General features: G+C 34.1%; 1 protein-coding gene and 1 pseudogene across 1 annotated transcript; one reads left to right on the top strand and one right to left on the bottom strand.

Moving 5' to 3' along the window:
* Window positions 1–55119: 55119 nt before the first annotated feature.
* Window positions 55120–170823, bottom strand: LOC141498962 (translation initiation factor eIF2B subunit alpha pseudogene; annotated as a pseudogene).
* Window positions 170824–256338: 85515 nt separating this feature from the next.
* LOC141498961 (uncharacterized) lies at window positions 256339–276920 on the top strand. Its single transcript, XM_074201971.1, has 2 exons — window positions 256339–257067; window positions 276812–276920. Exons 1-2 carry the CDS (start codon window positions 256339–256341, stop codon window positions 276827–276829), a joined length of 747 nt encoding a protein of 248 aa, XP_074058072.1. The 3' UTR covers window positions 276830–276920.
* The last annotated feature ends 11438 nt before the right edge of the window (window positions 276921–288358 follow it).

Raw genomic sequence — 288358 nt, 5'->3', positions numbered from 1 at the left:
CTTTTCTTGCTGACCTTCTAAATTATCTTTGATGGAAATTTGTGTCCCCTTTTCCTTTAGTGGATTATGCTGCTCTATAATTTATTTATTCAAAGTTGTTTGGATGAAAATTTGGAAGAGTCCAGATGATACTTTTCTCTAATATTTTGGTTCCACCCCTCCCTTATTTTCTATACTATTCATTTGAATGGATAAATTTTAAAAAGTGTCCATCATTGTGTACACCTGGGGAAGGCAATACAATTAGCAAAGCTTTGGACCTGGGACTGAATAGATAATTAAGAAAAAGACTGAATTTCTTTGGGACATTACAAAGCTCCTTTAATTTATACTTAACTTCAGATAAAATAAAATCATTTTAATAACCAACAATCAACCAATGTTGCTACATGACAATGAAATGCATGCTAATATGATGCCTGAAAAATTAAAAATGAATTTGATATAGAGGAGAATGGAGTTGAATAATGTGGATATGAATATACTACAGTGTATTGACAATAAAGAAATATGAAAAAAGGTAAAATTGTCTTTTCTATCACATGACTTTTCCATTACTTCCACCCTGTGACTCACTCCTCACCTTCTACTCCTGGGACCCCTCCCTCACTCTGATGAGAAGATGAAGATCTCTTCCCAGTACCTAGGACCTGCCTTTAAAAAAAGATATTCAACATTTCTACATTTCTCACCTGACTGTACTATATTTTTTTCATCATGATCCTGAGATCCTGCCCACATCCACCCCATCACCATTTTAGCTTCCTTTTGTGTATTTGCCTTCCCTCATTATATTATCTACTCCTCTTTGAATTTGCAAAAGTTAGTTCCATCATTATCTTGGATAAAGTAGTCACTTAACAAATATATATAGAGAGTGACTAAAATTCTATGAGCTAATCACCTAGTAAGTATAAAGGAAAATGTGTAGACAGAATATCTTCATAATGTGATGTGAAAGCAAAGGAAAACTTCAATGTGCTGAAAGGAATTCTTCTTTGGATAATTTATTGAAAAAATATGGAAAAAATTCACACAATATAGACACCAATAGTTTATATTTTGTGTTTTCAGAAGTAATATTATAACCAATAGTATCACATGTATTTGAGCAAGGACAAAATGGAGGAATTAATAAACAAGGTATACATTATTCTAGTCAGCCCATTTTTTTAGAAACAGTTGTGAAAAAATAAAGAGGGGGCAGCTAGGTGGCATAGTGGATAAAGCACCGGCCCTGGAGTCAGGAGTACCTGGGTTCAAATCCGGTCTCGGACACTTAATAATTACCTAGCTGTGTGGCCTTGGGCAAGCCACTTAACTCCATTTGCCTTGAAAAAACCTAAAAAAAAATAAAAAACATAAAATCAGTCCAGGTGAGGAATAATGAGAGGATTCAAAGTCACATGAAGATCAGTTAAAGGAACTAGCTATAAAAAGCTTGAAAAAAGAAATGTAAAGTGACTGCAATATCTTTCTTAAAATACATTAATAGCTAAAATACAAATAAAAATATATTTATATATTTGGGTATACTCATGTTTAACTTATTCTGATAGGGCCTAGACAGTAGAAGTAAGAAGTAAACTACAGTGATTTAGAATTGGTAGAAAGCAAACTTCATAACAATTTAATTTCTAAAAAACCCCATTAACTTCCTTGGGAAGTAGTAAAATCTTCAAACCTGGAAGTCTTCAAATAGGCCCTTGATTTTTTGATAGGATTGTTGTACAGATGATATCAATTAAAAAGATGGCTTCAGTTATTTAACTTCTGAATTTTATTAAGTTGAAATTCTGTGAATGTATATAAATTTTGCAAAGGGTTCTAGAAATTTAACATTAGAACATTTCTTTTGGTCAGAATCTTAACAAGATATTGTTTTACCTAGCAATTCTGTCCCTGCTTTGGCATTTAAAAATCAAAACTGAGTCACAAGAGTTATGAAGGGATCCAACCATTCTGGAGAGCAATATGGAACTATACCTAAAGAGCAATAAAACTGTTCATATCTTTTGGCCCAGGAATTCTAATGCTAGGTCTATATCTAGAAGAAATTATAGGAAAATGGAAAAGTCCTACATGTTCCAGCTCTTTTTATAGTGGCAAAGAATTAAAAATTGAGGGGATGCACAGCAATTGGGGAATGGTTGCACAAATTATGGTACATGAATACTGTGGAATACTATTGCTCTTTAAGAAATCAAGAATGGTCAGACTCTAGAGAAGCATGGAATGTCTTAGAGGATGTGATGCTGAGCGAAGGGAGTAGAACCAAGACAGCAATGTACTCATCAAAAACATTGTGAGGGGAAAGACCTTGATGGAAGCAGCTCCTCTCAGAAGTCAAGAGAGCTAGGACAACTGTGTTAGACTGACTATCCCCATTCAGAGAAATAAAAATAAAACAAAACAAAACACACACACACACACACACACACACACACACACACACACACACACACCTTCAGAATGTGATGAACACTTTATAAAAATTAACTCATATGTATCTCGTTCTTTTAATCCTAATTCCTAATACCAAAAATTTCTAATTGGTAAAAAGGTTTATCAAAATCTGTATGTACAATGCTAACCTGACTGTTTACCACTGAGGGGAGGAGGGTGGGAAGGGAAGGTGCAAGGAAATTTTGTAACTTAAAAATATGCATGTGCATATGGATGAAAATAAATCAATAAATTTAATGAAAACAACTGAGCCACAAAGTTATAATTAAGGTAGTAAAGACCAGTTAAGTAGTTGTGATAATGTTAATGACTGATGGAAGAGGATTTTTTAAGGATCTTTCTACATAAACATGACCTTATTTACTTCCCAACATATTTAAACTCCTAGTCAATGCATTGATTTTTTAAATGAATATAAACAATTTATATGAGAGAAGTCTGCTCTTGGGGCTCCCTCCTTCCCTCTGATTAAAGAGTGGAGAATTCTACCTATTTTGACAATTCATTTATTTGTTTCTCAAAGGGATAGTTGTAAGCCATTCTTCCTTTTTTCTACATTTTCCTTCTTCCAATTTGTTTCATTTAGATTAACGATATCAAAATTTAAAAAAATCAGCTCCTACTGATGTTCTATACATCTGTTGAACTAGAGCAAGATCAACATTCAAATTAAAGTTTGTTGGCTTAAAAAGTGAAATTTTTAGCATTTTCTACTATCTTCCCTGCCTATTTTCCACTATAATTCTGTCCTTGCAGAAACTGAGGAAGACTATATAGGAAAAAGGGTCACTATTTTTTCAGTTTTATAAGATGTTATGATCAAAAAATAATTCATAACAATGTGACTAGTTTACTTGTTATGTGCATTTCTGTGATTGCCTAAGTTGGATCACAGAAAAAAAATATCCTATTCCTGGAATATATATATATATATATATATATATATATATATATATATATATATATATATTTAAAGACTTTTCAACACAATAGAATCTGCCAGTTATATTTTGTTGTTATACTCTTCAAAAATCCACAATGACCTCATCTTCACACAGAGTTTCGAAATGAACTCTATAATACCTGCTTTATGAATTTTTTTAAATGTAAGCCCAGGAAATTTCTTTTAAATTTTCCCTCCTTGTTTCTTATAGGAGAAACTTTAAACTGTATTTTAATTGTTGAATGAATTTTTTTAATCATTTAACTAATGCCAAATAAGGTAAAATCAGAGAAATAAATTTAGCTACATTCCTAGTGTGGCATCAGTCATTGATGTACATCATTCATAATTCAGCTAGTTGCATTTATACTTTACAAGAAATTTTAAAAAGTAAAGATTCATTATATGATAGTTGTTATACAGAGGGAATAATATGCTTGCTAAGGAGTATGCATATCATTAACTACAAGAGACAGAGAAGGGATCTCTTCTTGTTAATATATAGCTAGTTCCAATAAAATCAAAGGAAACTACCTAACATATTAGATAAAAAAGAAGGGAAATTCCAAATTCCACTGAAGTCCTCGTTTTTAAGTATTCTTGTATCACTTTTGGGAGGAAAGGAAATCTTGAAGTGAAACAGCTATTGTAATTTCTTCTGCAATTTATTCTGGGGTCATCTACAGATACATAGAAAAAAATGGACCAGTTGAGTTCTCCCCAAAATCTACTTCCAGCATAAGGGGGATTTCTTTCTTAAAAAGCATTTTGTTTTCTTTAAAAATCATGATGACTGGGCAGCTAGGTGGCACAGTGAATAGACCCCTGGCCCTGGAGTCAGGAGTACCTGAGTTCAAATCCAGCCTCAGACACTTAATAATTACGTAGCTGTGTGGCCTTGGGTGAGTCACTTAACCCCATTTTCCTTGCAAAAACCTAAAAAAAACCTAAGAAAAGAAAAACCATGGTGACCTGTTCTTTTATATATGGCTACATTTTCTAATGAGGAAGGAATAGAGAAGGTTGAACCTGATGAATTGCTTATGCTTGAATTCTGAGTTGCAGAATGATTAAAAACAACAGTAGACTACCAGGCTGCCTAAGGAGGGGTGAATCAGCTCAGATCAGAAACCGATCTTTAGAAGAAATTAAGAGACTTCTAGCCTATGGGACTAGAGCACTTTCAGCCAGTCTCTAAAATAAAATAAATAAATGATAAAATTGTGGACATAATTACCAGTTGCTTTTAGCATCTTCAAAAGCAGTTTTTTCACAAATTTACTAAGGTAAGATTAGTATCATCATTAGTATCATTAGTATCATCATATCATCATTAGTATCATTCAAATTTATAAGCTTATTATTTATTTTCCCCAAAATACTGTTTTGCTTTATATGTCCTTTATCTTTTTTCAGAGAATAGATATCATCATTAGTTATATGTTCCCTTTATATTCAAAATCATAATGATATATATATGTATGTATATACTAAAATTTTGAAATAAATTATATTCTAGTCTAGATAGGCATTTCTTAGATTTTCCCAGTAATAAAAGTTTCAGGATTGGAATGAAAAATATACCAACTATAAATGCTTTAAGCACAACATTATTTATATTAAAAGTGAAATTCCTAGATAATAATAAAAACTATTCTCTCTCTCCATGTTCACCATATAGGGAAAGAGCATAAAAAATGAGCATTCAAACCCATATTTTAAGACTTTAACCCCCTTCTTTTGTTGTTGTCCAGTGGGAAGCAAGTACTGAGAAAATTCATCATTGTAAAGTCCAATATATTGAACTCCCATTTTTCTGTCTTAAAAGGGAAATATTTCAATCTCTATGCATGATCTCTAACTGATCCAGTTGACTTTATAAGAGTAAAATCTCTGTAAAATCCCCAAACTGATGGAAATCTATCATGGTTGTTCTCCTCAGACACTAATGTCTATCCCTACCAGATCATCTTTTGTTTACTCTAGGCATATCTTTATATATTAATCCTTTAGAAAGGAACTATTTTTAATCTTTTTTCATATCTCTAGTTCTTACCACCATACCATGTGCATAGTAAACAATAAATTCCTATTAACTTCCTGATTGATTTTCTGACAGGGCTTAGATCAATCCAGAGATTCAGGGCCAATTTGGACTAATCACAAGATACAAATCGAATTATTTAAAATAAAAATTTAAAGAATCAAATTACTAGTTCAAAATACCACTTTTTTTCTTTGTTCATATTCACCACAACTAAGGCATTATGAGGTCAGAAATGCATCCAGATAGTTCAGTGGGAAGACCACAAAACCTCTGGACCACCCACTCAGCATGGACTAGGCCTTTTATGACTTAGGCAGCAAGCAAGCAGAAATTCAGACACTATATCATGGAACCAACCAAAAAGCTGAAGGAGGCCTCCCTCCTCCCTTAAAAGAAAACAAGCCCAACCTATATAAAAAGACATGCTATCTCTGCGAATGACCAGTTCAGTGAAAAAAAAAAAAGTCAGTCACACTGAAAGTTTGGTTCTTTTACTTAAAACAATTGGTCTACAAAATTTTCCATTTATTTTTGACCACTTCTGATAACGTATAGAGAGTTTTTGTTGTCAGCCAGTGGTACCTAGTCCATACATCTGGTCAAATAGACCTATGGATAGGAAATAAAATTTTGGTGACATAGGCACAACTATGACCACGTCTTTCTCTACCTCAGCTCTTTTCCTTTTATAGCAAATCTTCATTAGACAAGTGCTCATTGTGATACCCACCTTGAATTTCTTGGGCCAGCTAGGTTGCACAGTAGATAGGGTCAGTAAGCCTAAAGTGACCCTGGAGAAATCATTTAATCATACTGAAATTTAATCCTTTCATCTATACAATGGAGATAATAAAAGTACCAGTGTAATTAGATTGTTTTGTTGGAAAAAAATTAAATAATGCATGTATATATATATATATATATATATATATATATGACTTCACATAGAAAAATGTTTATATCTTCCCTTTATAGTTCTCTTCTCTCTCCAAACCCAAATATTTCTTCATGTATTTTATCTTCTAAAATTTAAAAATATTGGTGTTTTTGTCAGTTCTTTACATCATCTTTCAATTTTTAAATTTCAGAATTCAGTGATAGTTCATCACTTCTAAATAATATTTGGGGAATTAGTTCAAGTTGTCTTTTACTGCTGAATGAACAAAGAATGAAAGAATGCATATAAAGAACTTCACAATCTGTAATGTCTTATACAAGGTACATTGGTTGTCATTTACTATCAAACAAGGACAAAATGACGTCACTATGTTTGAGACAAATTACAGTGTGTCCCACTTTGGTTGAGCAGATCGATAAGAGTTCAGAATGCTCTACCACATGTTGGGCACAAACAGTCCATGTGAACACCTGGGGTGGGTACTTCACATTTCCCGTGAACTGCGTCAATTCTGCCTTCCTCATAGAGAGCAGCACTCTTACTGATGAGGGCATGCCACACTGGACAGCTCTTTGCCAGTGTCTCCCATGCTGTACAATCAATTCTAAAGTTCTTCAATGAGACCTTCAGGGTGTCTCGATATCTCTTCTTCTGATCCCCTTGTGAGCACTTGGCTTATTTGAGTTCTCCATAAAATATTTTTTTTTGGCAAGTGTATGTCTGGCATTCTAACATGTCCAGCCCATCCACATTGTACTTTCTGTATTAATGTTGGAATACTAGGCAGTTTAGCTCAAAAAAGGACCTTTGGTCTGCCACATCTCCTGCCAGGTGATCCTCAGAATCTTCCTAAGACAATTTAAATGGAAGCAATTCAGTTTCCTGACATGGTGCTGGTAGATTGCCCAGGTTTCACAGGCAAAGAGCATTTGGTTTGTATTCAGCTTATGAATAATAATTGATATTAAATTATTTAGCATGACTTTATTTCTATTTGGAATATCAGAATATGGTTACTTATATGAAATTTGTGAAGAATTAAAATTTTTTCTTTAAAATGTCTTTCATACTGTAGAAATAGATATTGTTGAGAATTTCCTCAACCTAGATATCCTAAGATCTTCTCCAAGGTTCTACTTTGGTCCCTTAGACTGGAAATAAATAAATCAAGGGGAAAGGTCAAAAGATAAAGAGTATATTTGGTAACAGCTTATGGTTACTTGCCATGTGGATAGCAATATCCTGAACAAAAAGAAATGCAAGAAAAATCATGTTTTACCCAAACTTATGTTGACATGACGAAAGACAAAAGGAGTATTTGCACTATAACTTCTCAGTCACCTTTCTTATTTGGGATATTAAGTAAAAGAGTCAGAATATCTGATGATTTGAGGAAGAATATGTTCACCTTGACATTTCAGGATTCTCAAAGATCAGACTTATTCCAGTGAGACAACACATTTCACTTAGAATATCATTGAGGTCATATGAGTTCTCCATCAAGATAGAAATGAGAAAGGTGCATACTTTCTTGATAGTCTGAGGGACTCTATTTACACAAACAATGTTCTGGATCTTTGACTTAAAAGTTATTTTTTCTAGGGAGTTGTTTCCCCCAAACTCACAGTAAACATGTTTTACCCATTTCTTACACAATATATCAATCTTGTTTTTGCTCTTTCTTTGTTTTCAAAGAAGACAAATGACATCATGAGAATAATGCTTTGACTTGATAGAGAATTGGATTTCAGTGAAAATGCACTATAAAGTCATCAATGTTTCTCTCTCCCCCTAGACTCATTGGAGTACCGTCAGAACAGAAGTCAAGATGACTGGCAATGGTCTAGGATGCAGTGAATGACCTTGGTCTTTCTTACATAAGATCTCAGTTTGTCTTTGGTCATACCCAATTAATGACTAAGAGCTAGGTAATAACTGAAACTAAAGATGACCCAATTTACCTTCACAAAGCTATTCTGAGAGGAGAACACCCTCAGAGTTTCTGATCAGAATAGAAAACAATTGTTATTCATACTCATTCTAAGTCATTAAAATATATAAAATGAGCCACAGAGGCTTGGTCTGCCTAAGATTAGCCATTTGATGAAATTCAAAATGATTTGGGTTAAAAAAAAGTCAAGTAGCTCCATTTAAAACACAAAAGTTTTTTATTATTTTGTTTTTGGAGATGTGTATTTCAAGAAATCAAAGATGAAGCCTAAAAAGGGAAAAATAAACAAAAAAAGGGAAAAAAATAGAGAGGAAGAGGAACAGGAGGAGGAAGAGAAGGAATAGCAATACCCCCAACTTCTTTTTGAATTGGCAAGTTTGGTTCTCAGAGGGCAGTTGCTACTACTCTCAGATAACATTATGAAGACAATTAATACTAAACCTTCTCCCAGGAACCTGACTCACTGCTTTCCACAAATACACCCAGCATTCTATAGGAGAAGAGAGCCTAAACTTAGACCACTATAGTAGGTAGGGCAAATATGCAAGAAATATGTGTGACAAGATTTAAGTCACATCATTTGTTCTGGAAGTTAAAAAAGTAACTGAGGCATTTATATGAGAAGGCTATGTATCCAGAAAAAATAAGCAACATGTAGAGGGGTATCTCACTTCTTACTTACCATTACAAAATATTACATTGCTCCCACTAGGTCTCATTCCTACTGAAACTCTGTGTGATATGTTGTCTCTTTTGGGTAGTGCTACAATGATCTTGTGGTTGCTGTGAATTATCACTCTCTAACACACTATTATCTATCAATTAATCTATCTACCTACTTATCAATCTATAATCTTAATGTCTGTCTGTTGGTCTATACTTTATTTGGGGTTTTTGAACTATGGTAATAGGTAAGTAACAATTTTAACCTGTTACTTTCTTATTCTATTTTATTCATTTAAAAACACTTTATCACTTTTGAATTTTCACTTTATAGAAAGTGTCTATGATCATCTAGTTATTACATCTAGGGAGGAAAGAAAACTGTTGGACACATACTAGCTAGGTGACCCTGGGCATATTACTTAATCTTTTTTTCCTCAGCTTCCTCATTTGTAAAATGAGCTGGAGAAGAAAATGGAAAATCATTTTATTAACTTCATCAATAAAACACCAATTGAAGCCAAAAAGAGTCTGACATTACTGAAAAAGACTGAGCAACAATGATAGTGTAACAATCACCAGGGTGTAAAATGCCTGTGATTAAAAAAAAAAAAGATTAAAAGGTAATCTTCTTGGGCCAGAGAAAAGATGGTAGAGTAAAGACAGGTACTCACCCTCTGAGATCTCCCAAATTCTCTTGTAAACAAGCTTGAAAATGCCTTACATGGAATTCTGGAATAACAAAAGCAACAAAAGATTAAAATGAAAAAATTTTCCAGTCCAGGACAACTTGGTGAGCAGATGGAAATAAGTCTTACAGAGTCTTGGTCTGAACTGGATCTCAGTTAACAATGCTTTTCACAGTCCATGCAACACAGATCACATCAGGATGCCAGCAGCACATTGAAGGCAGAGGTGACAGCAACAGCTTTGAAAGTTCTCAAATGACAAAAGGTAAGGAGTTCTGACAATGAGTAAGAAGAAGATTAAGGGGAATCCTTTTCTGGCATTCAGTGCAAGACCCTGCAACATTGCCTAGAAATAGTTCCAAGTTGTAATTCCAGGAAAAGAGGAACAGTAGCTCACTAGGTTTTGCTACATTGTGGATATAAGGGTGATGGCCACAGTTCTGGGGAGGAGAAAAATACTTGTGGTTTCTCATAAGGCAAAGAAATTATCACACCTTAATCATACCACTTTAGACCATTGCACCTAAAGAGAAATGACAACCCACCTTCGATCACATCACATTGGCAGAGCTGAAAACTAAATAGACTCTCTAGAATTAGATCTGAAAGCAATAGCACAAAAAATCCCAAGGTTTGGAATAATGTACTTTCAACCTCCAGAGCAGAGTACACCCTTAACATGAAGCTATAAATTCAAGAAATCACTTATAAAAATGAGCAAAACACAACAATAAAACTAATCAGAGAAGATTATTATAGTGACAGGGAAAATTAAAATGCAAACTTAGAAGACAATGATGTCAAAAAAGCTTCATGAAAAACTTCAGAGAAAAAATGTGAATTGATCATAGGTCCAAAAAAGATTTTCTGGTGGCATTCAAGGAGACTTTAAAAAATAAAAAGGTACAGGAAAACCTGAGAAAATAAATGTCAGTGATACAAGAAAAATGTAAAAATGAGTCAAGAACAAGAGGCACCAAAGTGCTAAAGAAGATAATACTTAAAAAATTGACCAATTGGTAAAAGAGGTACAAAAATCAACTGAAGAAAACTCCTTAAAGAAAAGAAGTCAAAGGGGCTGCTAGGTGGCTCAGTGGACAGAGCACCAGCCCTGGAGTCAAGAGTACCTGAGTTCAAATCTGGGCTCAGACACTTAACAATTTCAGACATTTGATACTTACTGTGTGACCTTGGATACATTTTCCCACAAATAAAAACAAACAAACAAGCAAAACCAAAGAAAGAAAACAACTCCTTCAAAAGCCAAATGGAAAAGGAAAAACAAAAGCTCATAAAAGAAAATATTCCCTTAAAGACAGAATTAGACAAAGGGAAGTGAATAACTCAGGAAAACATCAAGAAACAATAAAATATAGTCCAAAATATAAAGTGTGAAATTTTTCATTTAAAAAACTGACCTGGAAAATAGATTCAGGATTGATAATTTTAGAATTATTATGCTTACCTGAAAGTCATAATCAAAGAAAAGAGCTTAGATATCATTTTAATTTTTTTAATTTTATTTAAGGCAATGGGGTAAAATAACTTGCCCAAGGTCATATAGCTACATAATTTTTAAGTGTCTGAGGCCATATTTGAACTCAAGTCATCTTGACTCCAGGACCGGTGCTCTATTCCCTGTACCTGCCCCTAGACATCATTTTTAAAGAAATTATCAAAGAAAATTGTACTCATATTTCAGAACCAGAGGATAAAATTGAAATGGAAAGAATACATTGATAATCTGAAAGAGATTACAAAATGAAAACTTCTAGAAATAGAGCTAAATTTTAGAGTTCCCAGGTCAAAGAGAAAATTTTACAAGCACTCAGAAAGACTCAATCTAATATTGTGGAACCACGGTGCGGATAATGCAAGATTTAACAGCTTCTACATTAAAGAATTAGAGGAATTAGAATACATTATTCCAAAGTGCAAAGGAGCTAGGAGTACAACCAAGAATCAACTACCTAGTAAAACTGATTATAATACTTAAATATCCAATTAAATGGAGGATTTTCAATTATTCCTGATGAAAAGACCTAATGAGTATAGAAATGAGTATCGAAAATTTGACAAATACACAAGAGAAGTTTAAAAAATTAAACATGAAATACAAATTAAAAGGTAATCATTAAGGTTAAGCTATTTATAATTCCAATATGGGAAGATGATCCTTGTAGCTCTTAAAAACTTGTATCATTGCTAGAGCAGTTAAAAGTAACATACTGTGATGGAGTAAAGGCAGGCACTAGCCCGAGTTCTCCTTCAAATCCCTCAAAATACTTTTAATTAAGGATTGTAAACAAATTCTAGAGTAATAAATCCCATTAATTTTTGGATTAGAGTGAAACAATTTTTGATTCAAGACAATTTAGAAGGTCAGCATGAAAGGTCTGTTAAACCAGGATGAGAAAATATTCCTTAAGAAGCAAAGCCACAAAGGACCTCAGAAAACAAGGAACAGGTCCTAGGACAACTGAATCAGAGGCAGCAATGGCAATTTCCTCTCAGCCCAAAGATAACAAATTCAGTTTCAAAGGTCAGCAGAAACATTCTGTTTCACCTAGGTGAGAGTGGAGCACAGAGCAATAGAAATCACACTACCATAGCTCTGGAAAATTTAAGGGGGGGGAAAGGAGATAAGAAAAAGCTTTAAATGAAGAAGGAAAGATTGAAGAAGTGAAGAGAGGCAGGAAGTGTGAATGAACCTTATTCTCATCAGAACTAGATCAAAGAGGGAATAACATACACACTCAATTGAGTATAGAAATCTATCTTACCCAAAAGGAAACTAGGAGGGGAAAGGGATAAGAGAAAGGAGTGAGATTGATAGAAAATAGTGGGTTGTCAGAAACAAAACACCTTTGATGAGGGACAAGGTAAAAGGAGAACTAATGTAATAGACAGAGGGGAATGAAAAGAGGAAAATGCAGTTATGAATAGTAAGTATGAAAAAAATTTGAAACAATTTTCTCTTATAAAGGTCTCATTTCTCAAACATATAGAGAACTAAGTCAAATTCAGAAAAATAAATTTTTGATTCATAAATGACCAAAAGATATGAATAGTTTTCATATGAAGTAGCCAAAGCTATTCAAAGTTATATGAAAAAAAAAAGATCTGGTTCACTATTGACTAGAAAAATATAAATCAAAACAATTCTGAGGTACTTCCTCATGCCTATTAGATTACCTATTAGGACAGAAAAAGAAAATAACAAATATTGGAGGTGTTTGGAAAAAATGAAACATTATTGCATTGTTATTGGAGTTGTGACCTAATTCAGCTATTTTATAGACCAATTTGGAACTATACTCAACTACCTCTAAACCTAGAAATGACCTAGAAATTCCACTATTGGGTCTTTTTTCCAATAGATGAAAAGAAAAGAAAAAAGAAAAGAAAACAATCTTTAAGTACAAATATATTTGTATGGCTCTTTTCTAATGGTAAAGAATTGGAAATTGAAGTGATACCCATCAATTGGGGAATGGCTGAAAAAACTGTTGTATGTAGGGCAGCTAGGTGGTGCAGTGGATAAAGCAACGGCCCTGGAGTCAGGAGTACCTGGGTTCAAATCCAGTCTCAGGCACTTAATAATTACTAGCTGTGTGGCCTTGGGCGAGCCACTTAACCCCATTTGCCTTGCAAAAAAAACTAAAAAAAAACTGTCGTATATGATTATGATGGAAGAATATTCTGCTCTGAGAAAGGAATAGCAGGATGCTCTCAGAAGAACCTGGAAAGACTTATATGAGTTGATGAAAAGCAAAATATACTGTATACAAAATAACAGGAATATTAAGATGGTTGATTGTGAATAACAGCTTTTCTCCACAAAGAATGATCCAAGACAACTCTGAATAACTTTCTATGAAAAATGCTATACATCCACAGGAAAAAAACTCATAGTATGTGAATTCAAATTGAAAGATAATTTTTATGCTCTTTATTTTTCTTCAGTTTTTTTTCTATATTTTCTTTCACAACATGACTATTGTAGAAATGTTTTGCATTACTGCACATGCATAACCTGTATTGAAATCCTTGCCTTTTCAATGAGGAATTAAATAAGGAAACAGTCAAAGAGATAATTTGAAACTCAAAGTACTAAAAATGAATGTTAATTTTTAAAACTGAAACTGGGAAAATAAATATTAAATATATAGACAGAGGTATAAATGCAATATGATGGGATGATTTCCAAAAAAAAAAAAAAGGTTGAGAATGAAGAATACACTGAGAATGGAAGGGAAAGAGAATTAGAATGGAGCGCATTATCTCAGATTAAAAAGAAGCACAAAAAGAAGAGCTCTTACAATGGAGGGGAAGATGCAATCTAGCAGCTAGTGTGCAAATGTTATTCTTATTAGAATTGGTTCCAAAAGGCATTAACATATGCTCAGTTAGGCATAGAAATCTATCTTCACTTAACAGGGAAATAAAAGGTAAGGGGAAAGAACAAGGGATTGGAACTAGAAGAGAGGGTGGAATAGCTAAAACAGGATTCAGAAACAAAACAACATTTTGAAAATAAAAATGAGTGAGGGAGGGAGAGGGGAGAGACACTCAGAGAGAGAGAAAGAGAAAAGAGAATAGAGGGAAATAGAGTTAGGAATTATAACTTTGAATGAGAATAGGAAAGAGAAGGAATATCAAAATATTCATGCAAAAAAAAAGAAACAGATGAATTCACCACCAGTGAAGAGGAAATTAAAGCAATTATTGGGAGCTTTTGCCTAATTATATGCCAATGCATCTAACAATATAAGTGAAATAGATGAATATTTATAAAATTATAAATTGCCCAAATTATGAAAAAAAGAAAAAGTACACAATTAACCCTATCTTAGAATAAAACAAGCAAACAAATGACCAAGCTATCATTGAGATACGTAAGAAAAATCATTTAAGAATCATAAGTTACATTATTATATGAGCTATTTGGAAAAATAGACAAGGAAGGTGGCCTACAAAATTCCTTTTATGATACAAATACGATGCTAATACCTAAAACAGAAAGAGGAAAAATGGAGAAAAGTGATGAACTGGTTTCCTAATGAATATAGATGCAAAAAATTAAATCCTAGAAAGGAAATTACTGCTGTGTTTGATCACAAAGATCATACACTATAACAAGTGAGATTTGTTCCAAGAAGGCAGGGCTGGCTCAGCATCAGGAAAACTATCAGAATAATTGATCATATGAGTAAAAATGATAATAATCATATGATTTTCTCAAAAGATGCAAAAAAGCTTCTGTCAAAATACAACACTGATTAAAAATATAGAAAGGATTTTCCAGCACTTTGTTGTTTTTTCAGTCATTTCAGTTGTGTTTGACTCTTTGTGACTCCATTTTGGGGAATTTCTTGTCAAAGATACTGATGTGGTTTACCATTTCCTTCTACAACTCATTTTACTGATAAGTAATGGACAAAAAGGGTTCAATGACAGTTCTCTAGCTAGTAAATAGTGAAGCTAGATTGTAACACAGGAAAATATCTATTCCTCACTTCTGGCTTGCTACTTTATCCATTGTGCCACTTAGCTGCCTAGCATGGGGTGTTAGCATATGTTCAGGGAAGACTTGTACTTCTAGCATGAGGACTGACATGCCCTTTTCAGGGTTGTTTTCTACCTTTGGTGTATACCTGATCCACCAATTTTCACCTAGCGCACCAATAAGCTGTAACATGTGCAGGAGTAATAATTTTAACAAATGACATAAGCCTAGATGAGGGTAACCAATGGGGTCTTAAAACTTTGGGGGAATTAGAGAGGTGTATACCCCAAACATGTAAAGACATCCCAGAGGAAGAGTTAGATAAGAACACTACAAGAGCCATGAAGGTGATTGAAACTTAAAGCTTGGTCAGAAAACAAAGATGCCAAAGGTCATCCATTGCATGCAAAGTCATCATGTCACCTTGACTTTTTTCTTCCCAATACACTTATTAATGTCTATTGGTAAGAAAAGTCATTAGACTTTGGATGAGACTGTGAGACCTACAACTTCATGCAACTGCCTCATTTAAATCCAATTTCTGCATAAATCAAAAAGACATAATATACCATTTTACCATTTTTTACTTATGTCAAAGTCCTATGGAGACAGCCAAGTGATGAAGCAGCAGGTGCAGACACACTGGAACATGTATTCACAGTCTTTTGTAAAGATTTCCCAAGGCAGAGAGTAAGCTGCTCACTAGAAGTGGCAGTGGTGTTCAGCAATCCCATGGATGTCTGAGTTATCTTTTAAAGACTTCAATGATCATTTCCATGATACTTGAATTGTTTCTTTTTGGCTGCTTGCAGCATATTTTCGTTGACCTGATAATTCTGAGAATTTGGCTGAAATATTTTTTGGAGTTTTAATTTTGGGGTCTCTTTTGGAAGGTGTTAAGTGGATTTTTTTGCCCTATGAATATAGAATAGCAGGAGAGCTTTTGTTCTAACTTCTTGAAAAATATTGATCATCAAGGCTTTCAGGTAGTCAAAAATTCTTAAATTATATCTCCTGAATTTATTTCCCAGGTCACTTGTTTTCCAGTGAGGTATTTTTCATTCTCTTCTCTTTCTTCACTCTTGATTTTGTTTGACTAATTCTTGATTTCCCATGGAATCATTAACTTTCATTTGCCCAATTCTAATTTTCAAGGAATTATTTTCTTCAGTTTGATTTTGTCCCTCCTTTTGACCAGTTTTAAAGGAGTTATTTTCTTCAGTGGATTTTTTTCATTCATACATTTCTTCTAAGGAGTTGGGGGTTTTTAAATCAATTTTCATGCTTTCTTTTCTAATTTTTTGACTTCTTTTCATAATTATCTTGCATAATTCCCATTTATTTTCCTACTTCTTCTTCAACATCTCTTACTTATTTTTTAAAATCATTTTCCAGCTCTTCTAAGAGGACTTTTTTGTGCTTGAGAACAGTTCATAGGCCCCTTTAAGGCTTCACATTTAGGCATTTTGACATAGTATTCCTCTTCAGGGTTTGTGCTTTGGTCTTCCCAGTCGCCATATTAGTTTTTTTTGGTCAGGGTTCTTTTAGTTGTTTCAGATTTTTTCCCTAGTTTTTTAAAGTTGAGTTTTGTTCCTAGGACATGGGAAGTATGGGTGGGGGGAATGTCCTACAATGTCTTGTATTGCACTGGGGCCTCATATCCTTGTGGTTTGCCCACTGTACTAGAGTTGCCAACCCTAACTGAGTCTATTGTTGCAGGATACTGAGGTTGGTGGCTTGCCTCTGTACTGGGGCTTGAGGCCTTTAGTTGATCTGCTGCCACTAGCCTGATAAACCAGAACCAAGGAACCTTGATTGCTGGTCTGTTCTGTGGCTCCGAGCCTGCCATTGACTTCCCTAGCCACAGTCTGAGCTGGGCCATGATCCCCTTTTACCCAAGTGAGAAAAACCTTTATTGAATAAAGTTCTTTGAGGTTATCTTTTTAGAGGCTTAATTTAACATTTTTTCTGAAGGAAACGGGAGGTGTGGGGGAGAGATCAGGCTTTCCTGATATTCCCGGCTTCTGTTCACCATCTTAGTTATATTCCCCAACTCAAAATCTATACAAACAAATGTTAATTTTTTACATTCAATTGGGAACAAATAAAATATCAAAATTATATAATATTATATAATATATGATGTATATAATAATAATATATCATATACAGTAGATGCTAATAAATAGTAATTTAATTCAATTGAATTGAATCCACTTATTACTTTTGAAAACTATAGAGAATGTATTTCAAAAGTAATGACACACATCCCATCACACAAGTGCACTACTGAAGAGCATTTTACCCAGTCATATGTGATTGGTGAGAAAATAGTCAGAATTCTGGTTATCTTTACTCCACTGAGCATAGTAACTAATTTATCATTCCATGGTTTATGATTCAATAAATAATATAATATTTTTAGACACCCAACAATGTTATTTTATTAGGTCTCATATATGGACAAAGAAACCAAAAGGAAAAGGATTTTTATTCTTTGACAAGTAATGTTTCTGTTCATGTGTTTTGCCTTTCAAAAACAGAAAACGTTAGAACACTCCAAACCATTTCTAATAAATGTTGCCCTAACATTTCTTTCCAAACAACAGTCAATTACTGCTGAACTTTTATAAGTGCTTCATAGATGTAAAACTTAAAATACTTCTGAAAATCTCAGGTCTGTCAGTTAATCTGTCCACAGGCTGTTCTAACATATCATAGTGGCAGCCAAATAGTAGGCAACATCAGGATCTAGTGACCTTTTGAGAAATACAAGGGGATATATTGGTCTAGTGAAACTTAATGGTTTCAATGGTAAAAGAGTGATATTAATGTAATTTTACTCTATTACTTCTTTCAGAACCACATATACTTGATTTGCTCAAATACATGTCTAAAAATAACAATTTCCATTGTTATTTGAGGGTTTTCCCCCCCTTCTCCTAAGTGTCTGGAAAAAGTGATAGAAAATAAAAGCATAATTCATTTTAGTGAATTCATAGTAAAATATTCTCTTTCACCAACTCCAGGACTGTGGAATTACTGCTAGAAGCCAGCATTCATGAGTTCCTAATCCAATGAATTATAGCTTTTGTGCACTGAAATCCATTTACAATGTTTGAGATCATTTCTTATTTCTTTGTATCTCCAAGAGAACCAAGTGCAGTTTCCTGAATGCATTAGACTTAAAAAATAATAGATATTTTATATTTTAGTGGGAAAGAAAATGAAAAACAATTGAATGAATGGGCTAGGTATTATGTGTAAGTGAAAAGGGTCTTTATATGGAAGAAGATACTATGACCAAAGAACTTAAAGTGGTAGTCTATGATACATTTTAGATGACAGAATAATGGTATTTCTTTTGAATGATCAGCTACTCAAGTGAATCTTCCCTTTACTTTGAAGGATATCCTTACTGACTGCAAAGTGCTGTGAAAGCTTTACAGGCTTAGCATTGCTAAATAAAAGCTAGGCTTGTTTTGTATCATGTCAATAATCACTCGATTTAAAGAGAATTTACACCTTTTGGCGATTTGCAGATGAAAATCTGACATACATCCAAATATAAATTCAGAGTATCTTAATGTCAATAATTGTGATTTACCTCAGACAATTTTATCATGCATGATTTTAATAGTTTCCTGCAGAATATTAATGTTCTGACAGTAAATGAATGCTCACAGATTCATCTAATGGCAATTAGAATCTCAAGGATTATATGTAAGCACTGTCATCTCTTGTGTGTGGATACATCCACAAACACAACACATTTATACATATGAGTGTATGAACATGTACATGCATGTGTATATAAATACTGTAAGTGTATGTGTCTAAATGTTTGTCTATGTACATATGCCTATATGTGTGTATATATATATATATGTGTGTGTGTGTGTATGTATGCATATTTGCACACATGTGTATATCATAACTTTTTCATGAGGTTTTCTGTTTGAAAGATGATTCCTTCTTTAATGTTAATACAATCATTTTGTCTGACATTCAATTTTCAAAAATATTTCCAAATTGAGATTTTTATTTTTAAAATCTGAAGATTTAGCTTTTTTAAATTGTCAATTAACAAAAAAGAACCAATGGAAAAAATTCAAAATTTCAAATTTAGAAATATTTTGATTGGTATACTTAGCAAAACTATCCTTAGAAAAATGAATGAATAGAGAAAACTTTCCATGAAGAAACAAAGATCATTATCATTCTCAGAATACAATCTTTTCAAATTAAAACAAAAGTCCATTTGCTGGATTTGATTGTCCAACAATACTAAATACCCATGAAGTCTAAAGAAGGTATAAACTAACAATAATAGCCAAGAAGGGTAATATAAAGGAATTTATGTTTCCACCTGAATGTGACTGTAATTCACAACATATGGAGGCATAATTTACATCATTTTGTCCATAGGGTAGATCTGCTTCACAGAATTGATTCTCATTTTTTTAATCTTTCTAAACTTTTATATACAAATGAATTCTGAAGTTCAAAAGAGTGATGTATTTTTCTAAATACTTTTGTTTAATAGTTTAGTACTGTTAGTATCTAGGCATTGAGTGTTAAAAGTACCTGAGATGGTAGCTCTGATAGAACCTCATTCATTCACAGTATAATACAGCTAATACTATTAGGACCATATCTATGTCTGAAATGGTGAAATAGATAAATCCTATCTCTATTTCTCCAGACATCATCATCTATGTAGATTTCAAGTCATGTAAATATAGGGATCCATTGCTGAGATAGACACAATGAATATATATCATCTGGACACCAGGCAGACTTGATTATCATATATAAGCATGGCTTAATACTGTATTTACATAAATAAAATGAAATAATAAGTTTCAGTAATTACCTGGTTCCTTTCAGCTGTCTAGATAAACAAAATGCAGTCAGTTTGGGTTCATTTTTTGTCTCTCCAAAGAAGGGTTCTTGTCATATATTACATAAAGCTTTGTTTCAATTCTTCACTTTACTTATAATGGCATAGTCATACATTTACCCACTTCACTACCCTCTGCCAACCAAATCTCCTTTGGAATAAAAACATGGTGATGCTATACCAATTGGATTTCATCTAAATTTTAAAAATGCTAATTGGACTAATGTATGATAATAAATATAGCTCCTATTTATAAAATTGCAATTTCCCTTCAAAAGCAGCATTAAGTCTTAATTCATTTACTTTGAAGATCTTTAAGTCTCAGAGAGAAACCAAATTATGAATACAGACTATCTACTGAAACAACAGAAGTTCTCAGAGATTGTTATATTGTAGCATTTTTGGAGAATTTTTAAAAGGGGTTGGTCCAAAATATTATTTGGAACTATAACTCTCTAGTTTCTGTTGCATATCTCTTCTAGTGCATGTCACTTCAAGAAAGAGAGGGCAATTATTTTAGGGGATCTCTTTTTTAATCTTTTATTTGTTTTTCCAACTATATGCAACAGTAGTCATCACCAATCATTTTCTTTTGCTAGGTTTTGAGCTTTTCTACTTCACTCCTTTCGCTTCCCTCTCTCCTTGACAGAAAGCAACCGATAAAATATTGTATAAATGTAAACATAGCTCTGTATTAATCATGTTGTGAGAGAAGAATCAAATTCAAATGGAAGAAAACATTAGAGAGGAAAAAATGACAATACATAAGACAAATTTCAAAAATTGAAGATAACAGGCTTTGGTCTTCATATAAGCTCTAGAGTTCCTCCTCTGGATTTGGATGTTATTTTCCATGACCAGTCCTTTAATACTGCCTTTGATTATTGAGTTGCTGAAATGAACAAGTCCATTATAGTTGATCATCATCCCATGTTGTTGTTAGTGTGTATAATGTTCTTCTGGGTCTGTTTATTTCATTTAGCATCAATTCATGCAAGCCTTTCCAGGTTTTTCTGAAATCTCATCCTTCATGATTTTTTATAGAACAATAGTTTTCTATAACATACATATACCACAATTTGTTCAGTCATTCCCCAATTGATGGGTATCCCCTCAATTTCCAATTCTATGCCACTACAAAAAGACCTAATATAAATATGTTAATATATATAGGATTTTTACTCTTTTTCATGATCTCTTCAGCTTACAAACCCAGGAGTGGAATTGCTGGATCACAGAGTCTGCCATTTGGGCATAATTCCAAATTGCTCTCTAGAAAAGTTGAATTAGTTCACAACTCCATCAGCAATGCAATAATGTCCTATCACTTCCATTGTTGATCATTTTCTGTTCTAGTAATATTGGCCAACTGGATGTTGGCTTATGAATAGTTGTTGCCATACTATCTCCCTGTATTCCCAGTAGTTTTTTTTTTTTATCAAAAATGTATTTTATCCCAGAAATCAGAATCTTTGGGTTTATTAAACAGCACATTACTGTAGACATTTATTGCTGATTTTTTTCCACCTAATCTATTCCACTGCTCCATCACTCTATTTCTTAGTCAGTACCAAACAGTTTTGATGACTGTTGTTTTATCATATAGTTTTAGATCTAGTATGGCTAAGCTTCCTTCCTTTGCATTCTTTTCCATTACTTCCCTTGATATTCTTGACATTTTGTTTCTCCATATGAATTTATTTACTAGTTTTCTAACTCAAAAAATCAAGTTTTTGGAAGTTAGATTGATATGGCACTAAATAAGTAATTTAATTTAGAACTAATTGTCATTTTATTTATATTAGCTTGGCCTACCTATGAGCAACTGACATTTGTCTGATTATTTAGATCTGATTTTATTTGTTTGAAAAATGTTTTATGGTTATTTTCATATAGGTTCTGAGTCTGCATTGGCAGAAAGATTCTCAAATATTTTATGCTGTCTGCAGTTATTTTAAATGAAATTTTCTTTCTATCTCTTGCTGCTATTTTTGTTAATAATATATAAAAATACTGAGGATTTATGTGGATTTATTTTATATTTTGCAATTTTACTAGTAATTGCTTCCAATACTTTTTAAGATTATTTTCTATATTTCTTGAGATATATCATTGTATCATCTGCAAAGAGTGAGAATTTCGATACTCATTTTTTTCAATTTCTTTTACTTCTATTTTTAAAGTTAACATTTTGAATACAGTATTGAATAATAGTGATGATAACGGTCATCCTTATTTCACCCCTGATTTTATTGTGAATACTTCTAGCTTATCCTTATTACATAAAATGCTTGTTGATGATTTTAGATAGATACTGCTTATTGTTTTAAGGAATATTATATCTATTTCTGTTCTCTCTAGTGCTTTTTAGTGTTTTTTGGTAAGGCAATGGTGTGAAGTGGCTTGCCCAAGGTCACACAGCTAAGTAATTATTAAGTGTCTGAGGCCAGATTTGAACTTGGGTACTCCTGACTCCAGGGCCAGTGCTCTATTCACTCCATCACCTAGCTGCCCCCTCTCTACTGTTTTTAAGAGAAATGGTACTGTATTTTATCAAAAGCTTTTTCAGCATCTATTGAAATAATCATAAGATTTCTGTTAGATTTGTTATTGATATGTTATTTTGATAGTTTTCCTAACATTGAACCAACTCTACATTCCTCGTATAAATCTTGTTTGATCATAGGGTATCATCCTAGTAACTTACTATAATCATTTTTTAATATTTTATTCAAATATTTTGTATCAGAGAAATTGGTCTATTATTATCATTCATTGTTTTGACTCTACCTGATTTAGGTGTCAGTACATATTTTTGTCATAGAAAGAATTTGACAGAACTCCTTTTTCACCTATTTTTTCAAATTATTTATATAGAATTAGAAATTGTTTCTTGAAGGTTTGTAGAATTCATCTGTGAATTAATCTAGCCCTGGAGATTTTTTCTTAGGGAGTTCATTGACTGTTCAAAGTCTTTTTCTGAGATAGGGTTATTTAAGTATTTAATATTTTCTTTTTTTAACATGGGCAATTTATATTTTTGTAAATATTTATCCATGTCAATATATTGTCAAATTCATTGACATGCAGTTGGGCAAAATATTTATGAATTATTATTTTAATTTCTTCCTCATTGGAAGTCAATTTAGCTTTTTTCATTTTTGATAGCTGGTAATTTGATTTCCTTTTCTTCTTTTTTTTAATCAAATTAACCAAAGGTTTATCTATTTTATTGTCTTGGTTTTATTTATTAGTTAAATAATTTTCTTGCTTTATATTTGATTAATTACACCTTTAATTTTCAGAATTTCTAATTTGAAGCTTCTGGCCAAGATGGTGGAGAGAAGCCAGGCACTGTGCTAAAGTCTCCTGGCTTTCCCTCAGAACTAATATGAAATTAGTCTCTTAACAGAATTCAAATCCACAAAATCCAGAAAGAGCAAAGGAGAAGACCATCTACCAACAAGGTCTGTCTCAGGGGAATGTGGGTGAGCCAGGGACAAAGAGCAGAGAGCCAGAAGTAGGATGAGATCTGGGACTAACTTCAGAACAGTCATGGAAGCTTTTGGCTTTGTAATCAGGCAGGAGAGCTCCAGTGAGGTTGGAAGGAGAGTTCCAGTACAGCAGGAGAGCTCCAGCAGCTAGACATCAATCTGGTCAGCTCAGCAGGCATGGAAGACCAGGGCTACCCTTGTCCCCCAACCTTATGAGAGAAAGGGACTCTTCCCAGAACAAGCACAGTAACAACCTCCTCCCCTCCCCCAGGTTCAGGTGTGGACAACAGAGCTCTCTTAATACTGAGTGAATAATAAAATTAACTATACAGCCTGAGATCCCAACCCACATTGTTCAAGGACAATTCAGACTCTGTTGCTCCTCCCATCCCCCCAGGCCCAGGGAGTGTACAACAAATCAGGGTCACAGATACACCAGAGAAATCCTCAAGCAACTCCTACTGGCCAACCAACTTGGAGTACCTAAACCCAGTCAACAAAGGCTCTAGAGTTTCAAAACCAAAGATCTGTGAACCAGCAACTCCCCCCCAAAACGAGATTCTAGCCAAATGAAGAAAGGCCAGAGAAAGGGGGTCCATTGAAAACTACATCAAAGACAAAGACCCTAACCTAGAGAGAACTAGAACTTCTTAGGAGAATATGAATTGGTTCCAGCCCAGAAAGACTTCTTAGAAGAATCAATTGATTTTCAAAAATCTTTTTTGAGCTCTGTCATAGCCTGAGCTCAACTTCTATATTTCTTGGAGTCTTTAGATGCAGAAGCTTAGACTTTCTCATCTTCAAATTTAGTAATTGTCTATGGTCAGGTTCCTGTTTCCTGTTTACTCATTTCCCCAGTCTGTGCCTGATTTCAGGGTGCTTCCTGAGATTTTGAATATTATTGGGACACCCCTCCACAAGGACCTCATTATATGAGGTTCCGACTGCTCTTCTGGTCTGTGAATGACCACAAGCTCACCCCAGTTACCATAAGGCTGTGAGGAAGGTCCCTGCTCCATGGGGGGCCTAGACAGCAACCAGCGTCTGAATATGTTCAAAGTCTCCAATTCCTGTTCCAGGGACAGAGGACAGCTCCCTATAGTCTCCCTCTACTCCCTTACCTTCAGTGGGCTGAGCACTCAGGGTGCAGCTGCCTGGAGGCTCCTGCTAGGTGATTCCATGGGTCTGCTTCCATTTCCTGGGATCTGAGCTGTTGTGGCTGTACTGAGGACCTAGGTTTCACCCTCGCTCTGGCAGAGGTCACCCTGCTGATCTTCCAAGTTATGCTTGGTGCTCCCTGCACCACTCCCTGGGGTGCAGATCAGTAAACTGCTCCTGCTGCCAGAAGCCAGTAGTCCCAGGTATTCTGGGGCTGTTCCCAAGAGGTTGAAGTTCCTTTGCTCTGGAGTGATGCCACCCCTCCAACCCCATAGAACACAGTTTTCTCGCTATTTTCCAGTTTACCTTGGGTGGGAGAATTACCTCACTGGAACTTTCTGTGGGTTCTCTCTCTCTTGAAAACTTAATTAGTAATAATTTTAAGGATTTTTGAAATATTTTAGAGAGAGCACCTAAGAGAGGCTATACTTCTGCTGCCAGCTTGGCTTCACCCCCTCCATCTAGATTTAGAACATTTTTAATCAACTATCTTCATCTGAAAAATTCCTTTTCATAGTCTTTGACCATTTATCAACTCGCAAATGACTTGTATTCGTAGAAATGTAACTTAGTTTTCTATATATTTTAGGAATCAGTTCTTTTTCAGAAACACTACCTGTGAAAATTTTTCCCAGCTTTCTGCAATCCTTCTAATCTTTGCTGCATTGGCTTTACCTGTGCAAAAAACTTCAATTTAATGCAATAAAAATTATCCATTTTGTATTTTGTGATGTTTTCTCCATCCTATTTGGTCATAAACACCACAAATGACAGATAAACTTTTCCTTGTTCACTTTTTGTCTAAATCCTATACTCATTTCAACCTTATCCTGATATTAAGTGTGACATATTGATCTATACATCATTTCTGCTGTACAATTTTCCAATTTTTCCAACAGTTTTTGTTAAATAGTTAGGTTTCATCCCAGAGGTTTTGGGGCTCATCAAGCAATAGATTCTATAATTTTTAATACTGTTTCTTTTGTACCTTATCTATTCCACTGATCTACCACTCTTATTTCTTGGTCAATAGTAGGCAGTTTTGATGACTGCTCTTTTATAATATAGTTTTAGATCTGGTCTGTTTAAACCATTTTTCTTTGAATTTTTTTCATTAATTCTACTAGGATAAACTCTTTTTTGGCAACCATTGGGGTTAAGTGCCTTGCCCAAGGTCAAACAGGTAATTATTAAGTATCTGAGACCGAATTTGAATTCAGGTCCCTCTGACTCCAAGACTGGTGTTCTATTCACTACGCCACCTAGCTGCCCTAGGATAAAAATCTTAAGGAAATCTCTGAAATTTCCTACACACAGTGGATATTTAGAACCTGTGTCTCTGTTTCTTTAAGAGTGGTGCTATCAGTTTGAGTAAGAGATTGGCACCAGTCATGAAATGACATAGTGTGACTCAGCTTAAGTTGTACTTGAGTTTCTATGATGGAGAATTCTTGATGACAGTTATTAAAAGAAAGATTTTGTACCATCATGATGCAATAAATAGAGAATTAAAATCCAAGAAAACCTAGGTTCAGATTCTGTTTCTGAAACAGAATGATTATGTGAGCTTGGGCAAGTGACTAACCGCTCAGAGGGTTAAAAGAACCCTCTAAGCTTATAAATTAAAGGAAACAGTAAAATACTCCTTGTTTTCTCACCTGTAACTCCCCATACTAATGAAATCACAGATCTAGTCCCTGTACCTACCCTCACTAGAAGAGAAGGGGAAAGATGTGGGGAAAAATTGAGTTTGGATATTTAGCTCTGCCATAAGCAACTGTGGTTAATTCCTGTTATGGATATTCACTACTGTTATCTTATACTATTGATTTCCTTGAAATAAATTCAAGTTAGTTTAAATGCAGAGTAAATTCTTTAGAGTTATCCTGAAAATAAAAAGCAAGATTGAGTGAAAATTTGAAGATATTCAATGTAAGGATTTACAGGAAATTTATCTAGATACTTTTATTTAAATTCAAATTAGGGTGCTGGACTTGGAGATGTATATATGTGAGCATATGTAATTGTAGTATTATGGTATATTACAAGTTTCAAGAACTTATGTAATGGTGTTCAGATATATATAAAACCATTTAATAGCTATTTCAAGACATGCCAGTATTGTGAAAACACATCTGTATATTTGAAGTCAATGGTTATAATAAAAACAAGTGCTTGGCTGCTTTTTCAAAGTATTTCCAATATGTTTTATTATGCATAGAAATAGTTACTAGGTCTATGATACCATTAATATAAGCAACATCTAGGTAAGGAAGCTCTCTACAAGTGAAAGTAGGCATTTTCTCAGCTGATAATCTTAGATAATTTCCTAAAGCACTCAGAGGCAAATCATCTCACACAGAGTCATACTGAGGCAGGACTTGAAACCAGCCAGTTCTCCCTGGCTTAAAGGAAGACCAACATGCTCTTATGCAATCTGCCTTCATCAGATCATTAAAAAAACCTAGTTAAGTATTACAAGAATAATAAAGTCACTTTATAGATTAATAAACTTTAACACAGAAAGGTTAAGAGTTCTTCAAATAAGAGGTAACTAAAGATGTTTGTGGAATTCAATTACATTACCAAGGCTGCACAGAAAAAAAGATGCTGAACAAGGACATGTGTCTTTGGACTTCTTTTTAGGTCTCAGTTTTCATACTTATAAAACATGGCTTGGTTAGCATGATCTTTAAAAATTCTTACATATCTCCAAAATATATTAGCTACATCTATGATCTGACTTTAAAATGAAAATTCTATTTTTACCACAAAGATGTATTATATTTCCTGATGATTAAAAAGGATATACTTTTTAGGGTTTTGTTTCTATTTTGTACCATATCTGTATTGTTTTAGCAAACTGTAGGCCCAACATGGAAGTCATCATTCTTTCCTATGACAAAGTTCTCATCTATTTCTGAAGCATATCAACATAAAGTTTCTATCATTGTTGAAAAAAATTTGACCGTCAAATATTTTTTCTCACCAGAAAAGAGAAATGAAATGACATTTTTCAATTATAAGGATGCATCTCAAAGATTCTATGATGATGATGATGATGATGATGATGATGATGATGATGATAATAATAATAATAATAAACAATAGCAATAATAAACATTTCTATAGCAGTGTTAAACACTTTACAATTTTCAGCTCACTTAATCCTCAAAACAACTTGGGAGATATGTGCTAATATCTACATTTTATGTAGATATTAAGCAAATAGAAATTAAGTGACTAGTCCAACATCACATAGTAAATGATTTAAGCTAGATTTGAATTCAGTTCTTCCTCAGTCTAGGTCCATGTCATCTATTGAAACTGTAAGAACAGAGAAGATCATGGTAGGAAAGTCATATACAAAGGAAAATCTCTCTCAATTTATCTCTCTTAGCAATTGTGGAAACTTTCTAAATTCCTCATTGGTAATCCATGTGCATACTTGGAGAAATAAATGGTCTGTCACTTCTAAGATATAGTCTATATTCTTCCTATCAATTTTTTGTTACTTCTTCATTTAGTATTTTATTTATCATCAGGCTCATGGAAAAGCAATTTGGGGCATTCATTTTTAAAATAGTGTGTTCTAAATTCTATCTTTTCCTTCTGTCCCACCCCACCATAATTGAGAAAGTAAGTAATCTGATATAGGTTATAAATGAATAGCCATGCAAATTATTTCCATAATAGCCATGGTGTGAAAGAAAATGTTACACAATCCACTGAAAAAATATACCTAAAGAAAAATAAAGAAGATTCTATATCCATATAACATCAGTTCTTTCTCTGGTGATGAACAGCATTCTTTATCATAAATTCTTCAAAGTTGTCTTGGATCATTTATTACTGAGAAAAGCTAAATAATTCACAGAAGACCATCCTATACTACTGCCATTATTTTGTAAGTAAATTTCACTTTGCATCAGTTCATGTAATCTTTCCAGGATTTTCTGAGTGCATCCTGCTTATTTCTTATTGCAGAATACCATTCCTTCATAATGACACAAAACAATTTGTTCAGCCATTCCCCACCTAATAGAAATCAACTCAACTTCCAACTGCTGTCATAAAAAAAGAATTGCTACAAATATCCTTGTACATATAGGACCTTTTTCTTTCTTTTTTTTTTTGGTTCATCTCTTTTGGGATACAGATTTCATAGTGGCATTGCTAGATCAAAGGGTATGAATGGTTTAATAGGCCTTTAGGCATAGTTCCAAATTTTCCTGCAGAATATTTGAATCAGTTCACAACTCCACCAATAGTGCATTAATGTCTCAGGTTCCCCACAACCCCTCCAACATTTATGATTTTCCTTTTTATCCATTCTAATTGGTATAATGTAGTGCCTTAGAGTTGTTTTAATTTTCATTTCTCCAATCAATAGTGAGTTAGAAAACATTTCATTGATATGACTATAGATAGCATTGATAAACATCTGAAAACTATTCATAACTTTAAATTATTTAAAAATTGGGGAATGGCTAACATTTTTATAAATTTGACTCAATTCTCTAGATGTTTGAGAAATTAGCCTTTATCAGAGAAACTTGCTTCAAATTTTTTTCACTTTTACTGATGCAAACTATACTCTCCATCCTAATCCACCTACCCTACTTTATTCTATTTGTTCTCTTCTCAAAATACTTTTTCTTTTGACTATATCTCTCCCCAATCTGCCCTTCCTTTCCTCATTCCACTTTCCTTTTATCCCCTTCTACTCCTACTTTCCTATAGGGTAAGATAGATTTCAATACCCAGTTGAATGTGTATATTATTCACACTTTAAACCAATTTGGATGAGAGTAAGATTCACTCCTCTCTTGCCTCCCCTCTCCTCCCCTTCAGAAAATAGCTTTTTCTTGCTTATTTTAGGTGAAGTAATTTATACCATTCTATCTCCCTCTTTGTGTTTATCTCAACAAATTCCTTTGTTACCTCTAAATTTCCTTTTTTTTAGATATCATCCCATCATATGCAGCTCACACTTATGCCTCTGTCTAAATATACTCCTTCTAACTACCCTAATAATAAGAAAGTTCTTATAAATTCCCATGTAGGAATAGAAATAGTTCAACATCATTAAATGTTTTCCTTTTCCTATATACATTTTTATGCTTCTCTTGAGTCTTGTATTTGAAGATTAAATTTTCTGTTCAGCTCTGGTTTTTTCATCAGGAAAGTTTGAAAATTTGCTATTTCATTGAACGAGTGTTCACTTTTTTGGGGGGTAGTTGATTCTTGATTGTAATCCAAGCTCTTTTGCCTTCTGAAGTATCATATTCTAAACCCTATAATTCATTAATGTAGAAGCTGCTAAATTTTGTGTTATCCTTATGGTGTCTCTATGATACTTAAATTGTTTCCTTTTGCAAAAGATTTTCCTTGATCACTTTACCATAACATTCCTGGGACTTTTCATTTTGTAATATCTTTTAGGAGATGATCATTGGATTCTTTTGGTTTTATTCTACCCCTTCTATTTAAAATATCAGGGCAGTTTTCCTTGATAATTGTTTTCAAAGATGATGCTTAGGCTCCTTTTTTGACCATGTCTTTCAGACAATCCAATAATTTTAAAATTATCTCTTTTGGATTTATTTTTCATGTGAGTTATATTTCCAATAGGATATTTTACATAATTGATTTTTCAGAGTTTATTGGTTTTGTTTTATTGTCTTTTATCTTGGTATTTGTTTATTTTATTGATTTCTCAAAAATACATTAACTTACATATGGTCAATTTTAATTTTTTTAAGAAATCTTTTCCAGTGAGCTTTTGTACCTCCTTTCCATTTGAGTAATTCTATTTTTAATGAGTTTTTAAATTTTTATGGCACTTTTTTCCATATGACATTCTTATTTTTAAGGCACTCTTCTACTCATTGAGTTTTTGTAGTTCTTTTATCATTTGGCCTAGTCTGGTTTTAAAGATGCTATTTTATTCACCTGTTGACTAGGTTTTCATGATTTTCTTGCATCAATCCCATTTCTCTTCTCAGTATTTCCTCTACCTCTCTTAGTTGATTTTAAACATTCTTTTTGAGCTTTTTCATGGACAGAGAACAATTCATATTTTCCTTGGAGGTTTTGAATATAGAAACCTAGGCTCTATTATCTTCTGAGTGTGCATTTTTTCTTCCTTGTCATGATAGTAACCTTCCATGATCAGAAATTTTTTGGTTGTTTGTTCATTTTTCTAGTTTATGATTTGATCTTAACTCTTTGTTATTGTAGTGCTTTGTTTCCAGGGTGGCAGGTACACTGTCCCAAGTTTCTGGGATTTTGTATAACTGTTTTCAGAGAGGATTTGCAAGTTTTCAGTTCATCCACGGTGGTATGATCTAAGGAAAAATGTTTACTACTCTCCTGGCCTGTGCTGTGGTCTGTGAGTGACAGAAAGCAGTTTTTCTGCCCTGGAACTATGAGGACAGTCCATGGACCCTGGGGCAACAAATTCTAGTATGCTGTTGCTCCCTCTCTTCCTGGGAGGGCCACCAAGGGCCGTGACCTAGTTCCAAGTATGGACAAAGAAACAGTCCTCTGTCAATGCTAGCAGAAAGACCTCTGTAATCTCCCCCTGACCAGAAATTCAATTCAATTTTCTTACTATCTGTATGCTGAGAATTCTGGAAACTGCTGTTACTGTGCTTGATGTAGTGGTTCCTATGGCCTAATTCTGATTTGCTGAGATTTGACTGCACTTCCACAGTCTGCACTGGGAATTTGCTCTACTTTAACCAAGCTGCGACAGACCTTTCCTGCTGACCTTCCAAGTTGTCTTTTGCATCTGTGGACTGAGATGTCTGAAAAGTGCCACTGCTGCCAATGGTTCAATGGCTTGTTGCCTGATCTGTATTTCTGGGGTTGGTCTGCACTAGCATGGCTTGTATGGGACTGTGCTTCTCTCTCACGCTGTTGCAACAGACCTTTCCTATCAACTTTCCAAGTTGTCTTGAGCTGGAAAATTATTTAATTCCATCTTTTGGAGTGTTTTACTGATCTAGAAATTTAGTCATGATTCAAAGATATTCAAGGCATTTGCAAAAGAGTTGGGCAAGTCCCTGCCTTTACTCTGCCACCTTGGCTCTTCCTCCTTCCTATATGATTTAAGAAAAAAATCAGTCATTGAACATAAGCTTTAGAAACTTGCTGGTATGTATGTAGCACATCTTATTAAATTATCATTTGAACACATCATACACAAGATTTACATTTCTTATCCAATGCCTTTTGAGAGCAGGAAAAAAATCTGTTTTTTAAAATAGTTTAGTGTTCTCTTCTTACCCAAACATCTAACAATAGCATGTAGTATTATCATAGCCATGTATGAAGAACCTTGGAAAACATTCACTGTTTCCTGATGTCATATGTGGAATAAATTATAGTTCAGAGAAATATTGCATGGAGCCAACATCTCCCAATAACTCAAGAAGAAGGTGTCATGCAAGAAATGATATATCCATCTGCTCTCACTTTTTTTCTTACTATCATGGGGCAAGAAAGGAGAATTTTTTTTCATTAAAACAAAGCTCATAAATATTCAGAAATGATCTCCTGAAGGAAATCCAATCTACTACATCTTCGTATAGCTATAACCCATTTTTCTGTGTATATCATAAATAACTTTCTTTGAAGTCAAGAAGAACGGAATTTCACTCCTCTCTGAAACAATAGTTTTGTGACCCTGACCAAGTCATTTTAATGTCACTGTGCATCAGTTTTCCTATAAGTTTTAGAGAAGGTATCATCCTGTATTAGTAGAAGGAGGTTACACATTTGTGATTCATCTATATCAATGAAATAACAGATTTAGCCTATCCTAGGCAAAAAGGAGTTGAGATAACTAAGGTGATCCTGAAGAGATGAACAATGGCAAGAAAGTCATGTCACTGTATTGTGATGTGATGGAATATAAGGAGTAGGAGAAGACCAAAAATATAGAAGATTGTCAGGTTATAAAGGACTTTCAAGACCAAACAAAGATTTTAATATTTTATTCTGGAAGTAATAGAGAAATACTTGAGGTTATTAAGCGTGTGTGGGTGTTGGAAAGGTGGGAGTATATGTGGCAAAGAATAGCATAATAAAACCTGAATTTAGGAAGATAACTCTTACATCTCTATGAAAAATGACCTAGAATGGGAAACAACTTGAGACAGGAAGGACAAACTGAAGGCTATTGCAATATTTCAGGTGTAAAGTTTTACAGTCTTCAAGATGACTGGATACACCAGAAAATAGAATGGGACTTATAAAAGAAATATTAAGAAGGTAGGAACAATAGAACTGGCAACAGATTCGATCTATGGGTGAGCAAAAGTAGAGTCAACTATAATATAGGTCATAAGCATAGGTCACTAGGAAGATCATGGTTCTCAAAAGTAATAGGGAAATTTAAAAGGGGAAAATTTGGAAAGAAGAAAATTAGATAATTTTGGATACATTACTAAAATATCTTCAATTCAATTTTCTTACTGTCTGTATGCTGAGAATTCTGGAAACTGCTGAGGCATCCAATAATTAGTTGGAAATGTGATACTGTCGATGAGGAAAGAAGTTAAGACTGGATAAATAGCTGTGAGAATCATCTCCTCACTGAATTCTAAGAAGATGATAAGATCGTCAACTGAGATAGTAGGGAAAAAAGAGAAGAAAGATCAGAGAAAACCTTGGGAGACTTTCAGAGAAAATAGAGATAATCTGGAAAATGTTCCATCAATATTGTCAGAAAGGAACAAGACCAAGTTAAAACAGTGTCACAAAAACCTTGAGAAGAATCACCAAAAGAGGGTGATCAACAGTGTCAGAGTCTTCAAAGAGGACAATAAAAATGAAAAACTGAGAAAATAATATTAGATTTGACAAGTAAGAAATCATTGGTAACTTTGGAAAAAGTAGGTTTAGTTTAATCATGAGATCAGAAGTCAGATTAACGAGAATTTAAAAGAGAGTGGTGGAAGTATGAAGGAATAGATGGAAGAAAGCATAAGCTAAATGTTCCTGTTTAAAATATGTTGGTTGTCTGTATATACAGAAAATAGATTTGTTTTCTACTTCTAAATTCTGTCTTTATGGTAGTAGAGATCACTTTTTTCACTTCACATAAAAGACATTAATTCTTCATTCCTGTTCAGTATTGTGGAGAATAACTACAGAATCCAATGAAAGTAGTTCAGTGGCCCGGTTAATGATCAAGTTAATGTTTTATCCCTAGTGAAAATAGTCATTTACCAAACATTTATCATTTCTTCCTTTAACATTCACAGTTTAAAATATTGTGATTTCTATTTAGTAAATTCTTACAGATTTCATAATAGCATACTACTAAAAAGAATCATATTGCTTTAATATAATACAATTTTAATCCCTCCTTGAAACAGACTGATATTTAAGAATATCATTAATAATATGTTTTTTTTGTCCTTCATTCTCAAAGTAGACCATGACATCAGGGAGGTGATACCATAACAAGCATGTGAATTGAATTTGAATGAGGGGGCTGCTGTACTAAGTCACCAGCCTCATTTTCACCTCCAGAGCCATCTAGGTCCAGGGGATAGATTTGAATAGGGATGACTGCAGATGGCCTAGATCTGAGGCAATAAGGTGTATGTGATTTGTTCAGGAAAGTCAGTGTCAAGTGTCTGAGGCCAGATTCAAACTCCTATCCTGACGCAAAGGTCAATGTTCTACCCACTGTGCCACATAGCTGTACCAAGAATACCATTGGGTTAAAAAGCAAACAACCAAAAATTTTCAGGTATAGGGAAGGAAGGAAAAGGTTCAATAGCCTGTAATTCTAAGGCTAACCAAAAAAAAGACACAAAGTCCTTGCTTAGTCATACCTTACCTGGTAGCAAATATAAACTCAGTGGGAAAATAATTCAGCTTTTCTAAAAGTACAAATCTCTGAAATTTTGTTAGATATCAAATTGAACTTTTCTTAAGGTATCAGTAAATAAGACATTTTTATCACTGTTGATTTATTATGTGAAAGAAAAATCTGTATACTCTTGTTTAACTTTTCCCTAAAGCAATAGTCTCTAAACTTTTTTCATCATGCAACCCTAGCAATTAAATATTTTGATCATTAACCTTCAATATATGTATATTTATAAAATATATATGTGTGTATGTATATATATTTATATGTTTATGTATATGTGCTACTAAAAATATTATTTTCATTTGACAATAGAATATAGAATAATGATAGAGGGCGGCTAGGTGGCGTAGTGGATATAGCACTGGCCTTGGAGTCAGGAGTACCTGGGTTCAAATCAGGTCTCAGACACTTAATAATTACCTAGCTGTGTGGCCTTGGGCAAGCCACTTAACCCCATTTGCCTTGCAAAAAACTAAAAAAAACGAATATAGAATAATGAAATAGAATAGAAATAATAGAATAATAGAAATTAAGAAACTGAGTTAAAGTCAATGCTTCCAAGGTCTCTTTATTTTCCTGTACTCCTCCAACACTTCCATCAGTCTTTTTTATTTTAGGTTTTTATTTTTCCACAAGGCAAATGGGGTTAAGTGGTTTGCCCAAGGTCACACAGCTAGGTAATTATTAAGTGTCTGAGACCGGATTTGAACCCAGGTACTCCTGACTCCAGGGCCGGTGCTTTATCCACTGTGCCACCTAGTTGCCCCATTTCCATCAGTCTTGATACAAACACTCAATACCTTATACCTGGATTATCACAATATTCTGCTGGTGGCTTTAAATCTTTCCCCTCTTCAATTCAACCTCCATTGAACAATTAAAGTTATTTTCCTGAAGTACAGGCATCATCATGTCACCCCCTATTTAGAAAACTCAAGTGACTCACTAATGGTTCTAGGATAAAAAAAAGTCCCCTGTTTAGCATCCCTAATTCTTCATAACTTAGCTATCTCCTATCACCCCAAAGTCTTCTTACAGTCTACTACCCACCATATAGGCTTTGATCCATTGTCACTAGTTCCTTTTTGTTGAATGAAGAAGACATTCTCTCTTTTAGTTCCAGGTATTCTCTTTGCTATCCCACATGCCTAGAATGTTTTGATGGCTTCTTTTAAGTCCCAATTAAAATTCTATCTTCTTCACTTCTACAGCCTTTTCTCTCAATTATTTCCTATTTATCCCTTCTAGAACTTGTTCATACATATTTGACTGTTTATTGTCTTTTCCCATTAGACTGTAATCTTCTTGAAGGCAGGTACTATATTTTTCCTTGATTTTTTTTTTTTTTATGTCCAGTGCTTAGGGGCAGCTAGATGGTGCAGTGAATAGAGCACCAGCCTTGGTGTCAGGAGGACTTGAGTCCAAATTCAGCCTCAGACACTCAATAATTGCCTACCTGTGTGACCCTTGGCAAGTCACTTAACCCCATCGACTTAAATAAAATAAAAAAATATATTGCCAGTGCTTAGCATAGTGACTGATACATGGTTAGGTGCTTAATAAATGCTTTTTGGTTGATAGATTGATATTTTTTATATGTCAAAAAAACTTTTGTTTTGAGTTTTTTTTGGTCAAATACCTTTAAGTAGGGACCTTACTCATACTTTAATGAAAAATTAGAGGCCCTCATCTCCCCTTTCCTACATCTCAAAACTATTTTAACACTATCCCCCACTATCTTATCTCTTACTTCATTCACTAATTATATAACAATCTTCCTCTTTGCGAAGTTTTTCTGCTGTTCATTTGTCTTTGATCTCAAACTTATTTTATCTTCGCCATCAGGTCGTCATTTTAATCAACTCTCCATCTAATCTTCAATTGCTCCTTATAGAATAATTCTCCTTTTGCCTTAAAACCCCCCCCACATTCTCAAAAACTTTCATTTAACCCACAACTCTCTATCCCTAATCATTATCTCAGTCAAATTCTTGAAACACTGTCAACCACTGTCTCCATTTCTCTCACTCACTTCCTTTTTTTGTTTTTAATTGAATGTCTTTTCCAATTACATGTAAAGAGAGTTTTCAATATTCAGTGTTTTAAGATTGAGGTTCAAATTTTTCTCCTTCCTTCCTTTTCTTTCCCCCTTCTGCAAGACAGCAAGCAATCTAAAAATAGATCATACATATATAATCATGCTAAAAATATTTCCATATTAGTAATGTGGTAGAAAAAAGAATCAAAATAAACAAACAAAAAACATGAGAAAGGAAAAAACAAAAAAAGTGAAAATAGTATGCTTCAATCTACATTCAGACTTCATAGTTTTCCTTCTGGATGTGGTCAGCATTTTCCAATATGAGTCACTTAGATTTGTGCAGGATCATAACATTGCTGACAAAAGCAAGGTCTATGATAGTAGATCATTAGGCAACATTGCTGTTACTATGTATAATGTGCTTCTGGTTCTGCTCACTTCACTTAACATTAGTTTATTTAAGTTTTTTCAGATTTTTCTGAAATCTGCTGGCTCATCATTTCTTATAGAACAATAATATTTCAAATTACTCATATACCACAACTTGTTCAGTCATTCAACAATTGATATAAGTCCCCACAATTTCCAATTCCTTGACACCATAAAAAAGTTACTAGAAATATTTTTCCCATTTTTAAAAAAATCTCTTTGGGTCACAGATTTAGTATGGGTATTGTTGGATCAAAGGGCAGACAGAGTTTGATTGTTCTTTGGGCATAAGTCCAAATTGCTCTACAGAATGGTTGAATCAATTTAAAACTCAATTAACAATGCATTCATGCTTCAATTTTTTCATATCCCTAATATTTATCATTTTCCTTTTCTGTCTTATTAGCCAATCTGATAGGAGTGAGGTGATAACTTTAATTTGTTTTAATTTGCATTTCTTAAATCTATAGTGATTTGGAGCATTTTTTCATATGGGTATATAGCTCTAATTTCTTCATCTATGTAATTATATAATTTGGAAATGAGTTCTCTATCTGACACACTGATGGTTAAAATTGTTTCCCAGCTTTCTATTTTACTTCTAATCTTGGTGGTATTGCTTTTATTTGTTTAAAAACTTTCAAAATTTAATGTAACCAAAACTGTACACTTTGTATTTCATAATGTTTTCTCATCTGATCATAAACTTTTCCTTTCTCCATAGAATTAACAAGAAAATGTGTTCTTTGTTTTCCTGTTTTGCATGTGGCATCATCTTTTATGTCTAAATCATATATATTCATTTTGACTTTATCTTGGTATAGTTGTAAGATGTTAATCTAAGCTTAGTTTCTGTCATACCATTTACCAGTTTTCCAAACAGTTTTTTTTTTAAATAGTGACTTCCTATCCCAGGAGATGAAGTCTTTGGATTAATCAAGAAGTAAATTACTATAGTCATTTATTATTGCCTTTTGTGTATCTAACCATATCACATAGAATCATACCCTCTATTTCTTAGTACCAAACACTTTTGATGATTGTCAGTTTACATTTCAGTTTTAGATCTAATATAGCTAAGCCACCTCCCTTTGCATTTTTTCTTTCATTTATTCCTTTGATGTTCTTGATCTTTTGTTCTTCCAGATGAATTTTGTTATTATGTTTTCTAGTTCTATTTAATATTTTTAATAGTTAGGTATGGCACTGGATTTGTAAGTTAATTTAGGTATAAGTTAATTTTTATTACATTAGCTTTGTCTACACATGAGCAATTGATATTTTTCTGATTGCTTAGATTTGACATTATTTGTGCAAAAAAGTTTTTACTATTATGTTCATAGAGTTCCTCGGTTTTACTTGGCAGGTAGACTCCTATTTGATTCTTAGTTGTTTAAAATGGAATTTCTATTTTTACCTTTTGTTATGCTTTATTGGTGATATATAGAAACACTGATGATTTATGTGGGTTTATTTAATATCTCGAAACTTCACTAAAGTTGTTATTGCTTCATGTAGTTTTTTCTCTAAGTATGCCATATGCATATCTTGTCATATGCAAAGAGTGATAGTTTTGTTTCCTCATTGCGTATTCTAATTCCTTTAATTTATTTTTCTTCTCTTATTGCTAAAGTTAATATTTTTTAGTAAAGTATTGAATAAAAATGGTGATAATTGGAATATATCTTTCACCCCTGATTTTATTGGAAATGTTTCTAACCTAATTCTTTTATATATAATGTCTGCTGTTAGTTTTAGAAAAACATGGCTTATCCTTTTAAAGTAAATTCCATTTATTCCTATGCTCTCTAATGTTTTTAATGTATTTTGTAAAAAGTTTTTTTTCTGGGGGCGGCTAGGTGGTGCAGTGGATAAGAGCACTGGCCCTGGAGTCAGGAATACCTAAGTTCAAATCTGGCCTCAGACATTTAATAATTACCTAGCTGTATGGCCTTGGGCAAGCCACTTAACCTCATTGCCTTGCAAAAAAAAAACCTAAAAAAAATTTTTTTCTGGGTCTATTGAGATAACCATATGAATTCTGCTACTTTTGTTATTGACATGGTTAATTATGCTGATAGTTTTCTAATATTGAAACAACCCTGAAATTCTCATAGAAATCCCACCTGGTCATCACATATTATTAATGTTGAAGAATTACTGTAATCAGTTTGTTAATATTTTATTTAAAATTTTTACATCAATATTCATGAGAGAAATAGGTAAATAATTTTCTTCCTCTGTTTTGGCTCCACTTGATTAAGGATCAGCTCTATGTTACTGTCACAAAAGGAATTTGGTAGAACTCTTTCTTTACTTATTTTTCTAAATAGTTTGCATAGTAATAGAATTGCTTTTTAAAAGTTTGGTAAATCAGTTCTGGCCAAGATGACAGAGAGAAGACAAACACTGTGTTAAGTGTTCCTGTTTCCCCCCGTCAAAAAATAACATGAAACAAACCTCTTAACATAAATTTGATCGACAAAACCCAGAAAGAGAATCTAGAAGAACACCTACCAACAAGGTCTGTCTTAGGGGACAGTGGGTGAACAGGGAGACAAGAACAGAGGGTCAGCACAGGGAAAGCAGGTGGGGGAAGCCAGAGGACCAGTATCAGAATCAGAATTTGGTGAGTGACAGATGAAAGAACCAACTTTAACTGTGGAATTTTTGATTGGGGGAAGAGGAGCTACAGGAAGGTGAGTTCCAGCACAGAGAGTTTCAGAGCACTCTTGGAGAATGACCAGCTGGGCAGGGGACCTGAGCTCCATACTTTCAGCAAAGCCCTTTTCCCAGAACAAATGGTAAACAACCCCACCACCACCACCTCAGGCTCAGGTGTGGACAACAGAGTTCATTCAAATGAAAGGGAGATTAACTCCCTCCCCAGGGCTCAGCCCATTGCTCATGATCCACTTTGACCCTGATGCTAAGAGCCTCAAACACTCCAGAGAAAGCAACCAGTGCTCCCTACTGGCCAGCCTTATAATTACTAAGCCAAGCGAACAAAGTCTCTAGGATCTACAAAAGTAAACCTCTGAGAGCCAGCCCCCCCCAAAAAAAAGATTCTAGAAAGATGAAGGAATACCAGAAAAAAGGGGGCCCATGGAAAAATACTTAGAAGAAATAGATTCTAACCCTGAGAGATTTAGTACTTCTGAGGAGAATATGAATTGATCTCCAGTCCAGAAAGATTTCCTTGAAGAAATCAGGAGTTTAAAAATGAATTGGAAAAATTGGGAAAAGAAATTCAAGAGAGAATTAACATATTGCAAGAGAAAATTAACATCTCACAGCAAGAAAACAAATCTTTGGAAAATACAATTGGACAAATACAAAATGATAATTCTCTCGCCTCAATTGGTCAAATGCAAAAAAAAAAAATGATCCTCTCAAAACTACACCTGGGTAAATGGAAAACTTCAAAAACAGAGTTGACCAACTGGAAAGGGAGTTGGAAAAGGAAAAATGAATAAAATTTATCTCTAAAAAAAGAATGGGATTGGTGGAAACTAATGACTTCATAAAACAACAAGATTCTGTAAAACAAAACTAAAAGATCGAAAAAATAAAAAAAAGTAAAATACCTCATCAGCAAAACGACTGACCTCAAAAATAGACCAAGAAGGAACAACCAGGGAATTATGGGCCTTCCTGAAACTATTGAAGGAGAAAAAAAGCCTGGACTTTATATTCCAGGATTTAGTGATGGAAAATTGCCCTAATATCATGGAAGCAGAGGGCAAAATAGTCATTGAAAGAATACAATGCCACCCTCCTGAAAGATAGCCTACAATGAAAACCCCAAAGAATGTTGTGGCCAAATTCCAGAACTATCAGATAAAAGAGAAAATCCTCCAAGCAGCCAGAAAGAAACAATTTAAATACCAAGGCACCACAGTAAGGATTACATGGGACCTGGCTGCATGAACATGAAGAGATCAAAGGGCCTAGAATGAGATATTCTAAAGAGCAATGGAGCTTGGAAGGCAGTCAAGAATCCACTATCTGGTAAAGCTGAGCCTTCTCTTCCAGGGGAAAAGATGGACATTTAATGAAATGGGAGACTTCCAACATATTCTGATAAAAAGACCAGAGCTAACTTGAAAATTTGGACATCAAACAGGAGGCTCAAGAAACACATGAAAAGGTTAAAAAAAAAGGTAAAGATAAAACCACTATGCAATAAGATGAAACTGGCTATATCCTGACCTGGGAGAAAGACTCAAATAACTCTGGAGAATTGTAACTCTATTAGAAAGAATATACTTAGCCAGAAGTGATGGAAACTCATAACTTTTCTGTGACTCAGATAGAATGATTTAAAAATAATACCTGATTAAAAGGGGGGACAATAAGAAGATCAGAGGATGGAAAAGAATGAATGGGGTAAATCTCATTACATTAAGAGGTGCAAAAGACCTATTGTAATAGGGGGGAAAAGGGAGGCCATAAGAAACACCTGAATCTTCATCTCATCAGACTTAGCTTAAAGTTAACTTACACACACTCAGTTAAGTTAAGAAACCTATTTTACCATTCAAGTGTTAAAATGGGAAAAGGGGAGGGAGGACAGGGAGGGGGAAAAAGGGGGGAACTAACAGAAGGAAGGGAAGAAGGGGAAAACAGAAAGGGAAAAAAGGGGGAAGAGTGTTGATATAGGAGGGCAAACTCACTGAAGGTGGAAGTATTCATAAACAAAACACTGGGGAATGTGGATAAAGGGGAAAAAGGTGGAAAATACAAGCAGAGGGAAGATAACATGGGGGGGCAATAAGGAGTTAGTAATTATAACTCTGAATGTAAATGAGTTAAACTCTCCCTTAAAATGTAAGCAAGTAGCAGAGTGAATTAAAAACTAGAATCCTACAGTATGCTGCTTACAAGAAACTCATTTGAAGGAGAGACGTACATATATAGTAAAGATAAAAGGTTGGAGCAAAATATATTTTGCTTTAGCTGAACAGAAAAAAAACAGGAGTAGCGATCTTTATCTCAGACAAAGCAGCTGCAAAAATAGATAGTGTTAAAAGAGATAAGGAAGGAAACTATATCCTCCTAAAAGGTACTAGAAAATAAAGTAAATTCAATACTAAATATGCATGCACCCAAGGGTATAACATCTGAATTCTTGTAGAAGATGAAAGAGCTACAGGAAGATAGAGACAACAAAACTCTACCAGTAAGAGACCTCAAACTCCTGCTCTCAGATTTAGATAAATCTAATCATATAAAAAAAGGAAGTTAAGGAGGTAAATACATTGCTATGAAAGCTAGATATAATAGACATATAAAGGTAATTGAATGAGGATAAAAAGGAATATACTTTTTTCAACAAGAAATTATAGAAAGAATTATTTAATCTTAGATAAAGACAATGATGAAACAACATTCCAAAACTCATGGGATACCCTCAAGGTGACTGCCAAGGGATATATTATGTCTTTAAATACTTATATGAATAAATCAGAGGAAAAAAGGAATCAAGGAACTAAATATGCAACTAAAAAAATTAGAGAAACAACAAATAAAGCCCCCCAATTAAATACCAAATTAGAAATTCTAAAAATTAAAGGAGGAAATTAATAAAATCAAAATCAAGAAAACTATTGAACTAATAAGTAAAGCCAAGAGCTGGTTTTATGAAAAAAAATAAAAAAATTGATAAACCTCTGGTCAATTTGATTAAAAAAAAAGAAAGAAGAAAACCAAATTTCTAGTATCATAAATGAAAAAGGTGAACTCACCACCAATGAGGAGGAAATTAAAGTAATAATTTGGAATTATTTTTCCCAACTCTATGCCAATAATTTTGACAATCTAAGTGAAATAGACAAATATTTACAAAAATATAAGTTGTCCAGATTAAAGAGAAAATTTATAACCTAAATAACCCTATCTCTGTAAAAGAAATTCAATAAGCCATTATTGAACTCACTAAGAAAAAATCTCCAGGGCCAGATGGATTCACACTTGAATTCTATCAAACATTTCAGGAACAACTGGTTCCAATTCTATATAAACACTTTGGAAAAATAGGTGAAGATGGAACTCTGCTTAACTCTTTCTATGACACTTATATGGTGCTACTACCTAAACCAGGAAGAGTTAAAAGAGAGAAAGAAAATTGTAGACCTATCACACTGATGAAAGTAGATGCAAAAATCTTAAAGAAAATCTTAGCAAAACAATTACAATAAGTTATCACTAGGATAATACATTATGAACAAGTAGGATTTATCCCAAGAATGTAGGGTTGGTTCAATATTATGAAAACTGTTAGTATAATTAACTATATCAGTAACATACCTATCAGAAATCATATGATCATATCAATAGATGCTGAAAAAGGTTTTGACAAAATACAGCACCCATTCCTCCTAAAAAAACACTAGAGAGTATAGGAATAAATGGATTGTTCCTCACAATAATAAGCAGTATCTATCTGAAGCCATCAACAAGCATTATGTGCAATGCAGATAGGCTAGAGGCATTCCCAATAAGATCAGGGGTGAAACAAGGATGTCCATTATCACCATTACCATTAAATATTGTATTAGAAATGTTAGCTTCAGCAATTAGAGAAGAAAAAGAAATTGAAGGAACTAGAATTGGGAAGGAAGAGACAAAACTGTCACTCTTTGCAGATGACATGATGGTATACCTAGAAAATTCCAAAAAAAAGCATCTCAAAAACTATTAGAAATAATTAACAACTTTAAACCCTCATAAATACTCAACATTTCTATATATGACTATTATGATATAGCAGAAAGAGCTAGAAAGAGAAATCCCTCTGACACAATATAAAATTCATGGGGTCTACCTGCCAAGGCAGACTCAAAAACTTTTTGAAAACATTTACAAAACACTTCTCACACAAATAAATTCAGATTTAAATAACTGGAAAAATATCAACTTCTCCTGGATAGGCTGAGATAATCTAATAAAAATGACAATTCTACCTAAATTAAACTACTTATTTAGTGCCTTACCAATGAAAATTCCAAAAAGCTACTTTAATGAACTAGAAAAAAGTATAAGTGAATTCATATGAAGAAATAAATAGTCAAAAATCACCAGGGATTTAATGAAAAAAATTATAAAAGAAGGTGACTTAGCCCTACTAGATCTAAAATTATATTCAAAAGCATCAGTCATCAAAATTGTCTGGTATTGGCTAAGAAATGGAGTGGTGGATCAGTGGAATAGACTAGGTGTAATAGCAGGAAATGATTATAGTAATCTGCTATTTCATAAACCCAAAGCGTCCAGATTTTGGGTTAAAAGCTCTCTCTTCAATGAAAAATGTTGGGAAAATTGGAAGTTAGAATAGCAAGAAGCTGGATTAGACCAACACTTCACATCCTATACCAAGATAAACTCAAAATGGATATAGGATTTAGACATAAAAGACAATATTATAAGCAAAGTAGAAGATCTAGGAATGGTTTACCTGTCATATCTATAGAAAGGGAAGCAGTTTATGACCAAGGAAGAGATAGAGAATATCATTAATAAACAAACTAGATAGTTTTGATTACATTAAATTAAAAAGCTTTTGTAAAGAAAAATACACTGTAACCAAGATCAAAAGAAATGTAGTAAATTGGGAAACAATTTTTACAACTAATATTTCTGACAAGGATTCATTTTTAAATATATAGAGAACTGAGTCAAATTTTCAAATTAAAGAAACCATTCCCCAATTGGCAAATGTTCAAAGGATATGCAAAGACAATTTACAATTGAGGAAATCAAAGTGATCCATAGTCATATGAAAAATTGCTCTAAATCATTGTTTATTAGATAAATGCAAATTAAATTATCTCTGAGATACCACCTCACACCTCTCAGACTGGCCAATATGACCAGAAAAGACAATGATCAATGTTGGAAGGGATGTGGAAAATCTGGAGCACTATTACATTGTTGGTGGAGCTGTAAATTCATCCAAGCTTTATAGAGAGCTATTTGGAATTATGCCCAAATGGCAAGAAAAATATGCATACTCTTTGATCCAACAATACCACTACTGCATCTATACCCTGAAGAGATTATGAAAAAAGGGTTAAAAACATCATTTGTACAAAAATATTCATAGCAGCCCTGTTTGTGGTGCCAAAGAATTGGAAATTAAGTGAATGTCCTTCAATTGGGCAATGGCTTAACAAACTGTGATATATGTATATCATGGAACACTATTGTTCTATTAGAAACCAGGAGGGATGGGAACTCAGGGAAGCAAGAACTGATGTTGAGCGAGATGAGCAGAGCCAGAAAAATATTGTACACCCTAACAGGTGATGATCAACCTTGATGGACTTGCTTATTCCATCAATGAAACAATCAGGGACAATTTGGGGGGGTAGCTGTGATGGAGAATATCATCTGTATCCAGAAAAAGAATTATGGAGTTTGAACAAAGACCTAAGTCTATTATTTTCACTTTAGAAAAAATCCATCATCTTATTATGTAATTTTTCTATCACTTATACTTTATTTTTCTTCCTTAAGGATATGATTTCTCTCTCATCACATTCAACTGAGATCAGTGTACACCATGAAAACAGTGTAAAGACTAACAGAATACCTTCTGTGGGGTATGTGAGAAAGGAAGCAAGAATGGGGGGGGGATTGTAAAACTCAAAATAAATAAAATCTTTCTTTAAAAAAAATCATCTGAGAGGAGGCTAGGTGGCCTGGAGTAAGGAGGACTTGAATTCAAATCCAGACTCAAACACTTAATAATTACCTTGGTGCATCACCTTGGGCAAGCCACTTAACCCCATTTGCCTTGCAAAAACCTAAAAAATATTATTCTGAAAAAATGTTTGGTAAATTCATTAGGCACTGTATATTGACTTCCCTTCTATCATCTTCCCATCTACCCTTTCTTTCCCCTTTCCTATTTCTCTGCAGTATAAACTAATTGTGTGTTTTATTCTCTCTTTAGGTCAAATCTAATGAGAGTAAGTTCAATTAATGCTCACCATCTCCTTTCTTTTTCTCTATTATACTAGATCTTTGGTGTGATATAATTTATTATGTAATCCCCCCTTTCTTCTTCTCCCAATATAATCTTTTTCACCACTTTATATCATCACTTGAAAGTCATCTTAACTCACACCTTCCCTGTATACTCCTTCTAACTGCATCTATACAGTTTGGGCATATATACTGTTACATACATAAGTGTATACATTCACATATGTGTCTATATGTTTATGTGTATATAGTTACTACAAAGATAAAGTTCTCAAGAATTACAAGTATAATCTTCCTGTCTATGGATGCAAAAAGTTTAATCTTAATTTTTAATCCATTTTATTTTTCTTGTTTCCCATTTTTATGCTTCTCTTGAATCTTGTATTTGCAGAATGAATTTTTCTGTTTAATACGGTCTTTTCAACAGGAGAGTATGAAAGCTTCCTATTCTTTGAATAACTATCTTTTCTTTTTTGCTGAGCAGTTGATTCTTGGTTTTAATACAAGCTCCTTTGCCTTACATAATATCAATATCATATTCCAAGGTCTTTGATCCTTTAATTGATTTTAAATTTTAAATCTTAAATTACTTCTTTTTTCTATATGTATTTAAAAAGTATTTCCAGATTGTAGAGACAGTATAGATTTAGTTCTGAAGTTCTTCATTTACATACTCTAAAGAGGATTAAAATTTATAATGATAATCTTGGTTTACACAAGATCATATTCCTTCAATAACATAATTATCATAATACAGCTATTCACTCCACATTGCAGGTGTTTAAAGAGTAACACTCCACCAATCTTGATTTTTTTTTGCCTGTCAAAGAATTGGAAACTGAAGGAATGCTATCAGCTGGGAAATTGCTGAGAAATACATGGTGTATGAATTTGATGGAGCACCATGTTCTGCAAGAAAGGAGGAGTGGACCCCAGAAAAGTCTGAAAATACATGCATGGACCAATGGCAAGTGAAGTAAGTAGAGCCAGGAGAACATTGCAAACATCAATGTCAATAACATGATATGATTAACCATGATGAAATGAGCCTCCTCAGGAGTTTGGCAAATGAAGATTCCATACACATTCAGAAAAATAACAGACAAAAAATTGACTGAATTCAGAATAAAGTTCACTATGATCAACCTTTAAAACTTCCTCTATGTTAATTCTCTCTTTCTCACAATTTCTTTTTTATCCTTTAGTTCTAATTCCTAATTTACAACATGATTAATATAGAAATAAGTCAAACATGCACAGCCCACATCAGATTAGTCACCACCATTAGGGAAGAAAGGGAGGAAGCAGAAAAATCCAGAATTAAAGACATCTGGAGTGGGGGCAAGATGGTGGCTCTAAACTAGCATGCTCCTGGAGCTTTTCCCAAAACAACTTTTAATGAAACCTCTACACAGACATTAAAGTTACAGATCCCACCAAAAAAAGAATGAAACAAGATATTATGAAAGATTTTCAATAAAGGTCTGTCTTCCAGAGTAAAATGGAAATATAACTTAGTGTAGGTGGGAGGGCAATACAACCAATGGGAGACTCTTAGCCATAGTGCAACACAAGTCCTGGTTCAGGAAGTGAGAATAATGGCAGCCCCAAAGGGAGGGTACCAAACCAAGACGAATTCTGAACCATGGGATCACTATGACAATGGATTGGACTGGGTTGGGAGCAAGTCACTGCATAGGCAAAGCCCAAGTACAAAGTAGGAAACAAACCACTGTATGGCAAAGCCTGGGCACAAAGAAGGGAAAAGCCTCTTCATAGGCAACCCCTGGGGTCATGGAAAAGTCCTGGGCAAACAATAAGTCAGGGGGTAGTTTCTATCTCTGGCACAAAGCAACAATTAGGAATTTACTCCCTATATACCAGGAGCAGAGCTTTACTATCAAAATGAGTAAAAAAACATAAAGAGTGATAAAAAGCTACTATTCAGATAGGGATGATAAAAAATGCAATCTCTCAGAAGAAGAAAAAAAGTAACAAATTGCCAATATGTGGAGATTCAAATGAGTTTATGAATTGACCTGAAATACAAAATCTCATTGAAGAGCTCAAAAAGATTTTAAAAACTGAAGAAGAGAGAAAGATGAAAATTGGAAAAAAAAGAAATAATAGCATGCAGGAGAATTACTTTAAAAATGACTGAAGAAATGAACTCCTTTAAAAGTAGCAATTATCCACTAGAAAAAGAATGTACACATCACAAAGTAAATTAACCAACTTAAAAAAAGGTAATACGACTCATTTGAAACTAAAATTAAATAACTGGAAAAGAAAACACAAAAACTAATGGAAGAAAATAAAACCCTAAAAGTTAGAATAGGACAAATGGAAACTAATGCAATAATGAGACACATAGGTTCCAACAAACAAAACCAAAAAACTTTAAAAAATAGAAGAAAATGTAAAGTATTTATTAGGAAAAACTAATGACCTGAAAAAATAAATCCAGGACAGCTTATTTTCAAGTTATTGATCTATTCAAAAGTCTCAATCAAAAAATAGAGCATGGAAATATTTTTTTTGGGAAAATTATCATGGAAAACTACCATAATATCCTAGAACAAGAAGACAAAATCAGTCTTGGAAAAAAACCCACAGATCACATTCAGAAAGAGACCCCAGAATTAAAAACTCCATGTAATATTATAACTAAATTTAAGAATTCTGATCTATGGGAGAAAATACTTCAAGCAGTCAAAAAAAAGCAATTTAAATACCAAGGAACTAGAATCAGAATTACACAGGAATTATCAACTTCACAATTAAAGGATGAGAGAGTATGGAATATGACACTCCAGAGGGCAAGAGACATTGGAATATGGGGGGGGGGGGGGAAGATGAATTTTCAATGAAATAGAGGATTTCCAAAATTTCCTGATAAAACAGAATAGACTGAACACAAACTTAGATCTTCAAATACAAGACTCAAGAGTGGTGTAAAAAGGTAAACCAAAAAGGGAAAAATGTTAATCAAGAACAATAAACTTTATAAATGCCTACAAGACAAGAAAATTCTTGTAAATCTTGAAAACAATATTTCTCTTACAGTTAAAAGAAGCATAGAAAGAAGGAATGGGTATAGGATGATGATGAGTTTTGAGCCATTAGTCAATAGTTTAATGATGGTTGAATATCATTAGAAGGATTATAATTAGAGGATATGGGTATAAATGAGTTTTGAAGCAATATTGATTCTGAAGGCTATATTTCTATCAGGTCAGAGGGTGGGAGAGTACTTTGAGGATCTGTACCTAATTAAATCATGAAGTGTTTTTACTTTACTAAATACTTTAGTTAACAAGGATTGTAATGTAATAATGACAGGAGAGTGTGTACTTAGAAAGGCTGAACATAAATAGATCATAAAGTGTTCTTGCCTTATTCCATACTTTAGTTAAAAGGATTGTAGTACTAAAGTTGTAGTACTATAGGGAAAGAGAAAGAGAGTATACTTAGAGGGATTGGACATGAATAGTCAGATCATGAAATGATTTTGTATTACTTGATATTTTAACTATAATCAGAGTGAATTTACTTAGAGGGGAAGAGTATAAATGATTCATGAAATTATTTTGCTTTACATGATTCTTTAGCTTATGTGGATTCTATGTCAATAGATGTACTTGAAGAAGAAAGTGTAGTATAAATTGATTATAGTTTGATGTTATTTATGACTCTTGAAATGTATATTTCTAATGGGACAGAAAAGAGGAATGTACTTAGACAATGACTATGAGACAGTGTTGCTTATCAATCAATCAGTCAATCAACCCTTGAGAAAAATTACTTCTATCAGAACAGATAAAAGGAGTATATTTTGACAGGGGGTTGTAGCTACAAGACAGTAAAGACATAAAAATAAGGATTAAACTAGGAGAAGGCTAAGCATTTTGAGGATAAATAACACCACACTTGAAGTGGAATAAAGACATATAGTAGAGGAAAGAAGGAAAAGTATGAATACTGAGTATCATACTACTCTTAGCAGATTTGGCCCAAAGAGGAAATAACATACATTCCCAAACAAATTTTAAAATCTAACCTATCCTACATGAAAGTAGAGGAGAGAGGGGATGAAAGTAGAAAAGAGACTGATAAAAGGGAAGGTAAAGTAAAATCAAAGCTGAAATTTAAAAAGAAGAGTTACAGGGGAAAGGGAACAAAACATTAATGAGTAGGAATAAGGGGAGAGGAAACAGAAAAGTATAAATGGGGGGAAATAGCATGGAGAAATGTAGTTTGGAATCTTAATTGTAAATGGGAATGGGATGAACCCTCAGCAAAATATATTTTGTTTCAGTGGAAATAAATCCTATCAGGGGTAGCAATCCTAATCTCAGACAAAACAAAAGCAAAAATAGATCTTATTAAAAGAGGTAAGGAAAGATGCTATATCTTTTTAAAATGCAACATAGACAATGAAATAATATCATTATTAAACATATATGCACCAAATGGAATAGTATCCAAATTCTTAGAAGAGAAGTTAAATGAATTATAGGAATATGTAGACATTAAAACTATAATAGTGGGGAATCCCATTCTCCCTTTCTCAGAATTAAATAAATCTAACAACAAAATAAACAAAAAGGAAGTTAAAAAGGTGAATAGAATTTTAGAACACTTAGTTATGATAGACCACTGGAGAAAACTGAATGGGAAAAGAAAGTAATATATCATTTTCTTCTATATATTTTCATTTTCTTCTTATATCATTTTCTTCTATACCAAAAATTGACCATTTATTATAATATTATACTTATACTTATGACACATAATCAAATGTAGAAAAGCAAAAATATTTAATGCATCCTTTTCAGATCATGATGCAAATAAATGGAAAAATAAACCAAAAATTAATTGGAAATCAAATAACTAGTTTTTTTAAATGTATCAAACAGGAAAATCATAGAAATTATCAAGATTTTCATCCAAGCCAATGACAAAAATGAGACATCATACCAAAATATATGGGATGCAGTCAAAACAGTTTTTAGGGAAATTTTTGTATCTTTAACTGCTTAGATGAACAAAACAAAAAAAAATTAAATCAATGAATTGGGTATACAACTAATAAAGGTAAAATAAGAACAAATAAAAAAATCTTCAATTAAATAGCACATTAGAAATTCTGAAAATCAAAAGAGAAATTAATAAGGTAGTAAAAAAACAAAATCATTTATCTAATAAATTAAATGAAAAGGTAATAATTTTATAAAAAAGATAAATCTTTAGTTGATCTGATCAAAAAAGAAAGAAAAAAAATTACCAGTATCAAAAATGAAAAGGGTGAACACACCACCAATGAATAGGAAATTAAAAGTGATAACAGAGGTATTTTGCCCAAAGTATGCCAATAAATTTCACAATCTAAGAGAAACAGATGAATATTTACAAAATATAATTTCACAGAATAATGGAAGAGGAAATAAAACACTTAAATAACTTCACTTCAGAAAATAAAATTGAAAAAGCCATCAAGAAACTTCCTAAGCAAAAAGGCTCCAGGTACAGAAAGATTTACAAGTAAATTCAACCAAACATTTAAAGAGCCATTAACTCCAAATCTATATGAACTATTTTTAAAAAAAATAGGAGAAGAGGTCTGTTAAATTTCTTTTATGATACCAAAACAATGTTGATACCAAAACCAGGAAGAGTCAAAACAGACAAAGAAAATTATAGACCAATCTCCCTAATGAACAGTAATGCAAAATTTTTAAATAAAATATTAGCAAAGAGATCACAAAAAAAGTAATTACTAGGATAATACATCATGATTAAGTGGGATTTATATGGGATAGACAGAGATGATTCAATATGAAGAAACAATCAACATAAATGACCATACCAATAACAAAACTATCAGAAATCATGTGATTATCTTCATAGATGCTGAAAAAGACTTCATCAAAATACAACAGCTATTCCTATTAAAAACTCTAAAGAGTTTAAGGTTTCTACCTTAAAACCATCAACCAACAAGCATTATATGTAATGGAGATAAACTAGGAGCATTTCCAATAATATCAGGAGAGAAACAAGGATGTCCATTATCACCACTACTACTCAATATAGTATTAGAAATATTAGCTTTTTGAAAAAGGAGAAAAAAAGAAACTGAAGGAATTAGAATAAACAATGAAGCAAAAATTTCACTCTTTGCAGATGATAAGATAGTATACTTAGAGAACCCTGGAAAATCAGCTAAAAACTACTTAAAATTAACAACTTCAGCAAAGTAACAGGATGCAAAATAAATCCTAATCAATCATCAACATTTATATAAATGAACACTAAAATTCATACATGAACACTATAATGTTCTATATATATGAACACCAAAATTTCTTTCAAAAGACTGAAAGAGAAATTCCATTTAAAATAGTTCTAGACAATATAAAATACTTGAGAACCTACAAACCCAGAAACTATATGAACACAATTAGAAAATATTTTTCACACAAATAATGTCAAATCTAAACAACTGGAAAAACAGCAATTGCTTGTGATTAGGCCAAGCTTATTAATAAAAATGGTTATTCTACCTAAATTTAAATTGCTAATTTTGAGCCATATCACTCAAACTACCAAAAAACTATTTTACTGAGCTAGAAAAAATAGTGACAATTCATCTGGTAGTAACAATTCATCTGGAGCAACAAAAGGTCAAGAATGTCAAGGGAACTAATATAGAAAAAATTCAAAGGAAGTGACCCAACTGTACAGATCTAAAACTATATTATAAAATGGCAGTCATCAAAACTTCCTGGAGCTGGTTAAGAAATAGAGTTATAGACCAATGGATTAGAATAGGTACAAAAGAAATAATAAGAAATGACTTTAGTAATCTACTGTTTGACAAACCCAAAGACCCTAACTTCTGGGATTAGAATTCACTATTTTATAAAATCTGCTGAGAAAACTGGAAAATAGCATGAAAATAACTAGGAATAAATCCACATCTCACACACTATACCAAATAAGATCAGAATTGGTACAGGATTTAGACATAAAAGATGATATCATAGACCAATTAATAGAACAACAAATACTCTAGCTGTCAGATCTATGTAAAAGGGAGAAATTTATGAACAAACAAGAAACAGAGAACATTATAAATTGCAAAATGGATGTTTTGACTATATTAAATTAAAGATTTTAACACTAATAAAACAAATACCACCAATATTAGAAGGAAAACAGAAAGTTGAGGAACAATTTTCATAGTATTTCTGTAAAAGCATTCATTTTTTTAAAATATAAAGAAAACTGAATCAAATTTATATAATTACAAATCATTTCCCCTAATGATAAATGGTCAAAGAATGTGGACAGGCAGATTTTCAATGAAGAAATTAAAGCTCTATTTATTCATGTGAAAAAATGCTCTGAATCATTACTGATTAAAGAAATGCAAATTAAAGCAACTCTGAGGTACCACTTCACACATATCAGATTAGCTAAAATGACCATAAAAGAAAATGATCTATGTTGGAGATGGTGTAGGAAAATCAGGACAATAGTGTATTGTTGATGGAGTTATGAACTGATCCAGTCATTCTGGGGAGCGATCTGTAACTTTGCCCAAAAAGCAATAAAATTGACCATACCTTTAACCCAGAAATACCAAGACTATGTCTATGTTCCAAAGAAATCATAAACAACAGGAAAAGTCTCATATGTTCAAAATATTTATAGAAGTGATTTTTGTAATGGCAAAGAATTAAAAATTGAGGGAATGCCAATCAATTGGGGAATGAGTGAACAAGTTTTGTTTGGAGTACTATTGTTCTCCATGGATGCACGCCTCTCGGTAGTTCAAGAATCAAAGACAACTCTGAAAGACCTGCCATGGACAATGACATTCACATCCAGAGGGGGAACCTATGGAATCTAAATACATACCATGTTAGCTTTTTAAAAATTCTCTGTTTTTTCCTTCCTATTCATGGTCTTTTTTTTTCTTTAGTTGTAATTGTTCTTACACAAAATTATCAATATAAATATGTTAAACTCATACATACACACACACATACACACACACACACACACACACACACACACACACACACACACACACACATATATATATATATATATATATATATATATATATATATATGACTTTTCCAAATCTATTTGCCACCATTGGAGGGGGAGAAAGGGAAGGAGAGTGGTAGACAATAGATAAATGTTGGAAAACTGCCATTGTTTATAATTGGAAAAAATAAAAATTGAATTTAAAAAAGAAAAGATTAAAAATTTCTGGAAGAGAGTTTGGGAGATTTACAAAATAATTCAGTGCTTTTAGTAGTTGTATTTCTTTCACCCTCAAGCAATTCATTGCCTTGGAAAGGAGACATGGGTCCCTAAATCAGTTCTTAGTGAACAGTTTGTCAAAAATCTGTTGAGATAATTGTAAGAATATAGCATTGTAACTGACACATTATAGCTATAGAAGTGTTATATATTATTACCTGGAATTAAACCAAAGAGATTGAGTTTCTTGGGGAAATAAAAGAAAGAAAAATGTGAAATTCAAAAGCTTATTAAAAAAATGAATGATTAAAACTATTCCTTCATTAAACTGGAAAAAAAGCAAGTAAAAAACAAAAAATATTTTTTGGCCCTCTCTTCATACCATAGAAGAAGCATAATTGTTTTTCTTTCATGGGATGTTTTACAATAGGGTGTTTACACTGCATGTTTACAAATTGTTAGATTGGGTTAAGTATTTTTCTGTGTTGTCTGCTAGCCTTTGCATATTGTTTATGACTTCCACAAAACTCCCCCAAAATTCCCATTTAATTTCTTATGCAAATCCACTATATAGCAAAATCTTGATAGGCAAAATTGTGATGAGGAAAGGATAACTGTAAATTCTATTTTATGCAGGAAGACATATAGTACATATGATTCTTGTTGTATTGAAATACTCTGCAATGCTTTAAAGTTTTAATCTACTTTGTCTTGGGCCAAGACCCTGTGATTTTGTTAAATTTGATGATCAAAGAGTATTGGGAGCTAAAGCTTGATGAGTTCATCACTGAAAACTGAGGGTTTCAGCATCCCAAGGTCTGTGAAGAATAATGTGATTAAGGAAAGTGGGATATAGGCAGGTATTCTTCTTTGAGGTATTCTTTGAGATCTTTTCCAGTTCCAACAGGCATTAATGTAGCTACTTTGTACTTAAAGTTATCCAAACCATCTTCCTCATTCAGAGGAAATACAAACTTGAAACTTTATAACTTGGCACACATGACTGCCTGGTTGGTACCAATATTGTTAATAATGCTACCATTTTTCAACAACACCTCCTGCAGCAACTATCATGAGACCTACTTTCTCCATGATATAGCCTATATCAGCATCTAGAATCACAGTTATGAGCATTTTCAAACTGCTAAGAGTTTTTGCCTTTTTTCTTCCCAGATGAATCAGGTTGGTACTCTGTGATATGTAAGCTGAAGCATTTCTTGGCTTCAGCTGCTTTCTCCAGGACTCTGAGCAATACTCATGAGTAGATATGAGTTAATGATGTACTAACTCCATCTTTGATGAAAGTATAGCTCAAATCTCCAATTTTACTTTGGGAAAGTGAGATCCTTCTGAGAAAGAGCTCCTCTCCTTGCTTAGTCATGATCTGAATACTCCAGGGATGTGAGACTGTTGAATCAGAGGAAGAGTTATCTATCCAAGGAGACTTCCCCCAAAGAATCTACACTGTATAGGATTTTAATGTCATTTTGGCCTTCAAAAAGAATTTAAAAACCAAAGAAAAGAAAAAGAAAAAGGGGAAAAAATAAAGGAGAATCATTCAGGAAAATTCTGAAAATTTGACCAAAGAAATCAACTCCCTTAAAAGTAATTAAGAAACAACCAGAAAAAGAATATAACTCTTCAAAAAAATAGAATTGACTAAAAAGGAATTCTACACATTAAAAAGTCAAATCAACCTACTGGAAAGGGAATGCAACTCAGCAAGTTAAATTAACCATCTGGAAAATAGAACTAAAAAACCAGGTGAAGAAAATTAAACCCTAAAAATTAGAATTGGACAAATAGAACCTAATGAATCTATGAGAGACAAAGATTCCATCACACAAAATAAAAAGACTGGAAAAATCAAGGAGCTGTTCTTTTAGGAAAAGCAAACAACAACCTGGAAAATTGATCCAAGAGAGATAATTCGCTTTACTATAAAGCCTAGATTTTAAACAAAGAACATGGATGATATCTTTGAAGAAATTCTCAGAGAAAACTGTCCAAATATACTAGATCAAGAAGACAAAATAGTCCTTGAAACAATAGGCAGAACACCTTCAGAAAGAGATGACAGGATAGAAAATTCCAGGGACTATCAAAGCCAAATTGCAGAATTCTCAAATAAAGAAGAAAATACTGGAAGCAACCAAAAAGAAGTAATTTAAAAGGAAATCCAATCAGAATTACACAGGACATATCAGTTTCAACATTTAAGGGTTAGAAGTCCTGGAATATGATATTATGGTGATCAAAGGACCTTGGATTACAAGAATTTAGTACCCCACCAAATTCAGCATAGTTTGTCAGGGAATAAAAGGGATGCTCAATGAAAGAGAGGACTTTCTGAGAAGAAAGGAGCTTTTTGTTCAGGGACTGGGACCTGATGCCTGGCTTCTCACTGGTTAAGATGTTGCCTATGCACCTATGCAGAGATTGCTTTCCTCCTTTATGTCTAGGCTCTGCTTATGCAGTCCTTTGTTCCCAACCCACTCCTTTCTTATCAGGACTTCCTGATAAAAAGACCAGAACTGAACAGAGAATTCTATCATTATATACAAAACTTAAGAGGTGTATGAAAAAAATAAATAGAAAGGGAAAACAAATAAATGTTAGTCAAGAGCAAGAAAATGTATACAACCCTACAAGGGAAGATAAATCTTGAGAACTGTACTTCTCTTAGGATACTTAAAGGGTTGAATATAGTTGAAAAGATTGTGCCCACAGAATATGGTTATGGTTGGTTCTTGTCCTTCACTAGCGATGAAGACTAAAATGCTATTGCCATGTTTAAGACAAATTTCAGTGCACATGACTGTAGCTGATCAGACCAACATAAGTTCAAAATGTTCTATCAAAGGTAAGGTGCAAATAGTCCAGGAGAAACCTGGAGTGTTTACCCCAAACTTATGTTTCCCACATTTCCTTTGAGGTCCTTTAATTTTACCTTGCTCATAGAGCTCAGCACTTTCTTTGATGAAGATACCCTATGCTGGGCAGACTTGTTCCAGGGTTTCCCATACCTTATGATCAGTTCTAAATTTCTTAAGAGAGACTGTCAAGGTCAGAGTACTTAAAAGCTCTATACATAATTAAATCAGGAATTATTTTACTTTACTAGACAGAATATATATAGATATTTAAGAGTATAGTACCAGAGGGGAAAAGGGTGGGAGCATACTTTGATTGGATGTAAAGAGATTAGGAAGAAATCTTGTCCTAATCCATACTTTTATTAATAAGGGTTTTAGTACCATAGTTGAGATATTAAGAAACAATAGGAAAGAGTATACCCAATACTCTTGGGTTGTAGGACTATGGATGGAATACTATAAAGATGGAGGGAGAGAGTATACTTAGAAGGATTGTTTATGAAAGCAACAAGAAATAATTTTGTTTTGCATGACGCTTTGGTGTCTCTGTTTGGAGAGAGAATGTATCAGGGTGAGATATAAATGCTTCATGAAATGATTTGGTTTATCATGATACTTTGGTTCATGAAGATTATGTATCCATGGGGGTTACTTGAAAGCAGGGTAAGTTATAAAGTGAGTATAATTTGATGTAATTCAAGACGCTTGGGAGGTGTATTTCAAATGAGACAAAAGAGGGGAGAGTACAAGAGAGTGATTATAAGGCAATACTCCTCAGTCAATCAATCAGTCAATCTTTGAGGAAAAGAACTTTAATCAAGTCAGAGTATATTTTGACAAAGGAGATGTAAGTACAAGACAGGTTTAAAACATTAAAAACATAAAAAGAATAACTATACTAGGAAAAGGCTAGGCATTAGTGGATAAATAATACCAAATGAAGATGCCCTAAGAGCTATTAGAGTAGGGGAAATTAAGGGAAAGTATGAACATTTAATTCCACTCAATAGATTTGGCCCAGAGCAGGAATATCATACATTCCCAATAGAGTTTTAAGATGCATCCAAACTACACAGATTAATAGAAGATGAAATAAAATACTTAAATAGCCCATTTCAGAAAAAGATATTGAAGAAATCATCAATAAATCTCCTAAGAAAAAGACTCAAGTTCAAGATTGATTTACAAGTGAATTTTATCAAACATTTAAGGAACAATTAATTCCAATTTTACATGAATTATTTTTAAAAACAGAAGGAATTCTGCCAAATTCCTCTTGTGACACCAATAGAGTGTTGATAGTTAACCAGGAAGAGAAAACCATAAACCAATCTCCCTATGGAGACTGATACAAAAATCATAAATAAAATTTTAACAAAGAGATTACACAAGAAATTACTAGGATCATACTCCATGATCTCATAGTATTTATATGAGGTAGGCAGGGATATTAGGAAATATTAGGAAAACACTCAACCTAACTGAACATTTCAATAACAAAATCAACAGAAAGCATATGATTATCTCAATAGACTGAAAAAGCCTTTTAAAAAATTTTTAAAATGCCACATTCATTTCTATAAAAACACCAGAGAGTATAGGGATACAAAGAGTTGACCTTAAACTAATAAGTATCTATCTAAAACGATCAACAAATTTTATATAAAATGTGGATAAATTAGGAGCATCTCCAATAAGATCAGGAGTGAAATAAGGATGCCCATTATCACTACTACTAATCAATATAGTATTATTGTTAGCATTATCAATAAGAGAAGAAAAAGAAGTTGAAAGAATAAGAATTGGTAATACAGGAGCAAAATTTTCACTCTTTGTAGAAGATATGATGATATAGTTTGAGAACCCAAGAAAATCATCTTTAAAAATGCTTAAAACAATTAATAAACTCAACAATGTAACAGGATATAAAATAAACCCACATAAATCATCAGCATTTCTCTGTATGAACCACAAGACCTAAGGGCAAGAGATTGAAAGAGAAATTCCATTGAAAGTAACTGCAGACAACATAAAATACTTGGGAGTCTACCTCCCAAGACAAACCCAGAAATTGTATGAATATAGTTAAAAAATACTTCTCACACAAAGTCAGATCCAAAAGATTGGAAAAATACCAATTGCTCAAGGTTAGTTGAAGCTAATATATTAACATGACAATTCTACCCAAATTAAATTGCTAATTTGTTCCGGATAAATCAAACTACCAAATAACTAGTATACCAAGCTAGAAAAAATAATAACAAAGTTCATCTGGATCAATAAAAAGTCCAGAATGGCAAGGAAAATGATTTAAAAAAATGTAAAGGAAGATGACCTAACTCTACCAGATCTAAAATAATTTAAAGTAGTGGTCATCAAAACTGCCTGGTTCTGTTAAAAAATAGAGCAATGAACTAGTAACTTAGAGTAGTTACAAATGAAACAGTTGTAAATGAATATATTTGAAAAACCCAAAGATGTTAGATTTGGGATAAGAATTCACAATTCGAAAAAAATTATTGGGAAAACTGAAAAACAGTATGGCAAAAAAACTAGGCATAGACCCATATCTCACACACTTTACCAAATTAAGATCGAAATGGGAACAAGATTGAGAAATAAAGGGCAATACCACAGAACAATGAGCAAATCAAGAAATACTTTGTCAGGTCTATGGAAATGGGAGAAATTCATTATCAAACAAGAAATAGAGTACATTATAAAATGCAAAATAGATGATTTTAAATTTAAAAGTTTTCCACTAATAAAACCAATGCTCCCAAGATTAGAAGGAACACAGAAAGCTGGGAATGGCTGAGCAAATTAAGGTATATAAATATAATAAAGTACTATTGTTCTCATAAATACCTGGACTTCATGAAAACCTGGAAAGATGTGATGAACTGTTGCTGATTGAAATGTGCAAAACACAGCAAATATTTAATACACTGACAGCAACATTGTGTAATGATCACCCAAAACAGACAGCTCTTCTCAGCAGAAGCATGATCATAGACAATTTTAAAGGACTTAGGATATAAAATACCATTCACATTCAGAGAAAGAACTATGAAGTTCAAATACAGACCAAATCATACTGTTTTCAATTTTTTAAATTTTATGCTATATGTTTTTCCCCTTATAGTTTTTTCTTTTGTTCTGATTCTCAACATAACTGAAATGGAAATATATGTACTATAGTTATACACATATAATCTATATCAAGATTATTCACTGCCAAGGAAAGGGAACAGAGAAGGGAGGGAGGAAGAAAAACATGGAACTCAAAATGTTACAAAAAATGATTTAAAAATATCTTTGCTCATAGTTGGAAAAGACATAAATAAATTTATTGGGAAAAGTTATCAATAATATCTGTATGTAAAAAATTCATTTAACAAGCATTTACATTTTCTCCCTCCTATTTACCCCAATTCAACATCAATAAAAGAAAACACTCATTAAAATAGTATAAGAAGCAATTTTTGTTAGGTACCATTTCTATCAGTCAGAAAATTAAATATTTATTATACTTGTCCAGTTGATGGAGTTTAATTTCAGAGTAAGCAGAATGAAGAATTCAGACTCGACAAAGAGTTAAGGTGGACAGGGAATTTACACATGAGAAAAGTGTATTTATAATTGAGTAAAAATATAGCTTATTCAAGTCAGCTGAATTCTAAGAAACTAGCAAAGGAAAACACAGGGAAAAAGTTTTAGTAGGAAAGGTAAGAAATTGGAGTGGCTAGGTGGTGGAGTGGATAGAGCACTGGCCCTGGAGTTAGGAGCACCTGAGTTCAAATCTGGCCTCAGACACTTAATAATTACCTAGCTGTGTGGCCTTGGACAAGCCACTGAACCCCATTTGCCTTGCAAAAACAAAAGGAAAGGTAAGAAATGGAGAATGAGCTTAGAAATATTGGGAAGGGCCTGGGGGGATGCTTTCTGCATGTGTGGTTTACAGAATCACTTCAGAAATAGTCAAGGATAATTTGTCAGTTATTTGAATATTGTTTGTGTGCTTCAGTGGACCCTGTTCCACATCTGGGGAATGAGGTTTTGGGTTATTTACTTGACATAGAGTACATGGTATGAGAAACATTTCTGTTCAGATACAGAGTATATGAGGTAATCTCTATCAGCTAAAAGAGAGGCACAAAACAAAAAGTTTTTCCAGAGGTTTTTAAAGAACATAATACTATACAAGATGGGTTTTATAAGGAGAAAGTTAGACAAGTAAACTATTTGTGGTCTGCCCAGTATTGCCACTTCATCATTTACCCCCAAAACAGTATGAGCTTAGGCTCATTTGGTGCTTGAAACAGAGGTCTAATTTTCCAAAGCTGCTTTCTACTGAAAGGGGAACATATCACTGTCCTAGCAGGTCCCATTTGAGTTAGGAGTTGAGGTGTATCTGGAAATTGACTGAGCTAGCAACCAGAGAGTGCAGACTTTCAGGATAGTGTAGAGTGTAATATGCAGGTCCAAACTCCTAGATAGAGATGTATTACTTGTAGTCTGAAGGAGATAAATTTTGTAAGAGGGTTAAACAAACAGGGATCAAAACGGGATTGCAAGAAATATGATTAGAACACAAGGGTTAGAAAGGAGAAAAGCCAGGAGATTACTGGAAAAATGAGCTCCTGTACTTCCTCCATCCTGTAAGAAGTAATTAATACACATGCAACAATACAAAAAAAGTATAGATAGTAAAATTGTATTCCATGACTCTGGAAAAAATTAGAGTCAGTGTGAAATTGAGTCATATCTTGTGGAAGTCCCCTGTCCATGTAGCATCATATTTAAGTATGTAGAACACTGTGGTATCAGGGAATCCATGCTGTCTTTTTTATGCATCCATGTCTTTTATTAACTACTTACTCTGATAGTTACAGTCCCAAAGGTTTTTACTCAAATAGAAAATTTCACCAATCACAGTTTAAGACTAGATACACTTATTTTTCCTCTCATGGAGTTGAAATAGACAGTACAAGTATACCAGGTACTACATACATAAGAGATTTCACTTAAAATTCTTCACTTGTGCTTTTCTTTTCATGTTTAAATTTATTTTGATATAAAGATCAAATCATTAGAAATAATTTATTATTCTAAATAAACTTGCAGGTCTATAGAACACCAAGTTTATTGTTTAGGAATTTCATAACCCAAACTTGGTTCAGATTCCAGGGTAGGGTTGTACAATATGAGGCCCACAGGCCACATGGATCTGACCCACCTGTAGACTTACTAAATGCTTTAGTAAACAAAGCCAAACCACTTCATAACTCTCCCCAAAATGGAAAATCAAAATATATTTCTATTGTTTCAATAAAAATTTTAAAAGTAAATTTGGACAGCTCTTTCCCAGGGTATTGTCCTTGCTCATAGAGATGGTTTTCAAAAATCTGTCAAGTTTACCAAATAAGAGGAATTGTCAGGGACCCCAAACAAAGGTATGGGTTTGTTTCCCCTACCTATCTATCCAGCTACATTGTGAGCTATGTTCTTTGATACTCTTCCCTTTTTGTCCCCACATAGTAAGCAATTACCAATTTTAAGTTTCAGTATTACAATAACTTCAAAGTACTTACACTTTGTATGTGCTAACCAAATAGTTGTAGATATAATTTCTTCTTAACTTTAGACAAAGGTGGAAAAATCTAAGTTTCTAAATGACAATGTTAGAAAACAATTATTAGTAGAGCTAAAAAAAATAATAGCTGATTTTAGAAGAGTTTTCCACAGATTTCAAATTTATTTCAGCTTACACACTTACGTTTACCAATTTTTGTAATATTACAATATTGTTATGTGTTTGAAAGTTGAAGCAAACTCATTAACGATAAAGTGACCCTAATCCAATTAACTAATTTCAAATTCATACATTAACTCAATTTTTCTTAATACTATAACAAATTCTAATTTATAATTTTAATACTGTACAACATTTTATTCAATTAATATTTATTTCAAATATTTCATATCATGGATTTCATTTTTTTCAGACAATTCACTTCCAGAGAATGCAAAAGAAGCATTCTGATCTTAGATTTTAATTTTTCCCCAATTATTTCCCACATGAGTACACCTTAATTCAGTTCAAAGTAAATTGATTTTCAAATCAAATTACAAAACTTTCATTCTCTTTCTACTTACACAAAAACTTGCTTAGATCCTCTCAACATGCTTTAACTTTCTTTTTATATACTTTTCTTATGTCCAAAAACTGACCTTTCTAATAACTTTCATTTCCCTGCAATTCTTTATTATTCATTTTATTTATTTTTTATTATTTTATCTTTATTATTAATTCACAACTTTCACTTGAATATTTCTTTTGATGATATTCATTCATATTAGTGTTAGATAAATTCAAAGATTTTTTAAAACCTTACTTTTCCAGTTAAACAGCAATTCCCACACATGACCTTTTTGCTAATTCACAAATTTACTTATTACATAATTCTTTCTCTTGATTTGTTGCAATTCAGATATTCTTTAAGAGATAGTCACACCAAAAATATTTTAAAGATATTTTTGACCCTTAGAAAAATATTTGACAACTTACAAAACTTTATCCATTCAAGTTATAGTCAAGTTCTGGTATAATATTCACAAAAATAGTAGCAAAGCATATTCAAGTTATTTAGGAGTCTTATGTAATTTACAGCAAATTTTTCAATTATGCAACCCAGTTCCAGAAGTTATATTCTCATTGATCAATGCTTAATTTCATCTAGTATGACCTTTAAATAGAGTTCCCAATAAAATCCAGTTACCTCCTAACTCTTCTAATTTCTCAGGAGCCAGAAAAGGGGTAAGTGCCAATACAATTTTGAAGCTACTCCCAGAATGGGATGAATGGAATCACATCACACAGACTCTCTGCACTTTCCAAGGCTTAGTTCTAAACCCTGGGACCTGTAGAAAAATAATTAACAAAGAGAAGCACTAAATCTAAGGAAAATTAGATGTGGTGATGGAAGCAGAGTAAAACATTAAGTCTAGGACATAAGTTATGAACGTGGGTGATTGGAAGAATGATGGTGCCCCTGATAGCAAGAAAAGTTTTTTTTTTGCAAGGCAAATGGGGTTAAGTGGATTGCCCAAGGCCACACAGCTAGGTAATTATTAAGTGTCTGAGACCAGATTTGAACCCAGGCACTCCTGACTCCAAGGCTGGTGCTTTATCCACTACGCCACCTAGCCGCCCCAAGAAAAGTTTTATATCTCATTTTGCATTATGAGTGTTTTGCTTCTTAGGATGTGAGATAAATACCTCATCTTCATTTCTCTGGAATCAGGTTAGTCATTTCACTGACAGGTCTTCGGAAGACTCTCTTCCTTTAAATGTTATCATTGTATAAATTGTTTTGTTCTGCTCACTATATTCTAATCAGTTCATACCAATGCACGGATTCCACTGAATCTATTTTAGCATTTCTTATGATGCAATAATATTCCACTATATTCAGATATCTTAATTTCCTTAGTCATTGCCCAGTAAATGAGCAGCCACTTAATTTCCACTTTTTTTGGAGCTATGAAAAATGCTGCTATAAAACTGTTCAACTTAAATGTTCATAACCTTAAATTCCAGTATTAGATTCTAATCTGTTGCTATTCCACTTTTCTCTCTTCCTTGAAAACCTAAATATTGTTTTTCATCTTTACTTGAGCTATGTCTAGTATGAATATTTTTGTGGGGGGTTATCTATATACACAATTTGATTTTAAACATATTACAAAATCCACAGACCCATGTAAGGAATATTTATTGTTATGAAGATTTAGAATAATGCAGATAGAAGAGGTATATGTATATTTATGTATATATATGTATGTATGTATGTATGTATGTTGTCCAAGTGATGCACATGAGGGTGAGATGAGGGGGGTAAAGGTTTGGAAAAAAAAGTTATTAAAGTGTTTTTTTTAACTACTGAGTGGTCCTTGAGTCCTTTGTGAGTACACATGACTTTGTCTTGCAGGAGTCCTTGGTAGCAAGAGTAACTGCAAAAAGTGACTTCTATTTGGTCTCATGTCAACTTTAATGGGTGGGCAAGATTGCTGACTGCTGTATCATGATGTAAGAATTTAGTGTCAGTGAATGGTTGGGTCTTAGAGGGCTCAAACAAGGATCAGAGGTCTGTGACAATAGGTAGGCACTTTTCATGGAAATTGCATGCTTCCCCCAAACATTTGCCTCCCTGTCCATCTCATTTGTTGGTGGGTCAGGTGCAGTTAGAAAGCTATTTCTTCAACCCCAGTGGTAGTTTTCCTGGGACCCTGGAATGGTGAAGAAAACCACCAGTGAGGAACCTAGAGGCAGGTTGTCAGAATTTCTAGGGTCTTTATCTTTCAGTTCCTCAATAGGAACTAGATTCTAGGTTAAGTTTAAGAACATAGTCAATTCTAAAATCAAGGGAGGTGCTGTCTTTATCTTAGCTTTGGAGGTCTTTAACTTAGATTAGAATTATTTTTCCAGATCAGCCCTTCATCATCTTATTCTCTAGTGAACTGAATCACTTCTCTCACTTATTCTTTTATGCTTTTGTTGATCTTGCCTTGGCAAGTTTCATTGTTGAAAATTCTAATATTTCTAGTCTTTGATTCTACTTACAAGCTCCTGAATGAAGCTAAAGAAATGTTTAAAACTGGACTGATTGGATTGATCACAAATTTGTGCTACATTATCTCAACTGGGCCAACACTATATTAAGACAATCCTTTTACATGTCCCCAATCTATTCAATATCTCAAGCACCACAGTAGTTTTCCCAAATGTTTTTATTCCTCTCAAATCTTGCATGGATTTCCTTCTTTCTGTCCAACCAACTGAGAATTTTGTCATTTGATGATATTATCTGCAAATTTCTCCTTCTTCCTCCTCCTTCTTTATTTTATATCACCCAGATGCCTTTGGCCACCCTGTTCCCCAGCCCCCACCACCTTCATATGAAGTGACAACTCTTCTTAGCAAGGTACATCTTCTACATGGGCAACTGAACAATTCTATCCTGTCTTCTCCAAAAGATTGCTTTCTTCATCTTCCTAACTAGTCAAATTCTCTCAAGTAATTAGCTTCTAGCCAACTGCCTACAAATATACTTATGTCTTTTACATCCTCAAAAAAATCTGACTGGATCCAAGGATCTTTACTAAATATAATTTTCTACATTTCTTCCCTTTTGTGACTAATCATTCTTGAGAAGCTTGTCTGTAACTGATCCCTTACAGATCTATTGTTTCTATTGCTTTTTTTTATTCTTTTCAGTCTATCTTTTGACTTCATCATTCAACTACAACTGATCTCTCCAAAGTTCCCAGTAGTTTCTTAGGTACAGTATCTAATTGTTTATTCTAAAAATTCTTTTAAAAATAGTCATTTAGTATTTCATTTTCCCTGGTTTTAATGTAAAACCAATTTTTTAACACTCAGTTTTAAAACTTTGAGTTACAAATTCTCTCTTTTTCTCCCAATCACTCTATTTTAGAAAGCAGGTAATTTGATATGGGCTGTAAAATATCAATAAGTTATTTAAATATAAATGTATAATAATCTAACCCTCATCCTTCTTGATGTCTTGTTGACTTTCATTGCTATCAGTGACTCCCTTCTTGATATATACTTCTCTCTAGTTTTCCTGGAGACAACTTCAACCTAATTTTCTTCCTACCTATCTGATCACAATTTCTCAAACTCCTCTGTTAGATATTCATTCAAGTCATGTCTGCTTTAGATGGGCTTCAGGCCTCTATCCTTCTTTGCCCATTCCTCTTCTACACAGGTAGATGGTAATTAACTAGGTAATATAAACTAGGTAACATTAATAATTTAAAAGGTAATAAAAAACTAGGTAATAGAACCATGGTTTCAGTCATCTTGTCCCTGTTATTTATTCTTAAAGCTGTTTTTCTACTTCTAAACTCACTCTTATTTTCCAGCTCCATAATCTCAACTGTGTATTTGACATCTCAAATTGGATATAACATAACCATCTTATACTCAAAATCTTCAACTCCTCATTCTCAATCACCTTTCAGATCCAAACTTTTGGCAAGTTCTGCCAATTTTATCCATAAACTTCTCTTGCATATGCCCCTTTCTCTCCTCTGATACAGTCAATTCCTTGATTCAATCTCTCATCATTTCATGCCTGGATTCTTACAATAATTTGTTGGTTATTTTCCCTGCCACAAGTCTCTTCCTATTAGGGTCCATGCTTTGTTGAATTACTATTTCTAAAATCCGGATCTCACCATGTCATGTCTCCTTCAAACAGAGGATGCATAATCATTTGCCAGATATGTTAGTGTGGAGGTTTTTTAAAGATATAGATTGGACTAGATTGACAACCTATTCCTGACAGTTCTCAGTTCTATGATTATGATTGTTTCATTATCTCTGTTACAGAAAATATTGCTCTAGAAGTAGATGAGTATCCTGGAAAGTTTGATATTTTCTTCTAGCACATAGGATGCCAATGTTGCTACCACCTCCACCATAAAGATATTTGATTAATATCGATTTTCTAATGAGGTTTGACATATAATCACTTGTTTAGGAATTTTCACTTTAAGATTGAATAATCTCTGAAAAATTCCTGTAGAGATCAAAAGGATCTAACTCTAAGAAACATCTAACCACAATTTTATACACTCAATTAAATCTGTTTCAATGAAATATTCTATTCATTATTAACTACCTCAAAATGGGATATTTTTCTTTAAATGTATTAGAGAAACAATATTTACTCTATTTCCTGCTCCACCTGAGACTACATATAGCTCTTAGAGAATTTTCATCCCATTTAAATAATCATCTAAAATTAAATCATATATGGCAGTAAAACAGATATTTAATGGAAATATCATTATAATAAATTCTTCTACTGAGATCTCCATTTGCATAACCAAGTACTAGCAAACATCCATCAATCATTTATTGGAAGAGGGAAGTTTTGCTGTTTTCATCAACTTTTCCTTAAATATTTGAGAAAAACAAATTCTATTATTTATGTACATTAATAATGCACTTATAACTTTGATTTTCAATAACAAACTTTCAAATGAAATGATTTTTCTTAAACATTAGTAAGCAAAATGAAGGCTCTTGAGGTCATGATATGATATAGTAGAAATAGAGGGAGAAAATAATATCTAGGCTTCCTTAACCACATGAATAACTGCTTCATTTAGAACAATAGCAAAGACAATAGAATTATGCTCTACTTTCCTAGAGCAAATAATTCTTGATTCTCCCTCTTTTTAATAGTCATGGAAGAATAAGTTATAGATGAATAACTAGCAAAGCCCACTCCTCCTATCACAGACATCAAGACTGAGAATTGGAAAGGACTGAGTTCAATCCAAAAATGAAGGAATTTTTACTATAGGAAAAACAAAAAATGGCCATGCTGCTTCTACATAAAAACCTCCAAGGAGAAGAAAATCACAACCTCTTAGAAAGATCTGTTCTGTTTTTGGCAATTACAACTGATATCAAACATAAATTTGCTTCTTTGAAACTTCAATTGTATTAGGTTCCATTACCATTTGAAATCTGAAGGGAAAATGTATACCTCTTCTCCATGATCATTCTCCAAATACTTAAAAATAGATCTCATGTGTCCCTTAAATCTCTTCTCCAGGACATACATTCCCATTTCTTTCAAATGATCTCCACAAGTCTTTTACCAACCTCATCATACTTCAGTGGATTAATTTCATTTTAGCAAACTCCTTCTTAGATTATGGAATCCAGAAATAAACAATGTGACAACTAAAATATATTTATCCTGCTTTCTGAAACTCAAATGAGCATAGACAAAAAGTAAAAAAAAACAAGAAAATTAACACTAAAAATGATGTTCATGTGGCAGGGGAAGCTTGAAGAATTCTGGCTCTCAGTCAGTGATATACTGCCAAGAGAAAACTATTTGCCTTCCCAGCTCCCACTTCACATCAATTCAAAAAGAAAGAAAAAAGAACAAATAATCACATATTGTAAGTGAGATGTATCTCTGTTTGAACCCTAAATTGAACTCCAATACTCTGGTTTGTGAGTGACAAGAACTCTTTTCTGCCCTAAAATTTTGATGAGGATCTCTGATCTCTTATGGCCACAAACTCTAGTGTTTTAGTCTTCCTCTTCACCCTAGGACTGCCATCCAGAACTATGATCAGGATCTGAGTATGACTAAAGCCACAGAGTCCTGCCTCAGTGCCAGCTAAGAGACTCCCTTAGTCTCTTTCTGACCATTTGTTCAATCCCCTTACCATCTGTGGTTTAAGAGCTCCAGAAGCAGATGCTGTCACTGCTGGTGCTGATTCGATTGCTCCCAAGCCCTTTTCCTTGGTTTGTTGAGGCCAGCTTTGTGCTGGCACATGTGGTGCTGAACTATGTTCCCCTCTAATCCTGGGGCAACTGACCTTTCTTGCCACCCCTCTAAGTTGCTTTGGGTTGAAAAATTGTTTCAGCCAACTTATTGTGAGTTCTGCAGCTCTAGAATTTGTTTAGAATCATAATTTAAAGGTATTTGAAGGGAAGAGGTAAGACAAATCTTTTCCTTTGCCATTTTGACTCTGCCCCAGTTTAGTCATATTTTAGTATTCTTTATTTTAAATCAATGTATACAGTGACCTCTCATTTTTGTGCATTAATTGGTACAAATCTCAAACTCTCTGAATTCTTCATATTTATTAGCACTTACAGTGCAATAGTGTTCTATTTCATTCATATACCATACTTTGCTTAGGGATTCTATAATAAATTATCACTGATTTCATTTCCAATGGTTTTCTTTGTCTGCTTGCTTATTGGATTGTTCTGTTACCACCAAGAGTATTACTACAAATATTTTACTACATATGATATTTTGTGTTTTGACACCTAAGAAATGCTTATTGAGTAACTGACACCCTTGGGAATCTTTCCAGGAGTGAATTTTTTGAGTCAAAGTGTTTGAACATTTTTGTGACTTTTCTATCATAGTATCAAAATATTTTCCAAAATGGTTGAACTAATCAACAGCTCTATCATCAGAATATTAATATGACTGGCTTTTCCCCATGACTCTTTCAATATTTAGTATTGTACCTTTGTATCATATTTTCTGATTTCTTTAATATAAGGTGAAACCTAAGATCTAAGAACTCTGTGCTTTCTCTTTTTTAGACCCTTATCCCCTCATCTTCCAACTTTCTGGGTTAGAAGTAAACCAAAATCTCACCTATCCCAAATATACTAGTCACAGTGTAGGAATCACAAAGTTTTTCCAGATTCTTCCTCTGATACAATCATTTAGGAATTATTTCACGTTTAAGGATGACCCTATCCAAATCTATCCATCTCATTCTTATTGGCTTTTTCAGGCCCCTAGAATCTTTCCTCTCTTTCCTTAATGGATTCATTGCCAAACTGAAAGACAAGTTAGGAATGGATCTAGTAGGTAGACATCTTAATTTTGGGAGTTAAAAGCAAAAAGTTGGTCTGGTGGCATGTTGGATGAATGAACCTTCATAGTAGCCATGAGGGACTTGGAATATGGTCTGTGTAAAAGAACATCTTCACCTATTGAGAAACTCAGATGCTGGAATGGGCATGAGCCTAACTTGGGTTGAGGCATGCAGATAAAAAAATCAGGATATCTAGACCAAAATAGGTTAGAAAGGTACAGAAAAAAAAGATGTCAAGTTGAGAACATTAGGAGGTGGGTAAGGGAAAATGGAAAAAGTCCTATTTCCAACATAATATGGCTCTATTCAGGGATAAGAGCTAGAAAACAAGATCTCAGAATATGTGGGATCTGGGATATGGAATTAGGTTGATTTTAATGCAGGTGAGGGAATGAGAATAAAGGTCTAGAACAGGTTGTATCCTGTGGCATATTGAACAGAATGAGTAAATATTTCATAACCTTGTTTCCTATTTTATTGTAGCTGTTATTCTTTATTGTCTCATTTTGCTGTTGTTGTTGATTAAAGTGGTAAGTGTTTAAGCTCTTAAAAGAAAACAGTTGCTCAGCCATCTTGATTCGTTTTTCTGTTTTTCCTTAGCTTCTGGTTACACATAGAACAATTTAAGCTAAATGATTCTATCCCATACTCAATCCCACCCAGTTAGCTCCATGAGGCACAGTTATTAATACAGGTAGGAGGGGATGCATAAGAACTTTTCCATTCTTCCTAGCAAGATCAACATTTAGTTATTTAGGGTTGTTTCTTTTATGACCCATCATTTTGACAATATTTGACCACAATATCTAACTCAGTCAAATTTCCTTAGAATATAAGACCTGAAAGAATAATCAAAGATGATGGAATAGAAAGGGTAAAATGAAACCCTATGACCTATAGCAGCTACTTTTCTAGGATTACACTATCAAAAAAATAAAAGGGACATGAATGGATCTTTGGTCTCCAGTCTTTCAATTTAGTACTCCTGATTTACAAAGCTACCTGGAATAATCATAATGTTGGCAAAGTATTGGAAAGTTGCATGTGTAACAGAAGTGATTTTCAATTATTCTCAGCATTTCAGCTCTCTAGAGAGGAGATTTTATCACCAGAGTGTTAGCCTGGAGAAAAGGAAGATGATAAAATAATTGGTTGTGACAAGAAAATGGGAAAGAGAGAAAAATTAAATCTCTCTCTCTTTCTCTGTCTCTGTCTCTGTCTCTGTCTCTGTCTCTGTCTGTCTCTGTCTCTGTCTCTCTCTCTCTCTCTCTCTCTCTCTCTCTCTCTCTCTGAAGGCCATAAGGAATTATAAGTTTCATTGACTGACATGCTAAATATTAATGTTAATATAATATTCATAATTTTAAGCACTAAGGAAAAAGAAACCATTAAACATGTACTTTTGTCACTTACAAAATGTTACATTTGGATTGTGTGATGAGTGACTTATATCCATACCCTTTTACCCAGTGATCCCATTGCTACACATATACTCCCAAGAAGGATGAAGAAAAAAAGTCACGAGTATGAAACAAATGTGGATTACAAGATTTTCTGATATCAAATAACCAGGAACAACATAGATATCCATTTATATGGGAAGAGTCCTTAACCAATGGTCCATGATAAATATATCTGAATATAATTGATTTAATTTTGCAATCCTATGTGATTTTAATTTTATGTATTTAAAAGCATTAATTATAGGAAGGGATAAAAAGATTATTTTTAACAAATTCACCAAAGGAATTCATGACACACCAAAGATGTTAAAAATTTCTGTATCATATAATGCCCAGGCAGCTAGATGGTACTGTGGATAGAATGTTGGATCTAGAATCACAAAAAGTCATGTCCAGGGCGGCTAGGTGGCGTAGTGGACAAAGAACCGGCCTTGGAGTCAGGAGTACCTGGATTCAAATCCAGTCTCAGACACTTAATAATTACCTAGCTGTGTGACCTTGGGCAAGCCACTTAACCCCATTTGCCTTGCAAAAACCTAAAAAAAAAGTCATGTCCAAATACAACCTCAGATACCTATCAGACAATTCACTTAACCTCTGTTTGTCTGAGTATCCCCATATTTAAAATGAGAATAATAATAGCACTTTATTTCCCAGGGTTATTATGAAGATTGAAAGAGAAAATAACATAAAAGTACTTAGCCTAGTGCCTAATTCATAGAAATTGATATAAATGCTAGTTATTATAATTACACAAATGTAATGGAATATCATAGTATTAAGCAACTATGAAAAATTGTAAAAAAATTGGAGACATGAACTGATACAAAGTGAAATAAAATCTAGTAAATGATGTGCACAATGACAACAAATAAATGAAAAGAGTAACAACAACAACAAAAGAAACTGAAATTGTAATGGCCAAGACTATCATCAAAGAAAGAACAAGAAAATGCAGTTCCCTCCATTCTCTGCAGAAGAGATAAGATATGTTTTGCAATAGAAAGACTGTGCATAGAAAATATTGCCTATAACTATTCCCTTTAATTTAGAAAAAAATAGATATCTTATTGTCTGATCTTGTTATCTCTTATACTTTTTGTCTCTTCCTTGAGGATATGATTTCTCTCTCATCACACTAAATTTGGATCAGTGTACAACACGGAAACAAAGTAAATACTGCCAAATTGCTTTCTGTGGGGGTGGGGTGGGGGAGGGAAGTAAGATTGGGGAAAAATTGTAAAACTCGAAATAAATAAAATCTTTAATAAAAAATATTGCCTATAAAAATAGCTTGATTTGAAACATTGGTTAGTTTTGCTGAACTGATCCTTTTCTTTCATTTCTTTCTTTTTACTAGGTTCACTAGGTAGAAGGAAGATGATATGTAGATATAGTGAGGCAGTGATAGTCATCACTCTGACTTTTTCCTTCAGTCATAGTAGCCCAGATAACAAAAGCAAGGCAAAATAAATCACAAAGGTCTAGGATGGAATGAGTGGCCTTGGTCTCTTTAAGTTAGAGTCTTTTCAAATTCTCAATTTGTATGAGGGAATACACATTCAATGACTGAGCTGGACTGATGATATTTGTCCTTCATTCATGAAGAATACTATGATATAAGGGAGGTGATGTCATGATATGCACATTAAATGGTTTCAGTGTAGGGAAGCTATACTAAGTCACCCCCCCCCCCCATTTTGTCCTCCAGAGTCCTCTGGATCCAGTGTCCAGAAAAGAATCAGGACAGTTAATGTAAGGCAATTAAGTGATTTGTTAAGTGATTTGTCCAAGTTAAACAGTTTGTCCAAGATCACACAACCGATAAGTGTCTGAGGCTACATTTGAACTCAGATCCTCCTGAATTCAGGGCTGGCACTCTACCCATTACACCATGTACTTTGCCCTTGGTCTAGATTAGAATTGAGACAAAAGACGGCCCACTTTGTTATCTCCTATTTAGTCTGGGAGGGAATGACTCTCAGAGTTTCTGGTCAGAACAGAAAACAGTTGCTTTTTATACACAATCTGAGCCAACAAGCACAAGCAATGAGCAAGAACTGGGACCTATTACTGGTCATTCAATGAAAGCCAGGGTGATTTGGGTTAAAAGTGTAGTCAAGAAACTCCATTTGCTTCACAATGGGCTTTTTAAAAGACTCTTTTTTCAGAGTTCGATTTCTAGAATTCATAAATGCAAAGACAAAGAGTTAATTATCCCAATTTTTTTGAAAAAAGATGATAAAATAAATAACTAGGAAGATAAAAATTTCCATCCTCCAAGCACCAAGATATCTTATGAAGTATAAATAATGTAAGTGCATGACTTTTCATGTGAACAGAGGGACCACATATGATGAAGGAGGAAGAACAAGAACAAAAAGAACAAGAAGAAAGAGATAAAGGTATTGATTTTCAAGATAACTAAGGAATTGTAAAAAAAAGTTAAAGTGATATAGTGAGCATCAAAAATTACCAATCCACATGTCAATTATTTCAATTTGAATAAATTTTATGATAATACATTGCACAAATACCAGGGATATCTACTATTAGAGCAGAAAGAGGAAGCAAATTTTTAAAAGCAATATTCTACAGAAAACTATCATTTTTAAAATTGCACAAAGGATTAAAAGATATAGAGCATCAAATTCCACTGTGCATATTTATTTGTGTTTTTAAATAAGCATTTATTTCTACCTTAAAAGAGTTTCTTCAGGTTTTTTTAACATTTTATGAGGTTACAGTATTAGAAATAATTTTCTTCAATGAACATTAGATTATTGTTATTATAGGCTCAAAGAAGGGAGGTATTTACTCATAAAATCTTTTCATTGATATTTTGGGTAAAAAAACCTAGCATTGATTGCAAATGAAGATACACTCATTATAGATGGTCAGATCTGCAAAAGTCACAGGGTTAGTATTCCTCTTAAAGAAAATAACCTTGTCTACAATGTTCAAAATTACTGCAGTAGTGAGCAAAAAAGCAAAAAAAAAATCATTTAAGAAGCTCCTGAATTAACCCAATTGAATAGAGATGAGGAAGAGCCTAAACTGTTTGAGTAGAAGGAAGGGTTAGATGAAAGAAATGTACATGTAGAAATGATAATTTTAGTTATTAATTATATATAGTTTATATATATATATATAATATATATATATAGTTTAAGAAAACAATGTCAGCATCATAAACCTGAGACATAAGAAGGATGATACATCCTTCAACAAAAAACAGGGATGGATTTGAAGAGGAATAGGCTTAGCAAGAGACATCCATTCAGTTTTAGACATGTTAAGTTTAAAATTTCCTGAGAAAACTTAGATTGAAATGTCCAATAGACAATTGATGATATGGGAATAAAGGTCAAGGAACAGGCTAGGAAATATATATAGTGATGTTGATCTAGGAGTTATCTGTATAAGGAGGTTATTTAAATAACTAAATGAGGAGAGAGGGGAGAGGGAGACAGAGGGGAAGAGGAGAATACCATGTGAAAGGCTTCAGGAAGTAAATGGAAGATATAGAATAGATCTCAGTTAGGAGAAAGGAACAATAAAGGAGGATTGAAAAAGACTGTCTTACTATGAGGGTCTAGCTGAAGATGGACTTTGAAATGTACTGAGCCTGATTGTGATCTGTTTCTTCTATCTTCATACAGCAGCTAGTGAGTAGTAATACGAGGAGGTAGGTGATGTGGGAGCAATTCAAGGCTGCAATTTGATAAGAAACAAGGAATCCCAAAGCAAAGATGCTGGGACTTAAAATTCCAACTGTCCATTAAAGATCACCTGAAAGGTAATCTTCTATGTGACACTATTCCTGGTTCCTACAGTTTCTAATGCCCTCTCTCAAAATTGCCTTGTATTTATTTTATATATACTTTTTTGGTTTATATTTGGATATGTGCAGATTGTTCTCCTACAAAATAAGTTCCTTAAAAATTGAGAATTTGTAATGTCTTTGTATCTCAGCTCATAAAAATGTACTTGATATGAAGGGACTCAACAAATTGCAATTGATCATTAACTAGTTTAATGAATAAATTCCTTCAAATTAGCCTTATATGGACTGAAGGCTCTTCATTAATCTGTTAACTGTTTAATTATCATTCTATCATTATCCTTCTTAAACTAGTACCCAGTAGAGAATAGAATACTCAAGATTTGATCTGACCAGGATACAAATTATAGAGGGGATATAATTTTTTTTTCCTGAAAGTTCTATCCAAAATAACATTAATTTTTTTTGGCTGTCATATAACTCTATTAGCTCATTTTTAAAAATTCACAATCCACAAAAATTCTAGATTTGTTTTTGAAAATCTAGTGCCTATTTACTTTAAATGTCTCCCCATAGAATTCTTTATTATTAGATTCAGCCCAATGTTATGGAGTCTAGACTATCAATTTCAAGGTGCACCGAATGTTTATAATTATCACTTCCTCTTCAGGAAAGTTTCATCAATCCTATCTTTAACAATCTATTCTAAAAATCATCTGAAAAGTTGAATTTGAACTCCCTGGTCTATATTTTGCAATCTCTGTTATTCTTCAAATTAATTTTGTTTAAACTCAAATTTCAATAAACTAATATGAAGAGTTATTATCTTCCAAATCTGGTAGGGAATGAAACAAATTCATAATTAAACAAATTCAACAAATTCATAATTAAATTTATAAAGATAAAAATCCTCATGAAGCTGTGAAGTTGCTATTGATCTAAAATTTTTAAATCAACATGCTAGTTTTTCTTTATTATCATGTAAGAGGGTGGCTAGGTGGCACAGTGGACAGAGTACAGGTCCTGGAGTCAGGAATACCTGAGTTCAAATCATACCTCAGACACTTAATAATTACCCAGCTGGGTGGCCTTGGGCAAGCCAATTAACCCTATTGCCTTGCAAAAACCTAAAAAAAACCCCAAACAAACCTATTATCATGAAAAAGATAATAGATATTCATAAATCATTAAAATACAGAATACTTCTGATTTCAGTTAAATTCAGTCTTCAAGGTATGACATATCTTCTAATTACCAAAAATAGTATTCTATCCTTTCTTATTTCCAAATATTTTTCTTATGTTGTATATCAAAATTCAATTAGAAATCTACATGGCAGTGTTATTAAAATGTAAATCCTAAAAAAAATCATTTGCCAAAGGAGGAAGGCACCATTTTACAGGATAGATGCTTTAACTATACAATAACTATAGTTGAATGTCTGAAGATTTAAAGATCAAAACTTATCTTTCATGTGAATTATATATTAAGTATTTCATACATGACTTCAAAATTTTTCTAAGTAGCATTTCCTCTCAGAGAAAGATATAGAAAATATTGTTTAGTGAAATGAATACTTGTGCAGCTGTTAGCTAGAAGGATGGAGTTAATGATAAAAACTTGTATTTTCTAGTAATAAATCAATGTGGACACATTTTGTCTTCTGAAACAATAAACAATGAAACAGTAAAATGTTCTTTGTCTGTGAAGCTCAGCCTGAATTCAGAATTTATTGCAAATATTCAATTATCTTAATTTCCAGTCCTGTTATAACCTTACTAGAATGATGATATTAATTTTAAATTTCTAATAGTATAACTGGAGAGCACTGCTACAAGATATTCAGTTGCCTTCCCTTACCTCAAGAGAGTGTTGTACTCAAAACAGAATGTTAGAAAAGAGAAGAGGAGCTAAACATAATATTGCTTTTCAGTAGTGTCCAACTCTTCACAAACCCATTTGCAGTTTTCTTGGCAAAGATTGTGATATGATATCCCATTTTCCTTTTCCAAATCATTTTTTAAGATGAGGAATTAAAGCAAATAGGATTGTGATTTGCCCAGCACCATTCAGCTAGTAAGTGTTTGATGCCAGATTTGAAACACATACACACATACACACAATACACACACAAACACATTTTAGCCTTGGGCTTATGAACTGTTAGAAACTAATTTTGTGGTTAGGTATGCAAATAAGAACTCAGGTGGTTGAAGCAATGAATTCGTTAAAACTTCGTGAGAGAAGGGAGAGCTAATAAAGTGGAGTGTCATACTTTCTCTAGAAAAAAGGAAGGTTCAACTGGTTGGACAAATAACTGGTCCAAGAGAATTAATTTTAATTAATTTCAATTAGAGGGGGAGAAACTTCAAAATGAAATTTTCTGGCTATTTTTTTAGGCAAGACAAATGGGGTTAAGTGGCTTGCCCAAGGCCACACAGCTAGGTGATTAAGTGTCTGAGGTTGGATTTGAACTCAGGTACTCCTGACTCCAGGGCCGGTGCTCTATCCACTGTACCACCTAGTCTACCCTGGCTATTTCTTTTGCTGGGAGAAGTTAATGAACAGAAATCAAAAAGAACAATGATGTAATATTAATTATTGTTCTTTGATTTATTATTAATTTTTATTATTTGGAAAATTTCAGGTTTGTTTCCCCAATTTAGGAGGTTATTGAGGATGTTAAAGGAGGAGTAGACCCTTTGACATGAGAATTTCTTGAGTCCTTTTGAAGGCTACACATCCACTAGTGGTGTCCAATTTGCCCTCAACTATAGCCACCTCGGCACACTCTCAGCAAATGAGATAAACCAGGTTGAGAATAATCAATGGACATCAGAGCTGCTGGTGAATTAGGAGGTAGTCTATCCCAAGCATATGAAGACTTCTCCCTGGTAGAATGGGCAGTTAAGAACAACTTGTGATAAAAATCATGATTAGCCACTGCATCCTGGGCCATTACTGGTCATCTTGATATTATCTTGCCACTGAAAACCAAGAAGACTTCCAGGATGGAGCCAAGATGGCAGGATCAAGTTAACATGCTCCCATACCTTTTCCCTACCAAAGATAAATGAGGCTTCTACTCTGACATTCAAACTATAGATCCCACCAAGAAAAAGAGAAGATCCAAAGAAGTTTTCAACTGTAGACATCATGGAGGATCTTCAGTGAAGGTCTGTCTCTTTGGAGCAAAAGGAGAAGTAAAGTCCAGGAGGCAGGAGAGTGGGAAAGTCAGCATGAGGCTATTAGCTACAGTGCAATTTAGGTCCCAACAGTTTAAAAAAGCAGAGGTCCCCACAGATAGATAGCAAGCTAGCAGGGAGTTCTCTAACCCCAAACAAAGTCTGAACCCTGAGAACACCAGGGAAAAAGACAAGAATAGGTTGTGAACAAACTACTGTTAAGTGAGAACCCGGACATAAAAGAGGAAAGAAAACAGTGCAAAGGCAAGGTCTGGACTGCATAGGCAATATCTTGTCCATCCCAAGTTCAGTTAAAAAAACAGCTTGGATCTATACACCTGATACACCAGAAGCAGAGCTAAAACAACAAAGATGAACAAAAAAAGCTAAAAGAGCACTCACTATAGGAAACTACTTTACAGGCAAAGATGATAAGAATGTCATATCTGAAGAAGAAAGCAATGAAAAATCACTCACAGAGGAAGTATTAAAACAGTCTATAAATTGGGATCAAATACAAAAGCTCATAGAAGAGCTTAAAAAAGAATTTAAAACCCAAAGAAGAGAGGAAGAAGAAAAATGGAAAACAAGAAATAAAAGTCATATACGAAAATTATGAAAATTGAAAATTAACTAAAGAAATAAACTCTGTTAAAAGTAAAAATAACCAACCGGAAAAGGAAGCACAAAAATTAATTGAAAAAATAAAAATTAGAATGGTACAAACAGAAACCAATGAATCTACAAGATTCTATCAAACAAAATAAAAAGGCTGAAAAAATTGAAGAAAATGTAAACTACCTTTTAATGAAAATGACTGAACTGGAAAATAGATCAAGGAGAGATGATCTATGAATCATTTGACTACTAGAAAACCTGGATCAAGAAAAGAACCTGAAAAACATGATGCAGAAAATATCCCAATCTAATAGAACAAGATAATAATGCAACCATTGAAAGAATCCACAGAACCCTTCCAGAAAGAGACCTGAAGAGCAATAATAGTCAAATTTCGGATCCTCAAATAAAGGAGACAATATTGCAAGCAGCAGAAAAAAAAATCAAATACAAAGGAAACACAATCAGACTCACACAGGACCTCTCAGCCTCAACAATGAAGAATTGGAAGACCTGGAATAATATATTTTAGGTAGCAAAGGAACTGAGATTACAACCCAGATTGTACCACCTTGCAAAATTAAGCATATGCTGTCAGGGAAAAAAATGAATGTTCAGCCAAATACAGGACTTACAGAATTTCATGACATAAAGACCAGAACTGAACGGAGAATTCAATTGCCAAATACACAATTCAAGAGTTGGATAAAAAGGTAAAGGCAAAAGGAAAGGAAAAAACAAAACAAAACAAAACAAATGTTGGTCAAAACCATCAAATTGTATATAACTCTAAAAGGAACTTTTTACTTTTCAAACATTACTTCTTTTAGGCTACTTAAAGGGATAAAAGGATATGGGGGTGTTAACTTTAAACTTACATGTATTATTATCCTTTGATCATTTTAATTCCACTGTGGTTAGCACTTTGTCTAATGAGGGCATCATAAAGTGCAAGGGCCTGAGTCAGTGTCTCTGTAATTTATAATCATTTGTAATAGTTCCAGGTGAGACTCCCAGAGCCTCCCAGTACTTAGAGATCCTTAAGATTCTTGCAGTTAATTAGATCAGGGTTGACTTAACCAGTATTTTACTTAACAAGGTATTAAGTATCCTGGGGTGGGGGTGGGGGGCAAAGTGGGAGAGAGAATGGTCCTTGCTTTACTAACAAGGGGCTAAATACCCTTGGGGTGGGGAACAGGGAGGTAAAGTGTGAGGAAAAATAGGCCTGGGGGGAGGGACATAAATAGTTAAAGAAATGATATGACTTTGGATGATACTTTACCTCATGAGCATTGTGTATATTTGAAAGGTACTTCAAAAGAGGGTAAAGTAAAAAATGATTATAATTATAATTTGATGAAATTTTAGTCAATGCTGCTTATCAAGCCATCAAGCAAAGAATCTGTGATAACTTGATAAAAATATGCATTTATCAAGCAATCAAATAATCACACTGTGATTGATCATACCAGATAATTAGTATTAAAGCAATAAATAATGCAAAGGGAAGAGGCACAAAGATTTATAATTTTGGAGGGAAAGAAAGGAGCATGTGAATGCTGAGTAAATTTCTATATAATAGATTTAGCCCACAGAGGAAACAAGATACATTCCCACTTGGGTTTAAAAACTAACTTAATCCACAGGAAAAGGGGGAATTGGGAAAGGGAATATGAGGGAACAAGGGACTGATAAAATGGAAGGGAATGTATAAGAGAAAATAAGCTGAAAGTTAAATTTTTTAAAGAATAGTCAAAGGACAAAGGTAGAAAATTTTGGTGAGGAGGAATAAAAGAGAAAATATAAATGTAGAAAGATAGAATGAATGGAAATACAGAATTAGTAATCTTAAGTGTAAATGTGAATGTAATGAACTGTCCCATAAAATGAAAGCTGATAGCAGAATGGATTAAAAACCAGAAACCTACAATAGGTAGTTTACAAGAAATATATTTGAAGCAGAGAGATACACACAGGGTAAAGGTAAAAGGTTGGAGCAAAATATATAATGCCTCAGCTGAAGGAAAAAAAAATCCTGGGTAGCTCTCCTAATCTCAGATAAAGTAAAAAGCAAAAATCAATCTCATTAAAAGGATAAGGAAAGAAATTACATCTTAAAAGATGCATATTGGTAATGAAGTTATAGCATTACTAAACTTGTATGCATCTGCATCTAGTGGTATAGCATTCTAATTTCTAGAGGAAAAGCAGAGTGAATCGCAAGGAGACATAGACAATGAAACTTTATTAATAGAAGATCTCAATCTCCCCTCTCTCTCCAAACTAGATAAATCTAACAACAAAATAAAAAAAAAAGAAGGAAGTTAAGAAGGTGAATGAAATCTTAGAAAACTTAAATAAGGTAGACCTCTGCAGAAAACTTAATGGGAATAGAAAAGAATGTACCTTTTTCTCTGGTTTAATACACCAAAACTTATCATAGGGCACAAAATTCTTCTAATAAAATGCATAAAAGCAAAAATAATAAATGCACACTTCTCAGATCATGATGCATTAAAAATTACATGTAATAAAGGGTCATTGAAAGAAAAACCAAGAATTAATTGGCAATTAAATAATTTTATCTTAAATGATGGGTGAATCAAACAACAAATAATAGAAATAATCGATAATTATATCCGAGAAAATGATTCTAATGAGACATCATACCAAAATTTTTGGGAAACAGTCAAGGCTGTTTTGAAGGGAAACTTTACATCTGTAAATGTCTATATGAATAAAATAGAGAAAGAGGAGATCAATGAAATGGGTATGGGAATAAAAAGAGCTAAAAAAAGAACAAATTAAAGATCCCCAATTAAATGCCTAATTTAAAATGCTGAAAATCAGTATTTAATTGGAGGTTTTAATTTGCTCTTTCTCTAATTTTTAGTTGAATATTTAGTTTATTGATTTCCTCTTTCTCTAATTTATTCATGTAAGCATTTAAAGATATAGTTCCACTGATAGCCACGTTGAGTGAATCCCATAGGTTTTGGTATGTTGTTTTATTTTTGTCATTATCTAGAATGAAATAATTAATTTTTTCTATTATTTCCTGTTTGATCCACTCATTCTTTAAAATGAGCTTATTTAGTTTCCAATTAGTTTTGTGTCTATAGCTCCCTGGCTCAATATTGCATATGATTTTTCTTACATTATGATCTGAGAAAATGTATTCACAATTTCTGCCTTTCTGCAATTGATCATTAGGTTTTTATGCCCTAGTTCATCATCAATTTTTGTGTAAGTGCCATGTACTGCAGGAAAAAAAATGTATTCCTTTCTATCCCCATTCAGTTTCCTCCATAGGTCTATCATATCTAAGTTTTGTAACAATCCACTTCCCTCCTTAACTTCCTTCTTGTTTATTTTATGATTAGATTTATCTAAATTGGAGAGAGGGAGGTTGAGGTCTTCCTCTAATAGAGTTTTGCTGTCTATGTCTTTCTGTAGCTCTTTCAACTTCTCTAAGAATTTGAATGCTTCACCATTGGGTTCATACATATTTAGTATTGAAATTACTTTATTGTCTATGATACCTTTTAGGAAGATATAGTTTCCTTTCTTATATCTTTTAACGCTATATTTTTTGCAGTTGCTTTGTCTGAGAAAAGGATTGCAACCCCTGCTTTTGTCACCTCAGCTGAAGCAAAATATATATTTGCTGTAACTGTTTACCTTTACTCTAGATGTATCTCTCTGCTTCAGATGGGTTTCTTGTAAGCAGCATATTGTAGGATTCTGGTTTTTAATCCACTCTGCTTTTTTGCTTATGTTTTAAGGGAGAGTTCATCCCATTAACATTAAAAGTTATAATTGCCCTAAATTCTATCTTCCCTCCATTTTTTTCCTTATTTTTCCCCTTTATCCATATTCCCCAGTATTTTGTTTCTAAATACCATTACCTTCCCTGTGGTTTGCCCTCCTATATCTATCCCCCCTCCCCTTTTTCCCCTTTCCCTTTACCCCTTCATCCTTCCCTTCCTTCTGTTGGTCATGGAACACTATTGTTCTATTAGAAACCAGAAGGGATGGGAATTCAGGGAAGCCTGGAAGGATTTGTGTGGACTAATGCTGAGTGAGATGAACAGAACCAGAAAAACACTGCATACCCTAACAGCAACATGGGGGTGATGATCAAACTTAATGAACTTGCTCATTCCATCAGTGCAACAATCAGGCACAATTATAGGATATCTGCAATAGAGAATACTGTCTGTATCCAGAGAAAGAATTGTGAAGTTTGAACAAAGACCAAACATATAACCTTTAAATTTTAAAAAAAAGGAACATTACCTTAATATGCAATTTTGATATCTCTTATACTTTATTTTTTGTCCTTAAGGATATGATTTCTCTCTCATCACATTCAACAATGTAAAGGCTAACAGACTGGCTTCTGTGGTGATGGTGGGGGGGAGGGAAACAAGATTAGGGGAAAAATTGTAAAACTCAAAATAAAAAAATCTTTCTTAAAAAATGCTGAAAATCAAGTGAGAGATTAATAAAATTGAAAGCAAGAAAACCATTGATCTCATAAATAAAACTAAGAGTTGGTTTTATGAACAAGTCTATAAAACAGACAAACTTTTGGTTAATCTGGTTTAATAAAAAAAGAAGATAACCAAATTACCAGTACCAAAAATGAAAAGGGTGAACTAATAGCCAACGAGGGGGAAAGAGATAATTTGGAGCTACTTTTTCAAACTTTAAGTCAATAAATTGTATAAATTGAGTGAAATGGATGAATATTTACAAATATACAGACTGCCCAGAATAATAGAGGAAATAAATTACTTAAATAATACCATTTCAGAAAAAGAAATTGAAGAAACCATCAATAAACTCCCTAAGAAAAACTCCAGATCCAGATGGATTTACAAGTGAATTCTACCAAACATTTAAGGAACAATTAATTCCTATTCTAAAGAAAATATTTTTAAAAATAGGAGAGGAAAGAATTATACCGAACTCCTTACATGACACCAACATAGTGCTGATACCTAAACCAGGAAGAACCAGAAGAGACAAAAGAAAAATTATCTCCCTAATGAATATTGATGCAAAAATCTTAAATAAAATTTTAGCAATGATGCTATAAAACGTTAATACTAGGATAATACAATATGATCAGGTAGGATTTAAACCAGGTATAATTCAACAGGGATTCAGCAGGGATGGTTCAACATTAGCAAAGCATTCAATGTTATTAAACATATCAATAGCAAAATCAACATTAATTATATGATTATCTCAATAGATGCTGAAAAAGCCTTTGATAAAATACAATATCCATCACCATTAAAAACACTAGAAAGTTTAGGAATAAAGAGTTTTGCTTAAAATAATCAATACTATCTATCGAAAACCATCAACAAATGTTTTATGTAATGGGAATTAACTTGGAGCATTTTCCAGTAAAATTATGGGTTAAACAAGGATGTCCATTATTACAATTAGTATTCAATATATTCTTAGAAAAGCTAGCTATAGCAATAAGAAAAGAAAAAGAAATTGTAAGAATCAGCACTGGCAATTGAGGAAGCAAAATTTTTACTCTTTGCAAATGATATGATGGTACTTCGAAAACTTGAGAAAATCTTCTAAAAAACTCCTTGAAACAATTAACAAATTCAGCAAAGTAGGAGGATGTTAAATAAACCCACATAAATCATCAGTATTTCTATATATTAACAAAAAGAGAGCAAGCGATAGAAAGAGAAATTCCATTTAAAATAACGATAAAACTATAGACAACATTAAAAACTTGGAAATCTACCTCCCAAGAGAAACCCAGAAACTGTATGAACACAGTTATAAAGCACTTCTCACCAAATAAAGTCAGATCAAAATAAGTAGAAAAATGTCAAATGCTCGTGGTTAGATCAAGTTAATCTAATAAAAATGACAATTCTACCCAAATTGCATTACTTATTCAATGCCATACCAATCAAAGTACCAAATAACTACTTTACTGAGCTAGAAAAAAATTGTAAGCAAAGTCATCTGGAGCAACAAAAGGTCAAGAAAAGCAAGGGAACTGATGGGAAAAAAATGTAAAGGAATGGGGTCTAGATCTACCAGATCTAAAACTATACTGTAAAGTAGCAGTCATCAAATCTGCCTGTTACTGATTAAGAAATAAAATAATGGGGGTAGCTAGGTGATGTAGTGTATAGAGAACTGGCCAGTAGGATCTGAATTCAAATTTGACCTCATACACTTAATAATCACCTAGCTGTGTGACCTTGGGCAAGTCATTTAACCTCATTGCCTTGCAAAAACTAAAAAAAAAAAGAAGAAAAAGAAAGAGAGTAATGGATCAGTGGATTAGGATAGGTTCAAAAGAAACTACAGTAAATGACTACAGCAATCTACTATTTGACAAACTCAAAGACATCAGCTTCTGGGATAGGAACTCACTATTTGAAAAAAAATTTTGAGGAACCCGGGAAAATAGTATGGCAAAATCTAGGCATAGATCCACATATCACACCCTTACCCAAATAAGGACAAAATGGGTGAGGATTTAGACATAAAGAGTCAAACCATAGATAAATTAATTGACCAAGAAACACTCTATCAGATCTATGGAAAGGGGATAAATTTATGACCGAACAAGAATTAGAGTACATTATAAAGTTGCAAAATGAATGATTCTGACTATATTAAATTAAAAAGGGTTTGTCCTAATAAAATCAATGCTGCCAAAATTAGAAGGAAACAGAAAGCTAGAAACCAATCTTCACAACTTGGTGTTCTGATAAAGGTCTCATTTCTAAATTATGTAAAGAGTTGCATCAAATTTATAAGGTCATAAGTCATTCCCTAATTGATAAATGGTCAAAGGATATCAATAAACAGTTTTCAAATGAAAAAAGTAAAGTCATATGTAATCATATGAAAAAATTTTCCAAATCATTATTGATTAGAGAAATGCCAACTAGAACAACAAAGAGGTATCATCTCACACCTATCAGACTGGCCAAGATGAGAAAAAGAGAAAATGATCAATGTTGGAAAGATTGTGGGAGGATAGGGACATTGATGTAGTGCTGGTGGAATTGTGAATGAATCCAACTTTCTGGAGTGCAATATAGAACCATGCCCAAACAATATTAAAACTGTTCTTATCCTTTCACTCAGGAATTCCAATTCTAGATATATCTAGAAGAAATTATTTTTAATAAAGGGGTAATGTCCTACGTGTTCCAAAATATTCATAGCAGCTCTTTTTGCAGTGGCAAAGAATTGGAAATTGAGGGGATTCCCATCAATTGAGAAATGGCTAAACATGTTATGATACATGAATAACATGGAATTCTATAGCAACATAAGAAACTACAAATGGTTGGACTGTAGAGAAGCATGGAATGACCTATGGGATATGATGCTGAGAGATAGAAGTAGAACCAAGAGAACAATGTACACATTGACAACAACATTATGAGATGGGCAGCTTTGATGGAAGTAGCTTGTCTCAGCAGTTCAGAGAGCTAGGACAACTGTATTAAAACAGCTATGGTCTATGTTATACCCAGCTAAAGGAAGAAAAACAAAACGAAACACAAACACAAACACACAATAAAAAAATAAAACAACCCCCCCAGAATCTGAAGAATTCTTTATAAAAATTATCTCTTATTTATCTCTTTCCCTTAATCCTAATTCCTCATGATGAAAATAATTAATATTGATCTGTAAATATGATTATTAGATTATTAGATATGTATGTACAATGTTAACCTGATTATTTGCTGCTGAGGGAAGGGGGGTGGGAAGGGAAGGTGGAAGGAAATTTTGTAACTTGAAAATATGCATATACAAATGGATGAAAATAAATTTTTAAAAAAGTAAAATTCACATTACACTTCAAAAAAAATTTGATTGAAGTAGGAGTCAAGAAAACATCTTGTGATTGTCATTGATCCTGTTTAAAGACTAGGGACAAACACCAACAACCTGTCTGACACAAAGTGAAAGAGCCTCTAACATATCTCAGAGATAGAAGAGGGAGATGGTGGAGAGGGAGTGCAAGAGAGGGAGAAAATGAACAGGAGATGAAGAAGAAATAGGACTAGTCATCATTGTTGCCAATGCTTCCTGAAGGAATTTTATTCAAGGAAGATAATCTACTATAAATATGTCAATTTTCCTTCCAAATCAGCACTTAATTAACTTTTTAATTGTAGTTTAATCTTTAAGCGGATTTAGTTCTATTTAGGTTTGTTTTTTTAGGGGATGTCTGAAATTATGACTTTGTTTAACTAAATTTGTTCAACTTTTTTTGACATTGAAAGAAGCATGCATTTATGGATGTCTTTTTTTAACTTTAATGTTTTAAAAGGATGAACAGGTTTGAAATATGTAAAGTTATTTATTTCTGTGCCTCTCTGTGATACTTTTCTCTATAAAATCTTTTCAGAAATTCGAATCAGAACTATTTTTTCTGAAGTCTGACTCTGTGCTGAACCAAAATAAAACCTAGGTTTTTTGAAATCTTTAATTTCTGTGTTGTAGTAGATTTATTTCAGAATAATATCTACCATACAAACTCAAAGAGAAGATATTTCTCCCAAAACGTAAAATAAAAGAAAGAAAAAAGGGATCATTTGTAATGAAACAAACAAAAGGAAGACCAAAATCATAGAACTATAAGTAGGATATCTTTGGAAGTTACAGGATGAAGCTAAATGCTTATAAAGAAAGTAAACTGCAATAATTGATATCTATAGATAGAAAGAGATGAAGAAATAGTTTATTATATATAATACTATATTCCAGGCACTGTGCAAAGCACTGGGGATACACACACACACACATACACACACACACACACACACACACACACACAAACATATATAAAGATACAGAAATAGATACACATACATATATTATATATAAACATATAAAAATAAAAAAAATTGAGATAAATCCTATTTTTAAAGCATTTTATTGTCTTTATATTTTCAATTATATGTAATAGTAGTTTTAAATTTGTTTTACATTTCTCTCCCTCCTTCCATTCCCCTCTCCCCATGACAGAAAGCAATATAATATAGGTTCTGTACTTATAACCATGCCAAACATAGATTCATATTAATCATGCTGTGAAAGAAGAATAATATACAAATAAAAAAATAAAAAGAAAAATGACATAATTCGTAAGACTTTTTTTAGTTGAAGATATTAAATTTTGGTCTGCATTTAAAATACAGTTACTTCTCTGGAAATGGATACTATTCTCCAACACAAATCTTAGTATTGTCTTTGATTATTGTACTGCAGAAATGATCAATTCTATCATAGCTGTTCATCACACCATGTTGCTGTTAGTGTATATAATGTTCTTCTGGTTTTGCCAATTTCACTCAATATCAGTTCATGTAAGTCTTATCATGTTCTGAAATCATAATTTCTTATAGAACAACAATGTTCCATCATATTCATATACCACAATTTGTTCAGTCATTCCACAGTTGATGGGTATTACCTCAATTTCCAGTTCTTTGCTACTACAAAAAGTTGTTATAAATATTTTTGTACATGTGCATCTGTTACTCTTTTACATGATCTTTTTGGAATAGACCCAGTTGTAGTACTGATGGATCAAAGGTTATGCATGATTTCATTGACCTTTGGGCATAATTCCAAATTCCTCTCCAGAAAGGTTGGATCAGGGGCAGATAGGTGATGCATTGGATAGAGTATTGCTCCTGGAGGAGCTTGGTTCAAATTCGACCTCAGACCCTTAATACTTACTTGGCTGTGTGATTTTAGGGAAGTCACTTAACCCCACTGATTGCAAAATTCAAAACAAATAAAGAAACAGAAAGGTTGGATTAAGTTCCTAACTCCATCAACACTGAACTAATGTCCTAATTTTGCCACATCCCCTCCAACATTGGCCATTTTTTTAAAATTTGGTCAGTCTGATAGGTATGAGGTGGTACCTCAGAATTGTTTAAATTTGCCTTTCTTGGGGCGGCTAGGTGGCGCAGTGCATAGAGCACCGGCCCTGGAGTCAGTAGTAACTGAGTTCAAATCTGGCTTCAGACACTTAATAATTACCTAGCCGTGTGGCCTTGGGCAAGCCACTTAGCCCTATTGCCTTGAAAAATCTAAAAAATAATAATAATAAATAAATAAATTTGCCTTTCCCTAATCAAAAATTAAGAATTTTTTCATATTACATAGATAGCTTTAATTTCCTCATCTAAGAATTGCCTTTTCATATTCTTTGACCGTTTATCAATTGCAGAATGACTTGTATTCTTATAAATTTGACTCAATTTTCCATATATTTTAGAATGGTCAGAAACACTAGTAAAAATTATTTCCAAGTTTATTGCATTCCTTTTGATCCTGCCTGAATTGATTTTATTTATGGAGAATTATTTTTAATTTAAGGTAATAGAAATAATTTTGTCTTTTATAATGTTCTCTAACTCTTCTTTGGTCATATATGACTTCCCTTTCCATAGATCTGACAGATAAACTATCCCTTGTTTCCCTAACTGGTTTATGTTACCACCTTTTATGTCTAAATCCTTTACCCATTTTGAACTTATCTGGGTTCAGTGTGTGAGATATTGATCTATGCCTAGTTTCTGACATACTAAATTCTAACTTACCAGAAGTTTTTGTCAAACAGAGAGTCTTTATTCCAGAGTTTATCAAACAGTGGATTATTATAATCATTTACTGCAGTCTCTTTTGCACCTAATGTATACCACTGATCCACTACTTCATCTCATAGCCAGTACCAAATAGTTCTGATGATTGCTACTTCATAATACAATTTTAGATCTGGTATGGCTAGGTCACTTTCCTTTGCATTTTTTAATGGCCTTGTTATTCTTGACCTTTTGATCATCTATATAAATTTAGATACTGTTTTCCCCCTTGATAAAGTAATTTTTTAGAAGTTAAATTGATATGCCAATGAATAATTTAGGTAGAATTGCTATTTTTAATATATTGTCTTGGGTTACCCATGAGCAATTGATATTTGCCCAATTATGTAGATCGGATTTTATTTGTCTCAAGTGTTTCAAAGTTGTTTTCATATAGTTTCTGAGCGTACCTTGGCAGGTAGATTTCCAAGTATTTTGTATTGTCTAAAGTTATTTTAAATGGAATTTCTCTTTCTATCTCTTCCCCTAATAACTGCTTTGACTATATTCCATTAGCTTTGATATATTGTCTCTTTATTATCATTGTCTTTGAAGAACTTACTAATTATTTCTATGATTTGTTGTTTGGTGCACTCATTCTTTAAATTTAGGTTATTTAGGGACAGCTAGGTGGTGCAGTGTATAAAACACTGGCCCTGGAGTCAGGAGGACCTGAGTTCAAATCCAGCCTCAGACACTTAATAATTACCTAGCTGTGTGACCTTGGGAAAGTCACTTAACCACACTGCCTTGCAAAAAAAACAAGCAAAAAAAAAAGAAAACAAAAATATTAGATTAGTTTCCAATTATGTTATGTCTATCTATGTCTCTTTATCATCTATGATTTTTTATTGCATCATGATCTGAAAAGAATGCATATCTGCCTTTCTATATTTGATTATGAGGCTTTTATGCCCTAATACATGGTCAATTTTTATATGGGCGCCATGCACTGCAGAAAATAATGTAAATTCTTTTCTATCCTCATTTAATTTTCTCCAGAGGGCTATTATGTCTAACTTTTCTGACACATTATTCAGCTCTTGAAGTGTATTACTAGTCTAAAAGATAAAATTTAGTAAGTTTAAATATTACAAACTGCCCATTTAAGACATTCCACATGCATAAATGTTGTCTATGTAGCTTAGATTCTGATCCCTTGTTTCAGAATTATCATGAAAAAATTTCTCCCTAATTAGATTTCCCTTTTTCTAATGCAATACATATGGTATTGTATGTGTGCTAATTTTGAATATACAACAACAGGGAAATTGTTAATTGAATTCCAAGAATCCAAGACTTGTGTGTCTTATCAGAATGTGGTAGCTATTGGAAATTGTAAGGAGTAAGAAGTGCTGAGTGAATTCATTAGAGATTTGAATTCTCTGTTGTAAATTCCTAGAAATGCTGACTTGTTAGACTTCTTGTTTTGCACTGTGAAAGAAAATTGCAATTACTGATCTTTGGCACATAATTACTGTTTTGGCGGATTTTTAAGAGTTAGTAAATTCTCAAGAAAATGTTTAGTCCTTCATTTTGCTGTTCCTATGGCGCAGGAATCAGTTTACAATCCCTTAGCAAAACCACTCATATCTTTTACTTCTTGTGCATTACACTTTCCTCCAAATTACAACTTCTTCTCAGTTGTCAGATTTCCTTCTTATCCCAGTTATTTTGATTTTATTTATCAAAAAGTTTTCAATTACATTTAAATAATTATTTCCTATGTTTTCAAATAATTATGAACAATAAATATATTTCATAATCTTAATTTCTTTCCTCTTTATATTTATGTTATTGCTGTTAATTCTGTTACAAACTAAAAAGAAAAAGAGGAAGATTTCCATTGAAATCCAAGTGCAGAGGGACCTAATCCTATTTTTGTTTCTCTTGTCATAGAAGGTCTGATTTTATTTTTATAGCAAATGTAGTTTGGAAATAGCTTAGATCATAATATAAATAACTAATGCAATAGAGTCATTGACTTACAAAAATTCAAATTTTTCTGTCTTGTTTTGTATACATGGTCAAGAATTAAGATAATAAATGTATTTGTAGTCTGCAAGTTGTTAAAAATAAAGGAAGGGCATAGAAGAGGGGGAATAGAAGAGAAATGAAAGGACCAAATATACTAGATACAATTGGAGCCCAAACCATAGAAAATTAATTATTTGACTATGTCTTCCAAAGAAAATATGAAAATTCTATGATAAACTTATTACTCTCTGCTTCCTTTGAAAATGAAGATTTAGTTAAGGATCATTCAGGGTTAATAGGGAGAAAATTAAATCTAGCATTTAGCATTACTTAAAAATTGTACTTCTTTGTCCTTCCAGAGTTGCATGTATTTTGCTCTAAGCGCATATAAATTTCAGTCTTGGGTCATATTCAAATCTATTCAATTAATCATTTTGTTTTCACAATTGATGTTAAAAAATAGCATGAGAGTGTGTGATTTTCATCACTGGTTTAAACTTTAAGATGTTAAGAACATAACAAAAAAGAAAAATAGTGTAGTCTTCCCTTGTGACCTATTAATTATTTAAACTATCATCAGATATTTAAAAACAATTCAAACTATACCGACTTTTAGAGAATTGAGTTCCAAAAATCTCAATTTCCTTTACTTGATATGATTATTTTCATTTTATTGCTTTGTATTTTTTCTAGTGCATCTATGTCATCCATATAAGTTAATAACAAATATTCATAGGGCTCTATGTCTAAATATGTCTAAATATCTAACTCTGGGGGGATGGCTAAGTGGTGCAGTGGATAGACCATGTCCCTGGAGTCAGGAATACCTGTGAGTTCAAATCCAGTTTCAGACACTTAATAATTACCTAGCTGTGAGGCACTAGGCAAGTCACTTAACCCCACTGCCTTGCAAATTAAAAAAAAAAAAACAAATAAAACTAAGCAAATATATCTAACTCTGGCTCACAGGAAGGCTTTGATAAATATCTCTGGAATTTTGGCTACCTTTGTCCAAGGGAGACTTGGGTTCTTCCCTGGAACAGTGAAGGAAGAGATACAATGCTACTGTTTGCCCCTTAGAGATTAGTTATTGAATTAGATTATACCTATTAGTACCCCAAAATATTATTGGTATATAGGCTTAATTTATTATCCTTGTTGATCTCTTAATGAGAAATAAATATTTCTTGTATCTGCTTGTATATGCTGATTTAACCCCTTTTTACCAAATTATATTTCCACAAAACACTATCCCAAATCATGGATAACAAACAAAGCCATTTATCCAAGAAGAGGAAAAAAATCAAAAAAGTTATATCGATTAGATATGTCAGAAAAACAAAACCAATAACAAAAACAAACAAACAAATAGGAAAAAACAGAATGAGTGAGCCCTCTTACTAGGAGTGTAGTATATTACCTTAACTAATAGAGTCCCCTTTCTAATACAAATGACTTCCCAAAATGTCTCTAGGGAAGATAGTCAGAAATAAGGTTGTTTTAAGGTACTTATTTTTCCTTTACATACATCTTTCTAAAGTTTATTACATTTATCTCTAGGTTTCTCCCAAAACAAAGATAAAAATCATATGTGTCCTCTCTTGAAGCAGCAAGAAAGATTCAGATTTAGCACCAATTCTACTCACACAGACACACATCTTCAAGTCACCATTGCCTCCAAATATGATGTTCCAGGCTTGAACTCAAGATTTTAATTCGGAAAGCATTTGTACTTTAAATCCTTAGTCTGTCTTTACTTTGTTTAATTATGGTTATAACCATGGTTCTTTCAGTTTTACATGTTGAATATATTAAATATCAGCTTTTTCTCTATCTCTGTTTCTGTCTTTTTCTCTCTCTGTCTCCATATGGGTCTCTCTGTCTCTGACTCTATTTCTGTATTTCTCTCAATCTCTTTCTCTGTCTCTGTCTTTCTATCTTTCTCTCTTGCTCTCTATTCCACCATTGATTCATTTTATTGATTTTTCTGGAAGAAACCTTTTGAAATAATCAAAAATTGAGAAAATGGTGGCATTTCAATAATTTTAAAAATTTGTTTCAAATACATCATAACTATGTCAGTTCAAAAATAACTGTAGTGTCTAAGCAACCTAAACCATGATAGAGACTCAGCCTTCAAATAATATACAATTTGAATATAGATACAATAAAGATACAAATTGAAAAATTATTCATTTTCCTAGTGTTCCTTCCACCACCATGGGCACTTGTGTGGGTTCTTTTCCTTATCTTGCCTAAAGTAAAAAGATTTAGTGCCAGTAGGAAACTGGAAATAGACATGACTTTTTCCAATTCAGAGATACTTTGAAAGAAGTATGGATGCTACTGTCTTCTGAAAGATAACCAGATGTAAAGAGAGAGATTAAAAAAAAAAGACTTGCTTGATTCATGTATCATTGTGACAATTTATTCAATATTGCACCATTCAGACATCTTTACAACCTACCTACAAGACTGACATTGTAACTATAATAAGTCATGGTTGAAAGGAACAAAAAAATAAATCTCTAAAATAAGCGTTAAAGAAAAACTAATTTCAAGTGTATTTTTCATAGTAACTTAGTCAATATTGTACATGCTCTTATTCTAATTCTTCAGGGGTTATTCAATTAATTAGCATGACTTCTTCTATCATAGCTTTTAGTTTGGAGGACCAAATGTTTTTTTTTAACACATCATGCCTAAACCATATCAAATTGATCTTTCACCAGCTGACATTCATTTCACAAAACATTAAAATGAGCACAGTATCTATATTTATAGAGGCAGAAATAAATAAAATATGTTTATAACAGTTTTCTCTTAAGCTAATTATGTGCCAGAGAGATATTCTACTTAATTCAAATGGATAATGCAGTTAAATAATTTAATGACATGTTTAACTCTACAGTGAACTTTAAACTGTGAGCTCTAAAATTTTAAATTATATTGCAGATATGCTCTATATATGAGAGAAACTTGTTTCTATTTCTTGCTCTTTCTATTTTGACCATCTAGCCATATTCTTGACAGTAGAAAGAATATTCTTGACAGTGGAAAAAAACTATGAAGATAATAGATTTATTTCTGATAGAAGTTTGAATACATAATTAACTTAGAGATATTTTGGTTTTGCTTTTAAATAAAGTTGATTCTCAAAGCATGATAGATTTTAAAATGGAGGGAAAAAGAATTATACTGTCATGTTCTAGAAAGAGTTAAAACAAAACTTTTGACATGGCAGAACTAGAGAATGAATGCCAAATATGATAAATCTATAATTATCATTTTTCTATTGTCTTCCATTCCCAGAGATGTATAAAGTTTTAGCTTTTATTGAAATATTTAATATATGAAAAAATTTATTGACGATAACCTTTTGTGTAAAATTTAAGACTTCTGCAATGCCATTAATAATTTTCTTTATATATATATATATATATATATATATATATATATATTTATATATAAGACAAAGAAGTAATTTCTAAATAAAGAATTGGCTCTGGCAAAAAAATCTAAGAGCAATATAATTCATGTGTTTGTTTTTTGTTTTTTCAAGTTCTAAAGGAAATTACAGCAGTAAATCTTTAACTGAAATCATTACATTTGTTTGTACATGAGATTTAAGGGATGCAAGTGTTAAGACACAAGAGTTCATAAATGTGGGAATTTTCATTCCACCAATGTCACCACCAACACCACTACTCCTCCCTGCACTACTATAGATACACAAATTTTCTATAACTTAAAATATTAAAACAATCCCTAGGACACTTAAAATTTAAGTGACTAGTAAAAATGTTTCAGAGACACTTAGTAAAAACATGTCAAAGTAAAACCTTGGTCCCAGGTTTTCCTGACTTCAGGATCCTAAGTTTCCTAAGTCTTGTTAGGCAGTGTTTGTTTATGTGTGTTTGTATGTATATCCATAAGTATAAATTGTAAATTATGAGTAAAGGAGAAATGGTAAATTATGTGATTTTGGAAGACATATTAGACTTATGAAATATCAAATATGGCAGGCAATTTTTCAAATATTCTCATTGGTTTCAATTGAATACCTAAGCAAGCATCATTGGGAATATATAGCCTTCTGGGCTAAAAATTAGATGACCATTGTGTTTGATGTGATATTAAATTTCCAAATACTCTAGCAATTCGATAAGTAACATTTTGAGGAGATGAAACTAAGCAATTATTTTCAATACAAGATTCATGGGTATTGCAGAATAATGATCATATATTTAACAAGATAAAAATAGAAATTTCTTAAAATAATGAAATATGAATCTCATCTTTCTTCTGGCAACAAGTTATTTAATATATTATTTCATTAAAAATTTCATTAAGTTGAACACATTGTGTTTTATATGAGTCCAGTCATTTCTAATAAGCAGAATATCAACATGAATTTAGAAAAATGAACATTAAATTAGTTATGTTGTGGAAGGTATATTGTGGAAGGTATCATAAGTGAAGACACTAAAAAGCCTGTGTGAAGAAAAAAAACTTTTGTTTTTTTCTCTAATTTACAAAAGGCTACTATTTATCTCTTCTATGTTAAAAAAAATATTGCTTTGCCTTTGTTATATCAACAACAATACTGAAAATGTTTACACAGTGATTTTTGAAAAGTAAATTCTGAGAACAAAAATAAGTAACAGAACAAAAAATAGAACAAAAAAGAACAAAAACAAGAAATAGTAATAAAAATTCAGTCTTGTTCAAATTCATTCATTAAATACCTCAACAGAGGTGTTGTTATAAAATACAAGAGGGGGATTAGAGAAGGGATAGTTTGAGAGTAATTTGGAAGATGTAATAAATTCTATTTTGGAAAAATTGGGTTGGATAATCCATTAGGAAATCTAGGAGCTAAAAAGCTAATAATAATGGAGTGAAGTTCAGACAAAAAAGTAGGAGTGGATATGCATAATGATTAAATACATGTGGTCATTGAAAATCAAATTAAAAGAAAGGGGGAAAGAGGAGAGTATTTCTAGTTCTGTTTAATCTTTCCAGATATAAAATCATAACATATTTAGTTTCTGGGTTAAATGTTTGTGTTTTGTGTTTTGCTTTTTCAATACATTAAAGAACCCATAATCTCACTCATTTGGGCATTTTCTGCACAGTTATAAATTATAACTGTATCTTCTCATTCTGTATATTTTTTTCATATTCTTTCATCAGTTTTCCATTAAAGATTACTTAATATCCTGGAGAATCTTCTTAAGTTCTTCTGATATTTCATGGATACCAGTACAAAAACTTTTATAGTTCCTTGCCTTACTAGTTATTGTACCATAGGAAAGTCACTTAATTCAAGCCTTATTTTCTTTCATTTGAAAATATAGAATAATAATTCAAATAATATCTACTTTGCAGAGTTTTGAAAATCATGTTAAAAGTTTATAAGTCTGTTCTAGTCATCATTTTTAATAAGCAGAAAGTCAATAGCCATACTTACAGGAGTTCAGGAAAGCAAATATTTAATTAGTTATATTGTGTAAAGTAACACAATTGAATTAATTATTTAAATACAAGCTTTTTACCTGATTTAATCACTCTGCAAAATAGCTACTATTCATATCATTATTGCTAATGTTCAAATGAACAAAATTAGGATAAAATTAAGTGACTTTATCATAGTTCAATAATTAGCAAATCAATGAACTGTTTACTTTTATTGAATATTTATGAATGTTAATTTTTTTTTTGTTTTCCTTCACCATTATTATGATTTCCTCTTTTTTGAATCCTATGTGTCCTGAATGAGATTTCAACATTTCTTTGCTTTTTTTTTTGTTTAGTAATAGTTTAATCAAGACATAACAATCCCCTCTTTGTAATCTCTCCCACTATTAAGCTGTCCCTTTTAAAAAGAAAAATAAATAAATAAAACAGCAGCAATATTAGTCAATATGGATGTTTTACATTCAGGAAACATTATTATACTATATGAATCTAATTAAAGATTATTTTCACCTAGAATATTGCCCTGAGTTCAGTACCTTTCCAAGAATACTAGAGATAACAAGGAATTTTGGGTTCCCCAGATCCTGGATCCATTCAAAATATTCTTCTTTTGAATCCCCACATTCAGATGTTATTTTAAGTCCACCCAAGCTTCTGCTTAGAGTTCCTTTGTGTTTTGACTTCACAAAAATTGTATTGAATATATTTGCTATAAATGACTATTAGCCATTTCAATATATTTGTTTTCTCAATTTATTCACACAATAAAATTGCTTAACTATGAATAAATGGTTCATGAGTGGATGCCCTTGTCTAAATCTTTCAAAGACTGGAGAGAGAGTTACACCTCCTTTCTAGTTCATTTTCCTCTACTAAATGATTTAATCATTACTTTATTACACAGATTTTGGGATTTATTCACAAAAAATACAAAGTGACTGACAGTGTTTGAAGTCCAACTCCTTCATTTTACATAGGAAGAAACTGAGGAATAGAGAGGTTAGATCACTTGCCCAGCTTATACAATGACAAAGGTAATATTTAAATTCAAGTTTCATAATTCCAAGTTCAACAAGTTTTCCACTGAATCATGATGTGCATATAAATCATTGTTCATATTACCTTGTAGCTTATTTATACCCAGTAACTATCTTCTATTGACTTAAAAGTTATTCCAAAATTTAATTCTTCTTACATTACTTTACTTAATGATTTGTTATATATTACTAGGAGAATGTTGATTTTTTAAAATGACCAAATCCCTATATACATCTGTTGGCTCTACTACTACTACTATATCACATCCCATTCAAACCTTAACTTTTTATATTTATGATTCTAGCACTCAGTTGAAACTGCTCCTAAGAGGGTCTCTGATTATGCCTACCTTGCTTTATCAAAAGAATTTTTCTCATTCTTAAATTTCTTGAACTCTCTGCATCATTTGATATATTTATCTATCCCTCTTTTTTTTCCTGGACACATCTTTTCGAGCTTTCAGGGCACGACTTTGTCTTCCTTATCTTATATAATCTTGTTCATTCTTCCTTAATGGATCATCATTCCTTTTCTCCTCCCTATAGAAAGGCATACTTCCAGAATTTTCTTCTCTTTGCACTTTTAATATCAGCTGCCAAGGGATCAACTATCATATCTATGCAAATGACACCGAAATCTACAAGTCCACCCCTTATGTCTCCCTTGCACTTTGCTTTTATAACTGTTAAATTAATATTTCCAAATCTAACACTCAATATGTAATGGAATTTGGGCACACATTCCAAAAACCTGAAACAGCATCTTTTCATGTGGAGAGATGAGTATGCTTTAAGTGTAATTATGGTAACAAATAAGGAAAGCATCTTGGGGAGACTGTGGAGGATGTGTACACATTACAAAACTGGTTCTAACTGGTTCAAAACTTATTTTAGCCTTTTATAACTAGACTCAGTAAATGGACCAACAAAATGGCAGTCTAGATATTTTCTCTTTATGACCTATCAAACCTCTCCAAAATAGAAATTATACACTAACTATAAAGCAACATAAACTATCTTCCTAATCCAAGATAACATAACTCATTCACACTTAGCACCCCTTTCTCTGCTGTCTACCATGCTATTTGAAGCAAAGTTAAACTACTCCATGACCTTACAACAAAATGTGATCCCATAAGCCAATGTCCCTTCATTATATTGAGGACTATGTAGTTTCAAGATCCAAACTAAAGAAATAATGTGAGATCTTGATATTCAAGGCTACAGGGGAATTCTGTAGATATCTGCAGGAGAAGAGAGGAAGAATTAAAGGAGCAAAATATAAGTGTAGATTTGAACTAAAGCTCATCCTTTCATTCTGATTTCTTATCACTTCTAGAGTCTCAGAGTCGAATTCCTAATGACAGAAATCATTCTATTTTGCAATAGGATCAGCATGATCACACTAGGTATTGCAAGGGCAGAGAACAGAAAAACAATTAAAAGGACAAGACACTGTGGGTGGGGGGAGGGCAGCAAGAAGGGGTCATGGTGGCATGGGGAGTTTTGTAGATTTTTACAGTCAACCACTAAGCTTGAGAGTAAGAGTTTAGCATCCAGCTGTGACCAAGAAAGAAGAGATAGTATAGAAAAAGAAATTATAAGATCTGGAAACTAATTAGATAGGTGAAGGGTAGAGAAAGGTGGTGGGGGAGATAACAAAAAGGATGTAAGAGAGAAAAAGAGAAAGAAGAGAGAGAGAGAGAGAGAGAGAGAGAGAGAGAGAGAGAGAGAGAGAGAGAGAGAGAGATGTCCTTCCCAAATGTACACTGAGGCCATGAGGAAAATGGAATAAATGAAGTACAAAAGTGCTAAGACACACAGAGAATCCATGTGACAATGAGGCAAGGCAATTCGTTTTTATTTGAAGCCCATTTATCTCTTCATAAAGGTTGAGAACAAAATCCACATCAGAAAGATGGCTCAGCCTTGATGAGGACCAGTTGCCTGGAGGATGAACGCCTCCATGCCTAATGGGATCAAGCACATGTACTGGACTCTTTCTGGACACTGAATGTATGGACCATGGAAGGGTGTATTTCTTTGCCTGGGATTTAGTGTGTGTGCATGTGTGAACAAGGGAGCGAGGATGTGTGTCTCTGTGTGAGCTTGGAATTTATTTTTAAAATTGAAATGGCAAAAAGTCAGACAGAAAGTTATAATGACCAGCAGACATCCAATGAAAGAGAGAGTTTGGTATGTATAATATTTTATAAGCAACTTTCTTGGCTGTACCATCCATGAAGAAGAGCAGAGCAACCCCTGCTGACCAACCAACATGATGGATGGAACTAGACCCAACCCAACAGGATAGGATCTGACTTACTATTACATTTCTATTTATAAAGGGTGTTGTTGATGGTTTTGTAAATTAAAAAGAAGACACTTGTTAAAGTCCCATAATCAGTATTTATCTCTACAGGAAGCATGACAATCCTTGAATCTACAATTGTTCTTGGGTAACTTTTTCTATGTCTATCAAAGTTTTTTTTTTTCCCATATGATGCATTACAATCACTCTAGTGATCACTACTTCTGCCATCATTCAACTCTGGTAACCCATGGGACTCTGATGAGATTTCAAAAGGTACCACTAGATCTTCTAACTCCCAGTACTGTTTCACCTAATATTGGACTCCCTATAAGTAATCTTTCCTCCTCAAAATCTCAAAGGAAAAGAAAAGCAACATGAGAACAGGATGTCCCTTTTGATGGCATTCTCATTTTCAGCTCAACAATTAGTAATTAGTAAGACTCTTCTATCATCTCACAATATTTATCCTTCAGTCTCATATCTTCAGAAATAGGTTCCAAGTTTCCATGGATTCATTTTAGTTGACACTAGAGAATATCTGTACATACATCAATATAGAGGGACTGATCTTCAGTCCTGTAATACAAGATAATAACTCCTGTTTGATTTTTAATGATTAGGCAGGCTTCCAGAATAATTGACTGGTTGGAACTTAGAAGGACAAACTCTTATCACAGAAGAAACTCCTCTTAAAATTCTCTGGAAAGAGTATACAAATAAGTTCAGGTACTTCCTTCCAGAAACTGAATAAGACTGCCCTCATATAAAGGCACATATAAGTATCATGTACATTCAGAAAACCTAAGAAAAAGAGTTGCTGAAAGTTTACAAAGTCTAAAAAATATCAACACTGATAAACTTCCTACAAAACCATATGTCCCCAACAACATTGTTAGATGATCAACCCTAATGCAAGCAGCTCCTCTCAGTAGTTCAGAGAGCTAGGACAACTGGACTAAACCAACTATGGACAATATTATCCCCATTCAGAAGAATAAAATACAAAGAAAAAAAAGAGAAAAGAAAGAAAAAAAGAAAAACCAGCCCTTCCGAATCTGATGAACACATTAGAAAAATAATTTCTTATGTATCTCTTTCCCTTGATCCTAATTCCTCATACCTAAAAGGACTAATATGCAAACATGTTTATCAAAAATATGTATGTGTAATGCTAACCTGACTGTTTGCTACTGAGGGGAGGCAGCAGGGTGGGAGGAAATTTTGTAGCTTAAATATATATATATATATATATATATATATATATATATATATATATAATATATATATATATGCATATGGATGAAAATAATAAATTAATTTTAAAAACCATATGTCCCATATAGTCTAAGGTGATTCAAAAGGGAAAAATATTCTACATTTCCAAATGCAAAAGAGATTCTGAATTCTCTAAGCAAAAAGATCCTACAATCTGGCTTTCTACACATACAAAGGAAATTTTCTGAGAGGCAACATATTTACAGACCAACCCAAAGTTCAAGAATTACCAAGCTCAGAAGTTTTGGAGTAGAATCTTTCAGAAAGAAATGAATTCCTGGTGTTGTACACCATTGATAAGGAAGATTATCCAAAAGATTCCCATGCTATTTCCTCTTCAGAGGACAAAATCAGAAAGTTATATAACACTGAAGGTCTGAAGGGAAGGGGAATGTTTTTCAATCAGCCCTGAGGAGTGTTTACTTTCTGATAGGAATCCAAAATACATATGACACAAGGAGTTTGAGAAGAACTGTTGAAAACCCTATGGGAGAAATGGGAAGCCAGTTGAATATCAAAATTTTGCCTTTTGAGCAATTTAAACTTTTTTATTAAGAGGAACTCATGAGCTATTTGACTATATTATGTTTCTATATTTGCTTATGTTCTTTTAATGAATCATTTGCATATAGGGGCATTTTCTGTGAAATGATATAAGGATGTCTAATTCATATACATTATTTCCTTGAGTGATTGGGAACTATGATTCAAATCTGGGACCCATAGAGACAAGCCAAAAGAAAAGTTACATTTAGAGATTTTTTCCCAGAAATAAAAATAAAAAGAGGCAGTGAACCAAAAAAGATAAAATGATCTTCTTGGGTTCACAGTTCAGATTAGAACCTAAATGTCCTTGACCACAGAAACTTGGGGGTTCCCATCCCACATGTTACATGTGTAAAACATTTTAAAATTTTTTTTAGGTTTTTGCAAGGCAATAGAGTTAAGTGATTTGCCTAAGGTCACACAGCTAATTACATTTTGAAAATTTCAAAGTGTGATATAGATCTTGGTTGTGAAGATGATTAATGTTACATGCCACTTAGACATATTAGGCTACAGACATACATATACTCTGCAGGATCAGTATGGCATTTGAAGTAATTATTGCTAATATATTAGTCAATCATGTTCATTGACAGATGACAAATTTATAAGAAAAATATGTATACAATTAGTTTTTAATTTCCTAAATTATATCAAAGTAGTGGATGCATCATCTTGGATAAATCACTTTAAATCTTTAGGTCTGGGGTGGCTAGGTGGTGCAGTGAATAGAGCACTAGCCCTGGAGTCAGGAGTACTAAAGTTCAAATCTGGCCTCAGACACTTAATAATTGCCTAGCTGTATGGCCTTGGGCAAGCCACTTAACCCCATTACCTTGCACAAACTAAAAAAAAATCTTTAGGTCAGCTAGTTTACTTATAAAATTAATGACTCCCTCTTAGCTCCATAATTCTATGAACATGGCTACAAAGGGTCACAAATCAGAGTGAGCTAACTTTAGGCAAACCTCAAAATTCATTTTAATTCAATCATAGCCCTATTCCAATTTTTCCTTGCAAATTGCCATTCAATTTTTATTCTATAGTCCTGTTAAAAAATATGTCATATTTTCTGTTGCTGTACAGATTCATATATGTGTTAGGACACAGAACTTTGAAAGTTTGGAAAACATCTCACATTATAATATTCATTAATAAAACTATGCAACAGTCATTCTTCCCTAGAATAACCGCACATATACAACATGCACACACATGTACATACACTAATGCAATTAAATTAAATCATACTAATGACATTCTTTTATGTACTGGGGACAAAAGCCAATGCATGATTTCTTGACTGATGTAACCCTCACAACCCAAACACCTTTTACAAGTGCCAGAAAATCAAGATTTATATTTCACTAATGTTACCTTTCAGACATGCAATAAGGAAACTACAGTAGGCCAGTGTTTTGAAATCTTTTCCCTCACTTTTTTTCTCCTGTTTTCATTCTGACCTCGTTCAATAATTGAATTAGTGCAGTCTAATGTTTTCACTTCAGAGATCAATGCAATTGTTGTCATTAAATGATCCAGATCATCTTTTCCTTTATCATTTTTATGTTTGGTAGATTTTGCTAACCATTTAAATAAAACTTGTGAGAAAAGAAAGAATGGCTGAATTAGGAAGGAAACAGAGGCAGAGAGCTATTCTTAATTTTTTTATTCTTTTTAATAAACGGTAGCTCTTGACTGTGCCAAAATAGGCCCATACTGAGCTTGAAAAAATGGCCAAACCTAAGTCAATTAATTTTCTAATGAAAAAATCAATATTTATATATTTAATCTTTAATTTTTATATATTTAATGAATTAAGATTTATTAAATTGTTAGTCAAACGTTAAAATGAAATTCTCCTAGCTAGGTTGTTAATAATGATCTCTATTGATCCAATGAATGAGAACACTGCAAATGTGTTACTTAAGTGGATGCTTATTAAGTCTTATATTCTCTTCATTAACCACAATAGGGAACTTAACACCCTGAACTGGGTAAATTAGGTTTCCACCTACTGATGCTGCTACTGCCATGAAGAAAAACAGCATACTAAGACTAGTTTACCTTTTTCTCACCCTTTCCATACACCCACTTTTTTCCTGATCTGAACAAGTTATTCCTTGATCATCTCTGACCCCCTGGTCATTAATAAGAGACTACTTGTCCAGCATATTGTACATAGATTTACAGTCTTCTTTCCTGAACAAGACAAGCACTGCAAATGGACAACTTAGTTGGGCTCAAGAGAGCTAATTGTACTGCCTTTGGGAAATTGTGAAGTTATTTTAATAAACCCCAAAACTTTTCACTGAAACAAAGTTTGAACTTTTCAATATCAGTATGCTATGAGTGTGGCTGTTGTATAGCTTCAGGCAATGGAATATCACAGTCTCCAAAGAATTAAAAAATACAGATTACGTAGAGGGCAATGAAAAGGTACATGGTGGATGTAAGCAGACTACAAAATAACATAAAAAATAAACATTTAAGAAGAACATAAACAAAGACTAGTAGCAAAGAAATATATCAAGAATAAAGTAGATGTCCTGCATTAGATGATTAATTACTGCTTATTTAAACGGTAGGCATCACAGATAATATTTTCCACATTTGCTATTGTTGTGGAATCAATACTAAGAGATAACACAAAGTGCCCAACATAATGGGTGAACCATCCTTATGAGGGGACAATCAAATCATCTATCAAGGAGCATTTATTAAGTGCCTTCTAGGCATCATACATTGTAATAAGAATTGTAACTATAAAAGATAAAAATAAAATCAGTTCCTACTCTTAGGAAGTTAATATTTGGAGGGGAGAGACAACATGTGCAATTGTCAGTATATACAAAATGCATACAAAGTTAATATAAGAGAAAAGAATGCACTAGAGGTTAAGATTTCTTAAAAGGCTGGCCTTTGTAAATGAGTGATTGACCTGAATCTTGAAAAAAACTTGAGATTCTAAGAGGTCTACAGGTGAGAAGAGAGAAGTTGGTAGGCAAGAGGAACAATCAATAGAAAGCCAGAGCCTGGAAATAGAGAATTACTGTGTGAAGAAGTGAGAAGTCGAAGATGACATAAAGACTATAAATCAGAATAATTGGATGGATGTTTCTCTATTATAGATGAGGATGGTAATGTTTTCAACAGTTGAAAAATTTCTAATAGATGTAGGTTTGGAGAAGATAATTAGTTTCCATTTTGGAAATGTTTAGTTTGACAAGCCTACAGGAAAGCCAGTGTGAAATCTACAATAGACAGTTTATGATAAGGAATAAAGCTTCTAAGGTACTAAAACTTTAAAGATAGATAGATAGATAGATAGATAGATAGATAGATAGATGATAGATATCAATAAATCAATGAACATAAAAGTAGATCAGAGGGCAATATTCATATAAATAGTGATCAAACCCATTTGTCTTTATGAAATCACCAACTGAATGAATAAAGATAAAAGAGAAGTCTTAGGGCAGAACTTTGATGTATACCCATAGTTAGCTAATAAGGATAAAAATCTAAGAAAAATAAGAAGGAACAATGAAAGAGGAGAACTAAGAGATATTAGTGTCACAATAGCTCAGAGAAGAGACCCTATCCAAGAGATGGTCAGTTATATCAAATGTTACAAAGTGGTAAAGAAGGATGAGGAATTAGAAAAAGTTAATAGATTTGGAAATTATAAGAGGTAATATTGGAGAGATCAGTTTTAATTGTGAAAGTGAAGGCAACAAGGGTTAGACACTAGGCAGCACTTTGAAGAAAGTGGAGGGGGTGAACGTGAAGAATTGAGTAGTTTTGTTTTTTCTCAAGGTATTTAACTAAGGAGGAAGTGCGATTTAAGGCAATGACTATTAGGGATGGTAAGATCTAGTGATTTTTTTTAGGATGAAGGAACTTTGGATATGTCACGTGGATTCAGAGAAGAAAACCAATAAAAGAGATTCTCTCTCTCTGTTACTTTCCTTTTACTTAATACAACATATCAATTACCCATAAACTGGTAGAGAAAAGAATCTGAGTAAAATTTATTTAGATTTCAATTCAGTCACATCTGTTGTTTTCAGGACCTTAGTTTTTTTCATGAAAAGAATATGTTTGAACAGATGAACTCTGAAGTGCACTCTAACTCTAGATCCCATTACATAAAAAAAAACCTAAAATTTTTAACAGAGAAGAGTTTGGAAAAAATAAAATATAATCTCTATCTCAGTAATTTTTTTTTAGGTTTTTGCAAGGCAAATGGGGTTAAGTGGCTTGCCCAAGGCCACACAGCTAGGTAATTATTAAGTGTCTGAGACCAGATTTGAACCCAGGTACTCCTGATTCCAGGGCCGGTGTTTTATCCACTATGCCACCTAGCTGCCCCTCAGTAATCTTTATTTGGGAAGAACTCAAGAACTTCTCCAACCATGACTGGTAACAATAGAACTTATTGTTGAAAATGTAGTTTAGGGACGGCTAGGTGGCGTAGTGGATAAAGCACCAGCCCTGGACTCAGGAGTACCTGGGTTCAAATCTGGTCTCAGACACTTAATAATTACCTAGCTGTGTGGCCTTGGGCAAGCCACTTAACCCCATTTGCCTTGCAAAAACCTAAAAACAACCAAAAACAAAACAAAATGTAGTTTAAATATTTCTTGCCTATGAAAAAATCTTGGCTGATATAATTATTAGGAAAAAAAGGAAAGATATGTATATACATATAAATATATATATATATATATATATATATACAATTAAAATTCATTCAAAAGGCATTCTCATTTTAAAGCAAAATGTATTCAAATCCCAAACGTGAAATCATTACATCAATAGACATTCTTTTAGTTCCAGTAGCCAGGAAAAAAAAAGGTAGTGGTGGGGAGAGGGCTTTTAAGCATATCTGAGTTTTCTTTTTCCACTGGAAATGGATCTTCTGACATAAAGAAAAACAGCTATAGCAGGAAATTATTCTTTTTAAGCAATTTTAAATGTCTTTCTGAAAGTGGTATATGCCTCCTCTTTACAAACTATTTAATTTAACAAATATTCACTAAATGTCTACTTAATGCAAAATGTTATGCTTAGTGCTAGGGATACAACTATGAATGGTTTGTTCTCTAACTTCAGGAAGCTTATGATCTAATTAGGTTAATATTATTGTTTTTAGAACAAAATTTAGAATGTGACTGGGGCAAAGAGAAGATTCAAAGAAAGTATTCTAGAGAAATGATAATGAGAGAGGCAAATCTTTTTTCAGAAGGAGTGATTATAAAAAACTTCATAAAGGAAGTAATACCATGTAGATCTATCTCAGCAGAAGAGAAAGACTTCAATATCCAAAGATAAAAAAGGAATACTTTTCATCAGAGGGGTGTATATAGAAGAAGCAGTTTATACAGGCTTGAGAAAGGCAGTTGTTAAATTTTCAAGTGAATATCAACATGGAAATCTTGAAACAATATAAATTAAAGCTTAATTTCTTTTTGTCTAGACAGAAAAGTGATGGAAAAATGTTAATAGTGTAAACTAATTTAAAAGGATATTATGGGGGAAAGAGGTGACTCAGTGGATAGAGAATTGGCCCTGGAGTCAGGATGACCTGAGTTCATATTTAGCCTCAGACACTTAATAATTACCTAGCTGAGTGATCTTGGGCAAATCACTTAGCCCCAGTGCTTTGCAAAAAAAAAAAAAAAAAAGTATATTGTGCAAGGCAGTGGGGTTCAGAACCAAACACCCGTTACTGATTTTCCCCAAAACCTGTTACTGAACTTCAAAGTAATCCTTAAAATCAAATTATAGAGCAGCAAAGCTATTCTGACTCAATATATTAGGATATAAATATTATCTAGGTAGATAGTTTCCAAAATTTCATGATTAGGGACTATATACCAAAGGAAAAGGAAAAAATCTCTCAGAAGAATTCCTAGACTTTAGGGGCAGCTAGGTGGTATAGTGGATAAAGCACTGGCCTTGGAGTCAGGAGTACCTGGCTTCAAATCCGGTCTCAGACACTTAATAATTACCTAGCTGTGTGGCCTTGGGTAAGCCACTTAACTCCATTTGCCTTGCAAAAATCTAAAAAACAACAAAAAAAGAATTCCTAGACTTTTTTTGTGGTTTTGAGCTTTTGCTATTGAAAGATAATATTTATATATAATCACTGACATTGTCAAAGCAAATAAAGAACTACTGGAATCATTCTGCATGCATTTAGTGATCAGATTGACCAGAAATATTTCATTAGAAGATAGAATTTGTAAATAATATTCCAACAATGTTTGGAGGACATTTGTCCAGTAGAGATCTTTCTCTATCAATGTGTGCCAGTTGGAAAGGAGTGTCAAATATTCATCTGAAAATTTTCATCATAGTTCCAAAAATTAATAGAAATTATCTCATCTTATGGAGTTTCATATTAAGTTACAACTTAAGAAAATAGTATTTACTAAATGAAAAGAGAAAACAAACCAAAGAAGCATTTTTGGGTTACTAAATTATAAACAATCTATATTATACAGCAGAAATTATAAATCACATAATTCAGTTGTTGATTTTAGGATAATGAACCAAATTTCATTTTATTATATATGGAAAATCTTATGCTATATGTTAGAATTTGGATATAGATTATTTAATCACTAATAAATAGTTTAATATATGTATGATATATAAAGGATAAGGTCAAATAAAATTTAGATTAATTTTATTCATTTATGAATTTGAAAGACTTGTATTTTTCTTCCACAACCTTGGCATTTTTCACCAAGACTCTTGAGAATGAAATAGAACTGTGTGATTATGGAATTTAGGAATCAGAATTTTGCTTTCAAAAAGAATTCTAAACATGATGAGAACATGATAATTGTAAGCTAATTTTTTTTTATTGAGGCATAGTCAAGTAAGGATAAATTGCTTCAATTATTTTATCTAATCTAATTATAATCAGGAAAGTATATTTGGTTTGCTAGTGTAAGCCTTTCCTAGATGGAATAGATGAAATCAGAGAAGAATTATAAGACTTCAAAATATATGTTGATTGCCTTCTCATTCCAAGTCTAGACTCTTGTTCTAGGGGTTTGCTATGATCAAGTTATTCCATGCTCATTTCCAAGAAAAATTGATTAAAATCATGAATTTGATACCAATCTTAAAAATGTGTGGGTAAAAGCATAATATAAAGGAGTCCTGTGAGAGCTGAATGCTATTTTGTACCATATAAATTAAATTCAATGTGTTTTTACCGACACTTATAGAGATATAAACTAACAAGGGTATTTCTGTTACAAGACAAATTTCAAGATTATGGTAGGGAAAATATTCCTAATACAAATTTATAGTTTATTTAAAGTTTACTAGGCCTTTTCATTTATAAGCTAATAATTGGTAATGAACACATGTTGACTGGTTCCTGATAATTTGAATTTTTTTTAAATTTTTATTTACTTAAGGTGATGGGGTTGAGTGACTTGTCCATGGTAATACAACTAGACAATTCTTCAGTGACTAGGGCTGGGTTTGAACTCAGGTCCTCCTGACTCCAGGACCAGTGCTTTATCCACTGAGCCCCCTAACTGCCTCTGAATTTCTTCAAAAAAAAAAAGTTTGTTCAGCCTTCAACCTCATGCTAAATAAATGTCTTTTGATTTTATATATTTGGGTTCATTTATGTCGATTCCTTATATATTTTGAATAACAAAATTTGAGTATATTATATTTAATACAAAGTTCGTATGATGTCCAGTCACTGAGAAATGCTAAGGATGCAAAGAAAGACCAAAAAAAAAAAAAACGCAGGAAAATTGTTCCAACTTAATGATTATAAAAGAAATGCACAATAAAACTCTTGTGTTTTTCTTTCATTTCTTTTTTTGGGGGTAGGGGGGAACCATACCAAATCCTTTAATGCTAAGGTTTTACTTTAGATTCATCAAATTTGCATAGATAAAAGTCACTGTTGGAGAGGTAATGGGAAGCCAAACATACAAATGTACTCATGAGTTGGTCTAATCATTGAGGAGGTAAAATGAAATTATGAGAGAATACTGAACTGTTTCTATCCTTTTCCTTCCAGTACCACATTATTGAATATGTAATCCAAGAAAGTTAAAAGAAATTTTAAGTCTTATAATTATCATAATATTCATAGCAGTATGTTTGTACTGTCTAAAACAATGGATGGTCACTGATTGGGGACAGGTTCAATAAATTATAATATGCAAATATAATAGAATGTAAATGTCACAAGATATCTATGAAAAATTTAGAGAACTTTATTCAGATAATCAATGCAAAAGGAAGTGTCCAAAGTGAAAGAACTAAAAAAGTATGTCTAAACATTAAAAGTCAAATGAACTCAAATTAAAAGAATAGAGACCAATTCTCATACTGGATATCAGATAATTAAAACCACTTTCTTCATATCAGAAGAGAATTAGAAGCTATGGGTAGTGTTGCATTATTGTTAAAATCATTTTGTTAATCAATTTACTATTAAATTTGCTACCCAGAATGACAGAATGGGGAAGGATTATATCAAGGAAAGATTGTGGCATTAAAAATGTAACAATATTGTTTTTATTTATTCCAGGTTCTATCATATCAATCTTTCATTTCACTTCCTTATTTTGATAGCAGGAGAACTATGGAAGCATAATGTCATGTGATAATCTTGCAATTTGTATTAAATGCATCCCATTTTTCATTTATGTTTCATTTCTCTCCACTTGCTCAAAAGTTTATGCTTTCTGAAATGATTGTACAGCTTATTAAAAATTCCATATATTTAAATCCAGATAACTTTTCCTTCACATATCACAGCTGGAAGACATCTATTTAATACATATCTTCTTGAGAAGAAAGACTTTATAAATCCTGTAAATGTTATGAAAAAAAAATTTGACTACAGAAACCTTGAAAATAGTAATAAATATTGTGCAGATGTATGTCTCCAAATTCAACAAAGTATCACCAAATTCATTCCTACTTGACTCTATTTAGAAAAAAAATTCATTTCAATTTTCAATAAATAAATAGCAAATTATACCTTTAGGCCATAATGGTATCTTTGTGATATATTTTCTTTGAAGAATAGACATAAATGTTATTTTTGCAGAAAAAAAATTTACTATTATTTACTAATTATTTATTTACTACTGGTTCATTGTCAATGCAATTTTAAAGTGTTGCACACAAACACAATAAATAGTCTTATTATATGTATGGGGCAGAGGCATGACTTTATATTGTCTTTGCTTGAGGGAATGATTCCTTCCTCTATTTGAGTCTTCCAATTCATTTGATGGGATCACAAGATCTGGACATCACTTTTATCATTTTCCATGAAGTTGAATTTATTCACTGGCTAGGCTTTAGAATTTGAGAATGTTTGGAAAATTGATTGACTGTGATACTGAATAAGAAATAGAAGGGTCATGGATTAGAGAAGATTCAAAAGAAAGGAAGTTTTTCTATCATCTAGAAGCACACACTGTGCACATACATTCACATACTCATACCTATATATACACACAAATATACAATGCTATAGAACTATCAGGTGAATACATGGACATATACATACATATATATATATATATATATATATATATATATATATATCATTGACATATATATGAATACATTAACATGCACATGCACACACACATATTATATATATATATATATATATATATATATATATACTAATTATTTATTTACTACTGGTTCATTGTCAATGCAATTTTAAAGTGTTGCACACAAACACAATAAATAGTCTTATTATATGTATGGGGCAGAGGCATGACTTTATATTGTCTTTGCTTGAGGGAATGAGTCCTTCCTCTATTTGAGTCTTCCAATTCATTTGATGGGATCACAAGATCTGGACATCACTTTTATCATTTTCCATGAAGTTGAATTTATTCACTGGCTAGGCTTTAGAATTTGAGAATGTTTGGATAATTGATTGACTGTGATACTGAATAAGAAATAGAAGGGTCATATATATCAATGACATGTCTATATGTCCATGTATTCACCTGATAGTTCTAGAGCAAGGAAGAACTCCATGGCATCTTGTCCAAATCCGTCTGTTTAAAAATCAGGACACAAGTTAAGTGACTTCCAAAAAGCCACCCAGTAGTATATGATAGGAGTGGGATTTAAAATTTCCTCTGTTTACAAATCCATTGTTCTTTCCACTATGTCACAATGCTTCCTTAATGTAAAGGAAACAATGTAAATAATTTGACTTCATCATGATTTGTGTGAATGGGACTATGTATAATATGATTTGAGAGAGTAAGTTGAAGTTTCTTTGATTATGAATATAATTGCCAAGCAACTTTATATTTGATCCTATAGGTAAGAATAAGCTCTTATAATTTATTAAGTAGATATATATACACACAAATATACTATGCTATGGAACTAGCAGGTGAATACATTGACATATTTTCAGCAGCTCTTTTTGTAGTAGCAAAGAATTAGAAACTGAGGGGATGCTCATCAATTGGAGAATGACTGAATATGTTATGGTATAACAAAAGAATCCACATGTGGTCGAACTTTAGAGAAACATGAAAAGAATTACATGAACTGATCCTAATTGAAAGGAGCAAAACCAAGAGAACATTGTAGTCATTTGTGAGATGATCAACAATGATGGATAAAGTTCTCGGCTGTTCAGAGACCAAGCACAACACTGAGATTCCTGCCATGGCCAATGCCATCCATGTCTAGAGGAAAAAAACTATGGAATCTGAATGCATACTATGCTCACTTTTTAAAAACTTCTTTGTTTTTCCTTCCTATCTCAAGGTTTTCTCTCTTTTCCCTTAGTTGTAATTCCTTTTACACAAAATGACTAATAAATAAATTTGCAAATAGATGAATGTTGAAAAACTTCCATAGCAAATAATTGAAAAGATAAAATAAAATGTCAATGAAAGATAAAAAAAAATAAAGAAGATGCTGATAGGAAGGATAATGGTACCCTTAGTAGATATGATGTACTGTTTTTATAATGTACTTATCTAATTAGCACTATATGATGAAACCTCCCAAGATTTATTCACAGAACTATGAGCATTCTAATCTTTAGCTCATTTCCCACCTTCATCAGAACTCCTCCTCCTTACTGCTAACCATTATACTTAGCAAACCCCTATGCATTTCAGGATTCCAACTCCTGTTATAATTGCCAGCTGAGGAAGGGTAAGTCACTCCCCCTTATTTCATTCCTGTTCTTCTCAATCCTACCCCTTTCATATCCTGTTCCAAGTTCTTCACATTACTCTTTGCCCCATAGAATTCTCATTCAATAACTAATGTCCCTTAATTTTGAACCTCTTGCTTTTTTTCTCCTTTCATTTTTTTTAGAAATGACAGAAATTTGGTTTCCCTAGGAAGCATTTCATTTTCTTTTCTTTCTTCCTAGCACTAACAATATACCCTTGTTACACTCATTTTAATTAGGGAATTAGAATAAAATTTGCTATCCACCATTACTTCCAGATTGCATTTACACTATTTAACAACAAACATCCATTTCATCCTTTGAAGTTCTCTCAAAATACTCATTAATCTAAACCATTAAATAATGAAAAAGGTAACCCATCTTTTGATGTTAACATCTCTCATTCTTGGTATATGATAAACATATTTTCTTCATATCATATACATCCTTAATGATGTATTTTAGTCCAGTTTTTCAGAGTTTCCAGTTTTGAAAATTGTAGTCAATTGACCAAGATGCTCTCATTCTTATTTTTGGAAAGAAAATGTTTTAAAATGAGGAAAGGTAGATAAAAGTGCTAAATAAACTCAAGCAAGGGCTCTGAACCTGGGTGTTATTGAATCTCAAGGATTCTATACATGTATAGATCTCAGAAGGTCTATGAATTTGAATGGAAAAATTACACTGTTAGTATATAATTTGTTTTGTATTTCCATCGATTATATTTTTTTTCACTTAGGAATGTTTTTTCTGGGAAAGAATTCAAAGACTTCAGCAGAAATTCCAAAGTGATCCATCACACACACACACACACACACACACACACACACACACACACACACACACAAACACACAGATACAAATACATATACATATAGATAGAGATAGAGATAGAGATAGAGATTAGATATAGATTAGATATAGACATGCATACTCTGAGTTTAACTCCAAATTAAAAGGAGATTGCCTCAATATGACATAAAGTTACAGTTTTGTCATGAACATGATTCACAGGAAATCTCAACACTGAGTGAGAACTGATGCAGATATGGATTTTGAAGTGGAAATGGAACCACAGCAAAATGCTCCTCAATGCTTTAAAAAATAAATAATAATTATTAAAGCATTATTTACTTTTTTGCCTAGCAAAAATAATTAGTAAATTAAAAACTTCAATTCTCACCATAGAAACAAAAGAGAAGATAGCTGATAATATAAATACATAATTAGAAGAAAAGAATCAAAAATAAATAAATAAATAGTCTTCATAAAAGTAAAATATATTGATCTCAAAGACAGAATATGTAGAGAAGGAATATAAGACTCATTATTCATTTGGTAAGTAGTCAAAGTATAAAAACAGTTTTCAGAGAAATAAACCAAATTTATCAATAGTCATATTAAAAAAATCTTAATCACTAATAATTAGAGAAATGAAAATTAAGCAACTTTGAGATACTACCTCACACTTATTTGATTGACTAAGATGACTGAAAAAAAGGAAATGACAATTTCTGGTGGTGATGTGGGAAATTAGGTACACTAATGCACACTATTGCTTGAGTAGGATCTAGTCAAACAATTCCAGGCTCTCTAAAACAATGTAAACCCTTTGAACCAGCAGTACTGCTACTAAGACAATACTTTAAAGAGAGCAATGAAACTGTAAGAGTACCAAAATACACAAAAATATTTATAGTAGATCTTTTTGTGGTAGCAAATAATTGGAAACTGAGAATATACTTATCACTTAAGTAATTCCTGACCAACATATGATATATGAATGTGTTAGAGCAAATGTGCTATAAGAAATAATGAAGGGGATTATTTCAGAAAGATCTTGGTACTACATATATGATCTGTTACAGGGTGAACTCAGCAGAGCCAGAACAATGCAATAACAAAATTGTAAAAATAATTAACCATATAAAACAGCACGTTCCACCAAAATTCCAAAGGACGCATGATGAAAAATGCCATCTACTTCCAAATAGAGAACTAATGAACATAATGCAAATTGAAGCATTTGTTTCCTTTATTTTTCTATGTTTTTCCTCCTGAACATATCTAATGTAGAATTATGTTTTGTACAACTTAATGCATGCTTTTGTTCAGTCATTTTAGTCATGTCTGATTTTTTGTGACTCAATTTTGGGGTTTCTTTGACAAAGATATTGGAATGGTTTGCTATTTTCTTCTCCAACTCATTTTACATATGAGTAAACTGGACCAAACAGTGTTAAAAGATTGAAACATCTAGTAAGTGCATAAGATTGTATTTGAACTCAGATTTTCATGACTCCAAGTATGGCATTCTATTTACTGTGCCACCTATCTGCATTCATATGTATAATTGGGATTCTGTTTCTTAGCATCTCAATGATTGTTGAAAAGGTGGAGAGAATTTGTAACTGGAAAAAAAAAGAATATAGATCTCCCAGAAGAATATAACAAATTTAAAAATCTGAGCATCCTAATACAGGAAATAATATAAGAAAACCCATCCAGAATTTCTGAACATAAAAGTATCAATCAAAAGCATCCAAAGATTCACCAGAAGAAAATTCTATGAAAACTCCAAGATACATAGAAGTTGAATTGATCAATTCTTTTGACAAACAACAAGTTATGCAATCAATCAAAAGAAATACCTTTAAATACAAAAAAGCATAAAAATAGGAAATTCAAATAACAAAAGTCTATTCTACACCCACCAAAAACTACAGAAGACACTACTCCACCAGGCCCCAACACAGCATTGGGAAAATTTATCATCCTAAAAAATCAATTCAAGATTGATATTTACAAGGACTTTCAGAGCCAACATGGCAGTGCAAAGCTAAGATACTCCTGAAGTTTTTCTCTATACAATGCTAAATGAAGCCTTTGTGTAAACATTAAAACTACAGATTCCACTAAAGGAAAAGAAGACTGAAACAAGTTTTCAACTGTAGACCATGGGGAATCTTCAGTGAAGGACTTTCTCTTTTGGGGGAAAGGTGAAGTCCACATAGAAAGGACAGCAGGAAAGCCAGCAGGAGACTTTTGCAGCTAAAAAGAAAACCAGCAGGGAGGGTTCCAACCCCAGAAAAATTCAGAACACTAGGATCACTGGGTAAAAGACAGGACAGGGTGTGAACAAAGCACAGTAAATGCAGAACCTGGACATCAAGAACAAAACAAACCTGCATAGGCAGTGCCTGAGCTGCACTAGCACCATCTTGACCAAGGATTAGCAAGGGATCAGACTAAAACCCCAAAGCTTGGATCTCTACTCATTCCTCAGGATCAGAATTCAAACAATAAGAATAAGCAAAAAAAAACCCTAAAACATTATTAACCACAGAAAGCTACTATGCACGTAAAGACGATTTAAAATGACACCTTCAGAAGAAGAAAACAATGACAAATTACCCACATCAGGAATCTCAAAGGAATCTATGAATTGGATACAAATTCTAAATCTGATATAACAACTTAAGAAAGAATTTAAAAACCAAAGAAAATAAGAAAATGGAAAAATTAAATGAGAGCCATGCAAAAAATTATGAAAAATTGACCAAAGAAATCAACTCCTTTAAAAATAAAAATAACCAACTGAAAAAAAGAAGTAACTTCAAAAAAATAAACTCGACCTACTGGAAAAGGAAGAAAACTTATCTAAAACCCAAATCCACCAGTAGGAGAGTGCAACTCAGCAAAAAGTAACATTTACCAACTAGAAAAGGAAACACAAATGCTAATTGAAGGGGCGGCTAGATGGAGCAGTGGATAGAGCACCGGCCCTGGTGTCAGGAGTACCTGAGTTCAAATCCAGCCTCAGACACTTAATAATTACTTAGCTGTGGCCTTGGGAAAGCCACTTAATCCCATTGCCTTGCAAAAACTTAAAAAAAAGTAATTGAAGGAAACAAAACCTAAAAATTAGAATTGGGCTAAAAGGAATAATGAATCTATGAGACACCGAACAAAGTCAAAAAGGTTAAAAAATTAAAGAAAATGTCAAGTACCATTTAGGAAAAACAAATAACCTGGAAAATAAATTCAGGAAAAGATAACTTACAAATTATTGGTCTGCACTGCAAACAACATCAAAAGAAATGTAGTGAACTGGGAAACAATCTTTACAACTAATGTTTCTGACAAAGGATTCATTTCTAAAATATACAGAGAACTGAGTCATATTTTTTTAAAAAAAGCCATTCCCCAGTGGACAAATGGTCAAAGGATATGCAAAGGCAATTTACAGATGAGGACATCAAAGCAATCCATAGTCAATGAAAAATTGCTCTGAATCATTACTTATTAGAGAAATGCAAATTAAAGCTTCTCTGAGGTACCACCTCACACCTCTCAGATTGGGCAATATGACCAAAAAGGATAATGATCATTGTTTGAAAGGTTATGGGAAATCTGAGACACTATTACATTGTTTGAGGAGCTGTGAACTCAATCAACATATCTAGAGAGAAATTTGGAACTATGCCCAAATGTGCATACCCTTTGATCCAGCAATACCACTACTGGGTCTATACACTGAAGAGATGATGAAAAAGGGTAAAGACATCACTTGTACAAAAATATCCATAGCAGCCCTGTTTGTGGTGGCAAAAAATTGGAAATCAAGTAAATGTCCTTCAATTCGGTAATGGCTTAGCAAACTGTGGTATATGTATGTCACATGGAACACTATTGTTCTATTAGAAACCAGGAGGGACAGGAATTCAGGGAAGCCTGGAGGAATTTGCCTGAACTGATGCTGAGTGAGATGAGCAGAACCAGAAAAACACTGTACACCCTGATGGCAACATGGGGGTGATGATTAACCTTGATGGACATGCTTATTTCATCACTGCAACAATCAGGGTCAATCTGGGGCTGTCTGCAATGGAGAATACCATCTGTATCTAGACAATAACTGTGGAGTTTGAACAAAGTTTAAGGACTATTCCCTTTAATTTACAAAAAACCTGATATCTTATTGTCTGATCTTGTTATCTCTTATACTTTATGCTTCTTCTTTAAGGATATAATTTCTCTCTCATCACACTCAATTTCTATCAGTGTACAACACGGAAAAAATGTAAAGACAAATTGCTTTCTGTGGGGTGGGGGGAGGGAAGTAAGATTGGGGTAAACATTGTAAAACTCAAAATAAATAAAATCTTTAATTACAAATCATTGGTCTACTAGAAAGCCTGGGTCAAAAAAAAGAACCTGGAAAATATTTTTCAGGAAATTATCACGAAAAATTGTCCAAAAATACTAGAATGAGAAAATGAATAGTTCTTGAAGAAGCTCACAGAACACATACAGAAAGAGAAGCCAGGATAACCCCTCCAAAGACTATTTCTGTCAAATTCCAGAGTTCTCAAATAAAGAAGAAAATACTGGAGACTTCCCGCCAAGATGGCGGAGAGAAGACTGGCACAGTTCTAAAGTCTCCTGATCTCTTCCCCATCTATCACATGAAACAAACCTCTTAAAAGAAATCCGAACCAGGAAACCCAGGAGGGAAAATCTACCTCAGGATTTGTCTACTAAAGCAGCCTTGGCTGAGTACTGGCAGGTGAGTCTAAGCTCCCAGGGAAGATCAGCCAGATCAACAGCTGAATCAGAACCGGGAGTCTGAGGGCCTGAGAGCCAGACCTGCTGGATCAGCGGTGGGGCTGGACAAAGGGGGCTTGGGTCCGCCGGGAAGCAGAGGCACTGGTGTTGGTGCTGTCCCCCTGGAGCTTGGGGAAGGGGCTGCAGGGAGAGGTCTGGTGCAGGAGAGCTGTGGACACCATCCCTGGGCTCCTCAGGTCTGAGAAACTCTGAGCCCAAGCCTCCATTGCACTGAGGCCTCTTCTCAAACAAATGCAAATTACTTCTGCCTCAGGCCCAGGTGTGTGAGCAAAAGAATCAGCCCAGCTGAGGAACCGACTCAGGCCAGGGTAAAGCCCACCATTGATTGAAGGCAAAAGAATTCAATAGCTCCAATTCCCTCCCTCAAGCAAAGGGAGAAGGCCTCACAACCAAGGTCACAGACACTCCAGAGAGGGCAACCAGCACCTCCTACTGGCCAGCCAGAGAAACTGCACTCAGTAAAGCACTTAGAGATCCCAAGCCCAGGTGAACCAGCCCCACCCAACTCAAGGTCTTAGCATAAAGAAGAAGGGTCAGCGGAAAGGTGGATCCATATAAATATTCCTGGAAGGGAAAGACCCCAACCCAGAGAGACCTGGAACATCTGAGGAGAATACAATCTGGTCTCCAGCACAGAAAGACTTCCTTGAAGAAATAAGGAAGGAGTTTAAAAATCAACCGGAAAATTTGGGGGAGACAATTAATACCTTGCAACAAGAAAACAAAACCTTAGAAAGTAGAATTGGACAAACACAAATGGAGAATAAATCTCTCAGATCATCGATTGGACAATTACAAAATGAGAATAATTCTCTCAGATCCTCAAATGAGCAAATGCAAAAAGAAATTAATTCTCTCAAAACCTCGACTGGTCAAATGAAAAGCTCTTTCAAAAGTAGAACTGACCAATTGGAAAAGGTTAATGAAGAAAACTCCTCCCCCAAAAAAATAATGGAGTCTACAGAAACTAATGACTCCACGAGACAGCAAGAGTCAGTTAAACAAAATCAAAAAATAGAAAAAATAGAAGCAAATGTGAAATACCTCATCAACAAAACCACTGACCTCGAGAATAGATCGAGGAGGGGCAACCTGAAAATTATAGGAATTCCTGAAAACATTGAAGAGAAAAAAAGCCTGGACTTAATATTACAGGATCTAGTGATGGAAAACTGCCCTGACATTATCCAATCGGAGGGCAAAGTAGTTACTGAAAAAGTACATCAATCCCCATCAGAAAAAGATCCTAAAATGAAAACACCAAGGAATGTTGTGGCCAAACTCCAGAACTATCAGATAAAAGAGAAAATCCTGCAAGCAGCCAGAAAGAAACAATTTAAATATCAAGGAGCCACAGTAAGGATCACGCAGGACCTGGCTTCATCAACTTTAAGGGAACCAAGTGCCTGGAACGAGATATTTCGAAGAGCGTGGGAGCTTGGAATGCAGCCAAGAATCTACTTTCCTGCAAAGCTGAGCCTTCTCTTCCAGGGAAAAAGATGGACATTTAATGAAATGGAAGAATTCCAAAAATTTCTGATGAAAAGAACAGAGTTAAACAGAGAATTTGGATATCAAACAAGAGGTTCAAGAGACACATGAAAAGGTAAAAAAAGGGGGGGGGGGCAGTAAAAGGAAAAAAATGCAATCCAGCAAGTTGAAACTGGCTATATCCCAGCATGGGGGGGGGGGGGGTGTAGCGACTCTCATAAATCCTGAGAAATATAATTCTAACAGAGAGAATATACCTAGCCAGAAATGATGGACATCCATGACCTATCGATGAGACTGATATCTAATGGGATGTAACTGGCTTTAACTCCACTGGGGAGAAAGACTCTAATAACTCTCAGGAATTTTGACTCTATTCAACAGAATATACTGAACTAGAAGGGACAGACACTCAGAATTTTCTATGACTTAGATAGAATGATCTAAAAAAAACATACACTACCTCCCTAAAAAGGGGGACAGGAAAGAGACAGGAGGAGGAAGGGGATTGAATGGGGCAAATCTCATTACAATAAGAGGTACAAAAAACCTATGGTAATAGAGGGGAAGAAGGGAGTAGAGGAGAAACACCTGAATCTTCTTCTCATCAGACTTGGCTTAAAGTCAACCTACACATACTCAGTTACCTTATAAAACATCTAACCTTTCAAGAAGTAAAAGGGGAAAAGGGGAAAAGGGGAGGGGGGACAGAGAAAGGGAAGGGCAGTGGAGGAAATAAGGGGAAATAACAAAAGGAAGGGAAGGGAACAGGGAAAGGGGAAAGAAAGGGGAGGGTGTGATATAGGAGGGCAAACACACTGAAGGGGGTGGTATTCAAAAGCAAAATACTGGGGAATATGGATAAAAGGGGGGGAAAGGGGGAAAATACAAACAGAGGGAAGATAGCACAGAGGGCAATAAAGAATTAGTAATCATAACCTTGAATGTGAAAGGGATGAACTCTCCCTTAAAACGTAGGCAAATAGCAGAGTGGATTAAAAACCAGAATCCTACAATATGCTGCTTACAAGAAACTCACTTGAAGCAGAGAGATACATATAGAGTAAAGGTAAAAGGTTGGAGCACAATATATTTTGCTGCAGCTGAAGTAAAAAAAGCAGGGGTAGCAATCCTTATCTCAGACAAAGCAGCAGCAAAAATAGATAGCGTTAAAAGAGATAAGGAAGGAAACTTTATCCTCCTAAAAGGTACCATAGACAATAAAGTCTTTCCAATATTGAATATATATATGCACCCAGTGGGGCAGCACCCAGATTCTTAGAGGAGAAGCTGAAAGAATTACAGGAAGACATAGACAGCAAAACTCTACTAGTGGGAGACCTCCACCTCCCGCTATCAGATCTAGATAAATCAAATCATAAAACAAACAAGAAAGAAATTAGGGAGGTAAATAGATTGTTAGAAAAATTAGATATGGTAGACTTATGGAGGAAACTAAATGGGGATAGGAAGGAATATACCTTTTTCTCTGCAGTACATGGAACTTATACAAAAATTGACCATGTACTAGGATATAAAAACCTAATAATCAACTGCAGAAAGGCAAAAATAGTGAATACATCTTTCTCACATCACAATGCAATAAAAGTCATATGCAATACTGGGCCAAGGAGATATAGACCCAGAGAAAATTGGAAACTGAATAACCTCATTTTAAAAAATGAGTGGACCAAGAAACAAATTATAGAAAGAATTAACCATTTTATCCTAGATAATGATAATAATGAAACAACATACCAAAACCTATGGGATTCATTCAAAGCGACTCTCAGGGGATATATTATAACTCTAAATGCTTATATGAATAAATTGGAGAAAGAAGAAATCAATGAATTAAACATGCAACTAATAAAATTAGAGAAAGAACAAATCAAAAATCCCCAATCAAATACCAAATTAGAAATTTTAAAAATTAAAGGAGAAATTAATAAAATTGAAAGCAAAAAAAACTATTGAATTAATGAATAAAACCAAAAGTTGGTATTATGAAAAAACCAATAAATTTGATAAACCTCTTGTCAATTTGATTAAAAAAAAAGAAAGAAGAAAACCAAATTGCTAGTATTATAAATGAAAAAGGTGAACTCACCACCAATGAGGAGGAAATTAAAGTAATAATTTGAAATCATTTTGCCCAACTTTATGCCAATAAATTTGATAATCTAAGTGAAATGGATGAATATTTACAAACATATAAGTTGCCCAGGTTAAGTGAAGAAGAGATTAAATACCTGAGCAACCCTATATCAGAAAAAGAAATTCAACAAGCCATTATTGAACTCCCTAAAAAAAATCTCCAGGGCCTGATGGATTCACAAGTGAATTCTACCAAACATTTAAGGAGCAATTGGTTTCAATCCTATATAAACTCTTTGGAAAAATAGGGAAAGATGGAACTCTGCTTAACTCTTTCTATGAAACCAATATGGTACTGTTACCTAAACCAGAAAGAGTTAAAACAGAGAAGGAAAATTATAGACCTATTTCCCTGATGAATATAGATACAAAAATCCTAAATAAAATCTTAGCAAAATGACTACAACAAGTCATCACTAGGATAATACATTATGATCAAGTAGGATTTATTCCAGGAATGCAGGGTTGTTTCAATATTAGGAAAACTGTTAGTATACTCAATTATATCAATAACAAACCTATCAGAAACCATATGATCATATCAACAGATGCTGAAAAAGCTTTTGACAAAATACAGCATCCATTCCTACTAAAAACACTAGAGAATGTAGGAATAAATGGACTAATCCTTAAAATAATTAGCAGTATCTATCTGAAACCATCAACAAGCATTATACTCAATGGGGAGAGGCTAGAGGCATTCCCAGTAAGATCAAGGGTTAAACAAGGGTGCCCATTATCACCACTACTATTCAATATTGTATTAGAAATGTTAGCATCAGCAATTAGAGAAGAAAAAGAAATTAAAGGAATTAGAATTGGGAAGGAAGAGAATCCCAAGGAAATCATCTAAAACAGTACTGGAAACAATTAGCAATTTTAGCAAAGTTGCAGGTTATAAAATAAACCCCCATAAATCCTCAACTTTCCTATATATGTCTAGCAAGAAACAGCAGGAAGAGCTAGAAAGAGAAATTCCATTCAAAGTAACCTCAGACAGTGTAAAATACTTGGGAGTCTATTTGCCAAGACAGACTCAGAATCTTTTTGAAAACAATTATAAAACACGTCTCACACAAATTAAATCAGATTTAAATAACTGGGCAAATATCAACTGCTCATGGATAAGTAGAGCTACTATAATAAAAATGACAATTCTACCAGAACTAAACTATCTGTTTAGTGCCCTACCAATCAAAATTCCAAAAAATTACTTTAATGAGCCAGAAAAAATTGTAAGTAAATTCATATGGAAAAATAAAAAGTCAAGAATTGCCAGGATCTTAATGAAAAAAAAAATGCAAACGAAGGTGGCTTAGTACTACCTGATCTAAAATTGTATTATAAAGCATCAGTCATCAAAACCGTTTGGTATTGGCTAAGAAATAGAGTGGTGGACCAGTGGAATAGACTAAGTCTAAAAGCAGGAGAGGATTATATTAATCTGCTGTTTGATAAACCCAAAGAGTCCGGCCACTGGGATAAAAACTCCCTCTTTGATAAAAACTGCTGGGATAATTGGAAGTTAGTATGGAAGAAACTTAGATTAGACCAACACCTCACACCCTTTACCAAGATAAGATCCAAATGGTTACAGGACATAGACATAAAAAACAATACTATAAGCAAATTAGAAGATCAAGGACTAGTCTACCTGTCAGATCTATGGAAAGGGGAACAGTTTATGACTAAGGAAGAGTTGGAGAACATCACTAAAAACCAATTAGATGATTTCGATTACATTAAATTAAAAAGCTTTTGTACAGATAAAACCAATGTAATCAAGATCAAAAGAAAGGTGGTGAATTGGGAAACAATCTTTACAACTAGTTATTCTGACAAAGGACTCATTTCTAAAATATACAGAGAACTGAGTCATATTTTTAAAACAAAAAGCCATTCCCCAATTGACAAATGGTCAAAGGATATGCAAAGGCAATTTACAGATGAGGAGATCAAAGCAATCCATAGCCATATGAAAAAATGCTCTAAATCATTAATTATTAGAGAAATGCAAATTAAAGCTTCTCTGAGGTACCACCTCACACCTCTCAGATTGGACAGTATGACCAGGAAGGATAATGATCATTGTTGGAAGGGATGTGGGAAATCTGGGACACTACTACACTGTTGGTGGAGCTGTGAACTCATCCAACCCTTCTGGAGAGCTATTTGGAACTATGCCCAAAGGGCAACAAAAATGTGCATACCCTTTGACCCAGCAATACCACTACTGGGTCTATACCCTGAAGAGATGAGGAAAAAGGGTAAAAACATTACTTGTACAAAAATATTTATAGCAGCCCTGTTTGTGGTGGCAAAGAATTGGAAATCCAGTAAATGTCCTTCAATTGGGGAATGGTTTAGCAAACTGGTATATGTATGTCATGGAACACTATTGTTCTATTAGAAACCAGGAGGGACGGGATTTCAGGGAAACCTGGAGGGATTTGCATGAACTGATGCTGAGTGAGATGAGCAGAACCAGAAAAACACTGTACACCCTAACAGCAACATGGGAGCGATGTTTAACCTTGAAGGACTTGCTCATTCCATCAGTGCAACAATTGGGAACAATTTTTGGCTGTCTGCAAAGGAGAATGCCATCTGTATCCAGATAAGGAGCTGTGGAGTTTGAACAAAGCACAGGACTATTCCCTTTAATTCGGAAAAAAAACCCCAGATGTCTTATGGTTTGATCTGGTTACCTCTGAGAATTCTGTTCTCTTTAAGAATATGATTTCTCTCTCATCACACCCAATTTGGATCGAGGTACAACATGGAAACAAAGTGCTATCTGTGGGGTGGGGGTGGGGGGAGGGAAGCAAGATTGGGGGAAAACTGTAAAACTCAAATAATATCTTTAATAAAAATAAAAAATTAAAAAAAAGAAGAAAATACTGCAAGCAGTCAAAAAGACACAATTTAAATACAAAGGAAGCACAGTCAAAATTATACATTAAAGGATCAGAAGACCCAGAATATGATATTTCAGAGGGCAAAGGATTTTGAATTACAAACAAGAATTTTCTACCCAGCAAAATTCAGCATATCCTGTCAGGGGTAAAGATGGATATTCAATAAACAGAGAATTTCCAAAATTTCCTGATAAAAAAACCAGAAAGAAAATTCTATCTCTGAGTACAAGACTCAAGAGATGCACTAAGGTAAACATAAATGGGAAAAAGATGTTAGTCATGAACATTAATTTTATAAAACTCTACAAAGGAAGATAATATTTGTAACTCTTGAGAACTGGTTTTCTCTTAGCATAGTTAAAAGGTTGAACATACTTGAAGAGATATTCAGAGAATATGGCTATGGTTGGCTCTTGTCTTTCACTTACAAAAAAGATCAAAATAACATCACTTATGTTTGAGACAAATTACAGCACATTCAACTATAGCTGATCAAACCAATAGGAGTTCAGAATGGACTCCCAAATAGTCATGCATAAAAAGTCCTTCTGTTCACTTTAACCTTATGTCTCTCATGTTTCCTTTGAGCTACTTTGGTTCTGAATTACCCATAGAGCCCAGCATTTTTTGGGGGGAAACTATGCTAGGCGGTCCTTTGCCAGTGGTTTGCAAACACTAAAGATCCTAAGAGAGAGACCTTCACAATATCCTAGTATTTAGAATACTTAGAGGCTCTATACATAATTAAATCAGAAGTGACTTTACAGTAAAAGATAGAATTTTGTAGTACCATATGGGCAGAGGGTGGGAACATACCTCGATCAAGATGGAAAGGAGGTAAGGTATAAAATGATTATAATTTGATGTGATTCATGACTCTTGAGAAGTGCATTTCTAATGAGACAGAAGAGGGGAGAGTATTTAGTGACCATGAGGCAATACTGCTTTTTCAACCAAACAACTTTTCATAATAATACTTCTATCAGGTCAGATAAAAAGAGCACATTTGACAAAGGGGATGTAAATATAAGACAGAGTCAAAGCAATAAAAACATAAGTACTATAGTAGGAAAAGAATAGGCATTAGTGGATGAATATCAGCAGATATAAAGACACAAAGACCTAATATAGTGGAAGGAAAGAAGGGAGGGAGCCAAGAAGGCAGCTTGAAGACAGTAATTCCCACAAAGTTGTTCCCAAAAAACTCCAAAAGGGCAGAACCCACAGAAAGGCTGAGTGATATAATTTCCCAGTCCAAGACAACTTAGAAGTTCCACAGTAAAGGTCTGTTTCACTGGGACGGGGTTGGAAAGAGCTCCATCCCTCCATCCACAGTGCAGCTGGGCAAGCCACCTGGGTCCGTGGAAGAGGGGGCAGTTCCCAGACCTCTTGGTGCAGGGATCATCTGGGACAGCTGGAAGGGGTGGTGAGAGAACTCTGACACATCAAGAGTGGAGCACCAGCCTCAGAGCAGTCCTGTGGTGAGAATATGCAGTGGGAATCAGTGGAGCCACTTCGCACTTCCAGAGGTCTCAGTACACAGACTGTAAAGGGGTCAGGGGAGACTGCAGAGGTCTCTCTACTTTCCTTGGGGAAGGATTGTTTTAGATACAGCTTGCAGTTTGGACTCCCATACCACCATGGCCAAACAGGGACTCTCCTCACAGTTCCAGAGAAGATGGGAGGGCCTATGGTCAGTTATTCACACCCCAGAGCACAGGCAACAGAGCAGTCAGAGCCTCCTCTAATAAGACCTTGGAGGAATTAAGGTCCCTGTAGATTGTCCCCAAAACCCTCCAAAGCCTTGAAAGTGAAGTAAATCAGTCATAGACTGAGGAAATGAGCAAATAACAGAAAAAGAAGAATTTGACCATAGAAAATTATTGGTCCCATGAAGGACCAAAATACATACTTAGATAACATTAAAGCTGAAGCTTCTGTAAACAGAACTTACAAGAGAAATAGAAAATGAGCTCATTTGAATTTGAATTTGAATTTGAAAAGCAATTAAAGGAAATAGAGGAAAAATAGGAGGTCAAATGAGAGTGATGCGGATAAATCATGAAAATCTAGTCAACAGCTTGGTGAAAGAAATAAAAAAAATGATGAAGGATATGTTAAAAACCAGTTTAGGTCAAACAGAAAAAGCAAGACAAAAGGCAAATGAGAAGAAGAATGCCTTTAAAAAGCAGAATTGGCCAGCTGGAAAAGGAGATAAAAAAAGTTCTCTGAAGAAAATAACTCCTTCAAATGCAGAATGGAACTAAAGAAAGCTGATGATTGTGAGAAATGAGGAAAAAATAAAACTGTACAAAAAAATTGAAGAAAATGTAAACTATCTCATTGGAAAAAAACAACTGACCTCAAAACAGATCCAGGAGAGATAATTTAAAAATTATTGGGATACCTGAAAGTCATGACCAGAAAAAAGAGCCTAGACTTCATTTTTCAAGAAATAATACTCGGGGCAGCTAGGTGACGTAGTGGTTAAAGCACCGGCCCTGGAGTCAGGAGTACCTGGGTTCAAATCTGGTCTCAGACACTTAATAATTGCCTATCTGTGTGGCCTTGGGTAAGCCACTTAACCCTGTTTTCCTTGCAAAAAAAAAAAATAATACTCAAAAATTGCCCTGAGATCCTAGAAACAGAGGATAAAATAGAAATTGTGGGAACTCACTGATCACCTCCTGAAAGAGATCCCAAAAGAAAAACTTCCAGTAATATTATAGCTAAATCCCAAACCACCTCAGTCAAAGAGAAAAATACTAAAAGCTGCCAGAAACAAGCAATTCAACTATCGTGGCTCTATTGTCAGGATTACACAGACTCTGGCAGCATCTATATTAAAAATTCATCAGGCTTGCAATGATGTTCCAGAAGGCAAAAGATCTTAATTTGCTACCAAGAATCGACTACCCAGCAAAACTGAACATCTTCTTTCAGGGGAAAAGATGGATTTTCTATGAAATAGGGGACTTTCAAACTTTCATATTGAAATGACCAGAGCTAAACGGAAAGTGTGATCTCCAAGTAAAGGACTCAGGTGAACCATGGGGGGGTGGATAAGAAGGACTAATTATGAGGAACTTGATGATGTTAAACTATTTGATTTCCTGCATGGGAAGAAGATACTACTAACCTATATGAACTTTCTCATTTATAAGAGCAGTTAGAAGAAACATAAATACATAAGGCACAGGAAGGAGTTGAATATAATGGTATAATATAGTAAAAAGATGGAGTCAATGGGTGATAAAGGAAAGTACTTGGAGGAGAAAGAAGAGGAAGAAGGGGCTAAAATATTTCACATAAGAGTCAAGAAAAGTTTTTGTAATGGAATAGAGCAGGGAAAGGCAATGGGGGGAATGAGGGAGCCTTCATTCTCATCATAAATGGCTCAAAGAGGAAATAACATGTACACTTAATAGGATATAGAAATCTATCTTACCCTAGAGAAAAGTGAGATGAAAAGGATAGGATGAGGGGGAAAGGGGGAAGGAAAGGGGGGAAGGTGGTGATAAAAGAGAGGGAAGATGTAGGAGAGGGTACTTAGATACAACACACATCTGAACAGGGACAGGATGAAAGGAGAGAAAGAATGGAATAGATGAGAGTGGGAAGGAATAGGGTGGAGGGAAATACAGCTAGTGATAGCTACTGTGGGAAAATATTTAAGCAACTCCTCTGGTGGACTTATGATAAAGAAGGCAACTCATCCTAGATACAGAGTGATTGGAATCTGAACACAGACTGAAGTACATTTTTTCTCTCTCACTATTCTTGAGGTTTCTTATCTTTTGGGGGGTAGGTGAGTTATGTTTACTCTCATTACAAGATTATTGTAAAAATATAAAATAAATAAACCAAATAAAATTGAAAATATTATCACAGAGTAATCCAAAAAAGAAGAAGAAAAAGAAGAAGAAGAAGAAGGAGAAGAAGAAGAAAAAGAAGGAGGAGGAGGAGGAGGGAGGTTGTGAACACTGAAGTAAATCCTACTCAATAGATTTGACTGAGAGAGAGAGAGAGAGCATATATTCCCAATTGGGTTTAAAAATCTATTCTACCCTAAAGGGAAGTGGTATGAATAAAACAGAGAAAGAGGAGATCAATGTATTGAGTATGCAACTAAATCTCAAAAAAGAGCAAATTAAAGATCCCAATTAAATACTAAATCAGTAATTCTGAAAATCAAAGAAGAGATTTATAAAATTGAAACAAGAAAACTATTTTTCAAATAAAACTAAGATTTGGTTTTATGAAAAACCAATAAAATAGAAAAACCTTTGTTTAATCTGATTTTTAAAAAAGGAATAACAAATTGCTAATATCAAAATTGAAAATGATGAATTCAGTATCAATGAGGAAATTAAAGAGATAATTCATAGATATTTTTCCCAACTGTATGCCAATAAATTTGAAAATATGAGCAAAATGGTTAAGTATTTATAAAAATAAAAGCTACCCAATTTAAGATAAGTGGAAATAAAATACTTACATAATCACATTTCAGAAAAAGAATTTGGAGAAACCATCAATAAACTCCCTAAGAAAAATTCTCCAGTCTATATGGTTTTATAAGTGAATTCTCCCAATCACTTAAGGAACAATTAATTCCAAATCTACACCAACTATTTAAAAAATAGGAGAATTCTTTTTTATGGCACCAATGTTATTGATACCAAAACCAGGAAGAGTCAAAACAGACAGACAAAATTATAGACCAATCTCCCTACTGAACATTGATGCAAAAATGTTAAAAAAAATTTTAGCACAGGGATTACAGCAAGTAATTAATAGGATAATAAACCATGATCAGAGTGTATTTATACCAGGTAGGCAGGGATGGTTCAACATTAGGAAAACACTCAATATAATTGAACATATCAATAACAAAATCAAAAGAAATCATATGATTATCTCAATAAATGACAAAAAATTCTTTGAATTATGCAACATTCATTCCTACTGAAAACACTAAATAATATATGAATAAATGGAGTTTTTCTTTAAATAATAGGCAGCAACTATCTAAAAATCAACAAAAATTATATGTAATGGGGATAAACAAGGAGCATTTCCTATAAGATCAGGAGTGAAACAAGTAATTATTGCCCATTATTACCATTACTATTCAATATGGTATTAAAAATGTTATCTTTAGCAATAAGAGAAGAAAAAAATTGAAAGATTAGAATATGCAACGAAGAAGCAAAATTTCACTCTGAACATGATATGATAGTAAACTTAGAGAACCTGAGAAAATCATCTTAAAACTATTGGAAACAATTAACAAATTCAGCCAAATAGCAGAATATAAAAGAAACCCACACACTTCATCAGCATTTCTATATGGATGAACATCAAAGTCCAAGGGCAAGAGATAGAAAGAAATTCCATTGTAAGTAACTGCAGATATCATAAAGTACTTAGTAATCCACCTTTCAAGACAACCTCAGAAACTATATGAATACAATTGCAAAACACTTTTCACATAAATACAGTCAGATTTAAAGAAATGGAAAAATGTCAATTGCTCATGGTTGAGCTAATATAATAAAAATAACAATTATATCAAAATTAATTTACTTATTCAGTGCCATACCAATCAAACCATCAAATACCTGTTTTACTGAGCTAGAAAAATAATAACAAAATTCATCTGGAGCAATAGAGAACTGATGAAAAAAATAGGTAAAAGAAGGTAGTCTTGCTCTACCAGATCTAAAACTGTATTATAATGTAGAAGTCATCAAAACTGCCTGGTATTGGTTAAGTAACTGAGTAACGGTCTAGTGGATTATGATAGACACAAAATAAATAATAGAAAATGACTATCACAACCTATTGTTTGACAAATTCAAAGACTTAGCTTCTGGGATAAGAACTCACTGTTCAACTCACTGTCTTGGCTGGGAAAACTCTACAATAGTGTGGCAAAAACTAGACATAGACCCGTGTCTCATATCCTATATGAAAATAAGGTCATAATGAGTACAGGATTTAGACATAAAGGGTAATACTATGGACCAATTAGCAGATCAAGAAATGCTCTTATCTATAAGATCTGTGAAAATGGTGAAAATTATGATCAAACAAGAAATAGAGAGCTTTATAAAATAAATGATTTTAATTATATTAAATTTAAAGGTTTTTGTACTAATAAAACTAATGCAGTTAAGATTAGAAGGAATACTGAAATCTTTCCCAGAAGGAAATCTGGGAAACAATTTTCACTGCTAAGAGTTTTGATAAAGATCTTATTTCTAAAATATATGGGGAACTGAATCAAATTTATAAGGTCATTCCCCAATTGATAAATGGTCAAAGAATATGAACAGGAAGTTTTCAAATGAAGAAATTAAGGCTCTATCAGATGAGAAAAATGCCCCAAATCACTACTGATTAGAGAAATACAGATTAAAACAACCATGAGTTACCACTTCATATTTATCAGATTGATTAAGATGACAAATAAGGGAAAACAATCAATGTTGGAGTGGTTGTGGGAGGATTGATAAATTAATGCACTATTTATGGAATTGTGAACTGATCCAACCACATGGAACTATGCCCAAAGGGTAATAAAACTGATCATACCAATTTGACCCAGCAGTACTAGGCCTATATCCTGAAGAAATCATAAAAATGTGAAAAGTCCCACATGTTTCAAAAAATATTGATAGCAGCTCAGCTCTTTTTGTAGTGGTAAAGAATTGGAAATTGAAGGGATGTCCATCAATTAAGGAATGGCTGAACAAGTGATGATATTTGAATGTTAGGGAGTCTTATATTTTTATATGAAAGCAATAAACAGTTGGATTCTAAAGAAGCATGGAAAGAATTACAAACTTATGCTGACAGAAGGGACCAGAACCAAGAGAACATTGTACACATTAACAGAAATACTGTGAGTTGATCAATTTTAATGAATGCACCTCCTCTCAACAGTTCAGAGAGTTAGGACAGCCCAGGGAAACCTGTTATGAATAATGCTATCCACATCCAGAGGAAGATTACAAAACAAAACAAAACAAAAAAACAAAGAACAGAATCTGAATGAACACTATGGCTACTTTAAAGACTTTGTCTTCTGTTTTTTCTTCCTAGGCCATGATTTTTCTTTCTTTTCATTTAGGCTTATTACTCATACAGAAAATTAATATGTAAACTTATTAAATTCAAATATACATATACAATGTTTGTTTGCTGCAGAGGGGAGGGTTTGGGGAGTGAGGGTGGAAGGAAATTTTGTAACAAAAATATGAATGTTGATGAATGTTGAATAACTTTCATAACATATAATTTGAAAAATAAAATAAAATATTAATAAAAAGACTTTTTAAAAGAAAAAAGATTTATATTCACATCTCTCTCACATTCTCTATCTCTCAAGTATGCATATGACTGCTACAAGTGGCTGGTAAACTATAGTCTACAGGTCATATTCTAGTCCACTATTTATTTTTGTATATGATACAAGAATGACTTTTATATCATTAAATAAATATTTAATGAATTAATTAAATAATTAAATAAATCAAATAAATAAATATTTAATGAAATGTATTCTTGGTAATTCTTGTATCTATTGTCTATGGATGATTTATACTACAATAGTAGAGTTATATATGGTGTTCTCATCATTTCAAGCTGTTGCTCAGCATAATAAAAATTTCAGCATTATATTTATAATTCAAAAACTTTAAAATTGTCATGTAAATCACTGCATCATGACATTTAAATTTTTTATCAGTACATACTCATCATGTCAAAAAAGGGAAAAATATAATTTTTAGGAACTGAGGTTGAAATTTTCTGAATAAGAAGCATCATTAACTGCTATTAGTGACCACTGACAGACTTGAGAAATTAGCTTTTACTGAAGACTTGATATCTTTTAATGAATTTAACTTAAAATTACAAGATAAAACAGTATATATTAAACCTAAATCTATAACTCATGTTTGAAATTCAATTTATATCAAGTTGCATTATATACTGCCCATGCTTTTAAAAGTTAAATTTTAAAAAAATCTATATTCCTACACAAATTTGTAGATCTCTATTTCCTGAACTCAAAATACAGCACCAGAACATTTTGCTTGTTTTGATTTAAATGCAAAAGAAATTTCTAGATTTCAAATTCCATTTTATATCGCAATTGAAGAGCTTTCAACTAACATTCGTTTATAAATAGTATATCAATAATGTAATGATAGGTGAAATATCCTACAGATAATGAATATGCTCAATTAAAATCATACACTTAGGGGATAATATCTATAATTTGATATTTATTTAGATACAATATACACATATATATGCAAGGACATTAAAATTTGGAATATACAATGTTTCATAACTGATCAACATTAACAAATAAACATTTTCAACTGGTTTGGTGACAGGGAATACTAAACTGGAATAATCACTGGGGAGTAGAAACCCTGGTTCAATTTCGAGATAGAAAAAAGTACTAGTAATAGTGGCTATCAAAGATCAGAAGATCTAGTAACAGGCTAAGTCTAGAAAGAGTGCTAGTGCTAGTGGTTATAGGGGAACAAGTTTTCTTACTGTGTAAATACCAGAGTACTGTGTGGGATAAGAATCCACTTAAAAAATATAGAGACACTCTGAGCAAAAAAGGAAAGTTTATTTTGACTTTTCTCGAGAAAATGGCACACTCCAAGTCTCATAAAGGTAGTGAAGATCAAGGAGTTGCCCCGAGGTGACAGTCAAGCAAAATTATATGGCCTAGCATGTTCCCCTCCTCCCTACAATCTTTACTTGAAAAAAATCTAACCAGCAACAAAGAGAAAAATAAAAGGTTTTCATGAAATATTACCTCACCATCCAGATGGTGAGGGTATCAGAAGATTTCTAATGATCTTCTGTTAAATGAATTAATGTCTGAGTATATGCAAGGTCTTCTAAGGAACTCTACTGTCTTCTTAGTTTAGAAGCCAGGCTACTTTTCTCACAGTCTATTATCAAATAGGTGGCTAACTAAGGTCTCTTCTCTCTGAATGTATTCCACTATTTCCCCCCTTAATAGAATCAATGCAAGGTCTTTCTGGAAATAGTCCACTGTTTCACTCCCTAGCAGAATTGGGAGGGTGTCTGACTGAGAATGCAAGGCTTCTCTCCCTATTCTAAGAATAGTCTAAGAGTAATAGTCTGTCTTTGTTTTAATGATTTTTAAACCTAAGAGGATTTCACTAGGAATGTTAACTCTTAAAAGGGAATATTCCGCTCAGTACCTACCAGGAAAACAGTGACCATACTTCTCCTTAGATCTTAAACATATCAATTTGAAAGCACTGAAAACTTTCAGATACCCAAAGGTAGCTTTGAAAACAACAGAAAGCAAGGGCAGAAACTTGGAATAGTGCCCCCTCTCCCTTTGCTCCTGAGAGCAAACAATGTAAATATAAAATTAAAGAGCAAAAAAATAGTTTGGAAAAATGGGCAAACAGTGACAAAAAGAACCTGACCATTGAAAGTTACTTTGGTGACAAAGAATATCAAGACACAAACTCAGATATACACAATGAAGTCAAAATAAAAAGTACAGATTTGGGGGAGTCACAATCATAATAAAATAAGACCTAGAAGTTTCAATATTAAAGGATTGGCGGGGTTTAGAACTTGACATTATGAAAGGCAAAGGATCTAGGACTATAACCAAGAATCATTTACCTGGAAAAATTGAACATAATACATCAAAGGGCTGGGGGGAATGGTCATTTAATGAAATAGAAGGATTTAACAGAAGACTAGATCTTAACCAAAAATTTGACCTCCAATATCAAGACTTCAGAGAAGAATAAAAAAAAAGAAAATAGAAAAGAAAAGAAAGAATTCTATGGAGCTAAACCATTTACATCCCTTCATGGGAAGATGATACTTGTAATTCTTAAAAATTGCATCACTGATGATACAAGCTTAAAGAATATACAAAGCAGAGGACAAAAAATCAGTAAGGATTATGTGTAATGGGTATAAGTTAAAAAGCTGTCTCAATAAGATCATGGTGCAAGCAAGAAGGTCTATTATCACTACTATATTCAATATAAATGCTAGCTAAGGAAATAAGATAAGAAAAATAAATAAAAAGAATTAGAAAAGGCAAAGAGAAATAAAACTAAAACTCTTTACAGATGATATCATGGTATGTTAAGAGAATCCAAGTGAATCAGCTAAAACTTTAGTTGAAATATAATATAGGAAGAGTCACTAATAGCAGTTAATGATGCTTTGTATTCAGAAAATTTCAACCTCAGTTCCTAAAAAAATCACAAGAAAAAAATGAAATTACATAAATCATTAATATTTATGTATATAACCAAGAAGGTCCAATAGGAGATGACAAATAATCACTTCAAATAACATGAAATATTGGGGAATGTACCTGCTTAAGAAGTATATTTGAATATCAAGCACCTTTTGGACAAATAAAGTCAAATCTAAGCAATTGGAAAAAAAACCTGTTAATTAACCTATATACCTATAGAGCAAGATAATATAATAAAAATGATATTTCTTACCTAAATTTATTTATATAGTGCCATACCAAAGGACAAAAAATAAAATTTATAAGGATAAAAAAATGTATAAGAAAGTCCATCTGGATGAAAAAGTTCAAGGAATCTTTAAAGTTAAGTTGCTTAGCAATATTCAATCTCAAAGTATATTGTTGTTCCCTCTTTTCCTTTGTGTCCAATTCTTCATGACTCCATTTGGGGTTTTCTTGGCAAAGATACTGAAACGGTTTGCGATTTCTTTCTCCAGTTCATTTTACAGACAAAGAAACTGGGGAAACAAGATAAAGTAACTTATTCAAGTTCAGTTTTGAATGCAATAAGATAGATTTCCTGATCTCTGACCTGGTATTCTATCTACTCTACCACCTAGTTAACTTAAGCTATCTTACAAAAATGTGTCAAACAAACAATCTGGTACTGACCAAGAAATAGAGTGATAGGTCAGTGAAACAGATTAAGAACACAATACACAGTTATAAATGATTTAGAGTTCTAGTATTTGGAAAACACAAAGATCCAAGATCTTAGGACAAGAAATCACAATTTGACAAAACTTCTGGGAAAAGTAGAAAACTATTTGGTAGAAACTATATAGAGATCAACATCTCATATTATATAATAAATTAAGATCAAAATGGGTATGTGATTTATACAAAAAAGGGTGATACCATAGGAAATGAGAGGAGCATGTAATATCTAACCTGTTGGATCTCTGGATTAGGGAGAAATTTATACAAGAGAGGGAGAGCTTTATGGGAAGTAAAATGCTTAATTTTGATTACATGAAATTAAGAAAAGATTTTGTACAAATAAAACTTGTGCATTAAAGATTAAATTGAAAGTAGAAAACTAGGAGGATATATTTTACTGGAAGTGGCTCTGATGGAAATTTTATTTCTCAACTAGATAGAGAATTTAGTCATTCACAATTTATAAATGATCAAAGAATATGAACAGGAAATTTTCTGACGATGAAATCAAAGTTTATTTATAGTCTATGAAAAATGCCCTAAATTACTACTGGTTTAAAGAAATGCAAATTTAAAAAATTCTGAGGTACGAACTCACATCCAAATAATTGGTTTAATATGATAGAAAAGAAAAAAATATAAATTTTGCAATTGTGGAAACAATTATAGAAACAAATTGAGACATTAATGCATTCATTGTGGAGTTATGAACAGATCCAACCATTCTGGGGACAATTTAAAACTATTCCCAAAGGGCTATTAAAGTTGAACCAGCAATACCATTACTAGGTCTGTATACATGGGGTGGGGCATGCACAAAAATAATTATAACTGCTTTTTTGGAGGCAAAGATCAAGAAATTGAGAGGAGACCCATTAATTAGGGAATGACTGAATAAGTTATGGTATAAAATTTTGATGAAATATTGTACTACAAGAAATTATGAGCAAGATGTTTTCAGAAAAACCTGGAAAGACAATAGTTTTTTAAATTAGCTATATTTATTTTTCAATAGCATTTTATTTATTTGTTTTTTCAACCATGTGCAATGTTAGTTTTTAAACACACATTTTTTTGAGAGTTTTAAGTTTTACATTTTTCTCCCTCCCTCCCTTCTCTCCTCCCTCCTCCAGACAAAAAGCAATCCATACAGGCTCTACATTCATAACCATGCTAAACATGGATCCATGTTGATCATGTTTTGAGAGAATAATCAAATCCAAAAGGAATAAAGAGAACATATAAAAGAAATTGAATTATAATAAGACAACTTTTAAAAATTGAAGATAATAAGTTTTGGTCTTCATTTAAACTCCATAGTTCTTTCTCTAGACATGGATGACATTTTCCATCACAAGTCTCTTGAAATTGTGGAAAAACTTACATTAATTGAAACAAAGTGAAATGAATAGAGCTAGTAGAACATTTCATACTAAAACAGCAATATTGTATGATAATCAACTAAGAATAACTTGAGTATTCACAGCAGTACGATCCAAGACAATTCTGAAATACTTATTAAAAAGGCTATCTCAACAGAAAGAACTAATGGAGTCTTGTTGCAGAATGAAGCATACTTTTTTCAAAAACTTTGTTATTCTTATGTTTTCTTGTTTTGTGTTTTCTTTTGAAATACAGTTAATATTAAGGGAAGTTAGCAGATGCAGTGAATAGAGCACTGGCTCTGGAGTCAGAAGGACTTGAATTCAAATCTGCCCTCGGATAATAATTGCCTAGCTGTGTGACCTTAAAATACATTGATTTAAATAAATAAAATAAAATAAAAAACAAATATAACTAGTATGAAAATGTATTGCATGATTCTACATGAATAATCTATATTAAATTTATAGTTTCTCAAAAAGGGGAGAATGCAGAAAGGGTCAGAAAGTATATGAAGCTCAATATCTTTTTAAAAATAATGTTAAAAACTTCTGTTTTCATGTAATTGGGAAAAAAGTTATATGTAATCAGAAAGACCTTAGTGATCTATTATTCTAATATTCTGGATAAAAATATCCTCCTTTTTGTGGGGTGATTAGGGTTATGTGGTTTCTGAGGCCAGATTTAAACTCAAGTGCTCCTGACAACAGGTCAATATTCTATTTACTGAGTCATCTAGCTGTCCCTCTCCTTTCTTATATGCTCCTTTTCCCAGTGATCCTTTACCCTTACTTCCAACAAACCCTACAAATTATATAATTTTTTTTTATACCATGGTACATTACTTTTCCAATTATTGTAACATTTTTATTTAAATTTCAAGCTGATGTGAAACTTGCAATTGTTTTGTCCCCATCCCTCCTCATTCAAGGCTTATTCTTTTTTAAGGTGGTAAGCTTGTTATTTTATTTTATTTTTAGGGTATTTTTGCAAGGCAAATGGGGTTAAGTGACTTGTCCAAGGCCACAGAGCTAGGTAATTGTTAAGTGTCCGAGACCGGATTTGAACCCAGGTACTCCTGACTCCAGGGCCGGTGCATTATCCACTATGCCACCTAGCCGCCCCCTAAGCTTTTTATTTTACACAGTGAATATTACTACCTAGAAATCTATATGGAACTTGAAATGAAATTGGTGATTATGACAGTTTCAATCTTTGTAAATGTACGTAAACTGGATAGATAGATAGATGATAGATAGATAGATAGATAGATAGATAGATAGATAGACAGACAGATAGATAGAAATCAGACAATTGGTCTCCTTGCAATAGAAATAGTTGTTTTAAAGACTGGCAGGACCTAATTTAGCCATTTCATCTGCTAGTTCCATCACTTTAAAATTTACTGTATATGGAGCCTATAAATGGGTAGAAAAATAACTATTAAAAATATAAAATACAAAATATAAAAATATAAAAAATAACTAATGTAACTCCTTTTTAACATGGAATAAAGCTGTTCATCAAAAAATTAAAATCAATCATTTGACATCTAAAATGAACCTCAAAAAAACCAATTAAGAGACAATTATTGCATTTAATCACGTAGTTTAGGCAGAATCTTTTTAGAGATCAATTTCTTAATACCTGAAGCTTTTCTGGGGCTTGTATCTTCTTGCAGGATATATACCAAATATATACCAAATATGGCTTATCTCATACCATAATGTAATTTTTTAAATTTGCTTCTACTAAATCAAAATACAATCTGAGCTCAAGTGGGATGCTTATTACAAAACTCCTATGCACCATTTTTAAATCCAGGTGTTCCCAATTAGAAAATCAGCATTTTGCAGGATGAGCACTAGGTTCTGACAAGCCAGTGCATTTATTTCTTAATATGGGAACCAGTCATGCACAACTTTCCATCAGATTGACTTAAACTGGTATGTTTTGCAACAGGGCAGAAAGCCTTTATTTCAAGAAAGAATCTCTCTTTATGGCTGTCAGTGGACTGTATATTGCTGAAATTCCATTCTTCCTTATCTTTACAGTCTTGTTTTAGCTCCCTGAAGAAAAATAAGAAATAGGAGAAAGGGGAAAGCAATATTTGGGCCAGTATAGTAACGTTAATAACCTTTATCTCCATAAATCTGGCCTAAGAAATCAAATACTTCCATTTAAAAGCTAGAATTCTATAGGAATAGCTTATTGAATAAGAGGTTAATAGATATAAAATGAAGGTAGTCCAAATTCATTTTTCTGACTTTAATAATTGCTGCGATTCACTGGTCAATACAGTGACTCCTACATAACATTGTGATTATGCAATAAAACATTGTATTCTTTTATTTTTTCAAGAAACAAAAAATTCAATGATACCAAATATTATACTAGTATTTGAAATATTTTCTCATTGCTTCAGGGATGTTTTTTCTCCCTTATACATTAGTACATGCTTCATTTAATTTTCTTTGCAATTATCACAGAATTTTTTTAACTTGATCTCTGTTTGAACATATGGTTTAGTTGGTTTCTTTTTGAAAATTTTGGAGTGTTCTTTCATATTTTATTTGGCATTCTGTTTAAAGCTTAAACCCTGGATCACCCACCCTGAACAGTCCTTATGGATGTTATGCTAAAGACTGATAGAAAAAAATCATACAACCTTGTTGACTAGGCCCTCTAAAATCTTAAATTAGGGAATCTCAACTAGGCCTTCAGAGCAAAACCATTGTTTTACTCTTCCCTGTCTACAGTGACTCTGAAAAGTTTCTCAACTCATTCACACCACTCCTTTTTCATTCCTTTTCCATGAAGGAATTGTATGTTGTATAGGGGGAAAAAAAGAACATTTGTCATGAGTTAGCTTATTTATGTGGGGTTTTGAAAATACTTATAATTTATTTGTTTTACACTTATATTCAAAGATAGTTTTCAACATTCAACCTTTTTCAAGCTTTTGAATTCTACATTTTTCCACCACCCTCCCTTCCCACCTGCCTTCCCATGACAAGAAACCACTTGATATAGGCTGAACATGTACAGTTATGAGTAACATATTTCCATATTAGTCATGTTGCAAAGGATGAATTAGAACTAAGTGGGGAAAAGCTGTGAACACAAAAGAAAAAAAAAACATAAAAGAAGCTTTAAAAGATGAACATAGTATCCTTTGCTCTACAGTTAGAATCAATAATTTCTTCAGTGGACATGGATAGCATTTTTCTTAACAGGTCACCCAGGATTATATTTAATCACTGAATTACTTAGAGAAGTTGCTTCCATCAAAATAGACCATCTCACAATGTGGCTGTTAAAGTGTATAATGTTCTTTTAATTATTAAAGATTTTTTTTGAGTTTTACAATTTTTCCCCTAATCTTACTTCTCTACCCCCACCCGCCACAGAAGGCAATTTTTCAGTCTTTACATTGTTTCCATGGTATAGATTGATCCAAATAGAGTGTGATGAGAGAGAAATCATATCTTTAAGGAAGAAACATAAGGTAGAAGAGATAACAAGATCAAACAATAAGATACCAGTTTTTTTTTCTAAATTTAAGATAATGGTCCTTGGTCTTTGTTCAAACTCCACAGTTGTTTCTCTGGATATAGATGGTATTCTGCATTGCAGACAGCCCAAAATTGTCCCTGACTGTTGCTCTGATAGAATGAATGAGTCCATCAAGGTTGATCAATGCCCCCATGTTGCTGTTAGGGTGTACAGTGTTTTTCTGGTTCTGCTCATCTCACTCAGCATTAGTTCATGCAAATCCCTCCAGGCTTCCCTGAATTCCCATTCTGCCTGGTTTCTAACAGAACAGTACTGTTCCGTGACATACATATACCACAGTTTGCTAAGCCATTTCCCAATTGAAGGACATTTACTTAATTTCCAATTCTTTGCCACCACAAACATGGCTGCTATGAATATTTTTGTACAAGTGATGTTTTTCCCTTTTTCATCATCTCTTCAGGGTATAGATTCAGTAGTGGTATTGCTGGATCAAAGGGTATGCACATTTTTGTTGCCCTCTGGGCACAGTTCCAAATTTCTCACTAGAAATGTTGGATGAGTTTGCAGCTCCACCAACAACATAATAGTGTCCCAGATTTCCCACAACCCTTTAAACAATGGCCATTGTCCTTTCTGGTCATATTGCCCAGTCTGAGAGGTGTGATGTGGTACCTCAGAGAAACTTTAATTTGCATTTCTCTAATAAGTAATGATTTACAGCAATTTTTCATATGACTATGAACTGCTTTGATCTCCTTATCTGTAAATGGTCTTTACATATCTTTGACCATTTGTCAATTGGAAAATGGCTTTTTTAAAATATGACTCAGTTTTCTGTATATATACATATATACATATATATATGTATATATATATATATATATATATATATATATATATATATATATATTGGAAATGAGTCCTTTGTCAGAAACATTAGTTTTAAAGATTGTTTACCATTTTACTACATTTCTTTTGATCTTGGGTAAAGTAGTTTTGTCTGTGCAAAAGCTTTTTCATTTAATGTAATCAAAATCATCTAGTTTGTTTTTAGTCATGTTCTCCATCTCTTCCTTAGTCATAAACTGCTTTCCTTTCCATAGCTCTGACAAGTAAAGTAGTCCTTGATCTTCTAATTTGCTTATAGTATTGATATTTTATGTCTAAATCCTGTATACATTTGGATCTTATCTTGGTATAGGGTGTGAGGTATTGGTCTAATCTAAGTTTCTTCCATACAAACTTCCAATTTTCCCAGCAGTTATTATAAAAGTGAGAGTTTTTATCCTAATAGCTGGACTCTTTGGGTTTATCAAACAGCAGATTACCATAATTGTTTCCTGCTATTGTACCTAGTCTATTCCACTGGTATACCACTCTATTTCTTAGCCCATACTAGATAGTTTTGATGACTGATGTTTTAAAATATAATTTTAGATCAGGTAGGGCTAAGCCACCTTCTTTTTCACTTTTTTTCATTAAATCCCTGGAAATTCTTGACTTTTTATTTCTCCATATGAATTTATTTACAACTTTTTCTAACTCATTAAAGTAATGTTTTGGATTTTTGATTGGTAGGGCACTAAACAGGAAGTTTAATTTTACTAAACTGTCATTTTTACTTTATTATCTTGACCTATGCATAAGTTGATATTTGACAGTTATTTAAATCTGATTTAATTTGTGTGAGAATTGTTTTATAATTGTTTTCAAAAAGTTTCTGAGTCTGCCTTGGTAAATAGTCTCCCAGGAATTTTTTATTGTCTGAAGTTACTTTGACTGGGATTTCTCTTTCTAGCTCTTCCTGCTGTATCTTGCTAGTCATATATATATAAAAGTTGAGGATTTATATACTGCAACTTTGTTAAAAATTGCTAATTGTTTCCAATAGTTTTTCTTGGGATTCTCTAGGTTTACTATCATGTCATCTGCAAACAGTGAGAGTTCTATTTCTACATTCCCAATTCTAATTCCTTCGATTTCTTTTTCTTCTCCAATTACTGAAGTTAACATTTCTAATACGATATTGAATAGTAATGGTGATAATGGACATCCTTGTTTTATCATAGATCTTATTGGAAATGCCTCTAGCTTCTACCCATTGAATATAATGCTTGTTGATGGTTTCAGATACATACATACTGCTCATTATTCTAAGGAACGGCCCATTTATTCCTACACTCTCTAATGTTTCTAGTAGGAATGTGTGCTGTGTTTTGTCAAATCTTTTTCAGCATCTATTGAGATGAACATATAATTTCTGATAGGTTTGTTGTTGATATAATTGATTATATTAACAATTTTCCTAATATTGAAACAACCCTGAATTCCTGGGACGAATCCTACTTGGTCAAAATGTATTATCCTAGTGATAACTTGTTGTATTCGTTTTGCTAAGAATTGTTTAAGTTTGTTGCATCTATATTCATCAGGGTGATAGGTCTATAATTATCTTTCTCTGTTTTAATTCTCCGGGTTTAGGTATCAGCACCATACTGATTTCATAGAAAGAGTTAGGCTGAGTTCCGTCTTCACCTATTTTTCCAAAGAGTTTATATAGAATTGGAACCAATTGTTCCTTAAATGTTTGTAGAATTCACTTGTGAATCCATCAGGCCCTGAGTATTTTTTTAAGGGAGTTCAATGATGGCTTGTTGAATTTCTTTTTCTGAGATAAGGTTGTGTAGCTATTTAATCTCCTCTTCATTTAACCTGGGCAAAATATATTTTTGTAAATATTCATCCATTTCACTTAGATTGTAAAATTTGTTGGCATAGAGTTGGACAAAATAATTCCAAATTATTACTTTAATTTCCTCCTCATTAGTGGTGAGTTCAACTTTATTGATTTTTTCATAAAACCAAATTTTGGTTTTATTTTTTAATTCAATATTTTTTGCATTCAAATTTATTAATTTCCTCTTTTAATTTTTAGAATTTCTAATTTAGTATTTAATTGGGGATTTTTAATTTGTTCTTTCTCTGACTTTTTTTAGATGCATATTTAGTTCATTGATTTCCTTTCTCTAATTTGTTCATGTAAGAATTTAAAAATATAATATATGTCCTGACAGCTGCTTTGAGTGAATCCCATATGTTTTGGTATGTTGTTTTATTATTGTCATTGTCTAGGATAAAATATTTCTATAATTTATTGTTTGATCCACTCATTCTTTAAAATGAGGTTATTTAGTATCCAATTAGTTCTGGGTCTATATCTCCCTGGCCTAATATTGCATATGACTTTCATTGCATTGTGATCTGAGAAAGATGAATTCACTATTTCTGCCTTGCTTCAGTTGATCATTAGGTTTTTATGCCCTAGTACACGGTCAATTTTTGTATAAGTGCCATGTACTGCAGAGAAAAAGATATATTCCTTTCTTTCCCCATTCAGTTTCCTCCATGCGTCTATCATATCTAGTTTTTCTAACAATCTGTTTACCTCCTTATATTCTTTCTTGTTTATTTTATGATTTCATTTAACTAGATCTGAGAACAGGAGGTTGAGGTCTCCCACTAGTAGAGTTTTGCTGTCTATGTCTTCCTGTAACTCTTTCATCTTCTCCTCTAAGAATCTGGATGCTATCCTATTAGGTGCATATATATTCAGTATTGAAATCACGTTATTGTCTATGGTAACTTTTAGGAGGATATATAGTATCCTTCCTTAGCTCTTTTAATGCTATCTATTTTTGCAGCTGCTTTGTCTGAGATAAGGATTGCTACCCCTGCTTTTTTCACTTCAACTGAAGCAAAATATATTGTGCTACAACCTTTTACTTTTACTCTATATGTATCTCTCTGCTTCAAATGAGTTTCTTGTAAACAGCATATTGTATGATTCTGGCTTTTAATCCACTTTGTTATTCACTTATATTTTAAGGGAGAGTTCATCCCATTCACATTCAAAGCTATAATTGCTAACTCTTTATGGTCCTCCATGCTATCTTCCTTCTGTTTGTATTTTCCCCCTTTTTCAACCCCTTTACCTCTATTCCCCAATGTTTTGTTTCTGAATACCACCCCCTTCAGTGTGTTTGCCCTCCTAGATCCAACCCCTCCTCTTTCTTGCCCCTTTCTCTTTTCCTTCCCTTCCTTCTGTTAGTTCCCCTTTTTTCTCCCCCTTCCTCTGTCCCCCCTCCCCTTTTCCCCTTTTTATACTTGAAAGGTTAGACTTTTTTAAGTTAACTGAGTATGTGTTTAAATTAACTTTAAGCCAAGACTGATGAGAAAAAGATTCAGGTGTTTCTCATCTCCTCCCTTCTTCCCCTCTGTTACCATAGGTCTTTTGTACCTCTTAATGTAAAGAGATTGACCCCATTCAATCCCTTCCCTCCTTCCCTCTCCTTCTTGTCCCTCTTTTTAAGGAGGTGGTGTTTTTAAATCATTCTATCTGAGTCATAGAAAATTCTGAGTATCCATCACTTCTAGCTAAGTACATTCTATCTAATAGAGTTACAATTCTTGAGAGTTACTAGACTCTTTTTCCCAAGTAGGGTTATAGCCAGTTTCATCCCACTGGATAGCAATCTCATGGCTAAGTCATGAGTGTCAAGTGCTTATGGTTAGGTATATTCTCTCTCTGTTAGAGTAACAATTCTCAAGATTTATGAGAATCTTTTTCCCCTGCTGGGATATAGCCTGTTTCACCTTATTGGATAGCAGTTTTTTCTCTCCCCCCCCCCTTTTTTTTTACGTTTTCATGTGTCTCCTGTTTAATGTCCAAATTTTCTATTTAGCTCTGGTCTTTTCATCAGGAATTTTTTTAATTCTTCCATTTCATTAAATGCCCATCCTGAAATAGAAGGCTCAGCTTTGCAGGATAGTGGATTCTTGGCTGCATTCCAAGCTCCCTTGCTCTTTGGAATATCTCACTGCAGGCCCTTCAATCCCTTAATGTTGATGCAGCCAGGTCCTGCATAATCCTTACTGTGACTCCTTGATATTTAAATTGTTTCTTTCTGGCTGCTTGCAGGATTTTCTCTTTTGTCTGATTGTTCTGGAATTTGGCCACAACATTCCTTGGTGTTTTCATTTTAGGATCTCTTTCTGGAGGAGATCAATGTATTCTTTCAATAACTACTTTGCCCTCTGGTTCTATGATATCAGGGTAATTTCCATCACCAGATCCTTTAATATTAAGTACAGGCGTTTTTTTTCTCTTCAATGTTTTCAGGAAGTTCAATAATACTCAGGTTGCCCCCTCATTGATCTATTCTTGAGGTAAGTGGTTTTGTAGATGAGGTATTTTACATTTTCTTCTATTTTTTTCTATTTTTTTATTTTGTTTAACAGGCTCTTGCTGTCTCATGAAGTCATTAGTTTCCACAGACATCATTCTTTTTTTTTTTTAGAGAGGAGTTTTCTTCATTTACCTTTTGCAACTCTTTTTCCAATTGGTCAATTCTATTTTTGAAAGAACTTTTCATTTGATCAATTGAGGTTTTAAGAGAATTATTTTCTTTTTGCATGTGCCCTATTGATGATCTGAGAGAGTTATTCTCATTTTCTATTTGTCCAATTGAGGATCTGAGAAAATTATTCTCATTTAGTATTTGACCAATTGTATTTTCCAATGATTTGTTTTCTTGTTGCAAGGTGTTAATTTTCTCTCCCAAATTTTCCAATTGATTTTTAAACTCCTTCCTTATTTCTTCAAAGAAGTCTTTCTGTGTTGGAGACTAGATCATATTCCCCCAGAGGGTCTAGGTCTCTCTGAGTTAGGGTCTTTTCCTTCCAAGAATTTTTCTATGGATCCACCTTTTCACTGACCTTTCTTCATTTTGCTAAGACCTTGAGTTGGGGAGGGGCTGGTTCACAGAGGTTTGGTGTTGGGATCCCTAGAGGCTTTACTCACTGAGTGCAATATCTCCAGCTGGATAGTAGGTGTGTTAGAGGATTTGCTCACTGAGTGCAATTTCTCCAACTGGCCAGTAGGAGGTGCTGTTGCATTCTCTGGAGTGTCTGTGACCTTGATTGAGGCCCTCTCCCTTAGCCTGGAGGGAGTGATTGAAGCTGTTAAAGACTTTTGTCTTCAATCAGTGGTGGGTTTTACCCTGGTTGTGAGGTCATCCTTCTCCCTATTGTTAGCTGAGTTAGTTCTTCTACTTACACACCTGGGGCAGAAGTAGTCTCTAACTGCATTTGTTCTGGGAAGAGGCCTCAGCCACAATGGAGGCATGGACTTGGAGTTCCTCAGACCAGAGAAGCCCAGGGATGGTGTCCACTCTCCTGCACTGGACATTTCCCCCTTGCCCTGTTGGCAAGCTCCAGAGTGTCAGCGCCAACACCAATGCCTCTGCTCCCTCACTGACCTACACAGCCGAGGTTTAGCTTTGCTACCCATCAAGCAGGTCCAGCTCTTGATCCCTCAGACTCCTGGGCTCCAACCCCACCACTAATCAGGTTGATGTATGGCTGATCCTCCCTCTGTTCCCAGACTCACCCACAAATGCAGAAGACAAATCCTGAGGTGGATGTTCTTTCTCCTGGCTTTTCTTTGTGCATTTTATGGTTTAGATTTCTATTAAGAGGTCTGTTTCATATCATAGATGAGGAAAGATCAGGAGACTTTAGAACTATGTCTGTCTTCTCTCTGCCATTTTGGCTGGAAGTCCTACAATGTTCTTCTAATTCTGCTTACTTAACTCAGCCTGACTTCATGAAAGCCTTTTTATGCTTTTTTGAAGTCAGACAACACATGGTTTCTTACAGAAGAATAGTACTCCAAAACATTCATCTACCATAACTTGTTCAGTCATTTTCCGATTGATGTGAATTATATAGAGCATTTCACAAAATTTCACAAATACAACATATTAATTAGCCTTAATCTTACAATATCTTCTTCATTCCTTATCCCTATTAATTAGATCTATTTTGAATTTTGTTTTGTCTAAAATCAGGATTATTACCCCTGCTTTTTTTTTAACTTTAGCTGAAGCATAATATATTCTGCTCAAGTCTTTTACCTTTAGTCCATGTATGTTTCAACTGTTTCAACTGTGTTTCTTATAAGGAAAATATTGCTGGATTCTGGTTTTTAATATACTCTTCTATTTTATGAGTCCTTCCCATTAACATTCATAGTTAAAATTACTAATTCTGTATTTCTCTCCATCCTATCTTGTCCTCTTTGTATTTTTCCTCTCTCTCTCTCCTGTCTCCTTATCTCTCCTCACCAATGTTTTTGCTTCTGACTGCAGTATCTCTCAGTCTGCCCTCCCTTCTATCAACCCTCTTTCCCTTTTTACTTTACTTTTTTCTTTACCTTTAACTTTAATTTTACCTTTACTATTATTTTCTCCTTTTTCTTTTATAGCCTTAGATTCCCATTTCCTTCTTCTCTTCCCCTTACTTCCTGTGTAGAGTAGGTTAATTTATAAACCCAAATGGGAATGTATGTTATTACCACTCTAGACAAATATGTTGAGTATAAGATTTCCTCACACCCTCTGCTCTTTCCCTATAATATAATATGCCTTTTGTGAATCATCATGTGGTGTAATGTATCCTCTAATGCCTTCTTCTGTCATAATATTATTTGTCATGTCTTAATTGTTTTATACCTGTCTTGTCACACCATCTAAGTATCCTCCTTTTATCTGTCCTGATAGAAGTGCAATTCTCAAGAATTAATTGATTTATAAGCTTTATCATATTATAATCACTTCATACCAATAGACCCCATCCAAGTATACTACCCTCAATTATCCAAATATAAATACAATTCTCAAGATCCATAATTATCTTCAAATTATAAACAATTTATATTAATATCCTCTTTTCAAGTACTCTAATTTTAATTTTTACAATAGAAATACAACTCTCAAGAAAGGAAAATATGATCACATAACAATCAATTTCTACCCTCATCTTTTGTTTAAGTATGCCCCTTTCAACTGTCCTAAGAGAAATACAATTCTTTAGAGTTACATGTATTGTCTTCCCATGTAGGGATGTAGATAATTTAGTCATATTGCATAACATTTTCCCCTTTCCATTTACCTTTTTACATATCTCTTGAATCTTATATTTGAAGATCAAATTTTTGTGTTAGTTTATTTTTAATCAGATAAGTTTGAAAAATCCTCTATTTCATTGAAAATCCACCTTTCCCCTGAAGGAATATATATATCGAATTTTGTAGGATAGTTTATTGTGGGTTGTAATCCAAGTTTCTTGGCCTGCAATAATATTGTATTTCAGACCCTCCTGTCCTTTAATGCTAAAACTCAAAAGTCCAGAGTAATCTCTCTATGATTCCTTAGTAACTAAAATGCTTCTTTTTGGCTACTTGCAGTATTTTTCTCCTTCAGGTGGATAATTATGAAATTTGGCTATGATATTTTATTCTGGGATCGCTTTAAGTAGGAGATTGGTGGATCCTTTCAAGGACTATTTTGTCTACTTGCTCTAGGGTAGTAGGACATTTTTCATGATAATTTTCTGAAAGATATTGCCCAGGCTAATTTTTTGATCAATGTTTTCAGATAGATCAATAATTTGCAAATTATCTCTCTTGTATCTATTTTCCAGTCAGTCACTTTTCCTAAGAGGTACTTTATATTTTCTTCTATTTTTTTCAACCTTTTGGTTTTGTTTGATGAAATCTTGCTGTCTCATTAAATCATTAGTTTCCATTTGCCCAGTTCTAATTTTGGGGATTTTATTTTCTCCAGTTAACTTTTGCGCTTCCTTTTCCTGTTGCTAATTTTTTTTAATGAATTATATTCCTTTTCTAGTTTATCGGTTTTAGTTTTTGATGAGTTATTATACTTTTCAGTTGATCTTTTTTTACTTTTAAAGCCAATGACGCCTTTTTCATGTGACCAATTTTGCTATTAAAGGTATTATTTTTCTTCAGTCATCTTTTCATAACTCTCTCTTTCTTTTCTCCATTTTTCTTCTTTTTCCCTTCTTTGGTTTTGAAAATCTTTTTTGAATTCTTCCTAAAGGACTTTTTGGATTTGAGATCAATTTATAAATTCTTTTGAGGCTTCACATGTAGGCATTTTGTCACCACTTTCCTCTTTTAAGATGGTGCTTTTATCATCCCTGTCAGAACAGTAGTATGTTATGGTTATGCTTTTTTATTTTGACATTTTGCTCATTTTGATAGCTGAGTTCTGCTTCTGGGGTTGTTTCTTGCATTACGGTAGCCCAACCTAGTTATGTCTGTTGTACCAACATTCCCTGGGTTCAAACTTTCCCTTCCAAGTTGGGCCTGGCTTGCTAAGCTTAGCCTGTAACTTCAGAGTGTTTAAAGGACTCCTACTGGCTTTCTAGTTTACTTGCCTATGATAGGCTATGTGAAAAAGATTTTTACTAAAATTTCTCCATGATATCTTGACTGGAGAATTTGTTTCACTCTTGTTTTTGTGGATTCTGAAGATTTACTGTTTTTTTCTTCTTTTCTATCTTTACATAATTGCTTATGTTTTTTTCTCTCTTTCAATTTAACCCTCTGATTAGGATGTAGTGTTTCTTTCTTTTTTTTTAGGTTTTTTTTTTTGCAAGGCAATGGGGTTAAGTGGTTTGCCCAAGTCCACACAGTTAGGTAATAATTGTCTGAGGCCAGATTTGAACTCAGGTACTCGTGACTCCATGGCTGGTGCTCTATCCACTGTGCCACCTAGCTGCCTCAGATGTAGTGTTTCTTAGGAAGACCAAGATCAGTTTTTACCCTTACTTTGCAAACTTCCTCAAGTGATCATTCCAAATTTCTCCTCAAGCACATGTTTTCATAAAGTTCTCTACCTCCATTTCTATCCTCCCTCACTTTTCTTCCTTTGAAATCTAGTTTCTGACTTTCTAACGTAACTACAACTGTTCTCTAACAAAACAACAATCTTTTAATTGGCAAATTTGAAAATTGGCATCTTTCTGTAGTACTAGAGTACTTCATTCTATTGACCAGCTCCAGGTATTCCCCGTTAACTACATTGAGAGCTATTCCTCTTTTTTGACATTAAAAGCTATTCACAATTGTGCCCAAGTCAGCCAATCCTATTCTTATCATGAAATATCTATTATTCAGCCTCATTTTCCCTCTCACATACTTCACACTTCCAAATTTTCCAATACTTTACTAATACAAAGTATTTCATCTCCAATCTCTATATCTTTCAACTATTTATAACCAGAGTTCCGAATGCTTTCCTTCCTCACTTAAACTTTTTAAGGCTCTCAGTTTCCTTTAGAACTCAATATAAGTGCAATTAACTTCAAGATACTTCCCTGATCCTTATCCAGAGAAGGAACTTTGGAGTTTAAATGAAGACCAATGCTTATTATCTTCAATTTTTTAAAATTGTATTATGCTTTATATAAGTTTGTTATCTCTAATGTTTTCCTTCTTCCTTTTGGATTGGGTCCTTCTGTCAAAACACATACAATTTCAATCTATGTTTAGAATGCTTACAATTGTAGAGCTGATCATTGGATTGCTTTTGGGAGAGAGAAGGGGAAGAGAAAGGAGATGGAGAAAAATTGTAAAACTCAAAACTTTCAAAAATAATGATTGGAAAAATTACCATTGTATGTAATTGGGAAAATAAATCATATGAGTGTGCGTGTGTGTGTGTGTGTGTGTGTGTGTGTGTGTGTGTGAAGCCCTTATCAGGATTTATTAATATGTTCCCAAACTAATTTAAAAAAATATACTTTCCTGATTCCCCTAATCATCAGAGGTCCCAGCAAGGATACCACTTTGTATTTTATTGATATGTGTCCTAATTTGCAAATCTGTGAAACCATTTGAATCAAAGCTTCTTGAGGCATAAATTATTTTAGTTTTTTGCCTTCATTCAGAGTACTTAGCATGGAGTTCATTCTTAATAAAAGTTGAATGAATCATTCAATGGATGGCCTCCTATTTTGAAATTCCAAAGGAGACAAAAGATTAAAAAGAAAGTAAACAAGAAGTTGGAGAAAGAAGCATACAAATGAAATACCTCAGAATTCTTTTGAATTGTTGGAAGATAAAAAAATAAAATATCTACATCAAATATCTTCATTATTGGATGATAAAAAATATAAAATATCTACATAAAATATTTACATAAAATCAAAAAGGCACAACTTCAGCATATGCATCTGATTGAAAAAGGTACTTACTGTATCTTAAAAATGAGTCTTTTATTGACACTGATTATAAAAAAAGTTTGAATTTTCATTTCATATTTTCAAAATAATAAAAGTAACCTTTCATCTAAAATTTACATTAGTATGCCATTCTGTGAAACTGAATTTTGTCACTATTATGTCCATTTTAGAAGATATCAGTTGAAGTTAATCTGAAAAATGTATAGTTAAATTTATAGGAAGGAAAGTTTTCTGCAGAAATTATTCACATAATTGTGTTTGGAAATTCTAAGGAATTTTAGTCAGTTCTAATTGGGGGGACTATCTGGCTGAGCAAGTTAAGAGCAATTCTGATTATAGCCTAATCAGCACATTACTCTACAGAGTTCTTAATGTCTTTCAGATGAAATCTAAATTTATATGAAATATTAAAAAAAGAGTGGTCTGAAAATTTATTTAATGAAATCATAGTCTGAATGACTGATCATGTTATGGATGTGACTTTTAGCATTCAAAAGTTATAGAAGCAAAGGACAGGTTCTACCATGTTGGAAAGAGTATAGGTTTACTCATGACAATAAACTGTGGTTGTTTTTCAAGAACAGACTAGCTAAGTGTAGAGATGTTTCTGACTAGTAAGTTGAGCAGTAAGTAATGAATGGCATGACAACTCAGCAAAAGAAGGAAAACACAAAATGACCTTCGGTACAAAGATGCAGATTTTTGCTTCTGTACTGTTGAGGACAAAGCCATAGAAAAGGGTGCAGAAGAGAAATCACATAGTTTTTACACCTCTAATAAACAGTGTGACAGAATGCTAATAATGTTTGTCCTTTATTTTCAAAGAATACCATGACATCAGGGAGGTAATACCATGACAAGCACATGAATTGGACTTGAGTGAGGGGCGCTGTGCTAAGTCATCAGTCTCACTTTCTCCTTCAGAGTCTTCTGGGTCTAGTGACCAGATATGAATCAGGACAAGTAGAGATGATCCAGGATATGAACTTTCCCTAGGTCACAAAACAGGTAATAAAAATCAAGTTTCTGAGATAGGATTCAAACTCTCATCCTCTTGACACCAAGACCAGTGCTCTAATCCACTGTGTTACCTAGCTGCCTTAGTGTGACAGAGTGGAGAGAAATCCAAGGTCCCATTAGTCCTATTTCTATATTTTCCAGTCTACCATGTTAGTCCAGGTTCTCATCACCTCTCACCAACATTATTACATTATCTATCGATTTGCCTCATTCACTTTCTTCTCCAAATTGTCATTAGCACAGTTGCCAAAATGGTTTACCTAAATATTAAATGTGACCATTGCACTGTCTACCCAATGAACTCCAATGTTTCCCTTTTACTCTCATGACAAATATTGCTAGACTTATCTTTCTTCCCTTTTTAAATTTCTATTTTGAGTAAATTTTATTATATTTGTATTTCAATAAAACAGCATACATATATATATATATATATAACTTCCATAAATATAAATATGTATAAACTGGAAGAGTATACTTGAGATTTTTGCTGAGATAAGTGTGATTTAAAAAACTTTGGAGACAACTACCTTGGATGTGCTGCTTAGTTTAGATTGAACATAATTCCTGGAAAAAAAAGAGAGAATAAAAAAAAGTTTTAATCTGATTAGAATGAAAAGGAAATGTGGCTATAATATAGTCCACATAGATGCAACATTTTCTTCTTATTGTCATTTCTTCTCCTCTAATGATGCAGTTAACAAAATTTCACTGATTCAGCACTTACTGATGAGAGATTAAGAAATTAACATAGCTTGAATGTAGCTTCTGAACATCACTAACTGACAAAATCTACCATGTTGTTATAATTTTTTGGTCAGATTTAAATGAAAGTAAATTAACTAATGCATTTTGGGTGGGGGAAGCAATGATCTATATAAATAAGAAAATAATGCAATAAATAAAGTATAATGAAGCAAATGATTGACACTATTCTGTTTATTAAAACATTAAAACATTCAGGTGTCATGGTGAAAAAAAGTCAAAACATTTTGGAATGTCTGTTTCTAAATCTTTTTTAAGATACTCCAAAAACATAATGCTGGAACAACAAAACATATGCTATAATATCCTTGAAATACTACTTTAGATGTTATAATAAAATACAAAATTATTTAATTTGGCCTTATGCAATGTTGTCAAGAAAAAGAATGTCTTTACTAAAAGGAAAATAAAGCCCCACAATTTCTACCAATATTAGTAACTATGATTCCTGTGAATCAATAACTGTTATTATTTTGCATTTGGCAATGAAAAACATAGTTCAGCTGAATGTTTTGTGTCTGTTCAGAGAAGATTCACATTTGCTGCTTAGTCTACTTTTGACCAATTAATTGTCATCCTAAGCATTCTTTAAAATTATATCTGATTATTCTAATGGTATAGTTGCTATGATTAGATATACATAAATATATATGTGTGTGTTTATATGTATATATATATATATGTGAGAGTGTGTGTGTGTGGTTACTTTATGCAATTCAAATGATATGTAGAGAAAGAAACAAGGCAGAATCTGAGTTCTAATCCTATTGACACTTATTGTCTGTATGGAACCTAATACATACATCATAGTTAAGGCAAGTTATTTAACATCTGTGAGACTCAAGTTTCTCATCCATGAAATGGGACCAATAAAACTTCTATCTATTGAGAATCAAATGAAATAGCACTCTAAAAATCCATTTTCAAAATGTAAAACATTATAGAAAAGCTAGCTTCTTCAAGGAAACAAAAATATCACTGTGATTATTTTTGGTTTTTCAGATTCTTTTTATCTTCTAGGGTGGAAGGGGGAAGAAGAGGAATTCTATGTAACACATAAAAATGGAAAAGATTTCATAAGCATTATCCCAGACAAATATTTTAAAGTAACTACCAAAGGCAAAATGGTCATTTAGCTGTAAACAATGAATGATCCAAAATAAAACTATTCCAATCATGTGAGCAACAAATGGAGGATTAGACATTTTCATTTTCTCCAAATTCCATAGACTCTCAAACCTCTCTAAATAGATATTATGCACCAAAGATAAAGCAACTTCAGTTATATCCATAGTGAAAGTCTCCAAAAATAAAATAATTTTAAAAAATTGATGCCTACCATGAATTCACTCAGTTCATCTTCTCTACCTCCCATGCTACCAGTGCAACTGCTCTAAGCAACCCAATGAACTAACTATGGATTTGCAATAAAACCAAACATAGGACCTAAGTGACCCTCATTTGCAGTGCCATTGAAATCCCAGGTCCAAGTTGTAAAAGCATTTCTCCTGTGAGAGTGAGTCAGAACTTGCTGGCATGCAATAGAAATCCTGGGTTTGGCCAACCTGTCAGGAACAGAAGCTTTTTTAAGACCACAATGGCTGCAAAAGATCTATGGAGGAGAGAGCAGAAGAGAGGGAAAGGGACAAGACCCTTTTCTGGATTTGAAATAACATTGAACACCACATTTCATTCCTCTCTATACCCAGAGCCTAAGAGATCCAAAAAACAGAAACCATCCCTGTAGCTGCAGAAAAGTATTGCTCTGAATTGAATATGATAAGAACAAAAAATTCAGAGATTAGAAGGACAAAGTACCAGGATAGACTATGGTGTGTTGGGGGATGGGGGGGTATGTGTAACACTAAGTCTGAGAAAAAGAGCTCACCATCAAGTCAACAGGCCAGGTTTGCCTACCCAAAAGTCACTGGGACAGAGACCTAGTTACTTAAACAGTTGTGGAATTGTTCAACATGAGAAGAATTTGAGACTCTTTATGATCCAGCCCCAAAGAAAACAACCACCAGAGAGGAGAGAGTCAGAAAGTGAGTGACAGGAGAAAATAAGGGTGTAAAAATTAAAATGTCAAAGATATAAGAAAGAATATAAATAGATGAGGCAAGATGGGCAAAATAACTTTAGTAATATAGCACCTAGCATCTACAAATAAATACTGCAAAATAAAAGTAAATGCTCCAACAGTGGATGAGACCAAAAAAAAAAATAGCAAACATCTGTGGAATCTGAGAACCATATCAGGTTCCCCCTGAATCATTCCAAAGAGAAATGAGAATCATGAGAGTAGAATTTATGTCCTACACAGCAAAAAAATACTGGGCAGAATAGAAAAACTGAAATCTGAGAATCTAAATCTCACCAAAAAAAAAAAAACAGAGAATAATTTAAATAAACTAGTATGAAAGACAATCTAGAAAAAGAAAAACCAAAAACATTAAAAGGAAGTATGCTTGTAATCCAAGTAAAATACATTATTATCCTTAATAATGTAACAAGAAGAAAAATCTGAAGAACGTAATCCAAGAAATAATAAGAAAGAAATGCATAGGACTTCTGCACACAGAAAATGGCATGTCAATTGAAAGATTTCATAGGTTGTCTAAAAGGAACAGCTAAATAAATTGTGGCACATAAATGTAATTAAATAATTATGTACCATGAGAAATATTGAATTTAACAAATACATAGAAACATAGAAATAATTACATGCAGAATGAAATAAACAGAGTCAAGGAAACAAAAATTAAGTGTAGGTAATAAAATTTAAAAGATCAAGTAGAGCTCAAATGAAAAGATAAAAGAGGAGATTCCTAAAGCAACCTGAAGGTCTACAGATATTATTACACATTGCAGAAATTTTTGACCTCTTTAGTGTATTGATCAGTGTACTGGATTTTTTTGCTCTCAAAAAACCACTATTTGTCATATGACATGCATGACCCTCTGTATGGAGGAGGAGATAGGATACTCTAAATAACTATAATGAATTAAAAAACAGAAGATAAAAACTAACCCATAACTTATCAAACTCTAAAAGATATTCCTGAAGTGACTTATGTTATTGACTAGTATCCTATCTTATAATATATGGTCAATATATTTTTCTTGTTGATTGTTGTGGGTAGTGTGTTAGTAGTGATGGTGGAAGAGACAGTGGTGATAGTGGATTGGTATATTGAAACTAAATTGTAAAAGAAAAAAATTGAGAAACATTCTGAGAGCTTGCTAAGTCATTTGACCAAAATAAAAACAAAGAAACAAGTATTTTGAACTGGGAGAGATAGGTGAGCATTTTTATTTTAAGATACTTAAGAATATCTACTTGGAGACATCCAATATAATCAGTGATGTGGGATATGGTAATACTGTTCAATTAAATAAATCTCCAAAATGGGATGGTGCTGTATTCAGTATATTTTCTAAATATCACTTATTTTAATATTTTAGATAAAAATCAACATTATTATATTGGGAGAAATGTACATTATAATGATTTTTAGAGCTAGATCCTCTTATTCACATTGAATTGCAACATGAAAAAATGATATTTAATAAAGCAAGAACAAGTACAGCAAATGGATTACTAAGTTAAATGAGACAGGTGAAACAGGATGCTGGTGTGATTTAGTAATACCAAATAGAAATTTTGTTTTCAAAGAAATTATTAAAGATCCTATTTGTTTAAAAAGATAATATTCAATTAACCTAGAAGTAGATGTCTAATCCAAATCTATGGATTAGACTCAGCAGTCTCATTTCCTATTAGTTCTAAATAAGTAAATGGGAATATTTCCATCTAGAAACCTTGGTACTATAATACATAATAATTTTTTCCTTCAATGCTAAATCAAAGGGAACTTTTCTCCCCCAAAAGAGGATAAGTACACCAAATTGATCTGACCAAAATAAATTCACTGATTTAAATTTGTTATCTAAATTCACACAGATATATTACATGTGCCATTCATTTGGAAATTAATATATTGACAATGGAGCATTTTTACAGTATGTGACTTTTTCAGAAAAAAAATTATCATGGGGATAAAGTATATAGGAAGCATAATTCAATACAACAGGCATGTATTGCCAATGTTATAAAAAATATACATTTATATACACATATATATTCACATATAACTAAATAGAATTCTTCAAAAGAAAATATAAAATGAGCAACCAAAAGTCTTAGGAGCCAAGGATGAAAAAGGAAAGGTTATTTTGTAGCTAAAATAAATTAGAAGGGGACTAATCAATTCTATAAAGGAAAAGATCTTTAGAGAGGAAAGAGAAAAAAAAATCAAAGGAGAATCTTTAGTTGAAAAGAGACTGCTGAAAAACTACACAAAGACAAAGAAGGTCCCAGGAGCTAAAAGAATTTTTGTGATGAAAGGATTTTAGTTACTCTTTCTATTAGTTTCAGACCATAGGCCTCTATCAGTTTCAGCATCAGTTTTTAGTTTATCATTCCCAAAAGAACAAGGTAATGTCTTGTGAAGGAAAGACTGCAAATCTTTCTTTTAATATTGGTTGCCTGATAAGTAGATCTATCATGATCTTGTGGGTATTATGGCTCTCAAAATATCTTTAAACACCCTTGCTAATGTTTGAAAATTCTTCATCAGAATACAGAAGCCTTTCTTGCCACGGAGATAAAAATGTCAGTGACAATAAAGGTAACATATTAAATGAAATTTATGTTTATAACAGTGTAGCAAACTAATCGAAAGTATGTATACGAGAAATTATCTCTTCCCATGTTCAGTAAGCTACTTAATGTGAGCAGTCAATACTGAAATGAAGAAAAATACTCCATAGTATGGTTTATAGCTACTTTTGTTTTTCTTCAAGTGAGTAGGAACAAATAAAACAAGACATAAATCATAGAACCATGGGGGTTTGTGTGTGTGTGTGTGTGTGTGTGTGTGTGTGTGTGTGTGTATATATATATTAAACATAGGGAAAAGATTGGCACAAAGAGGAAAAAGAACTCTATCTTTATTGTAGAAGTGACTTTAAAGTCAGTGTCCTCTTAGTTCAAGAATGAATATTTAACAAAGAAAGAGGTCTACTTTTCTATAACACAGAAAGTTTATGGTACTTAGCTGCTTTAGCAATGGTTCCCCTCATCTCAGCTTAAAAAATGTCTTTTCAGTCAATAGTTACTCCATGTTTTCTGGCATCTAAGATCTCAAGTACAAGAGTTTTGGAAACCTCATGTTTTTAACTTTTTATTAGCTTAAGTTAGGAAATTGCATAAGCAAAGTTGCAACTACGCAGGGTTTATTTTGGAGGGGGGGGGAGGAGGGAACATCATCAAAGTCCCTTTCAGAGCAGTATCAATTTGTCATGGAAATGACTTCTGGAATATGAGCAGTCAAATACATAAAGATACATAATCAGAAGGGATAATTCTCATACCCTCATGTAGGAGAGTTCCATTTTTATCAGTTGGCAGGTTTGGCAGGTTGAGGGTCACATGGCTTTTAGAATAGTTACCTTGACCTTAGTAAAGAGATCCTGTGAATAGTATCACCATTTGAATGTCCAAATTGACATCAGAAACACTTTTTATTTGTTTTTAAACATATGTCACTGATGAATGCCAATACGTCCCACAAACAAATGTATATGGTGTAAGGCATCAGTAAATTTCTTCTATTGGTCTGTACTCCAAAGGGGAGAGCCTTTGTTGGCTAATCCTGTGCTTCCTAGTTCTGACACCACTTAGCTAGACTGATTGATATCACCCAGAAATGTGTATATATGAATATTTCTACCCCATCTCTCAAAGTCCCCTCAGGAGTCAGGTCCTTAGCTGTTGGAATACACTGAGAAGTTAGGTTTCCAAGGACTGGACCAGAGTTCAGTCTCTGAAATAATCACCATCTATTTATGAAGAAAATCAACACCAAGGAATTCAGACAAACATAATTTATAATGTGAAACTTTATTTAACAATAGAAATCTGCTGGCCAATATGAACAGAAAGGATTATGATCATTGTTGGAAGGGTTGTGGGAAATCTGGTACATTATTATTGTTGGTGGAACTTTGAACTCATCAAACCTTTCTGGAGAGAAATTTGGAACTATGTCCAAAGGGCAACAAAAATGAGCATACCCTTTGACTCAGCAATACCACTACTGGGTCTATACCCTGAAGAGATGATGAAAAAGAGTAAAAACATCACTTATATAAAAATATTTATAGCAGCCCTGTTTGTGGTGGCAAAGAATTGGAAATCAAGTAAGTGTCCTTCAAATGGGGAATGGCTTAGCAAACTGCGGTATATGTATGTCATGGAACACTATTGTTCTATTAGAAGCCAGGAGGGATGGGATTTCAAGAAAGCCTGTAGGGATTTGCATGAGCTGATGCTGATTGAGATGAGCAGAACCAGAAAAACACTGTACACCCTAACAGCAGCATGGGGGGTGATGATCAACCTTGAAGGACTCACTCATTCCATCAGTGCAACAATCGGGAACAATTTTGGGCTGTCTGCAAAGGACAGTGTCATCTGTGTCCAGATAGAGTTGTGGAGTTTGAACAAAGTTCAAGGACTATTCCCTTTAATTTAGAAAAAAAACAGATATCTTATTGGCTGATCTTGTTATCTCTTAGACTTTTTGTCTCTTCCTTAAGGATATGATTTCTCTCTCATCACACTCAATTTGGATCAATGTACAATATGGAAACCAAGTAAAGACTGACAGATTGCTTTCAGTGGGGTGGGGAAGGGGGGAGGGAAGTAAGATTGGGGGGGGGGAATTGTAAAACTCAAATAATATCTTTAATAAAAATAAGTTTAAAAAAATAGAAGTCTGCTGTGCTCTACCCATCTGATTAGAGGAACCATTTTGCATCACCCAACCCATAAAAGGCAAGGAAAGACAGACCTGATGACTTAGTTCAGTTCCCCCATGATATCCTTTAAGCTGTTAGGCTTCATCTATCTTCCTCATAGGTAATACTGGGTTACATAATTTAAGAGGATCTAGTATAAAAAAATTACTTCAGGGGCAGCTAGGTGGTGCAGTAAATAGAGCAATGGCCTTGGAATGAGAAGGATCAGATTTGAACTCAGGTCCTCTTGACTCCAGGGACAGTGCTCTTTCCACTGTGCCACCTAGCTTCTCTCATTCATTCCTTTTAAATAAGTTATTTAATTTCCAATTAATTTTTAGTTTATCTTTTCATGGCCCTTTATTACATGTAATTTCTATTGCATCATGATCTGAAAAAGGATGCTTTTAATATTTCTGCCTTTTTTTACATCTGATTGTGAGATTTTTGTACCCTAATACATGATCATTTTTGTGCAGATGCTATGTACCACAGAGCAGAAAGTATATTCCCTTCTATTCCCATTCAATTTTCGCCAGAAGACCACTTAATGAATTTTTCTAAAATTGTATACACCTTCTTAATTTCTTTCTTCTTTATTTTGCAGTTAGTTTTATCTAATTATGAGACAGGAAGGTTGAAACTCTCCAATAGTTTTGCTGCCTCTCTTTCTCTGTAACTCATTTAGTTTCTCCTCTCATTTTCTAGATGTAATACCACTTGATGCATATACGTTTAATTTCAATTTTGTTTCATTGCCTATGGTAGTTTATAAGAAAATGCAGTTTCCTTCCTTATCTCTTTTGATGAGATCTATTTTTGCTCTTGCATTGTCTGAGATCAAGATTACTAATCTTGGTTTGTTTCTGTTTTTGTTTTTGTTACTACTTCAGTTGAAGCATAGTACATTCTCCCCTGGCCTTTTACCTTTTCTTTCTGCTTCAAGTGTGTTTCTTGTAAACTACATATTATAGGATTCTGATTTTTAATCTACTCTTCTATCTGCTTCCAATTTTATAGGACAGTTCATCCCATTCATATTCAGTTTTATGATTCCTAACTCTGCCTTTCCCTCCATCCTACCTTTCTCCTCTTTGTACTTTTCTCTCTCCTTTCTCCTTATTCCTCCTCCTCAAGTTTTTGCTTATGAATTCTGAATCTCTCAATCAATTCTCCCTCCTGTTATCCCTTTTCCCTTTCCTTATCCTCTCTTTTATACTTTTTTTTAACTTTTATTTTATCTTTGCTTTTACCCTTACTTGCCCTTTCCCTTTTATCAGCCCCTCCTTCCTCTTTTTCCCCCTCCATCATCTGCTTCTCCAAAGGGTAGGGTAAATCTCTAAATCCAATTAGGAAAAGATGTTATTCCCTCTTTGAGCCAAATTTGTTGAAAAATTTACTCAGTGCTCATACTCTCCCTTCCCCCCTTCTACTATAATAAGTACTCTGTACCTTTTTATATGAAGCTATTTATCCTCTAATGCCTTAATATTTTTGGCCTAATAAATTTCCTTTTTTATTTCTTGTATGTTTTATACCTGTCTTGTACCCACATCCTCTGTCCTGATAGAAATGGAATTCTCAAGCATCGATGGATTGATTTAAATTATAATCAATTTGTACTCAAGTCCTCTTTCCAAATATACTCCGTCCCTCTATTCGAAATACACCTCTCATGAGCTAAAATATTAGCTAAATCATAATCAGTTCATGATCAATTTAAATCCATTCCATTTATCTAAGCATGCTACTTTTTACTGTCCTAAAAGAAATATGAATCTCAGGAATCATTCATATTGTTTTTCTCATTTAGGGATAGACAGTTTAATTTATATTATCATTTTCCCCTCTTTCTTCAGTCTTCTATTTGAAAATAACATTTTCTGTTCTGGTCTGGTCTTTTCATGAAGTAGGGTAGTTTATTCTTGGTTATAATCCAAATTCCCTTACTCTCTAGAAAATCATATTGCAGGCACTCTGACCCTTTAATGTTGAAGCTGATGAGTAATGCATAATCCTGACTATGTTTCCCTAGTATCTAAATCTTCATTTTTTTGGCTACTTGCATTATTCTCTTCATTAGTCAAGAATTCTGAAATTTGGTTACAATATTCCTTAGAATCTTGGAGAGTGATCGATGTTTTTTTTGAGGACTATTTTATCTTCTCATACTAGGATATTAAGGCAGTTTTCCATGATTATTTCCTGAAAGATATTTTCCAGGCCCTTTTATTCTGATCATGGCTTTCAAGCAGATCAATAATTTCTCCTGGAACTATTTTTTCATATCAGTCATTTTTCCTGAGAGCATGATATGATACATTATGATATGGCATGATACAATGCAATACAATATTATAAGAAACCACTGCTATTTAGAGAAATTGGGAATGACTTCTTAAAGGAGGTAGAACTTTGGCTAAGTCTTGAAAGAAGCCAGGAATGCCAGGAGGCAAAACTAAGGAATTCCAAGCAGATAGAAATGCCAGTGAAACTTTGTGGGGTTGAGAGGTAGGATATCCTGTATGAGAAACTTCAAGGAGACCAAGATGAATGGATCACAATATATATGGAGATGAGTATGATATAGTATTGAAAAGGTAGAAAGAGGTCATGTTATTGAGACTTTAAAAGTCAAACAGGGCTTTATTTTATCCTGGAGGCAATAGTAAAACCACTACAGTTTATTGTATTCAACAAGTGATTATTTAGTCAGACCTGCTTTTTGGGAAAATCAGTTTGCCAATTGAGCAAAAGATAAATTTCAATGGGAAGAAACTTGTGGCAAGTCAACCAACCAACAGATAAATGTAAGAGTTTAAGCATGCAGTAAGTAATAAGGGTATAGAACAGGTGATAATAGTGTCAGAGGAGAAAAGATAGTATATATTGAGATGCTTTAAACATGTACCTGACAGACCTTGACATTGATCTGATGGAGGATAGCCTAAAAAAAGAGTGTAGAACCAAGACTAATACCAAGATAATGAACTTGGCAGATAGCAAAAAGGATGGTATCCTCAATAGTAATTGGGAAGTTAGAAAGAAGGGAGAATTTGAAAAAAAAGATAATGAGTTCCATTTTGGACATCTTCAAAACATTCAGTTTGAAATTTCTATTAAGCAGAGATGAAAGACTGAAAGTTGGGGGAAGATTAGATCTGGAACAGCTGGATTAGGAATCATTTTTATGATAATTTAAAGTCTAAGAGGTGATGAAATAACCAAGTGAAATGATGTATAAGGAAAAGAGAAGAGGGCCTAGCACAGAATGCCTAAAATCTCCAATTATACTAGGTACAATATAGATGAAAATACAGTAAAGGACACAGAGAAGGAGTCATCTGATATACAGAAGAAAAACCAGAATAAAGTAGTGTCACAAAAACATAAAAAAAGAAGAGAGTATCAAGGAGGAGAGGGTGAAAAATAGTGATAATGGCTGCAGGGTGAGGCTAAGACAAGGACAAGAAGGATAAGAACTGAGAAAAGGTCACTGAATTTGGCAAATAAAAAATTATCAGTACCGTTGAAGAGATCAGTTTCAGTTATGTTATGAGGTTGAAAGCTATGACAGAAGCAAAAGGAGAGTGAATGTAAAGGAAGTGGAAGTACTAATTGTAGAAAGCCTTCACAAGGAATTTTGTCGTGAAAGAGAAATGCAGAATGACAGTAGGAAGAGGGAAGGATAAAAATTCTGAATGGAATTTCAAAGAAAGAAAAAAAATTATGAAAGACTTACAAACTTAGAAGACATTTATAATACACAAGAGAAGTATTATAAGATCAGTAAAGGAATAATGTTCTGATTTTTAAAAAGGAGAAGAGAACACAATTTATAAACTTTTAACCAATGACTGACTTTGATTCTTGTAAAAATTCTAGAACGGATAATTGAAGAGATAGTTAACTAAGCTTCTATAATAGTTTTGATTAATACAAATAATCATCATGGTTTCATAATTAACATGTCACTTCAAATTACCAGTGTTTATTTTTATGACAGGATTATTAAATTAGTAAAGTAGGAGAATTTTAGAGATACAGTTCATCTTTATAATGAGGTGAAAGGCCAAGGAAGGCTCTGCCACTGTACTGTAACACATTCATTTTTCCTGGTTCTAATTCATATGGAAGCTTGACAAATCTACTTCTGGGCTGTATGTACTGAGGGATTCTTCTCCTTTCTTCTACCTCTATTTCAGATATATACCTATTTCTATTACCTTATTGTATAATGACAAAAAGCCATTTAATGTTCTGTTCAGTTTGAATTTAAGGTGAATATTAAAGCAAATAATCTCTTAATATCTTTCCTGGAAACATTCAAGGAGGAAGAATTGCTATAAATTTGATGATTTGAGGAAGGGTCAGTTGTCTTTTCTCTCCATCAGTCTATCATGTATCTATAAATGTAGGATAAGAAACATCCCTCTTTGCCCCAAAGAATTTTTGCATCTATTAGAAGATGGTTTCTGTTTTGGAAAGGTGATATTTTACTTTGATCAAACGTTTTTAGTACATATAACTTTAGGAAAGACAATTGATACTAATTGCTCAATTGATATGCAGAAATGTTAACTGATTAAATATTGTGAAGGATATTCATGTGCATTTATAAGTGAAAATGCTAGGAAAAGCCCAAACCCTCAAGTTTAACCCTAGAAACTTGAAAGAAGATAAAGTCAGTCACCTTCCATGGAACTGGCCTAACAAAGTGAGAAAAGAATGGTTGAAAAATATAGAAGGAGTGCTTCACCTAAATTTTAATGAAACATTTAAAAAGTGCCTCATACTTTTTTTCATATAAAATATGGAAAATATACATTGGATGATAATTTAATTAGATTTGCAACTGAATGAATGTTCAGATTCAAAAAGTAATATCATTACAATATCATTGTAACTTCCAGTTGGTTCTTTGGTCCTATGATATGTGTATCAGTATCTTATATCAATCTACAAAAATGTATTCTTGTATCAAAAATTTACAAATGACACAAATCTGGAATAATTAATAGTGAATGATAGAGTCAGGTTCCAAAAAATATTCTGAGAGGAAAGAAAATTGAATTAAATCTGAAATGAAATGTACATAGTAAAAATGTTAAATATTACACTTAGATTCAAAAAAATTAACTTCTAAAGTTCAAGATGAGAGAGGTTTGGCTAGATTCAAATTTATCAGAAAAAATGAATTCAGGATTATAATGAATTGCAAGCTCAATATGAATCAGCATCCAAAAAGCAAAATATTTGTGAACTTGGGCTACATTTAAAAGGGGTGTCATCAGGAATGAAGAGGAGTCAGTTTGTCTGTACTCTGTCGAAGGCAGACCATAACTGCAATACCGTGTTCTGTTATGATATACGTTAGTTCAAAATGGCATTGATAAGGTAGATAGTGCCCATAGAAAGTAAACTGTGGTGATAAAGTGCCTTGAATCCATGTTATTTCAAGTATTTCAAGGAAATACTTAAAGGAGAAAGATAATTGTGTTCAAGTATTTTAAAAGAAAGAAAATTTTGACTAATTCCTTTGGTTTCATAGGACAAAATCAGATTCAGTGAATTGAAACTTGAAAAAAAACAAATTGAAGTTGGATGTCAGAAGAAATCTGCAAAAAAACTGGATGATTACAAAAGTGCAATGTACTGATTTGAGAGAGGTTAACCTGCTTTGGAAGTTTACAAGTAGAGCTCTGATAACATTTGTCAAATCTATTATGGAGGTTATTCCTTCATGGTTTGAAATTGTTAACTCCAAGAGATTGTATACAGTGACCTTAGATCAGTCTCCCATTTCAAAATTCTGTGATCCTAAGCAACTCATCAAGAGTTTAGCTCCAGTCTCATTTCAAATTATGATTTTTCATATGTTCTGTTCCAGTAAAATTGTCCTGCTATATGTTTCTGGTATATAATATATTCTGCCTCCATGCCTTGTAAAAATGGCATTTCCAGAGAGAGTGTGAGGCATGCCATTTTTACAAGGCATGGAGGCAGAATATATTATATGCCAGAAACATATAGCAGGGTAATTTTCCATATTGACCTAAGACAAAAGAGTGTTGTTTTCTCTCCAAAAAACAATGTTTTTCTCAGGCACCCTCATAGTTTTGTGTCAAACAGCACAGTTTGATGAGTGTGTGTCTGTGTGTGTGTGTGTGTGTGTGTGTGTGTGTGTGTGTGTTTTAAACCAGGAGTCTCACCCTTCCTGGTATTTGAAATAGAGCTAAGCTAACATTCCAACATTTTATAAGAAACCAGGATCCTAAAAAAGTCTCATTAACACTCTTCCAGGGGTGTAGTTCTTCTGGGCCACATGACACAAACTAATCACATACAGAATTCAACACCCATCCATGACTATCATGCAATCCAGACCACCACTGAGCATAACAATATTCAGCTCTTGGACTGCATCTAATCTGTGAATTTTATCCTAGTCTCTGGCCTCTTCTTTTGTCAAGGAAATCTAGGTTGTGATAAACTTAGTTGGTACTTAATTGTTATCTGTAGATTTAATTTGGGAAATTAGTTAAAAGCCTCTGACCTCATTCAAACTGCTATAAAACCTATGTGAAGCAAATCCAGTTGGTTTGCAATGTTAATTCTCAATATGGAAAACCTCATAATGGTCCTATGGTTATATGAAACAGAAATGTTCAGGGAATAAGACAAAGATAGATAGAGTTTAAGATCAGTGACTTCAGAAAATTTCAAATAACCCATACTTAATGAAATAGAATAATTTAATATTCCTTGTAAACCATTAAGTACTTCTTTTGAGACCTATGATCTCTATCCATTTAAATGTCAGTTATATTTTGCACAACATACAAGAATATGTTATCCCTAAAACTCATAGTCTGTAATAGCCTCCTGTGCTCATACCATTCATGCTATTCTTTCTGTCTATCACCCTACCTTCAGGAGGACAGGTAGGATTTAGAGGGCACAAGTCAATTATCCATATCAGTTGTCCCTGAATGTTCAGATGATTTTAGAAGACATAAAGTGAAAGTGAAAACAAACATGCAAGGCACAGCTGTCAGGCTGGCAGCCAACTACTGTAACAAGGGGAGATGCCAGCTTTAGATGAACCCAAAGGTTAATGACACAGGTGTGTTTTAAAGCTTGATGGATAGAGGTACTGAACTTCACATCAGTAGCTTATGATGAATGCCTGGAGGTGGTAAGGGAGTAAAATTGTAATCAATTAATCATGGATGGGTTCTTATAAAATTTTGGAATGAAGTATATCTTTCTCTTTCTAGTTTTCTGGGGAAAAAATATCAATAATGTTTTAAAAATAATCCTTAGAGGAAAAAAATTACTCCAGAACAATAAAAAAATCAACATAAAGATAATATTGGTTTTCTAATTGAACTATACTCCTTTGAATCGTGTACTATTATTTTTAGCATGGGGTTCCTTTTTATTGGTGATTTACCATTTTAAATATTCTCTGATTTTGATTTCAGGTTGATTTTTCCCACCTGATCTGAATTTCCTCATTCATTAACATAGGTAACTTCATGCAGAGACACTTATTCTGCATAAATCTGAGGATAAAAAATATTTCTCAAGAAAATACACTAAATATTTTTCTATGTTTTTGTTTTTTCATAAGCAATTTGTGTATTTACTTTTCATATTATATTGTGACATAAATTTCAAGCCCCTTGAAATAAAGGTTAATTTGTTAACCTCATTTTTTAAAGTTATTTTATTTCCCTAAAGTTCCAGTGCATAGAGGATAAGGAGAAGCAAATTTATCCATCCATCAATCAATAAACATTTTTAAATTCCTACCAGGTGCCAGTCACTGTGCTAAATGCTGGGAATACAAGAAGAGGAAGAAAACATTCTCTGCCCTCAAGGAGTTTACAACCTAATGATTATAATTTGAAGTGAAATTGTAACTTGTACAAATTACCATTAAGTCATCCCCAATGACTTTTGAATACCCATATCATTCAAGAGCAACACCTCTTTTCAGATCTCAAATAAATAACAAAAAATGTGTATATTAAATAATAGATCAAAGATTTATACAGATTCAAACATATTTGCAAATACATGCCAATGAAGTAGAGGAAATACCAGGCAGAGAAAAATGTTATGCCAAATATCATTTCCTTCTTTGCTGGCCTTGAACATCCTTGGATATCAGATTCCCACATCCCATTGTTATCTAGATAAATAGCTCCCATTATGGACCATCTGGAACTGATCCATTGAAATCTATGCCACCAAAGGGGTGCTGAGATATGAATAACTCAGCTTCTTTCCCAAATTCACCCCAAGGGTTATCCCACTGCAAAGGGATACTGAGTTATAAATATATTAAGATAATAGGAATTACCTCAACCCCTTCTCCCTTTCCCAATGCATAAATCAAGAGTTGCTCCCTTGTATAAACACTATCTTTACCTTAGATGGCTTCTGCTACCAGTTAGTTGCAAGTATGGCCTGGCAACTCATTTCTTTGTGCTTCTTTTTCCCTAGGATCCTTACCCACTAAAGGCTGCTGGCTGCTGATTCAGCATGGTTGCAATCACTTTGCAACTGTCCCTAATTTCTCTATGCTGCTTGCTCCGCATGCTCATGATAGAGGTGGTGGTTCCTGCTGATGCTCCTAATCCCCTGATGGCTACATTCATCAATCAATTGTTTTAGCCTTTTCTCTACATTTAACTAAATCTCTACTACTGGTTTATACCTTTACTTTATTACCATAAACAGAATAAATCTTTTAGTACCTAAATAATTCTGGTTCAATAGCTAGTCTTTTGTAAATTGATTCATACATTCTCAAACCTGAAACTAGACCACATCCTAACATCTTTCAATTCATCACTGTTATTTATTATATTTCTGAACTTTGTAATAATAGTCAAGTCAACAAGTCTTATTAAGTACTTACTATATTCCAGACAGAGGTGTAAATGAGATAATGAATACATGAAAGACCATGTAAGTATAGATCAAAATATGTGCATTTGATATCCTTGAAGTCTACCTAAGTCAGACCAACCCCTCTTCCATGCCTTCAACCTACTACAATGCCCAAATTTCCTAAAATGTTGATTTTGAATTTTTTTTTTTAGAGGAGGGTGGTGATGAGGGAGGAACAATGAAGACCATGACTTAGAAGGAGGACATCTTGGGAGCCTGTAAGCTAGTTAATCTGCTCCAGAAACATCTTGCTTTCTGTTGTGACTGAAAGAAACAAATAGACAAGTCTTTCTGTTGTCTGGGAATAGGAAAAGAAGGCAAATATATTATAGGGTTTGTCTAAACTGATATTCTTTAAGATGGAATTAAAATTTCTTGAACAATATATTTCTGACCAGAAGTTAGTTTCTTAATCTTTAACTAAGGCCTGTCTGTAAGGCCTGTCTCCTACAATGTTTACTTCACCTGGGTCAATAGTATCTGGTTATCACAATGTTAGTACCTGATCAACAAACTTTAAGATAAGAGATTTCTGGAGAGGAGCAGAGAGAAAATCCTATTGTTGTTTGTAAACATTTACTCTTCAGCATAAGTGGAAATCCTGTCAATAGGAATTTTCTGTAAATATTATAAGATTTGAGAGAAGACTATTGTAAACTCATACAATCTATTTGAAATCTCATTGGTTGGCTGTCTAAAGTTCTTTTGTTTAAATTCTATAAAAATTCCCCAAAGTGTTTAGTCAATGTTGGCATTATGGTAAGATTCTAGAGAATTAGCTTCAGTTATAAAAGTAGCTTTGTTGTTTCATTTTTAACCAAAAGGAAATTGTGGTTAACAGGGTGAATGTTCTCTGAGTTTATTGTAGACAAATTCAATGCATGTTGTGAACACTAAAAAAAAGTGACCCAGTTTATTATAGTCAGATTCAATGGACATTGTGAGCACTATAAAAAAGTGATAACAAAAGTGGATTGTGACTTTGAAAATAACCTGACCCAACATCCTTATTTTATCAGGAACAAACTGAGGCACACAGAGATAAAGCGAGGACTAAATTATGTGTCTTCTGGCTCCCAGTCCATAGCATCCTTCTCATCTGAACCAAAGTAGAGTTTACCTTTATTTTGTTTTGTTTTCCTGGGCATTACATATTTCAGATCTGGGCAATTCATGGTCTTATCCACATTGGCAAAAAACAGAATATAATGCCTTTTCCTTCTGATGCAATAGAATTGCCCCTTGCTAACTCATAACACAAAGTGTTTATATGTGTATGTTTTATGGTTATTGATACTATTAAACAAGGGAATTTAGATCACTTTTACCAATGAAAAGGCCCCCAAAAGAAAATCTATGCTTTCAATATGTGGTTTAACTTTCAATATGTGTGATAAGTTCCCCTTCAAACTTCTATGATTTCTTATGGTGAAGAATCATAGTGTTGTAACTGGGAAAGACTTTAGAAATAATCTGTGCCAATCTATTTATTTTATAGAAAAGCAAACTGAGGGCAGAGAAATAAAGCCAGGATTTAAGCCTATGTCTTTTAACTCCTAGTCCTTAGCCAGACAACACTCCAAATGGGGCCACTGAATTTAAACAGCAGCATTTTATTTTACTTACTTGATTGGACAAGCACACTGAGCCTAATTTTTCCCTTCTCTTGTATAGAAGCAAAAACTAACTAGGTGAATTTCTGCTTCACTCAAATGTGAGCCCAGCTTGGGCAAATGGAGGGGGAGAGGGATGAAAGATGTTAGAATAAAATGAGAAAAAGAATAAATTGAGGAGAAAACAAATAGTAATTCCTCTTATCCTCATATATCCAGCCTCCCATTATGACTTCTCAGTAACTTGGCTGACTGATTTCTTACTTAATTTGTATAGAGCCATTCAAGATCATCATCTTATTCAAGATCCTTTTGAAAATAGGCATTAGTAGAGAATTTCCAATGCCAGGAGTATGTTGGTAAATGTATTCTGCACAACAAAAATAATAATAAAGATATACATGACACACTCTAAAATTTAACCTGTATTAATAACATTTTGTCCATCACTTTTTAAATCTAGACAATCATCAAAACAAATAATTAAGCTCCAATTTATTATGTTAGCTGATTTTTAAGTTAAAAATGTTCAGTGAAAATTTAACAATGACTTTGTAGAAATAAGTCTGTTAGGGCGAACTCATGCCAGACTAAATAACAAACAATCAGCACTTTTTTATTAAGCTTATTTAAAGCCAGGTACTATACTAGATGCTAGGATACAAATACATAATTAAAAGAGTTCCCATCCTCAAGTTTCCATCCCTGCTAGAGGATAAGTCAAGAATTAGGGCAGTTAGATGACAAAGTGAAGTGCTAGGGTTGAAGTTAGGAAAATCTGATTTTGAATTCTTCAGACTCACCTGTGTGACCCAGGACAAATCATTTAACATCTTTCAATAGCAACTTCATCATGTCAAATAGGGATAAGCTTAATACCTACCTCACACGGTTGGTGTAAGAATGAAGTAGATAACTTATTTAAAGCACTTTGCACACTTTAATGGGAGATGAAAGATATATATATATATATATATATATATATATATATATATATTAAGAGAGAGAGAGAGAAATAGTAGGTAGATAGTAGATAGATGATAGATATGAAGCTATAAGTAAAATCAAGGTAGATTTATGCATGATAAATTCAAAAAATTCTTGAAGAAGGGATACAAAAAACTGGGTACATCAGGAAAGGCCTATTGAAGGTGAATGAAATTTAGCTGAGGCTTCCGAATAATTATGGAATCAAATGAGGCCAAGGTGAGTGAGGGAATCTTTCCTGACAAAGGAGACAGCCTATGTAAATGCAAGTAGATGGGAAAGGTAAGCAAGTTTGGCTGGATCCTGTGGGGAAGTGATGTGTAATCAGCCTGAAAAAAAAAAAAAAACAGGTTGAAGCACAAACTGGATTGAAAAGGTTTTTAATATTAAATGGGGGAGTTAGCATTTTACATCAGAGGCAATGGAAAGCCAATGAAGCTTCTTCAGCAGGGGAATGACACAACCAAACTTGTACCTTAGGAATATTAGTTTGGCAACTAGCTTTATGGAGGATGGATTGAATAGAAGAGAGAGAATGAGTGCAGGGTTATTAATGGATGGTAATGCAATATTCAGTCAAAAAAGAATTTATTAAATGCTTACTATGTGCCAGTCACTGTGCTAAGTGCTGAGAATACTAATACAAGTAGAAAGAAAGACAATCCCTACATTCAAAGACCTCATGTTTTTTATGGAGGAAAAAAACTCATAAAAAGAGAGGAGGGAGAAAATACCTGGTATGGGGGCAGGGGAGAGAAAGTCCCATGGAATATATAGCATAGCCTAAAGAGCAATAAACATATGTTTGACCTGGAGCTACTTCCTCATTTTTAAAGGATGGGGAATATATAGTTGATAAGCAAAGAAAGGAGTCAATGGGTGAGGAGAAAATGAAATTTAGAGAGAAATAGGATAGGATCAAAAGGTAAAGGCTTCCTAAAAAGAGGGCAAATGGTATGATCCAGCATATACAAAATGAGGGAGGTTGCAGGGTGAACTAACAGGAGACTGAACTAAATGAAGAGGAGAGAATGGAAAATGGAGATTACTTTTAAATGATGTGCTATGTAGACCTGAAAGGAGAATGAAGTTTCCTATGGACTTGATTTTTCCATTGGAATAGAATGCAAGGTTCTCTAATGAGAGAAAAGAGATAAAGTTGTGTAGATGACTTGAGGACAGAAGAGAAGTATGGACACCATAATGAAAGAAAAATAAAATTATTGGTTTGAATTGGTAAGGGCCTAATTGATATAGGTTAAGATATTGGATAGCAAATTCTTAGTGGAACTAGTCAGCAGAGATGGATTTCCTCTAGCAAGTTCTATAACATTGCTTCAGAAGAGTTTTCACTGATATCACAAGACTATCTTCTGTGAGTCTCTTTTACTTATCTTTAATTCCAAAATCAATCTTTTCCCTATCTCATATAAAACAACACTAAATCAAAAAGAGAATGGAGTAATGCTCAGAGCCAAATGTTAAAGTCCTTCAGCAAAGAAATTCTACATCAACTCTAAATCTTTATTCTTTACACATTTCTTACTGTTTTATCAAAAAGGAATATGATAATTACATTTTAAAATATATACATAATATGATACATATATAGGTTAAATTTTCGATATAAAGTTGAAACATGATAATTATTATTAATTCTACCTAGTCTTTACTGAACATAAGCATTATATTCTATTTCAGACAATGAATGAGGGAAACACATCTCTGAAAATGCAAAAGGACATCCTTAAAGAGAAGAGAAAATTGCTGTAAGAATAATCATTTACACCTTTTCTTTGATTTCTCCTCTTTATTCCTAATTTCTTTAATTCTGAGAAAGGACTGCAATAAGAAGGGAATGAATTGGATTATTTTCTTCTTTTAAATTAATCCCAAAGATGGTTTGTTTCCAATGATTAATGAGTAAGATTATATATTAAACACACATAAGAATGTTTCAATGTTTATTTTGTGCCTTTTGGTTTTTTTTTTATTTTTAGCCTATAACTCACTTAACATGGTTTGTAATGTATGTATGAATGTATAATGCAAATAGGAAAGTTTAAAGAGATATAGCTATCTGCTTGTAATATAATGTCCTCAACTCATATACACACTACAAATTAGGGTTCTAAATCTTGGTAGAGGGAACCACTTGCCAAAAACTAAACTTTTTTTCTGGTATAATTCAACTTTTACTAACACAAAACTGAGAAGTCCTCTATATCTCTTCCTTTCTTCAATTGGGTCAGTACAGAAGGAATTACATTACTTTTGCCTTGAGATAGGAAAAGCATGTAATAAAAGGTTAAAAAAAACCCAAAGATCATGATTGCTAAACCTCCCCCAAAATATAAATTACAAAATGAGCATAGAAAATGTCAAATCAAATTCTGATCAGAAACGTTAATAAGAAGGGTGAAGCAAAGAGTGCAGAGTAAGGCATAAACTTGTCTTAACTCTCCCAAATTCACCTCCAAACAACTACATATATATATATATATATATATATATATATATATATATATATATATATATATATATATATATATATATATATATATTTGGGGTTGTGGGGCAAGGGGCAATGGGGTTAAGTGATTTGAAGGAGGTCACACAGTTAGTAAGTATGACATATCTGAGACCGAATTTGAACTCAGGTTCTCCTGACTTCAGGGATGGTATTCCATCTACTACTATGCCACCTAGAAATCTGAAACAACTATTTTAAAAATATCCTCAAAATGAATTCTAAGTATCATGAAAAAAGAAAATGACATAAAACAATTTTCCAGATGAAGATAACTTCTAAGGTCAGCAGGAAAGTTATGCTTCAATCAGGTTAAAGTGGGGTATAATTCAGTTTGGGTAACATTTGGGCAAACCAGGAGCAGATCATGGCCCAGAAAGGCAACAAAAAAGATCAAAGTCCCAGGATAGGCAAGCAAAAAGATCTCAGGTTCCCCACTCCTGGCACAACCCAGCAGCAAGACTTCACATTTCATACAAGAAGCTTGAGACAGTTTCCTCTCCACCCAAGGAGCATAATCCAACTTTAGTGTTAAGTCATAAGCCATAAAATAGACTTGGAAAATAAACAAACAAAACAAACAAATAAAATATTCTAACAATGGTTACAAGGCAGACCAAAACACAAAGGCAGAAGAAGAAAATAATGTCAAAATGCCTATGTGTACAAAATTTCAAAAAAAAATTAATTGGTTTCAGGTCCAAAAGAACTCCTAGGAAATCACAAAAAGGATTTTGAAAATCAAAGAAGTAAAAAACAAATTCAGAAAAAGAAATGAGAATGATATAAGAGGATCATGTAAAAAGAGTGAACAACTTGGTAAAGGAAGTGCAAAAATTGGGGGGAAAAGATATATAAAAATTCACTGAAGGAAACAATTCCTTACAAAATAGAACTCAGGGCTCAGTAGATAGAGCTCTGGCCCTGGAGTCTGGTGGACCTGAATTCAAATCAGAACTCAGACACTTAATAATTACCTAGTTGTGTGATCTTGAGCAAATCACTTAACCCCACCATCATGCAAAATAAAAATGTACAACTAGTGAAAATACAAAAGTTAGCTGATAAAAAGAATTCCTTAACAATTAGAATTGAGCAAGTAGAGGCTAATGATTTCATGAAATGTCAAAAAAACAATAAAACAAAATTTAAAAAATAAAAATAGAAAATGTGAACTACCTCATTGGAAAAGAAAATCACTTGGAAAATAGATGCAAGAGAAACAACTTTAGAATTATTAGACTATCAGAAAATCATTATCAAAGAAAAGGTCTGTGCATTATACTTCAAGATATTATCAAGGAAAACTATGTTTGTATCCTAGAACCAAAGAGCAAAAGAGAAATCAAAAGAATCCACTAGAAAAGAAAATTCTTTCCCTCCTGGCCTGTTTTATTTTTTAAATGATGGGGGTGGGGGAAGGGGGAGGGGGAAGGGGAGGGAGAAGGAGAGAGATTTAAGAATCCACTAATTATCTCCTGAAAGAAATCCAAAATGAAAACTCCAATGAATAGCCAAATTTCAGAACTCCAATGTCAAGGAGAAAATACCATAAGCATTTAAATATTGTGGAGTCATAATCTTTAAGAGCTTGGATATTAAAGATTCTGAGGACCTGGAATATGACATTCCAGAAGGGAAAGAAACTAGCATTACAAGCAAGAATCATCTCCTGAGCAAAAGAGAGCACAATCCTTTAGGGGGGAAAAATAAGATTCAATGGAATAGAGGGCTTGTAAAAGACCAGAGTTGAACAGAAATTTTGATTTTCAAAGACAATACTCAAGCGAAAGGTAAAGAGGAAAGAGAAAACAAGATGTACGATAAAGTTAAACTACAAACAACATAGGAAGATGATACTTGTAACTGTTAAGAATTTTATTACTATTAGGGCAGTTAGAAAGAGTGTTCACAGAGGGAAGATATGAGCATAATGTAGCTATGATGGAATATATAAATTAAGGGAAAAAATTAAGAAATGGGAATGAGGATTGCACTGGGATAAGACAAAAGGGAGAGGTAGAATGGGTTAAATGAATAGGCAAAAGATATTATAAGTGAAGGAAAAAGGCAAGAGGAGGATAGACAACACTTGAGTGTTACTCTCATTGGAATTCACTTGAAGATGAAATAACATACATTCAGCTGAAACGAGACATCTACTTTATTTTATAAGAAAGGATGAAAAGGGGATGAGAAAAACAGAGGATAATGATAGAAGAGAACACAGATTGAGGGAGGTATTGTTCAGAAGCAAAAAATAAAAATGTGTGAGGAGGGACAGGATAAAAGGTGAGAGAAAGGGAGTGAGAGAAAAGAAAAAGAGAAAGAGAGGATAAATGGTAAAATAGTGTGAAAGGTTACACAGTAACCATAACTGTAAATTGGAATTAGAGGAACTGAACTATATAAAGGAAGCAGAAAGTTGAATAGATTAAAAATCAAAAGTCTATAATATGCTGCTTAAAAAAATTAAAGCAGAAAGCAACAGAAAAAATAAGGGGCTGAAGCAGATCTTGTTATGCTTCAACTAAAATAAAAAAAGAAAGGGATAACAATCATGATCTCAAACAAAGTTCAAGCAAAAAGATTGAATGATTAAACTATTTTTGCAAGTATTTGGAATAATAAATGAAGAAATTTTAATGAAAAAAGAAAAAACAGTTCTATTTTTTGCAAAAAATAAGTAAAAAGATTTCCTAATAAATTACCCCCAAAGATTATCAGAATTGTTTCAACAATAGACATTCATTCAGAGAAACATGAGAAAACATATAAGCCAAATCAAGAGAACAAATCATGTAATCATATTATATTGTAAAAGAAAATAACTTTGAAAGAAAGAAAATAAATATAATGATCCTCAATCACAACTCCAGAAGACTAATAATGAGTCATGTTTTTCATCTCTTTCTCAAAAAGGTATTAATCTAGAGGAAGAGAATGAGTCATACATTTTCAGACACAACCAAGATACTTACTCATTACATAGGACATCTCTTTATTTAGGGGAAGATGAGGGAGGGTCTTAATGAAAGGAGAGTGGGAGGTGTGGTGACAGTGATGCCAAATGAATAGGGCATCAATGAAACATCTTAAAAATAATACACACGAAAAAAAGGAAGTTCATTAGGAGCCAAATAAGGTACTTATAGCTACAATATTAATTAGCTTTAATAATAATTTAAGAAACCAAGCTGTATGATAAAGATTCATAATTCCACATATAAACATTTTTTGCTCTTTGTTTAATGGAAATATTCAAATTTCTTTATATTTAGCAACTTCACAATGAAAAAGAAAATTTAATTTAAAAAAGCAAAAGTATATTTAATTAAAAGAGATAAAGAAGGAAATTATATCTTACTAAAAAGTACCAAAGACAAAAAAAAGTGATATCAATGCTAAACATACAAGAATCAAAATGACATAGCATCCAAATTATTAAAGGAGAAGATAATGGTATGGCATTCAAATAATTAAAGGAAAAGATAAATGAATTAAAGGAGAAAAGAGACAATGAAATTATACTATTGGGGACATCAATTTTCCCTCAAAACTAGATAAATTCAACCAAAAAATGAACAAGAAAGAATTTAAAGAGGTGAATAGAAATTGAGAAAGTTAGATTTTTAGGAGAAAACAGAATGCTTTTAATCTCTCAGTAATACGTGGTACTTACACAAAAATTAACAATGTATTGGGGCATAAAAGTCTCACAATCAAATGCAGAAAAGCAGAAATATTAAATGCATGCTTATTAAATCATAGTGTAATAAAATTAGATTCATTAAAATCTATTGAAAATGGTTTGAAAATTCATAGGAATCTAAATAATCTAATCCTAAAGAATGAGAGGGGACATAGAACAAATTGTAGAAGCAATTATTTCATTAAGGAGAAAAACAATGAAACAACATACCAAAATTTAAGAGCTGCAGACAAAGCAGTAGTTAGGGGAAATTTTTTTAACTCCAAACACTTAAACCAACAAATAAAGCTCTTAATAAAATAAAGAAGAGATCAATGAATTTGACATATAACAAGAAAAATAGACCAGAAATAGTACAAATTAAACTTTCCCAATTAAACACCAATTTAGAGATCCTGAATCTCTCCAATATTGTTCATTTTCCCTTTTAGTCATCTTAGCCAAACTGATAGGTGTGAGGTGGGACCTCATAGTTGTTTTAATTTGCATTTATTTAATCAGTAATGATTTGTAGCATTTCTTCATATGATTATATATAGCTTTAATTCATTCATTTAAAAATTGCCTATTCATATCCTTTCACCACTTAACAATTGAGGAATGATTTGCAACTTTACAAATTTGATTTAATTCTCCATTAAATTTTAGAAATGAGATCTTTATCAGAACCCTAGGTGTGAAAATTGTTTCCCAGCTTCCTGTTTACTTCTAATCTTGGCAGTATTGGCTTTATTAGCATAAGATTTTAATTTAATTTAATATAATCTAACATCTATTTTTTTAATATTCTCTGTTTCTTGTTTAGTCATAAATTTCTCCCATTTCCATAGTTTTGACAGATAGAGAAATTAGTCTTTGACTTTTATCCATTTTGACCTTACTTTGGTATAGGGTGTGAAATGTGGGTCTATGCCTAGTTTTTGCCAGTCTATTATCCAGTTCTCTCAACAATTTTTGTCTAATGGTGAATTCTTATCCCAGAAGTTATTGCCTTTGGGTTTGTCAAACAACAGATTTCTATAGTCATTTACAACTGTTCCTTTTGTACCTATCCTAATTCATTAATCCATTAATCTACCAAGCAGTTTTTATGACTGCTTCTTTGTAGTATACTAATATATTTAGTTATGGTAGAACTAGGTCACCTTCTTTTACAATTTTTTTTTATCAGTTCCCATGATATGTGTTGCCTTTCATTGATACAGATGAATTTTGTTACTATTTTTCCTAACTAGGTTAAAAAGTTTGATTGGTATTGGTACTAAATAAATAATTCAATTTGGATAGAATTGTAATTTTTATTATATTAGCTTGACATAACCATGAGAAATTGATGTTTTTCCAATTGTTTTGATCTGACTTTATTTATGTGAAATGTGTTCATAGAGTTTTGTTTTTATACAGTTTTTCACTTACTCTTGATAGGTAGGTTCCCAAGTATTTTATGTTGTCTGAAGGTACTTTAAATGGAATTTCTTTCTATCTCTTGCTCTTGTGCTTTGTTGTTCAAAGATAGAAATATTGATGATTTATGTGGTTTTATTTTATATTCTGTTACTTTGCTAAAGTTGTTAATTGTTTCAAGAAGTTTGTTAGATGATTTTCTATGGTCCTTTACCATCATATCATCTACAAAGAATGAGTTTTGCATCCTCATTGACAGTTTTAATTCTATCAATTATTATTCTTATCACTAAAGCTAACATTTCCTGTATCATATTGAATAGTAATAGTAGTGATGGGCATCCTTGTTTCATCATAATCTTTTTGGAAATGTTCCTAATTTATCCCCATTACATATAATATGTGTTGATTGCTTTTAGATAGATATTGTTTATTATTTTAAGGAAAACTCAATTTATTCCTTTACTCTCTCTAGGGCTTTTAATAGGAATGAAGTGTAATTGGAAAAATAAAATATAAAAAAAATTTTGCTTCAGGATTCTTTGGGGAGATTGGCTTATAATTTTCTTGTCTGTCTTGGTTCTTCCTGGTTTAGGTATCAGCATAATGCCTGTGTCATAGAAGGAATTTGGCAGGCTTTTGTCTATTTTTTAAATAGTATATGGAAAATTGAAATAAATTGTTCCTTAATGTTTGGTAGAATTTATTTGTATATTAATTAATTAAAAGATCCATCTGGATCTGGACGCTTTTTCTTAGGGAGTTTAATGATGGTTTCTTCAATTTCTTTTTCTGAAATGCAGTTATTTTATTTACTCTTCTATTAATATGGGTAGTTTATATTTTTGAAAACATTCACTTCACTCAGATTGTCAAATTTATTGGCATACATTTGGGTAAAACTGTTTTGAATTATCTCTTTAATTTCTTCCTCATTGATAGTGAGGTCACCTTTTTCATTTTTGATATTAGTAATTTGATATTCTTTATTTTTTAACCAAAGGTTAATCAAAAAATCAACTCATTTGTATTTATTAGGTCAATGATTTTCATGCTTTTAATTTTATAAATCTCTCTCCTTTGATTTTAGAACTTCAAATTTGATATTAACAAAATCAAGGATGACAGTTGCCAATACTATTCAATTATTGTACTTTAGCATTAAGACAAGAAATTAAAAAAAACTGAAGGAATTAGCATAGGCAATGAGAAAACAAAACTATCACTCTTTGCAGATAATATGATGGTACCTTTAGAGAATTCTAGAGAATCAACTAAAAGATTACCTGAAAAAATGAACAGTTTTATCAAAGTTGCAGAACATAAGCACAGAAAACTTACCATTACATTATATGACAAAGAAAGCCTGAAGCAAGAGATAGGAAGAGAAGTTCCATTTAAAATAACTGCAAACAATATCATATTATCTAGTAGTCCACCTACCAAGACAAACCCAGAAACTCTATGAACACAATCACAAAACACTTTTCACACAAGTAAAGTGAGATCTAAACAATTAGAAAAATATCATTTGTTCATGGGTAGGCTGAGTTAACATAATAAAAAAGATAATTCTACCTAAAATAATATACTTATCCACTGCCATATTAACAAAAAAGTTAGGAAAAAATAATAAAATTAATCTGGAGAACCAAAGGGCAAAAATATCAAGGAAATTAATAGAAAAAATGGAAATGAAAGTAGCCTAACTGTACCAGGTCTAAGGTTATTATGAAATGACAATCAGCAAAACTATTTGGTACTTAGTTAAGAAACAGAATGGTGGACAAAGTATCAAATGATTATGGTAATCTGCACTTTGATAAATGCACAGGTGCTTCTGGGATAAGAATAACTATTTGACAAAAAGTACTGAGAAAACTGAAAAACAGTAGAGCAAAAACTAAGCAAAGGCTAACATCTCATACATAATTTATACATAAAGAGTGACACCATAAGCCAAAAAGGAGAGTAAGAAATAGTTTATCTGTCAGAAGGGAAGAATTCATAACCAAACAAGAGATATAAAACAATATGAAAAGTAAACTGGATAATTTTGATTACATGAAATTAAAAAGGGTTTGGACAACAAAATCAATGCTACCAAGATTAGAAAAAAAATCAGAATTCTAGGAAACAATTTTACAGTCAGTATTTCTGATAAAGAACTCATTTCTCAACAGATTCACATTTATAGGAATATAAGTCATTTGCTAATTGATAAATAATCAGTTTATGAATTGATGAACAGGCAATTTTCTGATAAAGAAATAAAGCTATCTATAGTCATATGAAAAATACACTAAATCACTATTGGTTAGAGTAATGCCATTTAAAACAACTCTAGGAGCAGCTAGATTGCACAGTGGATAGAGCACCAGTCCTGGAATCAGGAGAACTCGAGTTCAAATCCAATCTCAGACATTTAATAATTACCTAGTGGTATGACCTTGGGCAAGTCACTTAACCCACTGCCTTGTTAAAAAAAAAAAAGCACAATTTATCTAGAAGAACAAAAGGGCAAGAATATCAAGGCAATTATTGGGGGGAAATGGAAAGGAAGGTAGTCTAGACATACCAGGTCTAAAGCTATATTATGAAGTGGCAATCATAATTGGTTGTGGATAAGAAACAGAGTGGTGGATCAATGGAATAAATTAGGTGCGGAAGACAAAGTAACAAATAACTATAGTAATCTACTTCTGGGTAAAGCAAAAGACTCCAGCTTCTAAGATCAGAGCTCACTATTTGACAAAAAGTGATAAGAAAACTAAAAAATAATATGGCAGAAACTAAGCACAGGCTAACATCTCACACCTTATACCTAAATAAGGTTGAAATGGGTACATGATTTAGACATAAAGAGTGAAACCATAAGTCTAATATGGAAATATGTCTATCATGATATACTCCATATACTAGATATTTGAGGAATGGTAGGTAACTACCTAATTAGTAGCCTAATACTGGAAATAATAGTTGAGGGGAAAGGAGATCATCCTATATCAGACTACTTCTTGTCTTGGGGGGGATGGAAAGAGGGTAAAAAATTCAGAACTCAAAATCTTACAAAAATAATGTTGAAAACTTTTTAAATGCAATGAGGAAAAATAAAATAATATAATAAAAAAGAATTATCCCCATTTTCACCCCAACCTTAACTCAAAAATATAACCCTATATTTTTCCTTAGTTTTTAATGATATGACTTTTTGTTACATAATGCATTTGAGCTTAAGTGCTGTAAAAAATTAGATCAAACCTAATTTTTGTCAGCTCCCAGTTTTTCCTGTAATTAGAGCAGAAAAACTTCCCTCAATTATTTGAGTTTAGGTATCTATCAAGTGTTCATTTGCTTCTGGTTCTAATTTTTTCCACTGACCTATTTTCTATTTTTTTAAATCACTACCAAATAGTTTTGATGATTACTGATTTATGATATTTGTTAAGAACTGACACTGTTAGTTCCTCTTTATTCCTATTTTTATTGTCATAATTTCATTGTCAGTCTACATTTTTATTTATTCAACTTTATTTTGCTATTATTTTTCTTGGTTATTTGAAATAACCCTTTGGCAGTTTGAATGGAACAGGACTAAAAATGCAAGTTAAAGAGCATCACCTTTTATTCTATTGATGTAGCCTATCTATTAAAAAAATGATTGACTCTCTAATTGTTTAATCTTCCATCATTGTTTTTAAAAAATATACTTCTGGTTATATTCATATAAAAAAAAACTTGCTCCCACTCCAGGTTGGGATCATTTTCCTGAATTCAAATAACTTGAGGCATTTATGTGACTGACTGAAAGAATGCTGACCCACAACAACCCTTGCTGGAGCTTGTTAGACACACTCTTGGAGAATGGTTCTCAAGAGAGACAAGTCAAAAGAGGTATATAGATATGTAGAAGAGTCAGTCCCCATTATGTCTGGAGTTGCAGATACTATATCCCTAAAAACTACTGAAAGCAATGTCATCATTCCTTCCAAAATGAACTGAGGTCTTAATTTGATTCTGTATTCTTTGTATATATTCTGATCTATTTAAGAGTTTTGATTTCTATTTGAAGATAAACCAGAATTTGATAGCAAAGTTCTAAACTGGCAAGGGTAAGACAAGGGATATCAAGCCATATGAAAGTGATCAAGGATGCAACCTTTATTTCGAACCCAAATATATACTCCATATACTAGATATTTGAGGAATGGTAGGTAACTACCTAATTAGTAACCTAATACTATTTCTGGAAATAATAGTTGAGGGGAAAGGAGATCACTCAGTCCAGGTGGTCTTAGATCCAGTCAATCCCTTCATTCAAATAGACAGCCAGCAAAGTAAACACATTCCTCTACTTCTCCACAAATTTATGTCAGATTTAAGATCATATGTTTCTCTCTGAGATCCATAAGCCACTTATTTTCTTTCAGTCTATCTCTGTTTTCTGTCTTTCCTCTTATTCTCTCAGTATAATATATAATTAAAAATATAATTATATAATTAAAAAGATAGATTGATAAATATAGCTACAGCTTTATCTCCAGATTTAGATAGAAGGGTATGCATCTATCCATCTATCTATCATTAAACGGCCTCACGTAGCTTATATGAGAATAGGAAGATTTTGTTCAATTTTAGAAATAAATTTTTTGGTCACTTGGCAGAAAAAGTCAGAAGATATGATTCTTTCTAAAGTCTCTGTGGGGTTAACATTATATAGGGTTCAGGGAAGGGTTCCAACAAACCAGAACCAGTAGCCAATAAGCTATTTCATAAAGAGGGCAGTTTCCAGTCAAAGTCCATTGAGATGTAAGTTATTAATCATAAATATTCAAATTTAGAGAACTCAAACACAAGCATTGGACAGAACCAAAATATGATCAGAGTGGGATCTTTAAGCATTCTCTGCAACCATTCTAAGCATTCCTTGGAGGATTCACCACATAAAACTAAATTCAAATAATATAACCAATAATATTTTCCTAACATAATAAAATATTAACCTATAATTCCCCTCTTTGCAGTTTAAATCCCCAAAAGAACAGAAGTTTTCTAAGTAACTAACAAATGCAAATATTCTTGCAATATACAAGTAAAAATTATATTGCAAGATATTTTGAATTTTTTCTTCTTTAACAAAGTACAGTGAATATCAAGTCAGAGTAAAAATACTTCAAGTTGCTTTATAGAATACATTTAAGAAACATTCAAATATCTTCTTTCAATGACAAAAGGGGAATATGAAATTAAAATTGATCTTAATTTTCTGTAGTTCATTCCTAATATTAATTTTCCAAACAATCAATATGTTCCTACAATTTTCTTTTTTTTTAAGTTTTTTTTTTTTGCAAGGCAAAGGGGGTTAAGTGGCTTGCCCAAGGCCACACAGCTAGGTAATTATTAAGTGTCTGAGACCGGATTTGAACCCAGGTACTCCTGACTCCAGGGCCAGTGCTTTATCCACTACACCATCTAGCTGCCCCTGTTCCTACAATTTTCTTTCCAGGCATCTTCTCCACAACCTCATCAACTACCTTACTACCCATAAAATAAATCAGACCTGAGAGTGACCCTGAACTCTTGCCCTGCTGGACTAGTAGCTGTAATTCTGGGCCTACTATTTCAGGACAGTCCTAGACAACATGCTTCACCTCATTTTTCTCTACAACTTCAATAACTGTCTTCCTACAATCTTCCAGCTAGTTGTAGAACCATGAATCATTAACAAATCAAATGTTTCAATTGACTGCTCACCATCCCTGCAACATTCCAAACCAAAATGCCCCTCCTGAGCCCACCAATTGCTTCCTTAGCTTATTATTTCCCCTTGCCATGAAGTCCTTTCATTCATTCATTCATCTTGCATGTATAATGTGAACTTAAAATATGTAGATTTTAGTTGTTATGTTAATTTTCATTTGAACAAAAATTCTTGATTTCAGGGGGGGATTAACCATATTAATCTTAATTATCTATGGTTAAACACCACGCAAACTACCCTACTTTATTAATATGTATACACTCTAAAGTACATAAACTAGACTATGATTAAAATATAAGCATAGTATGCTCGGTTCTCTTTGGTGGGAAGCAGGCTTCTCAGCATTTCATGCACCTGATCTTACTTCAGATTTGTATTTATAATGTCCTAGACTGATATCTAACTACATTATTCGCACACACATACACATACACACATACACAAACATACACACACACACACACACACACACACAGATACAATTGAAATGACTAAACAGCAAAACTATAATAATCAAAATAATCACAACCCTTGACTATTGACTACATGTAATACTACCAATGTATCCACAGTTTCACTAACTGAGATACCTCCAATTTAAGAGGACAGAGAGGTAAACAGGGACTTCCTATTTCTTACTCAAAAGAGACATAAGTTGGATAGCTTCTTCAGTCATTTTCAGTTGTATCCAGCTTTCCATGACCCATTTGGGGTTTTCTTGGCAAAGATACTGAAGCAGTTTGCCATTACCTTATGGATATTGAGACAAAGGGAGTTAGGTGACTCCTATAGTCACACTGCTAGTGAAAATCTGAAGTCAGATCTGAATTCAGAAAGATGAGTCTTCCTGACTCCAGGCCTGACTTTCTATCCCCTGCCAAGATGAGTAGCTCCCTGTCATAAAAACGGACTGATACTATCAACATAATAATGATGAAAAATTTCAGGTCTTTGATAGCCCTTTCAGAATTTCTTGACCTAACATTTAAAAATTCTGATGACCTTGTTGTTGACTGTCATTTCTACCTTAGTTTTCTGTACCCTATTGTATTACTTAGTATGTTTATGTACTGATTTACCTCTGGCCTCAATTTCTTTGTGCAAAAACCCAGTATTGATCATGTCTCATATAGAAAATATAATAGGATTATAAAATTAGTGTTGAAGGAATTTTAAAGGACAATGAGTACAATCCCTTAACTTTACTCAAAGAAACTGACTAGTAAGAGAATAGCACTTAAATCCACATGTTCCTGAACCATGCCATAAGGACTAATCAATGATCCTGGTTGAACCCCCCCAGATGGACCAAAGCATAATAAGTTTATTTTTATCCCTTTGTGGTTCAATATTCTCAAATGATGTTAAATAACCCCCTTTTAATTTAGAGTCCATAATACATTACCATAAGCACATATCAAATCATGTCATCTTAATAGAGCTTTTGTTACCATTTATGGGGCTAAATCTTGTGACCAAAATCATGTACTGGTGAAGATTCTACCTGCTTCACTGATTTTGAAAAAAAAATATTATTCTTATGGAACTTATTTCCACCAAATCATGGAATATATGTTTATATGTATGTATGTGTATGCTGTCTACATATATCTAATGCATGTATAATAAATGACTGACCACCACCACAAAAAAGAATTATTTTGTTTCAATTACTTTTGCCAGATGTTACCTTTAACAAGCCTTTATAACTCAAGGTGCAGTTATTACTGAGCCAACCTAAGTCACTTTAAAGTGGTCAAAGACAATTTATAATTGAGTGCCATAAGAAGAGTTTTAATGAATTTATTATAGGCAGAGTTTGTACAGAAGATTTATCTTTCCCAAACATTGCACTTAGTGAAATATTGATTCTATTAGAAATTGCTTATAGCAGAGTAGAAGCAGATAACTCTGAAATGAACATTTTTAAAAGAATGAAATAGAGAAAGGATAGATATAGAAAATGATAGCTGAAAAACAGATTAAATAAAGACCTACCAAGTGGTAAAAGTATTTAAGTGATTTTCCCCCTTAGCAAAACTTTAGCAACAGTGGACATATCTACAGTACATGTGAGTAGTGCTATGGGCTTTTTTAAAATTATTTTTTTAAGTCTAACACTTTGAAAAAAATCTTTATTTGCATTTTGGTAAGTACCCCTTCTGCTGAGGCAGATTACAATTTTATCAATGAAGAAATTCTGTTTTATGTCAAATTCTTCAAAATAAAAAATATATATATTTTATGTTCAGTCTAACATATTTCAAGGGGATGGCATATGAGGCCTAATGTCAGAAATACCTGAGTTAAAATCTGACCTCAAACATTTGCTAGTTATGTTATCATGGACAAATCACTTAACCCATTGTTTACCTGGGTTTCTTCAATATAAAATGAGTATATAATGAGTTTTACTTCCTAGAGTTGTTATGAGAATCAGATGAGATAATATTGGTAAAGTGCTTAGTATAAGGCCTAGAACATAGCAAGCACTTAATTAATGTTAACTTCCTTCCTTCTTTTGGTCATATTTTAATTTGTATGGCTTTACCAGCTTTCTACTGATCACTTTGAACTAGAGATCCTTCAGGTTCTCAAACTTGACATGTCCAAAGTATAGCTTACTACCTTTCCCCACAAATCCTACCTCACATCTAAACATAAATTCTGTAGAGGACTATCATCCTTGTAAGCATCTTCATTTACAATCCTGCAGTCATCACTTTGCTTAAGAATAATTTTTATAGCCTGAAAAAGAGAGTTTTTGGTCATTAATGCTGATTTGTCATTAGCATTAAGTAATTCCATTTTTCTTTAATATCCCATTTTTAGATTGAATTACTTTGAGCCAGTTAATGTTTCTATAAGTTGTTTTTCAATAATAAGATAAGTGAATGTTTGTGTGGCATGATATAGTAGACATGTGTGTTTTTAAACAGCTGATAAACAAATATGGACCATCTAATAAGACAGACTAGAAATGAAAAAAGCATTACAAACAACTTTATCAATATTTCATGTAATAAACTACCAATCAAGTTATGTTACAAACAACTTAGGAATACTCAGAGCTAGAACTGTAAGAAACCTACCAAATCCCTAGCCTTCAGCCTCTCCCTGGATATCAAGTGAGATTGTTTCCTTACATTTCCCCAAATTTGAGACTCAAGCAGTTCATATTGACTGATAGTCAGTGTTAAAGGAATCATTAATGAATCCTTGCCAGATGACTTCAGCTAAGCAGAACGGGTGATATTTGCCCAATTATTTAAATCTGATTTTGTTTGGTGTGAAAAATGTTTTATAGTTGCCTTGGCAGGTAGGCTCCCAAGTATTTTATATTGTCTGAAGTTACTTTAAATGGGATTTCTCTTTTTAGCTCTTGATGCTGAATCTTGTTAATTATATATATATATATATATATATATATATATATATATATATATATATGAATGCTGAGGATTTATGATGGTTTATTTTATATCCTGTGACTTTGCTAAAGTTGCTAATTGCTTCTAGTAATTTTTAAGATGATTTTTTTAGGATTGTCTTGGTATAACATTGTGTCCTCTACAAACAGTGAGAGTATTGCTCCTTCATTCCCAATTCGAATTCCTTCAATTTCTTTTTCTTCTCTTAATTCTGAAGTTAACATTTCTAATAAAAGATGGAATAGTAGTGATGATAGTGAGCATCTTTGTTTAACCCCTGATCTTATTGGAAATGCCTCTTGCTAGATGGTCTCCCCAAAGGAGCCATAAACCTTCAGCTAAATAGAAAAAGAACCTTGAATCTTGAGTCTGGCATGAAATAAATTTAAAAACTAGGTTTGTTGGTTGTTCTTAGAGATAATCAATCCAGTTTTATTATACACATTGAAGATTATATATCTAATAGTGTTTCTGTATCACCAGTTAGTGTATGTAATTCTAAATCATCTATAAAATGTATATGTTTCATTACAAACCTATGAATATAAACAGTTGGCAAATTTTTTTGATTCTGCCTTTATGCCCTGAAAAAACCTTCTCACCTATGTCTCCTCTATTCTACTTTGTACAGCTAACACTCTCAGACTTGCATGAATTCCCTTGAGATATTGGAATGTCTTTAAGAGAGAGAGGCAGGGGAGAGAGAGAGAGAGAGAGAGAGAGAGAGAGAGAGAGAGAGAGAGAGAGAGAGAGAGAGAAATGACAGATTTTGCTTTAACAAAGGATAAAAGCATAAATTTCTTCCAGTATTTCCCATTCACCCCTGCTCTGAGAGCAACACCATAAAACAAAGACTATTAAAAAAAGAAAACATGAAAGACATCTCTTCTCTCTCTCTCTTTCTCTCTCTCTCTCTCTCTCTCTCTCTCTCTCTCTGTCTCTCTCTCTCACTATCTCTCTTAGCTAATTATCATGTGTAATAATTTTAAAGATTATTGATTTCATATATGTATAAGTATTATATACAATGCAGGTTTGTCCCACCTAACTTTGTCCATTGTTTCTATGAAAACATGAGTAGCTGATACAATGTTGCAAAGAGGTAATGACTTCCATAGGATTATTGTTATTGATAAAAAAATATACTTTTGAGTTGCCAAAATTTGAACTATGAATGCTTAAAATTGATTTTTGTATATACTCCTATTATTGTAATATAATTTGGATGAAATAAGGGATGAGCTAGGTGAGGCAAAAGTGATTTTTTTTTGTTCTTTAATCATTTCAGTGATGTCTGACTCTTCCGGACTCTATTTGGGATTTTCTTGACAAAGATACCAGAGTGGTTTGCCATTTCCATCGCTCGATCATTTTAAAAATAAGGAAACTGAGACAAACAGTTTAAGTAAGTGACTCATTCAGGAAACACAGTTGGTGTGTGAAACTGAACTCAGGAAGAGCTGAGTCTTTCTGAATTCATGTTCAGCTTTCTATGCACTGCACCATATACTTGCTCCTTGGTGGATCATATGAGGTATTCTATATGAAGATCTGACATGCCAAGTTATCAGAGAGCCCCCTGGAAGCTTTAGGCTACCTTTAGGAAAAGGCTCAAAAGTTTTCAGCAATATTCCAGAAGAGAAAGGAGGGGTGCTCACTTTATCTTCCCTAAGAATCTCTTAGGATCTAGAATGAAAATCTCATATGAGTTTGGACATATTTATAATATTATCAGTAATAATAACAATATTTGTCCACAATTCTGAAAGGTACAATTCATCTGTCCAACAGAACAAGGCAATGGAAAAAGTACTAAATTCTACAGGAAAAAGAGAGAGAATTTATTAGATTTGGAGCCTTCAGATCAAGAAATCAACCAAATCACAGAACTAAAAGTTGAAAGGACACAATGATTTAGTCCTATCATAACCCCAATGGAACTCCAATTATATAATAAATAATGTGTTCATATCATCTCTACTAGGAAACTTTTAATAAGAGAAACCCACCACCTCCTAAGACAACCCATTCTATTTTTAAACATCAAATGAGATAATATTTGTAAATACTTAGCACATAGCTTGGAACATAGAAGGCATTTAATAAATGTTTATTCCTTTCTTTTTCCCTTTAATTATTAAGAACTTCCCACATGCTTACTAGAATATAGATATTATATCTTGATGGAGTTTGTTTCTTTATCCATCTTAAATATACCAGCTCCTTCACTCAGTTCTCATTTGGCCTGAAGTCAGGGCCCTTGACCATCCTCATTACACTCCCATTATTTATTAGTTATTCCTTTTGAATGAAGAAATGAATGAAAACTCTTTATTAAACATTTACTGTATAAAAGGCACTGTGATTAATACTAAGTTTATATATTTTATAAAGCAAGACAGTCCCTGCTTCCTATTATATTCTAATAGGAAGATATTAAGCATAGAGAAAGTTGAAAAGCAATAAATTGGAAAGGTCCAATGATCTTTAGGGTGCAGTGGCAATGCATATGGCATTGTATTTTCTTTAGTGACTTTGTCATGGATAAAATGAAGGGACATAGATGATAAAAACCCTTTTCTTTTTTTTTTAAACTGAATCTTCAGTAGTTATAACTGCTGAGGTAAAGGAGGAGGGAAAAATTTCCATTGCCTTTTTAATCAGTCAACAAGATGCATCTCTACAAAACTGCTCTTCTATGATGTTGGGAGTGGAAAGAATGGGACAGAGGAAACAAGAAGTGGTAATGCTAATTCTTGATTGATTTGTTCCTGGTGTCTCCAATAAAGTCTAAAGAGGTACAGAGATCAAAGGTTTTACTGTAGTTTGTCCTTATAATCATAATTATCCTCTGTCTGACTCTGGTATTGCTTGTGATTTAACCTGTGGTTAACTGAACTTTACCCAATATATCAAATATGTTCTAACCAGGGGAAAGGTACAGAAGGGCTCCTTCTAACCCCTAGATTTCATTAATTTATATGATTAACATAACATATTGTTAACTTGGGTAACATTTCACTGAAACCCTGAGATACTTTTCAGAGAAATGATTGTCTAAACAATCCCTGTGCTACTGTTAATTATAAAGTTGATTGAACTCAAGTTAAATAAAATTTTATGCTTCTCCCTTATGAATTTTATCTTATTAGAGTCACCCAAAGGCTATAAAAATGTAAATTTTTAAAATTTTTCCATTGTGTCAGCTATCCCTCCTAGTATATAGAAAGTGGTATTTGAACTTTATTATAGGAGATGAAGAATTCCAAGAGTCACAAGTTAAGGGAGAGTATATTATGGACATGAGAGACAGCCAGTGCAAAGGCATGGAAGTGGGAGATAGAGCACTGAAAGTGAGAAACATAAAATAGTGAAGATTGACTGGATCAAAGAATACATAGAGGACAATGGCTTATAAGAAGATCTGAAAGATACTAAGGGGCTAGATTGTTAAGCAATTTAAGTGCCAAACAGAGGACCTAAGCTAGGGTGGTGGTCATATGAATGGAAAGAAGGAGAAATATATGAGAGATGTTGTAAAGATAGGAATGAAAAAGATTTAGCAAAGACTATGTGTGATTAGTAAAGGTTAAAAAGCAAGTATAAAACAAAGGTTTTCAACCAATCTGACAAGATGGTTGGAAGAGTGGGTTAGGGAGAAAGATAATTCTGTTACGGACATGTAGAATTGGAGATGTTGATAGAACATCTAGCCTGAGATAGAGCAGTTTGTAATGTACAATTGAGTTAAGGACAAACTAGGGTTATATTTATAAATCTGGGAGTTAACTTCTTAAGAACTATTTTCCTAAATCTAAAATAACAGCATACAGTGTGATAACAAAGACCATTTAAAGGTTTTAATAAAATTCTTAGGGTATTATTTTGTGGGTAGTGGTATAGTGAGGCTCCAGGAGAGTAGGCATTAAATGACTAGAAAGCTACATCATGGGGGAATTTAATGTAATCCAAGGATCTACCACTAAAGACTCAAATCTTGTAATTGCAGGCTGAAGCTGTTATCCAATTAGTTGCATTTCACTCAGTAACTATAATGCACATTGAATTTAGCATCTGTGTACAGCCACTCTCACAACAGTGGAGAGCTATAAGTTCTATATTAAACAATTCCACTTGGTATTAGAAAGCATTTTATTTGTGGAAATTTTAATATTCTTTAAAAAAGATATAGAATTCAATATTTATTATTGAAGTTTGAAATTATTTACAAGTATCATATTTTGAACTAAAGCTACACAATACTTTCTGGAATTGAAAGGCTATGGATGCTATGTGTATTTCCCCATCTATTTGTGAGTCTGGATTAGACCAAGGCAAAATTAGGATTATTTTTTGAAGACCAGAGTTCAAGTCCAGACATACCAAGAATTAGCTGCATGACCTTGGACAAGTAACTTCTCTAGTCCTCAGCTTACTCATCTATAAAAATAAGTGTTTGACCTTAGTGGCTGTCTTTATGATTTTCACCATTTTGTCAAATACTTCAATAAAAATATAAGTGATTCTTTTTATGTAGTTAGTAATTTATCATCCCAATAAAGTTATATCACATTTCCAAAATAGAGGGGAAAATGCAATGTCTAACTCAAGATAGATTGTGTAAAGGTGCAAGTTAAAGTATCAAGAAAAATTGGGAAGCACAATGTTTATTTTTAAAGGAGTTTTGATTCTTTGTCCCTTAGGACCAGTCTTCAGTTATATAGTATTGTCAGTTAAAATGCATAATATTTAAGGCATATTTTTCAGAACTTTAACCATGTTGGTCTCAGAATCTGATTTTATTTTCTCTTACCAATTTCTTCATCTGCAAAACAAAAAGAATGACCTTTTTTAAGTCCCTTCTACCTATATATTTGTGCTCTTGTGATACTGTGAATCCTACTCAGTGTTTCACTGGTTGCTGGAATAGATAATTCTGGCTGCCAGAAGTGGGGTCAGAACTTTGATAGTATAACCTAAAGTGCCATTATCTAAAGAGATGTGCAATTAATCTGTCAGTTAATATTAATTTTATTAAATGTAAACCATGTTTCAGATATTATGGTAGTTACTGGGAACATAAAAATATAAAAATATAGTCCTTGTACTCAAGAATTTAGTACATTTTATATGTATCCATGTGCAACATATATTCATATACATACATATATATTTGTGTACATATAGAAATGCATTATTATTTTATATTGTTAATTCTTTGATACAGGCAAATCTAAGGAAACCAATATATATTAACATCTATTCTGTAATTTGTAATTATAGAGAATAGCCTGATAAAACAATAAGTTAAAGGACTTGCTCAGGATTACATGACCAGAATGTATCAAAAGTGGGATTTAAATTTTTTTTTGGCAAGGCAGTGGAGTTAAGTGACTTGTCCAAGGTCACACAGCTAATTATTATACGTCTGAGACCATATTTGAATTCAGGTCCTCCTCACTCCAGGGCTGGTGCTCTATCCTCTATGGCACCTAGTTGCTCCTAAATCCGTTTTTAAATAAATAAATTATTTTTTTTTCATCCATTTGCACATGTATATTGCCAGATTACAAAAATTTCCCTCCACCCTCCCTTCCCAACCCCCTCCCCTCAGCAGTGAACAGTCAGGTTAGTACTGTACATGCATATTTTCTTAAGCATGTTTTCAAATAAGTAATTTTTAGCATGAGGAATTAGGATTAAGGGAAAGAGATGCATAAGAGATAATTTTCATGAAGTGTTCATCAGATCAGAAAGGTTGTTTTTTTTCCTGTGTATTTTGTTTTGTTTTGTTTTGGGGATAATGTAGTCCATAACCAGTCAAATACAGTTGTCCTAGCTCTCTGAGCTGCCAAGAGGAGCTGCTTCCATCAAGGTTGTTCATCTCATAATGTTATGATTGATGCGTACATTGTCCTCTTGGTTCTTCTCCCTTCACTCAGCATCAGATGCTGTAAGTCATTCCATGTTTCTCTAGAGTCTGATCCTTTATGGTTTCTTATAGAACAATAGTATTCCATAGTAATAATGTACCATAACTTGTTTCACCATTCCCCAGTTGATGGACATCCCCTCAATTTCCAATTCTTTGCCTCTATAAAAAGAACTGCTATGAATATTTTGGAACACATAGAACTTTTTTCCATTTTTTATAATTTCCTGTGGATATAGACTTAGAACTGGAATTGCTGGATCAAAGGGAATGAATGGTTTTACTGTTCTTTAGGAATATTGTTCTCCAGAAAGGCTGGATCCATTCACAACTTCATCAGCAATGCATCAATGTCCCCAATCCTCTCACAACATCTCTAACATTGATCATCTTCCCTTTTTCTCCTCTTGGCTAATCTAATATGTGTGAGATGATACCTCACTGTTGTTTTAATTTTCATTGCTCTAATCAATAGTGATTTAGAACATATTTTCATATGATTATATATAGCTTTAATTTCTTCATTTGAAAACTGTCTAATCATTTATCAATTGAGGAATCACTTGTGATATTATAAATTTGATGCAATTCTCTATATATTTTAGAAATGAGACCTTTATCAGAACTCCTAGTTGTGAAGATTGTTTACCACCTTTCTGCTTTCCTTCTAATTTTGACAGCATTGATCTCATTAGTACAAAACTTTTTAATTTAATATAATCAAAATCATTCATTTTGCAGTTTATAGTGTGCTCTGATTCTTGTTTGGTCATAAATTTATCCCTTTTCCATAGATGAGATTGATAGAATATTTTTTGTCTATTAATTTATTTATGGTATCATATTATATTGCTCTTTATGTCTAAATCCTCCATTTTGACCTTATTTTGGTATAGGGTATGAGATGTGGATCTATCCCTAGTTTTTGCCATACTATTTTCCAGTTTTCCCAACAATTTTTTTCAAATAGTGAGTTCTTATTACAGAGGCTGATGTCTTTGGGTTTGTCAAATAGTAGATTGCTGTAGTCATTTACTGTAATTTCTTTTGAACCTCTCCTAATCCACTGATCTATTACTCTGTTCCCTAACCAGTACCAGGCAGTCTTGATGATTGTTGCTTTATGGTATGGTTTTAGATCTGGTAACGATAGACAACCTCCCTTTACATTATTTTTCATCAGTCCCCTCGCTATTCTTTCTGTTGTTGTTCCAAATGAATTTTGTTACTATTTTTTCTAGCTCCTGTGGGACTTAAATTCAATTCTTCCTACTTGCTGAATTTCATTCTCTATCTGCTTTGCCAAGAAGATTGTAAACAATGGTATCAGATGAAAACTTGGTATTCAAAGGGACATCTAGTACAATGGCTAATGGAGTATCTGTCATCTCAAGCACAAGAAGGCCAATTTGGTTCAGACAAAAAAATGTCTTAATGGGAGTATTACATAATAAATATGGAAAGACAGATTGAAATCTGGTTGTAAAGTGTACAAAATGTCAAAGGAATTTATTCTGCATGTAAATTAGTTTGAACATTTTTAAATTTAAAAAATGCTTAATCGATAATTTGTTTTATATTGAACTCTTCCCAAAGACACTTCCCTCTTCAAACCTAACCCTCATCAACAGAAACATATTCTAATTGTAGGAGTTAGCAAAACCAACCACACTGGTCACATAGGCAGTCTATACCTAATTCTTCCCATATGCAGACTATCACCTGCTTTCCACAAGAAGGGAGGCATGCTTCACCAACAGTTCTCTGAAATCATAAATGTCAAAGTTCTGGCACTAAAGTAAAGGAAATTACACTGTTAGATGAGTTATCTTTCATAGAAGAAATCAAAGAAAATTTAGAGCACTAAAAATCCATGGTGGCTTTTGCAAAAGCAATTATGTTAACCTCAGTGTCCTGGCCTAATTTTGGTGTGAATTTAGTTAATTATATTTTCCTTTTTAAAATATCTGCTTCCATTTCAATCAAATATAATATTCTTTTAATACACTAGCTAAATTCCATCCCAAAGACAATTCCAGTTAAATATGTGAAGTGACCCTTTTATAAGGTTTAAGAAACATTTTGGGAATATCCCAGTGTGAAAGAGTTATAAAATTATCACTACTGGGCTTCGGGGATTTTTCCCCCCACTGGACTGAAACATATTGAATTGAGTCTCTCAAAACAAAAGTAAGGTTATTAGCATAAACAGAACTCTCTGCTTTTTGCACTTGCTATTCTACTTCTAAAAAAAAATTGTTTTTCCTGTAGGTCTATTTGTATGTATGCCAAATTAAATGATTTCATGGAGAAAATGGTAAATTCCAAATAAAAGAAAGTGAATATGGCAAAGAATAAGGCAAAGGTGAAGATATTAAAGAAGTAAGCAAAGGGGAAAATGGTAAAGGAGGAAAGAGGAGGAAAGGGGAGGATTATGAAGGAGGGAGAGGAAGAAGAGGAAGCACAAAAACAAGTATTCAGTGCTGAAAAGAAATTAGAGAAAATCTTAGAGATCATCTACAACAGGGATTTTTAACCTTTTTTGTGTTATGAACCTCTTTAGCAATCTTATGAAGTCTGTGGACCTCTTGTCAGAAAAAAATTAAATGCAAAAAATAAAATACATAAGATTACCAAAAGAAAACTTTATTAATACACAGTAATGTAAATTTGTTTTTATATTTTTGCAAGTCAAATGGGGTTAAGTGACCTGCCCAAGGCCACACAGCTTGGTAATTACTAAGTGTCAGAGACCAGATTTGAACCCAGGTATTCCTGACTCCAGGGCCAGTGCTTTATCCACTGCGCCACCTAGCAGTCCCATGTAAATATTTTTTTTAAAAACCCCATAGATGCCAGGTTAAGAAGGCCTAATCTAGAATAAACAAGAATTTTGAAGTCTAAAATGATGAAATGATTTGTACAAGGTCACACAGATATTAGTGGGCTAGGAGGACTAGAAACCAATACCGTTGCTGATTAATTAAAGATTTAGAGATTGAAGACAGAAGATTTAAGGCCACTGAAAAAGCAAAGGAATTCCCAACTCTCTGGAATGTTAAAACTGCTAGGGCAAAATATAAAGTACACAAGCCAAAATTAGTAAGAAAAGCAGTAAGCACCCTGAGGACAGGCTAGGTGAAGTAAAAGTGAAAGAGAGACAGAAAGAGAGAGAGAGAGACAGAGAGAGAGACAGACAGACAGAGACAGAGAGAGGGAGAGAGGAGAGAGACAGAGACAGACAGAGAGAGAAGAGAGGGAGAGAGAGAGACACACACACGGAGAGAGACAGAGACAGAGAGACAGGAAGAGACAGAGGAGAGACAATGGAGAGAGAGAGACAAAGAAGAGAGAGAGAGAGAGACAAAGGAGAAAGAGAGAGACAGACAGACAGACAGACAGAGAGACAGAGAGACAGAGAGGCAGGCAACCATGGGGCTTTGTTAATCAGGCCACATGGTGAGGCCCATAGAGCTGCACAGCTCCACATGGATTAAAGAAAGAGTCAGAGAAAGCCCCATCTTTCTGAATAGGAGACTGGAAGAAGTAGGAAGCTTGAAGGGGTAGCAGTTCTTGTTAAATATCCTTCTGGGGTAGGTTAGACAGAGGGTGATGCTTGGGGAGTGATCCTACACCTTGGAGCCAGGTATCAAGGAAAGCCATGTACTGATCTTTCTTGTCCCCAAGTGCTTGATCTCCAAATTCAACATGTCATTTCCTGCCATACCAATGTCCAGTGAAAAGGGAAAACAGGGGACAAGATAGGCAGGATATAATCAACAGGGGGTCAGTTTACATCTCAAGAGTGGGGAACCTCCATAGCATCTAAGATCATGGATTATGTTTCTGCTTTCATAATTCTCTACATCATTTCCCTGCATCAATACCACCTTCTACTCTAGTATATTTTTACATCAGCATATGTATTCATATACTCTAGATTTATTATAGGCTATCTATTTGCAGAGGTTTTCCTAAATGAACAAAGTTTTACACTAGTACTATAAAGTTGTGAAGGAAAATTTGGAATCCTGAACAATCATTCTTTGAGTTATAGAAGACTGGTAAAAAGAAACCATTCAAGGAGATAAAAAAGTCAACCTAAAATTACTATAGATAGATATGTTTCATTAGAGTGAAGATGAAAGTTTAGCAAGAAGTGACTGCTGAAGTAGAGTGCAATAAGAGAGAGAGAATGACAGGATTTCATTCTCAAAATAATACTCAAATTTGTTTCAGTGAAGGGCTTAGAAACAGCAAAGAGAAATCAATAAATTAAGAAGCATTTATTAAGTACTTATGTGCCAAACACTCTGCTAGGCACTAGAGATACAAAGACAAATGTGAGACACTTTTTGTCCTCAAGGAGCTTGCATTCTATTAGGGAAAAGAGACAACACATGAACAAATAAATGAATGTAGAATTTAAATAAAATAAAAAAAAACATTGATTGTCTTGGGGAAGAAGTAAGGAAGTAGGAAATGGAATGCTGTGGAGTAGGAATACCAAGTAGATAACTTTGGATACAACATTATATATGTAAAGGGGAATAATATGCAATTACTCTGAAATGATAAAATAGTACCATATTGTAAAGAGCTGTAAGTGCCCAATAGAGGATTTATATTTTATCATAAAGTCAGTGGAGAGTCATTAAAATTCCTTAAGGAAGGAATATGGTCATTGATGCTCTTCTGGTATATCAATTTGGTACCTGTATAGAGAATGGACTAAAGAGAGAAGAAATTAGATTCCAAGAGAATACTTAGGATGCTATAATACCCCAAGTTCTCTGGGATACAGTGTCCTCACTTGCAAAATGAAGGTGCTAGACTAAATGGTTTCTGAGATACCCAGATCTAAAATATTCACATAACCAATCTTTTGTAAAATCCTTATTTTCTTATATTCTAACATCTCTCTCCTATGTGTCCTTCTTCTCTTTACACATTCAGCCACAACCGTTGACCATGTCTTCATCACCTCTGGCCCAGACTATGGCAATGAATAGCTTCCTATTTGTTCCCTCTCTCTTAAAACTCTCCCATTTCCCACTTAATTGCCAGAGTGAATTTCCTAAAGCTCAGGTCTGACTGCTATGTGACACAGTGGATAGAGCACTGGCCTAAGAGCCAGGAGGATGGGAGTTCCAATCTAGTCTCAGAAACTTGACTAGCTGTGTGACTTTGGGCAAGTCACTTAACCCTGATTGCCTCACATCCAGGACCATCTCCAGTTGTCTTGATTCATATCTGGCCACTGGACCCAGATGGTTCTGGAAGAGAAAGTGAGGCTGTCAACTTAGCACAACACCGCCTCACTTAAATCCAATTCCTGTGCTTGTCATGGTATCACCTCCCTGATGTCATGGTCTTCTTTGAAATGAAGAGCAAATATGTTCAGGATCAAATACAGAATATCCCAAAATTACGAATTTAATTTTAAGCTCAAGATTGCTTAAAGACCCTTGAGTCAGTCATTTTATATAGAGACCTCTGTTTGGCATTAACAACCTTTTACAACCTGTTCTGCTACATCTCTAATTTTTGCACACATCATTTCCATACACAAACTCTATAATACAAATACAACTGGTCTATTTGTTGTTATTTACAAACAAATGATTCATTACCCAACTATACATTGAACTATCTTCCATGAATTGATTAACTCTGCTTTAGATTCAGTTAAAATTTATCCTGATTATATTATATACTGATTAGCAATGTCCATATCCCCACCCAACTCTCTTTCCTCAGAAATTACCTTCCTTTTGTACTGTGTATATGCCTAGTATATTCATAGATATTTGAATGCTATACCCCTGCCTAGACTATGAGTTCCTTGAGAGTAAAAACTCTGATTTTGGTTTGGTTTTTTTTTTTTATTCCCAGCATTTAGTGTCTAGAACCTATAAAGTACTAAATGAGGATTGGTGTGGGTACTGTTTTGCTTTATTGATGCAGGTTTCATTATGTTCATATGGGATCTCTTGAGTTTCTCTTTTTCTAAGGGAGACTCTTGAGTTTCCTTTTTTCCCCCCTAAGGGAGACTTTGATTTACTCATGGAGGCAAAGTAGGACCAGAGAGAGAGAGAGAGTGAGTGAAAAAGGAAGGGAGAGAGAGGGAGTGCTGGGCTGGAATTATATTGATCTCTGCCCATAAATATTATTAATCTAGGCTAAAGGTCTCTAGGTCATAAACTAACTACAAAGAGTGGTCTGAACCAAACTAAAATATAATTTGCAAATGTTTAAATTTAAACTACAATATGACATAGATAATGTTAGTTTGTGGTTTTCTAAGTCCATTTGAGGCCTACAGGAATCTCTTTCTATTTGAGCTTGATACCACTGACCTAGAGAAAGCAATTTTTAGGTTTAAGTTACACTCTTGGTAGCTATATTTAAAGAAAAAGGAGACAATCAAGCAATAGATCAGAGGTTTGAACTCCCTAAACAAGGTAATAGTTCCACAGTGAACACATAGAGCAAATGATAAATAAGTTCATTTATCCAAAAAGGTAGTAAATGGGAATCAGAGAAAGTATACATTTGAGATAATATGCCAGACAAGACACAGAGCAAATGAGCTGTCCTTTTGTGAGCAAGATAAAATAGCTCAAACAAGAGAGAAAATCTCATGAAATCTTCAGTTTAGCAAGCTAAAGATAAAGACATATTAGACGTTTCAGGCGTGTCTGCATTTTATCGTTTTTTTCAGTCTTTCTGTCTAGAAACTTGAAGAGAAGATAGAATAGTGTATTTCTTTTTCCTCAAAGTTGGAACTTAGAAGAACTAAGATTTCTCATTTCTTACACTTCCACCAACTCTGACTCCCCTCTCCAAAGTGTGGAACAATAACTATTAAATCTCTACCAATGAGGAGAGATTACATACAATTTGACCTTTGAGTACAGGTTACTTACTTAATATATGTATGCTGATTGACTGATCTGATCCTAGGCCAGGGGAGAATTGGGGAGAGTCAAACATAAGAGATGTTAAGTAATTGGAATCACCAAGATTTAGTAACTTGTTGAATAAAACAGGACTGTTCAACCTTTTAAAAGTTTTTATTTAAACAAGAGACAATATATTTTGATTTGCGATTTTAGTGAGAACTCAGTGGTAGCTCAGCGTCCTTTACTAAAGCATTTAGTAAACGCACAGGCAGCCACATAAAATCGACCTGTGGGTTGCATTTTGGACAGCCCTGGTGATAAAGTATGTGAGGGTGAGTAATGAAATCTAATTTTCTGACCTATATGAACATGGTTAACAAGAGACAACCGAGCTACTCAGGAAATGATCCTTAAAAGGAGGGTTTCAGGGGCAGTTGGGTGACACAGAGGATAGAGCACCAGTCCTAGAGTCAGGAGGACCTGAGTTCAAATGCGACTTGGATACTTAATAATTGCCTAGTTGTGTGACCTTGGGCAAGTCACTTAAGCCCATTGTCTTAAATGAGAAAAAAGAAAAAATTAAAAAAAGGAAGGTATCAGTTCAGAGTAAATGGAGTGTGATATTCAGGAAGTCAAGAGTATAAAATTTAAGGGTAAAAGTAAAAGAGATTGGAAAGATGGATTTGTAGTCAGAAGATTTAAAAATATTTACTTTGTTTCTTGCTTGGTTGACCTTGGACAAATCATTTCATTTTTCTGAATCTCTGTTTCTTCATCTATAAAATGAGGACTTGAACTGACTATTTATGAGATATAATTTTTCCCTTCAGCTCCAAATCCATATGATTTCTTGATAATTCTCAAAAAACAATTAAATATACATTTTTCAAATAGCAGATCTCTATACCTTGCAATATCCATTCAAGATATATGTTCCAGCTTAATCCCTATATTCTTCAGAAAACAGTAATAAAAGTGAGATTATGTCCATTGAATCTCTTTATTCATAGTAATGGCATCATTTTTTTTATAGCATGTAAAGTATTAATCCCTTGAAGCATATTTAATCACAAGATTCCAGGATTCATTACTTCTTCTAAGCCACTTGTCTATCTTCTACCTTCACTCCTTTCTCAGAAGCCAGAAATTCCATGGTGTGGTTTCATTACTCAGGAATAAAATATTGATCCCCAAGTAGTCTGGGGACTTTTAAAGTTCTCAAGGGCAGGAATAATTTTCTTTCTTTGTTGTTTTTCCAAAGCTTAGTATTGGATAATTGTAAAAGTTAATAAAGATATTCATTATGAAGCAAGGGAACTCTGGGCACAAAGTAATAGTGTAATTTCCTTTTCTGTATTGGAAGCAATTCTTGAAATTTTTGTACTGTTAAAGTGGTCTCCATTCTATATTGGCTTTTAGAAACTGTTAAACATAATTTCCCTTTAGCTAAAACGAAACAACAAAATTAGTTTTATAAATGAAGTTTAATTCTCTATGATCTTACCAAAACCCATGGATGAATGGCATCCTTACAAATGCCAACACTGACCCAACATTTTGGGGAATTTTTATACAATTTAGACAAAGAGCAGTAAAACATAAAGTGGACAACCAATGAGATTTCACATAGATGACATGGTTTTACAAATATAATTGTCTCAAATCTTATAATATTTACTGACAATTCCTGTTGACAAGAATTCTGCTTATGCTGAAGAGTAAATGTTTACAAACAATAGAATTTTCTCTCTGCTCATCCAGGATGTCACTTGTCTTAAAGTTTGTTGAGCAGGTAGGTACTAACATTGTTATAACCAGATAATATTGACACAGATGTAATCAACATTGTTGGACACATATAGCAGACTGTATTTTATTACCCTTAGTTAAAGGTTGAGACAAACTTTTGATCAGAAATATATTGCTCAAGAATTATTAATTCTGGGGTGGAGCCAAGATGGTGACAAGAAAGGATCATGACTTAGGGGCTCTCTCATAAAACTCATAAACTAAGGACTCTAGCTAAATTTTCGAGAGACAGAACCCACAGAAGGACCCAATGAGGCAGTTCTCCTACTCAAGGTAACCTGGAAAAGAGCAGAAAGGTTCTGCTCCCCAGGGTTGGAGGGGCGGCCTCCCAGAGTGAAAGAACTTCAGCCTCCTGGAGGCAGTGCCAGGTGCTGGGAGGCAGCCCCAGGGTACTGAGAGCCATGGCTCACAGCAGTGGGAGAGTTTCCTGAGCTACACCCCAGGGAACACCAGGCATAAACTGGGAGAACAGTGGGGGGACCTCTGCCAGAGCAGGCATGTGAAGCCCAGCCCTCAGGGCACACAGCAAGCAGCTTGGCCAGTACAGCCCAGATCCAGGAACAGAAGCAGGCAGGGCCAGTAAGCAGGAGCCCCCAAAGCATGAGCCCATTGAACCTAGGGAGGGGAGTGAAGAGAGAGAGAGAGAGAGAGAGAGACTGTGGAGCTCTGTCCGCTGCCGCTGGAACAGGACTCTGGGGCTCTAACCACATTAAGATCCTGATCACAGTCTAGGCTCCCCCATAAAGGAGCAGGGCCCTCCCCACATTGACCCCATAGCAGAGGGGGGTGTTTATAGTCAATCACAGACCAGGAGGGAGGACAGAGCCTCACATACTGAGACCCTTGTGGGAGTGTCTCAAAAGCTCAGGAAGCACCCCAAAAACAGGCTAAGGTTGGGAAAATGAGCAAGCAGAGAAACAAGAGGAACACCATTGAGAAATATTTTGCCTGTGAGCCCAAGAAGGATCAAAATACTCAGTCTGAAGATGAGGAAGCACAAACTCCTGCATCTAAAGATTCCAAGAAAAACAGAAATTGGGCTCAGGCTATGACAGAGCTCAAAAAAAAATTGGAAAAATCAAATGAGGGAGTTAGAAGAAAAACTGGGAAAAGAAATGAGAGAGATGCAGGAAAAACATGAAAATCAAGTAAGCAGCTTAGACAAGGAAATCCAAAAAAATGCTGAAGAAAATAGCATGCTAAAAACCAAGCTTAGGTCAAATGGATAAAAACAGTTCAAAAAAGTTATGGAGGAGAAGAAGGCTTTAAAAAGCAAAATTGGCCAGATGGAAAAGGAAATAAGAAAGTTCTCTGAGGAAAACAAATCCTTCAGACAAAGAATAGAATTCAGGGAGATTGATGAATTTACCAGAAATCAGGAATCAATACTTCAAAACCAAAAAAAAAAATGAAAAATTAGAAGAAAATGTGTAATATCTCATTGGAAAAACAACTGATATGGAAAAAAGACTTAGGAAAGATAATTTAAAAATTATTGGAATACCTGAAAGTCATGATCAGGAAAAGAGCCTTAACATCATTTTCAAAGAATTACTACAGGAAAATTGCCCTGATAGTCTAGAAGCATAGGGCAAAATAGAAATGGAGAGAATCCACCAATCCCCCCCCCCAAGAAAGAGATCCAAAAAGCCAACCCCTAGGAATATTATAGCCAAGTTCCAGAACTCCCAAGTCAAAGAGAAAATATTACAAGCAGCCAAAAGGACACAGTTCAAATATCGTGGAGCTGCAGTCAGGATCACACAGGACTTAGCAGCAACTACATTGGAAGCTCATAGGGCTTGGAATATAACATACCAGAAGGCAAAAGAGCTCAGAATGCAGCCAAGAATCAACTACCCAGCAAGGCTGAATGTCCTCTTCCAGGGAAAAAGATGGACTTTCAATGAACCAGGGGAATTTCAAATGTTCCTGTTGGAATGGCCAGAGCTGAACAGAAGGTTTGCTCTTCAGATATAGTACTTGGATGAAGCATAGAGATTGGAGGAGAAGGGGGAAAATATGAGGGGCTTAATGATGATGAACTGCATGTATTCCTGCATAGAAAAATGACATTGATAATACTTATATGAACCTTCTCAGTTAATAGAGCAGGTAGAGGGAGATTTATAGTTGAAGTGCAGGAGAAAGCTGAATTCAAAGGTAAAATATGGTGTAAAAATGGAGTCAATAGAAAAAAAGGGAAATGTAATGGGAAAAAGAAAAAGGAGAGGGGGAATAGGCCAAGATATTTTATATAATAAGATTTTTCTTTATTACAATGAGCTATTGCAATGATATGGAAGGGGGAAGGCAAGGGGGAATGAGGGAATCTTCGCTCTCATCAGAGGTGGCTACGAGAGGAAACAGCATATATATTGGGGTATAGACATCTGGAGTAAGAAGGGGGGGCAGGGGGAAGGGGGTGAATGTGAGTGATGGAGGAGAGGATGGACCATGGTGGGAGAGTGGCCAGATATAACAAATTTTCTTTTTTATTTCTTGCAAGGGGCTGGGATTGGATGGCCTGTCTGGGACCATAGGGCCAGGTGGATGCTGGGCCTAAGGGGTGGTATGGGGGCGCAGGGCCAGGGATCTATCTGCTGCACCACTCAGCGACCCTACAGCAGAGTCAGAGTGAAAGGAGAGAGAAAATAGAGTACATGGTAGTGAAGAAATACGAAAGGAGGCAGTTGCCATCAACAATGGCAATGGTGGAAAAATATGGAAGTAACTTTTGTCATGGACTTATCATAAAGAATGTGATCCATCTGCAACAGAGTTGTTGGTGTTGGAGCAAAGACTCAAGCACATTTTTATGATTATTTATTTATTTTTTATTTTTTATTTATTTATTTTTATTATTTATTTTATTTTATGTATTTATTTTATTTTATTTTTTTATTTTATTATTATTACTATTATTATTGGGGGGGGTGCAGGGCAAATGGGCCTGGGGCCACATAGCAGGGTGATCATTGGGTGTCTGAGGCCAGATTTGGATCCAGCTGCTCCTGGCTTAAGGGCCAATGCTCTGTCTGCCACCTAGCCATCCCTACTATTATTACTATTTTATTTTATTTTATTTTATTTTATTTTATTTTATTTTATTTTATTTTATTTTATTTTATTTTATTTTGGGTCTTTTTTTACTTTTTTTGGTTTTTGCAAGGCAGTGGGGTTCAGGTGGCTTGCATGTCACACAGCTGGGTGATTGTTGGGTGTACGGGGCCGGATGTGGGTGCTCATGGCTCCAGGGCTGGTTCTCCATCCATTGTGCAACCTGGCCATACCTACAATTATTACTATTATTATTACTATTATTTTTTTATTTTAATTTTTTTCTCTCCCCTTTACTTTATCGCTCAAGCAAGTCTATATTTATGAGGGGAGGGGGTATTTCATTTACTCTTAAACAAGAATATTTTATTAACGTAAAAAACATTATTTGTACAAAATGAGAAATATTAAATAAAAAAAGATTGTAATGAAAAAAAGAATTATTAATTCCATCTTAAAGAATATCAGATTAGACCAAACTGCCTCCAGAATTGCAAAAACAAAAAGATGACAATTCCTTCCTTCAAAGACCTCACAATTGGGGTGGCTGGGTGGCATAATGGATAAAGCACTGGCCCTGGAGTCAGGAGTACCTGGGTTCAAATCAGGTCTCAGACACTTAATAATTACCTAGCTGTGTGGCCTTGGGCAAGCCAATTAACTGGGTTTGCCTTACAAAAAACTAAAAAAAAAAAAGATATCTTAACAAAAACCTCACAATCTAATGGAGGTAACATGCAAAAAAAGATAAATCCAAAGCCAACTATATACAGGATAAATAAGAAGTGATTATCAGAGGAAAGGCAGTAGAATTAAGATAGATTAAGGAAAGTTTCCAGTAAATGAAAGGAGTTTTACTTGGAACTTAAAGGAAATCAGAAAGGTCAATAGGCAGAGTAGAAAAGGAAGAACATTCCAGGCATGAGATAACAGACAAAGAAAATGCCTGAAGTTGAAGTTAGATAGTCTTGTAGATGCCAGAAAACCAGTGTCACTGAATTGAAGGATAAATAAAGATTAAGGTATATGAACAGTGGAAAGGGAAAAGGAATATAGGATATGAAAGGGCTTTGAATGCTAAATAAAACATGTTATATTTTCTCCTAGAGGCAATAGGGAACCTCTGCAGTTCATTGATTGGAAGAGGGGAGGAAGAAGAGGTGATATGATTTGTTTTTTGATTAAGGGAGTTTCCTACCCCTGGGAGGATTAGTGCCAGAGAATTGAGTTGGAAAGCATTAAGTGTCTTCACTAAGTCCAACACAATTACTGGGAACCTCACTCCAGAGTGAATGATACCAGGTTAACATGAGGAGGAGGAGTAAACTAAGACTATCTGGAAAGGAAAAAAAGATAGGAAACCAGTCAAAATTCACAAAATGATCAGCAATAGGAATGAGAAATGACTCTTGAGAGACCAGTACCTCCAACATAGATAAAAGAGGGAGATCTAGTCTCTAAAACATCAATTAGCTGAAAAATTGATTGATTAAATAAATTATAGCAAGTCTGAGTAAGTTAAAATTCAGTAACAAACTTGTTTTTAGCATTCCTAATCTTTGTTTCTTTTTCTAATAAGTAGTAACACTTACAACTTAGCCTAAATTCAAAGATCTCTGCAACCTAAAATTCTCATCATTAGTTTAAAAGTGTCCAAGTTTCAACTTAAAGGAAAAAAGAACATTTTTTTGTCTACTAGATTAAATTCTATCATTTTCCAACAATTTCAGTAGGCAATCAAAATTAATCACTTTTTATGCCACTTCTTTTTTAATTTATTTAATGCAATGGGGTTAAGTGACTTGAACAAGGTCACATAACTAAGCAATTATTAAATGTCTGAGGCCAGATTTGAACTCAAGTTGATGCTCTATCCAGTGCGCCTCTTAGCTGTCTTAGTAATCACTTTTAATATTCATCTTCAGGACTGCTTTGTCTAAAATGGAATCATTAGTCACAAGCAAAAATCCTATGTTTCCCCCTCCCCAACATCTCAAAAATAAAATCTTCCCAAGAATTATTGTATTTCCATTGTAATCTCTATTTTCTCCTATTTCTTCAAGCTTTGTTCCTCAGAAATCATTTAAGATTTTGGAGACAGCTAGGTGGTACAGTGGACAGAACACCAGCCTTGAAGTCAGGAGGACCTGAGTTCAAATCTAGTCTCAGACACTTACTAATTACCTAGATGGGTGACCTTGGGTAAGTCACTTAACCCCATTGCCTTGCAAAAAAATTTTAAAAAGAGATTTCTCTAAAGTTCTAAGATATGTTCTTCGGTTTCTAGTCTACAACTAAAGCCTTAGGTAATTTTGTATTATTTTACCATTGAAAATATTTGCAATTCCAAAAGTTGACAAATGTAAGTTTACCTTATCATCTTCAAATTCTTCAACTATAAATTAAGGAGGTTGAACGACATGACTTCTAAGGTACCCTTAGGTTCTAAATCTATAATCCTATGATCCCAAATATGGCAAGAAATTTTAATGTCACTAACATAAGTTCTCTCAGTCTGACAACAGTTTACTGTGTGGCCATTGACTGTGTTGGCTTTCATGTCATGATGATTATATTTCATAGTCCATTATTGCAACTTGGTATGTTCACTAAGAAGAAATTATAATGTTATGATATTGCAATAAACTTCAAATAGATAATTTTTTGCAGAATCAAATAATGTAACTCATGAGGACCTTAAGCATCATCTGGTTTACTAGGAATAGCAATTTTCAAAAGTTTATTTGAGGACACCTAGAGTGCTCAAGACCTATTTTAGGGAGGTTCAGGAAATTGTAATTATTTTCACACTAACACTAAGCCTTTTTATCTATTATAATACTCCTCTCCCTTTTCCAAATATCTATATAAGGTTGGATTTTCTTTTACAAATTTCAATCTAAACAACATACTACAAGGGATTGATTGTATGAGAATACAATTTTTTTCCTATTAATACAGACATTAAAAAGATTTGTAAAACAAAATGAAAAAAACAAGTAAAATTATGTCATTCTTCCCACTAATTTTTCTATTTTGTACAACATACTTATTTTACATAAATTGTTCATATTAACATATAGTGAGTTTATTGTAGTTACTTTCAAACTAATAAATATTTTTTAAAAATTTAACAGATTTAATTTATAATTCAAAAATATCATTAGATATAATTGTCTTCTTTTTGTGTGTTTTTTCTGTTTACATGTAAAGATAGTTTTCAACATTCATTTTTTTGTAAGATTTTGAGTTCCATATTTTTCTCCCTCCCTTCTTTCCTTTCCCACTCCCCCAAAACAGCAAGTGATCTGATTTAGGTTGTATATGTACATTCATATTAAAAGTAAGAAATGAAAAAAATTTTGTGAACTGGTTTTCTAGTATAATCTGACCAGACCAGAAGAGGAATCACTTCACAATATATGCATTAAGTGGTCTAAATACTAAATAGAAGGCCTCAAAAGAAGAAAAATCTACTGCTTCCTCAAATAGGTCATTTCACTTTCTGATAATTCTTACATAATCTTAGTTTATCATAGGCTAATTGGGAAGAAAAAAACGAGCTATTAGTTTAAGCTAGCTTGTGTATGAAGACATATTTCTTGTGGATAACATATTGTTGGATTATGGCTTCTAATCCATTCTGCCATCTGCTTCTATTTTATGTGTCACTGTACTTTGTGTTTCAGACTTCTCTACTTGGCTATGGAATGTAAGTTCCTAAAATTAACAATGCAAATTCTTTTGAAGGACTAAACTATCAAGGAAAGATAGCAAAATTAAATACTGTGACCAGACAGGAAAACCAACTATCATAAAGATGATAACCTCTTGACTGAAAAGACAATGGCAGTTTTAAGAATAATTGTTTTTCAAGTTTTGAAAAGCCATATGGCAGAGGCACATTCTTACCCATGTGGTCAGAGTAAAGGTGCAGATACATATAAGTACACATATACATGCTTGCAAAACTTGCATTTTATCATTGCAAACTAGTAATATTATTATTAATAATAATACTGTTATCAACATAATGATTATCCTCTCTGTCTCTTCTTTTCCCTCTGTCTGCAGAATTTTTGAGTTAGAAAGTTTAAAATCTAATTTTCTAGAAAACTATGTGATGTATATGCACGTGAGAGAGAGAAGGAGAAAAGAGGGAGAAGGGAGAGAGGAAGAGAGGGGATGGAGAATGGGGGATGGTGAGATTAATTATTATTTCCAGAATGTAATAATTTTATATAATAAGGGGCATTTCTTATATAAACAACTTCAAATATTACCAGTAGCTTCCAGTGTAGTAAGTTGTAGCTCCAATCTTCTATTTAGAGAAGAGTAATTTCCTGGGTAGCTCATCTCATAGCAAAAGAAGTTTGTGTTTGTGGTGGCTTTAGGACTAAAACTAGCCTGTGGATTGATAATTAGAACTCACATTTGTACTAGATAATTTTTAATGGTGGGAAACTTTTGCTTCTGTCAAGCCTAATTTAGAAGCTAAATGATTTCTAGTCCTTGTGCAAAGTAAGACAAGTTGCCACCCTCTTACATTTGACAGAGCCTCCAATACTTGAAGCCATAATACCTTTCAAAGTCTTCTTTTCTACAGGCTAATTTTCTCTGCCATTTTTTGGTGAGGGTAGAGGGTTAATGTTAATTACATTTTATTTTTACAATCAAAAATCATTTATTTTTTACTCCTTCCATTTCCTCACTTCTCACCTTCCCAACTGTTAAAAAGAAAGAATAATGCAGAGAATTTTTGATAGGTTTGATCATGTATAGTTGTTTAAAAGGCTTTATTTTTGTTTGTTTTCCACAACTATCAGGTCTCCCTCCCTTTATCTCTGTCTCTCTGTCTCTCTGTCTCTCTGTCTCTCTCTGTCTCTCTCTGTCTCTCTCTCTCTCTCTCTCTCTCTCTCTCTCTCCCTCACTCACTCCTTTTCTCCCCACCCCCAACTCTGGCAAGGAAATTGGGATTAAATTATTTGCTTAGGGTCATGTGCTTAATAATGTCAAGTGATGAAGTCAAATTTAATTCCAGGTCCTCCAGACCCCATGCTCAATTCACTGAACCACTTAGCTGGCCTCCCCCTTTTCTTTTAAATGAATTTCATAGGAGAAGATTATGAAATTTTCATCATCCTATTTGCCTACATGTGAATAGTTTCCTGTTTTTCAATGTCCTTTCTAAAATGTGTAATCCAGAGCTGAATACAAATATTGAGTACATTTAATGTGGAGCTCTTGCAAACAAGTCACAGTGAAACTGCAAAACTTCCTTGTCAAATAACAAATATTACATTCAGTCAAGAGAAAATCCATCACATAAAAAGGAAAATCAATCAAAATCAGATAAAACCTCTTCAAGGATGAAAGAGCTAAAGAAAAAAAAGTGAAAATACTGAAAATAAAGGAAATTGGTTTACTCACCCAAATGACATATTCCTGCAGAGCACAGCTTAATGATCAATTTTTTTAAGTTTTTATTTAACAGAAGGGAGGAATCTAAATCAGTCTTTTAAAACTCAGAAGCAGGATAATTTACAAACTAGAAATATCAAACTAAATGTGAGAATGGTAAATAAATACAACCATCAAGAAAAGATAAATGCAATCAAACATTTCATCTAAGAAGACTTCAAAGTGGCTATAGTTTGGGGTGGGGGGAGGGACAAAGAATATAGCATCTGTACCAAAATTTTCACAAGGTTAGGAAACTATGAAGGACAAAGTTGCAGTAATTGAATCAAGCAAATTTGAAGACAATTTTAGTGACTTTTTTTAAAAAAGTAACATAATTTAAGACAGATTATTAGGATATTGTTCCCATAACTGAATTAGGGTGGGGATGGGGTGGGGAAAATAACATTTCTCTAGAGAAGGTGTTGTTGGAAAGTTATAGTGATGAGGGGAAATAAAGATATATGACTCAGAACCTAAATTCTAGTCTAGACGGAGTATAAGGGTGTGTGTGTGTGTGTGTGTGTGTGTGTGTGTGTGGTGTGTTCTGTCTCTGGGGGTCTGGGTGTGTATGTGTCTGTTTGTGCATCTGTGTGTTTTTGTGTCTGTATGTGTGCAGACGTGTTTCTTTCTCCAGTACTGAATTGGAAACTTTGGAAGAATAGGGAAAGAGTTTAGGAGAGGTTGCCAGAGAGAAAAATAGGAGTTGGTGCCAAAAAAGGAAGTAGAATGATTTCAGGTCATCCATAGTGCATTCCCTCTGAGTGGTGATTTATGGACAGTGACCACTAACGATACTACCTTCACTGGGAAAGACTTTTTTCTGTCATTTTCTTCCATGTGGGAGGGATAGGAGAGAGAAAATAAGTACTTAAAAAGTTCCTACTAAGTATTAGTCATTATGGTTGTTGTGAAGATTAAATGAGATAATATTTATTAAAAGTTTCGCACAGGTGGCAGGCCAATAGCAAATACTATATAAATGTTATGTACTATTGTTATTATTATTCTCTAGGTTTTTGGAACTTCACTCTTTCCTGGTTCTGATCCCACCTATTTGAAGGCTCCTTCTCTTGTCTCCTTTTCTGGATCATTTTCCAGATCACACCTTCTAATCTTGGTTGTCCTCAAAGTTCTGTCCTATGCCCACTTCTCTTCTACCTCTATACTATTTCACTTGACAACCTCATTGCCTCCCATGGATTTAATTACTGTCTTTATGCTGATGATCTCAAATCTACCTTTCCTATCTCAATCTCTGTTGACTTCCAAATATCATCTCCAACTGCCTTTCAAATATCTCAAACGTTCAGCAAACAACTTAAACTCAAGTCCACAAAGGAAACTATCTTTCCCCTTAAACCCTCCCTCTCCTCCTAATACCTCAGGTTCACAATCTAGGAGTCATTTAAAACTTTTGACTATTTCTCATTCCTACAATTTCCATTCCCTTATGAAGACTTGATCAATTTTACTTTGGAAAAGTTCTCAAATAAGCCCCTTTCTCTCTTTTAACACCCACCCATCTGTTGCAGAGTTATTGTTATAGTCTGCTGGTAGGTCTGCCTGCTTCATATCTCTTCCCACTACAATCCATTCTCCATTCAGTCACTATAGTTAATCTATAACACTGGTCCAACCAAGACACCCCTTCTTGTTCTCCATTTCCCAATCACACTCTAAACTCCAGTAGCTCCCTATTGCCTTTAGGAGCAAACATAAAATGCTAGATTTGTCATTCAAAGTCCTTCAATAACCTAGGAACTCAAAAACTTTAAAAAATGTCAAAAAATTTATAACTAGGGGAAAATATTAGAAAAATGAATTGTAGCAAGAATGTTCATAATCAGAATAAAGTCAGATTATTAAATAAAATTAAAGAAATCAAAAAGGGTTGCTTTCCTCTCCTTTTATTTTTAAGATATATTGGGACAAATGAAGGTGATGGTGATGATAATGATAATAAGAATAATATTAGCTAGCATGTATGAGGAACTTATTGTTTCAGGCTTTTGCTGAATATAATTACTATCTCATTTAATCCTCATATACCCCTACAAAGAAGATGCTTTTATCTCCACATTTTACAGATGAGGACACTGAGGCAAGATTTAAGTGATTCTCCTGAGATCATAGAGCTAGTAAAAGTCTGAGGCCAAATTTGAATTCAAATCTTTCTTACTTCAGGCCAACATATTGCTTATTGCACCTCTTTACTGGGATAGGACCACTGCTCCAGATAGGTAAAATACTTTAAATAACAACTAAGCAATTATTTTCCTTCTGTATTCTCTACAAAGGAGGATCTTCAGACTGGAAAGAATAAACAGCATTTAGCTAACCCTGACAAATTAAAGTCACATAACTCAAATAAATTATCTTATTAGGTATTAAAAGAATTGACAGATATGATGACAGAGCCTCTGTCAATGATCTTTGAAGAATTCTTTTTCAGTTCTGGATTTAAACAGATTGATGCTGAGGTCTCTCCCTTTCAGCTTTAAACAGATGGGATTGTCTAAGCTGATTTTTTCATGTATCAGAAAGAAAAAAAATATTTTAAGCGACCTTCTGCCCACTGCTATTAAAATGTTTTTTGTAAAGATTGGCAAAGAAGATCACCTCATAAATAATTTTAGCCTATACATCAAGTTTTTTATTAGGATAAAGAAGTAGAGAAATTTTATGATTAACAATAAAATTCTCCATATTTAATCAACCATTTTGATACTTGTGATATCAATTAATCAGACAATACTTATTAAGTGTTTATTATGCACATTGAAGGGTACTTGGTGGTACAAAGACAAAAATGAAATATTTCCTGATCTCAAGATCATTTTATTCTAGCAGATAAAACAACGAATACGCAGATAAGCAAATAAGAAAAATACATCCAAAACAAATATTGGTAGTAGCTGGAAAATTGGCTTGGGATTCCAGAGCACTAGCAGGCTGGAGCATCAGGAAAGACTTCATGTAGGAGATAAAGCTTAAGTTGAACTTTGGTGGACATAAAGAAACATGGTGAAAGACATAGCTCAGGATGAATGAATGACAGAAGTCAAAGACTTAATGGTTTCTTTAAGAATACAGAGAAGGGGGGGACCAGAGCCAAGAGGGCGACAAGAGCAGATCATGTCTTAGGGTCTCTCTCATAAAACTTCTAAACTAAGGAGTCTAACTAAATTTTCAAGAGACAGAACCCACAGAGGAACCTAGTGAGGCAGTTCTCCTACTCAAGGTAACCTGGAAAAGAGCAGAAAGGCTCTGCTCCCCAGGGTTGGAGGGGCAGCCTGCTGGAGGGGTGGCCCACCAGAGCCAAAGAACTTCAGCTTCCTGGAGGCAGCCCCAGGGCGCTGGGAGCCATAGCTCACAGCAGCGGGGGAGTTTCCTGACCTACACCCCGGGGAATCACAGAGCACAAATTGGGGGAACAGCAGGGGGACATCTACCAGAGTGAGCACACGAAGCCCAGCCCTCAGGGCACACAGCAAGCAGGGAGCAGCAGCATGGCCAAGGCAATCCAGATATAGGAAAAAGAAGCAGGCAGAGCCAGTAAGCAGGAGCCCCCAAGACATGAGCCCATTGAAACTAGGGAGGGGAGTGAAGAGAAAATCTGCTTAGCCCTGCCCCTGGAATAGGAATCTGGGGTTCTGACCACATTCAGATCCTGATCGCAGTCTAGGCCCTCAAATAGAGTAGCAGGGCCCCCCCCCCCCCCACCTCAGCCCTGTAGCGGAGGAGGAGCACATATGGTCATTCACAGACCAGGAAGGAGGACAAAGCCTCTCACACAGAAATCCTTGTGGGAGTTTCCCAGAAGCTCAGGAAGCAACCCAAAAACAGGCTGGGAAAATGAGCAAGGAGAGAAACAATAGGAACTCCACTGAGAAATATTTTGCAAATGAGCCCAAGAAGGATGAAAATACTCAGTCTGAAGATGAGGAAGCACAAGCTCCTGCATCTAAAGACTCCAAGAAAAAAAAAAAACCAGAAATTGGGCTCAGGCTATGACAGAGCTCAAAATAGACTTAGAAAATCAAATGAGGGAGTTAGAAGAAAAACTGGGAAAAGAAATGAGAGAGATGCAGGAAAAACATGAAAATCAAGTCAGCAGCTTAGTCAAGGAAATCAAAAAAAATGCTGAAGAAAATAGGATGCTAAAAAACAGCTTAGTTCAAATGGATAAAACAGTTCAAAAAGTTATTGAGGAGAAGAAGGCATTAAAAAGCAAAATTGGCCAGATGGAAAAAGAAATAAGAAAGTTCTCTGAGGAAAACAGACAATACAATAGAATTCAGGGAGATTGATGAATTTACCAGAAATCAGGAATCAATACTTCAAAACCAAAAGAATGAAAAATTAGAAGAAAATGTGAAATATCTCATTGAAAAAGCAACTGATATGGAAAACAGACTTAGAAAAGATAATTTAAAAATTATTGGAATACCTGAAAGTCATGATCAGGAAAAGAGCCTTAACATCATTTTCAAAGAATTACTACAGGAAAATTGCCCTGATAGTCTAGAAGCAGAGGGCAAAATAAAAATGGAGAGAATCCACCGATCCCCCAGAGAATGAGATCCCAAAAAACCAACCCCTAGGAATATTATAGCCAAGTTCCAGAACTCCCAAGTCAAAGAGAAAATATTACAAGCAGCCAGAAGGACACAGTTCAAATATCGTGGAGCTGCAGTCAGGATCACACAGGACTTAGCAGCAACTACATTGGAAGCTCATAGGGCTTGGAATACAATATACCGGAAGGCAAAAGAGCTCAGAATGCAGCCAAGAATCAACTACCCAGCAAGGCTGAATGTCCTCTTCCAGGGAAAAAGATGGACTTTCAATGAACCAGGGGAATTTCAAATGTTCCTGTTGGAATGGCCAGAGCTGAACAGAAGGTTTGCTCTTCAGATATAGTACTTGGATGAAGCATAGAGATTGGAGGAGAAGGGGGAAAATATGAGGGGCTTAATGATGATGAACTGCATGTATTCCTGCATAGAAAAATGACATTGATAATACTTATATGAACCTTCTCAGTTAATAGAGCAGGTAGAGGGAGATTTATAGTTGAAGTGCAGGAGAAAGCTGAATTCAAAGGTAAAATATGGTGTAAAAATGGAGTCAATAGAAAAAAAGGGAAATGTAATGGGAAAAAGAAAAAGGAGAGGGGGAATAGGCCAAGATATTTCATATAATAAGATTTTTCTTTATTACAATGAGCTATTGCAATGATATGGAAGGGGGAAGGCAAGGGGGAATGAGGGAATCTTCGCTCTCATCAGAGGTGGCTAGGAGAGGAAACAGCATATATACTGGGGTATAGACTTCTGGAGTAAGAAGGAGAGAGGGTGGGGGACAGGGGGGAAGGGGTGGGGATGTGAATGAAGGAGGAGAGGATAGACATGGTGGGAGAGTGGCCAGATAAAACACATTTTCTTTTTTACTTCTTGCAAGGGGCTGGGATTGGATGGTCTGTCTGGGACCATAGGGCCAGGTGGATGCTGGGCCTAAGGGGTGGTATGGGGGCTCAGGGCTTCTTGGCCCCAGAGCCAGGGATCTATCTGCTGCACCACTCAGCGACCCTACAGCAGAGTCAGAGTGAAAGGAGAGAGAAAATATAGTACATGGTAGTGGAGAAATACAAAAAGGAGGGAGTTGCAATCATCAATGACAATGGTGGAAAAATATGGAAGTAACTTTTGTGATGGAATTATCATAAAGAATGTAATCTATCCATGACAGAGTTGTTGGTGTTGGAACAAAGACTCAAGCACATTTTTTATTATTATTATTTTAAGGGGGGGGTGCAGGGCAAATGCCTGGGGCTGCATAGCAAGGTGATCTTTGGGTGTCGGGGGCCTGATTTGGACCCAGGTGTTCCTGGCTCAAGGGCCAATGCTCTGTCTGCCACCCAGCCACCCCTACTATTATTACTATTTTATTTTCTTTTAGGTCTTTTTTTTCTTTTTTTTTTTTTTTTTTGATTTATGAAGGGCAGTGGGGTTGGGGTGGTTTGCATGTCACACAGCTGGGTGATTGTTCAGTGTACAGGGCCAAATTTGGGCTCGGGTGCTCCTGGCTCCAGGGATGGTGCTCCATCCACTGTGCCACCTGGCCATACCTACAATTATTACTATTATTTGTTTTCATTTTCATTTTCATTTTTTTTCTCTCCCCCTTTACTTTATCGCTCAAGTGAGTCTATATTTGGGGGGTAGGGGGTACTTTGTTTACTCTTAAACAAGAATATTTTATTAATGTATAAAAAATTGTACAAAATGAGAATAAATAAATATTAAATTACAAAAAAAAGAATACAGAGAAAGGGCAGCTAGGTGTACAGTGGATAGAACACCCACCCTGGAGTCAGGAGTTCCTGAGTTCAAATCCAGCCTTAGATATTTAGTAATTACTTAGCTGTATGGCCTTGGGCAAGTCACTTAACCTCATTGCCTTGCCAAAAAAAAAAGAATACAGAGAAGACTCACACCTACACATTATGAATACTTACTTTAACAGAACAATTAGGAAGTACTATTCATGGCAAATACCAAGCAATATTATATAAAATGAAACTAATTGTATTTCATTGACTGGAAATGGCTCAATTCTGGTGCAACATGGAAAAATGAATAGAGTACTAGACTTGGAGGGAAGGAATGGGTTTAAATCTTATGTTAAATACTTATTAGCTGTGTAATTCTAGGAAAGTCACTTATCTCTCTTACCTCAGAGAAGTCATCTATTATATGAACAGGTAGGACTCAATGATTTCTAAGCTCCTTACCTTTTCTAAATCAATGGACTTGTGATGTGAGAATTATTACTGAATCTGCTATCTATGTACAGTTCAGTCACTTAAGTGGTCTACAATAAAGGGGGGAAAATACTAATAAAAAACTAGAAGAAAAAATAAGAAAAATATATGATATACAATTAATTCCAATTTAACTTACTTCAGTCAGTTATGGACAAAAATGGGAAAAGATGGAAGAAAGGACATTAATATTTATTATAACCTTTTCTTGGAGATATTTATCTAATGTGAATTAATAGCTGTAACAAAAAGTACAAAAGAACTCAAAAATAACTTCTGTCAGAGAATAGTCGACAATTTGCCAAGAAGAAAAATATGACAGCCATGGAATATAAAGAGATTTTTAAAAAATCTTACAGATAATGATTGTAGCTTATTATTATTATTAATAACTCATAGAACAGCATTATGGAGGGAAAACTGATTTAAAGAAACTTAGTATAAGACCCAATTAATAATAAATATAAATAATAATAAAACTCAGGGCAGAGGAAGGGAGGGTGGAAGGAAGGAAGGAAGGAAGGAAGGAAGGAAGGAAGGAAGGAAGGAAGGAAGGAAGGAAGGAAGGAAGGAAGGAAGAAAGGAAGGAAGGAACTGTATGGGATGATGAAGAACCCCTACTCTAATTGACTACTCCAGAGGTTTCTCAAAGTTCAGATCAGAATGTCATTTATTAGAATCTCGCAAGAAGCAGGGGGTCCTCCCAGGGTGCAAAGGGGACACCCAGGGGTGGAAGCCACCTAACAAGCGTTAGCACCCAAGTTTTATAGGCAAAAACCACAACCTTCCTAATTTCTGTTGACCTCTCAAATGATTGGCTCAAGCCTTGCAATAGTGTGGGGGACTTTTGTGGTTATGACAGCTGCAGTGATGATACCTGACATCTGCTCCCAGGGAGGGGGGGGTCCTTAGAAACTCACCCCTCCTCTTGACCTATTTTAAAGGGACTGATAGTTCTTTTCTTCAGACTGAGAGACCTCCACTTAACCCACTCAGAAGGAAGGAAGGAAGGAAGGAAGGAAGGAAGGAAGGAAGGAAGGAAGGAAGGAAGGAAGGAAGGAAAAAAGAAGGGAGGGAGGGATGAAGGGAGGAAGGAAGGAAGGGAGACAGGGAGGGAGGAGGGAGGGAAAGGAGGAGGGAAGGGAGGAGGGAAGAAGGGAGAAGGAGGAGAGTGGGGAGGGAGAAAAGAAAGAAAAGAAAGGAGGAAGGAATTTATTAAATTTCTTTACCAATATTATTTATTTTCATCATCATGACACTTCAAGGTAGATGTTATTATTGTGTCCATGTTATAATTGAGGAAATTGAGGTAAAGATATGTTAAATGACTTTCCCATGACTATTCACATGACTAGGAACTTTCTGAGACCTGATTTGAACTCAAGTCTTCCTGATTCCAGGTCCATCACTCTTATCCACTGTGCCACATATTTGTCTCCAGGATGAATCTAGAAAGAAAAAAAATAGTTCAAAAATGAAAATTAAAAAAATTGTAGATTTTATTACAAATGCTTTTTGTCATGAAATATATGGAAGAAATCGCATTTGGATTCTAATATCGTTCTTTCATGTGTCTTAGGAAGTTGAAAAATACATTGAAGAAAAAGATGAGGAAAACAGCTAGACCAGAACAGTCACGGTACAAAAGGCCTCTGTCTTGGAAGTGACACAATGTTCAGAGATAAAATTTCAAGATATATAAAAGAAGGGAGAAATTTATTGTGAAATAGTGACATAAAAAGTTATAGAAGAGCCTTGTCAATACATTTATCCTAAAAAAAATACCTGAAAAGGCACCACATGGAGTACTGAAAAAGAAAAAAAAGAGAAAGAGAGAGAGAGAGAGAGAGAGAGAGAGAGAGAAAGAGAGAGAGAAAGAGAGAACAAAACAAAAGTAAACCTCTCTATCTAGTCCTGAAAATGCACAAAATGATAGCCAAGATTCAATGGAGGCCAGGAAAATATTCACATTATGGAAGTCAGTTGAAACTCAGGTAAACAAGTTTAAACCCTATTAGAATTGACAGAGAGGTCAACACAAAACAACAGAAGATCTGGTAAAGGGGCTGAAGTCAGCAGAGGCTCTGAACAAGAACACTTCAGAAGTGACAAGTTGACTGAATTTCTGGTAATCGACCCAGAAATTAAATCCTATCTCTTTCCCATTAGAAAATAAGTAGAGAACAGAGCATGCCCACTTTAGGCACTGGGCAAGGAGAAAGGATTTGTTGTTTACTTTGAGACTTGGAGCAAAGAAGGAAACAACTATTAGGATCTGGGCACTCACATTGGAGGTCTATATAGGAGGACTGGGATAAACACCATGGGGGGATGGGATTTTCTTTTGTTCTTCATTTCTTTTTTCTTAGTTATTCCAACTATATGCAATGATAGTTTTTCAACAATCATTTTTTTACATTTTTCTCCCTCCCTCCTTTCCCCCTCTCTCTTACAGAAAGCAATGAAATAAAGGTTCTATATCTATAAAACTAAAACCATGCTAAACATAGATCTATATTAATCACATTGTGAAAAAAGAATCACATCCAAATGGAAGAAAAAATTAGAGAGAAAAAAACATAATTCATAAGTCAACTGTTTTAAAAAATTGAAGATGGTGAGATTTGGTCTGCATTTAAAGTTCACAATTCCTTCTCTAGATATGGATAGATTCTCCACCACAAGTCTTTAAGTATTATCCTTGATTATTGTACTGCAAAAATTATCAAGTCCATCATAGTTGATCATCACCCTATTTTACTGTCAGTGTGCTTAATGTTCTGGTTCTATTCACTTCATTCAGCATCAGTTCATGCAAGTCTTTCCATGTTATTCTGAAGTCCTGTTCCTCATGATTTCTTACAGAACAATTGTGTTCTCAGAATTTGCTTAGCCATTCCCCCATTTGATGGGCATCTTTTCAATTTCCAATTCTTTGTCATTTTGAAAAAGGTGATATAAATGATTTTGTACATGTGGATTTTTTTCACAATCTCTGTAGGATATAGACTTAGTAGTGGAATTGCTGGATCAAAGGGTAAAGCACCATTTTAACAATCATACTCTGAGTTTCCTAGGTTGCTTAGACGATGTGTTCAACTTCTAGTTGTATTTTATATGAAAGAGGGAAATAGGTCAAAGTCAACACTGAAGTAGACCTTCCATTTGACTTAAGCAAAAGGATTGAAGCAGAAATTGTGACCTTGTAATAATCATTCCATCAGAATAGCAATGTCAACTACCTACAGATGACAAATTAATTGGTCAGCAAGCAATTATTAAGTGTATACTATGGGTCAGGTACTGAGAAATGCATTGGAGATTCACAGACCAAAACTTTTAAAAAAAATGAATTAATGAATGAATGAATAATAGAAAAATGAAAACTATCAACTCTTACAAGGAGATTATAATCTAACAGGGAAGATGAATACATATAAATAAATGTACAAAAAAATAAATGTAAAGGCATATGGGAAGAATCAGGAAAGGATTAATAGACTCTTTTCATAAGATGGAAAATTAGACTTTTTTTCTGAACTCCAGAATTTTTCAAGCCTCTCTAAAACAGAAGTTGTGTTCCAAAGTTAAAACAACTTTATCCATCCCCATGGTTTAGGATATCTGGAACTCAAAAAATGGTTTAAAAGACAGGTGAATTGATGCCTATCATAAATTCACTCAACACCCTTCCTCTTCAGTCCACCATGCAATTGGCAACAATAGTCATCAATAGTCAACAAGTTGACAGAATGAGTCATTAATATGTTTGTAACAAAACCCACTCCCTCACATATTTTCTCTTAGGGCCATAGAGATACAGACTCCAGGTTATGGAAATTGTCTTGGTTTGAAATAAAGAGCCATCACTATAGCAGTGCTCCATAATGCAAAACCTTATTGAAGCCCCACTAAAATTGTCAGAACCATAATTATAGAACTTTGAGTTAATAAAGATTTTTGCAGGAAAACAACAGAATAGAGAGAATGGAGCAGGACATGTTCCTGGGCTGCAAATAGAGCTCAATCCCACAGCCAAATTTACCACCCTCCAAATAGTACTGCTTCCGACACCTTTTTAAACCCAAACTATAGAAATCAATCAAACATAGCACCAGTGTGGCAGTGATCTTAATTTCCAGTGAAATAAAGTAGAGGGGATGGATGGAGTGTGTGAAATGCTCCACCAAGTCGGAGAGAAAGAGCTCAAAATATAGCTAGGGCCAGTTCTATATTTTCATGGAGTAAACACCTAGGCTGTTAAACTGTGAATTGTCCACTGTATAAGTTGGCTAAGACACTTTGAGATCCAGCATCCAGGTAAAACCATTATCAAAAGGGAGTCAGAAAGTGAGGATCTGTCCTAGGATCTCATCTATTCTCCTACTATACTATTTCTTTTGGTGATCTCTTCATCTCCCAAAATGTTATCAGTTGCCTTATCCATTAACCAAGGAACTCTAATTCTCTCAAGTTGTTTAAGGAACTTTTTCACATATCATTGTGGAGTTAAAGGAAAATTATTTAATATGTCCTTTAAAGAAGCATTATCTGAGATCGGTTAGATATGAGTTAGATACATTTGCATTCAACCTACCAGACCCAAACAGTTCAGTCCTGGGGCTGAATTCTAAAGTTAGATATTTTCTTCCTAGCCTACTCCCCTTTCCCCCAACTCCACCCCCAGGAGGTATGGTCTCTGGAGAACCATAGAATCTACAGAAAAGCTACTTCCATTTTCCATAATAGTAACAATTGCTTCTGGTGAGTGTATTTCTATTTTATACCTTGATTTATATTGATAAGCAGAGGCTCGTTAAAATAAATATTCTCTGTGGGTACATCTACAAGGAATATTTTATTATCTTAATATATGCATTGAAGACACTTTATTAAGGTGTCATTTTATTTTATTTTATTGAATACTTCCTCATAATTAAAAGCAGATTCTCGTAAAAAATCATCTATATGTAAGTGCCTCTGAGATCTAATTATATGGCCCTAAAAACTTTTGTGGTCAGGTCTTAAATCTTCAAATGCCTTTTAGACATCTTAACCTCAACATATTTAAAACTGAACTCATTTTTCCCCAAAAACCTTTCTACTCTTCCTGACTTCTTTATTAATGTTGAAAATGCCACCACCCTTCCCTTCCCAAACATTAACAACCTAGCTATTATCCTCAATTCCTCATTCATTCTTAACCTCCATGACTGGAAAATCAGTTTTCAAATCCTATCTTATATCTTCTGTGTTCTAAATTCTATTATAAATGTTCCCTTCTCACCTCTGACTCTGCAACCATTGTGAATCAGACCCTGATTATCTCATACCTGAACTAGCCTGTAGGTTAGTCTCTCTTTCTTATGTCTTTCACCACTTCAATCCAACTTCTATTCAGTCATCAAATTTATCTTCCTAAAATAGAGTCTAATAATATAATCACACTTCAGCTATCATATTCAATAAACTACAGTGATTCTCTATTACATCTAGGATCAAATATAAAATGTTTGCTTTTTAAATCCCTTCATAACCCTCCCTATGCTTTTCAATTCTTTTTATACTTTACTCTCCATCCTCCTATATTCTTCAATGTTGTGACATTGATTTCCTTGCTCTAGTTCCTTGTCAAAATATTTTGGAGATATCCCATATCCCAGAGCTAAGATCCAGCAAGTGTCTTGAGTTTGGCATAACAATTATCTTTTGTTCTCTGGAATGATCTCTCTGGCAAACTGCATTACTTGGACAAGCACCAGGGATTCACAGGGATTTAGCTCCTCCTATTTCCTAGGGACCAAAGAACCAATATCCATCACATTGCTGACATGTTCACAATCCCTGTTCCTTGTACACCTGTTCCTGTCACAGAAATCTGGTTCTGTACTCGCACAGAGTAATCATGATCCCCAAGACTTGAGACAATGCTACTTCCATGGGGTCAATGGGAATAGTAACTCACAACCTAAAAACGACTACGTCCTAGTCCAACGCAGTATGTACATAAGACCTGTCTTCAGTCTAGTATGTTCTCAGGAGGATGGGTTCCATTTGCAGATATTATTTTTCTCACAGAAATTAAACCTTTGTTTGTGTCCTGATTCTCCTATGTCTAGCCTGATCTGTGTTGGCTACATAATCCCCAGATTAGAGGTCAATTCTGGCTCAGTTGACATTTCTCACCCATGACACTTCATCTCCCAATTCCAATTAAAACTTTCCACTCAGCTGTTTTCATGCACTTTTTAATCTCCAGAAATTCCTCATGCTGTAATATGAAATCAATGCTGCAACTCACTTTTCCTCACTATCTCCTACTTCTGGGGTCCCTTCCTCCCTCCTTGGTGTGAGTTCCTTCTCCCAGGTCCTCCACCATTTAAGAGGGCACCTATGGAAGTCATTTCATTATTCCCACCTGCAGAACTTTATCTTGCCCCTAAACTGGATGCCTGCCCTCCACAATATCCCTGCTCTTCAGTTTTTTTTTTTCTTTTATGGGTTCTTCTTTATAGTAAGCTTCTTGAGGGTAGGAACTGATTTATTTCTTTTCTTAAATGTATAAACTGTAGCTCTCTAGACCCTGAAAGTGTACTTCTCAGTGATCATCAGGGGAAGGCACAAATAGCTCTTAGAAAAGCCATTTTCACTAAGATGGCATGGTAAAGATAGTATTGACAGTAATGAAATATCATCTCATATTCCCCAACCTACACCCCTCCCCAAAAAATCTGCAGTGTATGTACTGCATCAAAGGGAAGAGTAGACATACCTTTAGTATAAGATGCCAGTAAGATTCACCCATAAAAATTATACACATTATATAAATAATAGTAAACACCCAAATTAGAAGACAATAGGATCATTTTTTTTTCTTTTATTTATTTATTTTTGTAAGGCAATAGTGTTAAGTGACTTGTCAAAGGTCACACAGATAAGTAAGTATTAAGTATATGAGTCCAGGTTTGAAATCAGGTCCTCCTGACCCCAGGACCAGTGCTCTATCCACTAAACCACCTAGTTGCCCCTTTTTATCTTATTTTTAAATCTATATTTATATTTCCTTTTTCATATTATTTTATATGCCTGATAATCTAGCATATCTCAGTGCAGTAGTTACAAAGGATCATAGTATTCATAAATAAGATCTTAAATAATACTACCCTAACAGTTCTGTAAAAGCTTACAAATTTTTAATATTCTTATTGCTATATTTCTGCTTACCAAATCCTAAAAATAGTTACCGAGCCCTCTTTGATCTATTTTATTGAAAAGGACAAGTGAAAAGTTTAATAAACTGAAAAACATTAGCTTCTGGCAGCAAACATGATGGATTTCCAATAAAAATGGTTTCTTCATTTCCCTTGGGGTTTTCAACTGGAAAATAGAAAAAAAAATTATTTGAGAGCTTATTGTACCTATATACACATATCTATGGATCAACTCGAAGAGCTTATACTGCTTGGAAAAATCTATAAAACTGTATAACACCTTAACTTTGTAATGGAGTCCATTACAATAGTTTAAGTTAAAGAACCTGGCAAAGAGTAGGAAAACATGAGAAGCAAGAATAACACTCCTTTCCTGTCAAGTGATTTATGAAGACAAAGATCCTGACAGTACTTGCACTGATAAGACAGATTAACAATGAGCTTTCTCTTGAAAAACCAGGCAAAAACATATCCTATTTTCAACCTCATTTGTTTCTTTTAGCTCCAGGCCCAACTCAGCAATGGATGGGGAAACTTGGAAGACCCAGTTTCAAATTCTGCCATTACACATCTTGCTATGTAACTTTGGGCGTCACTTAGGCTCAGTATCCACATAGAGAAGGGAAAGTCAATTAACTTGGGTCTCAGGTTCCTTATAGAGATATCAGATGATATCTAAGGTTTCTTCAAAATCAAATATTCTCTACTTCTATGATGTACAATCCTCCAAAATCCAACAACTAAAATTAAATCTTGAAGTTCATCTCACTCTTGAACTAATAATAAATAATAATGGAAAACAGAACAGAAAAGAATGAAGTCCTTTATTTGTTATAATTATTACATTAATTATACTTTTTAGTAATAAATGGACAAACATCAAGGGTTGACTAAATACCATTACATTCCAAAACAGAGGCCCTAATCCTTACATATTCATCATATAATACTGTAATACCTTGGAAAAAATAAACTACCATTGACTCTTACTCACCATTTTGAATGTTAACTAGAAAGACATCTATTAAAATGAACTAGAACCAAGACAACAGCAATGTACCTAAAGAAATATACTATGGGGGGGCGGGGTGGAGCCAAGATGGTGACAAGAAGGGATCGAGTCTTAGGAGCTCTCTGATAAAACTCATCAGCTAAAGACTCTAACTAAACTTTCGAGAGACAGAACCCACAGACGGACCTAGTGAGGTAGTTCTCCTACTCAAGGTAACCTGGAAAAGAGCAGAAAGGCTCTGCTCCCCGGGGTTGGAGGGGCGGCCTGCCAGAGGGGTGGCCCGCCAGAGTGAAGGAACTTCAGCAGCCCCAGGGCACTGGGAGCCACAGCTCACAGCAGCGGGGGAGTCTCCAGAGCTGCACCCCAAGGAGCACCGGGCACAAAGTGGGGGAACAGTGGGGGACCTCTGCCAGAGCAAGCACATGGAGCCCAGCCCTCGGGGCACACAGGGAGCAGCTTGGTCTTTCTGCAGCCCAGAGCCGGAAACAGAAGCAGGTGGAGCCGGTAAGCAGGAGCCTCCAGGATATGAGCCCATTGAGCTGAGGGAGGGGAGTGAAGAGAGACTGTGAGCTCTGTCCTCTGCCCCTGGAACAGGACTTTTGGGGCTCTGACCACATTCAGATCCTGATTGCAGTCTAGGCCCCCCCCCATAGAACAGCAGGGCCCCCTCCACCTCAGCCCCATGGCAGAGGGAGGTGCTTATGGTCCTTCACAGACCAGGAGGGAGGACAGAGCCTCACACACTGAGACCCTTGTGGGAGTGTCCCAAAAGCTCAAGAAACACCCCAAACCAGGCCCAGGCTGGGAAAATGAGCAAGCAGAGAAACAAAAAGAAGACTATTGAGAAATATTTTGCAAATGAGCCCAAGAAGGATGAAAATACTCAGTCTGAAGATGAGGAAGCACAAGCTCCTGCATCTAAAGACTCCAAGAAAAACAGAAATTGGGCTCAGACAGAGTTCAAAAAAGACTTTGAAAATCAAATGAAGGAGCTGGAAGAAAAACTGGGAAAAGAAAGGAGAGAGATGCAGGATAAACATGAAAATGAAGTCAGCAGCTTAGTCAAGGAAATCCAAAAAAATGCTGAAGAAAATAGCATGCTAAAAACCAGCTTAGGTCAAATGGATAAAACAGTTCAAAAAAGTTATTGAGGAGAAGAATGCTTTAAAAAACAAAATTGGCCAGATGGAAAAATAGATAAGAAAACTCTCTGAAGAGAACAAATCCTTCAGACAAAGAATAGAATTCAGGGAGATTGATGAATTTACCAGAAATCAGGAATCAATACTTCAAAACCAAAAAAATGAAAAACTAGAAGAAAATGTGAAATATCTCATTGAAAAAACAACTGATATGGAAAACAGACTTAGGAAAGATAATTTAAAAATTATTAGAATACCTGAAAGTCATGATCAGGAAAAGAGCCTTGATATCATTTTCAAAGAATTACTACAGTAAAATTGCCCTGATATTCTAGAAGCAGAGGGCAAAATAAAAATGGAGAGAATCCACCGATCCCCCAGAGAATGAGATCCCAAAAAACCAACCCCTAGGAATATTATAGCCAAGTTCCAGAACTCCCAAGTCAAAGAGAAAATATTACAAGCAGCCAGAAGGACACAGTTCAAATATCGTGGAGCTGCAGTCAGGATCACACAGGACTTAGCAGCAACTACATTGGAAGCTCATAGGGCTTGGAATACAATATACCGGAAGGCAAAAGAGCTTAGAATGCAGCCAAGAATCAACTACCCAGCAAGGCTGAATGTCCTCTTCCAGGGAAAAAGATGGACTTTCAATGAACCAGGGGAATTTCAAATGTTCCTTTTGGAATGGCCAGAGCTAAACAGAAGGTTTGATCTTCAGATACAGGACTCAGGTGAAGCATGGAGATTGGAGGAGAGGGGGGAAATATGAGGGACTTAATGAGGATGAACTGCATGCATTCCTGCATAGAAAAATTACACTGATAATACTAATATGAACCTCCTCAGTTAATAGAGCAAGTAGAGAGAGCTTTTATAGTTGAAGCACAGTAGAAAGCTGAATTCGAAAATAAAATATGGTGTAAAAATGGAGTCAATAGAAAAAAGGGAAATGGAATGGGAGAAAGAAAAAGGAGAGGGGAGAATAGTCCAAGATATTTCATATAAGATTTTTTTATTACAATGAGCTATTGCAATGATATGGAAGGGTGGAATCAAGGGGGAATAAGGGAAACTTTGCTCTCATCAGAGATGGCTAGGAGAGGAAACAGCATATATACTCAATGGGGTATAGGCATCTGGAGTAAGAAGGAGGGGGGAGCAGGGGGAAGGGGTGGGGATGTGAATAAAGGAGGAGAGGATGGACCATGGGGGGAGAATGGTCAGATATAATACATTTTCTTTCTTACTTCTTGCAAGGGGCTGGGATTGGAGGCCTGCCCAGGACCATGGGGCCAGGTGGATTCTGGGCCTAAGGGGTAGTATGGGGGCTCAGGGCTTCTTGGCCCCAGGACCAGGGATCTGTCTGCTGAGCCAATCAACGACCCTACAGCAGAGTCAGAGTGAAAGGAGAGAGAAAATAGAATATATGGTAGTGGAGAAATAAGAAAGGAGGCAGTTGCCATCAGCAATGGCAAGGGTGGAAAAATATGGAAGTAACTTTTGTGATGGACTTACCATAAAGAATGAGATCCACCCATGACAGAGTTGTTGGTGTTGGAACAAAGACTCAAGCACATTTTTTGTTATTATTTTGGGGAGAGTGCAGGGCAAGTGGGGCTGGGTGGCCTGCCTGGGGCCACATAGCAAGGTGATCTTTGGGTGTCAGGGGCCTGATTTGGACTCAGGTGTTCCTGGCTCAAGGGCCAATGCTCTGTCTGCCACCCAGCCACCCCTACTATTATTACTATTTTATTTTATTTTGGGTCTTTTATTTTCTTTTTTTGTTGTTGTTTTTTGCAGGGCAGTGGGGATCAGGTGGCTTGCATGTCACACGGCTGGGTGATTGTTGGGTTTATGAGGCTGGATATGGGCTTGGGTGCTCGTGGCTCCAGGGCTGGTGCTTTGTCCATTGAGCCACCTGGCCATACCTACAATTATTACTATTACTTTTTTTTATTTTAATTTTTTTCTCTCCCCTTTACTTTTTTCACCCAAGCAAGTCTATCTATATTCATGGGGGAGGAGGGGTATTTTGTTTACTTGTAAACAAGAATATTTTATTAATGTAAAAAAAATTTGTACAAAATGAGAATAAAAAAATAAATTAAAAAAAAAAGAAAGTAGTAGCCGTTAGAACAGTATTGTTCTGCAAGAAATCATGAGCAGGCAGATTTCAGAGACCTGGAAAGGCTTCATATGAACTGGTGCTAAGTGAAGTGAACAGAACCAGGAACATTTTTAAATGATTAACCATGATAGACTTAGCTCTTCTCAGCAATACAGTGATTAAAAACAATTCTAAAAGACCTCTGATAGAAAACACCATCCACAACCAAAGAAGGAACTATGGAATCTGAATGCAAATCAAAGTTTACTATTTTCACTTTTTTAAATTTAATTTTTGTTTAATCCTTCATGTGGTTTTCCCCTTTGTTCTGATTCTTCTTCCATGGTGTGACTAACAGAAATATGTGTAACATTATTGTACATGTATAACCTATATCAGATTACTTGCTATTCTAAGGTGGGAAATGGAAAGATAGGAGGGAGAAAACTTTACAAAAATGGATGTTGAAAATTATCTTTACTTTTAATTTGAAAATAAATAAATTTTTAAAATAGAAAAAATATATATACTATCAGGAAAAGGAATTTTATTTATTTTTGTCCAGATCTATGATTTCAGATGTTTAGGGAACTGCTTGGGTGGAAACTCTCTACCAATGCAATCACAAATACATTTCTAAATTTCATCTTAGAGTTGCACTAGAAGCTCAAAAAGGGTCATGAGAGTTTAGGTGACTTGTTCATAGTCACACAGCTATCATATATTAATAGGTAGACCTTGCTATTTCTAAGGCCAGACCTCTATTCACTTAACTTCTCATTAATTTTAAAAACATCAAAGAAAAGCTCCTGTTTTACTTAACTGTTTCTATAAATTCTAACCATATTCAGGGGAGAAGGCAGTGATGGGGCAGTTGGAAGAAGTAGCATAGGAAGAACAAATTTATTCACTTTTAATTTAATTTCTTTCAGCTAGAAGTAAAAATGTATCATTAAAAACATTTTTTTCAGGGAAGCTAGGTGGCGCAGTGTATAGAGCACTGGCCCTGGAGTCAGGAGTACCTGGCTTCAAATGCGGTCTCAGACATTTAATAATTACCTAGCTGTGTGGCCTTGGGCAAGCCACTTAACACCATTTGCCTTGCAAAAAAACCCCATAAAAAACAAAACAAAACATTTTTTTCATTTTAATATATTCACATCATCCATTCAAATCCATTCTTACTCAACCCATGTCATTACAAACAAATCACATCTATTATAATGAACTCTAACATTTAATTTTCAAAAAAATTAAAGAGTATGTTGCTAGAAATTAGTCATAACTTTTAGGAAACTGAAGAACCACTTGGGAAATAAACTGGCTTTTAAAAAGTAGAAAGCCCTCTAAACCTGATAAATGGTGTCAAATACAAGCAACCCTTTCTAACTCAAATTACTAGAATTCTTAGGTGATATTTTGTCAATATATTGAGAGTAGTTAAGTGGAATGAAGGTAAAGGGGATGAGAAATAGTTATTGCTGAATTAGAAAGCATCTAGGAATAAATAAGTTTAAGTCTTCTTTCCTTTTCTATCCTGTCATAACCAGGTATATTACTATAAATATCTAATAAATAATCTAAGTAGATTTTTCAAAAGAGCAGAATTTCTTGGTGTGACCTTTTTTAAGGAACATATTTAAAAAGTAATATTATTTAGAAATCATTCATTCAGATATGAAAATAACTCATTGCATGTATTTACACACATCTATTTATCTTAATGTGATTTTTACCTATTGCTTTATGTAGCTAACAATCTCCATTAAAACATTTCCAAGATCATTAAAGCACTTATGTAAACCATGATCACATGACCCATTAATATTCAAACATAGATTTTCATATTTTTTCAGAGCAGAAGAGTCTATATATTTCAGATGGTCTCTATCACTAAATACATCAAACTATACAATAGCAAAGGAATTCCTAAGTATCCAAGTTTTTAATTTACAGTGAAACAAGGTCAAGACAACTCTTGGACTGATGGCACTCCCAGCCTGTAGTTGTTCACTCAGTCGAACTGTTGTGATGAACCATTACGAATTGAGTCTATAAATCAATCTGGACAAGAAGCTCAGCTGACTGGCTGGTGCCAGGCCATGAAGGTACTTTATGGAGCAAAAATGGAGGCCAGTGGAAACCCATTTCTCATATCATTCAAGTTCGTGAATTTTTTGTTCTGAGGGACAGTTTTTCTAGCAGTAACCATTTTCTTCACTAAGGGTAAATCTTTCTTTAGGGTTTTGCAAGTTCCCACATGCTTCTCTGACACCAATAGATAATGGTGTAAAGACTCAAGTCTGATGCCTTGGAAGCAAAGCAGGTCTTTGGGCTCACAGGGCAGCAATTGGGTGATCTTTTAGAACCTGTACTCGAAGTCATAATCCTTGCAGCCTTAGCAGGCCTAGGGCAGGTGGAGAAAGTGGCAGGTCACTGCAGGGAGGCTGCCACCAATATAAAGTATTTTAAGAACTGGAGGAAGGAGAACTTTTTTTAAAGATTTTATTTATTTTAAGTTTTATAATTTTTCCCCTGATCTTACTTCCCTCAACCCATCCCCCACAGAAGGCAATTTGTTAGTCTTTACATTGTTTCCATGATGTACATTGTTCCAAATTGAATGTGATGAGAGAGAAATCATATCCTTAAGGAAGAAACATAAAGTATAAGAGATAACAAGATCAGATAATAAGACACCAGGTTTTCTTTTCCTAAATTAAAGGTACTAGTCATTGGTCTTTGTTAAAACAGTTCTTTCTCTGGATACAGATGGTATTCTCTATCGCAGATAGCCCCAAATTGTCACTGATTGTTGTACTGATAGAATGAGCAAGTCCATCAAGGTTGATCATCACCCCCATGTTGCTGTTAAGATGTACAATGTTTTTCTGGATCTGCTCATCTCACTCAGCATTAGTTTGCGCAAATCCCTCCACACTTCTTTGAATTCCCATCCTTCCTGGTTTCTAAATAGAACACTAGTACTCCATCACACACACACACACATACACACACACACACACACACACACACACACACACACACACACACACACAAATGTGTATGTGTGTATATATATATATATATATATATATATATGTATGTATGTATATACCACAGTTTGCTAAGTCATTCTCCAATTGAATGACATCTACTTGATTTCCAATTCTTTGCCACCACAAACAGGGTTGCTATGAATATTTTTGTACAAGTTATGTTTTTACCCTTTTTCATCATCTCTTCAGGGTGTAGAACCAGTAGTGGTATTGTTGGATCAAAGGGTATGCACATTTTTGTTGCCCTTTGGGTATAGTTCCAAATTGCTCTCCAGAAAGGCTGGATGAGTTCACAAATCCACCAACAATGAAATAGTGTCCCAGATTTCCTACAATGCTTCCAACAATGATCATTATCCTTTCTGGTCATATTGACCACTCTGAGAGGTGTGACATGATACCTCAGAGAAGCTTTAATTTGCATTTCTCTAAGAAGTAATGATTTAGAGCAATTTTTCATATGATCTATGGATTGCTTTGATCTCCTCATCCAGTAAATTGCCTTTGCATATCCTTTGACCATTTGTCAATTGGGGAATGGCTTTATTGTTTTAAAAAACATTTGACTCAGCTCTCTGTATATTTTATATATGAGTCCTTTGTCAATTGAAAAGATTGTTTCCCAGTTTACTGCATTTCTTTTGATTATTGTGGTTACAGTGGTTTTGTCTGTTCAAAAGCTTTTTAATTAAATGTCATCGAAATCATCAAGTTTGTTTTTAATAATGTTCTCCATCTCTTCCTTAGTCATAAACTGCATCCCTTTCCATATATGTGACAGGTAAACTAGTCCTTAATCTTCTAGTTTGCTTATAGTATTGTTTTTTTGTGTCTAAATCCTGTATCCATGTGGATCTTATCTTGGTATAGGGTGTGAGGTGTTGGTCCTATCTAAGTTTCTTCAATACTAACATCCAATTTTCCCAGCAGATTTTTTCAGAGAGAGTTTTTATCCCAATAGCTGGACACTTTGGGTTTATCAAACAACAGATTACTATCATTGTTTCCTGCTATTGCACCACTGGTCAACCACTCTATTTCTTAGCCAATACCAGACAGTTTTGATGACTGATGCTTTATAATATAATTTTAGATCAGGTAGGGCTAAGCCACCTTCTTTTGCACTCTTTTTCATTAAATCCCTGGAAAATCTTGACTTTTTATGTCTCCATATGAATTTACTTACAATCATTTCTAAATCATTAAAGTAATTTTTTGGAATTGTGATTGGCAGGGCACTAAACAGATAGTTTAGTTTTAGTAGAATTGTCATTTTTATTATATTCGCTCTACTTATCCGTGAGCAGTTCTTGTTTGCCCAATTATTTAAATCTGATTTAATTTGTGTGAGAAGTGCTTTATAATTGTTTTCAAAAAGTTTCTGAGTCTGCCTTGGCAAATAGACATCCAGGTATTTTATATTATCTGAAGTTACTTTGAATGGGATTTCTCTTTCTGGCTCTTCCTGCTGTATCTTGCTAGTCATATACAGAAAAGTTGAGGATTTATGAAAGTTTATATTATATCCTGCAACTTTACTAAAATTACTCACTGTTTCCAGCAGTTTTTTTTTTGGATGATTTCTTGGACTCTCTAGGTATAATATCATATCATCTGTAAAGAGTGTGAGTTTTGTCTCTTCCTTCCCAATTCTAATTCCTTCAATTTCTTGTTCTCTAATTGCTGATGCTAACATTCCTAATACAATATTGAATAGTAGTGGTGATAATGGGCACCCTTGTTTCACCCCTGATCTTATTGTGAATGTCTCTAGCCTCTCCCCACTGAATATAATGTTTGTTGATGGTTTCAGAGAGATACTGATCATTGTTCTAAGAAACGGCCCATTTATTCCTACACTCTCTAGTGTATTTAATAGGAATGGATGCTGTATTTTGTCAAAATCTTTTTCAGCATCTATTGAGATGATCATATAATTTCTGATAGGTTTGTTGTTGATATAATTGATTACACTAACAGTTTTCCTAATATTGAAGCAACCCTGCATTCCTGGGATGAATCCTACTTGGTCAAAATGTATTATCTTAGTGATAACTTGTTGTAATCATTTTGCTAAGATTTTATTTAAGATTTTTGCATCTATATTCATCAAGGAGATAGGTCCATAGTTATCTTTCTCTGTTTTAACTCTTCCTGGCTTAGGTAACAGCATCATAGAAAGAGGTAGGCAGAGTTCCATTTTCACCTATTTTTCCAAAGAATTTACATAGAATTGGAATAAATTGTTCCTTAAATGTTTGGTAGAATTCACTTGTGAATCCATCAGGCCCTGGAGAAATTTTCTTAGGGAGTTTGATGATGGCTTGTTGAATTTCTTTTTCTGAGATAGGGGTGTTGAGGAATTTAATCTCTTCATTTAACCTGGGCAACTTATATTTTTGTAAATATTTGTCCATTTTACTTTGTCAAATTTATTGGCGCAGAGTTGGGCAAAATAATTTTGAATTATTACTTTAATTTCTTCCTCATTGGTGGTGAGTTCACCTTTTTTATTTGTGATACTAGCAATCAGGTTTTCTTCTTTCTTTTTTTAATCAAATTGACCAGAGGTTTGTCAATTTTATTGGTTTTTTTCATAAAACTATTTCTTGGTTTTAGTTATTAATTCAATATTTTTTGCTTCAATTTTATTAATTTCTCCTTTAATTTTTAGAATTTCAAATTTGGTATTTAATCAGGGATTTTTAATTTGTTCTTTCTCTAATTTTTTAGTTGCATATTTAGTTCATTGATTTACACTTTCTCTAATTTATTCATTTAAGCATTTAAAGATATAATACATCCTCTGATAGCCACTTTGTGTGAATCCCATAGGTTTTGGTATGTTGTTTCATTAGTGTCATTATCTAGGTTAAAATAATTAATTCTGTCTATAATTTGTTGTTTGATTCTTTAAAATGAGGTTATTCAGTTTCCAATTAGTTCTGGGTCCATATCTCCCTGGCCCAATACTGAATATGATTATTATTGCATTGTGACCTGAGAAAGATGTATTCACTATTTCTGCCTTTCTGCAATTGATCATTAGGTTTTTATGACCTAGTATATGGTCAAGTTTTGTATACGTGTCATGTACATCAGAGTAAAATGTATATTCCTTTCTATCCCCATTCACTTTCCTCCATAAGGCCATCATATCTAGTTTTTCTAACAGTCTATTTACCTCTTTAACTTCTTTATTTTTTTTATTTTATGATTTGATTTATCTAGATCTGAGAGCAGGATGTTGAGGTCTCTAGTAGAGTTTTGCTGTCAATTTTTTCTTCTAGTTCTTTCAGCTTCTCCTCTAAGAATTTGGATGCTATCCCATTGGGTGCATATATATTCAATATTGAAATGACTTTATTGTCTTTGGTACCTTTGTGGAGGATATAGTTTCCTTCCTTATCTCTTCTAATGCTATTTTTGCAGCTGCTTTGTCTGAGATAATGATTGCTACCCCTGCTTTTTTTACTTCAGCTGAAGCAAAATATATTTTGCTCCAACCTTTTACCTTTACTCTATATGAATGCCTCTGCTTCAAATGAGTTTCTTGTAAGCAGCATATTGTAGGATTTTTATTTTTAATCCACTTTGCTATTCACTTACTTTTTAAGGGAGAGTTCATCCCATTCACATTCAAAGTTATAATTACTCTTTATTGCCCTCCATGCTATCTTCCCTCTTTGTATTTTTCCCCTTTTACCCCCCTTATCTGTATTCCCCAGTATGTTTCTGATTACCACCCCCTTCACAGTGTGTTTGCCCTCCTATATCCACCCCTCTTCCCTTTCTTTCCCCTTTCCCTCTTTTCCCTTTTCCCTTCCCTCTGTAAGTTCCCCTTTTTGCTCCCCCTCCCTCTCCCCATCCCACCCTCCCCTTTTCCCCTTTTAATACTTGAAAAGTAAGATATTTTTTAAGTTAACTGTGTATGTGTATAAATTAACTTTAAGCCAAGTCTGATGAGAGGAAGATTCAGGTATTTCTCATCTCCTCCCTTCTTCCCCTCTATTACCATAGGTCTTTTGTACCTCTTCATGTAATGAGATTTACCCCATTCAATCCTCTCCCTCCTCCTGTCTGAAGGAGAAATTTTAATAAAACAAGGGAGACTGGATATCACAGTATATTAAATATACTGTCTTGATTATATGAAAATGAAAAGTTTTTCCAGGTATAGAATAACTTCATCTATGATAAGAAGGGAAACTGGTGATTAGGAAAATGTTTGTATTAATATATTTCATATTGGTCTGATATACAAAATAATCAAATGTATATATGCTTCTGTACATGTTTATATCTATGTGCACGTGCAGAAAAAGAAAGAACATTTTTATGTAATAATTTGATTTTTAAAGTACTTCACACTTTTTACTTCTTATTTGATTTTCACCCTTTGAGGTAGGTGCTATTATAACCCCCATTTGACATATTAGGAAATAGAAACTGATATACACAAAAATGTAAGACCAAGAGTAATTCCTCAAAAGATTAATGATCAAAGAATACAAACATATAGTTATTAAAAGAATAAAATACTTTTAAATGAAAAATTTCTACAATTCACTAACAAAGAAATGCAAATCAAAACAGTTCTGAGGTTTCCTGCTATTCAAAAAAAGTTTTGCAAAGTTGATAAAAGACAGAAAGAGTAAATTATGGAAGGACTATAAGAAAATATATACTCTGGTAGTTTTCCCCCTTCAAATTTGAAGAGGACCAAAATGACATCACTATGTAAGAGACAAGGTACAGTGTATCTGACTTTGGCTAATCAAATCAAAGCAAGCTTAGAAGGCTCTATCACAGGTCAAGCACAAATATAGTCCACAGAATTTGGAATGAACCTGTCTTAAAATTCTGCTTCCTTCAAAGAGCACATAATCTTCTTTGATAGAGGCATGTCATGCTGGGTGGACTTTTGCCAGTATTTCACAAATCAAGCTATCCACTCCAAAATTCTTCAGAGGGATAGTGAGAGTGTCCTTTCAGAGCTTCTTTTGACCTCCATGTGAGTGCTTACCTTATGTGAGTTCTCCATAAGATTGTCTTATAAGCAGACATATATTTGGCATTCAAACAATGTGGCCTGATGATCACAGTTACTCTTTATACAAAAAAAATTGAATGCTTGGCAGTATGAGTCAAGAAAGGACCTAGGTGTCTGGTACATTAACTTGCCAGATGATCTTCATAATCTTCCTGCTGGAGTTCAAATGGAAGTGATTCCATTCTGTAGCATGGCACTGGTATATTGTCTGGGTTTTATGGATATACCTTTATGAAGTCAGCACAACAGCTCTTTAGATGTTAAATTTGGTAGGCAATCTAATATTTCTTCTTTCCCATACTTTCCTTTGGAGCCTCCCAAATACTGAACTAACAATCTCATCATCTATGTAGACTTCACTGGAAAGTATACTGCCAAGGTTAGTAAATCTCAGCCTCAGAGGTTCCACTGAGTACATGATAATATTCAAACAAAAATCATACACCAAGTCTCCTTCCACTTTAATCTTGAATCATAACCTTTTCAAGTTAAATAATTTATCATCCATGAGGTAGTTGATCTTTATATCCATTTCATCCTTTTGGAAAACATCTGACAACATTGCTGAAAATATGCTTAAAAGCATGGGAGAAAGCATAAAGCCCTGCTTTATATAAGAGAGAGAGAGAGAGAGAGAGAGAGAGAGAAAGAGACTCCTGTGATTGTCTTGGGACAATCAATTTTATTTTTAATTTTATAAAGATGAGAAATGGTGGCATCCTTGAATTTCTGAGGGATAACCTCTTTTATGCCATATAACAGAAAATTTCAGTCTGTTTTGGTATGAGTCGTGGAAATCCTGCCTTGAACATCTCAGCTAGAATAAAATCAACACCAAAATTATTTGCCACATTAGAGGAGTCTAATTGCATTCAAAACCTCTTCAAAAGTTGGAAATTTGGTTAGAGATGGATTCAATTCAAATAGAAGTATAAGGTCAATGACTTCATCTTTGATTGATGATCTTTTTTTTTTTAGATTTTCACAAGGCAATGGGGTTAAGTGGCTTGCCCAAGGCCACACAGCTAAGTAATTATTAAGTGTCTGAGGCCAGATTTGAACTCAGGTACTCCTGATTCCAGGGCCAGTGCTCTATCCACTGCACCACCTAGTCACTCCAATAATGATCTTTTCAGAACACTATGGAAGTATTCAGTCCATCTCTCCATGTTCATGTCCTTATCACTAATCAATGTGGATATCAGTGCTGAGTAGATGACATGCATCATAGGTCTTTGGTCGATAAATTACCTTCAGGCCATCATAATAGTGCTTTGGATTATTACTATCAGCATAAAACTGAGCAACATCTGTCTTTTTACTAAGTCAATAATTCTGAATCTCTCTAAGCTTCATTTGCACTTTGCTTTTGATGCAGTTAAATGCAACCATCATAGAAATATACAAACAATCCTGCTGGTAAACTTTGTGGAGTTCTCATTTTTCATTTAGCAGTTTATGAATTTCTCCATCACTTTTGTGAAAAAATATTGATATTAGTAGTGTTCTAACTCAGATAAATGAATGCTGTGTAGCACACCAGTCTCAGAAAGCTGCCCATTCCTTTTCTGTTCCATTGTGGCCAACTCCATCTTGGCTCAGTTTTCTTCTGAATCAACAACAAACAGTTATGCTTAAAGAAGTGCACTAATCTGCTGATGTTAAATCATCTAGTAGTTGTTTTGCCTTGGGAGTGCTTTTGCTGAACATGAATATTTAGTTTGCAGAGAGTTTGTCTATGACCCATTCTTCCTTAAATAGTCTGTTAAATGCAAGGGCGTATCCACAAAAGTTTCATTTTGTTTAAATGGAAGGTGGGATTGAAAAAGTGATGAGATGCACAGATCTTCAATAGAAAGTGACAATTGTTGCTGTGGTTTCTGACTCATTCCTCTCAAGGACTACCTGCCATGTCTGAGGGTTTCTAGGTGTAGGGAGCATTCAGGGAAGATTAATACCTTTGGTATGAGGACTTCTGAGCCTTTTCAGGACTGCTTTCTACCTTGGTGCCCACCTGATTCACCCAACAAACATTGGTTATTGCTGCAGCATGCACAGTGGCCACAACTTAGTAATCATTTTATCAGATTGTTTAAATCAGGTTGAAGGTAACCAAGGGGTCTCAAACTCTTTAGTTATTTAAAGAGGGAATCCAATCCAAGGGTGTGAAGACTCCCCCCACCCCAGATTATGAAGTGTTTAGACCTTCCTAGACATTGAAGATGCAGGATGGAGCCAATATAGCAGGGGAAAGTCAGGAACTTCCCTGAGTTCTTCCCAGTTTCCCTAGGAAACATTAATCAAGCCTCTAACTGGATTCAAGGCAATAAAACCAGCAAAAGCCCAAATTAGAGCATTTTTCTAACTAGGAGGGGCAGCTTGGTGGTGCAAAGGATAGAGCACCAGCCCTGGAGTCAGGAGAACCTGAGTTCAAATCCAACATCAGATACTTAATAATTACCTGGCTGTGTGACCTTGGGCAAGTCACTTAATCCCATTGCCTTGCCCCCACAAAAAAAAAAAAAGAGAGAACTTGGAAAAACTTCAGGAAAGGTTTTCAGATGTAGAAGGAGGCCGTCCCAGACTAGGTGGGTAAGTGGAAGGCAATATGACGCTCTCAGTTGCAGCACAGATCAGTATCCATGCCTCTTGGGTCCCAGTCCAGCAGGACAACACACAGCAGGCCAACTCCAAGTCCTGCATGAATGTCCCAGAAGCCTAGCACAGCAGGTGTGACTTGCTAGGCCATTCCAGTGCAGTGGTAAAGCTGCTAACACCTGAGGGTTCCAACATGCATGTGGAACAGTACACCTACCCTCAGCCTGAGAAGCTTGTGACAGTGCCCCATTGTGGCCCAGGAGCAGAGTGCAACTTTAAAAATCAATGGACTAAAGCCTAGAAGCAAAAAAAAAGCTTTAAACCACAGAAAGTTACTATAGTGATAAGACAAAAACCACATATCAGAAGAGAACATTAGGAACAGACCAGCATGTGAAACCCTAGAGGGGAATAAGAATTGATCTCCAGTCCAAAAAGTTCTTTTGGATGAAATAAAAAAGGAATAAAAATCAAGATAGAAAAATTAGAAAAAAGAAATGAAAACTATATGAAAGTCAACAACTTGAAAAAAAGAAGTACAAAAAATGACTTTAGAAAACAACTTCTTCAAAAACGCAGTTGGGAAAATGGAAAATGAAAACAGCTCCTTCAGAGACAGAATTCACCAAATGAAATAGGAGATAACAAAAACTATTTGAAGAAAATAATTCCTTGAATAATTGACTTGGACAAGTGGAGGCTAATGACTCTGAGACATCGAGAATCAGTCAAGCAAAATAAAAAAAGCAGAAGAAAATTTAAAATACCACATTGGAAAAACAACTGACCTATAAAACAGATCCAGGAGAAATAATTTAAGAATTATAGACTACTGAAATTCATGATCAAAAAAAGAGCCCAGATGACATCTTTCAAAAAATCATCAAGGAAAACTTCCCTGAACTCCTAGAAAAAGAGGAAAAAATATTCATTGAAAGAATCCATCAATCACCTTCTGAAAGGGATCCTAAAATGAAAATGCCAAGGAATATTTAGCCAAATTGATAATTCTGTATCAAGTCAAGGAGAAAATCTAGCAGACAGCCAATAGGAAAAAATCATGTGTCATGGAACCACAGTCAAGATTACATAGTATTTAGTAGCTTCAATATTAAGATTGTAGGGACTGGGATATAATATTCCTGAGGGAAAAGTTTTATTATAGTCAAAAATCAAATACCTTACAAAACTGACATATTCTTTTGGGGGAAATGAAATGGGACACTTTCAATCTTTCCTGATGAAAAGACCAGAACTGAAAAGAAAATGCAATCTTCAAATACAAGACTCAAGCTATGCATAAAAATTCAAACATGGAGAAACCAAAGGGCTTTCAGTAAGACTAAATTATTTACATCACTACATGAGAAAATGATACTTGTAACTCTTGAGAATTGTATCTCTATTAGAAGGAGGATATTTAGAGTATGTGGGCATAAATTGATTTTTATGTGATGACATTGAAGATACCAAGGTTATCCATTGCACCCTAAGCCATCATCAATCAGTTTGATTTCTGTCTTGACTGATTATTCTGGAAAACAGAGTGAGATTGATGACCACAGATTTCTGTCTCAATTAGTCAATTTATGTTTGACTCAAAAGACATTACCTACACCCACACCATTTTATCATTTTTCCTTTCCTCAAAGTTCTGTGGTGACAGGCAGATGCAGTTACATTGGGGGCTGTAATCACAACCTGCACATAAGTGACCCAGGCCATAGGATCATTTTCTTACCGGACTGAAGGAGCAGTGGGATTTGGCAGCCCCCTGGATATTTAAGTAGCATTTTTGAAGGACTTCAATACTTACCTCCTGGTAGGAGGAAGAGGCTAGAAAAGTTGCCCTAAAATTGTCTGCTTCACTCAACCCTGGCCTGCTTACCACAACATTCTGGGATCCCACACTGATCAAAACACATGCACACTCATACAAAATGCCAAAAAACTTTTTCAAAGATAATTCTACTCTCTGTCTGTAGATGGGATGTTCATACACTTATGGACAACACACAATGCAATAGACCTGAAAGATAAATAGATATTGTGGCAAGAAAACACAGCACGTGTCACAGTCAGAGTGGCCCTCAGTCAATCAAGGCTGGCAAATGAATGTCATGTTATAGAAGCTAGAGCTGGATACATATTTTTCTGAGGTAGCAGCAATGAAAGGGGGGAGGTGCTATGAAACTGGTGCAGGTTTTGCAATCAATTTTAATTTTATCAGTGTTTATATTTCTCCCAAAAGTGAATGTCAGGCTCATGACAATTTGATTACCACTTTCAGGAAAGTGTCATGCCACCATCATCTTCTACCATAATGAAAGAACTCTGATAGATGAAAGAAGAGTTTATGAAAAATAATGTTCTTATGTATTATTAGATGAAAATCAATCCAAACATTCTATAAATAAATTTGGAATTGTGTAAGAGTAGTCCGTTAACTAACATTTATTAAGTACTCACTATGCCCCAGGAATTGTGAATATAAGAAAAAGGACTGTATCTTCTCTCAAGGACTTCACAGTCTAATGAGGAGACTATATACCATCAATGAATGAATTGGAGAAAAATCAATAGAGGAAAAGCACTAGCTAGTGGAGTGAAAATTGATTAATTTTTGAGGCAGAAAGAAAGGTCCCTATATACCTTTCAGGTTAGCACTGTTTTTATATGAGTAAACAAACAAAGCCCCCTTATATATTGGAGAACAGTTAAGTTGTGGTCAGTAGAATAATAATATTACACTTTAAGAAGCAACAAATATGAGAATAAGAGAAAATCATATAAAATGATGCCAAATCAAATCAGGGAAAAACATACCCATAATTTAAACAGTATAAATGGAAATAATAGCAAATCCAAAAATAAAGACTTTGTAATTTTAATGATCAAACTTTACAATTATAATGATAAAGATGAGAAAATATACCTTCCTTTTTGTTGCAAAGTTATGGTCCCATGAAAGGGAAATATTCCATGAACTATCAGAAATGTTTAAAGTTGTTGAATTTTTTCGATTGCTTCAAACCCCCCTCCCCTTTTTATTTTAATCTTTGTTGCAAGGGATAATTTCCTGAGAGGATTTATTTGGAAGATGAAGAAAAATGACATCAATTTTTTAAATTAAAAAAAATAAAAGTTCAACTTTTAATTTAAAAAATTTAAAAATCATCTAAAATTCTACTATAGTATTTTCTTTTTTGCCATAAATAGTAGAAAATAAAAGAAAACCATTCTAGTGAAGTCTAAATGTGTTTCCCCAATACAACTATTCATTTTTAGTTAAACCAGAATAAGCTTTAGTTTGAGGGAAAGCTAGAATTGTATCTTTTTTTTTTTAGGTTTTTGCAAGGCAGATGGAGTTAAGTGGCTTGCCCAAGGCCACACAGCTAGGTAATTAAGTGTCTGAGTCTGGATTTGAACCCAGGTACTCCTGACTCCAAGGCTGATGCTTTATCCACTGTGCCACCTAGCCGCCCAAGAATTGTATTCTTTATAAAGTTAATAAACTCCCCCAGAGCAGGGTCTGTGTTATACTAATCTTTGAATTTCACTTGGGAGAAATTTGATTTTTTCTTGATAAAAGCTGAAAATATTTTTATAGCATTTGATCACTAAGCAAATTTCTTAAGCAGTGGTTCATTAATCTGGAAGTAGGTATTTGCTGTATACTATATTATATTACAAATACTTAGCAACATGAGTGATTCTATTTTTATGATACCATTTTTAGGAGATTGGGTAAACTTTGGAAACTTCATAGGCTAATAAAATAGGATATTATTAAAAATACTTTGTGAAGTTATAAGAGTAGATCCTACACTGACCTTAATAACATCATTTTCCTGCATTCAATGTGATGGAAGTAACTCTGAGAGAGGCAGGAAATATAAGTCTTGGCTATGATTATTCAAAGCAATTTTTTGGTAATAACCATCACCATAGATATTAGTCTTCCCCCTCAACCCAAACTCTTTTTTTTTTCAGTTTTATTTCATCTTCCCCCCCCCCCTTCCTACTCCCTTGTTTATACATTAAGGTTGCCAATTTACATGCCTACTATGTTCTATTGATAGACTATATTTAGAGAATACTATTTGAGTCTGGAAATCACATTTTTGAGCATTGATTATCTGTAAAACATCCAGGTGATGGAGATAAGAGTAGTGAAGGACCTTAAGAACATGCCATATGATCAACTGAAAAAACTGAGAGTACATAACCTGGAAGGGGAAAAATAAGTTTAGGAGGAATTTATACTTAACTAATTGAAAGATTTTCATAATGAAAGTGAACAGTATTGTTTTTCTTGGCCTCAGAGAACAAAAGTAGGACTAGTAGGTAGAAGATATAGACAGATAAAAAATTTAGAATTGTTGCAAAAAAGTCAACCTAATGATTTAGAGATAGAAAAAATAATTGAATGAGATTGCACAGGATGGAATGGAATCCTCCATATTGACATTTTTTCAAAAGAAGACTGGATGACTAGTTGACAGTATTTTGTAGCTTCTCATGTGGAAACATGTTAGAAATAAAAAGCCTCTGTGAGAGAGAGGAAATTTTAGGATAATAGAATTATTATCCTATTAACAATAGAAATAATAATAATAATGTTAATATTCATAGTTGGGGGGTCTTGATTCACTGTACTTTAATACTGGTTCCCATGGATTTAAATCTTATAAATATTATTTGATAGGGTCTAAGAGATCAGTGCATATAAATATATATGCTGTTCTAGATGAGATAAAACCCCTTTATGGATTCTGGAGCATGTAAAGATATTATAATCTTTATTTGGCATAACTTTAAGCTGACTGCTAAGCCAGGATTCAAAATGCATACAAAGGACTCACAGAAAAGTCTTTTCCCTTACTGGTTCTGTTTGAGTGAGGAGACAGTGTTTTAAGGTAAGAACAGTATCAGTGTCAGAGAAAGTCATGATCTGGTTCTGCTGTTGTTTGTCTCTATTGCACCTAATTTTTCTTATCCTCTGCCTAGGAATATTGGAAATGGAAAAACAAAAGATTATGAGATTAAGGTCCAAAAATCAGAGTCCATGCCAGAGCTTTTGGACCACTGACGCTGGTGAAGAGTGACCTCTTTATTTCAGTTTAAACCAACAACTCATCCATCAGAAATGTTCCATTCAGAAGTCTAGTAGAGAATGTTAAATTTGACATCATGTTCCTCAAAGACAAAAGTAGTGCACTGGAGGGTGTATACCTAAGTATTAGAGAAATGTTACTATTTTTCTTATTATGCCTTTTAAACAAAATTCCTCTATTAAAAAAAAACCTGATGCATTGGTTAAATGATGTTAGGGTACTAGTCACCAGGTCAATCAATAAATAATAAGAGTATATCTGATAATTAATGTTGGGAAGATTATACAAGAATGGAAGCTGGAGATAATAGCACTTGAAAGGCATCCTATGTAAAAGACTTAGACCTAAAGGATAAACAGATTAGAAGATCAAGAAAAAAATTACCATTCAGATCTATTTAAAGGGGAAAAGTTCATCACTAGACAGGGAAATGGTAGGGAGGATTATAGAAAAATAAAATTAACCATTCCAATCACAAAAAATTTTAAAGTTTGGCACACAGAAAATAAGCCAATGGCAATAAAATTAGAGAAGGAAAGAAGACAACTAGGAAAAAAATCTTCATATGAAGTTTCTTTGATATGGGTCTATTTCAAAGACATGCAAAAATTTTGTTCAAATTTATAAAAAAACTCATTCCACAATTAGTAAATTGTCAAAAGATAACAATGGACACTTTTCAAAGGAAAAAACACAAGGTATCTATAGTAATATTAAAAAATATTTCAAAATCACTAATAATTAAACAAATGCAAATTAAAACAACTCTGAGTTACCATCTAACATTCATCAGATTGGCTAAGATATTAGAAAAATACTAAATGTGATGTGGGAAAATAGATATACTAATGCAGTGTTGGTGGAATTGTGAATTAATCTTATCCATTCTGTTCAACAGTCTCTCAAATAAAGGTACTCAGTGAACAAAGTAGATCAGGTTTAGCTTAGCTATTTTCTTCACCACAAAAGAAATACTTATAACACCAAAGACCATAAGCAAGTTTTGATAAGTACTTAAAATATGATATAGTGCTCCACTAAAAGTGCTGTTGTACTCTGCTTTAGTCATCCATATCTTTCCATTGGATGCAAATGGCTCTGGAGAAAAGTGTGACAACTGGTGACTTTGCATACATATCATGGTATCACATCTCTGATGTAATGGTCCTCTTTGAGAATGGATAAACAGTAATCTACATGAGTAGTAGGAGTTTCCTCACTATTGGCCAGTTGGATAACATCATCTTACCTCTCCTCCTTTCCCCATGCCCTTCTTTCCACATAGGGTATCACCCCCTTACCTGCTTGTGCTGTGCCTAAAGGAATGTAAATTTTGGTCTCCAAAATCTGATAAGATCTCTCATTGCATCTTGGGCCAACTTCAGGCCTCCAAATCTATGTTGCTTATTCTTCCTTCTTGAAAAGGACCACGACATCAGGAAGGTGGTACCATTACCTAAAAGTGATTTCAATTTAAATGAGGGGAGGAAGTGCAAAATCACCAGCCTTGCTTTCTCCTCTGGAGCCCTCTGGGTCCAGTAGCAAGAAATCAATCAATATGACTAGACATGGCTCTGGGATGCAGTGGAAGACTTAAAACTTTTTAAACCAACAGATCTTTTTGGCTAAGGTCTCACCTATTCAGTGATTCAAAGCTGACACAAAGAATGGCCTCTTTTGCCTAGTCAGGAAAAAAAAGAACACCTCAATCTAGGAGGGGAAGCCCCTCCGGATTTCTGGCTAAAACAGAAACAATTGCTATTTATATCAACTTTAATCCAATTAGGGACCAAACAATGGTCATATGGGCTTTAACCAAAGGATGGCCAATTTAGGAGAGCTTGAGTGATTTGGGGTACATAAACTCCAAAATATTTTTCAGTGATTAAAATTTATAATCCTTTGGGCAGAGAACCTTCTGCTAAGGATGGAAAGAAAGAGGAGGAAGGGAGGGAGAAAAGCAAGGGAGGGAAGGGAAGAAGGCAGTCTAATTGGCCAGCAGTGAGGCATCTCTGACTACTACTACTTACATAGGTTGTTGTTTGTCCTTCACTCTAGGGATACTATTACATGCAAGTAACCCAGATGTAACTCCACAGTTCTCTGCAAAGTGGTCAGCCTCACTTTCTGTATCATGTGGAACTAAGACAATATGATGCAGGGAGTTATAGACATAGGAGAAGCTGTGATTAGAAACAAATTTTGTAGAAGGAAAAATATTGTCTATGCCTGTCTGGGGACTCCCTATTGTTCAAAGTATTGTTAAATGTGAATTTAGAAGTGGCCTCAGCTCATTTCCCCTCCTTCAGTTTCCGGTTTCCCCCTCTACCTAATCTTGGTCATTGATGGATCAAGTTTGTGCTGGCATGACAATCATCGTCCACAGGAAATGACCTATTGGATTTAGGGGTCATGCACCTTGGAACAGAAAAGAACAGCACACAGCTAGCCTATTGGATAATACCTGGAGCCAGGTGCTGGACCACTCCCCAAACACCACCCTTTTCCAACCCACTGCAGAAGTGCATTTAATTTAGACTGGAGGAGAAACCATCCTCTTCTTCACCCTACCTTGGTCCTACAAGGATGGAAGCTGGGGCTTGTGCTCTTTCTCTCTCTCTCTCCTCCCCCCAAGCTAGTGCCAAATGTTCCCGGCCTAAGCCCCCTGGAGAACCATGGATCTCTACACCATGTGGCCACACTAAGCCAGCCCTTAATGGCTGCCTAATCTTTCCCTTTCAACGAGGTCTCTTGGTTATTTTCCTTTTCACTTTCTTTTCCCTCAGTCACCTGGCCTGGTCCTTTGCTATTTAATCTGTCCTCAAGCTGCTTACTGACTTTCCAGGAGGAGAAAAGATTTTAATCTGTAAACTTTGTAGGCCTGTGAAAATAAATCCTATCCTTTCAGATCCAGGGCTAAAGTCTGAATTCTTTCACTTGTAAGAATTCTCAAATTTAATTGGCAATACACCCAGCAATATGGTGACTTTGCCCAGCCCCACCTCAGTTAAATCTAATTCATTTGTATGTCATGGCAGCACATCCCTGATGTCATGGTTCCTCTTAGAGAACGAAGAACAAACAACAAAAACATTCCTCTAGTCCAGTTCCAAAACAGAAAGCAAGTTCATTCTCATAAATGCATAGTCTCTGATAAGGAATATATTTATTTTCATTAAAGAGGTATCACCTTCCTTCGCAAATATATATTCTTCTTTTAAAAAAATCTCCTCTAAAGCTGTTATTTAAAATATGAAGCCCTTTTTTGGTTTGGTTGAATAAGTATTTCACCTTCACCTCAGTTCTGTACCTTGTCCCCAAAACTCTCACTTAAGGTGAGTTTCTGGGAATCAAGAGTGTAACTTGAATTCATCTCCTGGTGGTTATCATTTTCTATTACAGAAAGCATTGTAGGCTGCATTTCTGGCAAGAAAGACAGTACTATAGAACTTAGGAACTCTAACCACAAATCTCAAAAAAGGTTATCTGTCAGGATTGCTATTATGTTATTTTTGTTCAAGGAAATAATAATAATAATTTTTGTCCTTCATTTTTGAAGATCACAACATCAAGGAGGTGATGCTATGACAAGTACATGAATTGAATTTGAGTGAAGGGATGCTATATTAAGTAATCAGCCTCACTTTCTCTTTCAGAACCATCTGGTCTAGTAGCCAGATATGAATTAAGACAACTGGAGATGGCCCTGGAAGCAAGGCAATCAGGATTAAGTGATTTGCCTAAACTAAGGTCACACAGCTATTGTCAAGTGTCTGAGGCAGGATTCAAACTTTCTTCCTCCTGACTCCAAGGCCAGTGCTCTATCCACTGCACCACATAGCTGCCCTCAAGTAAATAAACACAAAGTGAAAGAGGCAGTTAAGAGATTTTGTCACCTAGCAAGCATTCTCTGTGCAAGTAGCTATTATTGCTACCAGGGGAGGGGATTAAGAAATCCATCTCTTCCGTCATGGAAATTTCAAGGTAGAGTCATTAACGGCCTAAGTCTCACAATTAGAAGAAAAGAGAAAAAGAATGTTTTTATCCTCTCTTTTAAAGACTATTTAGTGGGCAACTCTTGCTTTCAGTGGTCAATTATATTTGATGCAGATAGAGTTGAGCACCTAGGGGTGAAATAGAAGCTTCAGGTGCAAGAGGTCAAATTTCATGCATTGAAAGAAGTAACCAGGGCATAGGCTCACACTAAGCAGTTTCATGAGATTGTACTGTGGACTGACTCTCAATTATGGTCCATGGGGAAGATTCCAAACCAATCTCTCCTCCCTGCCCACCCCACCCCCCATTGTTGTAAATGAGAATTAGGGTCTCAAATAGAGATTGAGGGTTTTTTGAAAAGTGAATGAATTCACACAAGCCCTGGGATTTTAAACTGTTCAAGATTTATTATAGAAGACTTATAAAATATACAAACTAAAATTCCTAGAAAAGCAGTAAGCACTTTGAGGACAGTTTAGGTGAAGTTTGAATGAGAGAGAGAGAGAGAGAGAGAAAGGACAGATAGCCATATGGCCTGGCTTAGTCCGGCCACATGGCATGGGGACCCATATTGCTCCAGCAGGGCCTGGATTGGGAGCATACGACCTAGGAAGGGGAGAGAGATATACAGACATCCTTGCAGGTTGAGTCCAGGAGAGAGAGAGAGAGAGAGAGAGAGAGAGAGAGAGAGAGAGAGAGAGAGAGAGAGATTCTCCAATGAGCAAGCTATGCACTAGTCTTTCCTGTCCCAAGGTACATGACTTCTAAATTCAACATGTTATTTCCTATCATGCCAGCGTCAATGGTCAAGGTCAGGTAGCTGGAAATCAAAAGCTGGGGGAAGGGAATGAGGAGACAGGTATAAATTTTACATTTAAATTGGAAAAATAGCAGTCAATTTACATCTCAGGAGCAGATTGAATTCTACATTTTAACAAAATTTAACAGCATGAAAGAATACAAAATTTGTTTATAATTACAAATTTCCTATAATCATAATTCTCTTTATCACCACTACATTACAAAAAATTCAAGTAATGTAAGATGTACTGATAACAAAAATCAAACTCATCTTCTGATATCAAAGCTTAGAAATTTAAACACTTTAATGCCTGATTTCTTTGAAGTTCTATGACTGGTTAAAGAATATCTATGAGAAATATGTCATTTTTTCCCTTAATATAAGTTTGGTATGCTCCTGAGATATCTGTGTTCATTTTCTTTTATGAAACAATTTTCTGTTTTCTTTCATGTATGTACTATATTGAATATATATACTGAAATACCAACTACCCTGCTCCCTACTGCCTGAAGGCAAAGTACATAAATTACCTTTTACTCTTACATCAGAGTTCTTAAGTTACTCTTAAGGGGTTGGAGTATATTAGTTCTTTGCTAAAGCTTCCAAATTCTGCTGTTAGTGTTCACCCAAGAGTAGGAGATGATCCATTGTAGTTTAGTTCCATTTAACCATTAACAATTGGTTTAGGTTTTATAAAAGAATGCTTATTTTAATTACTTTGAAATGCTTACTTTAAAAATTATGTCTTTTAAAAGACATAATTTAAATCTACAAACTTAATACCCAAATGTGAATCATAATCCTCCTCCCCCTTTCTATCACTCATTCTCTGGAGACAAGAAAGGGATTAGGTTTACAGTTTAGCTCAGTTCCTATAATGCCCATAATCTTAATTTTTCTGGGATTTCCCTATTAGTCTGGTTAATTGCAACTTCCCTCCTGGAATCCTGTCTTTAAGGCCTTCAGAGTTGAAACTCTTGATCTGATTGGAATCCTGCAGCAAGAAATAAAGGACAAAAGAAACACAACAGAAACAAACTCTAGGTCCCTTTCTTGGAACTAACATAAAAAGAGAGGCTGGGGTTAGGGGAGAGGGCAGGGAATAGACATTTCTCTTCAAAATGGCCTTATAGTGGGTGAACTCAACCTCTGAAAGCAGCAGGAAAACCTATAGGGGGAAAAAAGATCAATTGTCCTGACTAACTAGTTTATTTCTGCTGTTTTTGTGAAGCAAACTATCAAAGGAGATTCCTTCCACTCATGAGATAAAAAAATGCAGGATTCAGGATGTTAGAAGATCTGGCAGTCCCAGGGCATGTCCCTTACAAAACTAATAGAAAATTTTACTCAATTACACAGATTAGCATGGAGATCAAATTAATTAAGATTGAAAAATATATTGTGGGAACCTAAAATACCAGTTAAATTAAAGGCATAATATTAATCATTTGCCATTACACTTCCTTATGTTACCTTGGTTAGATATCAGTTAATTAATCATTTTAATAGTCATAATTCTAATCATACTGTTTACAGTGAAAATAGTACTCAATTTAAGGAGGATCTAGGTTTAAATCTGCTGATTAGTACATTTGTGACCTTAGACAAAAAATGGATTTAAGTCTATTTCTCTCAGTTTTTTCATCTCTGAAATAAGGGCAGTTTCCTTACCTAGATGGTCAATTCAAAAGTATTCTTTAGATGCCTATTATATACAAGACTTTGTCCTTGATGCTTGTCATTGAAAGACAAAAATGAATGTACTCTCAATGAGATTTTATTCTATTATGGAAGGAAAGATATGTTTTCAGTTAAATATAAAATATTAGCCAAGTAAATACAAAATAATTTTGTGGGAGATTAAAAATGTTGGGGATCTAAAAGGGCTTAATATAAGAGATGGCACTTGAACTGATCACTTAAGTAAGTTAGGGATGCTAAGAGGAAAAGGGGAAGAGGGTGACAATTCTAGGGATGGAAACAAGAATGAAGTTCACATGCAAGTAATAGCATGTGGACCAGTCTGATTGAAAAGTAGAATAGTGAAGCAGAGTAAAGTAGGGGGGTGGGGAAATCTGAAAAGATGGGTTGGAGTCAAAAATATGGAGGGATCGAAATGATAGGTTGAGGAGTTTCTATTTTAATTTAGAGGCAATTAAGGAATCAACATAGCTTTTTAAACAGAAGAATGAACTATTTAAAGATAACAATTTGATAGCTATGTAGGGGATGGATTGGAGAGGGTAGCCATTTGTAGATAACAATAACCATTAGAAGGTATTTCTACTAGGTGTAGTATGTGGTAACAAAGAAGAACTAGAGCAGTCCTTGTGAGTGAAGATAAGGGAATGAATACAAAATAAGGTGAGACAGAAATGATAAAACTTTGGCAATTGATTTGTGGAGAGTAGGGTAGAGTGAAAGTCTATGATGAAACAGCATAACTAGAAGTACAATTGTGAAATGAGGTAACAAGAAGAATTATGGTGCCTTCATAGGAAATAGAGAAGTTAGGGAGAGGAGTGGATTGTCCCTTTATATAAACTAAGTATAAAGTATCTCTGAGACATTCACATAGCAATGTTAAGCAGGCAGTTGGAAGGCATAAATCTTGGGCTCAAGAAAGAGATGAGGACATCATATGTAAGTCTGGGAGTCATTCCTATAGAGATGATAAATGATTCCATGAGGTCATCAAGTCAGAGTCTATGAAAGAGAACCCAAGGCAGGTAGTTTACACTGAAGCATAAGGACTCCTAAATAGATTTTAATCTAGTAAAAGAGACTGAGGATGTTGAAGCAAGGAGAGAGAAAAGAGAAAAATCAGTGAATGAGATAAAGTTTGAGATTTCTTCAGAAGAATATTATAGATTAGAAATAGTTGAGCTGTGCAACTTTATGTTACCTTGACCAAAATGTAAAGAGTAAACTGACCCTGTTTTATCTGTTTTGAAGTCCAGATGTTTCTACATTCCTTGTGCTGGAGGGGGAGAACCTGACTCTGTTTGAATTATATGCTTTTTCTTTAGAGCAATTTATTCCTCTAGATTGTGAAGGCCACCTTCCTCACTGATTCGGATGGGTCAGTGGAGGGAGGGGTTCGCTTTAGGATGAATACATTGTGGATTTCTTGCTCTTGTACCCTGTTCTCTCTCCTTGTTTAAGGCAGAGCCAGGGGTCCAATTCTGGAGAATTGAATAAAACTTTTCTCTTCATACCTTGAGAAATCTCCAGAGTTTTATTTAAGTGGGTAAAGTCATCCCCCACACCAGGAAAGGAGGTTGTGGCGGTGGTCCACAAGGTCAAGAACGGCAGGGACGTCAAAAAAGGGGGAAGAGTGAGTTAAGTCTTCGTAGTTCATCACTGAGATTGTGGGTGGAGGTGAATGGAGGCCTTTCAGGCTGGAGCAGCGGCCAGAAGCAATGGAGGAGCCGATTCCTTCAACTGGCCTCCACGCGGCGGCCTGGCACTGAGGTCGCTCTTTTTTTCTCGGAGCTTGGTTGGCCTAGGAGGGCGGGCACAATTCCCATTAAACAGTGACCACGTGCGGGGCCCATTCCAGCCCCACAAAGGTACCCTGGGATGCGAGCAGCAGCCGCGTCCCTGGGAGGCGTCCCGGGTGGGAGCACAAGCTGCCCGAGCACGGGGAGGGCTCCGGAAGTGGGTGGCGCGGAGCGCTCGGAAATGACGTCATGCCCCGCCCTCCCGCGGGAACCCCCGGCCGCCTCCTGCGTGACGTCACCGGCGCTGCTTCTCCGCCCCTCGCGCCCCGCCCCCTCGCCGTTTCATGGCCCCCGGAGCGTCGCGGGTAGCCCGGCGTCTCTGGAGATGTGCAGACTTCCGGTTCCCCCGGCGGGCCGGCGGCCTCAGCCCTCGGTTCCTCCTCCCGCGGCGTCCGCCTCCTCCCGCCGCGCCCATGGTTCCTCGCCAAGCCCGGGCCTGGGCCGGGCCTGGGGCGGTGGGGCGGGCGAAGCCGCAGCGCTGAGCGGGCGGCGCGGGGAGGATGCCTCCGCCGCCTCGCCCCGGCCGCCGCCTGCCGAGGCCCGCGCCGAGCGGGAGGCTGCTGGCGCCGCTCCTGCTGCTGCTGCTGCCGCTGCCGCTGCCGGACGGAGCGGCGGCCCCGACTACGGCCCGGGCCCCGCCGCCCACCTCGCTGAAGCCGCCGCGGGCCTCGGACGCTGCCCTCCCCGAGGCACCGGGCCTCCCGGGCGGCGGCAGGACCGCATCGCCATCCGGCCAGGCCGCACTCAGCAACAATGGCAGCGGCCCGGCAGCCGGGCCTGCCGAGGTCGGGGCGGGCGGGCTGGCCGTGTCCCCGAACCCCGGCGACAAGCCCATGACCCAGAGGGCCCTGCTGGTGCTGATGGCGGTGAGCGCCGCCGTCCTGGTGTACTTCGTGATCAGAACCATCAGGTGAGGAGGCCCTGCCCGGGGTGGTGCGCAGGCCCTACCCGAGGTGGTGCGCAGGCCCTGCCCGAGGTGGTGCGCAGGCTGCAAGGGGCCCTAAAGACCCCTATGGACTTCCTTGGGGCTGCAAGCAGCCGCTGTCCTTGTCGGGCTTGGGAGAGGCTGCAGGGGCCAGCTCCGTTCTGAGAGGAGTTAAACCGCTAGTACTTGGGCCATTGGTGGGGACTTCAGTGAGACAGCCATTTCCACTTTATAATACTTAGAGAGCTCTATTATAACGATTTTGTCTGAATTTCCTCGAAAGATTGTGTCTGTTGTCTTCCTTGCAAGTTGGTAAATTTTTCACCTGCAGCAGTTCTTGAAACTTAGTGGAGGGAATCCCCACATCAGCAAGATCATCTTTTAATACTTAAAATATTGACCTCACTTAGGATGCTTTCTTTTCTTTTCTTTCTTTCCTTCCTTCTTACCTTCCTTCTGTCTGTCTTTATTTCTTTCATTCCTTCTTTTCTTCTTTCCTTTTTTTCTTTCTTTTTCTTACCTTCCTTCTGTCTTTCTTTATTTCTTTCATTCCTTCTTTTCTTCTTTCCTTTTTTCTTTCTTTCTTACCTTCTGCCTGTCTTTCTTTATTTTTTCATTCCTTCCTTCTTTTCTTCTTTCTTTCTTTCCTTCCTTCCTTCATTATTATTAAGTGTCTGAGGCCCGACTTGAACTCAGGTTCTCCTGACTCCAGGGCCTGTGCTGTAGCCACTGCACCACCTAGCTGCCCCCTATGATGTTTTTTAAACTTTACTACAAGGCCTACCATTGATAAAAATGTTACTGCATTACCAATTTATAAGTGATTTTGGCAGCATTGATTTTAGTATTGGGCCCAGATGCTGGAACTGAGGTGGAGGTTAAATTTGGTTACTCTGGAGATTTTGGGGAATCCTGATGACCTTAACATTAATATTGAGTTTATTTGTTGGACCATATTTTATTAACTTCATTATTCAACTCAGGTTGATTCAAGAAATGGTGTTCACCAAAATAACTGTCAGCATAATGATGAGGGTCCTCAAAACCAGCCTCATTGGAAAATCCATTGAAGTTACTGCGACTATTTAGCCTGGAAAAGAAAATTCTTATTTAGGGTATGGGGATAACTTAAAATATTTCAAGGGAACTATGTGTAAACTTTTTTTTAAACTTTCATTCAACAAAACTATGAATACTAGGGAAGTTACAGAGAGGCAGTTCCAGCTAATGAAAAACTTACTAAAAATTATAGCTTTTAAGTTGTGAAAAGAAGTGAGTTGTACACTAATGGAAGTATTCAAGCTAAAGAGCTGCTTGTCTGGGATATTGTATAGAAGGCTCATTCTTACTTAACGTTTATACTATGATCTCTTAAGAGCTCTTCTAAGCCAGTCTATCAATATATATAAATACATGTGTAGAAAAACTAATCAGAAAATCCCCTTTTAAACTCAAAGAATTTACATTGTAATGCTGTAATGATACTTTTGTTAACTAGTAAGAGGCTATTAGCTCTTTATCAAGTTGTCATTAAACACTTATTGAGTATTTTACCATGTGTGAGAGGCTACTTTAAACACTGGGGATACAATTTGTATTTGACTCCCTTAAAATGCATCATATGAGACTAAGAACCAGTGAAAGAAATACATTAGAATTTTAAAAATTAATAATTTAATTTTTTTCAGTGGACAAATCTATTTTAAAGTGTTATTGCTGGGGTTTTTTTTGTGGTTACATTACATATAGTTTAAAATAATCCCCTCTCTGTGAGGGCTCTCTTGCACAGATTATATAATTAAGCAAAACTAATCTAGGGAATTCTTCCATTCCTATTCAAGACCCACTTTATGAAAGTAATGAGTACCTTCAAGTATGTCTTTTTGTGACATTTGACTTTAACATAAAAGTTTAACAAAATCCAAATACACATAGTACTTAAGAAAGCAAAATAACTTCTGCCATCAACCATATTCCAAAATAAATGCCTCATTCTGTATCTTAAGTTCAATGCCTCTCTTAAGTGGGAAACATGCCTCATCATTGACCCTCTACAATTGTGATTGGTCTTTGGGTTGATCAGAGTTCTGAAGTCTTTTGAAGTTTTGTCTTTACAAAATAAACATACTATGTTTTTCTTCTGGTTCACTCATTTTATTTTACATTTATTCATTCAGGTCTTTCTAGGTTTCACCGGAACCATTCCTTTTATCTTTATGGAACAATAATATTCCATTATAATTATATCATTATAATTTGTTTAGTCGTTTCATAATTGAGAGTTTCTGTAAATATTTTTTTTTACAAATTGGCCCAGGAAGATTATCCTTGGCTCAAAGAGGATGTATAGTTTAGTAACTTTAAAGGCATAGTTCTAAATTACTTTCTGGAATGACTACATAGGTCTTCCAACACTGCAATGATGTTCCTTTTTTCTCATAGTCCTTCCCAACATTTGTATTATTTTTTATCAACTTTGCTATAGGTGAGAGGTGACTTCTCAGAATTTAATTAATTTTCTCCATTTTTTTAAAGTTTTTTGCAAGGCAAATGGGGTTAAGTGGCTTGCCCAAGGCTACACAACTAGGTAATTATTAAGTGTCTGAGACTGAATTTGAACCCAGGTACTCCTGACTCCAGGGCCGGTGCTAATTTTCTCCAATTTTTAGTAATTTGTAGCCTTTTTTAATCATTCTTCCTGTTGGCCCGCCCCCAAAGCCCTAGAAAACAGGGCGACAAGGATTTTCGGTTTCAGTCCTGAGGGTAGAGGTCTGATCCCAAAAAGAAGTCAATTTCTGAATCAGCCAAGAAGCATTTATTAATACACCAGGAACTGTAAGTGTCAGATACTAATAGAAAGGTAAAAACAAAGTCCTTGCTCTTAAGGAATTCACCTTTTTTTTTAGATTTTTGCAAGGCAGATGGGGTTAAGTGGCTTTCCCAAGGCCACACAGCTAGGTAATTATTAAGTGTCTGAGGCTGGATTTGAATTCAGGTACTCTTGACTCCAGGGCCAGTGCTCTATCCACTGCACCACCTAGCCGCCCCAAGGAATTCACATTTTAATGGTCCTTCCTCCCCTTACTCCTAATGACAAGGGGAATCTCTGAAACAAAACTAGGTATGACTCATGTGTGGGATCTCTCCCAGATGAGGAAAATAAAGTAATTTCTTAAAATATAAATATTCTACATACATTGTAGATATGAGATATAAACCAACTGTTTATTTCCTTTGACAAAGGAAGCATACTTGTATAAAGTATAAAAACATATAGGCATGCATTAATATATATAAAACATTTCGTTTGACCTATCCTATTCCCTCAGGAAAAGTCTTGACAACTAGTACAAATATATTTTACATTTATCTTAGACCTGTATTATCCAGGCCAAAGTTCCAGTTCTTCTATTCAGCCAAATTATGGCTTTATTTAATCTTTCAGTTCTAGAATGATGTTGCCCTTGGTCGTCTCCCCTGAGAAGCTTGCTGTTAAGAGAATCTTCCTTCTGGTTGGTTATAGGTCAATATCAACCTCAAGAACTAACAATTCATGAGGTAACAACAAGGCTTAAAATAGCCATTTCTCAGAATTGCTCATCAAATAAATGCAGAAGGTAGCCAAGGGATTCAGGTACACTTTGGGCAAATACATTTTTCCTTTACTGGGGAGAAGAGGAGGAGAAAAAAACTCCTTCTCCTTCCTCCCTTCCTTCATAATTACTAGAAATCTAAGGGAGAGAAAATAAAGGAAAAAGCATTGAGTTCAAAAATTTAGGTTAAAATTGTATGACCATTTCTTAGGTTTATAATAGAGGCAATCCTTTTCATGAACAAGTTAGACTAGATGACTGCTGAGAGCCATTTCTCAATTTCTGTAATTTTGTGATATCCAATCTCTTATATGTAGAAACTGAGACACAAAGAAATGAATTTCCTTGACAATATTAGACAGTAAAAAAGCAGAATCAAGATTCCCAAGGAACTAGAACCTACCAACTCTCAAGGCAGCCCATTCTACTATTGGACAATGCCAATTCTTAGAAAGTTTTCCCTGATATGCTTTGAATTTTTCTCTGTGCTGTTTTACAAATATCATTTGATTCTCACAGCAGCCCAGCCAGGTAGGTATGGTTATTGCCCCAGATCACTGGGAAGCTAAGACAGATAAAAGGTTAATAGTGAGTTGCCTAGCCTGGGATTTGAACTGACTCCAGGCCTGGCACTTTATTCCCTGAGCCACCTAGCTATCTAGACATTCCAAAGCCTGGTAATTATGTCATTGGGGTTTGGTGACCCCATGGTTTTAGACACATACCAAGTGTGACTGACGTAGACTTTACTTGACTGGAACTTGTTTTTATACCTGAGTGACCCAGAAAATCAATCAGGGAAGATAGGTCCAGTCAGGTCCCTGGGGATGGCTTTGCCCTGAAACTTAACTACTCAGTGTTGGCTAAAAGGGTGAGAAAGAAAACTGTCTGGGAAGCTGAGGCCGGTTAGGTGCCAGCTTCTATCCTACCAGAAACTTGGGTGAAATTATTCAGGAAGTCAGTCAGTCTACAGACAAAGGAACAGATGAAATGCCAATTTAGAAGTTCCACTTCATAGTATGTTTTTGATATCAACCTCCTGGAGGGCAGAATAATAGTTATACATTGCTTTTTCTTTCCTTCCAACTCCCTTATCTGTATTGAACACTGAATATGCTTCTGTTCTCTGTCTTTTGGAAATTCCCTAGATGTGAGACAAACTTAAGTTTTCATTTTTTTTTCCCCAAGGTAGTGGAGGTAGGATCATAATGAGTCAGAGATTTGGAGAAAAGGTGCATCTGTTGAGAAATTAAGGTGGTCAGAATAAAGGGACTTCGATGATCATGTGCCCTTCTACCATATTTAATGGAGGAGAAAGAAGAGACTTAGGTGAAATAAGTGACAAAGTAAGAATAAAGGGAATGCAGGTCTCTTGATTCTTAGCTCTAAGCTCTTATTAGTGTCTATATTAGTTCCACACTGTAGTTTTTACTGTTTCCTTACATAAACTCACTTGACTCATTGCCCTATTCTGTTCTCTGAAAGTATTAACTGGTACTGAAAATTATCATTCTTTATTTTGAATTACATTTTTAAAGTGTTGAAAAGCAAAATATAACCTTAATGCAACATAGCAGAATACAGCATAACATAACATTACCTGGAAAAGCCAGTTAGAGATTTATTATACTGAGACTCTAGTCAAGCTACACTAGTATGTTAAGACAAAAGATGATTATTAGTTTCAACCAGAAACCAAAGTGTGCAGACTTGGGGACAAAATAGGATAACAACTTTTTCTGTGTGATTATTTACTTGTGATTTACCTCTGCTATAGATCCTAAAGACTTTCATGAGTTTGGCCTTAATAAAGAATTAAATTAAACATGGTGTTAATCACTAGAGTTTAATAAGTAGCATGCCTTAATCCCCAGAGTCTAAGCTTGCTGATGATGCAGACATGTTCGGGGCCTCTGCTAGAAAACCTCCTCACTACAAAAAAAAAGAATTTTAAAGGAGGATTCTTAGACAATTCTTTTATCAGAAGACAGGATCTAAAAAGAGTTGCTTGTGACTTGTCCTTTATGGGAGCAGTATATTGGACATACCTTTTAGGTTCAGAGGAATGCTTTCTCCCAGCCCAGGACCTTTGTTCCTTATCATTTCTTTTTTTTTTGTTTGTTTTTGCAATAAAATGCTCCTATGAAATGAATAGACCATTCCTTTCATCATTTTTCATAACAGTTTCAGGGAATATTCTTTTTTTTTTGACAAGGCTATGGGATTAATCAAAGAAGCACACATTTTGTTTGTGTGGTTTATCTTGTAGAGATTTGCTTTATAAGAGACTTTGCCCTAGGAATTTTTGTGAGGTATTATTCCCAGTGGTTGTAAACCATTGCTATGTAGAACTAGTGAACTATTTTGGAGTTTTGTTTGGTTTACTTTGTTGAAGAACTTTATTTATAAAGTTAAATCTTTCATGTTCATTTGTTTATACTTAATACCTTTAAAAACTGTACTATAAAAGATCATTGTATTCTTAATGGGGATGGAATTCCTATTGAAAATTGTTGCCAAGTGTCAAAAATTTTTGAACTATATATTTTTATTTGCTTTTATTTCCCACTGTAGACTGGCTAATAGGTGTTTTTTTGCTCTTTGTTTGCTTGGACAGGTTCTGTGGGGAAACGTTGATTTCTCCCTATTATCAAGACTAGTGAAATGAAAATTGATATTATTTTATTATTTTTAAAATTTTCTATAATTCATTTTAATTGCTGAAATAGTTTGATTGTAAGAGTAAACATAATTCCCCCCCACAAAAACATAAAACCTCATGAGAAATAAAGTAAAAAAAAAAAAGAAAAGAAAAAATATGTTTCAGTTTGTGTTCTGATACCATCAGCTCTGTCTCCAGTGGATCATATTCTTTATCATAAGTTCATCATAGAAATTATTTCCATATTTTTCCACAGCTGCTGTTGCTGATTGTAATTTCCCCCATCCATTCCTCCCCACTACCATCTATTATATTTTCTCTCTCCTTCCACTCTGTCCCTCTTCAAAAACATGCTGTGGGGCAGCCAAGTAGTACAGCAGACAGAATACCAGTCCTGGGGCCAAGAGGCCTCAAGCCTACATCCTACCCCAGAAACCCAGCAATCACTTGGCACCATGTTCCTGGACAGACCACCCAATCCCAGCACCTTGCAAAAAGTAAAAAAGAAAGTGTGTTAAATCTGACTATCCTCTCCTATGATTTACCCTTTCCTCTGTCACCCATATCCCCTCTCTCCCCCTACTCCCTTCTCCCCTTTCTCTCCTAGATTTCTGTACCCTATTGAGTATGTATGTTGTTTCCTCTCTGAGCCATTTCTGATCAGAATGAAGGCTCTCTCATTCCTCCTCCCCTCCCCCCATACCACTGCAACAGCTATTTCTTAACTCCTTTACATGAAATATCTTGGGCTATTCCACCTTTCCTTTCCTTTTTTCCCAGTACATTTCCTTTTCACCCACTGACTTCCATGTTTACAATATATTATCCCTTTAAATTCAGCTCTCTTCTGTGCCTCATCTATAAAAGCTCCTTCTACTTGCTCTATTAAATAAGAAGGATCATATGAGTATTATCAGTACCATCTTCCCATGCAGGAATACAGGCAGTTCATCATCATTAATTCTCTCATAATTTACCCTTCTCGTCTACTCTCTCTATGCTTCACCTGAGTACTTGAAGATCAAACTTCCTGTTCAGCTCTGGCCATTTCAACATGTTCTGGTTCATTTTCCCCTGGAAGAGGATGTTCAACTTTGCTGAGTAGTTGATTCTCAGTCGTATTCCAAGTTCTTTTGCCTTCTGGAATATTATATTCCAAGCCCTATGAGCCCTTAATGTGGATGCTGCTAAATCCTGTGTAATCCTGACTATAGTTCCACGATATTTGAATTGTTTCCCTCTGGCTACTTGTAATATTTACTCTTTGACTTGGGAGTTCTGGAACTTGGCTATAATATTCCGGGGGGGGGGGTTATGGTTGTTTTTTGGGGGGGGGGATCTCTTTCCAGGGGAGATCAGTAGATTCTCTTAATATCTATTTTACCCTCTGCTTCTAGGATATCAGAACAATTTTCCTGTAGAAGTTCTTTTAAAATGGAGTAATGGTTCTTTTCCTGGTCATGACTTTCAGGTAGTCCAATAATTTTTAAATTACCTCTTTGGATCTGTTTTTACAAATCAGTTGATTTTTTTCAATGAAATGTTTCATATTTTCTTCTAGTTTTTCATTCTTTTGGTGTTGATTTCTCTCAAAGTCATTGGCTTCCTTTAGCTCCATTCTACATTTGAAGAATTTGTTTTCCTCAGAGAACTTTCTTATCTCCTTTTCCATCTGGCCAATTCTGTATTTTAAAGCATTCTTCTCCTCAATAACTTTTTGAACTGTTTTATCCATTTGACTTAAACTGGTTTTTAATATGTTATTTTCTTCAGCATTTTTTGGATCTCCTTGACTAAGCTACTGACTTGGTTTTCATGTTTTTCCTGCATCTCATTTCTTTTCCCAATTTTTCTTCTACCTCCCTTACTTGATTTTCAAAATCTTTTTTTGAGTTCTGTCATAGCCTGAAACCAAGCTTCTTTTTTTCTTGGAGTCTTTATATGCAGAAACTTTGACTTTCTCATCTTCAGAGTGTGTTTTTTTAATTCTGTTACTCATATCCCCAGCCTGTGCCTGGTTTGGGGGTGCTTCCTGAACTTTTGAGTATTATTGGGACACCTCCACAAGGACCTCAGTTCCGTCAAGGTCTTAAGAGAGACTAACTGCTCTCTTGGTCTGGGAATGACCATAAGAGTACCCCTCTGCCCTGAACCTGTGAGGAGGACCCCTGCTTTATAACAGTATGAGGGGCCCAGACTGTGACCAGGGTTTGAATATGGATAAAGCCCCAGAGCCCTGTCCCAAGGACAGAGGTCAGACCTCAACAGACCCCCCCCCCTTCATTCCCTTACCTGGGCTGGACTAAGCACTCTGGAAGCAGCTGCTGGGCAGCTCTACAGGCCTGTTTCTGTTTCCTGGGATCTGGGCTGCACTGAGGGCCACTACCATACTGAGGAGGGCCACACTGGCCTGGGCTTTGCATCCACTCTGGTAGAGGTTCCCTGCTGATCTTCCAAGTTGTACTTGGTGTTCCCTGGGGTGGCAGGTCAGGAAACTGCTTCTGATGCCAGGGGCTGGGTCTCTCAGGGACCCAGGTGCCATGGGGCTGTTCCTGAAAGACTGGAGTTCCTTTGCTCTGTAGTGTTGTTGCTCCCTCCAACCCCATGGAACAGAGCCTTCCTAGGATTTTCTACGTTACCTTGGGAAGGAGAATTGCCTCACTAGATCTTTCTGTGGGTTCTGTTTCTTGAAAATTTAGTTAGAGTCATAATTTTAAGGTTTTGAAATATTTTGAAGAGAGCTCCCTGAGAAAGACTGTTTTCCTGCTGCCATCTTGGCTCCCTCCCCTCTTTGAAAATTGATGTTTTTTTTTAACTCAAAATTTGAGTGACCTAAGTCAAGTACCCCAAGATAACCCACTTCCAATTTAATTAACCAATTAGAAATGTTAGACATTCCTCAAGAAAGCTCCTCTTTGGGGTGGCTAGGTGGCGTAGTAGTTAAAGCACTGGCCTTGGAGTCAGGAGTACCTGGGTTCAAATCTGGTCTCAGACACTTAATAATTACCTAGCTGCGTGGCCTTGGGAGCCACTTAACCCCATTTGCCTTGCCAAAAACCTAAAAAAAAAAAATAGCTCCTCTTTGAAGGACATATACAATGTTCCAGCATCATTAGAGGTCTTTTGTCTAGGGGTGACTGCCAAGTGACCATCCTTTTATCAATAAACTTCTGATGATAAATAAATTGTGTAGAAATTATGTCTCTAGAACCTTTTTAAACATAACACCAGGCATAATAAAAGCTTGCACTGCCCATTTTTTCAGTGTTTTATCAATAGCATAAGTTTTTGTTCTGTAAAATGCATGCACAATTTGTAAACAGTTTCCTCTAGCCCATCTTGTAACTTCCCTGTACTTTAACTTTTTACTTTTACATGTTTATATGTTTATACGTTTGTCACATTCAAAAAAAATATCCATCTAATAAAAAAAACTACAGGTAGGCTCAGTGAATTACATTGAAATGTTCTCTTTCAATGTCAGAGTAGTAAAACGAAATAGACTTTTATTCTGTTATGTTTAGTTTATCTGGAACTTACACTTTTATGTAAAATTTTACCATGCTTGTTTTAGTTTACTTTTATTTTTATACCACGGCTTATGTGAAGCAATATGGGCTTAGTGGATAGAGAGCTGGATTTAGAGATAAGAAGACTATGTTGCAAGTTCTCTGATATGTTTTAACTTTACCACAATGGGCATTTCATCCCTCAAACAGACAGCTCTTCAGAATTGAGGTTTTTAATCTGGAGTCCATAAACATTTTACTACATATTTTGATAATATATTTCTGGGTAATTGATTTCCTTTGTAATCCTTTGTATTTTATTTAATGTATGCAAATATTTAGAGAAGAAAGTCATAGATTTCATTAGATTGTAAAAGGAACAGTGTTGGAAAGATTTATTAGAAACTGTTTTGAAATGATATTTCAGCGTGAGGTGGTGATCTGCATTGTTAACAAGATCTTCCTTACTTTAAGGTCCCTACATCAATATATATTGATATTTTATGTCAATATAATATATATTATAAAATATAAATATATATATTAATTTCATTATGTAGGAAACTTTTTGTATTGAAACTGTTCTCTACAAAATCAGCATGACTCAAGCTATGTATCATAACTTTAGAGCTTGATACATGAATGCCAAATGATTTGGCTAATATCATTCAGTTTGTAAGTTACAGTAGTGAAATTTTAACTTTTCCTTGGATGAGATAAAAATCATAAAATGGTACTTAACAAAATTTTACATTGGAACACGCATGACACAAATTATACAGCCGTGCCAAACAGGAGAAACCATAAATATTTATGGTAAAAACCATAAATCACAATGGATCCTGTCATTTTCTTATCTCCTACAGATCTTTTTTTTTTAAATCTAGCAGTTGAAGATAGAGATTCCTGTATTACTTTAAAGCCAGTATTTTTTTATGAATGTTTATATACACATGGGCAAATTTTCACTTGTAATGCATATTAAATAAAAATGAGCATTTTTCTTTTTAATTTTTTTTGGTTTTTGCAAGACAGTGGGGTTAAGTGACTTATCTAAGGTCACACAGCTAGTAGTTATTATGTTTGAGACTGGATTTGAACTCAGGTCCCTCAGGTCCTCCTGACTCCAGGACCCCATTCTCTATCCACTAAGCCACCTAGCTTCCCCAAAATGAACATTTTTAAAGAAATATAAATGCTTCTTAAAATCCACAAATATTAGCAATCTTTTTTCCCCTTTCCTGTTTAAGGACAATAGTTGTAATAATAATAGTAATAGTAGTAGTAGTAGTAGTAATAATAATAATAATAATAATAATAATAATAATAATAAAATGATGAACAGTCAGCCCATAGACTAAATCTTTTTCACTTTCATTGTTGTCCATGATTTTTTGTATTTAATATTTGTTATTCATTTTAATTTTAAAAAATCAAAGAAATCAAACAATTTTAGTGTCATAAAATTTCATATTGTTGATCTTTCTAGTGAGGCATCTTGTTTTTGTATTTAGGTGCTGAGTTTTTTTTTTTAAGGTTTTTTTTTTTTTCAAGGCAGTGGAGTTAAATGGCTTGCCCAAGGTCACATAGCTAGGTAATTAATTATTAAGTGTCTAAGGCTGGATTTGAACTCAGTTACACCTGACTCCAGGACCTGTACTCTATTCACTGCCCCACCTAGCTGCCCCCTAGATGCTGTATTTTAAAATATTTTGCTGGAATTTTATTATACTGTGACATAAAATATCTTTTATAAATTTGGAGTCATTCTTTGAAAGATTTCTGAAGATTCATTTCACTTTCAAGTTCCATCCAGATTTAAAGTTGAACAATTCAGTTAAAATATAAGAAATGTCAAATTTAAAGTTAAATTCAACAGATAAAGATTAAGCTTCCATATAGTAACTGCAATATATACATTTAACTTTTTTTCACAAAAGTTTACTCTATGTCTGAAACTGGAGGTTATATTAATCATAAAAAGATTACAGGAACCCCACCCTAGAGTGGTCATATATGCCAATCTGATGGATGTGAGGTTGTAACTCAGTTGTTTTAATTTGCATTTCTCTAATTAATAGTGACTTAGAACATTTTTTTATGACTATAGGTAACTAATTTCTTCTGAAAACTGCCTTTTCGTATACCTTGACCATTTATCAATTGGGGAGTGGCTTGTATTATTATTATTATAAATTTGACTCATCTCCAAATAGTTTAGAAATGAGACCTTTATCACTGGATTAAAAATTGTTTCCCAGTTTACTGCTTTCCTTTTTTTTTTTTTTTGGCAAGGCAATGCAGTTAAGTGATTTGTCCAAGGTCACACAGCTAAGTTAAGTATTAAGTGTCTGAGGCTGGATTTTAACTCAGGTCCTCCTGACTCCAGGGCCAATGCTCTATCCACTGTGCTGGTGTTCTATCCACTCTGTCACCAAGCTGCCCCTCTGTTTTCCTGTTGATCTTGATTATATTGGGGTTTTTTTGTGCAAAAACTTTTCAATATAATATAAAAAAAATTATCCATCTTGCATTGATTTCATGATGTTCTCTATTTCTACTTTGGTCACAAATTCTCCCCATAAATCTGGAAGGTAAATGATTCCTTGCCCTTCTAATTGGCTTATAGTATCATGCTTTATATCTTAATCATGTACCCATTTTGACCATAGCTTTGTATACATAGGGTGTGAGATGTATGGTTTATTTTCTAGTTTTCCCAGCAGTTTTTTTTTTTCAAATTGTGATTTCTTATTCCTGAAGCTGAAGTCTTTGTCTTTATCAAACAGTAGATTAGTATCTGTCTTTTGAACCTAACCTATTCCACTGACCCACCACTCTGTTTCTTAGCCAGTACCAAATAATTTTGATGAATGCTGTTTTGTAGCATTGTTTTAGATCTGGTACTGCTAGATCACCTTCCTTTGAATTTTTTTCATTAATTCTTTTGATATTCTTGATCTTTTTTCTGATAAATTTTGTTATTATTTTTTTTTGGTTGTGTGATTATAATACTACTAAAGAAGTAGATTAATTTAGGTTAAATTTTCATTTTTATATTACCAGTAAGCAACTGATATTTTTCCAGTTGTTTAGATATGCTTTTATTTGTGTGAAAAGTGTTTTGTAATTATATTCAATAGTACCTGTTTTTTTTTCTTAGCAGGTAGTCTCCCCAAAAGTTTTATGTAGGCTATGGTTGCTTTGAATGGAATTGCTCTTTCTTTCTCTTGCTGCTGGGCATATAAGGAAATGCTGAAGATTTATGTGGGTTCGTTTTATATCCTGCAACTTTACTAAAGATGTTCTATGTTTTAAGTAGTTTTTGGGGTGGATTCTCTAGGAATCTCTATATCATCATATCATCTGTAAAGAGTGATGGTTTTATTTCCTTCTTGCCTATTTGAATTCCTTTATTTTCTTTTTCTTCTCATTGCTAAAGCTAGCATTTCTAATACAATATTGAATAATAGTGCTGATAATGGGAATCCTTGTTTCACCCTGATCTTAGTTGGAATGCTTCTAACTTATCCCCATTCCATGTGATATTTGCTGATGATTTTAGCTAGATATTGCTTATAGTTGCTAATGTTTTAAATAGAATGGTGGACTTTATCCAACATTTTTTCGGCATCTGTTGATAATCATATTTCTTATAGTTTTGTTATTAACTTGGTTGATTATGCTGATTTGTGCATCAAGAACATTGTTCTTAATGAGGGAGTGAGTGAGTAGGGTTGTATTGTAGTGAAGAGACTTGAGGAAAATGAACCAGCAGTTTAGGCATGAGGTAATGAAGGTTTGCTGTAGGGTGATGGCAGTAGTACTATAAATAGGAAGACCTGAGGTCAGATACGGCCCTAAATACTAGCTGTGTGACCCTGGGCAGGTTACCTAACCCTGTTCACCTCAGTTCCTCATCTGTAAAATGAATTGGGAAAGAAAACTCTAAATGGTGTCCCCAAGAGTCAGTCAGGGCTGAACAATGACAGTGTCAGAGGAGAAAGGAAAATATATATCAGAGATGCATTACAGTAATAATAACAGGACTTGGAACATTTTGATTTTGGAGGTTGAGAGCAAGTGAAAAATTTTATCTTGTTATTTCATTTTATTCTCACAACAATCCTATGAGAGGTAGGTGTTATTATTATTAGGACCATTTTATAGCTGAGGAATCCAAAGCCTAGAGGGGTTAATTGTTTTTCCCGGGATCACACAGTAAGTGCAAGTTCACTAAAGATATTGAGCAAAGATACAACATTGATTCTCTTGGGCATAGGTTCCCTCCTTCTGTGTGATCTTCCCTGATCATGAATCAGAATCCTGATGGAAGAATATATGGCATCTTTCAACCTGGACCTGACATTTTGTACTTAAATCTGGAGGTATCAAGAGTCTGAGTTGTAAATTCTTGAGCCAATGAAATCTTTGAGGTTGGTTTCTATACTTTTGGAGGGAAAAAAACCAAAAACTAGAATTAGAATGTCCAGCATAGAGTAGGACCTTTGCCTACTATTCCTATCACACTTTGTAACAGGATAAAAAAAGTTAAGCAAGACCAATTGGCAGATTGACTGTCTGACAGTGCAAGCAACATTTTTGCTCTTCAAGAAGCAAAGGGAGAGATGATTTCCTCAGATTAGTCATTAGGCACAGATTAGTCATCCCAAAATTTATTCCACTTAACTGCAACATTGTGGTAGTAATTGTGAACAATGCCCTCCTAACTCCTCAGATTTCTTTAAATTCTTCACATTCAGCATCTGTCATTGTGCAATCTCTCTTAGCTTAAGTCCCATTTCTAAACATGGGTCCTAGAAAAGTCATGTAACTTCTTAAATGTTAGGACTAAGTTTCCTCATCTGGTAGTTTCATATACCAGTGACATAACAGGTATAATTTTTATCCCTGTCTTCTCTACATAGTAAAGCCCTTGAGAATTTGGTATAGAATTTCAAAATATAAATTTAAATATTACCATCATTTTATCAGTTTGAGTTGGTATCTTTATTTGCTCTATTTGATTTTGATTCTACCACCATCAGCATTCATGATCTCCCAGGATAAGCTCCTTGCAAGAAAACTCATGATCATAGAAACCATTTCAGTTTTGGTCCTCAAACTTCATCAGTACCCTTAGTGGTTTCTGTCCCTCTTATTGGAGGTTTGAAGGGTGAGCAAGAAACTCCTCCCAAATTTCCTTTTATACAGGACTCAAAATCTTAGTCATCTTTTCATTTGACACACTAGCCGTTCTGCTTTGTTCTAACTGTAGTTTATGTAAGTCTTGAGTATATATTTCTTTGACTAATTTGGTTTTGATATATTTATGCATTTCTGCAGTTATTTTAAATATAATTTTTTCTGTTCTATTTTGATTTCTGTTCTTACTGTTGCGAAGTGCTGTTATTTAATAAACTTGCTATAAATCCTAGTACTTAAACTATTTTCTCAAATATTTCTTTCCTAATTATACAGATTTCTAAGTAAATATTTTAAATAAAATTTTGTTATCTTTTTGCCAATGCTTATACCTTTAATTCATTTTTCTTTTCTTATTGATAAGGGTAGCATTGTCAGATAATAAAGTAATAGTAGAGGAAGAAGACAAATATTTTTTATTCCTGTTTATGGGAAAGCTTATTTGTTCATCAATGTATGCTTTTGGTTTTACACATATACTCTTCATTATATTAAATATGACCCTTCTGTATTTATTCTCCTTAGGTGTTTAACATAAATGATTGCTTCATTTTCTCTAAGACTTTATTATCCTAATCATGTGATTTGAGTTGTTTATATTTTATACTTGATTATGTTAACTGCTTTCCTAAAAGGGGGTATTTTCTTATACCTTTTATAAATCCAATTAAACCACAAGTTGCTTTCATTTTTTTCCACTAAGATTTTTTTTATATAGTAATACCTTAATAAAGTATTAGTTTATGATTCTTTCTCTCTACTGTATCTCTCCTTTATTTAGGGATTAGGACCATGTTCTCTCAAAAGAATGATTTGGTAGAGTATTTCCTCTTCTTAAGAAGTAGCATAGCATTAATTGATCCTTCTGCATCAGAGATCTTCTATCCTGCGAAGTTTCCTTATTAATATATGTGGTAGCATAGCATTAATTGATCCTTCTGTATCAGAGATCTTCTATCCTGGGAAGTTTCCTTATTAATATATGTGTCTTTGTATGCACACATATATATGCATATATATATTGCCTTCATTTCCTTTATGTTTTCATTTTTGCAAGCATTTAATGGTGTATAATAAGACTTAGTAATTCTTTTTTTCTCTATACAAATATATATTATTTTTCATATTTCATTTTTTCAATTGTGTTCATTAAAAGTTTATTGACCTTTTAATTAATCTCCAAGAGCCAGATTTTTATTTTCATTTCTATTATCATTTTATTTTCATTACTTTTATTTATGATTTCTACTATTTCAGATTCTTTTGTGCTTCTTTTGGGTTTAATTTGATTTTCTAGGTTTTTAAAAAAATAATGTTTATTCATCATCTTTTTTCTTAATGTACATTGTGAGAGAGCAATTGCCCTTTAAGAATTTCTTTAGCTACATCCCTAACATTTTGATGTGCTCCCTTATTATTATTCTCCTTTTCATAGTTGATTTATTTTTTGACCTCATTCAAAATGCCAAGTTGCTATCTAGTTCTGTATATTCTCCTTTTGCTTCCTACATTTCTTACTAGCCAGGTTCCTGATTAGTGTGAATAATAAATCCCCTGAAGTGTTTTCATTATTCTGATTTGAATGACTTATTTCCATTGGATTGGAACTAGTTACCATTATAATTTACATAATTATAATTTTGAATAGTAAAAATTCAGTTATCTGTGACTTCTGGGATTTCAGCATTCATACTTATCTGGACCTGACTCTATTATGTTATAGTCTATAATGACTTTATTGCTTATTTCTATCTTTAATATTTATTATTTCTAAGTGTCTTTTTTTGTAAAGGTTCTATGTGATCCTGGACTGTGTGTGTGTGTGTGTGTGTGTGTGTGTGATGTATTTGTGTGTCTGTGCCTCTGTTTGTGTGTATCTGTGTGTGTGTGTAGTTCTCATCACTTAGAAGATCATCTTGTATGTTTCAGCTCCTCTATCTTTAACAGTTTGTTCAGTTACAATTCTTCCCCCCCACTTTAATTTATTCAGTTATTCATTATTGATTGTTAAGTGCTCTTGGATTTATATCTGAATGTATGTTTGAACCAGAAAAACGGGCATTCTTCATCTATTTGATCTTCCCTGTATAATAAATAGACAGTCTTTTGATAGGTGTTTGGTTTTTAAATAGATATTTTATTTATTTTTCAGTCAGAGTTTTGATTTCTTTTTCTGCTGTAGTAAATTGTTGAGAAGAATATTTAGAACTTTTAGAACTTTGGTTATGTATGTAATATACATTAATATAGTTCAACTAACTTTTATGAATTTCGGGTTCTATGCTATTTGATGTATCTATATAAATAGTTAGATATACATATTAAATAGTAATATTGTTTCATTGTATGTGATACCTTTAAGCACAAGAGCCAGTATGGCATAGTAGAGAGATGTGTGACCTTGGTTTCCAGAAGATGTGATTTTGATTTCTCCTTGTTATAATACAGACTTTGTGACCTTTGCAATTCACTCAGGTTCCTGGTATCTTAGAACACTAACTCAGATAGTTAAACTTCAAAGCAAATGCTGATTTGCTTTGATAGAGTGAATTTCCTTACCTAGAGTATTTCATAATAATGAAATAAGTGTTATACATTTTAAAATTTTTTTAAAGCTTTACATGTAATGTAGTTTCTCTGTCTTGTGATATTTTTGATAGCAATATTGCAAATCTTGAAATTCTTCATTTTTTTCTGTCTTTATAGTATTCATTTTAGATTTACATGCTTGAGAGATGACCCTTTTTCTTGTTGTTTGATTGTTTTAGTTCTGTTTTCCTTCCATTGCTGTGGCAAACATTTATTAAGTATCTATTATAGGATGCACAGGCAAAAATAAAATTTTTCCCATTCAGTAAGCTTATCAGAATACATCCTATACATATAATAGAAATGCAAGGGAGGGGAGGGTATTAGTAACTGTGATATGGGGAAAGGTGATGGGAATGACTCAGTGTGGAAGATGGTGCTTGAGGTTAGATTTGAAAGAAACTCAGAATTATTAGATGTAGAGGTGAAGAGAAGCTCATTCCAAGCATGGAAGACAACCTGAGAGAGAATATAACATGTGAGGAAAGTCAGAAGGACAATTTGAGTGGATTCTAACATGAAGGAGAATTATGTATCTTAAGGCTAGAAAGGTCTTGGTATGTGGACTTGAAAGATATTCTTATCTTCCTTTGGAGAGTGAAAGATTTGAAAGGAGGGACTGGCCTGGCGCGGTTTTCTGCCTTGAGTGAATTCACTGATGAATATACTCCCTGCAACTTTATTTCCTCTCTCCTTTTTCTTGTATATGAAAAACTGTTCTCTACTTTCACCAATATTTGGACTTAACCCTTTTTTTGTCATGTAAGTGAATTAGATCAATATTTCTTATACCTCATGACTTAACTCAGGTGTTAATTCATAAGTGTGAGAGGACCTCAATAGCCTTACCTTAACATAAAAGTGTATGAGGTTACTTGTGATGGCTCTGTGGACTGGGATTGGTAAGGCTGATTAGGACTTTTCTGCTTATGTACATCAACTTTCTGATATTATTCATAAGTCTTTTATCTTTTATTGCTTTCTTATTGATTTAGCTTTTTTTTTGTCTTTGCAAGGCTATGAGGTTAAGTGATCTGCCCGGGGTCATACAATTGGGTAATTATTGTCTGAGGCTAGATTGGAACTTAGGTCCTCCTGACTCCCGGACTGGTTCTCTATCCACCGTGCCACCTAGTCGCTCCTATTTTAAAATTTTCAAGAGAGTCATCCAAACAAGGACGGCAAAGTTAAATATGAAATTCTTAAGACCCAAAAAGAAATGACTTAAGTGAAATGCTAAAGAATAAATATCAGTGTAGGTCTACAAAGAGCTCACCAACTGACAGAAGGAAGATGAGATAACAAGTGATGATACTAGATTGGCATTTCAAGATTGTAAATCTTGTCTGAATTGGAAGAGTGTCAGAGAACCCTCTCTTGGTGGCTTCTCTGGGGCAGATCAATAATTATTTTGTGTCAGAATTTTCTGCAGCTTTATTCCTTACAATGATTTTTGTTGCAACCTTGTGTTAATCCAGTTTGGATATCCATCCTCTTAAGGTATTTTCTCTCAAGCAGTTCTTGTTTACTTTTTTGTCATGATTAGTGTTACACTTCTCCCTGACAAAGATTGTAACTTTTTTAAATTAATAGGATACTACTCTTGTGTTTCCAAAAAAAAAAGGAAAAACTAAGAAGTGAGTTTGTGCCACTTTAAGAAATAATATTTTAACCTCAAATCATATCATAGAACTTTCTCTTTTAAACTCTTGACTTCCCTACCTTTTCATCCAAAACCTACATATAAGATGAGCAAAAACCTCTCATACTCATTTTTTTTTCCTTTTTATGTTCCAGAATCCACAATCCAATTTTTCTTTATCTTATTCTCCTTACATTGGAGCATTCAGATCATCTCATTTTTCAGTTAATTAATAATACTTAATAGGTTTCATTTATGGGCTTTATCTTTAGCAGTTCTTGAAACATGTTCATTCCCTTAAATTAACGTTATTTTCCAAGGTTAGTATTAACAAGAAAATCCTAGCCTGGAAGAGATACTGAATGTATTTATTTTATGATAAAAAAACCATAGCATTTATTAGGCTATCATTATTTGTGTGTATGGTACAAATAAGTGTAAATTTAAATTAATCAGTTACTATGAAGTGATGACTTTCTATATGTTTTAATTGATCTATATTTAAACTTTTTTTTACACATTTTGTCAGAATGCGAAGAAGAAATAGAAAAACAAGAAAATATGGAGTTTTGGACACAAATCTAGAAAATATGGAATTAACACCTTTAGAACAAGATGATGATGATGATGATACAACTTTGTTTGATGCCAATCATCCCCGAAGGTAAATAAAAATTTAGGCTAGACAATGTGCTAGATTACAAAAATTGCAAGAGATTAATGTTTTATTATCTTTCCAATAGCCAGCTTTCTCTGCTTGACCATCTTGACTATCTTGCCATCACTTTTAAACACTAAACTGCATGTTTTTGGTTTCTCATTTACACACATTCAAAAAGACACACAGAAAATGAATTATAGAGAAAGGATCCTCTAGAACAAAAGGATGTGTCAATATTTGTTGTACTTTGCATATCTGGCAAGGCTATTTTTCAAGATAACTGAGAAAAAAGTTCAGTCAGAAAAGTAAATCCCTCACATCCACTAGTACACCTTGTGTAATTGTGCAATGGAGTTGTGTTTTTAAGCTATTTGAATCCAATAGAGCAAATATTCCGACAAACTTCTCAAAAATTGGAAGTCTGTCTCTAATCTGTTTACTCCTATAAAACTTTCTGGCAAAGAAATTAGATATATTATGCTGTAAGTTTGTTAATTAAATTTAATCTGAGAGGAATGCCAGATTAATTTAGAATTTTTATATAGCTAAAGAAAAATAATCATATTATTACATATGATATTTGGAATAATAAGAGTAATATGAAAGGAGCTACCAAATCTTAAGTATCCATATCTATGTGGATATATATAAATATGTACATATATGTACATATGTATTGCTTAAAATCCTTTTGTATTAAGTGGGTTAAATATTACCTTTTCAGTCTCATTCCAGCCTCTGTTTTATAGTATAAAAAAATTTTTATGCCAAAAAATGCCCAAATGACAATCCCAGTGATGACTATGAAGAATTGATTGGAGAGGCCTTCTGATTTTTGTTTATAAATAAGAACATTCAAGTTAATGAGTTAATTAATAGCCTATTTGATGAACTTAAAAAGTTGTTTTTAACTAAACTGGTTGTCTTTTAAATTAGATTAGATCACTTTATATCAGTCTTGAATATATTAATGGTGAACCAAAATTGTTGACTTTTTAAAACCAATTTGAAATACAGAATTCACAATAAGAAAAAATTAGGTGTTTTATAAAAGACATCTCTAGCTTCATTAAATAATATGGAAAAGTATCAAGAACATTTCATTGAAAATATACTTAATACTTTAAAAGATTTTTTAGTTATTTGAAGGGATGAATTGTAAGATTAATATGTGTGTACGTATTTCATTGAATCTCTGATATTGTTGTCTCCATTCTTGTTGTTGTCTGTTGTTTCTGTTACTATAATTATTGCTATTTTCATTATCATTGCTATTCTAGCAAGATAGGTTATTATCATAGGAGTTATTTGAATATGGATTGGGATACAGTGAAGTATGATAGAATTAATCATACAATTAGTGGGTTACTTCCCTCATTTCACTGAGATAAACAACTCTCCACCTTTACCAAAAGAAATTCCCTTTACCAGTGCTGACTGATGCCTGATCTGTAATTTTTAACCTTATATTGTTTTGTTTCTCTTTGTTTTTTGTTTTTTTATTTGAGGGGTGGGAGATTGGGGGAGTGAGAATTAAATATTTTGCCAAGAGTCATAAGCAAGATATGTCAGAGGTGAGATTTGACTCCAGGCTTTCTTTATTGTTCTATAATTTCTGTCCATGACATGAATGGCTCAAAACACCTTGAGTCATCCTCAAAATATCAACTCACCTTGATATACCTCTAAAAATATATGTTTTATTTCAAAAACCATTTAAAGTGCAATATTATCCCCTTTTCAGATAAGGAAAAGGAGTACTCTTCCTGTTCTCCCTCTCCCACCATTATTTCAGTAATCTCTCCTCCTTTGAGGTTCATTCAATCCATATCTACCATCAGATCAAAATGTTATTACCTTTTGCCTTTAGATCTCCAGGACATATTTCTTCCTTCCTCAATGAGTACAGTGCCTGGCTCACAGTCTTTCCTTCTTAACTTCTGCCCTCATACTATATCCTATCCTCACAGTTCTTCAGCTTAATCATTTCACATGATCTACTCCTTTCATCCCATTTCAGCCACATACAAAAATGGTTCTCCCCTTGGTCTTGCCATCACCCATAAAAACACCAATTCTATATTCATGAACTCTGAAATACCACAACCCATGGTCATTTCATCCCTACCTCTGTTTTAAAACCACAAACCTTGTTTTTCCTTCTCATTATGACCTCTTATCCCATCCCTCAGTTTTTTCCCAAGTCATCACTCCTTCACTAAGTGTACTTTACTTCCTTTCACCTTCTTGATTGTTTTTTTTTTCTTAGTGAACCAGTTCATCTCTACACTGGCCCCATTTGCCATTCTTCATCTGATCACTACCATCATCTTCCACCTTTACTCCTACACATGTGCTGCATGTCAAGGCTAGAGAAAATCATGAAAATATTTGGGTTGAGCCCACCACAGATTTATGTTAGATAACTTCAACTGGGCCCTCACTATAGTAAATCCATCTTTTTATACTTCCTTAATTAACTCACTCTACAGCTCATCACAGCAACTCATCCAAACCTTTTCATCCTTCCTCAAACCTTCTATGCCCCCTTCTCTCTCCTATCATTTGAGAACCTAGTCTATATTTCACAGAAAAAAATTGAGGCCATTCTCCCAGAGCTCACTCTTATTTCCTGTTCCTCATTTCTCATTATTAAAAAAACTTTTTTTCTATTATCACTACTTTAAATCAAATCTCCCCTGAAAAGGTTGACCTTCTTACAAAGGTAGATGTTTCTCTACATGCATGTGATCCCATTCCTTTCCTTCTTCTCCAGCAGATTATCTCCTCCATCTTCCTTACTCCCATTTAAGTCTTCATTCTTTGTCTACTAACTATTTATAAAATGTCTGTTTCTCCCATTCTCAGAAAACCCTCTCGATTCAAGTCCATTCCCTAGCTAACATCTAATATCTCTTCTGTTTTTTTTTTTGCTAAACTCCTTGAAAAAGCTCTCTGTAATGCTTCCCTCTGCTTCTTTTTTTCCTCACGCCCATAACTGTAATCTGCCTTTTTATTCCATCATTCATCTAAAACTTCTCTCCAAGGTTACCAATAATCTCTTAATTACCAGATTTAATGTCCTATTTTTTTTTCTGGTCCTTTTCCTTCTTGAGTCTTTGCAGGCTTTGAGATTTTCGATCATTTTGTCCTTGATACCCGTCTCTCTAGGTTTTCGTGACATTACTGTATCCTGGTTCTCCTTCTACCTGTCTGACCATTCCTTCTCAGTCTCCTTTGCTGAATGTTCTTCCAGCCCATTAAAGGTAGGTTTCCTCCAGGGTTCTTTCCTAGACCCCCCTTCTCTTCTCCTTCCATACCATTTCACTTGGTAATTTCATTGCCTTCTGTGGTTTTATCTGTTCAATTATCTGAACTGGTAATATGCAGACCTACTTATGCAGTCCAAACTTTTCTTCTCTCCTAATCTTCAAATTCACATCTCCAGTTGCCTTTTAGACATCTCAGACTGTATATTGTATAGATATCTTAAATACAGCATGTCTAGAACCAAGCTCCTTATCTTCTTCCCTCATATCCTCCCAACTCCCCTATTATTTTCAGAGACATCTCCATCCTCCTATTCACCCAGGATTACAATTTAAGAATCATCTTTGAACATTCACTTTGACCTCATCTTTAATCTCTTGCCAAGATTTTATTTTTTTTAACATCTCTCATACCCCGTTTTCTTCATTCACATTGCTACCATTTGCTTCAGCAGCTTGTGCCTGGTCTTATTGCAATAACCTGCTGGTTGAATTCTATGCTTCAAGTTTCTCCTCAGTTCATCTTCCACTTAATTGTTAAGTTAATGTTCCTAAAGCAAAGATCTGGCCATACAAACTAGTAATCTCATAAACATTTTTTATGTACCTATGATGTACTAAAATCTGTGCCAATCACTGGGCAAACATTTAAGAAAATACACAGACCTTGCCTTCGAGTTGCTTATAATCCAAAGTGGTAGGGGGATGTACATAGTAATCAGAGACACAAGGGTCATCTTGTTCCATGTAGTAGATAATGAGGCAGAGCAGAGATACAAAGTTGAGTGAGTTTGAAAGTCCAGTTTCTACCTTTTATACAGGAAGGCAGTAGGAGGATTTGTGTACTCCATCCTCCCACCCTCCAATCAAAGGGGAAATGAAGCTGAAGGAGGATTTTAATGTTGATATGGGCTTGAGTTGGTAACATGGTGATAAGATTAGAAGTGAGGAGCTCCTGGCAGAGGCATCTTGTTCTTACAGTTGAAACCAGGCAAGACTACAGATGCAAAGTGGAATGACCATTTCAGTAAACTTCAACTCCTTTTGCTTCCAGTATCAACTATAAAATGCTTTGTTTAGCATTCAAAGCCTCACACCTCTTCTGCCTTTCCAGTGTACTTGTACTGTACCTTACTCACTCTCAAGTACTGTGTATTCCTCTGTCTGGCCTCCTTTCTGTTCCTCACACAAGATATTTCATCTCCTCCCCAACCCCACCTCTTGACTTTTCTGGCTTCCATAAATTCCCAGCTAAACTCCCATCTTTTACAAAAAGCCTTCCTTCATTCCTCCTCAATGCTAGTTCCTTCCTTCAGTTGGTAATCTCCAGTTTGTTTTGTATATAACTTATTTGTGCATGCTTGTTTTCATGTTATTTCCCCTATTAGGGTATGGGCTAATTGAGAGCATTGACTATCATTTGCCATCTTTGTTTTCCCATGCCTGGCTGGTTATTGACTGACTAATTTTTTTTTCCTTTGTCACATAAACATCCCTGGATTCAAACACAGTTCTAATTTCAAATTTGTTGCTAGGATATAATTGCATCTCTGACTTTGGTTAAGATTCTGAACATGGGAGCGGCTAGGTGGCACAGTGGATAAAGCACCAGCCCTGGAGTCAGGAGTACCTGGGTTCAAATCTGGTCTCAGACATTTAATAATTACCTAGCTGTGTGGCCTTGGGCAAGCCACTTAACCCTGTTTACCTTGCAAAAAAAAAAAAAAACCAAAAAAGATTCTGAACATGGAATCCAAAAAAAAAAACAACTTCTCATTTTACGCAAATTCAATTCTAAGATTATTATTTATCCAATCCCAAACAGTTGGGAAGAAGTTATTCAAGCAGTTACTAAACCCATAAAACAATCCAGTAAAAATATTAGAAGACTTTATAACAAAGCAAATATTATTATCTAGAACAGGGTTCATAGTCACATTGCATTGTATTCATGAAAGGGTATTGAATTCTGTATGTGGTCCTTGAAGGAGGTGTTTTGCTGGGCAGCTCAGAAGAGCTTAAGGTTGAACACTCCTGATCCTGAAGATGTCTTTCAACATAATTCTTGAAAGACCTAGAAATTAGGTTAAAATTGTAAGGTGCACGTTATTTCAGTTATATTGTTAATTATTCATATAAACCTCATTGGTTGAAATTTAAAGCAAAAAAAAATTTGACTATATTTGGTACATAGTTAAAATTTATTGATGTTTTCTTACTTAAGCTAATATAACAGTAACTGTTCAGAAAAACAATAAAAGTGAAAAGTTTTTAAAATCTATAGGTAAATGTACGTCTTTGCCTATATCTTTAATGTATATCGAAGTGGTTGCATTTGATAAAATTGATACAAATATTAGTATAAATACTTAAATTTCCTAAATTGACAATTTTTGATTACCTAATTTTATTTTTCTTTTTGCTGAACTTTGTGAAGTAATAGAAATGTTCTGAAATGTGTAAAAGAAAAGATTTAAATATTACCTATTTATTTTGGTTGCAGATAAGAATGTGCCTTTTAATGAGAAAACTTCATTGGTGAACATCAGAGGAAGAAACTTATGATTAAGGAATACGAAGCCAATATCAGTCACAGCATGTGGGGTATTTAAGTTATGTATATTATGACCTTTAATTTGTTGTTGAAATAAATACTGTATCAGTTTGTGCATCTTTGTGTGTATATATAGGAATGTTCTATTAATGAGCTCTAATCTGAAGAAAAAGAAATTCAATATAATAGAAACTCACTTGAAAATGACCATTTAAAAGGGTTGTTTTCAGCTTTGTTTTCTTTACTGCTTACTAAAATGTGAAAGGGTTCCTGTTTGTTTATATGCTAATCAGCTAATGTTAATTGGTTTGTTGGTGTAATGGTTTAAGTAATTATCAGTTGTAACTACCCACTGAAGTACAAATTATCTAATACAGTTTGATTTTTTTTTTCCTCCAACAAAATGTATTTTCCATTGGGAGGGGGAGAATGCCAGATGTATTGCTTTGTTTTGAGTTATTTTTTTAACTGTATAACTATATGAGCTATTGTATGCAAAGCAATAAATGTGATTTTGAATTGTTTAAAGTGTTCTAAAAGGAATATGAAAGTGTCTTTTGAATATAAAAACTTATTTCCAAAATAACTCTTAAAAATTCTGTGATATTATTTCAATAATATGTATTTGTCCTGGTTTCTAGAAGTTTTGTGACAGTGTTGCACATAATTAACATTGTCTTCTTATATTATTCTGTAATTCCATAAACTTTTCAAGTACTTAAGATATTTTCAGAAACCATTAAATTTCAAGATTTTCCACTATGTGTTTTTTTAACATATGTAGTTAGGTGCAATTTCTTATGCTACACTAAAAAACTGAGATAATTGCAAAAATGGAAATGGTAGAAATTATAGTAATCATTAACATTTATATATTTCTTTAAAATTTGCAAAACATTTTCATAGATTATTTTATTTCACAGTAACACTGTGAGGTACTTATTATGCTATGATTTTTTTATATATGGTCACATGGAAAACTGGAGTTGCCAAATTTTGTCATTTTTACCTTCCCTACAGTTTACACATCAGTCCCATTGTTCAAGTCACATGACCTTTCCCATGGTTCAGGCCATCAATATTTTTCTCCTGGACTGCTTAAACCACCATTAATAGGCATCTTTGCAATTTTTCCTTTCCTTGGAATTATCTAATACATTCTTTACAAAGCTCCCAAAGAGTTTCCAAAAGCATAATTCTAATCATGCCATTCAAATATGCAACAATTTCCAATCATTCCTTTAGGAGCAAACACACTTTTTTTGGGGGGGGTGATTTAATGAGGTATTTCACAACTATTTTCAATGTATCTTTCCAGTCTTATTATGCATTACTCCCATTTACACTTGTTCTACCAAACTGACCCTTTTCTAATCTTCACACATATGCAACCTTCCTGTCATTGTCTATTTGTGCCTTTTCACAGGCTGGCCCCAATCCTGTAATGCACTCTTTGCCTCTACCTTTTTGCCCTTGTTCCTTCCAAAGCTCAATTAAAGTATTTTCTACTTGAGGCTTTTCCTGATCCTACAAATGTGCTTTTCTCCCAAGATAAATGTTAGCTCTTCAAGCAGAGACTTATTTTTTTATCTTTTTTTATATATCCTGTAGCTAGCATTTTACCTAATGGTTTGATTGGACTAAGATTTAAAGACAGACTGAGATAGAGTCTTTGGAGGCCATGTAGGTGAGCACCATTTTCTGACAGGAAACCTATCCAAAGGTAGAGTTCAGAAGAGTCCAAAATCATTCAAACGTCAGTATGAAAGTAATGCATTTAGCTGCATAAATGCTCTAAGGTAGTAACCGCTGCATGTTCCCTAAGAAATTATCAAACAGAGGTATAAGTGTCAGTGACAGGTAATACAAGAGAGTCAAGAAGAAAAGTATATTATTTGATATTCCCTACCAAGTGATTCTTAGGTGACTATTCACTGATAATTACAAGAGTTCTTATCTCCTGATGAAAATAAAATAGGAATTTCCTAATTACAAGAAGTTAGGTAACTATACTCCCTGGGAACCTTCTACTTAAAATCCTCATTTAGCAAGAGAAGTTTGAGGTAGTTACCTTATTCGTGGGCCTCTGTTGAGATAAAGGTAAGAGAACCAGCAATAGTTTGTTCCCCAATTATAGTTACAAATCAGTTTGAATTTATACTAAGGATAGATTTGCTAGGTTTGTGGCAGCTAGTCCTAAAAATACTGTTGTTTTATCCACTAAACCCATTATAGTGAGAAAAGTTCATTAGAACCCCTTTTAAGAAGTTCCCAAACCACTGGATATTGTTAACAGCCATCAGTGCTGTGTCTTTAGGTGTGTTGCTGATGTTTGTATCCTTAGAGCGCACTTGAACTTCCATAGGATAGTCAGGGCACAGGAATCAGAGGCCTGATAGTATTTGCATCTTATGAGAGTAGTATTCTCAATGTGTTCCTTTGCCACTGTCAGCTGGACTACCTAACTTCTTTCTTGTAAGGCCTTGGACACTCCATCTCTATTTCTTGGTCTATACTTGTGAATTTTTTGTCCCTTACTAGTCCTTTGATGAGCTCTATTCCACCCTCTGAGCTCAACATCTAGACAATCAAAATATGTAGGCATAATCAGAGAAAGAACTTTGTTGATGCATATTTGAGTAGGTCATGTTAACATTCCCTTTATGATTTTAATTGAAACCCACTTTATCTCTAGCACCCTAGAAGACATTGCCTTTAGTATTAAGTTTACCTTTTGCCTTGGATGATTTGGATAAACATGTCTGAAAGACAAGGAAAACTTAGCAATGGGTGTAGGTATAGTGGACACTAACCATATGGAAGAGATTAGGGCTCTGCTGGAAGAAATGTCTCATGGATAAAAGGATGGTGGTAGAAGGGAACTATGGAACCATGAGTAGCTAGAGAAATGTGGGTATCATTATGTTCTAGGCCTTCTTACCCTGGAATTTCACACCGTCCCTGGGGTCTTCCCTCCCCTGGAAAAATCATTATGTAGCTGTAACACCATCTTATTGATCAGTTTCTCATGCAACCTCCACTATATTGAAAGTGCACAAACCCCTTGAATTTAGTTCTTGGTTTCTGCTTAGACTCCATTCTCCTCTACCTTGCTCCCAAGGATATCTTCTCCCTGTTTCCCTGTTTTTCCCAGTCCTTTTATGTATCATCTTTCCCTAATAGAAAGTAAGCTGCTTGTGGGTCATAACTGTCATTTGTTTGGTTTTATAATGTAGTATTTTGTATTGTACTAAGTGCCTAACTATTCTAAGTGTTTAAGTCTTAGTGATTTGTTCCAGAGCATACGATTTCTTTGACATATAAGTAGATGTAACCTGTGAAGTTAGGTAGATAAATGTAGAATATAGAATGGATAGTAGAATTACAGGAAGAAAAGATGTGATTTCAGGTTAATAGACCATTTATAAGCAAAAGGATTTTAAGCTCTTATCTCCTGTTTTTAATTTTTTTTCTTGCAAATATTTTGGGAAAGATATCCCTTTTGATTTCTGGTTCTAGTGGCTGATTTTCTATTGATAATTGAAGTCTTATCTGTCATTAGCTTCCAGTTTTATGACTTGCTGATTAGTTTGTGATTTGTTATTCTATGATTGTTCTGACTTTGGGAAAATATTTATGATTTTAGTCTGTGAGTTTCCCTTTAATTTTGGAGAATGCCTTATAAATTGTGTTTTATTAATTTGCTCACTGATTCTGTTTTGCCCATAGCAGGACTGAGATCAAAGCAGTAGAATACCTTAGATATTTTTGTTTTTCCCAGACTTTGAGCCTTAAATGATTGATTGAGTATGATGCATGACTTTTATAATTTAAAATTCATCCATAGGGGTGGCTAGGTGGCGCAGTGCATAGAGCACCAGCCTTGGAGTCAGGAGTACCTGGGTTCAAATTCGGCCTCAGACACTTAATTACCTAGCTGTGTGGCCTTGGGCAAGCCACTTAACCCCATTGCCTTGAAAAAAAAATCTAAAAAAAAAATTAAAATGCATCCATAGCATTTAGTTATGAAGAATAAAAAAATAAAGATAGACTAAATCCTGTAGCTCTATAGCTACTTTTTGACTATTGAGATGAAGGATAAGGGACCCAAGGTGGTGAAATCAGGCAGACACTTACTTGTTTGAGATTTCCCAAATTCTGCTCCAAATAAACTTGGATTAATGCCTCAAAACCAGTTTTGGAGATGTGAAACAGTTTTCTAGCCCAGGACATCTTGGAAAGTCAGCAAGAAAAATCTGTATCTCACAAAGGTTGGAGAAGAATGTAGTTTGGCAAGCAGGCCACACCAGTAGGGGACTGCACCAGAAGAGATTTGCAGCAATGGGGCAAGCCATCAACAAGACCCTAACCCCCATACAAGCCAGCTGAAAGCTCCCACGACATGAAAAACTTGGAACAGTGTTCTCTCCTTGCCAGGAGTAAAAACCCTACTTTTATATAAAGCCAAAAAAAAAATCACAAAATGGGAAGCAAAAGCGGGGGGGGGGGGGGATTTGACAATAGAAGGTTACTATGATGTCAGGATCAAGAAACAAACTTACAACAGGACAACAATGTCAAAATGGCTTCATTCAGAACCTTAAGGAAAAATATGACTTGGTCTCTGGCCTAAAAAACAATTTCATATAAGAGCATAAAAAAGAATTTTATGAAAAAACATTTAAAACTAAATAGATGAAAGGGAAGAAGAAAACTAAATTACCAGCATCAAAAATGAAAAAAAAAATTAAAATGGTGATGAATTCACCACCAATAAGTAGGAAATTAAGTGAATCCGGCAATATAAGTTCAATGGAATCAAGTAGAATGGCACAATATTTAATACAATATTTAATACAAATATTTAGTAGAAAAATATAAATTTAAATTGCCTGGATTAACAAAAGAGGACAGAGGATTTTTAAATTTTTAAAAAGCTATCTAAGAATTCCCTATGAAAAAATTTCCAGGGCCATATGGATACAATACCAAACTTTACCAAACATTTAAAGAATAATCCCAAGAGTAAAGGAGTTCTACCAAAATCCTTTTATGATACAAATATAGTGCTGATATCTATACCAGGAAGAGCTAAAACAACTACAATCCAACTTTGCTAATGAATGCTAATACAACAATTTCAAATAAAATATTAGCCAGGAGAGTAGAGCAATACCTCTTAAGGACAGACAGGTGACCAGGTGAGATTCATATGAGGAATATAGAATATAGAATTATTTCAGTGTTAGAAAAATTCAGCATAATGGACTATATTAAGAACAAAATCCAACAGAAATTATATCTCAATAGATGGAAAAAATATATATACTTTCACAAAAACATTGCACTCATTTCTCCCCAAAACACTAGAGAGCATAGGAAGAAATGAAATTTCCCTTAAAGTGAGTTGTATTTACTTAAAAATCATCAACAAGCAGAATCTGTAATGGGAATAAACTAGAAGACTTTCCAGTAAAATTAAGGGTAAATCAGGGATATGAATTCTCATCATTATACAATATTGTACTAGAAATGTTAATATCAATAAGAGAAGAAAAAATTAAGCAATGAGAAAACAATCATTCTTTGCAG

This window comes from Macrotis lagotis, chromosome X (genome assembly GCF_037893015.1).
Source record: "Macrotis lagotis isolate mMagLag1 chromosome X, bilby.v1.9.chrom.fasta, whole genome shotgun sequence".
Lineage (NCBI taxonomy): Eukaryota > Metazoa > Chordata > Mammalia > Peramelemorphia > Peramelidae > Macrotis > Macrotis lagotis.
This window is presented reverse-complemented; position numbering and strand designations above follow the sequence as displayed.

Excerpts from the sequence above, each read along its gene's own strand:
- LOC141498961 (XM_074201971.1), top strand. The coding sequence starts at position 256,339 with ATGACGTCATGCCCCGCCCTCCCGCGGGAACCCCCGGCCGCCTCCTGC.